Raw genomic sequence first — 243,402 nt, 5'->3', positions numbered from 1 at the left:
TTATTATTATTATTATTGTACGCGTCGAGTAAAATGTTGTTATACTATAAATATTATACCAATCGTTGCGTTGTCTCGTCGCATATATATATTATATACCTAGAGGTGTTAACTGTATAATAAAATAACGTCGGTTTTTCGCACATACTATTTGTCGGTTGTGAACTTGTGAACAATTCAGTACTTACATATTATATACACGCCTACGTAAATAAATATGATATATATTTATATAAAGAAAACAGTTTTGTTCATATGCTCGCGTATATACCTATATATACAATATACATACGTAATTCTATATGCATAGGTACTAATATTATATGTATATGTATGCAGCGTACGCGTGTTGCGCTAACCAATATAAATAAAATATGATGTTGTAAGTTAAGCGATTAAACGAAAATTAATTGACGTGTTCTGCGTGTAATTATTATTTTATTTTATTATATTATTTCCCATTCCATTTTTGAGTTTTGCATTCGTTACGTTTCGTCCGCCATAATTTATTATGTTATTTTATAATAGCTATATGGTATACATACATGTATAGAGGTATATCATTATTATGTACAGAGCTGGTGCCTCACAAAAACCATACACACTGCACACCTTTCACTTTATATTGGTGCCTACCTATATAATATTATAATGTATATAATATTATGCTATACTATAACAAACGCACGTCCATGACACGTTCGAAGGTCTTGGTGGCGTTTATTATTATTATGTTATTCGCCGTCGTCCTCCTGAAACGTCCATGTCCTAGTTTCGGGACGAGATTTTGTTTTCCAATAATTACCGTCTTTATTATCCTCGCACACAAACACACACGCTGGTAATATACCGTACTTCGGTTTTCGTGAGATTTTTTTTTCATATTTCATTTATATACTGTTCTCTATCTCTCTCTTATCGCGAAATACCGTCCAGACTTTGACGTTTTACCTTGATGTTCTGCACATTACGTGTTTATCATATTGCTGATGTGTACCTCCATGTTTACATAGGTAGGTACACCGTACAAGTGAAAATATTAAACCATGTGCTGTATGGTGCCCAACTATGCGTATAGGCCTGGATGGGGCCGGTGAGCTACCGAGAGAATCTGGGGGACCTTTCAAATTATGGACCGGTTATAAGTGTATGGTTATAATTTTATTTATATTTGATAATGAGAAATGTAAACAGAAACTAGTAGAAAATATAATTTAATCGAATTATAAAAACGGTGTGCAGTAGCTGCAGTAAGCAAATGTTAGACATCCTAAGATTCAGTGGACCGATACTCGCTTGAATGTCTATTTACCTAAGTGCACCTGATATCGTGTACATGCAGTCTAGTCATGAGCTGCAGCACACCACTGTCGCGTAGAGTTTAGAATATGAAATCCACGGCGCGGGAATTTCATTTAACTTAGACCCACGAAAAACGTCGACGACGATCAAGTCGTAAATAAATAATAATGCGTCTTTAGTTTGGTTGGTATAAATGTGCATAGGTTGATTGCATACTTTGCCGAGGGACTGGGGTGACGGGCACTTTTTTCGATGGCGTATATGACCATAAAGTCCAATACATTATAATAATGCAGTTCTTCTTTCGCATACCATTCATCGTTATTATATCATTATTACATGTGGATATTGAAATATTTCCGAACCTGTAGAACCGCAATGCATATATACAGTGAGTTCCGCTTAATGTGTGAATCAACCGTTTATTAGAATCACTTAGTACCGGATAATTGAATCACTTTTATGAACAATCTTAACGTTTTTATGGTATTTCAAACTGATAACCTTATAAAATCCATTTTATTTTTGAACTTATTAGTATGACAATGTATCGTTGTACACTTGTACGTCACTATATTATTCAATATAATCTTTGTGCGTCGTGTACAACTTGTGTCATTTATTATGTATGTTACATTAAAATGTAATTATAAATAAATATGTAATTGTATAAAAATATTGAATCGTGAAAAAAATGTTGTAAATGTCTTATAGAATCAACCGGTTAATAGAATCAAAGTGACCTGCACCAAAGTGATCACATCAAGCGAAACCCACTGTATTATATTTATATATATATACCTGCGCAGTTATTTACATCGTGCATTACTGTATTGGTAATTACTAACGACGTGACGGGTCTCTCTGTCCGATGAATAAGTTATTGGCACCCGTACTTACTTAGTTGGGTCAACAATTTGATATTATGACATATCTATAACAGGTGCCTATCGGCTACCATTGTCTTCTCTCGATTCGAAATCACGGAGTTTCCGAAAAGATTTTTAAGTTTTATTCGAAATCTACACGTGGTGTATATTATATATTTTATGCAGTAGGAGCATGTGCAAATCACTGCCTATGACCATATAAGTGACAATTATATATATATATACGTATACCTTTATATACAAATGCACGTATATTCAGGCACTGAAATTATTGCTATAGTTGAAGTAAACTCGCTGAGTTTCAACCTTTTTCACAAGGTAAACTTGATCGTGATCGGATTATAATAGTATGAAATCGTCCGACAATATAACAAGAGACTTAATACCCGTCTGTAAAGCGTTCGAAAAAAGTAAATAATTAACTGCTGCGCATAAACCGCGGAATAGATATAATATAATGACGACAATATTATATTATATTATACAATTATAACAATAATACAATCTAATACTATATGATTATTTGAGTTTAATATATACGCACTACTAATCGTATCTTAATCTATATATACGTGCGTCGCAGTGTATGTAGTTGGTAAAATGCAATGCTACCAAAAATCCCGATTTAAATACTTATACCAAAAATATCCATGATTACCATAATTAGTTATTAGTTATTACTATTTTTACTACTGCTTGTGATTGAAAAATATTAGGTTTTTCAAAATTTTTTTTGTATTGAAAAATTAAAACATACATAATATTATTGTTTATTATTGAAAAGGCAATTATAATTCCGTGATTTTTAATTTAAACTTAAAAATAAATGTAGATAACGATTTTCCAAAAAATATTGTTTTGTATTAACTTGTGCGCGCGGTCGCGTTGCAGTTGCGTTTCAATCTAGTTGCAGTTGCAAGTTGCTTTGGTGAGAACAATCCCTTACAGTTAGGAAAAATAAATATTTTCAAAAGAGTTAGTGTTTTCTAAAATAGTAAGTCTATTACATTAAATGGATTACTCCACATGCAACAGATGGAGGTGCCTTACAAGTAAGGAACTATAATAACCATACATATTATTATAAACTATGTATCCGGAAGTTCCGCAGATAATTGTGTATACTCAGGGCCGTATTTGGCAATGGGGACATTTGCCCCGGATGGCCAAATATTGATCTATCTAGGGGGCGGCCGTGCCCCCTCGGTGTAGTATCAATAAATATTTTTTTTGGAAAGAATGTGTACTATGACTCGACCCCTGTGAACTTAACAGTGCAACGATAACGGATAAGTGCTAGCGCCTAACAGAGAATATAACTAATATTATCTTAACATAACCACGGTTGTAGATAGACAACCATGACTTAACCATAAAGAAGTATAACTAAAAATGTGTTAAGAAAAATCAAAAAAGTGGATCTATTTGTTGGTTGGGGGGGGGGGCGTACAATTATGGTTGACCCAGCCTGGGTCACCCAGGGCGCAAAAATTGTAAATACGGCCCTGCGTATACTTATATATGAACATCAACAATTGTATGTTTAAAGACCTGCGATATTGTTGATTTGTCTACTCTCTCTTGGAGTGTCTTATGCCCTATGGGTTATCTGTGACCTATACACACGGCAGTTGTCAACTTGAGAGGGTGCAGCAAATTGTTTTTAAATTTAATATTTTTATATGTTACATGCACGTCGAATGAGCTGTACTTTGTGAATATACGCCACGGTGCTGCATGTGGTAGGAAAAAACGGAGTAATTTAAAGTTTTGATCTAAACTTACTAACGGAAAATGTATCGATACCCTTGTCTTGCTCATTTCTATCTAAAGTTGTTCCCGGCTTTCAGCTGTCGAAGCCTTTTCCCGTCCTGTGTTCCATATAGTAATAATTGTAATTATTTGCTAATCGCCCTTTTGTTAAAATGATTCAATGATGAAGTTTTATGTCAGTGGGTATATTATGTATTCAGGATATTTTGGTGGTAAGCGAAATTGGCCGACGAGGGCCCATTAGGGTTTTGCATATAATTAATGCAAGTATTGTATTTTTTTATAAATTTTAACTGTATGTTATTCAAAGTGATGTTACTAATATTTTCAAACTTAACAGGTATAACATATAGCAATAATATTGGCCTCGTCTCCGGAACTTAAAAATAAATAAAGAAATGAACAATATTAGTAATATATTTTATAAACTAAACAACCTATTAAATAGTAACTCAAACTATATATAGGTAGTCATATATATATGGTATAAAAATGATAGGTATGGTATTATATAGTCATTAGTCATTACTATCATTACCGTGAATCACAGTGTTTAAGCTACAGAGTGAAGATTAAGTGTTTGACTTTATAGCTAATATACAATATACATAATGAATATTTTTGAATGATGATTAAAGGTAAAAAAAATTATTTCGAAATCACTTTACTGCATATGACGTAAGATAATGAGAATTGAGATATATATATGTGTCTATGGTCAAAATCGGTTTCTATTTATGCTTTCGTTGAGAACATATTTTTATTTTTGAAGTAAAATTTGGTGCTGCAAAAACTTACCAGCTGAGAACAAAGCTTAATTTCAGCTTTATATGTTACATTACGATTTCCTGTACTATCAAAAGGGAATAAAAATATTAAATCCACACATGCAAACAAATACCTATCTATTATACCTATACCACTCTACCATCACCCGCATACAACAATATTCATAATAAATTATTGTGGTGGTAATAAAAAAAAATCGTCTGGCACGCGCACGTCAAAATATATTAGCAACTTTGAAATGCGATGCGTGGATCGGTTCCACCTCAAAATCGATTATATTCGCGCGCGTACGGTCGTAGGTTTTTTGCACGTGGAAGGTCGATAAATCACTGCGAGTATTGCGAAGTCGAACGGTAGCCACCAATTATTGGTGTGATGAGTATACTTGTATAGTTGTATAATATAATATTATATAAACAACGTCGTGGTCCTATAATATCATGTGTTGTGAAGTTGTAGCTGTACCTTTACTTAATAATTATCAGTGATTAGTTATTATATACCTACTTGTTTCATGCACGGCATACGCGCCTATTTTTTATATATTCGTCCGCAGAGGGCCGATTATACGCTTGCGCATCTGTTGGTACCACATTAGCATTATCTTTGGAGCGTAAATAATAATTAGGTACTATGGCTTATCTGTGGCTCGATTAAATGATTACAATATTATTTGTGGGCGTTCGACCTGAAATTTGCGGCTCGCTCAGGCCTCTATTTTACGTCTTAAGGAACGCCGTCATATCACTATCATACCAAAACGTGTACCGTCTTATACAAAAGAAAACAACATCGCAAATTTGCAGAAATCGACAGTTCTAATTTGGTATAACTTAAATGTGAGAACATCGTCGGTTCTTTTTAATTTTTTGATAAGTTATATGCTAGCGTGTAATGTCTACAATATTTACAACTTCCCATAACTCATCGTTTAAAAATTAAAGTATTATTCAAAACCAACGATGAGAGATCATCGACAATGTTCTTACCTACCTTGTTTGGGTCAATTGGTTCTGTTAAAGATCTTCCCCAAAATTAAACTGCCGAACACAAATTTGTCAGGTTGAGAATAAGACGGCGACGACACGTGCAGGGTTGTAGTGTAGTGGAGGGTATTTGCAACCATGTAGGTGGTATTCGCTATCTTAGTGGGTTGATTTTTAAACAAATATTGGCGTACATCCATTATAATTGTTTTTGCAACTACATCACTATGCTCCATCGAACGAAACGGAAATTAAAATATACAAATGTCTTGCTTATACAGGAAACGACGCATGTCTAGTTTGTGGTCTGTTTATGTATAATGTATATATTTGTAAAAGTGTATAGGTGAATGCATTCCATATGTTTATCCTAGAGTCTAGCCTGATAACTTTCATAGTTTTATTACTTGAAACAATGTTTTTTTAGCATCAACATTTTTCAAACAAATATTCGAGAATATCACTCTATATATGTATTGATTCTGGAAATCGTGCCAACAATTGAGAAACGCATAGTACTATTGCTAAGTTTTATTCAGAACTGGCCGTCCCAATAGAAAACAAACTCCAAATTACCAAATTATCCAACACGATTTTTACTTCTCCAGCAGCCCCGGAGCTGCGATTAGAGGACGCCATGGCACGAGTGGACAAACGACATGGATGATCACGAACCCGACGATTTTGATGAATCCGTCCAACGATGATGGCAGATGCTCATCCAACTAACTCCCATTGAATTTTTTTCTTTCCTCTACATGTTTTTCGTTTTCCCGATAACATAATCGAGTCCTCATAACTCGCCATAAGTCATACAATATTCAATAACTAATAAGTCATTATAACTCATAAGTAGTATAATACCTATGACAAATTACAAGATACAGAAACTGATTGGTCATTGAGACAATATATAATTTCTCTTCTCTCTTATCACCGCAGATCGGTATTCGGGATATACTGCAAGATGGTGGTGTGTTGCGAAATTTAATTTGAAAGCATTGATAAATCATTGCATCAGAATATTAGGATTCTGGTTAGAACTATAATATTCAGAACTGCATTTATGTTTACAACCACTCTTGCTGCAGACATTTATTCTAAAACGTTTCTAGGTCAGTAGTTTTTTTCTCAAAAAAAACCCTTTTCCAATAAGTATACTGCCGTCCAAACTAGATGTTCAATCTTTAGAACTGTTACATAAAACTTTTAGAGCACACGTCTACAAAAAAAAAAGGTTTACAGAAAAGGGTACTAAAAAAACAACATAAAAAATATCATTGTAAAGGGTATAAAACACCAATACTCGTGCTAAGTATCTAAAAATTTATGGAAATTATGAAAATTATTAAAATACAAGAATATCTGTTTAAAATAAATTATAATGATTTTACATTTCAATAAGAGTATAAGACCTTGGAATGGGAATACTTTAATGATAAGTGTACAAAAAAAATTATATAAATTCACTAAATCTATTATGAAGGATGTTTAAATTAGAGAGTACTCACTCGTAAAATAATAAGCTATATATTAAAAATCGAACACTTATCTGGCGCTTGCTCTTTTATTAATTTAGTTGCAATTTTAAGTTAATACAGTTATATTCAGGTATGTACATAACATATTTTATCATATTATTGTATTGTAATTTATGTTATTATGATTTTAGTTAGGTAGGTTTACCTACAACACCTTTGTTATGTTATATATAATAGGTACCTACTATATATGTTTAGAAAAAAGAAGAATTAAAAACTTCATGGAATTTGTAGAAATGGTGTATGGCCGGCTTTCTTATATTTTAACTGTAACCTGGTTACGTAGTCATGTGTGGGTAAATAACTATAAAAAAAAAAATAGAATTTGGTATGTATTAGTATTTGTATTAAATTAAATTATATAATATGATATAACAGACTAATATAAACTTCTGACCATTTTAATTTGCAAAGTGTTTGACATACTCGCGTTACTTTTATATTAAAATATTTTTTGTTTTATTATTTTTTTATTGGTCATATATAAAAACTCGGCAATAAATTCCATTAGCTATATTATATTATAATAGCATATTATCATTATTGTAGGTCAAAGGGAGAAGTTGACTGAAAGCAAATTATATACTAATTCAAAACACAATATTTTTCATAAGTAATTGAGAAGAATAATTCGTTTGTTCACAATAATGTCTCTTACAAATAATGTATAAATACCCATAAATAATTAATGAAATAAGAATTTCGAACCACTATGATAATATATTATACTTGCATTACAACATTTAATATTAATAATAATATAGGGGCTACTGACGTTAGAAATATAATTTGGCTGTGGGGAACACTATATAATAGAGATAGGCGGCCGCTATAATCACACATTTGCGTGTCCTTGGCTAGGCGAAAACTGGAGCACAGTATTTCGGCATAGCCGAAAGCAACGTAAAAAAAACTCGAATATGGATTTTAAAACCTCCAGTTTTTTTTTCTAAACCTGATATATTATGTGGTTTTTATTTGTTGCTGCGATTTAGTCACCGCTGTTATCACGACACCATATTGTACATTATTTATGGGCCTTTTTTTTTGTATTAAGTTTATTTCTCGTAAACTTGTGGTACTATATTATGTAATATACGCGTTAAGCAAAATATATATATATATATTTGTGAGTGTGTGTGTGAGAGAGAGGGAGAGAGAGAGAAATGGACCTGGAGGGAGGAACTCAAGTGTAGAATTCCTTTTTGTAAACTTCAGATGTCGGTCTAATAGCCCCCTCGAGTCCAAAAGTAGTCTTTTAATGGGGGTCAAACATTGGCAAAAGTTTTATTCTTTAAATGCGTAGGAAAAAAAATTATCTTACGCGGTCAAAACTAGTACATTTCGCACACGTATATACTCTGTAAATTATCTTCGATTCGTTCGACACAATAAACTAGTTAATTATTGCTTAAGTATACTTACTGTACATTGTATTGCATCGTATACACCATCACAAAACTAAAAAGGATTTTTGAAAATATTTTTTGCATTACGAATTCTTTGAAAAGTTCTATCAACGCGGTTGAATAATGGATGGATGAAGTTTTAATATACCAAAATAATTTAATAATACATCAAAGTTTTTCTAATTATTTTCGTTTAAATATTTGAACGGCAATTTAGCTTATATGCCTACCTAACTGTGAAAGTATAAATATAAGAGCTATATATAGATATACCTACTTATACTCCATAAAATGTTTATAGCGGAATTAACTGCTGCAATATTATAAAATGTGTATGGATACAAAGTTCAAGGATACAATTCAAGGCAATCAAGAATCCAAAGCACATTTGTGTAATATTGTTGGTCTCATATACTCATGCTAGTTATATGATACACACACATATATATAGGTACGCTCTATGTTACTATAGAACAAAATTGAGTTTAATATAGTCTTAGATTTTGGTAACAAATACTCGTACAATTATTATTAAGAGGTGTGTATACCATATGCCACACGGCCGAGCACTTACTATATTATTTGATTTGCATTTAACGTAAAATAAATACATTTTCAACTATTTGTTATTAAATATGTAACAAGTACAGATTTAATTTAGGTCAAGCAAATACGTCATGTAAGTTATTTGTAAATTCAGAGAATAATAAAAAAAATTAAATATTTGTATTGTATACATAGGATTCATCTGCAAAAAGATCAAAAGATTAGAAATTGAGTAATTAATGTACACAAATAAATAGTAGAAGAGTCTTATTGTTACATAGTTTGTGTAAATATTATATTTTGTGACATTATTGTTAACATTAATTTGGGCAAACACGAATAAGTGATTTTTCATACATTATTAAATACTCTATTAGTTTGTATACTGTTAGTTAAAAATTTTTTATTTTGAGATATATTTATCAAAGTACATACTATTTAAACAATTTTATCGTGCTGGAATTAGGAAATATTATTTTAAACTTTTTTAATGTAAAGTTATTACATTTTCTATACATTTGATTTCTGTTGAAAATGTTTAAATCGAAAACAAAATTCTCTGTTTTTATAATAGTTATTCCTATAATGGTTACGCACTTAAACATACTTTTTTGCTACAAAGTTATTTTTGAAACAAAAAGTAAATGTTTGGAATGTAAAATTTCTGATTAGATATAATATGAAACGCGCCTATAATGTGATCTACACATGGGAGAAAGTGAGTACTTAATGCTTTTACGTGAGAAAAATATAAAACAAAATTAGAAAACTATTGAGTAATCACTTAACTAATTACATAGTCAAGCTTTGAATATTATAATTTATTAACTATAACGGATACACAATGGACAGTAAGTAAAGTTTAGTTGTTCAAAAACCATGAAGTTTACGTTCACATTTTGAATTAAGTTTAACTATTAGACCTTTGGGTTTATACAACGAGAGACACAATGTGCATATCGGTTGTTAAATAAACATTTTAAGCTTTGACAATTAAACTAGAATTTATAAACCTGTGCAACAAACATGTTGCACGTTTTTCGTGCTACACATTTAAGTTTTTTAATGCTACTATACGGTTTATATGAAAAACTGTAATACAATAATTATTATATTATAACCATTAATATTTTGTACTAAGCCCACGTCACCAAAGAACGATCATTTTTTAGCCGTTACTCAGCTTGTATAGTTGTACTTATACTTACAACCTAACCTATAGGTACGTCTGAATAAAGGAATGTGGCGCAGGAAATTCTATAGCTCTTGGTTTGAGATGAAAACTCATCTTCTCTAATGGTAGCTTAAAAAATTTGAATTTCTATAGAAAATAATTGTAATGTACTGGTATGCACAATGCACATGTCTATCTTTTAGCTTTAGAACTCGATAGGTACCAGAAAATCAGTACAAACATTGTGCACATTTATCCTAATACAATTTGAAATACATTTTGTTTTCGTTGATTTATTTTAATGAAGTCTGGTCTATTATACATAAAAACAGTTTAAACAAGATTATCGATTATATTATAATATATGTATAGATCTTACATGTATAATTCATATAATGTTTTATCAAGATCCTAAGTCAATTTTGCAAGTTTATATTTAAACCATAATTTGTCTATATATAGGTACATATTGTGTTTCCAAAAGTGCATATCTATATTCACTATGCCTGTGGATTTGTTTCCGCATTGTGATTTCTATTATATACACTTTCAGAGTCCTATTCTTCTACGGTTAAACGGTTTCATGTATGGAGATAGATATTGTCGAAGATACTGTACATCGCTTTTAAGGGATGATATTGATAACAACAACTGAATGATGATTTCTAAAGACTTGCATTCGATTTTGTACTTATCATCTGTTGATGCGCGTTACACAATAATATAATAATAATATGATAAAAAGAGATCGCACCGTCGTCGCGTCGTCGCTGCCCGTATTCAAGTATGCATGTCGGCATAATATTAAAATATAGAAATCCCGTAAACAAAGAACAGCTATAGCCTATAGTTTAAGGTACGGTGCCTATATTTACGGGTTTCGAGTATAATATATAATAATAATATTGTCTTTATTTTTTGTATATATCATCGCGACCGCGTGCGTTTGCTCTCTCCACCACTCTTTGGTCGTCGCTGTAGCAGTGTCGCGCGCGCATTTACATCTGTTTCGGAAGAACTAGGAATAGCAATGTGTACCGCCGCCGACCATTATAAAACTTTCTCTTCAAACGAATACAATCGAGTAAAAAAAAAAAAATAATATTCCAACACACAATATACACATTTATAGCCATATAGGTATGTGCGAGCAGTAAAACGCATATTTCCTTTGTGTGCCCTGTAATCTTTCCCTCCGTTTACTTACTTGTGCCTGAGTATACGTATATTATATTGTGCACAATATGCGTAAAGTGTATACAGACAGCAGCTATAGTAGTGATGTGCCCATCTTTCGAATTTCATACTTACTGCTCCGCGATTGATCGTATTCCAATATAACACTTTCATGTATTGTGATGTGAAAAGAAGAAGTTAGGTAAATGATAAAAAAGGTGACGCCGACATAATATTTTATACGCCCGCGGCTCTCGGTGTATACATAGATATTAGATATATAATATTATGGTATGCCGATCAAAGTGCAACAGAACTGTATATTCTGTCAAATAAGAAATGTAAATATACGACATTTACAGTAGACGTATTGCTGCTCATCGCTGGTGTCTTTTTATTTTTTTCACGACAAAAGTCGTGGCTTCGTTGTTCTGCACTCGAATTAATATTGTCGGAGTTTTTACCGACGGTTATTTATTGTTCCTTTAATATATTTGTGTTAGAGTTCAATAGGGGTCTTATACGTGAATACAATAATAATATTATTATACTATTGCCAATTATTTTATACGCTTAGGCCATGGTAGGGCACTTTCCGGCGACGAACTATTATGTAAGTAGATATAGACATTCGGCAAAACACTTGCGAATATTAATATAAAGACTGACGGACAGGTAGACAATACAGACTGCCGTAATCCACGCTATTATTCAGGAGTGATTATTTAGGAATAATCTATTTAACACAGCGTTTATGTTTTGCAGCAGCAGTTATATCGTCGGACCAAACAATGCGGGATAATGGTTCCGAGTGACGATTAAACGCCACACCAGCTGGTCCGCGGGGCTATTGTAAAAAACACATTAAATGCTCTGCACCATCAAACTCAATGAAATAATACACTGCATGTAAACGCAAGCTTTCGAGTGACATTTATTCCGCATCAAATAATAAAAGGTTTTTCATTTGCGGGTAAAATATTATACTTGTATTGTAATACAACAATTGTTTATATTTTTGTTGTGGCTTTTCTGATAATCACGAAAATATATAATCATATTTAGGTATTTGTTTTGATTTTTTTCCACATCGTTCACACCAATATTTGTTTAATGAGTTTGTCATCTGTTTTATTGGGCTAACAGATCTGTGGCAACTTGCGTTTAATTAATTATTCCCATTACAATACGTTTGGGCATTGCAGTCTTACACAATTTTAAGTTTTAAATATCTGGCAATTAATATTCTGTCAGGTCCTTCCGCGCAGCTGTCGTAGGCGAATAGAGGAATACATAAAGTATTCGATGTAGACCACGCGTGGGATAGTAATATATAAGAGAAGAAGAATGATAATACGAACTAGGTGCTCTTATATAATGATGTAGTCCAGTTGTGTTAAAAATGAGGTGACAATGCAGGATAATATGTAGATCAGATTTCTGAAATTGTCAAATATATACTATAGTTGCGTCTTTCACGACCTAGAAGGCCAGACATATAATAGACCTAGGTAGTAATTGTTCTTGCAGGTGTTATTTTCTTTTGTTTCACCAATTGGTTTTATTTTGTCATTGGCAAAGGGGTTTACAATATTACAACAGATAAATATGGTAACTATCAATAACAGTGGTGTGAATAACAATTTAACTTTAATTGAGACAACGTGAGAACTACCAAGTGCTTAGTGTACGAATACATTTTTTGTAATCGGTTATGAGTCTTTTATAAATTCTTCTAAGACTTTCAATAGTATAAACTCTGCATCCCGACATTTTCTGAGACAGTTATATACAGTGTAATTATGATATAGGATTTTTAATGTTGGTATTTTTTTCATTCAATGATTTTCACAATATATAATACTGACTACCGATATACTTTTCCATGGTATCAATTCGTCTTCGTTTTCATCAAATTGTATTCCAGCTAAAGTTTTATTCTGTTACTAGGTAGTAGGTACCACTTACATTTTTGTCAAATTTAAAATGACTTTAAGAAAATAATATTTTGAATTACGATTTAAGATAGGTAAAGTAACGAAGAGGGACAAATGGACGCAGCCGTTTGGAAGTGGTCGTTTGGACGTAAAAAAAAATGTATAAATTAAATAAATAATATTATTTTAATAGATTATCATCAAATATCAAAATATAATTAAAAAAATTGAAAATAAATAATTCTGGTTTATGCTTATAAATTATAGTCTTATAGAACCATTGATATTATATGTTCATAATATAACTAATGGTATCGTATAATATCGAACCTTATCGATATTATTATTGAATTTTATCGTTTTGGTAATAGGTATTAGGTATTTTTGTTATTATTTTTTTTTGTTCATCAGTTCATCACACTTTATCGAAACACGGCGATACACGATAATACACACTTATCGTGTTAGCCGTGTACAAATTGCGTACAAGTATACATAATACATATACATGTAAAATGTCGATAGTTAAATCAAATCGCGATGGTGAAGTATTTTTGGATGACGGTTTCATGTACAGTAGAACTCCGATTATCCGACCGCCTATCATCCGGACGTCCAATTAACCGGACGAGAAAAAAAACGGCACGTGTCGTTATTCATACACGTGTTTCATAATCGTTTTTAGATTAGATAAAGAATAGGTATACCTATATTATTCCTAATAATATCCGTCATTCCGATGTAGGTACATTAAAAATTCTGAAGCTTTGGATGCATTGGATTTGGCGTTTAAATGGTTTGAGAAGCAAGAACAATCGAACACCAGTAATTGAGGCTTATTTTGTTTCAGTTAAATATATAATAAAATTATTTGTTTATGGTTACGAATTTTAAATCATATTACAAATATGTGAATAATAAATACATACATACAATATATTCATACAATTATGTAACTTTTGATATATCATACGTCCATCATCTGGATATTTGCTTATCCGGACCACCCTTGACATTAATTAATCCGGATAATCGGAGTTCTACTGTACTTATTTGACACTTTTAGTTCTGATAGTTTAAAACGGTTTTGGCGATCTTGGTGTAAAAGAGAACGGTGGCTCGTGTGCATACTATTATAATAGACTTAATTATAATAAGAACTAAAATATCATTTTTAATCGCTCAAAATATTTCTCTGCATTAATATAAAAAAAAACTTCTTAGATATTTTATATATTATATTTTGGACGTATTATAGTAATTATTACAAATAACTTTTTTTGATATTGTATTTTAATTGCTGATGTACCTATAATTGTAATAAAAAATTGTTTTAGATACATTTTTAACTTGAATATTTTATATAATAAATAATTCGTATATTCGTTTTTGTTTGTTATTTTTGTAGTAATTGTTGTTGTTTTTATTATAATAAATATAAATAACTTATTAATTTTATTTACCGATTTAAAATTTGGATTATATTTCCAATTGTCCCCACGTCCAAACGGCTAAGTCCATTTGTCCTAGATCGGTAAAATAAGTAGTCCATGTTTTAATACAGTATTAATTCGGAATTCCCGTTTAATGGCTTTTTGTTTTAATCATTTTTATTGTGCAGAGATATCTGGCGGTACTTATGTTCAATAAATCTTTATTCTTTATGCTATTTATGTTTAGTGGTTTATATGAGATTAAAAAATATTCTAATAATCATATTATCTTATTAGTTTTTTTTAAATTCATATAAATCGATTTACATATTTTATTGTAATTTCTTAAACGTATATGATCATGATATCTATCTATATCGATCTAAAGTCTCTACTATAATTATTGTTTTTTTTTTTTTTTTTATTAGATAAAATAGAATATTTACAATCTGTAATATTTATATACTTACAATAAGTAAATTTGATAATATAATAAAGAAACAACATAAATGGCGTGAGGAGGGAGGCCCACCAGTGTGGATACCCTCTATAATTATTGTTAACGTTTTTTTTTTACGTATTCAAATTTTATCTAAATATTATTAAGTTTTCTTTATGCAATAATATTTAATACTTATAATGAATATAATATATGCTTCCGACCCTACGATATTTATTGATCACGCTATGCACTGTCAGCAACGTTCGCCTTAATTATATATTAATTTAAGTTAATAATTTAATTAAGTATCATAGCTTCGACTAAATCTGAGTACATATAACAGAACAGTATTATGTATATTGAATATAAATATATCTTTGTCTAGATAGATAACTCTTATATACAACCACACAGGTCGTATTATAATTTATAAATGTTATAATAATATATTTTGATCGTTTTCTGAAATTCGATCAATAAATGATAAAAAAAAATGGTTTAAACACGAGCTGTATAACTTAGTTTCAAATAACGGTATGAAATATTAATAATATGTAATCGTTTTCGACATAATAGATAATGCCAAAAAACAACCTTTTTAAAAATTCGTATCACAAGCGTGTTTCAATGTTTGAGACATACCCATAATCCGGTATATATATAGGTATACATTAAGGTATCAACCCCGTAGTTCCAACACAACTTTATCGTAACTAAATAAAAATAATATGTTCATTTGCAATAATATTCTCACACACAATTACGATCCTGGTCATTAATGCGATGGTTATACCTACGAGCGATTCGTAGGTTTGTACATTTTGGTTTCGTAGTTCACTCAATATCTTCTTTCGCGCGCATTTAACGAATTGTGTCGTAATAAACCCGCGGGAAATATTGGTACACCGGATCGATGTACATAATATAATGTTCTTAATCACACTGCTTTATGATACATCAATGTTCGACTGATATACATATAGGCAAGTAATAATTTTCCGTTTGATTTATACTGTCATGAGGGGATAGGCGTTGGTAATATATTTTTGTACAAAATAATAGTGTTATTATTATTATTATAATACTGCAGCACCCGAAGATATATGAGCCGATGAAATTCAATATATTTGATACCACTTCGTCTGCGCGTATTATAATATAATGATTGTCCTCTAAATATCAGCGGCTCCTGACTTTATCGAAGCCGTTATTCCCTGTGTAGTAATGTCCGCAAGGTTTTTAATGAATCTTTTGTAATGTTACCGGGACGCCACATGGACATGGGTAATTGGTGTGTACCTCTTACAAAAGTACAACATATGGCAAGTTTTACGTTTACAGTAATACATTTTGCTTTCCTAAAATGAGAGTGAATTTACCTCGTATAAAATTTAAAGGCAAGAATATTATTTAGTGATATTATTAATGTCATTATTTTCAAGTAAGTTTTTTTTACATTTTAAAATTATCATAACTTACTTAAAAATAATATCAATGGAGTTGGTGGCTACCACAAGTTGAGAATCGCTGCTCTCCTGTATAGGATCTAAGACATAATAATCAGTGCCAAAGCCAAGACAAATGGATAAGTGGGTGTTGAGGGAGGGGTGGTTCTCAAATTATACTTGAGGTGTCTCAGCAGACGGCGTCCGGCAGCTATACTATATTAATGTTATTATGCAAAAATAAAATCGATTGGAAGGGGATACTTATAGCCTATAAGTACCCAACAGCCCCCCCCCCCCTCGCCACTAATTCACTGATCATAACTGATGGTCATTGGTCAGTTTATTTATGGTGTATAATATATAAAACATTGCTATTATTATTTTTCATTGCAATATTCTGTCAATGTCAAATATTTTTACTAGATGTTCAGTCTAGTCGTAGTCCGTAGATATGATAATATACATAATGTATAGTAATTGTATTTATTAAACACATTATATATTTAAATTTATAGAGTTTAATGAACGAATAGTGGACATGAAATACTGTCTAGTCTATGTATAGTATATAAAATGAAAAAAAAATACTGAAAGCGTGCAGGGAATTTATTAAGATATAATTTAAACAAGTATTGTTGGCTAATCGCTAATGTACCAATGTGACTAAACGAGTATATGTATAAACGACTCAATCGTTGTTAGAATAAAATAATATAATATTTAGTATTTCCTAATAGATACTGACTATATAGTGTCACTAAAATACGTGTACAGTCGATTGCCTAATATTGTCAAAGTTTCGATCGTTAAATTTTTAACACTCCTCCGCATTCGACTGTGAGCGCATTGCAACTAAAAACAGCGTTTATTTTACATCACAAAAATGAGCAATTGTTTCGACTGGAATTTATATACATTTTCCATTTAATCACTTTTATCAAACCTATAAAACCCTTGTCGATAACCGAGATAAATCACTCAAAACGCAATACTAAGTTCAGTATGTTTAAAGTGGTTTTTTTTCATAATACTATACTACGAGTATTGCTCATTATTTCGATGACTATTAACTTGAATCGAATTTATTGTTTTGAAAATATTGAAGACACAATAATGTGTATTTAATATTTGGGAATATAACAAAAAATATAAAAACGAAGTTTTCATAAATTAGACTGGTCTTGTTTAAATAATGAATGTCATGTAAATGAATCACTATAATATTTGAATCCGATTCCAAGTGAAGAAGTTGAGAACTATTTGAATCTTTTGCAAAATGAGTGTTCTCGTTATGAATATCGAATGACAAATTGACAAATTATATTATAAAAAATTCGTCTAAATGATCATCTTTACCTCTTTCTCTATTATTTAATAAGGCTATTGACTGTGGGTTTTTTCCTGATTGTTTTAAAAATTCATTATTATTGCTCTATTCAAATCAGGCGATATTGCGATAAGACAGTTTGTGCTAATGCCTATAGGCCAATTTCACTTTCATTATCTGTTAGTAAAATTTTTGAAAAATGGTTAAAGGAACGTTTGTATGACTTTTTAATAAAAAACAATTTTTTTGGAAAAATCAGTACGGTTTTCAGTCAGGTAAATCAACAGTCGATACTCTATAGTTCAGGCAGATAATTACACTAGAGGCGATTTAGATAATAAATATAAAGTTATGGTCATCTTTATCGATCTAAATGAAGCGTTTGATATGCTGGTGTTGGGGGAAAAGCATTTTATCTATTCCCATAATTTTTAGTTGGAAGATATCAAGCTGTAAGAGTGGAAAACAATTTGTGTAATTTTTTACCTTTTAACTATGGCGTCCCACAGGGTACGATACTTGGACCGCTATTTTTTATAATCTATACAGATAGATTATTTGGTTTAAATTTAAACGATAAAATTATTAGTTTGCTGTAGATACTTAAAATTAAGTTAGTGATATATCGAATATTTTACTTAATAAATTAGCTATACCCACCTTGGAGAAAATTGACAGCTAGCTCGAAAATAATTTAATGGAACTAACTATTGAAAAATCAAAGTATATGTATTTTGAAATTTATAATAATAAATGCTTAATACACATGCAGTCCTTTAGTTATTCACTACTTAAATTGTAATAGGTCTTTAGTTTCCTGTAAATTTGATAAGCTTGAATATGTTGATTCACATAAATACCTTGAGGTCATTTTCGATAGAAATTTGAGGTGGACTCTTCATATAAATCATGTAGTTAGTATGGTAGTTGTTTTATAAATTTAAAATGTTAAAAGATATCCTAAACACAAGACCTTATGTGCAGTTTATTCACCGCTTGTACAATCAAATTATTAGGTATGGTATTGTTATTTGGGGAAATGTATCTAAGTTTGCCTTGAATCTACTTATTATAACTTTAACCTTACTATTGCGATTTATTCAAAAAAAATCATATGATTTTCATGTAAATGATAACTACAGTACTTTTAATGTAAGAAACTTGAATGGATTATATGTATGGAATATCCTTAATCATATTTATAAGTTATAATGTAGATTCAAAATATTTCTCCCCATCACGTAACTACCAAACACGTTTAAAAACGTCTGTAAATCTGAATATACTAGTAACCAATAAAGAATTTGGCAGGAAAGTCGTTTTATTATTAATGTAAGTATTCATCTTTGTATTATGCTTTATATTAATTTAACATTGTACAGAAATAAGTATTATTATAAAAAATTATTTAAAAAATCTAAATCTAAATCATATGAAGTTATGATTGCACAAAAAATTTAAAATTGTAATTTATTTTCTAATGTTTAATCTATTATCATTGTATTGTAATTTATTATGTTAAATTGTGTTGTGTTGAACTTTGCTACACCCACCACAATCTATGCTTTTGGGGCCACGTCGTCAGCTGTACCTACTACTGTCTACTACTCGTTTTTCTTGTGTCTTCATATAAACATATATTTTGACAATCAACAATATATTATTATAATTATTTAATATTGACCTTGAATAAATAAATTGACCTGCTATATTTTTTGTGTCCTACAAATTACAATAGGTATAAATGTCTTATTCTGAATTGTGGCCCGAGATTTTTTGTAGTAGGTACATATTAATAATTGTGTCCTAGGTTTTTTAAACGTACATACAAATTGTGGGTCAGGGTTTTATTGGTGCATACTAATTAAAATATAAAATAATATATTATTTGACATTTTTTTTTACAAATTCCAACTTGCAAATGTAGTTTTATTATAATTGTACATTGCAATACTATTGTAATTTATTGAATGTTTCTACTTTTTTTTTGTTCTGATATTTCTTAAGTGAGTACTTTTTATTTTATTATAGATAGGTACCTAGATATCTTATAATTGAATAATTTTCAAAACATCGTTTAATGTAAAAAAATTTTTGTGTACCTATTGTACAACATGAAATTGCATTTTAAACGAAAGTCCACACTGATTCTCAAAGTCACATCGGTTAGTGGTTCGCACTGTAGTTATGATTATACGGTTAAACGGGCAACAATAATAGTATTATAGGTATGAATATTTGATTTTTGAACTGCAACCCCACTTTTTGATTTTTAATTCGAAAAGCAAAAGTACACTTGTCTGAAAATGTGCAAATATCAAATGTGTACTTGACACTTGTATACCTACAATTTCAGAATACAGTTTTCTTCATTTTTATAGCTAAACATTTAAAGTACCTAAGTTTAGAAGTGCAGTATAGTGGACAACACATTTACAGGTAGTTTTACTCATCTTATTATAACCAAACTTCAAAAATATACATAATATTTTTAAGTTATAAAATCATGAAACTTTTCGTTCATTATTTGATTCATATAAATATTTACTACCTATTTATAAATCAATTTTAATAAAATATTCTGTTCATATTGATAGAAACTAAAACTATAGATTATCGTTAAGAAATCAAGGTAATTTAGGTACATTTTAGAATATTTCTCAACGTGCTTTGGTTTTCAAAAAGGTAATATCATAATATAGTTAAAGACTACGATATAATATATACAAAATACATAGATACATACAAAACTATATCATATGATGATAATTATAATTTTAATTGGTAGTTATTATACAATTAGTTAATTATAGTAGGCACATAAATAATAAAATGAACATCAAAAATTGAAAATCAAAAAAAAATTTAAAAAAACGAGCTTAACAGTTAAGTTTAAACGTTTACATTCATTAATATAAAAATAAGTATTTACTTATACTATTTTCGTTCGTAATATTAACGTGTATGCCACAATTATAAATTTATAACATTACACCGCAATACAGAAGTCACGATGATTCGAATCTCAAGGGGAATAGAAATAAATTCGTCTCGTGTATCATTCAAGTTATATTATAAAATATCTCATGCTCACGAATTAATAACACTTCAAGGGCCAAGAAAAATCTTTGTGTTATCTAGGTTTTCGAGTTATCGAGACTAGACTGTATCGTAGTTTTACACTACAGACACCCGTTGCCCCAGCACCCACACCATGGCACTTTTTCCGTATTTTCGCGACCCGTGATGCTCAGCTTTCGGCGGCAAATCGTGCTCGTGTCGCTGTCCGCGTCCTCGCCACCGTCCACCCTGGACACGGACCCGCCACGGTGCTTGATTATGGTTTCCCGTCGGAAACCCATCAGAGACGTCCTCCGCCGGCCCCTGAGCGGCGATTCGGAGGGGCCCGAAGCAGCCGTCGGTGGACCTGCACCCTCCCTATCATTTGCGGGCGCCGGTTTCGATCTCTTCGGCGACCCTGCCGACTTGGAGTTGGTCGTCCCGACCACCACCGCCGCCGCAGTCTTGGGTTCTGCTGCCACGGGTTGACCGGCAATGGCTACAGTTTTTGGATCCGAAGTCGGGAATCTATGAAAAAAATTATTAGTTAAAATATTATTTACACGTAGCGTACCAATGAAATGGTGAAACCACCAAACATGTTCACCCCCTTCAACAAGGAATTTATACAATTTCTGGTTTGAGGATCTTAAGTTTACTTTTGTATAATATTTTCATTTTCATTTTCATTTTCATTTTCATGAAAATTTTTCATCAATATTTTTATTTGGCCTTTTTTTATATCGTCCAATGAATGTTCAAACTTATTTTTTTTAAGTGAAAATCAAAGTCTTTTTTACTATAAATTACCTATATGAAGTCAAATACATGAAAAATTATATTGGTATATATGTATACTCGAAATATAATATATTATAACAGATTGCGTTATAGTAAGATCGTTATTTCGATCACATTTCAAATAATTAATTATACTGTTTGTAATTTAAACAACTTAAATTCTTCAATCTGGAGTTTAGGGTTTTTTTTAATATATGGTCACAAGCGAAAAAAATTTCTTAGTTACATTTTTTAGTATAAATTATTAAATAACAAAATAGGTATCTAACTAATAATACTAATATACAAAATAATGACTACTATTCTTAAGAAAATATTTAATAATTACTCCTTACTTTTTCCTGCAAACATACTTATACTTGTATGAATGTATGATATTATGTCTGTTTTTAATTCTACTTATTTGGATTTATTTTCTTGTAATATTAATGACTCTAAGTTTAATTGCAATGTATTATTTCCACAAATACTATTATTTAATATGCATATTATAAATATAGCTTAGTTTAATTGTGTATAATATTTTTGTGTTATGTACTTAATCAACCTGTGGGTCCAATTGTTAATATTATGTTATTAATAAAATTAATTTTTTATTACATAAAATAAATAAATAAATACTGTGGTGATAGGATGTGATGGAAAATTAAAAATATTATCAAAGTGGACGAAATTCGAGAACTTCATACATTATATATTGTGTATAATTATATACGAAATAAGGTTATTATTTCAAAGGTAAACACTATTTTTTTCAAAAAGTATTAAAGGTTTTGGGAACATTTTTATACAGTATTAGTACTTTTAATTGAGTGTACCAAAACAACATTTTTGAGCAGCTGAGTATATAAAAATTGAATTGCTGTTTAAACGGAACCTTAAGACAAATTGATGATACATGTGTACCTATCGCTCATTATAAAATTAAATATTTTTCTTCTACATTTTCAGCGAAACGACGTAAATGTCGAAATTTATCGTATCTTCTAGTAATTATATTATAAGTATAGATATACCAAAACAAACATATGTGGAAGCACTGACTCAAACATAATTGAGGCTTCTTAAGGTTAGAGTTACAGATAAATCGTATTTGGTATGTATGCAATAGTTTGGATGGTGTATAGAATTACCATCAGTATTTCAGTGCAGTAGTGTTTATTGAATTTCACAAGTGCGAGAGAAAACAGGAAGGCATCCGAATGGACTTATTGTCTGTAGATTTTAAATTTAATTAATAAGACCGAGTAGAAATTGTAATTTAATAACATTGTAGTTATCGTTTCTACGGCGTTAGATGTTGCAGTAATGATTAATATACTAATATATATATGAAATTTAATTAAACCTCAAATAATTATTATCGATTTATGAGAAGAAATAGTTTTTTGGTTAGACTTTCTAAAAATATAACTTCCATTGTATTATAGTATAATATTTATTTTTATAAAATATTACTTATTTAGTTATTGGTATAATAATATATTTAAAAAACCATTGTCGTACCTATAAAATTAATTTATTCTTCGATGATTCGAAGAGGAACAAGTTATCAAGAATAAATATTTAATAGGTATTTACATATAATATAATGTATATTGTACATGTATTCTATTAAATGAGTTATAATTTTTATTTATAGCTTCTTAAACTTTGCAAGTATAAATAAGAGATATTAAGTAGCAAGGGGTAGGTACCTCGTTAAAGATATGGTCCATTAATAATCTTAATTGGCTCTTATCTATCTATATGATTATACTTTAAAGGTCTTAAGAGAATAATTCATAATATATCTATTATGGCTTATTGGATATGTATACACGAATCAACATTTTTGAAAAATATTTTGTTACAGACTATGAATTTTAAAAATACAGGTTGCCATTTTAAACCAAAAATCTATAATGGTTCTACTTACAGACTGGGTGAAAACATAAAAGCGGGAGTGATACTGCACACTGTAAAATTGTAGACATCCAAACTCCTCATTTATAGTCATCCTTTATTAATCCTTCCCCACTCATTTCATAATATTATAATTAATTGTGTGCGAATGAAAACTGTTTTTTAATAGTTCAATAATAAAAAAGACTTGGGATTGGGTCTATTTAAAATGTTATAGTAGTATAATCTGTATACTATTATGTAACATTTTAAATTGTTCAATAAAAATAAATTATAGTTTTCAAAATAGTTACGTTAGCTGTTAAAAAATAATCACCATATTGAGGTGCACAATAATATATTTTAATATTATGATATTTTATGACGGATATAATAATATTATGCAAGTACTTGAATCCATTTTGAACGGATACCGCGGTCATCGCGGTTGCAGTGCAGGACCCGACGCCGCCGCCGCCGCCGCCGCCGCCACTTCCGCAGCAGGCCTCATCGCCACCGCCTCCACTGTCCGCTCTTCCACCGTTTTCGCCGTGGTCGCCGGACGACGTCGGTGCGTCGGCCATTTTCAAGTTCAACTTGATCTGAGATCTGAACGACTTTCGCCGGGCGATGCTGTTCATCGTGCCCGTCTCGTGCTCGGTCAGCTGCCTGACGATGACTTTGTCCGACCCGAACCACAGGTACCTGGGCGCACCGAGTGTCGGCCGGACGCGCACGTAACGCTCGCCGCCGGCCGTCCCACACCGGGCAGTCTTCCTCTCCACTCCGCCTGCAGTGTGAATAATACAATAATATAGGTACGTACCGCACTTAAGCCAAAGAGCTATTTATGTAACGCCGAAAAAAGCGTTACGATAATAATATTATTACATGTTTATACATGGGTGTACACTGTACAGTGGACTGCTTATATTTACAGGATGATTCACCGAACATCCGCTCCCCCGCCCACTTTTTCCTCTTTAATAATGCGATAAATTGAAATTCAGAATTTTCGGAATTTTCAAGTATACTTAAAGACCATGTTTTCGTATTTTCGAGATTTGTGTAGAAAAGTGGGTTTATTTAACATTAACAAATGTAGTTTGTTGAAACGGCTAAAGATTTTTCCCTGGTGTACTCTATAACGCTTAATATGAGTGTCCCGCGATGAGACAAATTTCTGTTTTTCAGACGAGAACCCCCCCGACCCTCTTTTTTTATTTTTTTGTAAACTGGATCATATTTTTTTAAATAATTTGTAGGGTTCCTATACCAATCTAATTAAAAATTCGAAAGAGTAGTTTTTCAGCTATTAAATTTTGGTACACTAAAAAGTATAAAAGTTGGTAAAAAAATAGTTTAAAAAAAAATATAAAGTAGATGTAATATACGATACTGGATCTAGTGTTTTTTTATACTTGCACAATTTTTACAAATTATAAATGTTGATAAATTAATATTAAATACTGACATTTAAAAATTACCATAGTATCCACCATATAATTAAGGGTCTGTTATAAATAACTGGAAAAATAATTTTGATTTTGATACGTCAATATTTCCAGAAAAATTATCTGATAAAGAATTTACAGTATATATAAGAGAGGTCGTAATTTGAAAAACAGAACTTTATAATTTGTAGATTTTGAATAACTGCATAATTGAAGAAAATAGAAAGGCTCACCTCCCTTTTTTTGGGTCACTTAAAAAATTTGATGGTCTACATACGGCTTTAAGACAGCCCACTTAGTTAAGGATGATTGGTCTTGACTGTCCGTCACTCACGTTATCCCTTCAAAACGGCTTTCAAATAATGAAGGAAACATAAAATTCATGATGGATATAATTTTTAGATATATTAGTATATTATTTTGTCGTAATATTGTAAGTTATAACACGAGAAAATAACAGTTTATATTTTGTAGATACACAGAACTTAGCTCAATGAGTTATTTCCACCTCCGTCCTCTATACTCGGCCGACTATATATATATATATATATATATATATACACACACATGTCCCTGTTATTTCAATCATCGATAACTTAAATAATAATGTATACGAAACGAAACTGTCGGATGATATTTGACACAAAATAGTTTTCGTGCGTTAACAAACTTATAAATAGACGTAGGTTTATCATAGATACGAATTATAACAGAATGCCGGAAAGGGATAGATGTAGGCTAAACGCACACATATATACAACGAAATGTCGAAATCAGACGAAGGAATTATAAATAATTGCGTTAAACATATACCATATTTAATTATGTTATGTCCATTTTATGCGGAAGTTCGTCGAAATAACTTTTTTATCTCCTACTTGTTTGTTATTGTAACACGTAAATAATAAAACACATTGTAAATCACACGAGTACTATATATAATCATTGTAAATCATACGAGTACTATATATAATACTGGTTAAAACTTATAAGCACAACTCGAAAAATCACTTGAATAATATAATTATTGTAGCTAAAATTCAGTCCAATTCCATGGTGTTGTTTTATTATATTTTCTAAATGACATTCATAAACAACGTAATTTTCGTTAAATGTACAATTAATATATGAAAATTGAAAATGTATTGGTCATATTATAGAGAGTATTGGGCGTCCTAACTTTTTATCTGTTGATGGGAGTTTAGCAATTGACATTTAAGAAATCAACTATATGCTGCTATAAGAAGCCACCTAACCCATGCATTGATTTGGGGTTGGTGGAGAAGTTAAAGTCTATAATATTGCGATATGTATATTATATCAATATTGTCATCCATACATTCGCAGAAACTTAACCTCTATAAATTGTATTAGTTGTTACTTATTACATATTGGCGAAATGAAATGAAATTTCAACAGATGCAACACTTTATTAGTCCAGTAATCATAAAAATCAATCAAATCATATGCCTCACGCGTCTTTTTATATTTAATTACATATTATACAAACATCAATATCTGTATAAAGTATGTTGTTTTATTACAATTTAGACTATTTTCTTTTCTCTATTATGATAATGACGTGGCTATAATATTTATAACTGTGGTAAACAAAATTATTAAATTAAGTTATATTTTATTATTCATACAGTTAAAAAACTGTACAAAACAATGAAATAGTATCATAATTAAATAAGATCAAAGTTGAGCTCCTGTAGGTCCCAAAGCACTACACCTGTTGCATACCACCAGGGGATTTGAAAAAGTGCACCCCTTGTAATTACTACACTGAACTGCTGAAGGTATACCGGCCGGCAAATATAATCCATATAGAGTATAGACAATACATATAGATATATGGCCTTTAATACTATATATATATGTATATCTTTTTTCGTCAATCGTACATCGCAGTTCTGCTTATCAAAATATATGTTATGGCTTTATTATTATTATTCTCTTATTCGCTCAATCACTCTTTACCGATGATCGTGCCGTATTTCTTGAGACATTTCAGTACGTCCTTGTCGGCCACGGTGTCCGGTACACCCGTCAGCGACAGGATTACGGCACCCGCACCCGTGTCCATCAACAGCACAGGCACGTCACGGATCCTGAAAGCCGAGTGCAGCGCCCGTTCTAAGCACTCGGCGTTGGCGAACGTCATGTAACATCTGTCGTCCGTCAAGCAAACCGTTCGCAACTTGTCCCTGAGCTCGGCGTCCTGTATGGCGTCGATCACTTCGTCCACCTGTGCATATTGTACCATACAATATTATATACATTATACATAAAATAAGATGATTTAATATATATCTGGAAAGAAGCAATTACCACCCCATCCCTCGTGCATAACATTATATCTATACATATTTGAAATTAACTTCAAATTTCGCTAACCCCGGGGAACACTTTTCTCTGGTCCACGAATAACTTATTTTTTTGTGTTGGTTCGTGCTATTTTATCTCTTAAGTTGGTAAGTAAGCAACAAATATGGTACGATAATAATCAGTAATGCACTATAAATGAGGGGTGTAAACTGGAAATCTAAAACGTACAATTGCCAAAATACTGAATTTTCAGAAGAAGCAATTTGTGTATATTAACACTGAGAATAGAAACAAACCATTTAAAAATATTCAAATCGTTTTGAAGAAAACGATTAATATGAGTTCAATGTTCTAGGATTATATTTTTAATTTAATTTAAAACATAATTAAAATTTCTAAAATTAAATTATAGTACGTTTTGGATTAACTATTTTACTTTGCTATACCTACAACACGGGTAAATGGGTAATAGTACGTATTAGCATAACATAAAAGAAATACGTTTTGAAATAATTTACTGAAATTTGTTTTAGTTAATGATTGATGCATATTCTTTTAGCATGGGTATTGGGTACGTTTTGGCTTAAAACTGGAAAAAGTACTTTTTTATTATCTAAATATCATTTTTATACATGGAAAAAGTTCGTTTGGATTAAACCGTCATTTTTAACAGTAGATTTGGATAGGAAATTGTGCGTTTTAATTATTCTGACGACGTCAATCGATTTATCGATGTTTCTTTCATGAGAATCGATGTACAACTCGATTTTGTCAATTTTCGCAATTGTACGTTTTGGATATCCACCCTTCAAATATAGTTTTCACTCTATACTATAATTAAAAGACTACTCAAAACAAAACAGAAGTTGTCATAACTACATAATATTATTTTTTATTCGTTGATAGTTTGGAGAGAGAGTTTAATTATATAAAAATAAAGTGCCTATTTTTTTTTTTTTTTTTTGGCCATCAGGTGATATACGCAAGACTTGATTTACGATAATCTACTGCAATATAGTGCATAGATATAAGTTATAACCAAGGTTCAGGTTGGTTATTAAGTCAACGATATCAGGTATTTTGATGTTTGGTCTAATGAGACTTGGTTTGAACCGACCTTAAAAGTTGCAGTATGAAAAATAGTGAAAAATATTCACATGGAAAAACAGCGTTTTCATCGCTCTGTAAATGGCGTAAAAATGTAAAACGCTTTTCCAAAACAGACATTGCTTAAAAAATTGTATTTAAGAACAGGAAAAAACCTACAATTTAATTAAATTTTTATTATACTATAATTATTAACAGCTGTATTGAAAGCTGCTAATATAAATTACCTAATTAAATATTTATAATAATTACAAAAAAATTAACAAATAGTTTCGGTCAGAAATTAAATTTCAAACACGAGTAAAACAGTTAAACTAATACTATTTTACCAAGGCATGTATGGAATGCAGTCGCGTGCAGTCTTCTTAAATTTATATAAGCATAGACGCGTGCAATTATCATTTATATGGACGGCGATCGGTGCAGGCATTTGTTTACATTTCCGCGTTTGCGTCTGTAGCTTCTATAAATATTGACTGTAAGTTTGATCGTGTGTTTGTTTTTATGTTTGTTTTAATATTTTATGTCGCACACTGCAGGTAAAACCGTGGAATAAAACGAGTGCTGTTTTAAATAAATATACAACTAATATAGGTACTACGTGGGCTGTAGAGGTCTATACATTATTATAATAATAATGTGTTCACAACACTCGAGAATCGACCTTAAACAATAATCGCCAACATTTTTTTATCGGGTTCGTTGGGGGTTTTTTTTTAGTTTTTAATTTCCCACTTTTAGTATTGTTAGAGCTGAATATGACTCCTTGGAGGGCCGTGTTCTGTTTGCGTGCAAGGGGTAGTTTTTTGATCTAAATAAACATACTTTAACCTCACCACCTTTGTCACACGTTAACATTTATGTATAAGTACACTATACATACAATACTAGCTGACCCAGACACCCAGTGCACCTCATTTCCAGTAAAAAATGCTAACTCTTACACTATTCAAACTTTATTCAATTTGTGATTTAATATTTGGTGTAATGATGTTTAAAAATAAAAAATAAAACAAAAGGAAAAAAATCAGCGAGTAGTAACTTATTTGCTTACGGGTAACTTATTATCAGCAGAAATAAACAAATATGTGGTTATAATTTTAATCCAAAAAAATATAGTGACTAAACATCAAATACAGGTTAACATTGTATCCAATCATAATATGTAAAAATTATATTTGATATAAGATATAACTAATGGCAACCATTTAAAAAAAAAAATACTAATTTTTAATAATTTCTATTATTACTATTATAATCTGTATCAAATGGCAACCATATATTAACAAGTTTAGGGTCAAGTTTTTTAGCTTATATGTTGATTAGTCTTCTAACGTGTCCTGATTGCCTGACTATCAGGACATGTTAGATTATAAATTATACATTTGTTCTGTTATTTATAAAAAAAATTTTTTATTTTTTTTACATTAATATTATACGCAACATTTGAGAGTTTTAAATATTTATTCTTCATAATAAGTCAAATAAGTAATATATTAGTATTTCCTACATATTATTATTATGTCTGTCAAAAAAAAAAATTGTTAAATTGTATTTTTAAGATTTTTAGTTTACTGTAAGAACTACTTTTGAAAAACCTTGAAATAAATTTCCAAGTCTTAGCTATAAATGAACAATAATTTAAACACCAGTAAATTGTATAAATATGATATGTAGGTATGCTTTTTGGATTTTATATAATATATATATATATACTTAATTATTATTAATCATTTCAATATGGCTACATTTATGTACATCTATATATTATATTATGTTTCATAACAGTTCCAATAGACGGCGTTATTAAAAAGTGTAATTATTGTTAAAAATCTTCTTTTTTTTTTGAGAATAATTGATATTAGACTACCTATATTTAATCAATCTACCCGACGCAGGTGTTTCAAATATTCAATTTTAATCGTTTGGTGTACAGTTATTTTCTTTTGTTATAAGCTATAACATTAACCGTGGTTTGGATTTTAATGTTAAATTGTAAGGTTGTTTACAAAAAGAAAAATCAATTTTGAATTAAAAAATTAATTTTATTAAATATAATATAATAAATATATATTATATTATATTTACGTAATACGAAGAACGTGGATAAAAACTATGAAGTATAAAATCAACGTGCAAATTGAGGATTCATGATATAACTTAGTATCATTAACCTGTAAATTATTTTTATTTAAAATTGATATAGATAAAATACATAATAAGTAATGAGTAATAACTCGTATCTTGTAGATGATATTTTTAGATATTATAGATATTTATGTATGCATGGTAGTAATTAATAATTTGTTTTTTCAACAATAACACTATGTAAGTATGTGAGACAATAATAGGTTCATACAAATATACAATATACATTATTTTTCTAAGTATAAAATATAAATGTATTATAGTCATACCTATAAAAAGGTATGTTATGGTGTGTTTTTTGTATAGATTCTTCTGACACAGGAGAAAAACAATTAATATCAATCATAATATTTAAATAAAATAACATATTTTTATTGTTTTTGTACGTATTGTTTGGACAATATTTATGATTTGATTTGAATTAGGTATTATATTTTCATATAGATACCTACCGATATTGATTTTAATATTATGTCGACTTGTAAACTTATTGGTAAAACCAAACGTTATTTTCGCCGCATTTGGTTTGGCAATGAATATAAACATTTAAAGTACCTAATAATTATAAGCTTGGTAAGATTGCTGTAGATAAGAATATAATATTTATGGAAACACTAAATAGTTAATTATAATCTGTTAATTAACTATGCTTATAACGAAATACGAGTTATCCACAGCTAAATTTTTAATTGACATAAAACAAATATTTTTACAAACTACAGTTGTTAACGAAGTTATTTATTATTAAATAAAAATAAATAATTTTTTTAAGGTATAATGTTTACTTTTCTGTGTTAACTACAACAGATATTTAATACAATTATTACTTTTATAGTTTTACTCGTATCATGACTGTATTAAGTATTTATTAATTTATTTTAATTGTAATAATAATTATGATTTATGAATTATATAAAATATTGTTATAATTGGTAGGTATTATGAAATTAATAATCCTTCAAATGTATAAGCTTATAATACAATTTTATCAACAATAAATGCCTGATAATATTATTTCAATTATTTTGTCATAACTTACATTATAATAAAATTTAAAAAAACTTAAGTTATCATTTTTAAACCCAACTCTCATAATATAGTATTTCTTTAACTTTAACTTTTAGCTTTTGAGCAAGTGAGGACAGCCGATGATAAGTTTTAGTGTTTTAAAATGATACTGTGTTTTTTTCTTTCAGTAAACACTTTTCTAGAAAGAATCAAAACTTTGAAAAGTTTCTTGCAACACCATTACAGATTGAGAATTGAACCCAGATTGTGCTTCATACAATATGTGCTATTATATGATGGTAACTTTTCAAATTTGTTCTTGAGAAAATCGATGCTGACATGATGAAAGGAAGAAACCGTGTCTAAAAAAATATTGACCATAATATTTATCCAGTAAATCGAGATTTGGTTGCAGAGTTCGTTTTTTTGCTTGGAAGTACCTCATGAATTATCAACGTTTTCAAATTTAAAAACAATCGTATATAGGTACTCGAGATGAGTTATATATAAATTATAGTGGTGGAAAAACCTCATACTCTCATAATATTATCTTACCTTTTTTTTAGGTTAGACACCAGATTGTCAAAAGTGCAGTAGTTTTAGTATCTAAAATGAAACTGAAATTATTGATTTCTTGAAGAACATAATAAAATATTAGGAAAATAGAATAAAATATAATATATTCACTGATGTGGCTTAAGGAATTTCGTTTATATCAAATAAAGTAAAGGCAAACGTCTAAAAATGATTCTGGACGAGTGTCACATAACATGGTATTGTTTACACTTGACGGCTTACATTTTCTCGAAATTGTTCCGTAGTAAAATATATATGAAATAAAAAATAAAACGGTTTATATCAAATTGCCGTTTTTAAGTAAATAAATAATTATTTAAATTACCTAGCGTATTGATTTTATAAGTTCGTCATAAAAGTGAATTAAATCGTTATTCCACTTTTTTATATTTTCATTGGAAAAATGCCATAAGACTAGAGAAGCACAACAGTAGGTATGCCGTAATTTTCTTTCAATTTGAAATTAAGAAAATATGTTCATAGTAACATAAATTACTTTGTATAGAATTCATAGACGTTTATCTGTAGTGATTAAATTCGCTTCAGTTTTATAACTGCACGATTATTATGTAATATATTATTATAAATCTATTTCTACTATATGTTCGACAATGTTGATTTATTTAATACGGAAATGAATATTTCATAACGTTTTTATACACTTTTATACATTTTTTAAAATGTTTGCAAATTATAGGTGAATATTACGTCATTTATACGATTAATATTATGATTTATAGTGTAAAGCAGGTATAATGTATACTGCATATGCTACAAAGTCATAAGCATACCTCATATAAACGATAATAATATACAATGTATATTTTATTATATTATCACTTTTCTGATTTTTTTGCTTTGTATATATATATAAATATAAGACTATTAGAGTCTATACAAAACTAAACAATTTATATTGATCAAATGTTTGATGCATTGATTAATAATTAATATTAATTTTTAATGGTGTCGATAAACCTGATAGCTGGTACCACATAAATACATAATTTAACCTAATATTTTAATGTTAATTTGTGTCCTATTATAACTAACTATTATAATATGTATTAGTGCATTATAATTTACAACTACTATAATAAATTACAAATTATGAAAATGTGCATATATTTCAAAACATATAGTGATAGAATTGATATAAAAATATAGTACTTAATAAGTTGGTTATTTCATTATTTGTTACCACTAGACGAACATCATTCTCGAACATTTTTTTTCCATCATAATAACAATTTCAAGTATAAGTAATAAAAATAACATACTGTTTATAATTAATTGTAGCACATTTGATAACTATTATTTCATAATTAAACTTGAGCAAACACAAACATATGTTAGAGATATGTTTATGATCCTTGAATCGTAATTTCTTTAAAATAATCACTCTCTCACACTTTTAATTTGTTTTAACAATAGGTTTTTGTTGTACAATTTGAATTCCATTTACTATTGAGTAGGTAGGTATTGCGATGAATAACTCAACATAACTCATTTTTATCGATATTTTAAAATTTGTAAGGTTGCAAGAATGCTGGTGTTTGATGTAATTTGTTTTAAGTAAGTAGTATTTGTCCTTTTACTCTAAATATTTCAAGCGTTGGACTTGATTAAAAATCGGACATCGAGATAAAAAGAAATTTTGATAGTCAATTTTGAAACTTTAGATTAAAGATCTCCGGTGGATTTTCTATTGATTTTTTTAAATTTTATACGAAGCGGTGGCATGGCGGGATGATGGCAAACAACATTACCTACCCTGTAACGATGGTCGACGATCTAAATATTCTAAATGTTACGAAAAATACGAAAATATAAACCGTTCAGGTTAAAATCTACATAAATATATGGTAATGTATGTACAAGTTGATTTCATATTTAAATTAGTATTATAATAATATAACAATATGTTTCAGAGAAACAAGAACTGCATATATATGCAGAAGTATCATATTATGTTCTATGGTTTTGTTTTATTTCGTTGTCTCTTTCTAATCGTGGTTACAACTTATAACATAAATATTATATAGCTCTACAATGTACCTAATTTTACGTAATTTTCAGATAACAGTTATTTTAGTCGTCGTGTATTAGACACTTGTAATATAATAAGTTATTGTCCGCGGGTCAACTCGCGATATTTTATACGAATCACATCACAATCGTGATAAAAATGTGAGGGACCGGTGAACCGATAAACTGTCGTCGCTTGCATTTTTTTATATTTCATTTATTTAACCCTAGTGTAAAATTATTGAATACACAGTATATTTTATTCAGAGTGGACTATGGCGAGATTTCCTCCTTTAAGTGTATACGAAGGGGCATCTGAAGAAAATCTACAATGTATCTGAACTTTCCTCCCCACCTGGACCCACCTGAATGGGTTGATTCACTCTAATTTTTAAATTAACGAAGCTAAACGTTAATTACAGATCGTAAACTTGCTATCTTATTCAATTGTAAGACGGAGACGACAAAATGCTAGTGTATAAGGTACTCTTAACCAATTAATTCTCGACAGTCAGTACGCGGAGATAATTGCTTTAGGACAATGACTTCTAAAGTTACCATTGACTCGTGATAAAAGTGTGATGCATGTGCTGAAAACCAGCATAAATTACAGTCAAAAATATACCTTGGAAAAACGCCATCGATGTCATATAATTTTTTTCGATTACACCATGCATCGTTGTGGTAACTCAATATATATATCTTATTTATACATCGGTCTGCACACATACATATATATAATAATAATATACTATAAGAGTGTTTTTTTTAATGCAACGGCGTAAGTGTATAGCCATAAAATCGTTTTTGTTTTTAGTTTTCCCCAGACGGTTTTTACAGGGCTGTACAGCGTATTTTGTACGAAAAGCGCGTCGAGGTCTACAAAACGAACTGTAATGCGTAGATTGAGTCGTAAACGCTCGCGGCCGGAAACACGAGCCTCTGTAACAAGTTTTTAGACTGCCATCGATAAACCACCGTAAGTTGAATGAAAACACACAGACCGATACAAAGAAAAAAACCGAATGAATTTGGACCGCAAAGCCTAAACACGTATACAATAAACTGTATGTAATATAGTTAATAATTATATTGTATAAACTCAATTATAAATATTTATATATACATGCGCGCGGGTGGCGATGAACTTCCGCGTGTTTATGGTGTGGCACGTGGACTGGAGAGTGACGAGGGATATGATCTCTGCAAAGACATGATATTTTTGTTTGATAACTGCTATTACTATTGAATATAAATAGTATTTATTTCAATAATAATCAACGATTATCTTACAGTGATGAAGTCTCCATATAACTTGTTACGGTTTCACCTTAGAGTAATATATTACTATATTCTTATAGTTATACTAATACACTGTCTAATCTGATTATGTATAATGATTGACGCGTGTTCTTTTTTATTTCGTCAGACGGAAGCACGCTACTCGTTTCATGTATTTGTTGCTTAAAAATCACATTTATTTTAACAAAATCATATTAATAGATATTACTAAAATGTACATCGTGTTGATGATATATTATCCATGCTTATAGCGTTGGATATTTCGACATTAAGAATCGTGTTGCAATTTATATATTATTTTTTTTCTTACATTCAAAATACGTTTTATTTTATACGTGTTATATTTTGTGCATTCGTCAGACCCATATTGGAATTATGGCTCTGTCCTTTGGGACCGTGTAGCACAGCTACGATTTTTTTCGACTTGAAAGTTTCATATAATATTTTGTGGTTCGCCAGTCTATGGCGTTAAGGGGGCCATATATATATATATATATATATATAGTATATATATATTAAAACGGTACAAATAAATTTGGTTTAAGTCTATGTACAGAAAAAAATACCCCCATAAATTGCTTAATTATTTTTATATTTTTGAGTAGGTAAGGTTTGCATAATATATGAGATGAGTTTTTGGAAAGGGTGACTGCAGTTAACAAATATCACACTGCGCAATAAATCAATTCAGCAGTATTCCCGTGGACTGTTAATTGTTTGTTGGCACTCAATGATCGTTAACCAAAAACTTAAGCTAGTTTAGTGTATAAATTTCAAATAAGGTTCAAATAATTCAATATAGAACTGAACAAATTAAGAAGGTACGATTTTCTGAAAACGGAACGAAAGTGTCCCGTTTGATGTTTGTCGGGACAAGGGGCATTATGATCAAAAACAGAAAGTATCACGTATGGTCCTCCTAACCTATGTAAGTAGGTACATAAAATTGATAGCCTCCCCCCTTCATCATGATTATTATATTTTCCTGCAGTATTGGCGCATGTACGCTTAGTTTCTTTATAGCTGATAATTTATAGGCATGAAACTTATATAACTTTTATTAAAAATATATCATGTACTGAATGGCAAAATCGATTATCCTAATTCTTATAGGTTATCATCTCAAATTAATTTTAAGGCATCTTCTTGCATCACGTCGTCCATTCCACATGGAAATGTTTGATTTCTATATTATAATGAAAAAACTCAACCACTCCGGAGTTGCATATATTACATGCTAATTTTAATCCATCCTTTTATTTTTCTTAAAATATTAAACTGTTTTCGATATAATTAACACAGTAAAACCTCGAAACTCCGTATGCTGAAGTTCCTATACATCGATTTTTTTTTAGTTCCTATCATTCACATATTTTTAATTACATCGGTAACTCGTAGTTTCGATACGTCAAATTTTTTTGTTTGATCCCTGGGACTTCAAGATACCGAGGTTCAACAGAAATAAATATATCAAAATACTATTTAATTTAAATTAAAATGTATTTCTATTGTTGTTATAAGTTTATCAAAGCTGTAGTGGATTTTTTTTTTCAAATAAATAAATAAATACAATTGCAAAAATAAAGGCACGAAGTTCAGCCGAGACTGCGTAAGCACCATCCCCAAAGAGTATCCCTTCCCCTGTCGATCCAATTACTCCATTGCTTCGTTGATGCCAAGTGAACCATTTAACCTAAGCCATTTATTATTACAAAAACTGTTACTATTACATGAATATCTAGTTTTGGACTAGAAGTTTTTGACTTTATGATGTATACCTATTACTTAGCTAAATATTCAAAGTTTGGATTATCGGAGTGGAATGGTATATACAAGGGTACACGGCTAAATGTTGGTCCACTACTGCAGTTTATGACTAAAAAACTACTTGCCCGAAATTTAATTTTTATTTTTTACACCTTAAAATATTCCAAATAATATTCTGCTTCGGTTAATTAAATCAAAAATATATGCTGTCATTGAAAAGAGAAATAACTTTAAAAAATGATAACCATAAAATAGTATAAAAAATATAATTATTTTCAAACAAATCGTTTTGTAACAACTTTAATGCGGTAAAAAGAATATTTTCAAAAGCTCTAGTGTTTTCTCTTTAAATAATGAGTATTTTACGTTCAATGGATCACCCTATGTACATATAGGTACTTACCGTCAGATCGTGCAGTTGGCGGTTACTTCCGGTGTCAAAACACGCGGTATGCGGTTGCAGCACCGCCGCGTCCAGTTGCGACGAGGGTTGTTCTCCGCGCTGTATGGCCGGGTCCTCCTGCTGTAGCTGCGGTTGTCGGGTGCGATCACTGTCGTCGTGGCGGTTGGGGTCGTCGCTGTCGCACCCGACCCCGCCACCGGTCACAGGTGAGTCGGCCGTCACTGCAACGTCGCGTCCCTTCGGGCCGTCCGCGGTCGCCGATGTCGTGCAGGCGGTGTTGGTGGCGGCGTCCCGTTCCAGGTCAGCCGCCGCCTCACCGCTGACGGTGACATGACGGCGATCGTTGTTGATAGTATTAATCTCGTGCAGGTTGTCGACACCCTGAAGCATGCAATCAACGAACGCATTTATTATTATTTCTATCGTGGTCTGTACGGCGGCTCTATTATACACGAGTGCAGAGAGTGTAAATGGCACTCAAGGATTTTCTGAGGGGAGGATACCGAAATAATATTTAAATCATAACAGAGTGCTTTTAATTAAACGGGGTGATTCGCCAAGCACTCTCATTCCTATTTCCTTCGATAATGCAGTTATTCAAAATCTGGTTTTAACTTTCAAGTATACTTAAAGTACCTATACCATATTTTCAAATTCTTGATAATAATTGCAAACACACCGATGTGACTGTGTATAGTATCAATTTGAAATTTTTTGTTTGGTTTTTTTTTAATTAAACATGTATGGTTTTTATTTAAAGAATCGAAAGATTCGAATGAGTGGGTTTTTAGTTTTAATCTTTTTAGCGGTGATAGTCAAACCTCTGGTATAGTGTGGTTGGAAAAACAAAATGTAATCGCATTTGTATTTTGGATTTGAATTAATTTACTTATACCTATATAAGTGCAAGGGAAATACATTACATAATATAAAGTATCTTTTCAGGACACCAAGTTATAACCCGTAGAGAGCGTCGAAACGTAATTTTCACGGCTCCGGACTATATGCAACATGTCACGCATGGTTATATGTTCGGCAGTATCATCGAAAAGCGTACAGAAGAAATTATTACTAAGCTAATATCATTATAATTTATTATTATTTCTGTATTATTTAGTTCATCACACGTTACCTTTAGTCAAATGTAATTAATATAATATAGTGTCGCACCAATGGTTGTGTAACAAAAACAGCAATACAATACTATTACAGTGGAATAAAAAAAGGTTTTATAGAGTAACTTTACTATAATACTCACTTTTTACTCATTTTACAGGTGTAATTGTATCATACTCGAAAAGCATTGAAATAAAACTAAACAAAGATTGAACTATATGCATACATATACGATTGGAGAGTTTAGAGTCAAAAACATATATTTTTGAATAATTTGGACGAGCGATACACAGAACTGATTAATTCACTGTTAATATTATTATGTACCACTCGTCGGATGTCGATTGCATAAAAAACAAAACTGTGTTTATGAGAATACAATATTTTACATTTTACAAACTATTCTAACTACTGGCATAGGTAACTATAGGTAAATACCACTTGTCCGTTGCTATTCTACAGACTTTTTTGATGTACTCTAAAATGATTTGAATTATTATTCATGATGTAGTGATGACATTTGAATTCACAAATAAAATAACGTACCTATAATTTATACGTCGTACTTATATATTGTACGTATTTACATACACAGAATCAGATTCCATCAACAATCGGGTGTAGGTAGGTAGGTACAACATTCAAGTACTTCACTGACGGCTTCAAGTGAATGACTTTGGAGATTTTCGAAAACACTTGTACTTCGGAAAAAAAACGCACCGTTTATGTACGCGCACTGTGACATAATATAAATAATAATTTGTTTTCGTACGACACAATGTGGCTTCACGAAAATTCAATCATTCCGACCAGAATCTTTATTTGTTTAGTTCGTTCTTCATATTTGTTTTTGTGTGTATATACATAAGGGTAAAGGTAAGTGCGTATAGTTAATTTTACGAAACTTTAGTAAGCACTGTAATAGCTGTGTGCACTATCGACTTTATAATAGAACTTTAAAGTCCGCGAAGAAAGGAAATATATTGGTCTTTTGTTTGTTCGGAAAACGCGTTTCGGGTAAAAAAAGTTAAGCAAAACTACACTGTACACCTTTGTATACAATTTCTAAGCACGTATAACATATTATTGTTAACCGAACACTGCCGCAAAAAAACAAAAATCTTAAAAAATGAAAATTCCTAAAATATGTTTTTTTTTAACAAAGTGATGACGACTTTTTAAACCTAATTTATGAGCTTAGGAATCGTTTTTAAATGCAATGGATTGTTCTAAATTTAAAATTTAAAAATATCGCGTGCGCATACATTATACAGTTAGCACAGCCTATTTAGGTCTCCTGTATGCAGTAAATAATAATTAAATCATTATTCTAGATTCACAAAATAAATACGTATACGATCCGTTTTGGATTGATGAATATCCCCTGTACAAATGTTTAAACCCTCATCTACGGAAAACTTATTCATAAACAATAGAAACCCTTACAACTCTGTACAACTGTATAATCTTTAAAAGGTCCCCCCGACCACGCTGCACTACTCAAAGGTACCTGAAAATATTTCATACAGGAACTAACCAAATTTTTTATTTAGCGACTGTATCTATATGAATATATGATATTATCGTGTTAAATGTTATTCTTTCGAAAGCCGTCTTTTATATTAATATTATATCTATGTACTTATTTGTAAAATTATAAAATCAAAAATGTTCTTAAATACGCTGCAGTACCTACTTTAATTAGGAAAACAGCAGATAAACAAAATTGAAAACAAATTCACAGATCTGTTGTAACTTATAAACGGCTTTCCATTAATGCAGCCTATATGTTTATTGGCTTGTAATATTTTCATATTTTACTGGCCTCTTAATAAGGTACCTACCATCGGTTTTTTTGTGTGAACATAATATTATATTATTGAAATAACTATTATTGTTGTTTTTACTATTATTATTATACTTATTATTATTCTTTACTCACTGTTCTATTCACGAATCTAGAAGTTATATTAAAATAAATCTTTAATAGAATCTGCAAATGACTCTGTTCCTTCAATCATTCGGGGAGCCTGCAGTGATACCAACAGAAGCAGCTGACATTCGGCAGGAAGTCCAGTTCACAAACTTGATATTTTTGGTCGGAATCTATGTAAGGTCGGTCGTATACACTGGACTTCACTCATTAATTTACAAGTCAACGGATTGTGTCACTGGTTTTAACCACAATCTCAACGCCGATCCCAACTATTTGCAGTCCACCGAGTGGTTGGGAGATTGGACTTCGGTTTGCAGCTCAGTGTCGAATATCTCTGTTGCAGACGATGAGTTGACTTATGTTCTGTAGAGGTGCCAAGCTGCAAACCGAAGTCGAATCGTTTAATTGCTGTATCGAATTTGTTTTATTTGATATTAATTTGATATAATGTATCAAAATACATTGGTTTGTAAAAAAAAATGTCGATACCGAGCTATTTTTATCTGAAAAGTGTGTTCGTTGATTATTTAGATTTTTGATGTACCGACATTTTTGATTGGCTGTTAACAGCTGCATACGGAATTTATGAGTATTTAAGCGTCTAATCGTTGCAGATGGCAAGAAATCCATTAAACTGTCATTTCCAGGAAAAACGAAACAATAAATATTTTATGTTGTCACACTGTTCGTGTTTTCGTTCAGACGTAAATTATAATTTATTGTGAATCGTAAGGAGCTTGCAATACTAGTTCGTTTTGTACCAGGAATTTTCATGTAATTCTCGAAATAACTATAAAATTGTTTCTTGTTGATTTCGATACACTCCAAAAACGCTCGAAAATATTTTTAAGTTAACAATTATATTATAATATAGCTATTTTAGTAGTACCTATCCGTGTTATTAACCCGGAGATGTGTAACTCATAGATATATATTTATTATTTATGTATGTGTGGTAACAATCATTTAAATAATTAAAGAATATTACGTATTATGTTGTGTAATGTAATTTTATGTAGTGTGTGATCATTTAAAGCTATACTCTCTTTATTTCAAAAAATATGAATTTCTTTTAAATAATTTCAAATCGTTAGTTATCAACATTTTTAGATAAAAAATATGTTTCTTACTATTTTTATTCGTTTTATTTTTAAAGTTTTTACTCTCTTGAATGACAACATACATTTCTAATTTCACATTCCTAAGCAGAATATTATTCGGAGTATTTTGAGTACCCCTGTTATGCCACTCCACTCCGATCTTCATTACTTTAATAGTTTAATTTTGTTTCTATAACTTATAAACCAACATTTGATTTTTATATACTGAAATAGGCACTCCAAAAAATATTTTGCTTTGGAATAAGGAACAAAAATACAAGTTATCATCAGAAAAGATAATTTTTAAAAATGCTAAAAAATATATTTTTTTTAGAAAAATGTTTTTGAATGACTCAAAATTATGTATAAAAAAATACTTTCAAGGGCCATAGTAATATTTGGAATAGTTAGTTTTATTTTTGTTATGTTATGTTAAATGGGTGATCATTATCGGTATACGTATCCTAAACTAATGTAGAGGGTCTATTATGAATTATTTATACAAATATCTGACATGTTCAAGTTAAAATATTTTAATTATTCCATGTAAAAAGGGTAAACAAAGCGATAAAATGTAATAACAGTGTATAGTCAAATATTGTAATATTGATCAAGTGAATTTGCAACTGGCCGATGGTTGTAACTGTTAGTGTATTATATTGTTTCTGCTATATATATAGGAAAGATGTTGCAAATATCCATCAACGATCAACATAATATCAAGACACAGATATATTTATATTATTATGAAATCAGAAATGTACATACGTTAATATAGAGTGACAACATGAATGAAAAGTTAAAATGAGTTTACTTCCGTATTTTCGTAACAATTGTAAAGATTATAGTTCCCCACATCCACACATCAGAACCGACATAATATGTCATATGTAATAATATTATATTATTATTATTATATGGGTATTATTGGTATTTTTTAATACTAAAAAACAGCGGTTCTCATACTTTTTTGTTCGTGGGGCCTTATGTTCCTAAAAAAAATGACAGAGCCCCAAAATTCAGAAATGTCTATTTGAGACAACAATAATTCGTAAAAAAATGATGTTAATTATAAAAAATATGTAGATTTAAAAATAGTTTACAGTGTTAAACGTTTAAAATAATACATATTGGTACGGTCCAAATAATATTGAATACAAGTATAAAAATGAAAATGTAAGTAAGAAATATAATAATAATTTAATAATTTGAATTTAATTAATACAGATAATATATGCTCAGGGAGCCATGGAGCCCCTAGACTACTCTCGCGGATCCACAGAACTCCGCGGAGCACAGTTTGAGAACAGCTGCTGTAAAACCAACGACAGAATGTGTGAATAATCGTGAATACTCGTGAACTCCATAACACAATATAGCTGCCTATATAAGTTAAGAAATGGAAAAAACTATAAATGTTTGTCTAGCAGTCTAGCTAGTGACTGAGTCNTGATTCAGATTTCCACAAAACTTGTGTTATATAAATAAATGTTGTCATGTATGGTTCTATTCCATATTTTAGAAATAGTATGAATATGAATACAGTAAGATAGTGTGTAACCCCCCCCCCCATATGTTATACTTAAATATCAAATTAAAAAGCCCCCTGAATAAAATTATCCTGGCTACTCACTTGGCAACTGCACCTGAATATTTATGCATGCGTAATTATATATATTTACAAGAGTTGTAGCCCGTGGAAACAACCCTGTTATCATAACAATATCATGTAATATTATCGTCGAAGCGAAAATATAATAATATGTCATTTCAATACGATGCTAGTAACACGGAATATTTTCCGTCTCATTCGACACGCAAAGTTGTAGGATAAACTTCTCGTACTGTATTGTGTTTTATATCATAACATAATTAAGATAAACGTAGAAGGTTTCAAACAAATGTACCTACCTATATCCTATTTATACAAACATGACTGAACACCATTCTGTATTACTTTAAGTGCAGCGCATTATTGCAGGTGATCGCTACTATTTAAATCATATTTTGCTAGTAAAATTCGTGCGCGTAGTCATATTATAATGCATATATATAAGTACAATGCAGGTATATAATATTATGTAGGTATATGATGTGAAATAAATGGTAGTGGCGTTTAATAAACCGTTTGTGGGTACGAATGTACACGATAAATCTTGATTTTTAATTAAACTGCTCGTCTCGCTAATCAAATATGTACTGCAGAAGACGTAAACGATATATTATATTATATTCACAATATAAAGAATGATTAATCTGTGTTATTCCGTATTCGCGGCTAGACAACACGACACGACGACGGTCTTAAATTAAACTTTGCGAGCCGCTGCGAATTCCCCGCGATCAATCTAAACGGCACCGCGCGAGTACCTTGTGAAGGAGAAAAACCTCATTTTTTCCACAGATACCAATAATTATTGTCGTCCACTGCGTGACCGAGATTCACAAACCCCGTAATTTTGATCGTGACTTTTCCCAAATGGTGAACCTTCATATTATATACATATACGTTTACGGGTTACGCCGGCCATGTAGGTATATATATAACGATCGGTTGGAAAAGAAAAAAAGACTCGTAAGTCATATAACCGATTGTAGCATTTACAGTAGGTCATTACTCATTGATTAGAGATCGGAGACGAGGGGGGGGGGGACCGGCTGATTCTCTGACAATATCCTAAGCACACAATAAGTAATAAACGATTTGAACGAAAAGCCTTAATGATGGTGTATGTTACTAATGATTATGGGTGTATATACCTCTGCGTATATGGTAGGTAATATGATGTATAGCTACGCAATCAGAGTTTATGTAAATATCGAAAATATAGACGGAACCTAATAATTAATTTATGAATCTACCCGGGAAGCAACTTGTGTGATCATTTTTGGGTATTGGGTGGCAACTCTTTTATAATTATGAACTCCCTGATTACCGAAGGTAACTATATAGTATAGCTATTTGAACCTTTTTATTTAATACCAGGATGGATGGCATTCTTTTACATTTTGGGGGAAGCAACAACCTGTACGCATTGGAAAACATATAGGTTGTACTAATTTGGTAATATAGGAATTAATATCATATCATAAATGTCAATATAGTTACAATTTTATTATACCTACAGTCCTACAAGCTGATTCTTTTAAAGGTTCTACTTTTGGCAGTTTTGAACATGATTATTTGCATGATATAAATTCGTTACAAAACAATATTTGTTGGGTCTTTTCTCTTTGAAATAATTAATTGAGTAAAAATTTGACGAAATTTGGTAATTGTATAATAAGGAACTAATGCTTTATTGCAGATAACTATAGTTTGAAGTTTTGAATAAAATATAAATGTAGACCAAAACTTGCACTAACAGCGTCGATTTAAGTATATTATTTAATATCCTTTGATAAGAAACATACATTTATTTATACTTAATGTGCTTTTTGGGGGAATAAAAAAACAAAAAAACAATTATTGACAATATATACTTGTGTTTTGTTTTAACTCTTAATAAATACATGAAATATATTTAACTTTCATTTTTACTGTAACATAAATTATCATTATACAATAATTTATTTTAAATAGGGTTTAGTTCAACTTCCTGAGTCCCGTCAATGGATAGTTATTTACTTATTTATCCACTCATCACATCACACATAAATACATGTATATAAATTACATACATCTGCACATTTTATATTAATTATTGTACATTATATGTTTGGACTATATTGTATATAATTTATGTTTCTGAATAAAAATATTTAAGTATTGGGTAAAGGTTTAAGCGATCCGTAAATAACCTAAAGACTGTATGTCGAAAACAATCATAATATATTTTAAATCCTGTTATAACTTTTAAAGGAGCATTTCCGTTTGTAGAACAAACGACGAGCAGGGACAAAATGTTCAAAGTCCAGGGAAATTAACACTTTTGATAATGATTTTTGATGACTACTAAACTATACTAAACTATTAAAATATAATATATGTATATTGTTTAATATTGTAATTTGTATCAAATGGCCAAATTGTAAAAACTTCTCTTACAAGAGCCTATACATAATATTACTTGTAATGACTTTCTTACATTTTGACATAAGATATAGTTGATAAATATTAAAAAATAAAAGGATTCAGATTCAAATCTCGTCAGTGGTCGGTATATTCTACATTATAATATCAATAAAATTCAAGATTCAAATATATTTATCGATTTGGGAATAAAAATGTCGCGTGTTCTGACATAAATATAAAACGATGGACTCGCTTGTTTGTTCTGCGCTTTGGCACGATTTCCGAAGAAGGGGAAAAAATATTATACATGATTCAGTATAATAAAGCAGCTGCTAGTCGTTCCCAATGTCTCTCCGTGTGCATTCATTACGGAGGTCTTGTGTAGAGCGACTCGGGATTTTCAATAGGGCACCTGATTGGTTGGACGAATACGTAGCGAAAAATATTATATCGGTCGAAATGTCACATAAATAATACAACATGCACATACGAAAACATAAATAATAATATTATCCGTCATAACCATAATAATAGTATGATACAAGATTATATGCAGAGTCAGTCGCAACTCGCAGAGAAAGGGTTATATGTAAAGCGTTCGTCTTGTATGTTGACGTATTGTACGTATCTATGGATATTCGGTAAATTTGCTCTGCAAAACGTATTATAATCATATTGTATAACTAGAACTTTGAGAAACACATAATATTGGGAACAGTAGTTTTACGAAATGTATTTATAGAAAGTATATTTCTAAAAATATAAAAATAAGTATGGGGCTGTGAACTTGTGTGACTCCTGCTGCAGCGTTATTGTCTTCAGTTAGCGTTTTTTAATACAGAGTTTGAATAATGCGTAACAATGAATTCAATCTCAATACTTTTATTTTGCATTTGTTTGCATAATTTGACATTTTGTTTGTTTTTTTTTTAATGGTATTTTAAACATTTACATTAATTAATATTTATTTTTTTAATACGTCTGATACTTTTTATATTTTTTTAAACTTTGTATTTTGATGCATATTTTAAAAGTGTTAAATGCATATTTTAAACTACATATTTTATATTGAAAATTATTTTTTAAGGTACATTTACTATACATGGCGATTCACCAAGCATGCTTTTTATCATTTTTCTTCAATAATAATGCAGTTATTTATTACCTGATTTTAAGAATTGTAAACATACTCAAAGACCATATTTTCAAATTCTGAACATCTGTTTCATTTAAGGAGTGTTTTATGGCGTTACAAACTTCTGTTTTCAAATGAGTACCCTCTTTTTAAACTATAAATATTATTCAGTGGGTAATTTTTCTTCAACATTTTTAAGGGCTATAATAATTTAAGAAACTAATAATTAAGAAACTATTCATCCAAATTTTGAATAGTTATGCCTATTGGAATACGTATACTTATGTATACGTTAATATTTTCAAAAAATTATTCACTCAATAATTTGCAGTAAAAGAGGGAGTTCTCATTTGAAAAACAGAAGTTTGTATCGCCGCAGAACACTAATTAAGTAGTACAAAAAAATCCAAGAATTTGAAAAAATTATCTTTGAGTAGATATATTTAAAAATTCTAAAAATCAGAATTTGAATAGATTCATCATCAAAGGAAAAAATGGGGGAGATCATGCTTGGTAAATCACTCTGAATAGTAGATACATTAAATTCACAACCCAATTATTATAACGATCCCGTGCACACGACGCTGAGCACCCTGCAGCAACAATAATACCAGAGAGTCCCAACTATATTATTAATTCCGACCGACATAACGACGTTACTATCATTATTATTGTTTTGTTATTACCATCATCGTGGTATAAGATTAAGTCGTTCCGTTTGATGGCGATTGTTGAGTCAAATTACAGCACAACGAGTTCGTTGTATTATAATACCTACTTAGATCGGTTAGACACTGAACATGTGATTCGGCAATTCCCCATAAATGATCGACAATTTTATTTATATTTTGTATAATGTAATGTGTCAGTCGTCAATCAAAGCCGATTGTCATACCCTCGATCGATAGTTTTGATGGCAAATTGGCGACATGCGATATAAAATATACATATATGCATCTACCTAATCTCCTCTCGATCGAATTTCAGGTGAAAACCGGAGGTTTTAATATCAATTTCACCGGATGTCGATTCCTCTGTGCATTTATATATATTATGTTGATTCTGTCGGCCATCGATTTCATATACGCATATGAGTTGAAAAAACAACAAAATATTATATTATAAATATAATAGCTCAAATACTGGGGGTTATTACTTATTATATTTTCATAAAATCAAATAATATTGTTACTTTTTAAAATAGTGATATTAATAAATGAATCTATCAACTTTTATTTTATTTTTTTTTATTTTTGTTGATTTGTTTATGTTCAATTCTATACACGTGAAAACATAAATATATAAAAATATATTAAGATGCGCTTTAGTGAATATCGTGTAAAAAAATATTGTTAATATTGTAAGTTTTGAATGAAACCATCCACCACTGAAGCTAGTTGAACGTTTTGATGATATATATCGAAGACGATATCCATTATTTTCGGATTAGATTTAGATTTAGATCTCCACTATCCCAATGTAACGATCACATAAATAATCACAGAATTCGACCAGCCTCTCATCGTCAGTTTTTAATAAGATTGTATATTAAATAATAATATATGAGCCAGTGGAATCGACACGTAAAATAGTTCAGCGAAATCGATTTAATAAGAGTAGGTATGTGTAAGTAGTAAGAGTATATAAATACAGTCGTCTCTATAACTCAAATCTTAAGGGGAATAAAAATAAATTTGACGTAAGTATTTTTCTAGTAAGACCTCAAACACAACTTAAACATTATTCAAGAAAAAAGAAAAAAATTCTATTAATTAATTGTATTCGAAAAATTAACGACGTTCCAGACTCGACTGTAAAAGGTGTAATATTCCGGAGTGAACACTGCTTCAGCTGTAATAAAATAATTATTGTATCGGGAATGTTATACCTACATATGCATATGATATTATAGGAGAATATGATAGGAGAATGCGAGAATTATTTTAAAAAACGAGAACCGCCGCGCCGGCGCCTGTGCGCAGCGATCTTTGGCGGCCAAAAAACAAATCCAAACCGAATGATAATAATAATGCACAGAACACGCGTTGACACGCCAAACAAATATACAAACGACGACAGGAAGAATTTCGGCAGTATCGTGTACGATATAATATATGACGGTCGGTCGTGACGGGCGGCGTTGAGAGATTTACACACTGACAATCTTACCGTACGGATCGTTTGCTCCAGCGACGGGGCCGTGTCGTGTAAATGCGCTGTAATCTCGTGTTCGACGTGTAAAGCGTGATGACGGTTTAATAATATCGTATGAAATTTAATCCGCGAAAAACGATTTATTTACATGGGTTTCCGCTCGTCCTTTGGCGCACAACAACTCTTCTCAGTCATCCCGATGGTCGGCGAACATATTATTAATTGCGTCTTATTATTGTTATTATTATTATTACGATATTAGATGTATAATTATAATATTATTACAATGTGTGTTATACGAAGCGGTAACTCTCAGACGACGCCGGTGCCGATATTATAATATTATTGTAAAATATGATATCGCACCGGCCGCTCGCGCTACTGCGACGGCGTGACGCGCGTCATCCGAGGCGGCTTTCTGAGCGATGACGTCGCCTTCTTGGCCGGCCGTGTTCTAATCTTAGACCGCCACCGCCGTCCGGGCACTGTGGATCCCGCCGACTTAGAGCAGCGTGTCATCTCACACGTTACACAACGCGGTAATCGGTCAAAATATCCACGGTTTAAAATATAATATCCAAACCAAAATGTCCAAGGACAATATCGTAGAATACACATCCCGACTGTAAAAATATCCGAGGACAAAAATATTCAAATTTAAAAAATCAATCTTTGTCTTTTTCAATCAACACATTTACACAAACATTTTCAAATACTGCTATATTCTATATTGAGTTCATAAAACAAATTATAATTTTAAATGCTTACGAAATACTGTATTAAACGTGATCGTACCTATAGCTGTTCCACTTTTCTAATAAAGCGATTTGTTATCTATTGCAATAATAAAATAATAATATTTAAATTGAATTAAGAAACATTAAAAATTCTACATATTTTTACCATAAAACATTGAAACACATATTTTGTATTAATCTAGAGTCTAGACTCTAGATTAATTATGATATCTAGATTCTAGAGAATAAATATATACATTTTTTACAAATATAGATTTCATCAAGTCTTTAACTCTACGGGGGTTGTTACCTTTATAGTCATTGTATCCACACATCACACATTTATATATATCATGAGCTTCTTGAGCTTTGATAATACCTATTCAATTATTGTTATTTATTATTAACTTAGAGTTATATAATATAACTATCTAAAATATCAACAACATCAAAAAGTCTGTTACACAATGTAGGTTTATAAGGTATTTTGGTTTGGGTATTTTAGCTTGGATATCTTGACATATAATCGTAGTACGTGTACAATGGTTTTATCATAATTTATAATAATGGCGATGGTGCGATCACCGATGTTATGTTAGATGCTAGATAGGTAGGTGCCTATCATACTGTATAATATACAGTGAAGTTGGCGCTTCCTACTTTGGCCGTTCAAAATGTGCCAATATTTTGTAAATTAATTTGCAAATAATTGAATATCACTAATATATTACAAAATAAAAAATATTTTAAATACTATATTATTTTTCAAATACAACATGTAAAATTTGCAAAAAAAATTTAACTAATTGGCAATTAATTTTCAGAATATTGGCATATTTTTAAAATCAATTAAACAAAGTCAGTTTGCCAACTTTGCGAACATCGATTATGTATTTAAATATTTCGTGTATCACTACTTAGGTGAACTATTAAACTGTTATTAGATTAGGTTAGGTTAATAGTTATAGGTATAGTTTACCTATACCTCATAATTACCAATTAATTTTATAAACCTTTTTTTTTGGAAATCGTATTTTCCAGTTTTTTTTATCGTCTCTACTATGTGTTTATACTTAATACTGATAGATATTCCGTATTTGTATGTGTAGTAGAAAAATGCAAATGTGTAGTATGACTAAGAATATAGAAAAGGTAGGTAAGTATTGCCATGATTGCTTTAAAATTTGTCAACAAATGTTCAAATGTTACCGTACCTGCTTACCTCTTCACAGCTTCTCCTCTATCAATGAAAAGAAAAAGTGTGTGGAGAGGCCTTTTTTTAAAAAGAAAATAGAAACTTCAGCAATGGCAGCCCAAACTTGGACTCTCATACATTATATTTTTATAATATATTATTACCTATAAGTGCCTAAACTCTATCCACCCGAGTACCTGACCAAACACAAACGAAAGTAAATTTAATCATTTTAATCATTTTGCCACAGAGTGCACTGATTTTGTAACGTATATGAAATAAAAATATATACTTTTGACCTAACGCGGGGATAAACTGAAACAAAAACAACCTTTTAAACAAAGGTTGATGAAGTGAAAAAAGATCACGGTTGGTTTGATTTAATAAATATAAAAATCTGGAATGTCAAAATGCCACCTTTTCATTATGTATGAATGTATGATAGATATTAAACAGATCAACGCTATTGACAAGTATACAAATATGTGATGATAATTGTAAAGGTTAATACTGTCATCTATATTCTATAGAATAGGTACTACCAACATATATTATTGTTATAGTAATATACTAGCATGGGCAAAAACAAGTTAAACAGTTAATGTTAAATTAAAAGTTTTTTTAACTTTTTATATTAATTTTTTTAATTATTACTTATGATATATATTGTATACACATTTACTTTTTATTATTTTAAGCCATATAACTGGCTATTAATGTAATATGAAATAAATAACTAAACAAAAGTTAGTAAGTTGATTGCAAGTTTCCGTATAACTTTTAACTCAAATGAGTTTAAAAAATTTGGATAATTACTATCTTTAACTTTTTTAAATGTTCTCTATCGACCTAACTTAATTCAATGAAAAATTATCATTAACTTGTCCTGGCTCCCTGATAAAAAGCACCCACCAAGCAGTTCAAGTTTTTAACAATATAATTGAATAACTGAAATGTTTTCTTTAAATGTTTTAATTTTTTATAATAATATTTGTAAAATAGTTTTCTTACCATTTTTAAGCATTAAAAATGTTGTAGTTATAAGGGCGCTATACACTCACTTACGTTGTATCAGTCTTATAAATACATGACATAATAATAAAAGTACCTTCTGATTAATCCATTTAACTCTATTACGTTTAATATTAAAGGGAATTGACTAATCATAATTTCAAAATGTTCATAACTTTAAAATTGAATTTTATTTCAAATTTTATTTGAATCACTATATGATATAATTACTTCTAAATTTGATAATGGTATTAATTCACTCTAATATTAAACATTAACAGAGTTAAATGGGTTATTCTGAATGCGTATACATTTTTTTATGTTGTGCGTTTGTATCAGACGGAGACAACGCTATCAGACGAAGACCGCGCATGCGCTAGTGTTGAGTAGTCTCGTATAGGTTAATATCGTTAATATTCTTCATCTTGGCAGACCACTCTTAGTCGACTGTAGTCATCTGTAGGTACCTCACTGATCGATCACAGTATCACATATCACGCCTCACTATCAAGACACACCTCGGACAATGATAGGGACATAATATTGCCAGACCACTTGCGCTCGGCAACACTGCTCTAAACAGTTTAGATATTATATGCCCCAAGATATTATAATATCCAAGTTCAAAACATTACGTGCTAAATAATGTATTATAAATATGATATTATAAGCTATAATACACACTCCAAGTCGCGGGGTTTTAGCGAGTTTTCTACCCGCGTTCGGTTGAACGTGCTCGGAAACCTAAACAGGTCGGTCACCGCCGTCTTCGTCTCCGGCGGGGGCGACTATAAATACACGAGAGCTAAAAAGAAAACGACGGTGCTCGTAAAACAGAATCAGCCGGAAAGGATAACAGCATAAACATTCCTCGCCGGTATACGACCCCCCACCCTTCCCTTCCCCGACGCTACGAATTCGACATGTATCCTACTCCTGTCGAAAACTCTGGGAAATATTTGGCTTTTCGACAAATAAGATATTGCATGTTTGGTTTTATGATTTCTACCTATATATGCTGTTAAAAAAGTCATTCGTTTACGTTTACACACACACACACACGCAAAAAAAGTTCTTTTAACCACACCGATCGTCGAGTCCTAAAGTCCTTATAATAAAAATAACACTATATTACAATCGATTTTCTTTATTTTATACGGTGTTTTGATCAATATTAAAATATTCCTTAATGTCCATAAAAAGTAATCTGCGAAAGACTTTAAAAAAAATATTACTGTAAATTATAATATTAAATAGTAAGACTATTTTTTTAGGAGGAAGCTTTTATCATTTATTTGTATTAATACAGTGAAACTTTTCTATTACGAATATTTAGGCTACATTATACTTAACCACAAAAATAATTCTTAGAATAGGGAATTTTTCTAAATAGAATTAAATAAATTTGGTCTGGCTCTCAGAAATAGTCCTTTAAACAGACAATTTTATTAAATTGAATTCATTACATGGAAGTTTCACTGTATCATCTTGATAATATACATGACAATTAATTTTAGATTTAGATGAAATAAGATTTAAAATTTGAAACTTGTTTTTTTTTTTGCAGTCAATAAACATTTCACTGATCTCATTGTATTGAAATAAATGCCTGGCAGCGAGCAAAACATTTTACGAGGGGCAGTGCCAGTAAATTGACTATTTGAAACTTACAAGGAAATTCAAAATATTTCTTACTCTGTAAAGTTAATTTCATCAATTGCAGTCATTTAAGAACACATAAATCTGCGGTCTACAGATACTTTAATAGTTTTCTTTTATATACTGTTTATATTTTATTTAATATATGTATGTTCATTCTTCTAATTTAAATATATGATGTTCGCGTACATAAATATAACTTAATTTATTCATTAACATTATGTGTTACTATTTATTAACAATAAAAAATTATAAAGTGTACAGTGATTTTATAATTTGTATTAACTTTAACTATAGTAGCCAATATCCCTGTAGGAAATGTTTCTTATTTTTTTTAATACAATTTATTATTTTATACAGTACCAATACACTTTTGTTATTATTTTATGTGAAAGATTGAAGTAAAAAATAATTTGATAAGTTTTGAATGAAATTGAATGAAATGTTGAATGCATTTTCAGGAGATGAAATATATATACATATATACATGCATAATGCTTCATAATACTTTCTCCTCAAAGTATTGTAATGAAATGATTTTATAAAAATAATAATGGTAGTCGTAACTTGTAAAATAACATTAATTTAAAAGTAAACGGTAATTGTTACTATGTTAGGTTAGCCGGAAAGTAGTGAAAATATAAAACAGTATGAAATTGGGCTATTACACATTTTTTTCATTATTTTAATGCAAATATTAATTATACATGTTTATTTTATAACGTTTTTTTACAGACAGTTTTTTTATTTTTGTTTACAAAGTGGATGGTTATAAATTGTTTTATATTATAAGACAATTTAACCGTCAGTTGTTAAAATGTTAAGTATTTCCTGGGTAGTTTTTTTAGCAAAAGTTTTTTTAAGTAGGAAAGTTAATTTAAATGTTTGATTTTTATTTAATTTTAGTGAATACTTTTTCAAGAATATAAGTTATAGGTAACGTAATTATTGAAAAATTCTATTATTTTGATAATTTATAATTTCATAACAAGCTATAGATATTATTTTATTCAACAAAGACAAACATGACACTAAACAGTTAGATACATGAACCAATTTCTTTTTTCTGTTTAACGATCAAGAAAAAAAATGTGTTTAAGTTGTGGTACTTAATATTACTATAGAAGTAAATACCAACAGCAATATTTTAAGGAAAAAGCTGGGGGTACTGAAGTCAATTTTTTTTTCGGTTGGTCCTTCATAAATAGCATAAATTATGAGGGTAATTATTTTAAACTTTGGATGCTAATCACTTCCAAGTAGCCAGTAAGGTTTTTAAACATCATGAAATTTTTTTTTTGGAAATATTTCATGAAAGTCATATCAAATTAATTTTAATTTAAAAACATAGTATGTAGTGCAGTAAATATCACTATTTAGTTCAATCTTAAGTTTAAAATGTTATGGAAATATTGCTTACATCGCACATTATATAAATTACATAATAATTATCTATATTTTATGTATATCCCCCAACGTCGTGTTTCGAAATTCAATTAATATAATAATTAATATAATCACTAATCAGGTATGAATTCAGTCCGACCATTTAGTGACGATTTTATGAAGTATATCAACAAGTAAAGGTTAAAAGTTTCAAGTTTGAAATATTTCAAAGTGAAAATTGCGTGTGAAATATTTCATACTCATAACCCTACTACCCAGTTCTTTTTCCAATTTGGGTGTATTAGGTAATTATTAATATTTAATATACTTAATGAAGTAATTTTGCAATAACATTGACTGTACATAAGTTACAATAATATTATCAGCTAAGTATGTATATATTAATTAATTAATATACAATTTAGTATTGATTGTACGTATTATATTATAAAATTAGATACATATATGATATACATTGTTGAATTCAGTTAACTTAAATACACTCAATATCCTATATGGTTAGGATATGTTTTATATATATTTACTCAATAATTTATATACTGAATTTGTAGTATTTATAATAATATGGTAATATCCAGTAGTAGGCACTCATTTATCTTGAGCCCTCTTCCCCCCTCAATTTTTGTCACTACATTTAATTTGTATTAAATTTACCATTTGTTTTATTTTAAAACTGCTAGATCAAAGGATAATGGGTGAATTTTGGTCAGTTTATGGATACATATTATTATTAAATCAAAGCTTTTATTTTTAACCATTGTTATTCTAACTTAAAACATGCATAGTATTGTGGTAATTATTGACAGTGTATCTTATTGAAGTTTACCAGTTCGCCTAGGCCAATTCGGGGACACAACAATAAGAAAACCAATCCATTTTCAATATTTCAATATGTCACATTACGACACGGATTGGGCACACGGTTGTTGTTTAATGAACTTAAGTGGCGAAGAAACTCACAATAATTTATAGCAATATGTCAATTTAGTGAATATAATATATTAGTATACTCCATGCCAAATGTTTATGATATTTAGTAGGAAATAAATTATGCTGAATAGTGTTATAATAAAGTCTACATAATATTTGTAATATATAATGATTTATGGGATAAACACCAACGCGATACATTTACGTGAGCAGAGTAAAAGTATTCATTTTACTCGATAAATTGTTTTTTACCCGCCCACCACAGAAACCAGCATTTTAGTCGGTTCCATTGCATGGTGTCACAAGTACCTAGGTATAGGTATACGTAATCGGTAGGTGCCTAAAGCAGGAGGACGATAATTATAATACTTTTCTTCCTTTTTTTTTACATATTATATTTCATTAATATACAGGATGTCCAATGCCATAATAGTTTTTGTAGTTCTCTGACAAATGAGCTGTATGTTATTAAAATGAACTTTTCTTTACCAGCATTTTGGACCAAACTCTAAAGAGTAAACCGGTATTTCTAAATAGTATACATGCTAAAATTATAATGGTTTAAATGTTGATATATTTACATTAATGTTACTATATTATAATTTGTTATCTTTAATATTATCAACATAAACGCAAAGCCGACGATTTTAATGTTTTTTTTTCTTCAAACAAAATGAAAAAAAAAATTATGTAATTTAACGGTTGTGGATGTAAAGTAATGATTTTCCAAAATCATAAGAACTATTGAAATAGAATAAAGTTATTGGTGGGGAAATGAGTAAGCCGTTTCATCCGGAAAATCTATAGTTAGTAAATTCGTATTATAGTGCACTATGGTTTTGTTATAACTGTTTAAGGCAAGTCCGTAAAAGCGTATAATAATATGACATCCTACCGGAGAGCTTGAGTTTTGTGGCTCGACGTTTTCACCGGCACCTTTTAGGACCTCGCCGGGTCCCAGGTTAAGTCGCTGATCGCCATCATCGCCGTCCTCTTCGACTACAGTCTCCAACACAGCCACTGTGGCTACTGTCATCGTATCAGTAGCTGCTTCCGTCGGTTCTCCTGAGGTCACTACTTCGCTGTCATCGTTATCGTCGTCGTTTTCGTCGTCGTCAAATTCTTCGTATTCCTGTAAAAAACATCCATGAACGATATTATGACTTAACCATTACCACTTTTTCCGGTTTATCCACTGCCCAAGTCTATCCATTTAAATAGTATAAAAAATCCCAAGATTGAAATTATAATCTTTAGGTTTATTTAAAAATATTAAAAAAATCAAAATTTGAATAACTGATTATTGAAGAAAAATGGAGTAAGCATGCATGGTGGATCATCACCCTTTAAGGGGTTTTAACTTGTTACGATCCCTACTCTTGGCTATTAAGAAGACAGATAGTCACTGACGGTCACTAACCTGGTAACAGAAATAGGGTATACTGCGTGTTTTTTGTAACTGCGTAGAAACCTTTGCAATTTGCAATAATATTCATTATTATAAATTGTTATTATAGTATCTCGTGGGAAAAAAAATAATTATACCTACTCAAACCGTTAGATAGCGCGCACATACCTGTATATCTTTACATTAACTATCTATTACAGAATCTAATTATATTATGTATTAGAATGCGAAGAAAATATAATTTAAAAACCGATTACTTAATGTAATAACATTATATTTACCTATATTGATTAGTAATACTTGAACGGTAGTAAAAAATGTATTTATTACCTATACAGATAATAAATTGATGCAAAGCAATACCTACGCCGGAAAGTGTATGCAATCGATAGAGTGCTATAATTTCTTTACTCAGATAGTGTTATGAATGAAAAGACCCTTGAAAAAAACTGTAACTCGTATTTTATGGAATGTCTGTATAATAGTTAATATTAGAACAATAAGTGTGTTGGCATTTGAAAGTTAATGGACAAGTCAAGTCGTTACATTAACATCCCCTTCGAAATTAGCCAAATTAAAAAAGAAATAACTCAGTTTTAGCTAAACAATTTTTTATCTACAAAATAAACCTTATGGTCTTTGAATGAAAAGTACTTCCTGTATAACGTCATATTTGTATTATATTTTTAAATTCTAAAAAGTGTAGATTCGTTTTTTTTTTATTTCAAACCAAAAGTTTAATAAAATGATTATTCGTTAGTCCATCGAATATATTTAGTTGGTATTGGCCCATATCTATATTTAAAACTATGAATAAATAGCTTTATTTATAAAGTTTGATAGTTTTTTTTAATTGCATGTAAGGTATATGTATATTGTATAATGTAAACAAATATATAGGATTTTTGCCAATGAATATAAATCATAACGATGTGAGTCAAATATTTTCTGGAACTTATTACTCATTTTTATAACAGTCAATAAAATACATATAACCATCGTACCTAGACACACGCACAGGTATCGACCTAGATACTCATCATTCGCCAACTTCAAATGGTTAGCATAAATTGTTAATTCTCAGTTAATATGTTTATGATTTATTGTTTACTACAATAATTTATTAGTTGATAAATAAAAATCGTGTAGTAAATACTACTCATACAATAAAAACAAATTCATTAAAAACTCCTAATTTTTATATTTATATTATATCCCTGTTTAATTTTACTCTCGTGATTTACGTTTATCATTTATTTGTACCCTTTTTTTTAGGCATAAATTAGACATTTATTATTGCATTTTATATGATTATTATACTTGTCTTGAATTCAAAAATCTCAACACAACAACTATAATGTTGTTTTTATAGTATATTTCAATAATGAATCGTAAATTCAATCTCACTACTCACTTTTTAAAAGACATTATTAAGACTCCGCAGTATATATTTTAATACTCGTATAAGAAGATAATGGTGGCATAAATCAACTTTGTGTAACCAACAGAAAGATAGCTTTGAGCTTGAAATAAGATCTATTAACTAAAACGAATATAATGATAAAAAGCTCTCACGAGAATTCCAAAGGTTGTCGTTTTGTAAGGAAATATAAAAGAATTTTATGTAATTTCATCATAATTAATGTTTACTTACTTTCTTATATTTATTATGAACATAAGGCATAAATACGCTGCAGTTGTCGTACCTTTACCTCTACTATATTGCAATAGGTACCTAGTGTATATAATTATAATAAATGTGATTAAAATAAAAATAATTAAAACGATGAATTATCATATCTATTGAAACTTAATACTATACAGCCAACAGCCGTGACATAAAAAAAAATATGAAGACTAAAAAAAGAATTTAAAGAAAAAAGTAGTTGCAATGAATAGATATTATACTCTTGGCCTTTAGGACTTAGGAAAAAGATATGATATTAAATTGTTATTATTTATTAAGTATGGTTATTATTTTTGTTAAGGTTGGGGGTCCATCGGAGGAAAATTAAAAAAAAAACTGAACTCTAAGTCCTAACCCATTGTTGTAAACGTTGTACTGATATAGTAACTGATAAAACTTAGAGGTATTATTATTATTACTAATATAATTGTTACTACAATCGTTATTATAACTGTATGATAAGACACACGTTTTTTGTATTAAGTTTTTGGGTGTGTGTGCAATTTATTATATTTTATTGCTTGAGTCTCATTAACACAGTTTATAAAAATTAGAAAAAGACAATATTTGTTTATTTTTTATTGTTCATCAAATCACCAAGACACCAACAGAACATAATATAATTATTTTGTTCTACTGCCTACACTTAATACATTATTTAGTTCGTAAACGTATAACTTCACCTCTTCGTTTTCCGATTGTTCTCTGCTTTTTACGTAATTTTCCAATCGTTCATATTCTTCTCTTAAATTCCATATCTCCCTCTTAAGTTGTTCGTTTTCCCGACGTAGCTTTTTTATGTAATTTTGCCCTGTAAAAAAAAATTAACAAGCAAAATTTTATGTTTTTTTCTAAAATTTTAAGTTTTAAATAATGATCAACACATCACACATGTAAGCATAACAGAAATAATTTATATTATTTATTGAATATTATATTGGTACATAAAAACTTTGTTTTGTAAATTATTTTGTACAATAAAAACCATTTTTATGTCACTTTCAATGTTGTTGACTATATTAATAAATAATAGTAATGAAACATTGAACAGTATTAAATAAGTTTATATTTATTCATGTAAACTTTATATTTCAGATTTACTTTTTCAATAAAAATAGGTTTTTTTTCTGTCGAATAATGTCCCACCAAATGTTAAAAGCAATATCGTCCACCATAACAGCTGGTATACTATGTTTTCAGCTCATTCAAATAACAACCCACGCAAGAAACTCTGTTTTTTTACAGTCGATTGATTTTATTTTTAAAGTACTTGTATATATTCTAAATTTTTTTATATAAAATGTGTTATTCCAACGATAAAATATACTGTACGAGCATAAATAATAATATTTCCTTATTCCACAATGTTTTCGGAAATCTAACTTCATCGAGATATACCAATAAATATTATTATATTATGAGGATTTATTTGCTATCTTATACATCGAAGTACCTATCGATTGTATTCTATTAGTTATTGTATGCATAATATAATCTTATGAGAGTGAGTCTTATTCTTCATTTACAAGATATTTTTATTTAAAATAATATGTTTAATAAAAATAATAATTAAAAAACTATAAAAATGTTCAACAATTTAATAATCAATTCGCAAAATATCAAGATAATACTAGATAATCGAATCACGGTAAGATAAAAATAATACACCTAATTTATATTGATAATAATTAGTAAATTTCAGATTGTAATTATAATCACTACCAGGAGCTGACTAATACATTTTGGTCCAGAGTGCAAAATTAATTTTTTTTTAACCTACTAAAATTAGGAAAAAGTTAAATACATGAAATTAAATTTGGACACAGGGTGCTACTTGTTTATAGCTCCCTAGGCTAGTCTGAATTGGCGTCCTATGACGATAAAAACTTCTGTTTTTAAAATGAGAACACCCCCTTTTTAATGTACTCTTATTATTTAGTGGCTTTTTTTTGAAAATTGTTATGCATCTACCTAGCTAGGTAATTTAAAATTCTAATGTGTAGATTTTCAGTTCTTAAAATGTTCGTATTAGAGATAATACTCTGGTCTCTGAGTGTCATAATTTATTATAATCATAGTCCTTAAAAATGATTAAATAACTAGATCTAATATCGGATATTGTATTTATTATACTTGGATCATTTTTATAAATTGTAAATATTAATAGATTAATATAAATTACTAAAATATGTTCAAATTACTATAGCCTCCATATCTTCCAAAATCATTACCTAGGTACTATCTATAATATTATTGTTACGACACACAATTAAATAAACTAAGAATTACTCTTTCGAATTTTGATTTTAATATTTCAAAATTTTCAGAAAAACTATCCTTTAGATAATTTACAGTTGAAAAGAGAGGTTGGTAGTTGAAAAACAGATGATACTCGTCTGTATATCTACAGGACACACCTTCAGAAGTACAATAAATCTCAAGAATTTAACTGCATTACTGTAATAGAAAAGGGGTGAGCTCTCTTGGTGAATAACCCTGTATAATAATGTATTTCCATGGAGTGTATAATATTTATACTTATTATTATGGTGTCGTTGGTTGCTTACTAGTGGTTACACTGACGACTATATCAATTTTTATTTTTCATAATAATTTAATATTTATTTATTTATTTTTATTATTATTCGTGTTTTCTTGGGCGATATAAATTTAATAACACATGGATTTACAGTGATTTGTGTTCATTTATTGTTTGGTTTGACCCATTGGCCCCGAATTATATTATGTATAGCGTATACGAAAGATTTATATATGGGGCGAAGAATATAGCAGAATGGCACTCGCCCTAAAATATTCAACTTTTTATTCGCATATTTTTATTGAAATAGCTGAAAAGTCTGTATATTTTGTGTGATTTTATATAATTTTTTTGAGGAACTAAGCTACTCAGATTACTTTACTTGCTACTTACCATGTAGGTCATAGAGTATGAAAATAAACATTTTTTTTTCAACACAAACACTCCGAGGCAGTCTGCAAGTTTTGGTACTACAGGTTAAACCTTATATTACATTATTACCGTCGTATACCTAACTTGTAAAGATTTTTGACAAAATCCGTACAATTATATAGAGGATATCAATGACAAGTGATGTTCCAAATATTTATAAAATATTGAATAAATTAGGTTTTAGCCATTATGTTAATCTGCTAATAAAGTATTTTTGTATCATATTATTATTATTGTATTATACCCAGCGGATATGTAAATTGTATGAGGGTGACATACCCTAATGTTTTGGTGGTAGGTGGGTGAGTGAAGAATTAATAACAATTTAATATTGTTAAATTATTATATTATGTAATAACCAAAGCGGCATCGACGGAGCATGACATTGCATAATAAACAATATAGGTAGTTAGTATGATTGGAATAATATAATAATTATAATTTATATCTACACCGGTCAGTATTATCGATTGGACTACAATTATTTTAACAGATTAAAAATATATTTCTTTAATCTGTATAAATATAACAAATGCGGATGTACCTGAGACAACGAAGTGTTTTAAAATTTAAATAAATACTATTAACAGTCAGCTTCATTGTTATATTCTATATTATTGTGTTGGTCTTGATTCTATAAACTATTATTTATACTGCTGTGGCTTGTGTGGGGCTGATGTGCGCATCGCGTATCCGTTTATTATGGCGCATGGAAAATATAATAATGTTTAGGCGTTCGGTGCTATATACAGCCGAAAACAATAATATTGAGTGAGTTGAGTTGTGAAAGTGTTGTTTTGCTTACAAATTCGACTGCAATGTTTACGAACATAAATTATCATAACAATATTACGTGTATATTATATATGTCCATATAAATACTAGGAAACAATACAATAATCGGATGATAAAATATTAAGCCATCGAAATAGTGATAAAACTACATTTGCAGGTAGTGAATAAGAAATAATATTTATGGAAAAATTGAAATATAAAAACTGCATTAGGTTATGTTTCTTGGTCATTATAAATCAGTGAGCCACTAACCTTATACAGTTATACCCGTAAGGTTGTGTCTCTTTAAACTATTATAAAATAATGCGCATAACGTAATATTGATGTGCAAAACATATTTTACAAAACAAGCCGAACATTCTTGCAGCAACTGTGTTAGTGCAGTTAATTCTCAGAAATTTTTTTCGTTGGGATAGTCTTCAATATTATTTAATGACCGAAAAAAATTAAATTATGAAGAATTAATTCTCTAGTGGAAAAGGGGATTGTCAAACTTCACTCACTTCGAATTGTACCAGATACGTATTGCAGTTTTTAGTTATTACTCTTATTTTTATTGACGTTATTGTTTTTATAATTATTATTATTCATAGTAAGTAAGCATAATATAAGTGTTAATATTTTTCAAAATATCTTTATATATGTATTGATGCATTTTTAATCAATTGGAGGGGACGAAAAAAGCATTATTGAACAAAATTTGGTTTTAGATATAAGTGCTGGTTACGATTTTCCCCTCTTTTGAAGAAAGATATATTACGCCTCTTCAGACTGAGGGTTTCTTAACCCCCGCCTTAACATCCCTCGAAATCTCGTTTTGACGAGGATTTAATATTCGTATTGGGATTTGATCGGTGGTACGGTTATGCGTATGACACATTTTTAAAACCATGTTTATATTGTACTTTTTTTTATCATCGAAAGTTTATTTTTTGATGCCGGTTGAAGATGACCTTTTTCTGCGGATAGTATAGGCTTTTTTTACATCGTCAGCTATTGGAAAAGCCACTGTACATAGTACATATCATATTAGTGTGAGTGAACATATCGATACGTTTTGTGTAATATTATATCAAGCACTAGCTGGTAAGTGGATTAATACCGTTTTAGTCTCCCGTTCTATGCGTAACAGTTTGCCGAATCTATAGATACTGAGTCGCATGAACAGTTCAGTATGGATTACAGTAGTATCGAAATAAGCGGTTTCTGATACATCAGGGTGTGACAAAAATTATCATGTGTGGCTCGCTGATAGGTTCAAAGGCAATTTCAGTCTTGGGAGATTTCCCTGTGGCCTTCAGGCATATAGGCATCTGCACCATTCATCTGGAAGGTTAGACGAACGGTGGCTGTAAAAATTAATTCATATCAAATATTCGGGATTCATTATATAAATTTGAACTTGACATTGAATAAACTATAATAATTAATAAATTATAGTCACTTCGATAGTTTAATACTCCCCTCTCTCTTAACTGTTGAGAGTCGTAACTTTTAAAAGTTCCGTAGCTCTTAGTTACTTCAGTGGATAACTTATCACTCCCAAATTTTATACAGACACTGGCGTAACTTGAATATATTGACAAGAAATGTGTAGTAGACGAAAAAATTAACTTCAGCCTGAAATCATTTTCCCAAGTCACCCCTGGGCCCCTCGACTGTGGACGATGCTTCACACATCGTCATCCGCAACCGCAGAAATACACCGCTACACACAATCGAATGTGAGCATTTGCTCCATGGACTCAACAATTGCCTCCATAAGTATCAAATGGTACAGAATTTCATGTATAACTGCATGGCAAAAATGCCCCCCTTAAAATCGCAATTGCTCCCTTCCCTGACAATTTGGTCTGGCTACGGGCCTGGTCGAGCGCTATTTATTTTAATTTTCGACGGCGGAAGAACATTTACCGTAGTGTCGACGATTACTCGTAAGAGGCGGCGGACGTGAAAATGTCATAGCTCGTCGCCCGAGACTGCACAGCTATATAGGAGCTCGCGATGATTATTTTGGCAAACGATCACACGATTTTTTGCGGTTCACACTTATATAATAATATAATATATTATAATAATAATATGTATATTTGCAGCACGCGCGACCAATCGACCGAACGCCTCCACCGGCCCCGCAAACGTCGCGTGACGCCGATTCGCGCGTTGTCCCACCGTGACATATGTTATTAGGTACACACTTTACACGCGTCCAGATAGCTATTGTACCGCACCATTAATAATAATATTAATTGTAATTATTTTGGTTTATGTGTGTGTTATTCGCGTCTACCGCGGTTCATATAATTATAAATTATAATATAATATCATATTATTATTATATTATTTTGTCGGCCGTGGCACATACATTATTCTTAAGTATTATATTATGCAGTTTACAGTGTTGTGACATTTTGACAACTTACTGTCGTCGACGAGCGATCCACGGTCTATATTAGGGATATAAATGTGGCAAACCGTGTACGAATTTTATCAGGCCCGTGACAGGAAATGTATTTTTTAAATACTAACTTTAATTTAATTTTCTGATTTTACCTTCATTTTTTTTTTTGAACAAACATGTACATACACAATTGTGCCCTAACCCTTCCCTCCAATGACTTCTTACATTCCTAGAGTGGCCCTCAGAAAATATTGATTGGTTAAGGTCCCTGGTATATACGATCTGTTTAATACCTACCAATAATACTATTGTGAAATACAGTGCCGTTATGTATGATATTAATATTAACAATTCATTTTCACATATTATAGTGATGTATTATCCGAGAACTTGGATTTTTTCATATCACTGGCACATTAATGAATTTTTTTTATGGTCGTAATTTATGAATTCTGCTTGATTTTATATGTACATATTTTAATTTGGTTCTGATTTCTGATACGTAAAAAACGGTTTTGTCTTCATGTTTATTGATCATCCTGTCATTTGAATATATTTTTTTTTATCTTTATTTATTCATACGATAGCTGTACGTGGTGCGTCGCAATCGATAATATTCCTAATTGCTATTTTTATCAATTCATTTTTTATTGTGTCAAATATATTATGTTACACCAGAGTCGGTTATGTATAGGTACTTTCAAAAAATTATCAATTACCTTCTCAAACATATATAATGTATGTGTTACTATCACATTGTAAAGCATAGCTTCACAGGATAAAAGTTCAACTTGAAGTAACGTACATGATGTACCATAGTTAAGTAAATATTGATTGATATGAGTTCAGAGCTCGTAAACAAATTTTTAAATGCTTTTTAATATTTATTATTTTTCAAATTTTTATAAAGTTGCCTGATTTGAAGCCGCTTAACAAGTAGAAGACAATAATCAATCGTATATTTCCTCGCTCCAACGTTAGTTTATAATATTGTAATATAATGTAGGTATCTACATATAAGTATATAACCATTGTTAAATGTATCACAATCACATAATGACGTAACTTAAATTTGTTGTACTTGGGTAATTTTGTTATATAATGTAACCAAGTTACATACAATTTATTAAATATTAAAGGTCAACTATGAACCAAGAAAGGTATGCGTTGACATTATTGACAATTCAATCAGAAATAACAAGTAGATAAAGCAGATTTTGAAAAAATAATTACTCAATAGTTTTAGACTGTATAATAATAAATTATAAGTAGAGTATCCATGAAGTAATTACATTCATAATTTAACAACCTCTACTTTTAAGATTGGCTAGTTAGAATTTATACTAAATACTCATGTTTTAATATTTTTAATACTGGCTAGTATGGATTTACTTTGAATAGAATCATTATTAAGAATTGGATTGGTAGAGATCAGTTATTTTAAAACACACCAATCTTTTGTCCATCATACTGATCTGACTAGTAATGCAATATGATACGTTTGAAAACTGATTTGAATTCGTTATTATGTCTGCTTAAGATTGATCAGTCCACTTATCCCACATTCACCCTCCAACTTCTATACATTTGGTTTGAATATTTTAAAATTTAGGAATTTTTCAAATTCGGTTACATGGAATAAAAATTAGAAATCTTAAAATGTGGACTGATCGATCTCAAGTAGGCATTATAGCGAATTCAGATCAGTTTTCTGAAATATTATCACATTAATATGTCGATATGTAGGATGGACAAAAAGGACATACAAATTAGAATAAATAGTTTACCGTCCACTTGCACAACGGCAAGGCGGTGACATATTCTTGAGTGTGAGGGAGCGTTCTTCTATTTCTTTTACGCGCAGTAGTACACACACTAATGATCGGTTACTAAGCGTCTAAGCATACATGAAAATTGCCTATTTTTAACTCCTTAAAAACGGTCTGCCTTCAATCCTCTTAAATCATTGAAATACACAGGTTTCATCAGGAAAACATGTTTTTAAAACCACTCAGGAGCTAAATTGCGTTCTTATCACAAAATGGTAGTTATGCCTCAAATTTTAAGAAATAACTTTGGGAGGAGGGAGCTAAATGTGTTGCCCCGAAGCTCAAAATGTTCAAACACGGCCCTTCGACCTCTACTACCACCGCTACTTCTTTATATAGTCGGATACAACGACGAGATCAACTTAGCATCACTTAAGGCGGGTTCGAAGCCCATTTACCTACACGTACCTTTTTCAACTTCGGCGTTGATGTTGATGGTGCGCAACCGGAGCTCTTCGTTCTCGTACAGCATTCCTCGGGAGGCGCTCCTGTCCAGCGTCCTGTTCGGCTTGAGGGTTGCGTCGCGGCGCCTGGACCGCAACATGGACGACGTGCCTGCAGGCGGAGCCATACCGCCGCCCAGCAAGCCGAATACCACATCGGCTAACCTCACACTACTGCACAACTCGGGCGGCCGTCAAGCTGCAGCTGCAGCAGCACTCCTGCGGGACGCGACACGCCGTGCCGTTTATATTGTTATTATTACGCCGGCCACGTGCGCGATGTGTTTTGGTGCGGTGCGGTGCGAACCGTTCGCTAGTGCGGTGAGTTTACTGCAATAATGTATACTGCCGCTCTGGCTGTTAGACTGTATTATATAATATTACTATCGTACAGAGTGATATTGATTGATACGGTAGTGATATGATTGCACTCCTATTAGTGCAGAATTGTTCCTTATTTCTACGCCGATCCGGGTTTGCAAAATTACCTGTTGTAAAAAAAAAAAATTGTTTTACGTAATTATTGTCATGATGGCATTTTTACTTCGTTGACGGAATATCAATTAATAATCTGGTTACTCGAATTATGAAATAAAAAATACTGGCTGTAACTATTGTCATTAAGCAAACAAAAAAAATTTCAAGAAATTAAATTATATTTTATTCAGGAAAAAATATAATGTAGCTTATGACTAGCACAGTTAATTTTGTTTTTAAATTTAACACCATAATATTGGCATAATTACGAATGTTAATTAGTCGCAACTAAAATCCATATACTATACATATTTATTGTATATACATATTATGTGATACTATGATAGTGTTCAAAATTTTTGATACCGTTTTGTAAAGTTACTTTGAACTAAATGATTGTTACGATTTATATTATGTTAAATTGTTAACATTTTGCACCAGGTTGGGTTCTACTGTTCAACATAATATTGCAATTTATTAGTACCTGATTGCATTCAATTTTTCGAATTATACAGACACAAGTGTAATGACTTCTAATGCCGATGAAATCGTATGCATTTATAATATTAATCGTTTGATATATAATAAAAACCCTATAGCTATTATAAATATTATATTATACAGAATATGTTGTATTAATTGCAAAATTCTCTAGGTATGAGGAAAGTATAAGTAGTATCGATATTAACAATTTAATATATTTGTATTATCTAAATCTTATATTAATTACAAAAGTCGTTGTATAAATATAATGCAATCCACTTTGAGCAGATTGTTATAGAAGTCATTAAATCAAAATATCTTTGTTTTTAGAAGTTTCAGTTGAACTTATTAATAATGCTTATATACCCTACCATTGTTAAAAGCCGATCGCCTAAAAATAAATAAATTAACCCAAATAATAATATATAGTAGACGTATACACGATTTTTGAATACGCGCAGATAGGTACAACCTCTTTGTTTCTGGTGTTTTGTTATATCTTATTTATTATATAGGCATACTGTCCTGGCTTCTATATAACCTCGCAGATTAGAAGTTGTACCTATCATCGTACGATTGATCGCAATTTTTTCGAATTATGCAGTGAAATGTGCAGCGACCTATAACGATTACATCTTTTGCGTATAATAACTCAACAATTGATTGAAACACAACAAAAATACCATAGACATTATAATATATTATATAATTGTATACGTTATTTTCGTACAGAAATTAATATTACAATAGTCACTCTACAAATATAATGTAATCGACTGTGGGTAGTTTGTTTTTGATAGTGTCTGGCTTAAAGTATCTTTGTTTGTTGAGCTACGAGTTAAACTTATGTTTTTATACTTCTGTAATTCTTAATATAATATAGTACAGAAACGGGTTTTTGAATACGCGCTGCAGGCACCTTTTTATTTTTGCAATTTTGTTGTCGTCGAACAACTCTGAGCTATATGATGTCTGAGATGAAAATATTACAAAAAAATATAGCATCGATCTTATACAAAGCTGCATTTCAACGACCTATGTATACAATGATAAAATGAATGTTACAATATTATATAATAAACTTAGGTACCTATCTCGCTGACGAATATAGGTAACAACAAAATATATTTTGGTAAAAAAATATTGTCAAACCGTGTACAAACTAACCACGTACATGCAAATACCTATAATACACGTCTTCAAGTATTTACTTTTAAGTTCTATTATTCGAATTATTGTGTAGGACTTAGGTAATATGCATATTCGAACGACGACGACAGAGGTGGTTCTAGACTTCTTGTGCTCAACTTTTGAGTGGATATGAAAGTTGTATAAGTTATAAGTAAGCGATTGTCACGATCTAAAATCCTAAATCCTTATATTATTTATGTTGAATATTATGATTTAATTTTACAATATTTTATAATATAATATTATTAGACTTCACTTTGATGATAAAAGAATTTTAAAAAAATCATTATGTTTTAGTAGATAACTGTTTAAGTGTTGGAAATTATTTTAACAAAGTGAGCAAAAAGAACTGATAAAAAACAAACAAAATATTTTCATTCTGTCGATCGATAATATCACATCATTTACTTTATTTATCAAAACGAGTGACCCGACGTTGAACTTTTTAACAGATGCAAAACACCAAAAAACTTGGTACGGACAGCTACCCACCTTACCCGCGTATACGCTAGAACCGACACTGGACGACGACGTCAGCGAGAAACGGCTTATTGCCATGGCCTCGCCAGCAAAACTCGTGCACTCGGCGCGCGACGCTCGTTTACCGCCCGAATGACATAAAATAATATTAGTCAGGGTTATCCAAAATGATTCAAATGAATTCAAATGTTTCTAAATTTTCAGTTGACAAAATATGAAAAAAATTTATCCAGCCAAGCAGACAAAAAAAAATAAATTCTGATTATATTATAATGTACGTTCTAGAGTTGTAATTTATCATTTTTAGTAACGTCAGCAATTTTGATGGTCGGTGAACAAAATGTCCAGATTCCGTGAACCCACATTCATCAAAAATATCAATTGGTTATCCTTGGTTTAGAGTAATATAATATGATAGGTACATTAAATAAAATAAATAATAATGTTGTTTAAACTTCCAAATTTATTTGATGGTGCCCATAAAATGTGTAGCTTCCCTTGGTTACACTACGTAAAACATATATGATGATTACATCTAGTCCGAAACAAAGTTAATTCCACTTCCACGGTTGATAATCATTGTGGTATGTACACACATTACCTCTAACATATCTCCAAAAGAAGCAGTTACATGGCGTAAGATCAGATGATCTAGAAAGCCAGGTGCAAGACAACGGATGATTTACTTTGGATAACCTTGTGTAATGTTATATTGCACAAACATTAAACAGACACCTACGAACACGACTACGATAATAGTGGCTATAGATAAAAAATGTCCACCGAGAAATCGTCCATGTACGAAAATGGCTAAATACATAATATAAGATAATGAAATAATGTTGTGATAATAAATTAGATTCAAGCTTAAATTTAATAACGACCTTTCAAGGTAGGTTCGCATTAGCCTAGTAGGATTTTACTTTAATATGCATTGACATTCGAGAGGGAGATATAAAGGCTCCACCCCAATTGTCAAATACTTCATATAATTGATTAACATACACCGAGTCATCTGTATACTATTATTACCAGATTACCCAGATATACAATTATTTAAAAATTTGTTTTTCAAATTTAATTTGTACTTGTTTGTTGCTATAATGACTTCGATTTATCCATGTCATCATTTCAAATGAACCTAGGAATTGCACTTTTAAGACTATCGCGATTTAATATTTCAAGTTTCATTGAAATCAGTTCATTGAGTATAAGAGGAAATAGCTTTAATCAATTGAAGTACGAGTGGGAGAGGCTTTACTTCGCTCCTCCTCAATATTGTTTTAACAATAATAACACATTTTATAAGCGTGGGCAGACTTATTTCAAGTTAGATGCAGCAAACATTTCTACCTACCCATTTCTCTTATACATATATACAAACTGCTTACCATGGTAATTTAATTTTAAATATAGATAATAATAATTTTATTTTGATATGTTTAAATAAATATTAAACGGTGTAATAAAACTATTATAATGCTTACCTACTTATTATATTATTAATCTTGAATATATTTCATTGGTTTAATACTTTATGTAACCACAGATATTAGAAATGCTCAGGCTATGATTTACTAATTCATCGGTCCAATACAAAAATTTCAAATTAAATCATAACTATGATTATTAATTGTCTACATTTTGCTTCTAATCTGTATTAACTTCTCGTAAACACTTTCTATGTATTATGGTTTGTACACAAAAAGTAATTTTGTATTTCATTTGTAAACCACGGGTATCGGGTTGTTGAATCATAAAATAAAATTTTGTTCTTTGTTTATAATTTAATTAATTGTTAAAATGTTTGTGGCTACACATTTTTAATAAAAAATTGTTAATTTCACAATCTACATAATATAGAGGAGCCTGTCTCTTCTGGGCCGGTAATGGCTTCAAGCGCACACTCTGCTGCACATGCATGTGCAATTTGCATCCCACACATCTATAATATTTATATAGGTACACGATGCCATAATATTATAATCTACTGATAATATGATACTCATTGCGCATAATCGATTAAACAAAAAGTATAATATTTGTAGTTTTATTTTTTATAGGATTATAACAATGTTTTTTTTCAAGAGAGTCGAGAATAATAAATAATACGATTAAATTGTGTATATTTTGGTGTTTAAAAAACATGTACACACTCCTCCCCCCCCCCAACATTGCAAGTTTCGCAATAACTTACATATTATTGTACAAAAACTCGAATTCCTCGAGATTGACTTTTCATCCATTTGATCAACCCAACTGAGACTTAATATTATAATTTATAATCTACATAATACCACATTAAAGCCAAATTTTATGAAAATTCCAATTCTATATTTTGATTAAGCATCAATAACTATTATAATAGGTATTTATATTCGAGCGCTGTACAACAGAAGTCTATAATATTTAAATATATTTAAAAAAAAAATCTGTTTCAAAAATGATTCCTGGTGAACCGCTGGAAATCCAATGATAGTTCCGTTCCGTTGTAATATGTTCGTAATATATTTTACTTTGTGATTTTTAATCGCTTTCGGATACTTGTTTGTGTTAAATGTATTACTATACTCGCTATAATATTATATGATATAACAATCCCGTTCGAGTGGATTGTCCGAACCCCACGGGTAAGTATATATACGAAGCATCACCCTACACGTGCAATTTAATCGTATATATATATTGCATTTCTTTAATCTTATACTCTCGACCTTAATATTGAGCTGACCCTCGTCTTGTTTCTCTCGATATAATAACATATAGATGACGTCGAAAATCGAAACCGTCATTCGTTTTTGCGAACCACGATTGTATACTGTATAGACATAATAAATTACATACTTTTGTTCATATACAGAGTGATTCGCTTTACATGCTCACTCCCATTGTTTCCTTTAATAATTTATTTATTCTAATTCAGATTTTTGTAATTTTACCTAGCTATACTTTTTTTACTCTATAACGACTATCCTCTATTATACTATCATAGTATCCTGTAACAATGCGAACTTCTATTTTTTAAATAATAAGACCCTCTCTTTTATTGTAAATTATTTAGTGCATCATTTTTTTTTGAAAATTGAGATGTAATTAATTCAAAATTCAAACGAAAATAGCTTCTGAATATTCAAAATGTTAATAGAAAATAAATAAATAAATTTTATTTCATAAAAATATAAAATTGTTACAATTTTGGATTTAGCATTTAATATTCTTGGATCATTTTCATAAATTATTAATATTGATACATTTAAGTCACTAAAATGCTCAAATCATCCTAGTCCCACATCTTTCAAGTCCCTTCTTATCATGAACCTATTATTATTAGTACACAAAGTTAGTACTAACACAGAATTCCAAAAATCATATTTTGATTAACTGCATTATTGAAGTAAAAAGGGTTGAGCATGGTTTGTAAATCACTCTGTACATAAATCGTCTGCCGTTACTATTTCAAACATTTAGAATGTTATTACTAGAGAGTACTCTTCCCGAGGTTGGGAATCGAAAGAAAGCCGGGCACACTTATTGAATTTTGTTGTCTATTAGTATTCCTTCCGGTTAAATCTGACAGGAATTTTTTTTTTAACTGAGTATACAAATCGTACCGTTCCCCGGTAAGAGGCAATACGTGACCGTCAGTATCTATTTTCAATGTGTTGAACTAATAATACGCATTTAGAATGAACACGTTGTGTTATCGCCCACACATTGCAGTCTCTGAAAACACATAATTAGTTTAAAGTATATATGGTATTGATGTATTAGGTTTGATTGCTTTGACATATTATTTTGGCCTTTGTTTATGGACTTAAAATCGTCTAATGAGTGTAAACAAGTGGATCTGTTAGGCGTATATAAAAATTAAAAAAACAACAACACGTAAACGAGTTAATTAAACGATAATACTAAAACAAGCTGTTGTTATTCGGTGCAATGCGCTATATCGTTAATTTAACAAAATTATCTCGGGTTAAGGACTAATTGACTATAAGTATTTAGAGACGACCTCTTATAAATATTCATGTTTATTGCGATTTAAATGCGTTTACAGCAGTATACAGCATGTGGTTATGCATTTTATATAACAAATATATGAACACAGCAGCACCGCAGTATTATTTAAAATTATACGTCTTAAATAGGGTGCATCACTGTTACTCATCTCTCTGTACATTAATTCGTGTGTTTATAAAAGTATACTCAATTATTATAATAATACAAAAATAAATATAAATCTTGATATTCGTACGTAAGTTGAAATAATATAATGCTATGTTTGCCAATTCAGTACCGGCGTATTGCGGGACCCTGGACAAGGAATTAGCCGTTAGGTACCCCAGGGAGGGTAAAAATCTAGCTTTTTTTAAATCAGGATTTAAAAAAAAAATATTGTTTTTCTTCGAATTTCAAACATTAAAAATAATAATATTATGGTATTTTTATCCTTTTTTTTATTATAATGTGTTAACACAAAATTATTTACAAATAATAAAATAATAGCTAATTAGGTACTAATTAGTAAAAACTTATGAATTTTAGATACCTAATCAAATAAATATTTTAAGAATATAGCTCTTGCCCCTTCTATAATACTGCCATGCGAACATACGACAATACGCGGAAACCTTTCCAAATATAGAACCGAGAAAACAATAACTATAGAGATAATAAATATTTATTGTAAGGATCCTATCAGACGGGTATCGTCAAAATATTACTCTTTCGTCGTATCGATAACGATTTACTTTGTAGTTAAAATTAAGCTACATTTGTTTGACTAGATTTAATATTGTTTTCTAAATAACTGGTAATAGGAATAATATTAATATAATACATATTGTGTGATGTGTAGTATAGAATAATACATGTATAGTTTTATAATTTGTAATGTAATTATGTAAAATGTTAATGTGTCTTGCGGTATTAAGATGATAATTAAAACAAGCGTGGAGCCCTGGACATATATCCCATTTGTTCTCCCCTAGCGCTGACACTAAGTGCTATCAAAATTACATAATTAAATAGACAGTTAATATCATAGTTTAATTATGTAAACCGATCGATATTATACAAAGTGAATAAGTTTACAAAATATGGCTATATTGGTACTAACGTCGTATACTATACAACGACCAGTTATTTAAAATAATATAATTTTGAATACACTTACTTACGCATAAATAAGTATTTTTTGGTGATCAGACTAGGGTAATATACGTATGAAAAGTATTTAGAATAATTAATACTGGAATACTTATAAAAAATTGTATTCTTAGTATTTATTTGAGTACTTCATACAAATATTATCTATTCCGAATATGTGCTTGAATATTTCATACAAATAGTATTCTAAATAAAGTATATTTAAAATAATATAAAAGTATTCCAAATACTTTTAAAATATTTTTGATTTTAGATATTAAAAATATAATAGAATGATTGTCATTGGGAAATTTGGAAAATTTGAAAATTCAGCCAATGTTAAAATATATTGTAATATAAACTAATAAATAATAATTTATGATACACAACATAACAATAAATATTTAAATAAAAAATTAATTTTAATGCTATAAAAGTATATCTATTCTGAATATATTGTACTCAGAATTCCACCCAAGTCTGATAGACGATAGTGGGATTTAAGCAAAATAAGTAGTTAGTACAGGCCAGGCAATAAATATATTTCAAACATCAAGTAACTATATTATTCATTAAGTAATCGTTTGAATTGGATTTTTCTAAAAACACGTACAGGCGTTTCATAATCTATTTATCTATATTATATTTTATAAACTAGCTATCCCGTCTAACGCTGTCAGTACCAAAGATTTGTTTTTTCTATATAAAATAATGTAAAAATAAAAAAATAAATTATAATTAATATCGTTTTTCAATATTATTTTAGTTGCATCTTGTACGATTCTGTTCCCGGTGACAAATTAAGCGACATCATTGTATTTACTCTGTCTTAAGCTCCATTAAGCATAATAATTAATAACCATAGATTGGTAGGTCTATATTTTTAATAGTCATCAGTTTGTTAGTTTTGAAAAAATGAACAAAACGAATAAATTAGGTAATTATTTAATATTTAATCACTCTCGATAGAAGTCTTTTATGTGTACAAATAACAAAATTAAGTTTTAATTTAAGAAAAAAGAATAATTATAATAATAACAATATTATGTGATGTACTGATGTAGGTAGTAGGTACCGTAGTTTCACACACAGCACACGCTGTTTTCAAGATAATTTTACCAGAACATTTTAACTATTTTATAAACATAAATCTATGTTATAATAATATATTTAGTCGAGAATAAATTAATAACAAACTTCTGAAATCTGTAAATATCGTAAGTTCTAAGTTTCAATCCTCGCTTAATTCATAGGTAACTTTATTTTATTTCATCATATTTATTTATTTTTCATTCATTTTTAATATGTTACTAGTATCCATTTTTCGGTCACTTTCCAAGCTTTAAACGTAATTATGAATTTATTTTATTAAGTTAATTTTGCATCATTTCGAATTTTTTATGCTTATTTCCTTGTTTTTGAGTAGGTACACAAGTGCGTATGAATATTTCATGATTATTTAGTGCATTAAACTCACAGCCCTGGTAATAACTATTGGAGCATATCATAAAATGAATGCATTGTACTATATTATTTAATATTTATTAACACGGCGTATAAATTGTACAATATTGTGTAAATACCATATTATAGCATATATTACTATATCATATAACCATGATTGTTATACGAAAATTCCGTCCATGACATATAATTATATAATTATATTATTTATAAAGAATTCTTTGAAAATCAACCCTAACCCTACAAAAAAAAAAATAATTATAATAATTAGACACAACACGTTAGGTTTTTGTATTCATGTAACCGACAAATTTCCCTAATTATTTTTAATACCATAATAATATAATGTAAATAAAATATAATTCACTTACACGTGCAAAATACCAAATACACATAATATTATGACATATTCCACCTGGCACTTGGTGCTCATAAAATATATAATATACGCGTTGTGTATATTATATGAAAAGTGAGTTATGACGTCATAAAAAGTGGTCATTGAATGAGACTCAGGTCTATACGGAACAGCTCTAATTATCTCGTTCTACCCTAATGACGCGTTTTCATGTCTGTCTATAATTATTTCTGCAGTCACAAGCGGAAGGTATTATAGCGATACACTGCACCCTTATGAAAAAAAATATCCAGTGAAAACCAAACGTACGAACATGCAGCCCGTTAATGATTGTCGTCGGTGCCTGGTGAACACGATTGCTGTTATGGTAATACTAATAATAAGTAATAAGTCGTACGCGAATACATGTATTATTTTGCTCGTCATTCGTACTTGGATTGTTGAATTTCACAAAAGCGTAAGCTGTAGTTAAGTAACCTAAATATATCACAAATAATCGGAAAGATAAGACTATGGTCAAGCTTATGATTTTCCTATAACTTATATACTATATTTTCGCTAATGATAAACAATATGTCTTGTAAACGTGTGTGATGATAAGCGAATTTCCGTTGAAGTTAATGTCGAGATGAACAAATAAAAAAGTACCTCATGGTGTATTCATATGTGTGTGTCGGGCAGTCAGCATGGACCGTTTTGAGCATTTGTAAGTTTGTAACACACATCATTGAACCTTGATTATTTTAAAAATATTATTTACTTCCCCTACCCATGTGTCTCTATTTTTAAAAAAATTAGAATTTTTGATTTCGGATATAAATATTTTTGAAAATCACTCTATATATAAATATTATGGTCATTATATATATATATATATCTTACATTTTAGTAAAATGGATTGATTATAAAATAGAAATAGAAAGTATGCGGTTGGTGCTGATAATTTTCTCACTGTTATGCTATAATAAAGAACTAAAAAAGGTATCATTATTTTGTTTGAAAACTTGCTGAACTTTTACTATCTTTTTGGTACAAAAGATAAACACTTTTGGGATTTAAACTTCTTATACTGGTATAGCTATAATTATGACTTATCAAAATCGAATTTTTTATATTTTGTGACTTGTGAAAATGTATTTCAATATAGTTACTATGCGTTTTAGAAGTTTTATCTTTTACAAAACAAATGATTTTAGTGAAGAAACATTAAGTTGTGTTGACCAATAATAATCAATGTACACAATTCCAAGTTTAATGATAAAACATGTTTTCAGCTGTCAACAATGTTGTTATAATTTATAAACGACTAATTTTGCCTCACTAAGTCTTAGATTAAACTAAAAGTATTTAAATATTATTCAATTTTAAGCAATGTATTATTTTTGTTATTTTAAGTCATTACACATTTTTGAATAAGTAATTTTTAATTTAAACACGTTTTCTGAACTCAAACGCCAGATTAAATATTATAATAATAATTCAAGAACAAAGCTGCAGTCTTTCCGTCGTTGGCAAAGATTTTGTTTTTGAAATGAAAATGTTCTGAATTGAAAAATGTCAGACGCTGGTAGACAAAAAAAGTTTGCTAATAAAATCAGGCGCGGAAACATGACATCATATTGTACATTTGTACACATTTTATATCGAAATAGGGGATCGCAGGATTGTTGAAATAAGATTTTATTTTTATTTCCATTTTGTACCACTCAATGTCGTATTTATATTAGATATTGTCGGCTTTTGAGATTTCTGAATAATCTGAAATTGGTTATGGTGCATTTCTGGAGCATATATTATATGGTATATAATGTATATCTAATATTATCATATGTTATTGCATTACAAGTCAACGTGGAAACATATTCTGCCTACTATTATATAATTTAGGTAAGCTTATACGCGTTGAGAGAAAACAAACATAATATAATAATGATATGACAGTATTATATCAAAATCGAGTGGCCCATTATTTCTACGAGAAGAAGCTGCTGGCGGCAACAATGGCGGATTTGCAGTATAGAGAAAAAGCACGAGACCATAATATTATTATTATTATTATTAACGTCGTAACTATAATATAATAATATGATAATGTATTATGTACATAGTAGAACAACTACTATGGTTTTGGTAAATAAGAATAGTGTATACTATACTAGAGTCTAAGTCGAGGTCTTCGTATTCAAGGTAGATATATAGGGTATACACTCAAAAGATATATCGGGAAAGATAGACCAAAGGCCGCGGGACGACGAGGTACATATATTAAGAAGTATGTACCATGAAAATTGGCTCTATACACATGAATGGAGCATATTATTATATAATATGAAAGCAGCCGTAATAGGATTTGCAAAAAATAATCCGAACGCAATACGTACGTACGGAGTAATTCACCAAGTATGCTCACCCCCATATTTTCTTTTAATAATTTATTCATTCAAATATTCTGATTTTTTGAATTTTTAAATATAGGCACCTACTCAATAACAATTTTTTATGATTCTTGAATTTGTTGTACTTTACTTTATAGGAGTGTTTGTCATAATATACATACTTCTTCTTTTTAAAAGAGAACATTCCTTTTTCTTAAATTATTTAGTGGATGATTTTTTTGAAAATTTTGATTTATTCAATTCGAAATTTGAACGAGTAGTCTCCCAGTAGTTAAAATGTTTGTATTCCGGAAAACAATCCTTAAAAATTTTTTTACAAAAATATAAAATATAATATATAATATTATATTGGATCTACTATTCATTATACTTGGGGCATTTTATTAATGTTAATAGATTAATATTAATCACCAAAATGTTATACCACTATAGTCTCCAAATTTTACAAATACATTATCATGGACCTATTATCACAAAGATATATAACTCAAAAACTACTCCTACAAATTATGGTTATGATACGTCGACGTTTTTAGGAAAATTATTCACTAAATAATTTACAGTAGAAAAGAGGTAGTTCTCATTTAAAAAATACAAGTTTGTATCTCCACAGCATAATCTCAATAATTAGAACAAAAAATCTCAATAATTTTAAAATAAATGATCTTTAAGTATATTTAAAAATTTCAGAATCAGATTTCGAATAACCGAATTATTGAAGAAAACAAATGGGGTGATTACTGAGCATGCATGGTTAATCACTTTGTATAGGTCTCACGATGTTCGAAAGCAAAATTATCGAACACGTTATTCCATATAATATTATATATTGTACGTGTGTGCACTGAGTAGCAGTATAATAGGATAACAATTCTGCACAAGCATAATCATTTATCCTGCATGAGCAATGGATTATAAATATTAGAAAAAATCGAAATTTATGAACCAACTGTCTGGTTAGTTATTGAGTAATAATTCAGCTTGAATGAATTTTATCTTCGGTTTTTATTTAATATTCACTATGCGCACGTTTAACAAATAACACGTGGATACGCATATTACGTTACATTATGATATTATTTTATTATGTAGGTATACACCTACATTTTACTTAAAAAATGAAAACAAATAGTCTCGTGAGTGTAGGTTGTAGGTACTTGGTGAAAATACATCATACAAGTTCGTGACATTTAAATTTAATTTTTAAAATATCGTGTTTGCAAATTAAATTTTTGATTAATAACATAGTTATATATTTTTAAGCCAACGCAATACTCTTATTGTCACGTAGACTTATTCCACATTACATTACGTTGTATAGATTGTGTATGTTATCTTTTAAATAAAAAAACATATTTTATAATAAACATATTAACAATAAATACTCATTGTGAAAATCAAAAAAAAAACAGTTGCCCTGCACCAAATTCGACTTCAGTAAACGTAAATACAAATGTTTAACATACATTTAAAAATATTTTTTAACAAAAAATGTTTACGTACTACAGACAAACTAATGTAGTAATGTCAAAGTTTTTTCAAATTGGTGTCTCTGTAAAACCTTGTCCTATTTTTTGCAGAACATAATATTATGTGTTTCGATATTTTCATGTACAAGGATTTTAGTTAATTAATTATAATATAATATTATTAAAATAAAATAAACCTTTCAGAAAATATGTAATTTTATTACTAATTCATTTCAAAAAAACATGGTCAACCCTCAAGTAATTTACATGATGGAAAATATGATGAACAATGGAAAATACAATATTGTAACATTTTAATAACAAAAAACTAAAAATTTGATAATAATAGAACAATTTGTTAAAGGCGTTGTCATGTCTATCTGTCATATTTTTTTGGCTTGGTAAGTATGTTCAGCTACATAGATTTCATATTTTTGTATACACATACAAATTAATGATCTTAATATTATTAATAGAACAATTGTTATTTATTTAAAAGTGTTTGCTTATTAAAATTAATCATAAAAATAACTTAATATTGTTCATAATATACAATACGAGTAGACATTAAATTGCATTATTTTCTCAATTAGTGGATGAAAAAAATGCTGTTCACCATTTTATACTGCATATTACCTGTACTTATTTACTGAAATATAAATACTGAACTCACTTCAAAATTACATTGAAATATTATCCTTAAATAAATAAAGTGAAATTAGTTTTCATACATAATATTTTTGTAGTTATTCGGATTACTCGACATTACGAACTAATATTTTAAAAATATATAAATTAAAAAACTTTTTCAGTATACTTTGGAAGTTTGGACGGTACACCACATACATATAATTTTTTGTGTAATTACCTACTATTATATGAATGTTGTAAAAATCAAACTATTCATATACCAAATTTCAAATGTGAAATTAATATCAAGACGCTAAGGTTATTTTCATTCGTATTTGATACTATAATAAAATAATATATAAAACTACTTTATAAATCATCGGTGTTGGTATCAATATATTTAAATATATATATCTTACTAGCTGTCCCGTCACGGCGTCGCCCGTGTATTATGTAGCTATATGAAAAAACCTTTTTTACCCCCTTAGAGGTCGAATTTTGAAACATCCTTTCTTAGTGCACCCCTACATTGCTCAAGGGACCTCTGTACAAAATTTCAAGTCTCTATACCCCAGCGGTTTGGTCTGGGCGTTGATGAGTGAATAGAGGCGGTCTCCTATATGTATATAGATTACCAACCACTTAAATAATAACCAACACTCCGTATCATTCTGTAATTCTGTATACATAGTGTTATCATTTCATGCAATGCAAATATATCAACCGATCTGCTGAGCAGACTCAAATATAAAAACATATATTTTTTTTAGTTAAATATATAGAAATAAACTACCAAGGCATGTTAATAAGAGCAAGCAGATAGTATAATCTATTTTAATAAATTGTGTATTACAATTATTGTTTATTAAAGATTTTATTAGTTGTTACTTTTGAATGCAATAATCATCATTACATGATTTTTATTAATAATCGTCAAAATATGATTAATAGTTAAGACGAAATGTTAACATGGTGTTCATAATACTCCCTGTACAAAACATTGTGCAACGCAATCAATACAAATTTAAATGAAAAGGTCAGTTGTACTTGTTTAAACAGGTAATTCTTATTATAACAATTTATTATAATGAACAAAATAATATTTTTTCTCTCTTTAATCTTAACTCGACGTTTCCACCGATATCTTCGTCAGTTATTTATAATATATTATAATATACATGTTTTAGCTAAATTTATGATATTATATATTTTCTGCCCACCTTTTTTTTCATTATCGTGCAGTCACATGTCGAGACGCTCGTATTGCCTACCAACATATTAATGTACAGGTATACCACATAAGATAGAGGCGGTATTACAGTAATCCCGGTTTATAACAGAAGGTAATCGAAACTCGTCGTCAGTCGTCAAGGTATTAAAGTCGAATTTCTTTTACACACGCTCACGATCTTATAAAAACGAAAATAAAATGTTATTAATCACATATCGAATCGGTCGTCTTCTTTACGGATCTCGTGTCATTGCGTCTATACTCGCGAGCATAATAAATAATAGCTAAATAAATAATAAAGCTCGACGAAACGAGTTTTATTGTACAGATATGATTATGATTATAATACGTAATACGTATTACACAATTATTATTAATATTATGCTAGAAATCTACAGACACGTCCGAAGTTATCCATTTCAAATGGTCGTTCGCACGTTACTAGCGTAGTGAAGATGCCCATTGATGAAGCCCGCGTCCCCCCCACCACCGATTTGGCAAACGCAATCCTCTCTCTATTTTTGCAGCCAATGCACATCTCTTCCCTAACTAGCGGCGACATCATTATTGTTATTAATATGCAAAGTGTTTATCGACTGTGAACAGTAGTTGACGAACACTTGGCAGCACCGCCCGATTTTCGCTTGTTTTTATCACTTTATTTTACGAACACATAATATAATATATATATATGTACATAATACGTGTATATACATCACAGTCATCGTGTATACGTATAATCTCTCACACGTACATTGCAAAGTGCAAATCAGCTGCGCTTTAATAGGGCCAAGGAGATTTTTTTCTGTGACGCGAATTATTATATACTATATAAGACGTTTAAACGTCTATTAATAATGGACGGGGGAAAAAAAAAATTTTTCGTTCATTTTTTACACTCTCTCGCTCGTAAACTAGCGCTCAAACTGCAAGTCTGAGCGTATTTTCTCAGGCTTTCCTTGCGGAGCGATTTATGCATAATTCATGCGATGTAAAGGGGAGGGCTGTCCGAAATTACAAGTATTCCCTTTTTGTTTTTCCTCGGAAATTAATGTTAACGAATTCAAAACAGAGCTGGAATGCAGCGGAGAAAAAATTATTGTTGTTTAACTTTATTGAAAAATTATATTTTCGTATTAAACGTATATATAGTTTTGCATAATAGCCTTGTTGTGTAAAGTGTGTTGTCTGATAGGGCGGAAACAAATTTATTTTTTACTTTTATAAGATAAATATGAGTTACATAAATAACGAGCACTGCAATTATTTCCAATACTATTTCATCAAAGTCAGTATGGATAGCTAAGTTAAATGTAATAAAAAAATACAACATAATATAATGCACAAAGATTAATTACCTATCGTGATTTTTTTTTGTTAATTTTTGATTACAATATTGTTTTATTATTATTTTTTGATAGTTTTAAAAATTTTTAATATTAAATTGGATTCTGTTTGTGAAAAGGGTGCAAGCCCACTTTTGGTTTGTACATGCAAGTTTTGTAGAAAATGTTCTGCCCCGTAGATTGGTGAGTGGTGACACATGAATACATGACTTAATACATGAACTGTTATGCACAAGTCGCAAATAAAAATCTTCACTGTTTTCAAAAAATGTTTTCAAACCATGACAAAAAACTTATTATCCGTGTATTACATTAAAAATGGACTACAACATCTGCCTTATATTTCGAATTAAAGCTACTGAATTTTCAATTAATTAACATACATATACTTTATGGATCATGGACCATGCGATGCGATAATAATTATTTGTAATAGATACTATAAAGCTATTTTGGTCCATCCTGGTGGATATAAATATCGGTTAATATCGTTTTTTTACAAATTCAAAAATACGATTTTGTGATAAAAGCTTCAGGTAAATCTCTCCTGCAGATTGTGTTACATATTGTTTCTTCTGAAAAAACAACAAATTTTGACGTAAATACCCTTTCTCACTGCAAACGCCGTACAATCCCATTACGAAATTCTATTTTTGAGGAGTGTTTTGTTGATCTACAGACAACAATCGTGATACTATTATAATACTCAAATCTTAGAATTTAAATGACCACAAAACATGTTTTACATCGATGGACGGATAAAAAGCGAAGAGGATATGTAAATCACAATTATTTATTTATACATTTTTAATTTTCCTTTCAAATGAAAATCTTATCTTTCTAGCTCAGCTATCTAGGATTAACCAAAGAAAAAAAAACACATGCTGGTTATCGAGTAAAAGACATGTCATTAATACTTTTTTTTGGAACCCTTTCAATTCTTGACACGACAAAATATGTAATGTGTTTCTGTCTCTCGAACTGTTTTAGAAATCACCAAGCTTGATGCTTCGTTAACGTTCATCAAACAGACGTCAAACTCATCTTGTAAGGTCTGTAACATTTTAACGGCCGTATTTGACGTTTTACTGTCATGTTTGTGTTTAGTTGTCCGTCAGAATTAATCGAAATCCCGATAGAAAACATAATATTTTATAACACTTAGAAAATAATAATAACATACGATACCACGCTATCGTATAGAATTGAATTTTGATAAATTATTTAGTTTGAGATACAATATAATGTGACAATTTGAGGTCAAAACCACCTAAGGTAATTTTGAAACATAATTTTCTATATTCTTCATTGCTTATATTATAAAATATAATAATATATGTACTTATAATAATAGGTCTCAAATCTCTGCGAAAAATTATTTTAAATTACAAATTCAAATGATCTTAAAAAAAATTGTGATTATTTTATCTTTAATATTTTTTAATAGCTATAATAACAACTTATGAGGGACCTTGTACAAGATTTTCAAGATTTTTTACTCAGTAAATATTTTTTCGTGGTTAAGTTAATATAGAAAAAAAATTGTACATACCTAATTGACAAATTCTATAAATAGCTCAATAAGAGTCAAAATATTTTTAATTTTACACCATGTATAGAAAATGCTAATTTTAATATAAGTTCCTATCTACAATTATTCGTTGAATCACCATGTAATAAAAATTCAATTTTGTCATAAACTAGATTTGAAAAAAAATTCTAGGTTTTTCATAATTTTTTTTGGTTTTTCCCGATTATTCAGAAACACACAGGAGTTTTTTATTTTCAACCTCACCACCACAAAAAAAAAGAAAAGAAAAATACCATCTAGAAAACTAATCATATTCACTGGTTTAAAATGTAATGGAAAAAAACACTCACACACCGTTGTAAAATCAATACATTAATCAATTCACTCAGAATCTATCATGCATATAAAATTAGCTCTTCTTCCCAATTTGTCCAATCGACTTCAAATTACCACCAAATAATAATTGTAAATTAATTGCAAATCGTCCATTTTTGAGTAAAATCAGATTATTTTGTGGTCTTTTTAAGTGGTTTGGACAAAGTGGGAGGGGGAGGGGGCTTGATGTTCATTATTATATCTGTATAATATACATATTAATGTCGGATATTTTTACATGTACGAATTAGAAAACTATCTTTATTGTTTTGGTTACTATTTTTTTCTTCTTACATTTAAAAACCCCAAAATTCTATTTTAAATACCAATATATTATTTCTATTGAATTATTTCGACTTAGCCTCACTGTTGTTGTACATTCATAAGTTATAGGTACTTACGACCTACTGCAGCCTTTAAGTATTGCTATGACGCCAATTTTCTCTGCTATTTTCACCGATGTTAAGGTTTTAATATCTTGTGGATCTCAGGCTAAAATCCAAGAGCTATTAATGTGTCAAATAAAGATAATAATTATACAAAGAAGGATATCTTATGTGTTCAGAATTAGAATCGCGGTAGACTGCTAAGACTATTTTAAAAACTACATGAAGTTAATTTAATGTCACTTCGTTTTAATCCATTTTACTTATTAATTCATAGTGACCGCTTTACGAAACAAATATCATCATAGGTAATTAAATAATAAAGCTAAATATTTCTTTTGAAGTTATCTTTGTAGGTACGTTAAACTTATATTTTATCAACTTTCTTTTATTACACATTCTAAATTATCACGTAAATAAAAACCATTAATTGATCATAATTCATAAGTAATTACTTAAATGAAAGCTAAAACGATCAAAACACTTTCTGAATTACTAATTAAGTTCAACGTATAGAATCTCTTGATAAAGAAAACAGTACATTTGCAATTATTTAAACCTATGGACTCGATTAATTAAATAACTCGTAATAATATATACACAGAATATATACCATCAAATTAATAGCTGGTGCATTCAAACAATATAAATATAGGCCAACTAGTGTAAAATCTGTGCGCTATGCGTGCTAGTAGAAGAATAATTTTTCGTTTATCTCTATAGTTGCTACGTCACTTAAACTTTAAGTTCGCAATATTATACGAAAAACTACGTAAAACGACTACACTCTTCGTTAATTAAAACATTTAATGTTTGGAATTAAAAGCTTCAAATACAAACCAAGCGCAGATAATGGACTTTCTAACTTATAATGGCAATTTGAAAATACACACGTTTTAGTATCTTGCCATCTCAGTGGTGTAAAAGTTTTATTAATTTGCATATTATATTTTCCAAAAAGTAAACATATGTCATTTTAAGTGCTCATAATTACAATTTGTAAAATATCTCATTCTAGTGTACAATATAAAATGTGTCAGAATACATTAATTTATTAAAAATGAAAATTGTAAAAATGATTTAAACAAATGAAATTCATTATGTCATGAGATCTATAACAGACATTTAAAGTACATATTTATTTTTGTTTAAGTTTGAATGACTTTAAATTTAAATTACTCAAAAATATTCAGTATAGTTTAATCCGTTTTATGACATTGGTAGGTATTTACTATTTAATACCTAATATTGGCATATTGAAAGTATAGAACATCGACAGTTAGTTAATAATAGACTATTATTATTAATAGTTATGATTTCAACAGTCTTAATAATACTACCCATATTATCATTGAGTTGGCTATAAGTAAATTTCGATTCTACAAATACAGACATATTGAAAATTCGATTACTTTTTTGAGTTCACATTTTATACTCATTTGCAGACATTTAGTATCATAGTTTAGAATACGTCATGCACTTACTTAAATTCACTATAATCACTAAAATAATTTTGTATATAAAATGTATTACGAAGTACTCTTGTACGTATTTAATTTTTGTCATCGAAACAATGTGCTCATTGATATACCCAAATCTAGTTATGAGCACTAATTAGTATCATAATTATGCTACACTAGCTGTAAAATAATCTTTAAGAGAAACTTTTTTTTCACTTTAATAAAGTAAAATAAACTTAATAAAGGATATCATTTTAGAGACTTAATTTCGATTACAATACCTATACTTTAGACTGTGTTGTATGATTATTTAGCTTATTTTGATCAGGGCAGTTAATACATAAATACATACACTATACAGTTTACATACTCCATAATATTAATACAATATTAAATATGATAAGTATGCATGCTACGGTAACATTGTTTACCATAAACAGTAATTATTAATTATATACAGAATTTAGTAGCGGTCGATCTGGGTACCTGCTGCACATAAATCATAGAAAATGGTAATACAACGCATACAGTAATCGGATTACTCAAACATTTCATTATATTTCACACAAGCTGCGTACTAAGCAGTGATTTATAATGAATTCTACCGCAATTATAAAATTAAATAGATTTCAACATATTTATACTTTTTTTAAAATAAATTTCAATAAGGTTTTAATAATAATATGGTTGTACTATACAGCAATGTAGGTACTGCACATGGAAGCACGAAGGTAAAATAATGTCGAGTAGAAACTATATTGTACACTAAAAGTTATTGAATTATTTTGTTTTTAAAAATAATACCAACAAGAACAGCTTTTATTTAATATTTACCAAAGTTAATAAAAGTTACTATATACATTATGATAACATAAAAAAATCATTATGGTATTGTGATAATTTATATCATTTTATTGTTGCGTGTACTTGCGGTTTATAGCTGCATAAATTCTACAGTCATACAAATAATAAACATTTTATTATTTTCAAGTTTTTAGTATCAATTTTAAATTTAGTACATGCATATTTTTACTTGACTTATGGTGACATAAAACACTTTTTTTTGTATATGTATAAAATGTATTATTTAATATAAAAAGGAAATTCTGTAAAATATGTTTTTTTATTAACATAAATTATATTCAATAATAGAATTTGTTTATTTGTAAATTTTAATGTGTGTTAATAAATAATTCACGAAAATAGACGGTTGTTTGATTCTTCAGCTACCCGCCTACCCTGTCCATTATTTAAAAGTTATACCTAGAGCACGGATTTCCTTTCAAAATGAATTCAAAATGTTTCTTAAATGCTTGCATATTGCTTTGTTTACTAAAAATGTGTTTAAGCAGTTTAACATATAGGTTTGTCATTTTGAACTTCTTTTCATATCAAGCCGTATTTGTTTCATAAGTGCATTTTTGGTCATTTTCTATTTTTGGACCATCACAAAAGAAATATAAAAGTGGTGTTTAAAACCTACTGAATATTACTGAAAACGTGTAATAATATGGTCTGTATACATTAATGTCTTATGTGTAATAATCAAGTATTCTTATATATTATATACTATGCATATTGAGCTTAAGTTTTATCTTCTCTCATTATTTGTGTTATTTTTTTGGTGTTATAGGCCATTTTTTAATGTCATTATTAAATTTTTCAAGGTCGTAAATAAATTTTTATTTAGCATTTTCAGGTATTATTTAGAGCATTGCAAATCCGCGCCCATAGAATTATATCAAACAGGGGAGCAGTAATTAAATTCAAGTTGGCTGGTGTCAACAAAGTTCAAAATTCCAATTAAATTTTAAATCACGTGCAACAAGCGACAGTATAAGCGAGCTATATACAGACAATGTAAACGTAAACGTTTTTGGTATAAATATATATACTATATACCTCTATGTAGTAATAAGTTTTATTAAACTTTATTCTTTCTTCTTTTAAGCGCCTCTACAGGAAAGTTTTCTTAAAACCAATTTGTCCTACAAATTCTACGAGTATAACAATAAATGTCAGCTGAATGAAAGATAAATATATTATATATTTAACTTATTAAGGCCGGTTAAAACATCTTTATGGCTACCAAAGATTTTTACATGAGGGTGGAATGTGTTTTGTTTTATCATTATTTTTTTCAATTGTTAAAGTGGGACCGTACTCCAGTGTAAATATGTCAGTTTGTAACTAAACAAATTTGCATTATTTTCAAACCATATTGTTGTAAAAAGTTGACGCAACTGTTTAATAACTATAGGTGCTTATAATACTTATGAGATTTAATTTAACGAGCATTACTTTTGTTTCATACATATATTTATATATCAGAACAAATTATCTTCAATGTTTATTGAGTGAAAATTGTTTAAAACTTTTGATAAATACTTGATATTATTTAGAGTTTAAAATAAGTTTATTGAATAGTGTGTTTTACTGTTACACCTATGTATGTTTTAAGTCAACACTCAACAAATTATAATTAAAAAATAACATTTATGTTCAAAAATTATTATTGCATTATGTACGGGAAATGTAACTGTAACGACTGTATTAACATTAGACACAATATTCAATATCTGTTATCTGTTATATATGACTAAGAAGCTACAACTTACAAGTTATACACATGCAAGTTTGAATAATATGACTCTAGTTTAAAATATAAAAAAACGGCAAAATACAATCTTGAAGCTTAAGACATTTTTCAACATTAGAATATTAAATCACAACTCTTGCAATGTAATTTATTTTAGCTGGTATTCAATGACTAATAAGAAATAAGAAATAAATTCATGCCTATCCGATGTTCATCAATATTGTAGTAGGTATAACACGGATAAAGGCTTTCCAGCGATAGAAGTTTTTCATTTCAGTAAACAAGCGCATAAATAAATTATTTGAAATAGGTATAGGTACTTAATCGACTCGTTTGAACTTTAAATTGACTATACTGCTGAACCAGTAAAAACGGAAAATCAATTTGGTTTTTAAATTCGATATTAGGTGTAGTTAAGTGAAAAAATATATTTTCGTTTATTTTAGTGTGAAATACGTTCGTATTTTATGCGTAGCAAGTAATATTAATAATTTTGTTTAAAAACAATAGGTTTCATTATTAGGTATTATTATTAGTATATGTATTATATTTGTAATTATTATAAATACTATTGTTGTGTACTTGTGTGAACACTATAGTCTAGAAGTCTGTATATGTCCTATATTATTGGGTACCTAGGTATATATTAATAAATATTCTGTCATATTTTTAGTCATTGAATGATAAATAAAGTTAAAATTCCTTTTTACTTTTTTAGATGCTTGTGCATACTGTACAAGCAGTTTTGTATTCGAATATCCGATAGACTTAATCCGACTAAATCTAAATCCGATAACCAAGTTTAAATGTTAATTATGATGATAATAATAATATGTTGATTTGTTATGTATATGTAGCTATACAACCACACCAGAAAACTTTCGATATCATCTAATAATGGTATGTATAGGTAGGTACTGCAGACATAAGTATTTACTAAAATAACAACTTCTTCGACAACAGTGGAAAGTAGGAAGTGATCTTCTTGAAAAATACAAATAATATTTCAATTTCCGATGTTATGCCCGTCTAGTTTTTCTAAACGTCATAAAACTGAAATCTCATCTTACATTCATCATTCGTGGGGACTTGCATTTTTTTGTATCATTTTTGGGTCTTTTTTTTACCACCTCTATTTGTCCTACAGCAGTAACTCAAATATCGAATAATCGTCATATATCGTTGTAACATGATACATTAACAAAAAAATATATACTACGCCTTTGCTGCGCATTGTGTATTGTTCGTCGGTCGATTTTTCGGGAGGTTAAAACTGTTTGTGAGAACGGAATAACGCTTTTCGTGAACGCTCGTGTGTCGCACTTTCGTATAATATATATTTTATTACGTTACCGCCCTTCCCCATCAAACTACATCAGAGTTTACGGCCTTTGGCTGCGATTTTTACGGCGGCCCGCACGCCGTTTCTTCCCGGCTCGGTCGTCGATAAAAATGTCCATATATGAACGTTATAATATATATATATATATATGTATGTATGTATGTATGTATGTTTGTATGTATGTATGTATAGTAATGTACACACTTATACTCGGGCTGATACTTCGCCGTATATGATATTTATACTATATATATATATATATATAATAGTTTAATATACTACATATATACGTCTACGGCTATATATACGTACTACTATTACTACTACTCATACCATGTATACTATTACTGCTCAGCCGACCTGTCGTGGGTCCCGGATCGCATCCGATCACTTGCAGGCAATTGGATTTTATGTCGGGCCCGATATCGTTTTCAGATTGTGGTCGTATTGCGTGGCCGCGCTAATGGTTGTTATGCCGCACAGGGCGGACAAATCTCGAAATACTCAAACAACGAAGCATCGTACTCAGAAAAACGTCCACGAACAACGAGAGTTTTCATATCCGGCTATATGCTTGGACTTTTAATATTTGTTCCTACATATCGGTGGTACCTTAAAGGCTTTACCATTAATACTTTGAAATAAAAAAATGTACGATTTGTTTTTTATTTTGGTTGTAAAAAAACATACAGCATCACGACAAGGGTTTCACTAGCATTGTATAAAAATGTTTTTTCCTGCTGCAGGCTAACAAATGTAATAATAGGTAATAATATGAATGCAAAATATAATTATTAATACTATTACAGTACCATCTAATATAGTGTGTCCTTTTCTAAAATTAAAACGTTATCTAAACATGTACACGGTGCCGTGTTAATTATCATTAGCGACCAGGGGATAATTATATCTGGTTCCCCTATTCAACATGACATTTGATATAATTTCTTTAGGGATGCTATTATGCTAAGATTTTATAGATACCTACATTAAAACTTAACTCCTTTAAGGTCACGCTGTAGAGGTATGGGTGGCTTTAAAATGCAGCCGGACACAATTTGCCGCCGCCTGCCGCGGCACAACCAAAACAATAGAATTTTACTACTAACCCTGTGTGGTGTGTCCTTAATTATGAAAATACGAATTTCGTAAGTACATTGTTCATATCATCATTTTACATATTAATATAATATAATTATTAATAAATAATGAATAATTTTCAAAACTAATCACATAACATTTATTTAAGATCGTTTAGCTGTAGAAATAATTTATAATTGTTCTAACAGCAATTGTATATTACATTGATATTACATGAAAAAATTTATTTAATCAAAATTATTTTTATTTAGTTAATAACAAAAAATATAAGCTTATGTTTTAATTAGGTGACCCTAAAAATGTTGGAAGCTTCGGTGCCCTAGCGCACTTGCCCTCTTAGCACAACTATGCATGATAGATAAGCACAGGCATATTTATTTAAATCGAAATGTCTGGACAAATATCACACTGTGCGTCGCGGGATAGTCGAATTGCACTTATTACCTACAAATGAATGGTCGAATTGCACTTGGATTGAAAAAAGGTAATGGTCGAACTGCACTCAGGTAAAAAGCAGGTAGTGGTCGAACTGCACTCGTTCAAAAAAAAAAAAAATTAAAATGGAAAACCCGTTAAATATATTGTGAATAAAAAAAAAACGCTACGGTGTACTTATTTAATAGCATTATATATTAGTTCTTTTTTTTTTTTTTTTATTGATCTTAAGCTTCGGCAACTGAGGCCATTAGCTGTAGTAGGATTTGTATTGTATATTTTGGGACGGTAGGGGGGAACACGTGTGTGTTTGTTTTTGGCAGAATTTCGAATGGGGCACCCGTAGGTTTCTGCCATGCCCCGGGGGTGGGGGATGGCAGCACTTGTTCTCCGGTCACCGCGACTTGCCCGGAGAAAAATGCCGCCCGGTAGCCGAGGATCGAACCGCGACCGGCTGCATCGCAGCGGACGCGTCAAACCACTCGGTCACCTCATCCCCCATATATTAGTTCGTGCCATTTAGATAACGCATATAAGATTAATACTTTTATTGTATACGGTATGGCGTGTACTATGTGTCTATGTAGACCTATGCAAAATACAATTATTACACACTTTTACGTCGATGTGTAAATATGAACAGTTTAAAAATTATTAAAAGTGGACGAGGCCGTGACTTAATCGTGTATCAAAATTATACATTTTAGAAAGAAAAATATGTTAATGATGGTGTTAAATGGCGTGGTGCCTATCGTGGTTGTCTTTCAAAACTATATCTAGATGAATTTTCTAAAGTAATTATTCGGTCTGAATTGATACATATTCATGAAGAACCACTTAATTTACCTCGGAGAATGATTTCAAATTCATCAAAGAAAAAAGCCCTTCAAATGCATGATAATTTTATTAAAATATTTTTTTGAGCCCAAGTGCAGTTCGACCACTACCTGTTTTTTACCCGAGTGCAATTCGACCATTATCTTTTTTAAACCCAAGTGCAATTCGACTAAAATAAGTGCAATTCGACCATACCCGTGCGTCGAGGCTCTCGAGTAAGTGGTATGAGGGTTCACAAAAGTACCCGTGTCAAAGAGTCAGAAACCAAAATGTATGTAGGTATATACAATTAATATAAATAGTATTTATAATCATTGTATAGCAGTTATGAGAACAATAACGAACCCACGTGACTATTTCAATTAGTTTTATTTCTAGTATCTACGAAAGTTACTATTATTATCGCCCTTTTGTATCCACTTATTGCGTCAATATTTTCTAAACAATTTGAGAGCCCTGAAAATATTTTGAACACACAAAGAAGGTGTGTGATGAAAAAGTTTGAATACTTCTCTGGTCTAGACTGCAATTAAACATTATGATTTAATAACAAGAACCGAGCAAAGAAATGTTTATAATTTTAAAATAAGTTCCTATTAGGCCTAAGATTTACTAAAACCAAAAAATACCTATAAGCTTGCTGCACACTGGATTAGATCGGAATAGAATTTCTCGAAACGGTTAAACACTTAGTCCACCCTCTAGTGTCGGAATTCCACGACAGTATACCATAGGTGCATTCTGTTAAAATTACTATAGTCAACGTTTCTATTTTACTATTTGCCTTATAAATTAAAATGTAAGTGATATAAAATATGATAAGTAGTGATGCGAAGAAGTCATATGAAATTTTGAACTCTAGTTATCCTGACAGAAAAAGAAGGAGAAGAGGATGAATTCAAGGTAATACAATTAGTTAGTAGTATGAAGTATATGGCAAGGAAAAAATAAAAAGAATTTCGAACACTATTTCTGCATTTAATATAGTAAAAATGTTTATAAATTATAATATTATATTTACAAATTAATAACCATACTTTTGTATCTCGCATATATTTTTAGACTAAGGACATTTTAAACTTTGAATTGAATATACAATTTTTAAAAACCAAAAAATAAAATAAGTGTGAAGGGAATTAATCGAATCTACCACATCTCGAGTATAGAATTATCAAAAGTTTATGCGTGGGTGTAGGTTCGTATGTATTAAATTTGCAAGCCACAAACTTTTGCATTCTGAAGAATTCGGAATCCGTCAAAAATCTGTTAGCGCTTTGTTGTCTAACAATTAGATTCGGTTCCGATCCGATTCATTTCTTAGTTTAACGTTATGCTATATCGATTTTTTCTGTTCCGATCTGATCGAAAAATTCCGGTCCAGTGTGCTGCGACCTCAATGTACAATGTCATAGTTCGACGATTTTTAAAAGGTTTCGGTTCTAATATCAGTTATTGTCTGTTCCAGCCTTGCAGCAAATTCTAAGATACTTGCAAAGTCTGCTCGCGGATTGGGCGTTTTACGATGATGTCGTCGAGTATACTTAGAACATATTTATCCTCCTCGTTCCCCACAGTTCATACAGCAAGTATAGTACACATTATAGAATAATATGGTATGATTAATTATAATATAATACCAAAATATCTAGTATATAATCGATATAAATGTTCGTCGTCGTCAGAGTATCAGACAGATTCTGACAGACGGATAGAGAGTTAAGTCTAATAGTGTTATAAACGAGCGAGCTGCGTTCAACCGAATTGGAAGGATTTGGCGATTAAACGTTGATGTTTTCGTTGTTATACGTTTAATAATAATAATATTATGTTTGAGCCGCAAATCGAAACCACGCTTTATATTATTACATAAGAATAGCCCGGAAAATGATGTTCGAAACGATGATGCTCATATTTAATTCAATTCCCTCGCAAGTGAGGCCCAACGGCTGTTACAACACTGCAGCAAACTATATAATGCTTTGTTAATATCATTTTGTTAACCCGTCCGAATATTTTGTACACATTAACATAATCAAGAGATTGGAAGACAGTTTCGATAAAATATGTCACTACAGGAGCCAAGAAGAGCCTTGCGACGTGTCATTTTTAAGCTTGATAAAATAATATAGTTAAGCAAATGAACAATTTCTAATAGTCACGATGCCAAGAGTTATTCTAATAAAAAAAATTAAAATAGTCTCTTTTAAAACTGAAATTAAAAAAAAATAATGTTTTATTTTAAATGCCGAGCATTACGATTAAAAAATATATTACACTTATGGAATATTCTAAATATATTGTAACTAACGAATAGATTCAAAATTTGATTTAAAAACGCACTTAAATCATACCTGATCAATAATTCAAACAACTAATTTTTGATCAAATACTTATGTAGGCAATACAAACTGTTTTTAAAAAACTTTTTTAAAACTAAATTTAAGTTTTAATTCTCAACACTTCAAACTTAAAATCTTATTACAACATCAATTTGAAAAAAACTGTATGTGATCTCATGTTTTTGGGCTTTTGTTTCATAAGTTATTTCAAAGGTCAATGAACAATAAAAAGAACTGTAGAGGATGCCTAAGTAATTGAATGGAAAACAATGATTAATTTTGAAACATTAATTAGTCTACTTATAGATAATTGATATCAAATCATAATGAAATTATTTTTTTATTATATATCTATATGCGTTATAAAAATTAATTAAAAATAATATTAAAAATACCGATCCGATGACATTAATAAGAAATTATTAAAAAAAGTTATATCACGTAACTAATTGGGAAGTATAATATACTCGTATAGTTAACTTGTCTAATAGTTAAAAATACAATCTTAACATTAAGAATGTACATTGTAGTAATATAAATACCTATAATATAATGGAAGTATGGCCACAAAATTAAATTTATTTATTCGTCTATAGAAAGACTGCAGGTACCAGGATCCCGGGATCTTAATTTGTGATTCAACGTAGTGTTTATTTTTTTACTTAAAAGGAATTAAATAATAGTATACACAATTTTTTAATCGAATTTATTGGTCAAGGGCATTCGTCGTGCAGTACTCTAGACATGCAGTTGTACTCTAGGCGTATCGAATTAAATACTTTATTTGTATATAAATGTATATATTTTTGCATATTAATATTATTATTATATAGTTTATATTTGCAAATTTGCAATGTTGTGTTTAGTAGAAGCACCAATGTGGTGCCCTTGTGCAAAAATATATTCTTTCACTGATCCAAATAAACTACAGAGGAAGATATAAAGCGATCGACAATACCAGGGTCTTATGTTGTGTATGCGTATTTCTACTGTTGCGAGTTTATTTATTATTATTTTTTAATTCAAATGAAACTATGAGTGAAACTCAAAATAATAATACTATAATTATGTAAAATAAAAACGTTTAATTCCGATATATTGTTATCAGTGTACAATGTATACTATAATATATTATACAATTAATGTACGACATAATTGATATTACATTATAAGACAGCATACGAGATTAATTATTTTTATACACATTACACATACATAGTTTATATATATTTTTTATTTAATCTCAGTAATTGTATATTATATTATATGTTTTGTGGCGTTTGAACATTGCATTGTATATATGTGACCAAGGACCTATGATATGAACTCGTACTAGAGCAATGAATGCGAAAACATATAGAAATGGCCAATATTATATGGGTATACGTATTTTATAATACTTTATATATTATTGATGCATTTAAAAATGACTTGCATTTTAACTGTCCAAAAAACTATTAATATTTAATTGATAAATACAATACTAGTACATATATCATACCATATATACATACCTACCTCATTTTTTCAACCAATCTGCACAGTTCAAATTCAAATTATTATTGAACACTGAGAACCATAAATACAATAAATTATTTATATTCTTCTAATCAATTGAATATCAATACTTAGGTATATTAATATTTGTGTATTATACATTTAATCAACTGTAAGTACTCGAAAATCAATATTGAAAAGTCGCATTTTTTGCTATTAGACTTACCGATAAGTGAATAGTACCTGGACAACTACATATTATTATTGAATATTGTAGTTACCTACTATTTAAAAAATGTTTTAGTCTATTTTTCTGAGTCTTATAGCGTCTTCAACATGTGAATGAGTATGTGTATTACAGCTTAACATAAATTGTACCACGTACCTTAATAATTAATCGTTTACGTTGTAATAATATAATTTGCGTACAAACTGTGAATAATGTATCAACAATTAATATTAATCACAATTCACAGCTGCGCCTCTAATTTTTATCTATCAAAATTATTCACCTAACTTTTGGAATAACTACAATAGTTGAATGGTGTACACAGTAATAGTATAATTCATAAGAACACAGCTGTTCGGTGTTCATATTAAAAAAATTGAGTTCGAAGACCAAAAATATGTGACTTTCTATCAGAATGATTTGGTGTTTGTGCAGAGTCGTGGTCTGTTCGATACTAAAACACCTTCAATATTTGATTGAAAAAGAAACTAGGTATTTAATTTTTAAGTGCATTTAATTTAACCCACACTTTGGGTTTTTTTTATTACCCAGTACAACTCTTGAGACGAACACAGATTGTTTATATGTTCAATTATATAGATGTACTTATCTTGATGTTCAAAGTTCTAATGGAGCGCACGCAATCAATATTAAATGTTGTTCAAACGTTAGTCTTCTGCAGAATCTAATAAGAGTAGAATGCACGATTAATGCGGATTACTCTATTAAGTTGGACGTATATATAATTGTACCTGTTTAAAATATCAATTTATAATTCCAACAGAAAGACCTTACGATTCTTCGTTGTTATAAGTATAAATAGTATGTAAATTACATTTTTTCACAATTTTTGAAATTTTCATTTTAAAATCGATCAATAAAACCACATTTCACAAGAAATTTCGAATAAGACGTTTCGTCTGCGTATGTCAATATTAACTATCTCAGTGTTTGCACAAATAAAATACAAATATATAATACCCGTTATCGGTATGAATATAATATCCTTCGACGATGGTTACAAAATATCGTTTGATGTGAAAATGTTGTAAATGCGAAAATTAATCACGAAGTACATAGTGTTATAATACTATGTCGGTGAAACGCGAACACATATTATAGAACCCTGATCTGTACGATGATAATTTTGTTGTATTGCGCAAGTAGTAGAAGTCAGACCAAACGAGTATATGTCGTCGGCCGTAGTAGCGGCAACAGTTTAAGTCGACTGTAATTGCATTTACAAGGATTTGATTACAGGCAACACTACGTACACAAACGACATGTTGGTAATCTATTTTTGACAGAAAGAGAAATAAATAATATCTCGTAATAATAATATTATGTTTTAATAATGTTACTCATTAAACGTTAAACTTGTGAGAGTAAAAAGTATTTTTTTTTTAATTCTCCACAAAAACTGTCTTTCAGTTTTTAATAACACCATAATAATTTATGGCTGAAAGTTTTATACTTCAATTAAACTATATTATGAGACCTGCGTGGATTCGCTTAGCGTTTTGCGATCTTTTTTAAATTAAATTATTTCCGAAATGTATTAATTTAGAAATGTGCAACTATGTCTTGAACCGAACTGAATAGCGTAACGTATAAATAATTAAACTATATAATAAAATGTAAGTTCATTTCTTTTAGTCACATCATTATTAAGCATTTAAACGTCTTGATAATGCATGTGTCGTCTTTTGATTATAATACGATATTGAATATATGAATACTGAATGTGATACATTCGTTGATCACAGTAAGTGGAAAACGTTGAAAATGAGTAAGAGTTATGGTTGTTTGACGTTCCTTTGAAACGTTTCATGTTCTCGTAGCAGAAACGATTACAATTTAAAGCAAACTACTTCTGCAAACTTGTTATTGAATAATTAGTTTGCAGCGCAAGTGAACTTCCCTATTCGAGTAATTTCCCCACTTGCATTTGTCAAGATAAAAAGGACTAATATTGTATGCTCATGTGTTTCTATGATAAGCTTTTAAAACAAAATATATGGTTTTGAATTATTTATCCGTACTAATTTGGTTCAACTCGTTTAACGCTGTCGACTACAAATGGATGCACATGAAAATAATAATGTCAACACTTGGCATGATGAAAAACCAATCTCTAAAACAAGTACATGGTACCTAATTTTATTCATCATATATAATATGATAAATGTGTATGTAAATACCAACATACGAAATTATTATAATTTTAACTTTTTATAATTAATATATATTTTGATTGTTCTAGAATTTTTTGTATTCGTTATTCATATATTCATACTGCAAAGTAATACATGCAAATTATTTATTTTTTCATCCTCTATGATTAAGTTAACTCATCAAAACAGACATAAATTATAAAATAATATAGAATTGATGATTTATATATTTATCTGTGTTAGTTAATGAAATTATTTAATATAATATTCCGAGTGAAGCGATTTTACAATAACGTGATTTATTTTAGTGCCTGAAGACAATTTTTATTGCAGAAAAAAATGAAAAGGTTTTTAATTTGGAGTAAGATTTCTGGTAACAGAGTGGATCTAGTTTGTCCTTCATAGCACTTTTCAAAATTATTGAGAAAAACTAAAAAAACTAAAAAAAAAAGCCGGTAGTATATTTTACGCAACTACAGTTTTTGACAAAATCAATTTGCTGTTATTTTCACAAGTATTTAAATTGTATGTAAGCATTTCAAGCCATTTAAAAAAATTCAAAATAATTTAAATCTTTTTTAAATATATTTATGGATATTCGAAATGTTCTAGTTTTAGATTCTGAGCGAAGCGATAAATTTAAGTATTAATTTTACAATGATGTGTGGTGTTTTTATTTTAATTTTTATAATTTTGTATAGTGTATACATGATATGTATTCGAAATAATGCTTAGATTTGCAACTTTAGTACATTTTATGGTGAGAAAATGATCTAGTTGGTGCTTTTAGAAAATCCTGCTGAAAATATAATATACGGTTTTTGATTAGTGGCTATTTTAAAATATTTAAAATACATATTATGCACAAATTTTTTCATCATTATATTTTGACAAAAATGAAAAAAAAACAATTGTTTCAATACATACTGTTTTTAGTTTAATTTTTTTTCGGCGTTGAGTCTAGGAATTTTATTATCTTCTGAACACAATATAATGTTCAGCATATTTAGATTTTAGAATAGTTTTAAATTTTACTTAATCATTTGTATCGCAAAAATATCAATGCCGTTCCACGAAATGACAGTACTGATTTATTAGATAATAACAATAATAATATAACGATCATTATTATATAATATTATAGGTAATAGCCAATAGGTATGTGAACATATTGTGATGTTTTTGGAGACAAATTTGTTCAGCCTTTCGTATGAGGTTTGAACAGTTGGTACATTTACTAGTATAGTGATATAAATAATAAAATAAATTATAATATATCCTTAGAAATATAGAGTTTAACACAACTGCTCCTCTCAGAATCGTTTTCGTTTAATATTATATTATGAAGCAAATGGTTTATGCATTTGAATTGAAATTTAAGTAACTTAAGACATTCATTAACCTAAATTATTACAGTAGGTACTAAACGCAATAATAAGGTACACACCAAATTCCAACTATATATGAACAGCAGAGCTACCTCACAATTTTATTTTATTATTATTTCAGCGACAACAAGGTTACTTGCTAATATTTGTAGGTATAACATTAAATCAACATTGCATCAAATGGTAAAATTCAATTTTTTAAATCAAGATTTATTTTTTTTTTGTACTTCAGAAAATGGCCGAATTGCTTTGTATTGATAGTACGGGATATTATTAAATTGTTATACAAGTGGCATAACATTCACCTGACCCTTTCGACTCACTTCACAATTGCACGTGCATCGTCAAGGGACAAATGATAGGCAATAAGGTGGGTAACAATATTATGTGAGTTTGGTGTTATACAAATAATACAATTTATTACTTTACAAAAGTTCGAAAATATCTAAATGATGCTAGTTTAATATTATACAAGGTTGGGGAGAAATATTAGAATATAATTTTTTCTTCAAATTACGTATTATCACTAAAAAAAAAAATGTTTTTCTCCCATCGTACAATCTCATCGAGCTTGTATTTACAATTATTTGGCCCTTCCCCTTTTGACGCTAATTAAACGTTTTATTTAATAATATTTAAATGGTGTTAATGCTTTTTCTTTTGTGATGTATCACGGCGTATAATAATTAATAGCTAGGTTTCTTTCAAAATGGCTTTACAGTTTACATTGTTATTATAGTATTTCAAGTGTATGTTGTGTTATCTTATTAAAGAAAAAAATATAAAATAAATATGTTTTGTAATTAATGTAAAATTAATTTAATCTAATTGATAATAATACATAATACTGTTATGGGTAACTATTATTAGTATTACTCGTGCTATACGTTTATGTAATAATTATATTGTTTATTATTATTGTAAAGCAGTTATATCAATGTATAAGTACTAAGAACAAACATATTATAAAATCTCCTCAAAAGTATGTGGCTGCTGTGCTAAAGGGGGCATATTTTAAAAATGTTGAGAGTATATAATACTGAAATTATAAGTATTACAATATTGTATTTAATGCAGATGTGCATGTGACTTTCAAGACAGTTTTACAATTTATTTCATCAAACGTGTATATTATATTACATTTAGAACGCACGTTTTCATTAAATCCACGGCAGCACCGTTTTACAGATGACCGCATTATGGTATGCACGTAGGTACCTCATTTGAGTTAATATATTTTTCATATACGCACCATATGAAAACTGGCATACCACACGTTGATAATTGTGGAACTACGGTTGACGGATCCTGTACTCCTATTGTTATGTTAATAAATACTGTGAGCTTGAAATATGAAAATCACATATTATAATATCATTAGCGTTAGTTTTTCGAAATTGAAACCAAAGTCCAAACAAATCTAACAACATTATATTGTTGATAAACATTATAATATAATGGCTAAATATTTGATGATTTATCATCGCGAGATATCACGCGATAGAATATAAAAATAAAATTTGGTATTTTTGTTTAAATAAAAAATTAATTGTTAAATACTTTTTACTTTTATTACATATTTTATAATTGGAATTCTATTATATGACTTATCTGCAACTATTATACAGTTTCAAATGAACTCGTAAAATGTAGCTTAAAAAAGTTTATACACGCAATACGCTTATATAATTACGAGGGTCTTATCTAACAAAAACGACGAGGAAGGGTTACTCTTAATTATTAAAATTAGTTTCCGTCTAATCAAACCTAATGTGGCACATATTGTGTACCGGTCACATACTATTACTAGCACACACAACTAACCCTAGCTGTATAAAGTGTAAGCCCCACTTATTCTAATTATTGCTATTTAAACCTAATGTGCACATAATATAATACTTTAAAGGGAGATTATAAAGAAATTGCTATAATCATTTAAATGTGCATACATATTTTAATTTTCATATTAAAAGTTAATGAAACGAAACAAAATAAATACAATCATAACATTTGGATAGTGCCTACTTAAAGTTGAAATTATCTAACAATATAAAGAGGACCCTGAACACGCCGCTATTATAATATTGTCGAAGTCTGACAAACAACGTAAAGGCAAATCTACGTTCAGCAGAACCATATTTGTGTTTTGAGCTTTTATCAGTGTACATTTTTAGTTTTCAGTGTAAACTTATTATAAAATTAAAAGATAAGAATAAGATAAGAATATTATCAAAAGGATCGTGTAAGCTTTTATCGAAACTTACATTTTAAAGCATATTATTATGATTATTATATTATATTATTATTAAATATTTAACGTATTTGGTAATGTTTTACACAATTATAACTCCTTTTAAAATTAAATCATCAATAAAAGCCCACAAGATGCCCTAGATAATATTACCTCTAAGTTCCATAAGGTTAATACTTAATTATTCATTTGAATATTAAAGCTAGCAAAATACAAAATAGATTCGGCCTACTGTAAATTTGCCATGTTGTATAACTCATCATGCGGGTTATCGGTATCCTCGAGAAGAAAATATGTTTTATTATTATTAATATCTTCTACTTCTAAGAACACTGTAGGTACTTCTTACTATGAAATATGATCGTTTCGGACGAGTACTGCAGAAAAACGTTTAATAACAGTGAGATTCACTATATATATTTTGAGTTGAGCAGTAAGACACGTGTCCGAGAGTGTCGTTTTATTTTAAAGCAAGACGTGATTAATCATTGCTTCCGAAAAACGATTTTAAGCAGACATTTCTGAAAATTGTCAATGTTTTGTTAAAAACGATATATCTCATATTATACATACCCCTATAGGTATATTATGTATTCTTATACGTGTTTCGTGTTTGCGATAATTTGAGAAATGGTGCAAATTCTATTTGCGTTCACTTCAAAAATATAATTTTGAGCCGACTTTGCACAAAACTTTTAAAGCGGTTTTATCATCTAGAAAAGAAAAATAATACAAACATTATCACTGAAAGTCCAACACAGCTTTCTCACTTCGCTCCGCAAGTATAAAAGTGTACAATAGAACGAGAATTGCCCATTCCGCGTTCAATGTATTTTAACAAACTATAAATTATCCCCCTCATTTTGTTATATTGTTTATTCTTTGAAAATTCACTGTCAACAGCCGCAGAGTTTACTTTTATTTTCACACAAACACTGCGGGGTAACACGAGTTTCTACTTAGTTGATTAATTTAATCAGTTTCCTGTGTATTCAGATTATGAATACCTGAATTATCTGGTACATCATAATAATATAGTATGTAAATCAGTTTACTCTAATGATATGAAAATATACTAGTAGAATAATATACTATATTCACCTACTATAATTGGGGTGTAGGGTGAAATAATTTTTTGAAAATGTCTTAGTTTAAAAATATATTTATATTAGGTATATTTTATTCTTACCTAAATGTTTGATTTAACTATAGGGATGTTATTTTATTTTATTTTAAGTTTTTAAACGAATACAAATTAAATAGCTGTGTACAATATCCTATTATTTGTATTTTTCCAATTGTAAAACGTATATAAATATGTAGCATTTAACAATTCAAATACAAATGTACACTCTACCGATGTAAATTATTTTTTGATATTATATAAAAAAAACGTACATATGACGGTAAATTATAAATTAAAAATATCGTTTTGTGTTCTTATATTTATATAATTATATGGTATATAATATAATACTGTATCATGTTTTAGAAAATTGAAAAATTATAGTTAATAATACATAAACCTTATAATTTTAAAAAGTTGTACTTTTTTATTTATTACATGTTTATAAGAAAGGTTCTTGTGCTCATTTAATTTGTTATTTTCAACATTTCGCATAATTTTAATCCAGATATGTTTCAATGTTTTATACTTTATTTTCGTATTCAAAGTTTTCATTTCCATGATAGCATGATCCATCACCTTCTCGTGTAGTCGTGTCAACACAGCACGTTCGAATTTTCATAAAACATAATACTTTAATATTGTAGATAAATTCCCAGACATGTTATTACATTTTTATTTTGAACAAAAAAGTAGTATATAATAATAATTTAATATTATCTTGAATAATAATAAGTGTTTTATGACATTTTAACATCAGATCAATTATTAAAAGCTTTTAGCTCTCTATACAGTTACCGAGTTGCCTACACCATTGTCAGCGTTTATTGATTCATGCTGCCGCTGTTCCAAACGTATTAATGCGTCTTTTAACCGCTGTCAATTTCGATTTATACGAACGAGTAAATATTTTAATATAAAAAAAAAAATCATAGATAGGATATTATGGAAAACCGATCGTTTGAAGGGAATTAGAACTAATAGTGTAAAATTATGGGCGTGTGATGTGTGCAATGTTGAAGTACTTTAAGTATGTGTGTGAAAATGTGTGTATTTTGTTTATAGTATTTTCTTGTTATTACATTATACTGACAACAAGTGAATACAAAACATTAAATGATTGGATTTAAATCATGCAGCTAAGCATAAACGTCATTTTCTCTAAAGACGTGTAACCCCCTAAAATCTATTTCGCTGTTGAAATATTTACATTAATAAAAAACCACCATTTTTTTCTATATACGCTCCCTACAACGAATGATTCCATTATGTTTTATCGTCAAACATTGTGCAATGTACGGCCGAGGTCTTACGACATTTTTTTTCCATATAAAAATTTGCTTGTCTCTATTTTACATATTTACATTCAATCAGAAAACAAAATGCATAATAATATGCTGTTATCGCACATTTATTGTTATTACCACGCATCTAAGTCTAAACCATGGTGTTGTATAGGTACTCGTGTGTAGTCAGAAAATACAATATAAAACCGTTAACTTGGTTTGCACTTTATAGATTTTATCCTCGAAAATAATATTTATCTCTTTTATATACTTTATTGAATATACGAAACTCGTTTAAAAATAATTATATATATATATAAGCTGTAGTGCCATCAAAAGTTTGAACAGTCGTCGATTACTCTATATAGCCGTCCGTGTTGAATTATATTGAAAAAATGAAAAGTAAAGCGTCGAAATGAAAAATTAGCTTTTAAATTACATGACATTGGAAATGTAGACATTAAAATATCCTTTTGTGTTGATAAAATACATTTTAAATTCTATTATTTCAAGACTGCAGTAATTCGACCAAATCACTAAAAATGCATTTTTAAATTTGTTTTGGGCCAACTGCACGGTTCTGGAACCCAGTATTATTTTCATTTATAACAGATTTATATTTATATATAATATTATATATTATTCAATGCGCTAGTTAATTAATGTTAAGTACTTAATTGAAGTTTAATTTGAATTTTTTAAAGCTATACTTATGAATATAATATAAGTTTATATAACTACTCACTGTGCAGAATAATTCAAAATGATTTTTTCAGTTTTTTTATGGAAATTAAATTTTTCCCCAGTTATTTAGTAATTTGTATGTTATATCGGGATAAGTGAGTGTTCGCAGGAATTTGCATTTTTATTAAAAATTCCTTTACAAATATGACAGCCGTGGTTTCACATTTTCTGGAAATTAGGCTATATAAAATCGAAAACTAATTATAGGTACCTATACCCTATATTAGCAATAATATATTTTGAAGCACTGAGGAGTGAGGACATCAATAAACAATTAAAAAATACTTAGAATCACAATATTTTAAATAATAATTATATAATTTTTATAATAATTGCTAAATAATATGATGTTGACATTACTTGAAATGTATTCAAAATATTTCATAAATTATAGGTCTAATGAATAGTCAATACTTTTCATGGCAAATAATTCAATTAACGGCTGTAGTAGCAGTACTCTAAAGTATGCCTGTTGTACTACAGTGAAATAATTCAATTTACATCCAGTTCTACTACAATGCATTTTAATTGTTAACAACCAAATATTTTAATAGTTTACAACTAAGTCCGGTCTTACTGTCTTAGTAATATATATTTAAATTATATTATAAATAAAAATTACAATTTATTGTGATGTTGGAAAATTCAAAGTTGAGTGAACTTCCACTGATTGTAGTAAACATAAAATAGAATGGAGGATTTATGGAGAATACGGTTTTCTTTTAATAAAACGCCTACCAAGGTACATGGCTTTTATTATACAGCTTACTTTTATTAATGTATTTCCCAATTTACATTTTGCGCTACGTCATGTTTAGATAAGTAAGAGTAGGAGGGGGACATTTTTACTTAAAAGGATCCAATTAGCATATAAATTTTTCTCTGGTTAGAACAAAATCGTTTCAATCAAATTTCCTTTTATTATTATAATATATCTAATAATATAATATATTGTTTTTTTTAATTTTCAAATCAAGAACGCTGCATATGCAAAATTATTCTGACTATAGTATCGTTATCAGACAAAATCACATGCTTATACAATTATAGCTGATTTAAGTAATTTCGTAAATATAAACATTTGATAAAAAATTTGAATTAATGTAGCAAAATTATTAAGAGGATGTCAGCGCAATGTTTGTTTTCTCTCTCTGATCTACCCCCAACATAGCAAATTTACGTTTAGCAGAACCAGCCCTGGCTGTGATATTACTTTTAATATTAGAGTGAATTCATCTATTATCAAACTTTAAATTCGAACATTACCTGTGACAATTTTATGGAATTAAATTTTTACGTATGTTAAGAAAGTGGAGTTTATTATAATTTTAAAATGCTTATAAATTGTGTGAAAATTAAAATATCATAAAAAGCCAAAGTAAGGACACAGAGGTAATGTAATTAAAAGTAACAACACAGAGTTGGTTCTGCTAAACATAAATTGTTTATATTGAGCTTTGTCTAAGAAAGAAAACAAATGGTACTCTGACATCTTCTTAAATCTTAATGTATTCTAACTTTAAATGTATCTTCATACGTACTACTATGTTACTGCAGGATCGTCCTGTATTAATATGAATAAATAAATTATGTAACTATTTTCTTCCATCGGTAAGTATATTACATGTGCAAAATATATTTACCAGTTCCCAACTCTGAAGACCTGAATATAGTCTAGTATTTAATCCAACGAGTATACAGGCACATTATTATTGCATATCGTTAAAGTATGTATACATATTACATATTACATATATATCATATTTTCGTGCCTATATACAGGTGCATAGATATAATATGTTTCAAATAAAGTGTAAGTTCGTTTCATAATGTTATGATACGGCTGCCAACCTATCTTGGACCTTGGTTTAACCTAGCTGATAGTATAACACCACGCAAGAAAAGTGTATTAAATCGAAACGTTCTAATTGATCTTAATAATCTACCGTTGTACAACTTATCTTTGTTTTTATTTATTAATATTTGTTATTTGTATCACTTGTTTTCTGTAATTTTGTAGAAAATAAAATTAGCCGTGTCCAATAGTGGAAATAGTGCAGTTGTATTCGAAATATTTGCTACCAAAAATATACGTACCTACTAAAGTATTTGATTGAACGTCAGCATACGTATTATATGGTATAATATAATGTAATTATATATTATCTCCGTTTAAACTCACACAAACAATTATAACTTAAACAATAAGGTTGTAACAGACGTATACTTAAAGAATCAATATTGAATATACTAATACTCAAGTGTATGCAAACGCCTAGGACATATTATTATATTATTATACTGTATATAAAAGAGAGTAATTGAATCGATTTAAATGTATCGTTTTCCGTATATTCACTACAATATTTATAATATCTTGAAATGTTAACATTCGCCAATGGATGTACCTACTCATGAATGACATTTTAATATTTACAGATCACAGATGAATACACCAATTTCCAATTTTCATTGCAACATATATTATTACACGTCAATTTAAGTGTAAATGAAAATGTATTGATTTTATCCACTGTTACATTATCGAAAAGCACAATATTTTTTCCTTTATACACCTAAATACCTAATGCTTACACAACAGTAATATGATACCAGAATATTATAATATTGTGTTACAAACTAGATTTACAGCTGTATCTAATATTGAAAACAAGATTTGAAGTTTTAATTCACGAAATATAAGGAGAAAAATTATTGTGAAAGTAAAGTTTGATAATTATTGTTGATTAAAAAGAGCTGGAAATATTAATTTTCCAAGATATTTTTTTTTTTTAGTTTAATTAAGAAAATAAAATTGAGCGTATAAAAGATTAAACTATTAAAAACGAATAAAATTATAAGAGTACATTAGTAATAACTTTTTAATAGGGTTTTGAATAAAACATTAAAATATTTAAATTTACCTAAAAATAAAGCTTATGTATTTTTAAACGTTTTAAGTCTGAAGAGTTCTATATTATGAATTATTGTCATTTTGACAAATTTAACGAGTTGGAAGAGTTTCAATAACCAACACTTGATATAATATCCAATATAAATGTATTATTTATCCGATTCAATTTTATAGCAGTAATTTTAAAGTTAATCCAGTTTATGCATATAACCATATTTTTGTCCTCAAAATTGTTGAAAACTTTAAATTAGTTATTTTCCATCAATGCCTCGAGCTATTCAAAATCTATAATAATATGTTGTGGGGTAATTAACTAAGCTTAAAATATTACGTTTAGTGGACACTAAATTAAGTGGTGTGTGGAGGGATGCCTAATGGGATTTCTGTTATCCCTGTTCCCCATTATTGTCTGTATTATATACACATCCAAATTAATTGTATTACAACTAACGTTTTACTGTTTCGTCGGAGGTTTTGACTATAGCGTGCATTCAAATAGTAAACTGGCAAGTGGCAACTGCTGGAACCTGCTGCTGCAGTCACACCCATAAAATTATCTCGGTTTCGATTGTCTTATAGGAAACGCTAAAACATCGTGTGCTCGTTTGTATCCTGTTATTTGTCGAAAACGATCTTTTCGATATGACATTGTACAATCGTATAATATACTTGAGATATAACCTGCAGTGGCGTAGTCAAAAGCCAGGGGGATGTTTCGGTTGTGGTTGAAACACCCCTTGGTCAAATATATGCAAAATACTTATGCTTCTTACTTTATATGCTTCAGATTTCTACAAAAAATATAATATGCTGTCATAATGCGATATAGTTTTACGCAAGTCCTATTTCATCTTTGATATATTATTTATATATGAAGATTGAATGCTATAATATATTATTATGACGGGGAGTATGCGTAAACCCCCTCCCCCCTCAAGTTATATTTAAATAAAAAATTAAAACAGCCCTTTAAAGAAACTCTTGTTACGCGCTTGGGTATAAATATACGGATAAAAAAATAGAAAAAAAAAATATCCGGTAACCACAAACACTTCAAAACAAACGTATAATGCACGCGACACATCATATTATAAACCATGAAAAACAAAACATCAAGACGTGCACATCACCCTCTTCTAACTGCCGTGTGTTTTTAGATATGTACAGCATGCAGCAGTGTCATTCGTGTTGTCTCTTGCGCTCTATCATATGTACATAATATTATACATATATAGGTATATCACTCTGCGGGCGAATAGGAGAATATTAAGTCTAAGGTTGTTTATTAGTTTATTTAAATATACACCACACACGCATATTATATTATATAAGCGGATAAGGAACACACGTGTAATTTGTTATTTATAATATTATTTATTTATTTTTCGAGTCCAGACGACGGACGGTCAAACTCACAAATCACATTCCGGATCGTAAATCTATCGTCCGGGACAAGCGATAAAAATGACAACGGAATAATAATAACGATAATAATCATGTGACGTTGTTACTACATTATAAACCTGCGCGGGAGGGTAAGAAAAAAATCAAAACATCAGATCTCGACCTTTCGACCATCGTATAGACACAAAATATAATCCTATACAATGCCCACAACGAACAAGCGTCATTTACTTATAACATTGCTACGGAGAAAAACGGTAGGACGTCCAAAGAAAGGGGGAAAAGACATGAGCACACCGAAATCAAAACCCCAAAAACCATCGGACTCACAATAACACATTAGTCACGAGCACAATATTATAATAATTTATATTATTATAATAATATTGTGAGTAAATATTATGTTTTATAGTAATTTATTATTACGAATGGTGCGTATACCGCCATAATATTATGTACCACCTATGCACCTATATAATATAATTGTATACCATATAGTTGTACATTAAATAAAATGCTAAGGACGAGCGTATTTCCGTGCGGTGTCACGTGTCGTGTTTATTATAGGTGTACAATATATATGTATTGAAAAACGAGTAGTCGCCACGCGCCGGGGGGGAGGTTTAACGTACAGAGGCGTCGTTGGATGGGGGGGGGGGGGTCGCGACGGGGCGAACCTTCGTCCGTCGCGACGCGCGGCCGCCGACTCAGTCGTAATCGCGCGCGGCATGGTCGCGGTCGTACGTTGTTTGTTCCGCGTCGGTTCGCGCGACGTCGTCTCGACCGGTCGTTGAGTCTCCGAAACCGATTAAAAGTGGATATTCAGCAATATCGGGAATATCTCGCGATTATTTGCTCGCTATACGTAACACTACAGTAATACTCTACGCCAAGCTATTAATAATAATAACGACATTTGTTGTTGTTGTCACCTATTAGACGAGACCCTCGAGTGCGTTCCAATCGGTTTTCGCGCGACGATGTTTCGCAGCAGGTGGACAGCGGCAATGCTGTTGGTGGCTGCAGTCTTCCTGTCGTCCGACAGTAAATTGTGGACTCCGGTTACGGGGTCCAACACGTTCATAGACGAAAATACAAATTTAGCCGAAGACTGTGAGTAGTTGTGATTCTTTTTTTACAATAATATTATATTTATTGTCATGATAAAAAGCTAACCCCGTTAAATAAGGGATCCAACAAACTCTTATTATTTATTGCTTATAGAGTTTATAAAATATTATACATATAAGTAGTAAATGCGTTCGAGTATTTCGAACGGCACGGTTATCGGGAGTAGATGGTGATAGGAACGTAATTAAGATAAACACTGTACCTACAGGCTACAATAATACAATATAAATTTACGTATACTATGTGTGTAAATAGTTTGATGCTCCGCGGAAATGACGAATGAAACGATCTTCGAATTATTTGTATCGCAATAATATTGGTATAGGTATTGCAATTTGTAGTAGGTACCTATAATAGTTCAGTAGAAATGGTGTTCGTTAAATTTTCGTGTTGTAATAATTCTTACACATAAAACAGCTGTTAAAACGATATCAAAGTTCAAAAAATTTATTTGGATATGGCAATAGCGGCTACGCTAATTCTCCTCCGGTGGGCTAAGTTTTTCACAGAATTACAAAATGCAACAAATATATTTAATTAGTTTTTGGAATTTCTTATGAAATCTTACTAATAGTTTCCTCCGAGAATTTAGATCTGATATGAATAAAATGATAGTATCACAAAGATTCAAGAAATCAAGAACTAAGATTGGTATTTATATAATTTAGATTTTGCAAAATATAGGTACCTACTTTTTATTATTATGAATATTTTTTGACATTTATTACGTAAGCTGAATTAAAATCACAAAACCAAATAAATTAACTATAGGTATAGGTACATATATGTGTACCTATTATATTTTTGAATTCCTAAAGAATTATTTTATTTAGACTGCCAGAAGAACTACAAGCTTATTTTTTTTTTTTTTGTGATATCAATATTTTAAATAACAGTAGTTTCAACTGTACTCTATATAATCTATATAATATGCTATTAACATAATTTATTCCAGTTTTCAATATAATATACGTATATATTATAAATGTACTGTATATGTATATTCCGAACTCGTAAGATTTCCCTTGTCATGATGTCTTTTATGTATTTAATCACACTCTAAAAATGTAATATTATACATTTCATTTTATTTAGCAAACCGTTTTATAAAAATAAGTGTTAAGGTGCAATTTACTTAAAATTGGTAATAAAATGGAAAATTAAATTGTTGAATACATTTTAATACATTGTAAAGTAATTTAGTCATGTATTTGTATGTATAATGAATAATAAGATAGAGCCAATAAAAGTATAATATATAATGATATAACAATATACATATAGTTATTATATTGTAAATGAATTTAGTTTTACTCGTTTTATATCAATAGAAAAAAAATCTTTTAGAAATATAAATAATATTCATGATTATATAGTTAAATGTGCACCTATAAATATATTTTATATACAAATATTTTAATTAAAGAATTTAAACATTAGTGATCTGGTTTTAACATAATGATAGTCGTTTAATGGTCATATCATATTAATTATTGTTTTCTCTTTTAAAATGTTTTCAATGCAATCCTCAAATGAAGTGCAATTTAAATATTTTTATGCAATAATGCAATGAATTCAATGCATTTTCTCAATGAAATACATCATTGTACTAATCTATGAAGTATAAAAATGATATTTTTACAATTTATTTCGGTTTAACACATTTAAAAATGAATATAAATAACTATAGTGTATAAGTACACGAGACACAAGTTACAAGTATAAAAACAATATTCAAAGACTTTTGTAAAAATTGAGTTGCAATAGAAACTTGAAACACAATGAGAAATGACAAAGTAAAAAGACGAAATCTGATACTGACGTCCGACATAATGCAAATAAACAAAAAAAAGATAATTAATGTTTGTTGATGAAAGTGACTGATGAAATGTGACTAGGATTATCTATATAGTCATGCCTCATGAATGTATATAATAATTCATTAGATTCCTTTGTAACCTAATCAACCAATGTATTTCATGCATTTTGGTAGTCTTTTATTAAAATCTAAAAAAATGTTCGGATGTTCTATGTCTAAATTCTATACGATTTTATATATTTTAGTTTATGTATAGTAGACTATTATGTTTTAATTTTGATGTAAAAATAATGAACTTATTTGTTTTTGATTTTAATTTTAGTGAACACCACACGATAAACCCTCTTTTAAAAGCTTTCCCTTAATTAGTCCTTTTAACAGTAATAATTATAACATTTTTTTTAAATAACATTTTATATTCATGAATTAATAAAATATAATTTAGATTTTGCAACTCGTTTTTAGTGTTTTTACCTACAAATTGTCCATATAAATATTTACTTATTTGATAGAAGTTATAAAAATAATAGATTTTGTTTTTTTTTTCATTAATTAGTAAAATTTATAAAAAATGTGTTACTAAAATAATATGATGAGTGTCCTGTAGATTTATTAAATAAAAATATTATTTGATGTGATCGTTATATGGTTATTTATTATCATGTATGTATTTCATTACGCGTTTAACACCATTTAAGTATAATTATTAATTAAGTATTATCTTATTGTTTACGTTCTCCACAATATAAACTAATTAAAATTCGATATTATTTAAATTATCTATAAATCAAAGTATTATTAATGGAAGAGGATGTAAATTAAGCGGATAAGTATAAATATAATCAATGTCATGTTATTTTTATTTCGACCATTACAAAACCTAAATAAATGCATTCATATATGGCTGTTTAGCTATCTAGGGATTTTGTTTTTTCAATTAAATAATTATTATTAGCAGCCAACACATAATCTGCGCTGTTCGTCCATTAAGGTCCGTTGAATTTAATTTAATTTCGTGATTCCAAAGAACAGCTGAATAACGGGATTTGACTGGATGGGGACACTATGCGCTCTGCGCGTTATTGGTTTACGGATATAAAGACGTCCCGGCGGAAGCGACGAGAGGACGGAAAACGACGGTGGAAATTATTGCTTTTGACGTCGGTCTAGGGTACTGGATGAATTTTTCCAGTACACAACAACGTCGGTCTTGTCATTCGCAGACGGCCCTTATATTATAACATTTATTATTTTTATTTCATAAACGTTATGATAAATCCCACTACAAAAGTATTTCACGGTTCATAAAAAAAATACGTAAAAAAATGCGATACCCTGAGTACTATAAATATTGACTAGCGGTGCACATTATAATAATGACGTGGTTGTTTCTAATTTTTTACGGCTTCTCCAAACAGTGTTCATAAAAATTATAAAAGAAATTATAATACATACCACGTCATAACATTATCCTCATTTTAGCTCTCTATTTTTACCAAAACGTTAAAACAGTTAACAATGGTTACATTCCGTTTTTTTTTTGTTTTCAAAATAAAAAAGGACCCTATATTTAGTCCCTTCTCGTATACCCAATAAAATATGTCAAGTCATTGGCATCATTAACAGGGATCTTTATGGGGATTTGATAGTTTACGACATATCGTTAGTTGTATATTGTGTAATGTGTATATACATTATTATACGGCTAACTGGTGCTCCGCGGGGGAGCCAAGTTAAGACAATATTATGAATTCCAAAACCTTTAGTTCGTAGGGTACCCGTTAGCCGTTGCCGAAACTGTTACAAAATAATAGTTTTCTGTACACATGTAAGACTAAGTAAACAATTTGTTCTGTAAAATATAAGACCGTCAAAGAGCTGATTTTGTTTATAAATGTACATTAGCAATAAATCAAACTTTATTTTTTATTTGACGTACACCACTGTAGGTAGGTATAGTATAATTTGTAAAATACTTTGTTCTTATTTAAACAGTATACAACAAATTACAGTTTAATATAAAAATTATAAAGTATTATACACCTTAATACACATAATATAGGTATTTATTTATCCTAAAAAATACTACGATACTTGAAATATTGCTTAATTAAGAGTAGGATATTGTTATTAACAATATTAAATTGATTCGAAATATTAATTAGTTTTTTTATTTTAAAGGTATCTAGCTAACACTATTAATTCCTTTCAAATTAAAGTATTTATAGTAATGAATATATCTGGTGAATATCAGATGAATATCTGGTGGCTTTAAAATTCCAAATTAGTTCATAAACTAATTAAAAATACATAAGTTGATATTTTTACTTTACCAGCAACCTTTTTTTAAGTAAACATATTTAATATTTATGTTAACGCTTCAAACTTTTTCAATATCTATAGATTAAATATCATAAATTGATTATTTGAATATATAACATATTACATAAGAATATAATATGTAGCTAAAAAAGTAGGTATAAATAAATTTCGACCCTGACGGTTCGGTTGTTTCATTTTCGTTATATTTGATGCTATTTTAAAATTACTTTTTTACGTCAATTAAGAATCAGTCAATTGACTAAAAATCAGACTGCTGATTTCAAAAACTAATATATTTATGAAAACTTTTTTTACTTTAATAAAGTAAAATATCTGATAGTATATTAAAAGAAAACTTTTATATTTTGTGTAAAACTTGTTTAACTAAAACTACATTTCTTACTTTAAATTTGGCATCTAATATCTATTGTTTGTATTATAAAAAATAAGAAAGTTTTTCTTTTCATAGCCACGATTTTTTTATAATTTATAACGATTTCCTAATATAACATTGTTGTTTTGGTTGAATTTAGTTTGTGTTACCTACGCCATACACTATGTATAATAAAGAAGAATGATTATAAACTATAGTTGTCTATATTTTAAACGTATTAGTTTATTCGATGATATATTAAAGTTAACTGTTAGTAGTTTGATTGATTTAATATATATTATAGGTATCGTTAAATTTCAAGATTTTTTTCATTGAATACTTATACAATAATATGTCTTAAGAAGTTGTCTTACAACATTTTAAGAAGTGACAACTGAATCACAATCATTCCATGTCAGAAAAACCAGAAATAACCTTGAGTTGATATATTTTGTAAATTTGTAACAGTTTGTTTGATCGCGTAGAATCCCGTTAAATGTCACTTTGAATTTTAAATACTTTACAATCATATAGTCACTTACTGAAAAATAAGATTAATGATCCAAATAATTTTGACAACATAAAAAAAAAATGTTACCACCTTTTGACGAATAATTTCTTCTACTACCTATTATAAGTAGGTACGGATTTATTTTTAGTTCATTATTTTCAATAGTCATCGACTGTAGAGAAGAACAATATTTGTTAATTGACTATTTTTTTTGTAAACACTAGGTATAAATGCTGACCCTAGTAATATTAATACTATTTCAATAATACTCTACATAAGACATATTCAAACAAAGAAGTTCATTGTTGTGTTAATATTTGATAATACATATTAACAACAAAAATATGGTTTATCATTATTAAACTTACCATGTCACATACTCATATGTGATTGAATATATAACTCATAAGAGTATAATAGTTATCGATGTGTTAAATCGCTATTATTTTAGTTGTAGGTACCCAATACCCATATGTTATACACTTTTGTTATTTACGATGACAGCACTTCGACAACCTGACCACGGAAAAAAATTATTGCTTGATCGTCAACTCCGGGATTACCAACCCTTTGGTATGTACGCGCGATACTAAATGGTCAACGACGAGTCCTTCAAACTATATAGTTTACTGTGTATACAGTTTTTACTATACTACAATTTATACCCCCCAATTCAAGGTTTTTCAGTCGGTCGAGCTGCAGGATGATTGATGGAGTTTTAATTCGGCGTAAACGCACTTGTTGCCCCGTTACGGCGAGCAGCCCTCTCCGTATGTACGTTAACGTTATATTATAGCATTATATACAGTATACACCCCTTTTTGTGAGGCACATAAACCGAACACACGCGTGTTATCCGGACTGTGCAGGGGTTTCCAAAACCGTGTGCACGTATATAGGGTGATTGTGTGCGCTGTGTGTATTTAAATAATGAATTTCTCGTCACTTATATAACATTAAAAAAAAAAATTAATAATAAAAAGAAAACCGTCGCGACAATTAGTGCGCATGAAACAAAAATTAAAGGGGAGAAATTCGAATATATTATAATATTATATGTTTCATTGTTTTTACAACGTCGGCGCGCGGTCTTGTGAAATAAAAATCGTTCCAACGGAGGTGTTTTATGGGGAAGGGTCGATTGTTCTAATTTTCAAACTTTTCAGAATTTCGATGCACACTTAACATTTAATAGAGCCACAATCCATTATGTCCCAACCTCTTTGTAGATCACATCACATTTAATAGAAATCTACTGCGCGTTGTTTGTTCAACTCTGTATACGAATATATATATATACATTATACATATCGTATATAACTCGTGTATTATATGGTGTACAAAATACATATACCGTCTCTCCTGTTGGTAAATACTATACAATATGAACGTCTCATGAGCACCACCGCGTGTTTCTCCACTTGTACCTATCCATATCGTTACTTCGTGTAGGTGTATGTAGGTTTATTATATATAGATACATTGCCTCAGTTGTATACCCGAGGTAATTGTTGAATCAAATTTATATATTAGGGTTTACGTGCTGGATTCTCTTGCGATATTAGCACACGTTTATGTCTAGTTTATAAGAGTACAGTTGTAATGTAAGTGCATACATAGGTATATTATTATTATTATTATTTTGGGATTGTTGAATTATATTTAATATATACTGTCACGCACTCACGCTAATACGTCAATCTCGTGCTGTATACGAATATATTACATACATTGGTACGAATTCAAACGTCGTAAATAAATTCATTTTAGAACTTTATATAATATATATATATTATTATCCTATTCAATAGTTGTTATTATTATATAATACGTCCCGTCGTTCCTATATAACGACAGAGCATTTTTCTTCTTTTTTTTTGGGTGCAGTCTGTGCTGATAAATACATTTTGGTTTTGAATTCAATAAAAAAATGAATAACAGTTGACGTAAACATTTTTGTACAGTTCTGTAAAATAACATGCGTATATACTGCTGCAGTATGTTCAATATAATATAGTGATGATTTGACGAAAAAACAGCTTGTAAATAGGATTACAAACGATCACTCGAGTCTCACAAGCTGTATATTAGATTAATTTCGTTTCAAAAAATGTACAAAACAATAGTCTATTGAACCGTCTTTGTTGACTATACGTATCGTTTAAATTTAAATTCATATGTGGTGTATTGTACATTTCGAGAGAGGAATATTAACCTTCCATATTAATTGTGCTTATTCGCATTAACACTTATCTCAGTACATGAAGGCGAGTAGATCTCTAATTGAATACACAACCCTCGTGGGCGTTTAACTTACGACACCTTCGCAGCACACGGGTCTTAACTGCACACACGCAGTGACGGTCTAGCAAAGGTCGCGTACACAGATACATCTTCGTGTACATATACAGTAAATAACGCGTGTACGAGTAAAAGGATTACTTCATGCGCCCAATATGGCCGTCTATAAACTGTAACGAAATTCGTCCCGTAATCCTTTTATAAGTCCCTTCGCGGCGGTGACGAGGCATGGGGTGGAGAACTTTCGCCCCGCGGGCCGCATCGGTGCAGTGCGTGGAGTGTATCGCGTGTCAGACGAATCTCGTTACCGGCCGTAATTGCCGTTCGCCTTGGGTTTGGGTTTTAGGTAACTTCTTCGCGCTGCAACGTATAATAAAATCGATTCCGACAGGACGCTGGCGGGGGGAGGATAGGGTGCGACGACGGTCTCGGGCCGCCGATCCTCGCTTTCGCGGGGGCCGAAGAATCGCGGTGGGGAGGGCTATCGATCATATTCCCGCACCCCCACTCCCCAGAAAAGCTTTCCGAGTAGGGGACCGCCAGACGTTGATGGATCGTGTTGACGGACAAACGGCGGAGGCGGCAGTAGTGTGCGTTAGACTTTTCTTGTCCAAAACGCAATGCGAGGGACGGCTGTGGAGCGAAGAGCAATATCCCTGTCGTGTTTGACCGGGAATCGATCAATCTTGCGGTCGGGTAGAAGGAGAATTAATCAAGAACTTGCGTCCCGCGGGTTCTTGCTACGGAGGTACAATTAGCGATCAGCGGTCGGACAATGGACCTTAAAAATAGAACAGTTGACAACGGCTATCGAAAGGACAAAAACGAAAAACGAAATAGAGATAAATTCAAACGTGGTTGTCTCCGAAAAAAATAAAAAAATCCTAGGTATTTACGATGAGTACATATGCTTCATATTAGTAAGTTTTGGTCGAATTTAACGTCACCTGGAGCAATTAAGCAAAAGTTGATTCACTTTTTATAGAATTGTATTTTCCTCTATAGAATTATACCAACTCACAAAAAGTTCTTGTATCGTATATAATATTTATTTTTTATATACATGAGTTTACTATTGAGTATGGGCTTACAATAACCGCGCATATGTCGATAACCGTTGACAAGAGTTAGATATACGTGCTTTTCTTACAACTATATATTTTTCTTACGTAATAATTAGGTATCAAAATAAAAACTATTGAAGTCCTTAAAATCATATTACTACTTAGGTATAGTATAATAATTATAGTAATATGATAATACCCAATTATGCATGGAAGAATTTTATCATATGCGTTTAAAACATTTAAAGCTTTAAGCGTAATTATAGTCATTTCTTATTAAAAAGTCTTCAAAATACACACAAACTCGTGTAGGTATAAATATAAACATAATATTAAATTATTATCTATACATGTAACATGTTTGCAAATAATAATCACTAAGATTATTACAGGTCGTATATACCTTCAATAATATAAAAACTAACAAGTAATATAGTCTGCCCACAAACCTTAGTCCAATCGTGTATGTATTGCCTATTGAAATATGTATTGAATAATGAATATTAACAAATAACGCAACCGGTTCTACTCGGGTTTTTATGTAGAACATTTCGAATTAATTTACTCACAATATAAAACTGTCTGAAGTTTAAATTCTAGGAACTTGTTTTGAATTTCATTCTAAAATTATTTAACGTTTTTCTCTTTCCTATAGTTTATTTTATTTAAACATATATTTTATATAAACAACAGCCAACAAGGACCTTAAAATTCATGGGTGTATAATATAATGTATTTATGTGTTATTGTCATTTAATTAATTTGAATATTTAATATAATATGTTGTTATACCTACATATTTTTGTAGTTTCTCATAATATTTTGGTATGAAAAATAAACATATGGAGTAAAGAACGTAGAAACAGCCCTGCTCTTTCTTTTCATTGATTTTAAACCAAAATATTGTTAAGGTCATTTTGTTTATACGTCGTTTACGACGTTTGGGTTTTCGACCCTGCTGCAATACGAGAGACGTCGGCAATCATAGATTGCTCAACACGGCCATTACGGCTGTCAGAAAAAAGGCAAAACACGTTTCGGATTTGTTTTTTTCGTGACACGTCCGGGCGAGAACGTTGTTGGACCGATTTATCGGTCCGATGGCCCCGATGATGGACGGGCAGGTGGGGTGCTGAGGACGTGTTACAATATATATATTCGCATCCCCTCGAAAGGCGCAAACACCCGAACGTGACATATTTCCTTGTGTTGTTTTCGTGTGGCCCGCACGGAAGGGGACAAAAAAAATGGGGGAATGGAATAATTTCAGAAATAGAATCGACCCTCGCGCGTTTCAGCTGTCAAACACTCGTCACTCGGTAATACCCTCCCACCATCACACCGCCCCCGTGCTGCTACAGAGTTCTCGTGCATGACGTGTTCTATCGTGCTACCACCGCCGCCACCGTAGGGACCGCGTACGATTCCCTCAACAACGAATTTTAATTCGAATTCCGCCAAAAAAAAACTTATAACGAAATTGACTCGTTCGACGAAAAATTTAATCAAGGACCGTTCAACCGGCGGTTGTCTAAACAATATGATTTTCGCGCGTTGTGTATGCACGACGGCTGATGAGGGGTGCAGGAGATAATCGCTCTGTAATTATAATTTGCACACTTCTTGTATCGCGGACCCTCAACCAGAAGTAGTGTACAGCGAGCCCTCGAAACGGCTGATGAAGGCTCTGAACGCGCAGATCTCGAATGATTTTCCAGTAGCGCACTTCAAAAAGCAATTACGAACCCGACAAAAGAGGTTAGGGAGAAAATAACATTTCACACGATCAAATATCTTTGTTTACAGTAGTTGTCCGACGGCTTTTTATATATATGTATTATATACCTATTAGACGCTAAAAAACCGATTTTGACATCGTAGACCATATTTGTGTGCTGCAGTCTCCCTTCGGCTTTGTATATATATATATATATATATATATATATATATATAAAGGTACGTTTATACACACTCCAAAGTCACTCGAGAACCCAGTAACAAGTTGTTGTCGGAGAGAGCTTATATACAATCTTGGAATCCAGTTTAACAATAATCCTGCAGTACACCTAAGCGTATTTTTGAGAAAATATGTGAAACATATTATATTTTTATATCAATCGTTTTTTATACAAACGTTTATGTTTATGTACCTATTATTTAGAAATCTATCGTGTATAATACTAACAATAAAAATTTATAAAAATTGAAAAGTTTTATTGGAAATTTTAATGTTTACTGCAGCTGTATAGTTGTTAGTTGGCCATAATACATAGGTATGAAGTACACCTAATAATATATATGTCTATACTTTATATTGTGTGTTTATACATTATATAAACTCGAAGCATAGGTAGGTAGGTATGTCCATACGAACTCACATTCATATATATATAAATGAACAATGCGGAGTACCTACAGAGAAGATATTATGAAGCTACATTGGCTGACGGGGTGTATGTATGGGGATGAAAACGGTATTTTGTGCAAATAAGCCGGATTTTAACTCGTATGCTATCCGTCACGTGGTGTAGCGGACGGACGTATAATATATAATAACGGAGACGGCGGCGAAAGGCTCAGCCGTACTAGAGGGCTAAAAGTGACAGTCATCCTTTCGCACTGCACGCGTCCCTCCGATCAATAAAACCCTTTTTATACTCATATACTTATTTATTATTATTATACATATAATATATAGCTTTACCAGACCCTGTTCGGTTGCATGCAGCTATACACATACACACACGCGAATTGGCGTAAAAACGAATACTTTCCGTAAAAGTGAGCGGTGGAAGTGCGAGCGACACACTGAGACGGGGGAGCGGTCTGTCGGCGGTAACGTTGAATGACGGTTGGCGTGTGTGTGTTTGGTGGTAGATAAAGTTCGGTTAAAGTTTTTATATTTTCCGTGCCCTTGCGAGCGTTGCTTTTAAGTCTTCGGCGACGCCGCCAATGATATACCTCACACGTATCTCTCTCCATCCTTCTATATGTATATAATAAGTTATCGGTGCACGGTGTTTTATTTATAACGTCCCTCGAGGAGCGGGGCATTGCGGCTGCACCGATATTACGTATTTTCCACGGCTTTCCTGTACACAGCCGCCTTCGGCGTTTCTCGTCCGGTCGCGAGCTGCAGATTCCTTTGATGTTTTTTTCCGGTCTGGATAACGTCGCCTCCGCCGCCGCCGCCGCGATCTTATATTATATACTCGCGACATCGCACATAATCGGTCGTCTCGCACCCCAACTCCATTTCGATACTCACAGACGTCGCGTATTATATTATGGGAAAAATCTGTACGCCCTTTGACAATATAATATATTATTACGGTACACGACTGCAATGTTTTCAATCATTTTGTGCATTTATTTTTGGCAGCGCGTTACCGTTGCGCCGTTTATATTCGTTACGTCGTTTGCATATAGGGCTTCGCGACTTGTAATTTTGGTGAACAAAATACGTAAACCGAAAGAAACCTCTCGTTATTAAGTACAAACGACATTTATTGTAATATTGTACGTACATATTATTATTATAGATGTATCTTACTCGATATTGCCCACGAATGGCGTTTACCCCGAAAGTACCCACAGTATAATAATAATAATAATAATAATTATTATTATTATTTTATTCCTTTTGAAATTCCGGTAGTGGTGATATATATATATATAAGTAACATAATACAAAATGAATGGAGAATTTGCCAATTATTTTATTCTCAAATGAGAGTGGGAGGACTAGGGGTAAGAAGCGAATATTTTATTTTTAATATCGCGTACCAGTTAATTTAAGTGGCTTTTTGTGTACCAATGTATACACCGCTTTAATTGACTGCGTATTGGCAATAGCTATTGTATTAATAATATCTCATTAAAATAATATGCAACACCTCAACGTCACGTTTTAACGAGAGAATATAAAAAATAGTTTCATTTTTCGATCAATTTATTAATATAAATAATAAATTAAACACCGAATAATGAACAAAATACCGTTGTATTAAAATCGTCGAAAACATATCGAACTGCAGCAGTGCCTATGTAAAACATTGCTATATTATTTTTACTGTTGTTAATTATTATTTATTATATTCGACGTCGAAGGACACTGCAAATATCATCTCCACCGCGGCAGAGAGCATATTATATTATACAATTTACAAATTTCATTAAATATACTAATATACGCCACCTAATATAATATTATTCTCCCGCTGATTATTATAATCGAAATGCACTGTCGGTCGTAGCTGCAAATAAACCGATACATTCGTTTTCAGTCTGCTGCACGCATGTTTACATCGTGCAATCCCGATGATGGTGCATTATTATTGTGATTATTGAGCGAGTTCGTTGCTAACTCTTATTCACCTCGATAAATCTGTTTATCGGATTATTATTTTTTTTTTGTTCCGCCGCCCCTTATATTTTATAAGAAGATAGACATTTACCCCATGGATGGGATTATTATTCCGAAAATTGAAGAAAATTCCGCACATCAGTTGATAATATCAGCTAGTTTTTATACCGTTTTGTAACCACTTATTATAACGTTATATTATTATCGTATGTTGAGGAAAATATATTCGGTTGATTAATATATTATAATATAGGTAGTATTGTATCCATACGGATATATATGTATTGTGACCTATGCTTATATTATATGGTAATTTTATTATTTATGAAGTTCTATGAATATTATATTATGCAAGACTTTCTCGCTAGGAAAACGTAGTTTTTTGATTTTAACGTTATTTGAGCCTGTATAATATGGAAGGTGATGAGTTCCTTAAAAATAAGTTCTCTCGTATATTTTTAACTTTTATATGATTGGTTATCATTTATCCACCATTTTACATTCATTAATAATTTAAGTAACGTAATATTCAAGGCTAACCATCAACCTGTTAAAAAGTGAAGTAGTTAAGTTTAAAAGTTAATTTAATTTATACTTTTTGACTCAACTCGTTACTTCTAAGTTTCAGTTAATTTAATTAAACTGACTGAAATTAATTGTTTTTAATAAATAAATTACATTTTTATTAAAGTTAATTTATTTTATTACATTTCAATTAATTTTGTTTTCATGTCAAAAAATATCTCGGTTTTCGTTTTGTGTAAATTGCTTTTTATTGGTGACGAAAAACTTCAATGAAGTAATACATAGAGATACTATACAATTACTATATAGTTTTGAGTAGGTGAAAAATAAAGTAGGTTAGTGTTTAAACAAAACTTAATAACAATTTTAATAAAAATATTGTTTATTGACTTTTAACTTTACTAAGTTAACCAAAAATCAAATTAACAGTTTCTTATTAATGCATTTTAACTTAACTTATCTGAGTTAAATGAGTAACTGCTTAACATCCAGCTTTGCTAATATAATTTTCTACAAAATCTTAATAATATATTTATATTATTGTTTTTTTTTTTTTTTAAATTTCGTCTTACATAGACGACTGTCGACTATACAGTGTGTAATAGCACTGTATTAAGTATAAGAAACCACATCATAAAATATATAATTTGATATAATATTACATATTATATTATTGCCTTTATTAAACAGTATTTATTGACTTGAGTCTGATAATAAAAATATTGGTAGTAGTTCTGCAGCATATCCTCATCTTATTTATATTACTCCTGTGGCAGTATGCGACGACACGGGGGACGCTGCTCGGATATAAATCGCCTCATCGCTATAATACCTAAGTAGAAATACGATTGCGTAAACCAGCAGCAGTTTATGATATCACCATACTCGCGTATTTCCACTTCGACGTATACAACAAAATATATGCACGCATTTGTCGTCGTTCGGATAGTTATCATCGTCGTATCGGGGTGTAAATAATATAATATATATTTAGGCACGTCACACAGCTCTCGGGATAATAATATAAACAAGCGTGTATTTTTTTAATTATGAGTTTATAGGTTTTATTATTATTATTATTATTATTATTATTATTTACACTCGCGGCGTACTGCTCGGCTGCTGCAGTCGACGTGCAGTGTGTATAATGGAATCGATTTGGTTTCCGTATACTAGTGTTATTTTTTTCTTTCCGTATACTAAAACAAACGTCTGGCTCATGTCATTTTTTTCTGTTTTATATTTTTTACGAGCAACATAAAAATGTGTTTTACATACACCACGAGGTTGCGGGACCTACATAAATAGCTCGAGTGGCGGTCCCCCGATAGGCACTGTTTGAGACGTATTTTTGCCCGTTTATCCGAGGGCGATTTTACGCAAAAGTCACGAGAAATATGTGTGTGTGGCTGTGTGTTCAATCGTAAAACAAACGACTATATGCAGTGTGATGGTTGGCGTAAACCCAAGCAAAACGTGTGCCTCGAACGATGTATATTTATACATATATGTATTGTGTATGTTGACAAAAGTGAATTATGCGCAAACGCCCGTTCACGTGTGAAAGCACCTGGAGCTAAATATTTATCGGTCTATACTATTTAAAACAAATAGATATGTATGTATATCGCGTTCTTCGGGTGTTTGAAACGAAATCGCTTTTGAGATATGTGTATAACACACACACACACACACACACACACACACACACACACACAGACACACACACATATATATATAAGTATAGCCGAGTAGGTGTAATCGTAACATATATAGCTACCTAAATAACATATATATCAGCTCGATTGTTTATACACGATGTCCTGAACAAACTATGTACTATATATAATATATATCCTATACGCGTTGTGTTTGTGTTAAACACCGATGGTTACAGATTTAATAGAAACGTATTTATATATATTATATATACACTCGTGCAGCGTATTTCGTAACATGCAATAGGTATATATATATATATATATATACAGATATTTACAAACAAACTATCTACTTAAAACCGAAGACGCAGTGTCGAAAATGAGTTCGGTATAATATATCCAACCCGCGATAGTACCTGTATATACCTATATGGAGTATATACATGCATATTATACTGTATCGTTATGCACACAACGTTTCCACGATATAACATTATCGGTAGTTTAAAATAGAAGTAGGTACCGTATATATCCTTACTGTATACATAGCAAAGCGGATGCATGGTGTACAAGTATAAGTTTACCTAGTCTTCTTGTGTAGTGTTGTATGCCTAGTTATATATGTAAACTGCAGTACACATGGTATATGTATGTATAGTACTGTAGTAGGTATCTATTATTTTTTATTCCTGCATAGACACATAGTACATACCTATAGTATATATGCAAACAGTAGGTAATGTGATGTTCAGATGGAATATATAATAACACGGTGTATATTATATTGTAGGTACATAATAACTAAATGATACGTAGCTTTGACTTTATGCTTCACGGCATAAAAAACCGAATTCTGTTCCGAACATCAATAAAATAATTCATAATTATTTATCCCTCCTGTAGGTATATTATACTCTGCATGTTGCATTGGTGGTGATTGATGAACACTTTGTGAGATGTCGCGCACATAATTAATTCAATTAGTATTTGAATGAAAATGCGCTTTGTCGTTTCGAAGTATATATAGAGCTTTTATCGTTGAGTACTTTTCGTTTATTACGTTCGTATAATATTAAATAACAGCAAATAATAATAATAATAATAATACAATATCGCGTCCACCGCCCGAGTGAATATTGTGTACATAGTAATTAGTATATTATATTAATGTGGTATATATAGGTACACAGTGAACTATTTTAACTATCGTTGTCTCAAAAAGTACCCATTAATATTTTTAAAAAAATGTTTACATAATTTTATGTTTTAACAAAACATAATTTCTGAAAAGCTAGTTATTTTTTCTATTATTTATCGCTGAGAATATTTTTTTTGCGTTGCCTTACCTTATTTGAATGACAAAATACACTTTCAATTTCATGTAACTAAGCAAATTATTTTTCCAGAATATTTTTGTTTACAAATACTTTTTGAATGAATACTTAGTTAATTAGTTATAAATTAAGTTTTTAAAAATGTGATAAGCATAGCTCCGAGTGGAACCAACACCCGGCAAATTGTTGATCTACTTTAAACTAGTATATCGACATTCTTAGAAAAATATTCTGTTTCACTGTAGAAAATTGAAAATGTATGCAGTCAAGCCAAAAATTAAAAAACCATAAAAAATATTGTTTATTGTATTAGCTTCAAATTACGTAAAAAAATATACTCTTAAATGTTAGTATTTTTCGGGATAATGCGTGGAGTATGTACTGTCAAAAAATCACTCGGTTTATGTTTATACTATAAATTTCAATACATGCAGTTGTTACTATAATATTATTTACCTACGTTGTGATATAATATATTATAATTTGTATATATTTAACTCACGACGTATATAATATATTATATATTATTAGCTCCACATATTGTGTATCACCACCGCCGTATACATCTCTCCCAGTCGAATTGTACATTTTTAATTGGACGCACGAGAACATATACACCATTAGTTACACTATGCGTGTATGGTGAGCAGTATTATGATTTATGAATATTGATTGAATTAAAACCTGACTCAATAATCATATTAAAATCTACTTGAAAGCATTTTTTTATACAATATAATGATGTATAATTAGGTATGATGTATAGTTAGCATGTGATAAACAATACAGTATAAATTATTATCCGACAATAATGCGTCATATACTGTTTGCCCATGGTCGTCAAATAAAATCGACGACGGTATAATATTATGCAGTATTGATGTTATAATAAATAATAAATACTGTTTCGTTTGATCGCAAGCATACATAATATAGGTAATGAAAATCATATTCAAAACACCGCCGTTTTCGATTTTCCGGCCTATACACGCATTCGGTATAATATAATTTATACGTACCCAGCCCACACCCCCAAAACCAGCCTTGTATGATGTGCATACAGTAACGAGTGGTTATACCTATATAAATGTATAGACGTGCGTGTGCTCGCGTAGATAGTTTTGACCGTATAACTATGTGGTCGTCGGCGGTGGTGGTATAGTGGTATAGTGGTGGAATGCATAAATAATAACAATATGCGATGTACATCACGACAATATTGTACATATGACGGGGACGGACGAGTCGTATATATACGCATTTTCCGGTCTGTTAAATGAAAATCCGGCGTGTCCGTCGCCACCGCGTTTGTGCGTGTATATATTATAATATATAATAATATGGAGGTAGGTATTATGCGTGGTGTGTAATAATTATAACAGACAACATTTACGTGATATATTAATATTATTATTATTATTATTATTATTATACATAAAGTGTCGACCGGTCGGAGCACACACGCAAACACACACTGTGTCCACTGCTGCAGCTGCATGGTAGTTGATGCAGCAGAGTGCTGAGTGCTGTTGATGGGGTCGGCGGGCAGACCGATAAAATTCGTGACGTGCAGTCGACGGTCGGTTTTCGGTGAATCGGCGTAACTAACGAGTAGGACGTGTGCCTTTATTTTACTGCTGAAGCGAAATGATTTCGAGAGGAATTTACGAAAAAAAATTGATGTGTATATACGGCTATACTATACCGATGTACTCGATGCGCGGACCGTGTATATTAAGTAGGCATTACATAATAAGCGGGGTTACTGTTGCTGTATAGGATCGAAACAGAAACAACAAAAAAGGACGGATAAAAAACGTCCCTTGTTTAATTTAATATAATGTGTACCTGGGTACTTTTTATAGCTACCCTATGCCAGCGGTACATAAGCGGTATGCGGTTTACTGCATTTTTAATCGTGTCCCGGGGTGCACTCCTGTTGTAAGATCGGTGTCTGATTGCCAGCTGCAAGAGTGTAATAATATATAATATTCATTTAAGGGCAAGCGACACGATATTTTGTTCCTTGTACTCTAAATATAATAATATACAGTGCATAATACTATAATTCTCGTACATGGTAGGATTATGACGTTGTGGTGACCCGAAACCTACAGCCAGTCAAAAATCTTTTATTTTACCTGCATTATAATACCGTTCAGAGAAATAATAATAATGATGGAATTTGGAGGATCCCTTTTGAAATATTGAAAATGCAGTACCGCGTAAAAACGCATAAGAATGATTGAACTCTGCCAACTCGAGCCCCGAAATTTAATCCATTTTATATACTATATAATATATACTCTAATATTCTAATTTATAATATACTATTGCTGCGTATTATATACGACTTCGGTTAAAATTAATCTACCCGTCTATCTTTTTTTTTCATTTTGCTCCATTTGAAACTTGAAATGTAAAATACAAATCCTTATGAACACAATTTATTGCAATGATTCATTTTTGATTTTCAACATTTTCATTTTGGACATTGATATTTTTGACGATAATACAAAACACTGAATACAGATTCCACGAATACCTAAAATTCGACTTAAATCCAATATCATTCTGATTGGTATTTGTCTTTATGTGTTTACATAAAAAATATGTCCATGTATGTATAAGTTGCAAACCGTAAAAGTAATATTGTAATTGTAGTATCATGTTCAGAAGTATTTGTTAAAAAAAATATATTTGTAGAGTGTAGACTTTTTATATGCCACATATTTACTAATAATGAATATACTAGTAATATCGTGTAACCCATGGCAACCTTATGTAAATAAACAAAAAAATATTTTATTTTCATGAGCCAAAACTAAATTCATATGTGAGCCACCGAAGAGGGGTAAAAAAATAAGCTAAAAACACCCCCAAGCCCCAGGGAATCTATTGACATAACTTTTATTGAATACGGTCCAGTAGTTTATGAGATTATCACGTTCAAACAGCATACCAACTCTTCAGCTTTATAATATTATACTTATTAGTATAGGTTATGCTCACGTACGCATACTTATACGATGTGTATAATATTATTAGGTAATATTACTATTATAATTATTATATTATATTCGTATAATATAATATATCGACGCGCAACAGTTTTTGTATTTTACGGACGGCGTATAATATATGATTCGTTCTAAGCCATTAATCCGTCGATGATTATAACATGATTACAGAAGACCGTGAGTTTCCTTTGCTGTACGTAGCAGTGTGGGTAGCGTTCACAAGCTAGGGTACCTATAAATATAGTGGCTTTCCGGATCGCTAAGAAAATATTACGTTCATAATTAAAACATTTTTTTTTTCTACAAACACACATACATATAATGTATATACCACCGGATAGAGTTCTATTTGCATGTTCACACGACTTGAGGTCTTTTGATTAAATAATAACAACAAGAAAAAAAACAAGGGCGTCTTCTCTTACGTTGTATGTAGGTACTAACATACTTTTTTGTCGCTTGTATTCGAACAGGTGTTAATGTATTTATATTAAATGTGATTGAATTGTATTTAAACGACAACGACAAGATAATATGGGAAGGTAATAATACGCTTCCGTATCGGCGACAACACGCTATACCGCGCAATGAATTTAATAATCGTGCGAGCATTTATCACGAATAATGTCCTTTGTACCACTGTGTTCAATATCGACCGAAATGGTAACGGTTTAGTGAACATTTTAAACGCCGCGATAAAAATATTATGTTATTTCAATCGTTGTTATAATGTAATATATTATAATATGTTATACTGCTCTTTAATGAATTCTATTTTCTGATGTTGGACGATTCCGATAAGGTATAAAAATTGAAAACGATTGTTTTTAAAAATAAAAAAAAACCGGTGTTTCAGCAGCCACGTACGCAATACCGTTACAGGTTGTAGCTATTTTGTTTTTTTTTGTTTACATGGACAGCGTACATAAACAATTTCTGCTCCCGTTTTCTGTATATGCCTACCAATTTATACACGAGAATCGGTATTTTATTACCTCCATTACTACACGATACGTATATTATAATATATACGTGTCTTACATCGTTTCCGATCGAGAGGAGCCAAAAAAAAAGAAACGCATATTGGTACAGGGTGTTCCACCAACCACTCTGATTCAGTAAAATCTATTTACTACAAATTTGATTTTTGGAATTTTTAAAAATACTTGAAGATCATATTTAAAATTTTTTTGTTCTTAGAGAGTGTTCTGTTGAGATATAAACTTATGTTTTTCTAACGAAAACCGCTATTTTCCACTACACATTATTTAGCGGATAATTGTATAATAAACATTTTGACGTATCTGAATCAAAGCTCGGACGAGTAGTTGTTGACTCCTTGAATATTGTGTATATCGTCAATGATCGGTATGTATGGATTTGGAAAATATGAGGGTTATGGTGATTTGAAAATGTTAGTGATTGTTGATAAATATTTATCTATCAACATGAATAATTTGTAAAAATTGACTCGGTATAATAAATACTACCAATTTATTACACCTATTTTATACTTTTTTAAAAACCATTATTAGGAATTTTAAAAAATGGTTCGAATTAATTAATTATCAGAGGAAAAAAATTGTGAGCACTTTTGGTGTATCACCCTGTATATCATACGCGTAAATAAAATATATCGGGAAATGAAACTTTTTTGTTTTTTTTCAACCACGTTGCCGCCGGTGGTGTTGACGTAGAATGATCATACGCTAACGCCGCGGTGGAAGACTGCAGTGTATAATATTATAATATATGAGGGACGGTTAAAAATCCGGATTGTCATTGCACACTGATTATTATATATATAATCGTTTAGTGAAGAAAGATCGAAAAAATAATAATAATATATGATATTATTACTTATCGGAGTCCGCCTGCCGCCTCCGCCGCCTCCGGTCTTTCTTAATTGATTTTCGCTAATCGTGTTTACCGAAGACGACGTTCGCTGCGCATCACGATTCACGGATCGTCGATAATATATATAATATAATAAATAATAATAATATGATATAATATGATTTTCATCTTTCGGGCAGCGTATAATATGTGTATAGTCGTATAAAAAATATTACCGTTAATTATATGATAAATATATATGTAATATTGTATTTAATATTATTATTTTTACAAGAGGCGCGGCGAACACGTTATTATATTATATGAAAAAAAAAAGGAGAAATATATATACGTCCAAATGTTTGTGTACATAATAAATCTATAATAACCATCTCGTCGTTTATTATCATTATTATTATTATTATTATTTGTTATACGCTCTTAAACGTATTATATACGAGTAATAGCAGGGGAGGAGCGCCACTGAGGTCGTCGCACATTATAATAGTATAATAGTTGTTGCTGCTGTCGTGGCCGTCGATCTCGCGTTGGATTATTTCCTTTGGGCTAGACCTAACGCGTTATCTATGAGCGTATATTCTACAAATATATTATATAATATTATAAAGTGGTTATGACCAAGATTTAAAAAAAATGTATTCTGCTCTCGTCCGCGGTGGGAGAAAAGATGCATATTAAATTTCAACCGGAGAGTAAAGGAAAAAAATTAATTCTTCGATAACGTTTGTCCGAGTAAATAAAAATAAAACACCTGCTGCGGCGATTTTTTTTCGCTTTATTTACGACCGTCACGCTTAAGAATATTGGGTTACAACCACACGATTGTACGCGTTGCACTACTATCACCCTCGGTAGACTTTTTTTCCTGTTTTTTATTATGGTGTCGCTGGCGATTTTTTAAATAAAATAATATAGAAACCTAGAATCTTTTTTCTCGTTAGGTTATAGGTAGGTTCCGTATTAAATTACAAACAACGAATGTCCAGATAAACTCATCTGATATACATATATTTCATATTATAGGTCTCGTACAATATATGCCAATACCTGCATAGCTGCAGTATATCTATATTGAAATTTTAATACCACAACATCCAATTCTGGTGTAGTGTTACTACTTGTACATATTATGCAATTAAGTATATAGACGAGAAAAGACGAGAATGAAATAGTTATATGTTATTTTTTAGAAAAAATATGGTCATTTTAGTTAATATATAAATTATATGTATGTGGTTGTAATGAGCTTAACGGCCAAGCGTATTCGAAAATGATACACGTGTGCACTGACTCAATACTCGAGATAAATTATTATAAATAATATAAGTAATTCGATTGTGTTTTTATGAGCAGTATAACAAATTTTAAATCAATATAATATAAGTACCTATATTTACAAATGATATTATTGCGACTAGTTCACTCTCCGCACATGTGTGTATATGACATGTAATTGAAGTAGACTTGACTCCAAATAATATATCTTTTCTTCTTCTTCAGAAATCACATATTTTCCATTATAATGTACAACACACTTTATACGAATATGCAATAGAATATTATACACACGAACACACGTAACGGTATCCTCGGAGGTAAAGCAGCGTGCGGGTACCACACTATGACGCTCGGTCAATAATTTATATCGTCGTATTATAATATAATATACTGTTGTTATACATGTAAATAGGTACCTGTATTATGAGTATACGGTGACGAGACTCGCCCGAATTGGATCATAACTAGAGGTACTACTATAATATATTACAATAATACAATATAGTGAAAATATTATATATTACAATAAGCCGAGGAGGAGATGCAACGGTGATGACCAATATATTATACGGTCGTCTGCATGGGCGCACGCGACGTGAATAGAACCTGCAGCGTGTGTTGTAGTCTTTTTTTACCTATGCCTTTATAAACCAACTTTATTATATTATATACAACAATAATATGTAATGTGTGTATACTATGTATGTGTGTCTACATAGCTGTCGTGTAGATTAAAAAACGCGACCCAGACGTAATAATAATCGAAAACTCAAGGTCCTAAATACCCGTGTACAACACACTCACACTAGCGCTGACGACGGGCGTTTAAGCGACAAAGAAACCGGTGTAAAATTGAATATTCATGACGCCGAGATCGCAGCAGCAACGGCAGCAACACAGTCATGTTCGTGTGCCAAACTACCGCCTTCTATAGCCGTCACGGAGAGAGAGAGATACAGACAACAGAGAGAGAGAGAGAGAGAGAGAGAGAGAGAGAGAGAGAGAGAGAGAGAGAGGAACGGATGCATGGTGTGAAAAGAAAAGCACATAATATATTTGCGTACATACCTATATATAATATATAACAGACCTGTACATGAGGCGCGTGTTATAATTTTAATCGGAACGAGCAATGCGAGAGAGAAGAAAAAAGAAATTGCGATTTATATATATATATATATTATTCTCTCTGCAGTATCTATATGTATAATAATACGACACACCGCTGCACTGTCTTAATAAACACGCAACGGGATAAATCAAACACGTCTAATTAAAATGAGAAAAAATACGAGAAAAACGTACGACGACGACGATAATAATCAGTGGGGAATGTGTCGTGATGATATTTTCTATTCGGCAGTGCTGCCGAGTCGCACATGGGTGGCGTACGCGCCGAACAGACGACGTCGTCCTATAAATTATCGTGCGCCGACCGTGTGTGTGTGTGTAATGTGTAAATATAAATATTCTGCTTTGAAGAGCGCCAAGAAGCACACCACCATAAGCGGCGGTGGAACGAGAAGACCGCTCGGAGAGAAAGAAAAAGTAATAGGAAAAAAATAAATAAAGACGAACCCGCCGGAGCGGAGAAGAGGGTCTCCTCAACTTCGGCGGAGGTCGTGTGTGCGTCTGAACCGTGTTTGGCGTATTTGTATTTTGTATAGGTAGAGAGAGCATACACATCACCGCAAACGTGTCATGATTGTGGCGTGTACACAATAATATTGTGCCCGTGTGTGTTTATTGTTATTATCAACACTCTGTACAATATAATATATTGTTTATACCCATAATATATTGTGGAGGTTTTACCTGTGAAAATTAATGACGACGTTATGGCCGCCTCCGACGACACTATGTCCTTAATTGACACGTTATCGGGGACCCGCGTTATCGGCAATCGTTTGTAATTTATTTGTACGGTTTCCAACGGCTGATTACAGAATCTCCGAAGCGTCTCGTCCGGCCACGGGTCGGGTTTTTTAAACGAAAACATGCGACGGACTTATCAGCATAACTAGGGGGGTTAGGTACTAGGTAGTAGACATTTTTACTCATTAATCCCTCCTGGTTAGGATCCAAAAACTTGCATAACAAAATACAACTGTCATGTGTTCAACTTTGAAAATAATTTATAACTATACATATACATACAGGTGCTTGTAATAAATTAATATTGTTAATGTACCATGCACAATGAGTCTGTGTAAGATGAAAATCAAAAGATCAACTGTGACCCAAAACAGATTCAGCGATCTGGCTATAAAAAATATACAAATATATCTTATACGTAAGATTATCGATACCAATATTTTACTTTTAATGTCGAGTGAGGATGTTACTTCAACCTATGGTTTATTTTCAGCTTTGATTTTACAGGACACTTGAGCTGTGACTGCTTAACTTCAGTGACGCTCATGATGAGGGGGGCTCTGTCCCCCCGTGGCTTATTTAGAACTTTGGTTCTCCTAAGACTCTATAGCCCTTGTAGCCATTAAACTCTGGTTACTCCCATGGGCTTACTGTATTATTATGACTTATTCTTATCACACATCGACAATTTTCAATTCATTGAATGGTTTTCCTGAATTGACTCTCCTTGAAATACTATTTTATTACATAATATAGTTAGGTATACCTACAGAGTAATCGGCGGCCCTTGTTTCATCTAGTGTTGTATCTACTGTTCTCTTCACTCCCTCTCTCTTTCCCTCTCTATCCATTTATTTATCTATCTCCCGGTTATGATCTATTCCAAAAATACACTTTTTCTGTATCTATAATAATATAATACATCCCTACGTATACATTTAAGAGCGTTAATAGATACTATATTACGTTGGTGTAATAATATTATTATATATTATTCAATATCCACATTATTGTAAGTTGTGCATTTTAAATATTAAAATATTAAAATGTCACGTTTTTGACGTGAGAACCAACTACGGGTCTGCGCTTAAGTCTTGTTTTTTAAAAAACAATCGACGATTTATCATTTTTTTCGAGAATCAAGAAGGCGCGTGACTAAATTTAAATTTTTGTCGTAGGTAGGTACTTCTCGCGGAAATCTCATGCATTCGTCACCTAAGGGTTTAGAGAAACACATATTATTATTATAATAAATGTATAATACATGCAGGTGTCGGGTGATCGAAGAATAATATTTCCAGCTTGTTTGTTTATGATGCATATAATAGTTTTATATTATTATTCAGTCTGCATGAAATTATTTATAATTTATTAAAACGATTTTCTTTCGTTTATTGATTACGTGGTTTTCAAGCACCGGCTCTTCGCCACGTCTGTTTGCATTCATTTTTCAAGTGAGATTATAATTATTGTTTTAAGGTTACAAGAATCCACAGCGGTCGGACTTCATTATTATTAATATTATTTGAACCAATTCATTCAAGTTTCAAGTCGTTCTTGTTTTGACGTGTCTGTCAGTTTTAATATAAAATATGTTTTTGTTAAAAAAAAAACTCATGTCATGGTAATTTTGAAGGGCCATTCTTTGTAACACTACAAGTTATTTCTTTTGGTCTTTGATATAGTTAGAAAATTAAAATGTAAAGAATAACGTGGTTTTGTCCCTCAACGAATCACTGGAATATATTTTTTAATGATTTAAACCATGAAGTTAGTATTGTATACAACGTTTCGTTATTTAAGTTACAACAACGGTCAGAGAATATTTGCTAACTAATTATAGGTACCTATAACAATATTATTTTGTAATAATACAATGTTATGTGTGTATATAATACTTTAATAGTATATGTTACCTATATACCTACTGTAGGAAAAATACCTTAGACCAAAAATATAAAAAATATTTTTCGAATATATTATTAACATAAAAAATACCATCCAATACACTCTAGCATAATATTGTACTTAGATATGAATTTATCTTAGAATTATTGACGAATGCTCATTGCTCTACATTCTAGAGCCTATAGAAAATGTATTCTATATAGTATAATATTTATTGAATATGGGTTTCCAATGCATTTTTTCCTATCATACGCTTATCTTGAATATATAGAGTAGTTTTAAAGTTTTGACATTTGAGGTCCGCCCTAGTCTAAAAAAACATTTTCCACTTCCGTCAAATCCTTTTCGAAAACGATGCATTTAAAGCTCACAATAAATGCGGGGAACAACTTTGTATGACTATTGACTGAACTGAATGTAATAATAATAATAATAATAGTAATAGTAATAATAATATAGAATGTTAAAAATTGAAATCCACATTTCAGATAACATTTTGAGTAAAATTATAAATATTTTCTGTAGCAGGGTTTGACTTCATTAGATTCATTATTTCCGTCTACGTTGTTATTGCCCAAAAAATTGTTTACGTTATTTGTTTTTCCGATCATTGAGTTTATTTTGTTTCTCAATTATATTATAAATCATACCAAATGATTTTTTTATACATTTTGAATGGTTATATTTCCCTGAATTTTGTATCTCAATAACATTTGAATAGATACAGCGTATTAGATTAATGCATAAATATTACAATAACATTCACAACTCAATATTTTACACCTCTTGATTATACATATACTTACGTAATAACACATTTTATAATATTGTTTAATTTACTAACTTACCGAAAAATTATTTTTCCGCTAGGTATACCTATATCGTGATAGGTTTTAGGAATCATCATTATTTTCTCGACTTCGTGTACATAAATGCGTTTGAAAGAAAGGCAAACAATTAAGTTTATTTTTCGACATGCAATTTATCACACTTCCGGCGTACACAGGTCCTGTGTCGATTTTGTACTATACTGCAGTGACATTTTCAATTAATATCACCCCTACCCGTTTCTGCTTCCAAAATGTCAACTTACCCCCCGAGCCAACTAATTAAAGGGACTTTTGTTTATACACGCGAGACACCCCCGGGTGTTAATTATAGATCGCATTGTCTTATCCGAAATCCCCATAGTGTCAGGCATTTGCTACAACTGCTATAATTTTAATGATATTATATGGGAAATGTGTCAACTGGAAATACATATTATAGTGGAGACGTTTTGAAAATATAGTCGACCGAAAACGTCTACTTTAATCCCTTGAACACAATGTAAATGTTCTAACAATATCAGAATATAATCTTGTTTTGGAGTTGAATGGTTTATGACGGATCAATAAGTATTAATATAATAAAGTTGAAAAATTGAAAACTTAAACGTTCAAGTGTCCCTTACAACGAAGTTTCTTTTAATTTTATTCACGTAGTGACTTGACATTATATTCACTGTTCATTTATTGCTTTATCCATTATAATGTTTCTGAGCTGTGAGTAACGCTTTTAATTTAAATAGGAATCCCGAAAATACAGACGAGCGCGTACAACGAAATGAAGAAGCTGAAAAACCGTTGGCATTTTCACAATCTTTATAAAATGTTCATAAGTCAGACATTTTTGTTTTCACAAACTATACGTGGCATTCTTATTTTTTTCAATTATATTTAAATTAAAGAAAGGGGGGAAGTATAGGTATCCGCTCTGCTGTACACTTGTAGGTGTCGAGTGCACATCGCCATTGAATAAGTCACTGTAATGTTGGTATATGGCGTGTTAAATTTGAATTCAACAATAAATCGTTGCATACGAAAAGCGTTTTTGAGCGAAGACTGTCAGTCATCTTAAACCTATAACTAAGTAATTTATTTTACTTATTTTAACTTTGATTTTTTTTTCAAAGAAAACCTTATTTTTGAAATTATTGCCATCGTAGTGTATGTAATATAATGACATACGTTAAAAGTTTCATGTACCCATGAATAAAATTTTTAAATTTCATTAAAAAAAAAAATCTAAAAAAAAACCTTATTTTTTTGTTTAAAAATCTAATGTCGTTCTAATTTCAACTTCAAATGTCCATAAAAAAATTGTGATTGTATTTTTTTGGGGAATTTTAAGTTACTGTATGAACTACTGATGAGTAACCTACTTATGCAGAACCTAATTGTACTAAATTCTCAAATTTTGTACCGATTGACATTTTTTGTTAACATTAAAAAAAAAAACATTTCGAAACTTTCTATATAGCTTTAAAAATTTAAAAGTCAATATATTTTTTTTGAAAATAACTTGCTTCCCTAAATGTGTATTTATTTAGACACCAAAAAACAGCTAATTATTGTAAAATCGTTATAATCATCGGAACCGCTCAGAATCTATACCTAATAGTTAAACTACTTTTGTAAATTGTATTCTATTCTATACTGATATCCCTGAAATTAGTCCTTATTGTTATCAAATATCAATACCGACCGATCTTCTCTACAACTTCCAACCGTCCGCGGCAATCGATACCCACTCATCACCTATAACGAAAGGAGGAGGTCGTGGTGACATTTAATTCGTCACCGGACAAGTCATGAGTTGGTTGTTTCTCGTCATTGGATACACCAAATACTCAAATTGCATGACTAAAACTATAATTTTATTATTCTAGATATGACACACGCCTCACACCCGATGAATAAATAAAATAAATTTTACTCTTCACGGCTTATTACATATATTATGGCCATATTTAACCTGAGTCAAATATATGTCTAATCATTAAAAACAGAGAGACTTGGTATTTAATCTATTTATTAATAAACATTGTGTCATCTCCATCCACCGTCACTACCACGAGAGCAGGATAGACCACGTCCGGTCGTGTTGCGAGATTTGCAGAAATATTAAGAATTAAAAAACTATATTATATTTGTGTAACATTTATAATTATTTATATCAAACAGTTAATCAGCTGATGCGATAATATTATGATGAAACGGATTTAAATAATCAATACTTGTTGTACCTAATTATTAATAGTTGTTAAAAAATATTATGTTTCTAATTTTTCGAAAATCGTGGTCTATTATATTTAATAAAGTCTGATAGGAAATTAGACAATATACATATAATATTATAGCGTTAATATAATATAATATAATTTTATTATATTGTGCACTTGCTGCAAGTGTCTTGTTTTAAACTGTGATAAATATATAATAAATAGGGCAAGCCATAATCCAAGGTGCAGATAATGTAGAATTCACCATTAATGAGCTAACTTATTACAAAACATACATACATATTACTATATTACGCCGAAACACCTCGTTAAAGTTATAAGTATAATTATTGTTATTATTTTTATTTTATGATTCCTTGTGATTATTTACCTACCACAAAATCCACTCGATTCCATTCGAAGATATAATAAATACGCTGCAACAGCGATACAGGCGTTTCTATTGATGTTCAGTTTGAAATTTAATACGCGTTTAATAATATTATAATAATTCGTACCCTCGGAAATTTCCCACCCCCTTGCGCCTTTGAAAAATATTTCTCAACGAGTTCTTTGTGTGCGTCCGACTGCACTCGGCGGCGGTGACATCTTCATCTCAACCACTCTGTTGTTTCAACCCTAAAGCTGTATAATTCACCATCATATACATGTATTGCACACAATTAATGAGTGGTATAATGTATACATATAATATCATAATATATACATCTACAGATCAGCGTTTTCGTCCATCACATATACTATTATACAACGTAGTTTTAATATAATAATGTCCGATGTGCGTTAAAGGTCCTATAGTAATGGTAGATACCTTCTATATATTAAGTGCAATGTATAATAATAATATATACTGTGTAACTCGAGAAGAACGGGCGGCAGGCGCGAGGACAAAAAGAAATACGTATAGGTACGCTCAAATATATATATATATATATACATCCCTAAATATTCCAAAAGGTTAGTCCTTCGTTTCGTGTACAGGGTGATGCATCAAGCTCACTTACATTTAATAATTTATTCGTTCAATTTCTGATTTTTGGAATTTCTTATAGATGCTTGACACCAATTTTTTTGTATTATTCTTAAGCAGCTAGTTTACTGTGGCGATACAAACTTGTGTTTTTCAAATGAGAACCCTCTTTTTTACTGTATAATATTTAGTGGAAAATATATGTTAGAAAATTTTGATGACCCTGCTTAGCTTCTCAGTTATTAAAGTGTTTATACTATAGATAAATATATAAGTTATATACCATAGTAGTCCTTAAAATAGTTTGATATAAAAAAGATATAATATTGGATATAATGTTTATTATACTTGGACCATTTTTACAAATTGTAAATGTTGATAGATTAATATTAATTACTTGCTATATAATTTAAGCCCATAGCCCTCATATCTTCTAAACTCATTATCGTGGACGATTGATCTAATATCCTTGGTTCACAAAGTTAAATAATTCAAAAATTAATCGTTCGATGATTTTCGATTTTGATACATCAACATTTTCAGAAAAATAAGACAAATCTTAATCGTTTAAAAATAAAAAAAAATATATAGTATTTAATTATTTAATTGTATTTAAAAATCAGATTTCGAATAACAGCATAATTGAAGACAAAAAAGCTTGACCCTGCTTGGTGAATCACCCAGTATAATATATATTATGTATATTCTGAGACCACCGAGTGGCTGAGAGAGCTTTCGAGCCTCGGCCGCGGAAATAATGTATAACGTACGGAGCCGTGTAAACGATATACTGCCGCGATATGGACTCGCCTGTCGTCTCACTGACAGTTTCACTTCGGAACAATTCTCGTCGGTCCCCGGGGATCGCAATGTATATATTATACCCGGTCCGATTTCCTCTATAGCACGTCATATCAACAATATATTATTATTGTTTGCAGCATTATACTATTATGTATGTATAATTCGCGCACCGCCCGAGTTCTATCGTTTCGTTTTCGGCCCTTCTGACGAGTGTATGATGCGATATTATGATAAACATATAATATTATTATTAAATACGTACCTATTTGGTCTCGACCGACGACCCCGGATCGCGCTCGTCAACAATTTACTATGACCGATTTGTTTGATAAAATACACGTGCGTGCCTACCGGGAGTGTTAGCAGCCGGTACCTACCGGTACTATGTATAGTGGTCGAAAAATTAGAATAAGTTTCATATTTTTATACATAGTTATAATAATAATAATAATAATAATTATTATTATTATTATATCTAAACGCATTTGTGATAATATTATATCGTGGCATTGTTTTATAAGCTGCGATGGCCATTAGTGCAACGTCGGCAATACGCACACGTCCGACGTGTTTATAGGACGTTATTACTTACTATTATATAATAATAATAATAATAATAATAATTATTATTATTATATCTAAACGCATTTGTGATAATATTATATCGTGGCATTGTTTTATAAGCTGCGATGGCCATTAGTGCAACGTCGGCAATACGCACACGTCCGACGTGTTTATAGGACGTTATTACTTACTATTATATAATAATAATAATACATCCGACAAGTCTATTAGCCGACATACGTTTGATAATACGATAATAGATAGTAATGACGTGGTAGTAGTCATCCGTGTGGTAACGTGTGGTAATGGGCGCGCGTCGAGATACGGGCCAGTGGTCTCACCCTGTCGACCGACACCCAATCGCGCGCGCGTGACGAGTGACCGGACCAGTTCTCTCGGCCGGCTGTCAATTATTATTAAAAATCCCTCCTCGGTCGACGTGCCTACTACGAGTCGTGTCCTACACGAGTGTGCCTTATAAAATAATACGTACCTATGTGTTTAACGCCGCCGCAGCTGCCATTTACATAATATTATACTATATTCCACGACAAGTACAATATTATCGTCGCGAGCGCGCGTGTACGAGAGACGTCTTGACTCCGGGTTTTATTTTATAATATCCACCGGCAAAGTCCCGCCGTCGCCGCCGTCCGACATGACACGCAATTAAGTTGCCGTGACGGGAATATAATAATTATAATAATATAATAATAACGCATTGCGTTCGTCTTCCAAGTCCAATATTCGTGTACATTATAATTCCCATCGGGGACCGAGTTCCGTCCCGATATAGATATGCGCCCACCCACGCATAACACGCGTGGCCTACCGAAACCGTCGTGCGCGGCGGTATATATGCGTTTTACGTGTGCGTGGCGGCGTTTCAGAGACAATTTAAAATTGAGGTCAAAAACTCCCGTATAATGACTCTTGCATGTGTGTGTGTGAACAATAATATGAAGCAAGTAGTACATACTGCTGCTGCACCTCATCGAATGTCGTATACCTATTATTACACTAGGAGAACTTACTGCGATTACTGCAGCTCGTACTGGTATAGAGGTAACCAAATAGTAGAAATCGGTTACCACCAGTTCATGGTTAGAACCACTGTCGCGATTCGAGGAGATTCAATACTTTGTGAGCCTGGGAATAATAGATTTTAAATTATTTATCCACGTTAGGTATTATGAATAATGTGACGAGGAGCTAATTATTTTCAAAACAATAATCAATATAAACTATAGTGATCTTTTTAACCGTAAGTCTATTTATTCAAACAATTTTAATAAATAAATAAATATGTTAATTCTAAATTTACCATCTATATTTACACAACATAATACCTATATTTATTATAATTTATATGATGATGCATTTGTGTACCTCATACTATTATAACATGTTATCTACATTATATTAGGTATTGCGTTGAATGTATATTATATTTTTAACACGTATTTAAATGTATCTTCTCTTAATTTTCTATCAAACCGTTCGTGCGTGCATGTATGCGTGTATTGTTTACGAGTACCTACCTAATTATATATTGCTAAAAAATTCATTTCAGATCGTTATCTGAAAACACGACCACTTGCAACGTTGCAATTATACCCATTATGGTATATACTATATATTGTTATTATACGTATACATAAAATATTATGTAGGTACCTACGCCTCTTGAATTCAAAGCGTTTATATACACTTACTAGCGTATACGTACATATAATAAGTGCTTATATACAACTCTTCCCATGTACGGTATACGCGCAATATGTTATACATATAATAACACACATAGGTACATTTATGTATAGCCATATGTAGGTATTATATATATTATATTTAATTCATGGAGATTTTTGCTGCTCACACCCGTTTTGAATCTCATCTCCTGCTGCTGCTGCATCGGGTTCGCACATTTATTGTCATCGTCATCGCACGGTCTTTTCACTCGTCGCGGTCGTCATCGACATCACCATCAACATCTATGATATACGTATTATTCACGTTCAGCTCGTTTCACGCATATATACATATACACGTACATACGTATTATATATATGACACGTGTATGTATATATATACAGTATGTGTACGACCCATTGTTTCCCGATACAATGGTGATGTGTTTGCCATCGGGAAGTCAATGGAAGAAGAATCTCTCGCGCGTTCTACGAACAAGAATATTTATAAAATATCAAACGAAATTATCATCGAAATCCATAACATGATATCCGACTAGAGCGTATCATATATATTCTATATCGTACCTAATATATATAGTATGTTATATGTATGGACACTTTGGGTTGTGGGTATAAGAGTAAATGTATAATATGTATATACTGTATATATATATATACATTATACACACTATACAGAAATGGAAATCCATAATTCATATATTATATACTCAGCTGCGCAGTACATCACAAACCACGGCTGCTGCCGGGCTGGTATATAAAGTATAGATTATAAGTATAACATATTGTGTATAGATATATATATATATACTAGTTTTTCTTGTACTCATACTATGTAATATATATATGTATATTATTATATTATTTACGTACTAGTATTATATTATAACCATTAAATATATATATAATACGGGACAATGGGGAAATAAATTCGCCGTTTCGTGTGTACTATGTAAAATGTGAGGAGTATAATAACAAACTGTGCGACCGAATAAATTCGAAATATAGGTATACGAGTTTGGTGAGGAATACCGAATAGGTAGGTATACCGTGAGTTGTTGTAGATACCTACACATTGGGCGGCAACGCGAATGAATACTTGGCCATACTTGGACAAAACATTGTTGCCGTCCGGTTTTCATTCGCAAAACCATACACTGTACATGACACGTTGTATAATTCCTAGCTGCAGCCAATAGGTCAATATTTACAATCGGACATCGTTATGTAACCGTTACGAATATATTATAATAATAATGATAAAATATGCAATGACGTAACCAAGAGGGATCAGCAGAGGGTGCGTCGCTAAAAGGGTGCCCGAAGTGCACAAAGTTTTTCTTTCAATTATACAAAGGTGCCATGTTTTTAATAATTCAAAACACACTTGAATCTAATTTTAATTTTATGAACCTGTTGTCCACAATTGATTGTGTATATTTTAGTCTACAAGAGTCATTCAGTGTATATAATAATATATTATGTCAATGATCATGCATATACGCGACCAGTAACCGATAGACTTACGATTATCTACTAAAAATTCAAAACGTTTACGAAAAACTTAAAAGTCCTTATTTCTATACCCATTTCGCCTGGGGAGGGATACACATTCAAAATCCTTTCTGTGACAGTTTCACTCAAAATACTAGGTGCAATGTACTATATAATATATGTAAGAAATGACTACATAGTGCCTACTCATCGTCTCATAGTTGGTCTACATACATGTAAGTAATAATGTTTAAAAAATGTGCCTACAAAATAATTCGAGGTGATGAAACCCCCTTAGATTTCTTGGATACTTGCCTAGAGAGTGGGGGTTTCATCATCTTACAGCTGAAAAGAGTTTTTTTGAAAATTTCACTCCCAGGCTCAAATGTTGATGCCACTGAATAAATGACCATCGAATGACTCACACGTTATATTATTTATCGTTGTGTATGCGAGCGTTAAAGTAAAATAATAATATCATAAAGATTAAATAAGGTATAGGTACAGGGATGTTTTTATCCATATATATGTATACGCGAAACGTCGAGAATAACAGCAGCAATACATAAAAACAAATATACACAAATTTTAAAACTCCGCGAACACACTCGCACTCGAAAAATACAAAGTTCACATTAAAGATAAATAAATAACCTGCGTATAATCTCGACGCAGCGCATATATTTTACAAGTAAACAAAATAATGTACATGTGGTGGTGTCTTGGGAGGGGGAGGGGTGACCGTATAATATAGATGGAAAGGCTCATGAAAATTGCAGGTACGAATTCAGAAAAACGTGATGTTATATATGTATAAACATTTTTTACTGTGTAATTTTGATTAAATATGAATAAAAGACAACTGAAAATGCACTGAAATAAAATGTAAAACTATTTTTGTACAAAAAAATGTATTTCTACGTTACTGTCGGACTGTCTTTATACATTATGTCGAGTGTATTATATATTAAATGTCGCGGAGTATACTTATATACAATATGTTTATAGGTTATATAGGTTCTATCATGGACATTAAATGAATATGTATTTATATTTATGGTATATACACTTTATGCTTGACTATAATATATTAAAGCAATTAGAATGGATTAATTAAATATTTGCCGAAAAAAATTGTCTTTGACTTTAGGTGTGTGTGCTCGTGTGATGGCGCTATATAATATAAGTTAGCTACGCACAATTCTAGTGATAAGTCGTGACTATATTATACATGGACCATTCAATAATATAGGAAGGTATAAGTGAAAAGTTGACCCAAACTTTAAAATCGTATGTAACATAATAATTTATAATAGTTCGAAAATATCTAGTCTCTATTTAAGCTGCCTAAAGGTCAATCGAAATATTTTACGTTTTAGCGTTTTCACGACAAAGTCATTCCACGAGACGAACTTTACACGTGCGTGACTTTAACACGGCGGATAAAATATTTATGACCCATGTTCGCATAATCTAATAACCATGCTTTCAATATTTTTACTTTTTGAGGAGCACACATATTATATGTGAATTTTATGTAGGTCACTTCTTAGTTCTTGTAGTGCAATAGTGCATATTATGTGTATAAAATATAAATATTATTCGCACCGCTTTTGACTTTTCCATTATATCATTTGAGCACCGTGCGCATTAATTGGACGTGTGTTTATAAGTGCAAGTTTTCGCATTTTATACACAACATGACACACACACATCATTGAAAAATAAATAATGCTATATTTTCAATTATATTTTTGATGATTTTCGGTTACCACGGCAACCCACCACAAACAACAAACTCCGCGATATTATTATTATTTCCCTCGTCATCGAGGGTGCAGCGATGTACATATATATATATATATATATATATATATAGTGTATAAAATAGTATATATAATATTAGTATATATATGTATATAGTAATAATAAAGAAGTTTTGGGCTACGGTATTTCCTTGCTGTGGCAGTGAAAAGGGTCGTCCTTGTCTTGCATCAAACATACATAATACTCTATATATTTTATATATATATATATGTACTCTGTACGTAGGGGAGTAGCTCTTGGCTTTTAATCAATCATCGTCAAATGGTGCGTCGTCCGTAACTACCACCACCGCCGCCGATTTAGCAACATCTGACTTCCGCCTTTAAAGGTTCTTTCACACTGTGTATAATATGTGTTTACCTACTTCTATATAGGTGCGTGAGCAACGAAACCAAATTATTCGGTGCGAATAATTAACCCTCTCACGATTCTCGTCGTGTAATATATAATATCATATGATGTATAATATACTGTGCATATTATATTACTCACACCCGTCTATGGTAAAAAAATATAAAATTATAATATAATATTTTATAGAAGCGCACCACTCGCAGTTATAAAAATCGGCCGTGACTCGTGATGTGTCCTATCAATCACAGCGGTTATTGATATCGATAAAATAACGACAACAATAATAATATCATAGCACAGAATAGATTAAATAAAATCATAGTATAATGATAATAGAACAATGGCCGGCGGCAGCGAGTCCATTTGTTACAATAATATAATATTATGTGTAATGTGTATGTATATATATTAACCACGTCGATTTTAATCTGCCGGTGAACGCGCGACGGGATACATACAAAGCCGCTCTATTACAATTCATGGTATATATTATATATTTTACTATGTATATATACCGGGTATGGTTCATATTTATATTATATTATACGCACCTGTGTGGTTGTCAGGCTGTGTGATATTAAAATATAATAATAATTCCTCGGCGGTCAACAGTGTGTGGCAGTGTACAACACGCGTGCGAGATGACGAAGAATTAAATTTAACACTAAACAAAATATTATTATTTATTATCATTATATTGTTATTATCACTATAATACATCGTTATACCACTGTATTATAATGTATATTATATAGGTATTTCTTTTCTAAAAATTATTTTTAAGCTTCGGCAACTGAGGCCATTAGCTGTAGGTTGTGGTACTGTAGGGTTTTGGGACTGCAGGGTTGTGGAACACGTGTGCGATAGGTATTAAGTATATATTGTGTAATAGTAATATACGTGGTAGCTAGTTTTTATTATTTTGTTCGTTGTTGTTATATAAATTCGTTTGTCGAATTCAATTTGGATTCTAAACGTACCGAAGCGAGCTTTCATATAGTCCGTCAAACTGCCACGGCGGAAGTCTGTCACCTCTTTACCGCGAGCGGCGCGAAGGGAACAGGATGGGTTGTTAATGGAAACCAACAGACCGGAAACATCCAAGGAAATGGAAACGAGAAACTCAATAAACAGCCTGTAAATCGGGCGAGGAAATAAAAAAACCGACGTGAGGAGATGGCAATTTTTTATTTATTTATTTATCGCCCGAGGACCCCCAAAGGTCTCCTGCAAAACGTATTACCTTCGAAAACATATTAATTTTTTTAAACTAATCGTTAACGTCCGACCAGTATTTTGTCCACGCTACGATTTTGATTTCCCTTGGGGATTTTTTGACCAGGGGTCATTTGAGGTTTCCCCCTTCCAAAAAATAGCAATAATATAATAAAATGTACAATTATTATTATCATAAAAAAAAGATGATGGCTTTGATATGGAAAGAGCTTAATTGGTTCTGACTGTTATATTTAGTATTCCTGTTTAGGTATGTCGAGGTTGTTGATGAATAAAAAAAGATTAATGGAAAAAATATTTTAATGTACCTTACGGTATGACCTACGCGCTTAAAATTTTTTATACTTTGGGGTGGTCGGGATCCGGAACTACGCAGAACCGTTACCCCTCTGTATTAATTTTATCCATGGTCGGAACCAATACCATTAATTTTATTTTATACTTAAATCCTCAATAGAAATGTATATACAATTTATATAAAAAGCCTTTTAAAAAAAATTAAGGAAATGATCCATTTGTATAACTCAAGCAGAGACTATTGAAAAGGGAAATTATAATCTATAAATAGCTAGATATATATTTTATCAGAATTAATAATAATATTTCTGCAGTTAATATTGTTTTGCTTTAATTGCCATTTTCAAAAGGTTTATACTTAGAAACCGTTAAGTACGATTTGTAAATCTCAACTTATTTATACATTACATCCATAATATATTTTGCATTTATATAGTTGATATAGGTATGTATATATATACATATATCGAATATTAAATTATTTATAATATCAATCAGCACTATTATTCGCATCGTTATTAAAACATAAACTCAGATTTTATTAAATTTACAAGTTTCTACATCTTTTCAATGACGTAAAATTGCAAAAAAATGTTCAAGTTTTTATTATTTATAATGATATAATAGTCATTTCGATAAATAATAGTTCTTCAAACGAGTTTTTGGAAAATGTTTCCATAAAAAACAATTTTAAGATAATATATTAAAAATTAACTCTTTTATATTTGTTACCTAAGGTATTTGAATTTTATTATGCCGTTTGTCTCTTGTTTATGTTATGTTATAACGACGCCGTAAATTCTATACAACACGTTATTATTTGGTATGCAAATAAATAAAATTGAAATAAAGCTTGGGATAATCGCTGAGTTTTACATGATTTGTTAAAATAAATGCAAGAATAACTTTATGTTCATATACTTGAAGATTAAATTTTAACAGTAAACACTCATGAATACAATTTTCGAAAAATGTTATAAACATTTAAAAATAAGGCTTTGATGTCGTACCCGATCTATTCCTGTAATCACCTCGAAATCGATAAACATGTTCCAATATATTTTAATGTCCCAATCAATATTTTTATAAGGCAAAATAAACTGTACAAGATTACTGGGGATGTACGTCGATTAAAATCATTTTATTTTATTTAATTAGGTACCATTTTGATTATGATGTTGAACCTGAACGTGTATAAATATATGCGTAGGTACCTACCGCAATATAATTTTAACGTTTTATAAAACTATGTTAAGTAGGTACTTATTCTAAATTACTTTTTAATGAACTAGGTAATTATCGAAATGTTATTTATGACAAAATAAGATAATATGTGTTTGCTTGACATTTTGTTAATTCAATAATTCAATTTTATTTATTCAAAATAACTTTATGAATGTTTGATTAATTTATATATTATATTATATTTACCTATATATATACTATGTAATTTTGCATTTTCGAATATTTTTCTTTTTCTTAAAATATTTAGTTTAAATAAGTTTGTTATTATAAGTATACAAATGCTTAAAGTGTATTAAATATTTTGTATTTTTAATTTTAAGTATATAACATACCTATGACATCTACTTATTAATTAAAATATATAATTCAAAGTTGATTGCGTAATTGTTGAGTGTTTAAAAAATATTTTAGTAGTTTATAGCCTTAATAATTAATAATTATTTGTAGGTAGCTATAATAAACATGGAACAACAATTGTTTTCAATCGTCATCATAATAATACTCTCGTTTTGCATAATACTGTGTTATATAGTAATCAGTGATAAGTCTTATACCTATAAAAGAAAATTCTTTCGTACTCAGTTGTGTCTTATATTAACGCGTTTTGAAAGTATTTTGATAACTGATACTACGCCTAGTTGATATATTTTAATGTTAATAATACATTGAAAGATGAGTGGGGGAACAATCCTTGGATCGCTCATTCGCTCCATGACCAACCTTGGTTTTTTATTTTCTTTTTATCCCAAACGACAAAATCTCATAATCTTTATGGTTGTTTTATTTTATCGCATTAAACAAAATACCCAATAAAAAAAGATGATTGTTTGTTTAAAATTGTATATTATACTGATAGCTGTAACTTTAAGAATGTATAATTTTCTCATTATATCTGTGAGTTATTTGAAATAACCTACTATTACATAAAAACAACGGAGAAAATAGTATACATATATATATAGGTTTAAAATTAGTGAGTAGAACGATCGTTTATTATAATATATATAATAATAGGAGTACTTACACGGGATGGGGCTCTGTGGGCCGCCGTAAACATGTACACATAAACATATTAATATTTTGTATTCTATATACAGATTTATTGATCCACTTCACCAAACATGATCACAAGAAATTGTACCTTTAATAATGAATTTATTTAAATTCTTTTTTTTGGAATTTTTAAGCATGCTTAAGATCTACATTTTCTAATACTTAGATTTTGTATGCAATTATTAAGGAGTATCCTGTGGTGATTGAAACTTTTTTAATGAGAATCATCCTTTTTATTGTAAATTGTTAAGGAGATGATGTTTTTTTGTTCATTTATTTTTAAGCCAAAATTTGAAAGAGTAATTTCAGACTTGTTATTAAACTTTAAGTACTACAATAGTCCACCATAAGAAGTTTAAAAGATATGTTTGTATAGTTATGATGATTTGAAAATTTTAGTAGTAAGTATAAATTTATTACAGTTTTATAATTTGTAAAAATTGTCAGAGTATAATTAGTACTAGACTAAATATTACAACTATTTTATATTTTATGTCAAACCATTAGGTATAATTAAGTACGATTATCCCTATAGTAGTTACATAAAGTTTAATAACACAGAAACTACTTATTCAAATACCGATTTAATTACATCCAGATTTTCAAAAATAAAACCATCTGATTAATAATTTACAATAAAAAAGGATGGTTTTTATATGAAATATCAAGTTTGTATCGCCACAGGATACTCCTTATATGGAATAAACATTTAAAACATTTAAAAACATGGTGTTTAAGTGTACCTTAAAATGTATAATTATATACTTACCTAAAACTTCCAAAAATCAGAATTTCAATAAATACTTACGCAGTTACGCATATTGTTAAAGAACAAAAAGAGGGCGGGTGGTGAATTATCCTGTACCTATATGTACGACGAACGAGATTAACCGAAAATATTTCGTATAATACGATTACCTAGTGTTTGCACGTGTAACAAGCCGGATGATGTATCCAGAAAACTTTGATCGTCAATTAAGTAGGTACATATTGATTGACGATTTTACTGAACTCCAGTTGAGCGTATATTATATACCATTCGTGTGTATATATTATACAGTACTCCTTGGTTGTATATTTTGTACAATTTATACGTAAATATAAATAGACAACAGTGTCTCCGGTAAATATTTAAGAGTCAAGACTCGCATTATTCTTGATCACCTATATAATTTATAGATAATAATTTATAGGTAGTGTCATCAATGGGGGTGGCTTCTTCCGTCATATTTTTCATGCTTATTACTCTTATCAAATTTACTTATTGTTCTATGAATAGATTGTAAGTATCTTTTAAAAATAAAAAAAAATAAAAAGATAATAATTTAAATAGTGCAGCAGGTGACTATTATAGATATACAATTGGACGAGCTTATTTTAATGTTGACCTATATTTTCTATATTATGATGCACTGCAATTTGAAATTCTGGTTCTGATTTCGATACAAGAGTATAAACCTAAACTTCCCAAATCTATAACGTCTGCGACCAACGATAATTTATTGTTTCCGTAACTACAGCACACACATATTATAGTTGTGTATTCGCAGATGGATATCGTATAAAATTAATATTATTTCGCGAATAACGTCGCAGCAGAGGCGGAATTGATAAATATAGACGGAATTGATTGAGAAATTAATCACGTATGTAGTAGGTACCTCTTTTACCCATACGCACTGCGGCGATGATCCGGTCCGGCGCAAAAACCTGCCCCGAGTACTATATATAGGTACCAGTATACATGGCTGTACATACATATTATATACATTATTGTATATATTATGTAGTGTGCGTTGGTCTCGTTCGTCTGTTTTTTTAGATCCGCTTTCGTACTTGAGATGTGTGTATATACGTACATGATACACACATACTCGCCGTATATTATAAATTCAAATCGATTCCGCGTAATCCGCCGCTACTGCTTGTCGTCGTACATAATATTATAGATACTTTTAGATATAATATGATTTTATACTCCGCCACCGTTCGTGCATAAGGACCACGACCCGTTTAAGGGCGAGTTCGTCGCGCCGCGATGACCCATTATAACGCTCTTGCGATTATAATTGCAGCCGTCGGCATATTAAATATATAGCCTATCGGTAAACATATTACACGCGTATTGCACATTAGCACACACTCGCATACCCGTGGTATGATACCCGCACAGCTGCTGCAGACGGCCGAATACATAAACGTCTTACCGAAACCGCGGTCTTGGGTCACATCAATCGTATTGGTTCCTAAATAAAATATAAATATCAAAATACATTGTATAATATTATTATTACGCTTATTATTGTTATTGTGTAGTTCAGGACGCAGGTACGGTGACGAGCATGCGCTGTTTTCTTTTAAAATATATTTTTTTGTTCCGTTCGTTTCCAGCACGGAGTAGTTCTAGAGACGATCTTTTAAAATATCATGACCTCTCCCCACGGGTGTAGTCTCTATATTTACTGACTTATTTGTTTTTAAATGCCAAATTTTTAAATGTTGAACACATTTACCGAGTGCCGACTGCCGACTACAAGCCTAATATTGCTGCCCAGTAGTCGAGGTGTCACATCCATGCGGCTCGCCGCTGCAGGGTAGCTCATATTGCAGTTGTCGCTCGTTCATAATAAGATAGGATAAATATTATCGTGTAGGGCAGCTGAAAACCTCAAAGTGTCTGTTGACATAACCTTTTACTCTTCAATCGCGGTTTTGACGTTATTACTGTTATGATTTATATATTTTGTGATAAAATGTCGAGTTTTTCGCAGCGGTAGGTGAGAGGCGGCGATGGGACTGAGACGCTAGTATACGGAGACGGAAATTCAATTTGCTCGGCCGGTTCGAGGAGCACAATGAGACGCGAAATTGCAGCGCGCAATCATCGTGACCATTGACGAGCAGAGGCGACGAGAATATTTTGAAAATCTAATTACGCGAAAGGTCGCGCTTGCCGCTTCCGCTGAGATATATGATAATAATATTATTATCATGGCAGTACGCGAGCTTACTCGAGCGTGTATTATCGTTTGGCTTTATTACATTCAGATTATTATTTTTTCGTCATTGTCGTCGACATGGCCGCGGTGGTGACACGGTAAGCACGTATACCGTAACGTTGTATCTACCCATACAGGGGGGACGGTCGCGAGATTTTCGCGGGTTTATTTATTTCCGAACTTACCCATACCACCACCCCCGCCCGCCAACGTGTTTTCGATTTAAACGTCGTTAATATTAATGGGCACCGTAATATAGTACGTCGAGAAACGGCTGTCGAGGAGAGTCTCGGGCGATCGAGTGCGTGCGTGCGTGCGTGCGTCAGCGTCTGGCCGGGTACATGTTGTTTTTGTTACAATATTACATTATGTGTGTTGTCGTGTACACGCACACACACACACGTGTATAATAATATTACGTGGACCCCGATGTGAATATTATATACATATATATGTGTATTATTACGACGACGTCCGCGGCGCTGCTGCAGTGTGCATGTAAATATATTCGGCCGGTATCCCGCATGGGCACACATCGTTAAAAATGAAAAATCGCCCGTGACCCGAACTGCTGTCTGGCCGTCGGTATCGTGTGTTTTGTGTACGTTTCTAAATTGGTAAAAAAATATACACCGTGTGTGTGCGTGTGTGCGTGTGTGTTACCGTCGTATGTAAAGGTAAAAGCGAGATTCGAGTGTATAAATTATTATAATATAATAAAACATATAGTTTATAGACGATGGTGACTTCGACCGTGTGTGAGTGTGCGTGAGCAACTATGTTTTATTATATTATTTTTTTCCCCTCTTCTTAAACCCTTCGATAAATTTTGAGAAAAGGATAATATTATTGTTAATACAAAGAAAACCCAATGTTACGTTACCATTTTACCTTTTTTTTCTCTTCTCGCTGTCCCTTATCTTCAGTCTCTAGTGTCGCGCGCACGACGACGCCCTCGCACACGTCTAATTCAATTATCGTGATTTTTTTCCCCTTTCCTCGGACAGTTTTTAACAATAGACCACAAAGTGTATTTATGTTATTGAATTTGTCTCTCTCATTTTTTTTCTTCCCGACTCTTTCTTCTCCTTCCTCCTCTTCCCGCCCTTTAACCGTCGCCTCACTCCTCCGTCCCGGTGATGGCCACCGGAGCACTTACCCCATTTTCACGAGAATATAAGTACTCGACGGCGGAGGCGGTGCACAGCTGAACAAATAGTCATCACACGCACCACACTTCATGCGCTGCACTCGTCGGCATCGTATGCACACATCGTCATATTATAAATAATATTATTTAGTCGTTCGAAAAGAGTTTTTTGGGGTGGCGTGGAAATCGACGTTGAACACGTATTGAGGATTTCGGGACCGCGTGACGAGTACGACAAAAAGCATATTATTTAATCGACGATGGGAACTCGAGGCATGTGTCACGAGAGGTCGGCGCTACCCTCTTGGCGTATATTTTAATGTATATATTATAATTTATAATGAGTGATTATAAGGATCGGGAATTATGCTTTCCCGGTTTGCCTAAACGCGTGGGACTTTAAATTATTAAAACATAATTTATATCATAAACGTTTTGTTTTTTTTTTTTATTTTAATGTACTGAACAATTATCTACGAGATCAAATTAAAATGAACTGATTATCATGTGTATAAACGTGTGCCCCTGTAGGTATATTTTATTTAAATTTCACACTGGTCGATTGACAAAAGCTACTAAATAATTTAATAATGTGTAGTTCAAGCCTCGATCCAGGTATGACAAAAATTCTCGAAAACACACAACTGCTTTATGTATATATTATTTTAAATCAAATATGTATCTGACTCTTTATTCGCTTTACATTTTACAATGGATTTTACTTGAAATAACCTACGATTAATTTTGAGTCATCTAATAAAATATGTCAACTGTTACAGTTCATGTGTATACATATATATTATTATTTTTAAATTATTTTTCGAAAGGAGTGTGCGTTATTATAACGGTCAACGGGGTCGTCAGTTGTCACTAAAATGTTTCCGTGTACTGCGTGAATAATTTAAACAGCCGGTGACTAGAAGACAATGCGCGCACGGAAGGGTGAAAAAAGAATTCGTCATGTCCGTGTACCTACCTACCGCTCGCCGTCCGTCAAAATAAATAATTGCTAACCGTTCCCGAGGTGGTCTAGAAATATTTTTGAGGCGTGTGGCGTTGTAAGTACTTCAGAAATATATCGAACAGTCCCGCGTATACATTGAACGGCTCTATAGAAAAATAACACGCCCGCTGCACGTGAATATATTTACTGCAACTATTGTTCTGGGCTATAACTGTAGTGTTATGTACACATGGGTACTTACCAGTTACCAGTCACCAAACTATGACGTGAAGGTACGAGCTGGAAATATCTGTGGCCGACAACGGTTCTAGGCGTACCCGCTTTTAGTCGTTTATTACTTATTATAATATATTATGTACCTATAATACGAGTATAACGCACAGTCATATATTATGGAAATTATAATTTCGATTGTGTTCGTTTTATTTATTCATGTTCGTATGTAGGCAATTGCGTTTAATACCTGTTATGTACCTATGAAGTGGTTAATGTTATTTAGGTAATCGTAAACTAATTATTTATCACGAAAAAAATCCATTTTTCGAATATGAAATAGTAAATAGTACGCTTATAGTACGAATAAATAAAATTGATTAATCACGAACACGACCCTTGAATTAATTAGATAGATTCATTTAAATATATAAACATTATGTGCACATATTATATGTATAATTTATAGTTTGTATTATGTGAGTTTGTGTGTGTTTTCTATATTATAACAAGTGGGACCGTGTTTCAACACGTCGAATTTGCAAAGCGTGGCGATACATATTTTAGGGTAAATAATTAATAATATATTAAATGTTATTCGTCTCGACATCCGGTGTGTTGGTTTCCGCTCGTCTACGACAGATATAGGTACAAATTTCATCTCGGCTGCCCGAAAAATATCTAGTACCTGACTTGTATTATACAAAATAAAATTATGCAGTGTCACAGATAATGATTACTCTTTTTATTCGAGCTAAGAGTTGCCTGCTATATGCAGTGTAATATTATATTGTCGATCCCCAAAACTCTAAGGGCGGAGATAAAAGAAAATCAATATTTTTTATACCTATATACACATATATCACAGCTCTGTATATTATTTCATATTATATACACTGCAGCAGAGAGTGCCTCAAATTCGGTCTTGTTTTTCTTTGAGAGCTGACAAACTTTATATCGGAGGGTGACGACACTATGGTGAAAGTTGCGTGTGCGTCATCGAAACCATTCTATAAAGCTATCGGCGTGTTACAATACAATACCGCTGGTGCGTATTTCCAAACAAAAATCAAACCGAATAATAATATTTAAACTATACAAAAGTTAAATACCAATTTCAAGTTGTTTTCGAATATCGTGCAGTTATAGACCTTATACATATTATACATAAATATGGCAGGTTCATTATGAGAGTGTTTAAGTAGTCTCGGCTCTCCAAAACTCTCGTAAGTATATGCGTACATATATTAAGTCATATTATATTATATATTTATATTATAATCTGGTGTACCTATATATATGTATACGATTTTGAATTTAAAAGAATTATATGCTCTTGTGTTATTTAAAAAAATATAACGAGAACTATATAGGGGAAAAAACATTATGTAGCTTTTAAATTTCACTAAAAACCTAATTTGGGAGGACTAAAAGCTAAATACCCCTGCAGAAGGATTACAACGGCATTAAATTTGGTTACTCGGGGGGGTGAATGAAATATTAAAGGATCACGTCATGTAACTCAATTTAAAGCACAGGTGGCCCAAGCGGGATGTAGGTTTTGACAAATACGTTGCCGCGCGCGGTACCTAATTATCTATTTAATGGTAAGTGAGTATTAAGAACGGTGACGGTATAGCCGGCAGGACTACACAAGCGTCTTAAATTGGTTAAATTATATAATAATACAATTAATTTTACATCGCACTAGAAACATAATATTTAAAGTATATATCGTATAAAATTATGATGTATTATATACTTGTTATTCGTAGGTATACAGTCGTACGCAAACTGCATAGTCGTACTGTTTATTGTACATTATGAAAATTAAATCATGGCACAGTTTATAATAATATATAGGTTGTCATATAGATAAACATTAAAATGTCACACTAATCATATTTTCAACGACCACATTTTCACCCTTTGTTCACTTTTTTTTCGCAACCTATAATAATTTTGTGCACCCGGTTTGCACGTAGATTTCATCTCGTAAATATATACTTTATTACAACACGACCTTATAATATTATTTATCGATATATAACAAGGTCTTTAACCGTCTTAATTGTTGCTGTGCGGACGTTGGGGTGTAATTATTAAGTGGACGTGCACGTGTTGCAACAGTGGAATTATAGTGGAAGGGTGTGGCGGCGGACTACATCTATATATTATTATTTATTATTCTCGTTAAATAGTGTCGACGGATATTATAGGTATTTTACATATTTTTCACTCTCATATCATAAATATTGTGCTACAATAATCCACTTTTTTCTTTCTATTATACAAATTAATATTTACATACGAATACTGAATAATGTGTATCTCCCCCTGACGTTTAACTATACTTACATGGTATATACCTAAAGCATTATAACGTATATTCTTCTATATATGATTTACGGCTGTGGAGATAACAATTATGTCCACCTATCACAATTTGTTGATATTAAGAGCTCCGCGATGGTGCCCATCATTATTATTATTTTTTTTTAATACACAGCGCGAAGCCCATGTCCATAAATCTTGCAAGTGTTGGTTTATCTCTCCGCTCTATGTTTATTTTCAATTTAAACGATCTCGTCGGTCGCACTCTTCATATATGTGCTATAACGTGTAAACCCGTCTACTGCTACCTCATCCAGTCATCCAATAGATTACGTATTAACAGTACTACGTAAATACATAATATATACCTATATACATGAAGGTATACGGTATTTATATAATAATTTTTTTTCATTCTCAAAAGATAGCCCCCTTTCCTTCCCCAGTCACCCCTATGTAGTTTATATATTTGGTATGTATCATACTACACTTGTCGTGGTCTGTAGAGCCTCTGCGGACTAAAAATAATTACACTGTACCTATACACATATGTACAAGTATTCTCAAATGGATGAGTCGACGTTAGGTACGTTTTATTTTTTTCCTTCAATTTCACGGTTGTTACAAAACATGAAGCGTTGTAAAACTCGCTTGTTAGCTACAATAATATGATGTATACACATATAGGTACTACCTACATACGACATCGCAATGGTTGGCAATTAATATAATATATAATATTATGTATGTTTATAAAAAATATGTATAAAATATACCTTATACATTATACATAATATTATATATTATTGATGATGCTTCAAAATAACGATAATATATACTGTACAAGTATTATTATTATTATTATCACGGTTATCGATAAAAATCGATTTGTCGTTATGGCCGTTATTTTGTATATGAGTATCCTCTCCTTGCAGTGCAGTACATGTAAGTTATTATAATATGAAGTTTATTTTTGAGAGAGAAATAAATACTTACGAGGAGAAAAGTGCAGCAAACTTTAGAGTCGACCCGCCGAAGTAAAACATCTGGTGCAGGTTTGTTGTTATTTTTAGTTGCCAACAATTTTTTTCAGAACAAAAAAAATTACATAACAATTCAATACTATTATTTCAATACAATACTTGACTTTGATATAACTTATTAATGATTTTGAAATTAAAAGTTGTTTTTTAATTAGAATCAATATAAATCATCACCAGAGGCAAATCTCCGTGTTCGTAACATTATAACACTAATGATTTCGAGATTAGCAATCAGTATATTATAATATTCCTTAGTCGATTTCATCAATAATAATAATAAAGTAAAATTACATACTATGTTGGTTTGTCGAAAATATTGCGAATAAAATCGCTAACCAAAAACAGATACGTACACGCAATACGCCAATACAAAAGCCGCGCACGTCACTGTGCGCGTTCCGGTTTAAAAAAGACATTATCATTTACATAATAATAATAACATTGTGTTAAAAATCGGTTAAGCCCCCGATTTTTGGCAGTTCACGGTCTGCGTGTATACAGGCAATATACGATAAATATAAATTACTCTTATCTAATCGCACGATATTGCACCGTGGAGGTATCTTGTTTATGTATAGTCGACGGGCGAGTGACATATTATTATACGCTGCACGTCGTGTGCACACCACTATAGGTTGTATACTACAGTATTGTTGCGCTTTCGTTGTACTTCGAGTACAACCCTCTGGCATGGGTTCTGCATATGTACCCCCCCTTATATATATAGCCGGTAGCGTGGAAGGTATCGCGGGGAGCATCGTCGTGTGCCGGAGGAGAGATATCTCGTTTCTGGGGATATTAACACATTATATGCGCATAATAATATCTCGGGTTGCATACATTATTATCCGTATATTATATATGTATGTATGAGGTTGAGTATATATATTAGTATGGTGAGTTTGTGTGTGTGTGTGTGTGTGTGTGTGTGTGTGTGTGTGTGTGTGTGTGTGATAAGCATCTGTCCGAGACAAATATTTTACAGAGATTTCGTGTTCAGTGTATTATACCAACTGTACGTGGGTATACGTGCTATAGAGCTCGTTTATTGGGATTATCCTCCGACAAAATATTTATTATGGTGCGGACCTGGAGAGACGGCGAGTAAACCTTAGAACCTATATATCTAAACACATTTACACACATATAATATATATATATATATATATGTACATACACAGCGAGTGAGTGAGAGAGAGATAATCACACGTGTATAGAGAGGAGGGGTGGTTTTTCTCTGAAAAGGGATGAAAACGTAATATGTGGTGATGCCAACCGTTTGATAGTGTCAATCATGTACATATATACACGCTAACACACACGTACACACCCTGCGGAGTTTGAGAGAGTGAGTTACACACCGCGTGTGGCGATGATGACACATCATCGTTGTCCACGTCGATCGCAGGCTCGGAGTGCTATCGGCGGAGAGCGGGCTCTGCACCCGCAGACCCTTTTACAGTTGAGGACATGCAGAATGCGTGTGTTGAAAAAAAACAAATATTGTCACATTTTCATTTTTTTTTTTTAATTTTATTTAAAATCAGTGAAGATAACAGATGCAATGAACTGCAAATCGAAATGAGGGATAAAAAAGTGTTTAAAGATACATTAATGTGACTACAGTTTTTATTTTTACTTAAATTATTATGCATACCCAAAAAACGAAAAGAATTTCAAAATAGATTTAAATCGAATATTACAATAAATTAAAATTTTAATTACGAATTAATAATAATGGCACCGCTACGGCGCTACACTTATTCTCAGAACCGACCGACGACACCAACGCCCGTAATATTATACATATTTTTATGAAGGATATAATAGTTTGTATTAAGCTTATTATATAGGGAAGTAGGTAACAGTGGTATTAGTGCATCAATAAAATACAAATATTATAAATGGAAATAATACACCAGCTACACCTAAACCTACCTATTTGTTTTTATTTAATTGTATACAAAGAAATACTTGTCCTCGCCGCACAGAATTCTTTCCCTTGGTATAATAATTTATTAATTGTTATTTCTTACAACCACGATATTCAACCGTGCTTACAACGTTACACAAATTTTAGAAGTACCGATATAATTCTATGCTTAAAATAATATAATAAAATAAAATGTAATAATATATCTATTATAATTAATAAATAATCGTCGTTTATTAAATTTTGTTTTAAATATTTATTTAAGTAAATTAAAATAAATTAGTGTTTTGATTACATCATCTAATCATTCTAATTTTATTCCTATAGAAACACATATATCGTTTACTACTTCCGAGTTACTTGTATAAAATGCTTGTGATAAAGTAAATTGGTGATCCTCTGCTTGCACTTCTATAACGACTACTACTACTATAGCGTACTACCGCACGTCTGTCTGCGTCACACTTTTATGATCATATATATTGTATACAATTTAAGTACATGAGTCAGTGTATACAGACGGCGAGTGTGAGATAAAATCGATTGGCAATATTATACATGATATGTACTTATTTATTTATATTACAAAAAAATCGACTTATTTCCCGATCATATGACTTGATTTTTAAACCGTACGCACGTTCGATTTTAATCCCACGAGAAAACGTTGTTTTATATCTCGTATATTTTTTAAACTTGTCCGCGTTGCTAAATCTAACATTGCGCTTCGTGACATTTTTTTCGTTTTGACTATAGTTGCAATTTTTTGCATTTATACAAACACTTACTATAATTTTTATAATATTCAGCAAAATTACAAAATACAATTGAAAATTATTTTTGTAAAAAAATTGCTCATTTACTATTACTATATTATGTATTATTGTATATTGTTTTATATAATATGCACATTGTTAACCATGGTTATTATTATGTTTGTCGGCAATTTTATAAATATTTTAAGATTAAGTTCCACATGATTCCACATCATCACTGACTACCATTCATTTATACATTTAAAAATGTATTTGGTTATAATAATTAATAGTCGAATTAAAATTCTATTTATACATAATACTCATTAGACTGCATTTATTTTAATTTTATATTACTGTAATAGGTATGTTTATTTTTATTCTAACAAACATTAAGTTTTCAAAAAAGAACAAGGCTGGACATTCATAAATATAATATCTGTTATTTACGAATTAATTTCACAATCCACAATTTTCTCTTTAAGAGTCTTTAATTAAAACTTTTTTTTTTAAAAAAGATCAAGTATATAATATATTATATTTTAAAAATACTTTATTTTCGAAAAATATTTTTTTAGTAAATGTTTACTCAACTAAAAGGCTTATTATCATTAATCGTGTATTTTAAGCTGTGCAGGTCACTCGAGAACAATTGAAATTTTCATTCACCGAGACCGCTGAGTAAAACTGCCAAATGCAGAATTTTAAATCAGAATAAAGGACTAAACACGTATAAAGGTCACATAATTTACGGTCCAGTGACTTTACCTTAAAGCTATATATATGAAAGAAAGTGCTTTAGAATTAATAACTTGAAAGTAAACCGTTGAAAACATTTCGTTGGACATTTTTTTTTTCGTTGCAACCCTTGTAAAATTTGTTTAAATAATAAATATGAATAAAAAAAACGGAAAGTGATATCGTAAAATATAGGTACATAAAACAACATATTTTAATTAAGTTAATTTTTTAATAAAATAAACTGTATGCTTACAAATGTATACTTTAAATATTAAATTGTATACTTTCATAATACAATTATTTATAAACATTATATTAGTAGTTAATAATATAACTAAGGTGACATAATTGAGAAGAAGGCCACCTGGTGCCTGATATTAGGCAGTTTATGGATACTGGAAGGTTGGAATAAAATATATTAAAATGCTGCATAGCCATCACATAGGTAATATATATGTAGTTTCTTTTGAGGTGTCCGGGTGGATTAACCGAGATTTATTTAGTAACCGGGCGATACCAGGATTTTTGTGGTTTTGTGGAACCCTTTGAAGGTTTTTCTTTTGACTTGATGAAACGAGTTCGTTAAATGTTGGAATGCAAAAGGTCTTTGTCGCTATTGATTCGTTGCGGTGACTTGCTCGAGAGTTGATATAGGCCGCACTCACGTATTAAATGCCGTACACAGAGATTGATATGTATTCGGTGTACATTTCGATTAAGATTTTTTTTATCAAAGGCTAGTTACAAAAAAACCATAGTTTATCTGGATTTTAACTTAACAAAGCAGGACTCCTGAAATTTCTGTGCACGATGGGAGTAAGTCACCCCAAATTAAAATCCCGAACTATAACATAAAAGCCGTAGTAGTTGAGAGAAGTACGACCTTAAGCAAGTGTTTCTATCCAAAACGAATAGGTACAAATAAATGTTAATGCATTTATTGTCCTGATCCTTTTTTACCTATCGAGAATTGTACATATTTTTATAACAATGTTAATAGAAAATACATCGACATTCGACAATGAGCATATAACATACGACTTACGTCCATACAATTTAATAATATTGTATACTGTTCGGTTTGTTCGGTAAAGTGAACAATATATTATTATTAATTATAATGGCATAATAGTGTAAGCGTGGACATCATGATATTACATATGATCAGTAATAGTCCGGCGTGTCAATCTGTTACATGTTATTAGGTTCGTGTCACTATATACGTCCCTCGTTATTCATTATTTCATTATTATTATTATTATTATATGTTCCACGTTCTATTTCGAAACAACAAAAGTAAATCGTTACAATCTCACCACCATCTAAATTTTTTTCTACATGCGTACTTACTATACGGTTTGGGTGTGATCTACTACAAGGGCCCGCTGAACGCGCATTGTCCTCTTTTTATTCATGGGAACACATTCGATTAAAAACAGACTCACACACACGTACACTCGTAAATACACTGTACACAGAAATACACAATAACACTAATACTTACTTTATAATATTATATAGTCTGACGTAGAAGTATATTATTTGTACGCAGGTACCTATGTATTGCAGCCCGTATTGTTGTTAACTCTTCGTGTCCATCACCGTATTTTATATTATTATTATTTCACCATAATATAACAGCGCTGCGTGTCGTCGTTTCGGGAGAATACTCTTGGTATATACTCGCACTTCGAATTTTGTCCCGTTGACAGATGTCCAATAAAATACTGCAGATGGAGTGGATAGGTATAGCTCGTAGTGGTGGCCGTGGCACCTGGTTGCTTAAGGGCACGTCAATAATAATATAGACGGGTACCATCCATTATTGTTGTTGTTGTTGTACGCACACTAGGACGTATAGTTTGGCTTTTGTGGTGTTGGGTTTTTTTTTTTTTTGTTATCGTTTTGCTATAACTCAAAATATAACGTTTTTAAACGGTGTACAGTTTATATACATATGACCCACAAATAATATAGGACACGTACCTATATTACATACCTACCCCCTTGAAAAATGCATCTTACTGACATATATTATTATTTGTAGTAACTATACACTATACTATATGTATCTGACATTTGTATATTCTGTATAGTTGGTAATGAATTATTCTCAAAAAGCATACCTACACAGTATATTATATTATACTTAAACCGTTAACTCTAACACCATTTTTTAATTTTAGGTTTAAAATTGGAATGGTTCGTTTTCATTTGTAATATTTTTTCACTTAAAATAACAGTTTTTTTATATCCATTAAATATACCTTTATATAATTAATAATATGTATGATGTAGTACAAATATTATAATATGTTGGTCGTGTGTTCAAATTTGTTGTTCATAACTTGTTTGCCATATTTATACATAACAATAATAATCTAAAATTGTACCTACTGTTAACATATTTTAATTAATTGAAATAATTTTTCAAAAAAAAAAGTTTACCAAACTGTTACAACAGTCATCGACGAGAGTTATTGAAAAAAAAAAAATATTTTAGCTTTATTGCACAATGGTTCTAAGTTTTGTGTTCCCAAAGGACATTTTTTTGGAATTGGTGTAAATACACTGCAGCATAATGTACTTAAACTTTTAAATCGATTCGAGCACGCAAAATTCCAGTGTGATATTTCTTGACTTCTCGTCAAGAAATATAAATGTAAAGTTTTTTTTATATATATGATAACATCATGCAATTATATTTTCACATTGCGAAAAGCAAATTATTCCAATTAAAAATGTTTCTGAACTTTTCACTTTCTACAGAGCTTTCAGATGCTTTGAACTTGACAAAACGCACGACCCATACAGAGTGTTAATTATGAATTGCAGTTTGGTAAAACAGTAAAAATTCCGTATAACATATAATATATCATATTACATGTTTATTATAAAAATATTTACTATGCACATTCGATTTTATTATATATTGTTATGTGTTTACTAGCTGTGCAGCATTGTTACAGTGTAGTAATTCTTCAATGACTGGTGACAGACCCACTACGTATAATATAATCATTTTCGTATACTTTGATACTTTGAGCAGTATATGACATAATATGTACATCGTATATGACAGCCTCCTTCACATTCCCAAGTTGGTCTGTGAGGATCAACCGATGAGCATATTATTATTTTTTTATCCTAAAATAAATCTGACTGTAATAAAGTCGCGACTGTATCATCACATTACATATTGTATCGAATTTATATTATACTACGGCTTGACGTTTTTATTGCATTTGCAATAAAATATATCATTGTAATACACACGGATTCAATAAAATATATTTAACAATGTACAATAATATGTATTATATCGCAATTTCGTTTTTTACATCCAACTAAATACGACGGTGACATTTTATTTTTTACAGTTTTCCCGGACGAAGGAGAACCGGCGCCAAACATCGAAGAATACAGTAGCATTACCAATTACGACGACTATGACACGGACACAAATTCTTCCACTGCTTACGAGTAATGAATTGATAATTACTTTGTAAAGAAATAACGTTTATTTTAATAATAATTGATTTTCATTTCATATAGAACTGACAACTCCGATGTACTTTTGCCGAAAGGGAACAAATCGAGTAAGTTTAGTTTATTTATTCGTTATTTGTTTTAGTATTAAATGAATTGAGAGATCTCGCTTCTCGCATAGTCTTAAAGTGAATTTCTTTTAAATATTTTTACAAGTACATTCTTGAAATGTATAGATAATTTATATTAAAAACGTATTTTATCACGCGGCCTGTGAATGCATTTAAGCAGAGATAAACGTAAATATATTATATGAATTGTAATTGTATAATAATATGTATAGGTACAAAAATTTACATTTCACACGACAAACTCGTCATAAACAACTTTTGAACTCTATATTGTAGAGTTCAATAGAATTAATAATGTATTAACTTTTAAAATTGTATAATATATTTTAATATATGCGTTTAACAAAGAATTATTCAATTTTACGGATCTATTCTGTATTACGAACAATATGAAGAACTACGTGTGTAAATCACCAAAATTGTTAAAGCCAGTATAATAAATAGCACCCAACGCATATATAAATATATACAGGAAGGTATAACAATAATAAAAAAATAACCTTTTTTTTTGTCATTTCAACCTTGATCATTGATGACTGATGAGTATAATTATTTTTATCATCTCTGTATTTGTATACGTCTCTTAATATATACATCTCTACATAATATTATGTAAATGTATCTTTATTGTTACTAAGAAATATATTCAAATAATATATTATACTTCGTTAAAAAATTTACTGAAACATAAACACATACTATAATACGGGTATTTGGTGGTGATACGATCTATAAAATGTACTCTTCTATACCTATAGTATATAACGATAACCTTCACCAGGTTAAGATAGTTTATAAAGATGTTGCTGATCAATTTTTAACGATTTAATTAGTGTAGCTGAACAAGTATTTAATTTTGTAGTTTAATGTTATACTATAACGTCTATAACTAATATTTATAGATCATGCGATTTAATTAACTCAAAAATTATACTTCAATTATTTTTGTAAGACCCCGCTCGATGGAATATACAAAACTTTATAATATTTATTGAATATACTTAATTGAAAATCCAAAAAATACAATTTGACTTTTACATTTATACTTTAAATCATTGCATTTTTTTTATAGTCACAATAATAAATAATAATAATATTTTTTATTTTTCTATTATAATTTATAATTAAATGTATTTCATGTTTTTTTCACAGTAAATACAGTATTTACTATGAATAATACTGAAATGACCAGTGTGTTATCTGAAAATAATGCAACAATAAATAATAAAATATAAAAAAGTCAAGTCGTCGATTCAAGCCAATTTTTTTAAGGAGTTTTATATAGGCAATTTTAAATACAAATTACGAAAAATTAATTTTTCTTATAAAAGTGAATGTATAACATGTTGCAATTTTTTGTGTTAGCAAAATGGCGGCTTTGCTTTTTAGCGCAGATAAAATTGTTTTATATTTCGTGTGAAAATTTGATACTTTGAATATAATATTATAGTAGAATTTTTATACATGTATTATGTAGATAAGTTATTAAATTATTATTATTTCATATTTGTAGTTATTTCCCACACAAAACCTTATTTTTTCTGTATATTTTCGTAATTATCCAACAATAATACTGCTATTAATAGTGTATATTCCAATTCCTACAATCATATGGTTATAATAAACATATTATTTAAATATGATGTTATAATTGCCTATTAAATCGTTTATCATGTATTACATACACCAGCAGCACCAATTAAAAGTGCTGTTATTTTATAAGTAAGACTACATTAATCATCATTCTTTTTCAATTTTTTTTTTTAATCTTAAGGTTTTAAAATCTTGTTTAGTATACTTTTAATATAATATTATGTAATATCCCAATGGTTTATGTCGCAGAGGGTATCTTTATCAATAAAAAAATGTATATATTAAGAAATACCATTATATTTTTTTAAACGCGTTAAAGTAATTTTTCAATTTTTGTCCGTCGTTCCAAACAGGCGTCTTGCATTTCGTCCGCCAACTGAACAACATCACGAGGGACTCGGGCAAATCGGTTAAGCTCAACTGTGAGGTGACCGGTGAGCCGCCTCCGCTAAGGATCCAATGGTACATGAACGAGGTGCCGGTCGGAGGTCCAGACGGCGCTGGGGGAAGTTTCGGTGGTGACGGCGGAAACAGCGAGAAAAAGTCCAAGCCCCGACTGACGGTCAAGCGGTTTCAGTCCAGGCACAAGAATGGTCTCGGGTCTAGGTTGCGAATCAACAAGCTAGAGGTGCACGACAAAGGATTTTTCACGTGCAAGGCTACAAATGGCATTGAGGAAATACAGTCCACCGCAATACTCATCGTCAAAGTCAACCGTTTCAGTGAGTCTGAAAATTATGTATATTTTGTAATTTAAGTATATGTTTACTGATCTATGTACTATAGTAAAGGGTAGCGAAAATATGGGGGAGAGGGAGAGTCAAAAGGCGAAACTCTGGCACTCCACAATATATATGCACTGCAGCTAATGTAAAATAAATTGAACAATACAATTGAATAACCGTGGCGAACCGATGATGTCTTCCAGTATCCTCCTCGCATATAACTGTATATATACACTATAGTGGGTGATGCTATTCTACAGTCTTATTCCTTAAAAGTTCTGTCGATGCAGTATAAATTATAATTGACATAAAATCATTAACATTCAGTTTGAGTCGGTGAAACTGCCTAGAATCACTGTAGTTTGTTTGTAAATACGTTGTATTGATATTTAATAATATTATATTAATTCGTTATGTTATTGCCACTGTTTGCAATTGCCGAATGTCCGCGGAAACAGGGTACACTTCATCACTCGTTATCCACTAAATAATTGTGAATTCTGTTTGAGAGACATTAAACTAAACTAATGGATCATACATTTCTATAATTTACAATTTTTTTAACTCATATATTTTGCGCGGGCTCAACACAGCTTAATGTTTTTTTTAACGGTAACCCTTATTTTGAATATCATTTTTGGAACGATCCTTTTTTCCAAGTAATTTTAATCTATCAACTTGTACTCTAAACTCGAAATTGGCAAAATTAGCTTAATGTCCGGCAAACAGAATTGAAAATCATTTACAGGGTAATGAGCAGGGCTCGTAAGTTCATGCACTAAAAAAAGCACAAATAAGCATGCATTCATGCACTAAAAATTGGCAAAATATGCATTAAAATATGCACTAAAAAGTTCGAAAATATGCATTTAAATGCCCTTACATTTTTAAATTATGCACTCAAAATATGCATTATGTAAAATATTTATGAGCAAATTTTAAAATAATAAGAATATATCCATTAATTTTAAAAGTATTTTATTCCTTTTAATTTTTATATATTTAACAACCAAAATTAATAAAATGAATACTTGTGAAGTTCATATAATCATATGGATTTGTCATCTTTATTGATTTTAATTAGGTAGTCATTTTTTGTCTAATTTTTGTACACCATTATCCTGCACCTACAATGAAAATATTTGGAATGAAATATTAGTTATTTGACATTTTCACGACTCTTACAGTTAAACAACTCATCGACGACTGGCGTGTGCAAGAACACTACATACCTGACACCTGTACATGCTTGCACAGGTATCGTTTCGACGACGGAATTGTTTCCGCGGTACTAAGTAAAACGCATAAAATCTAAATAGGGAAATACTAGAAAAGTCAGTAGTCACACGAAAATCAAAATAAATCAAAACACTATCATTCAGTAAACGGGAAAGTAAATAAGATACAAGAAACATTTCAAATATTTTTCTTAACAATTTTTTTATGAAATAATATGCGCTATAAACTCTAAAAAAACGATTATATGCCAAATATGCCTTTACACCTAAAACATGCAAAAACATGCATTATTAAACTTCATATTATTATTACTATTGTTATGAAACGGATTTGTATCTCAGTTAGCATATTTTTCTGTGTAGCAAAAAAAACATGCAAATGCATGAACTTACGAGCCCTGGTAATGAGTAATAAAGTGTTCTCTGTTTCCGCGGGTACAGTGTGCGTTCTTGGGCAAATGATATAGTTATGTGTTTTTAACAGTTTGTTTTTACAATACCTATATAATATATACAATATACATGAACTCGAATGCAACGTACCATTTTCTAAGCTTGAGTAATTCAAAAGTTATGCTATGTATACGTTTCGCAAGAATATATATAATTTTATGCCATACCGATTAATGAACGAATTTACGTTGTTATTATGCTGATTAATCACATGAGTAAACTTGCGAAAGAGTAGTAAGTATAGCAGTTTTCGAAACTGTGGAATAATCTACTTCTATGAAGTTTTTACTCATTTAAGTTGTATTTACTGGAACATGTACTAAATATATTATTTACCTTTGAGTACAACTATATCGGAACTACAGTAATACTTGTTTGTTGTAGAAAAAAAAATAAAAACGAATATCTAAAGAATACATTATATTGTATAAAAATGCATTTCTCACAGCAGTTTATCCAAGCTCACCTAGTATCATTATAATTTTATAACCATACAATTTACATGATATTATACAGATATTCCCAATCGTTTTAGACTCACGGAATCCTATAGAGTATAGGATACCTATTATACTAAACAGTAAACATTGTAGTGAAATAATTTTATTTTTATTTTTATTATACTCTGTAGGTAATACCTACGTAAATATATTTAAAAAAATAAAAATCAAACTATATTATATTTATATAAATCCAAGTTGGAAGCACCCTCATTGGGAAGTGGGAACCTCTGATGTAATACGATGTAGTTCAGTTCAAAACATTTTTACACTCATATTGTTTAAATATTTCTAGGCTGCTTTTGTAAAAATATGGAAAAAATCACCCCTTTTATATAATAAATTATATGAAGGACTGAAACGAAACATTTGGTAGCATATAAAAGTCGGCTGAGATAAATAACTATACCCACTAACCTTAATCCTAAGTAAATCCCGTTGACTCATTTATGGTTATAACAAATAATATGCATTACAACATAACGTGTGTCGGTTGATTTTAGATCCAAACGTGATGGTAATAAAACTGTTGTCTTAACTGCTACCTTCCCATTACACAATTTTGAAGTTAGGTAGGTAGGTATCTACCTAATCTATACAACAAAACGATATGTTATTGCGAAAAGTCGTAATCACTCCAAAAGCTGAATAATAATAAATACATCGATGGGTACGCAGAACATTGAATACACAATTAATTGTATTAAGTAGAAATAGAATAAATTTATTTGGCAGATGCCGCGATCTAATAAAATTATCAAGTACTTTGTGTAAGGATATCCTTGAAATATGTATTTATAAATTGTACCTTACATTATGTTTACCATATTTTACCTATCTATCCATAACCTGCCGAGGAAATATTGCAATATTATAACAAAAAGGGAATAGCAATATCTCAATATAAATAAGTATAATATACCTATAGGTCCTAGCTAGATATTAATAGGGTTTTATAATTTACTGAAACTGCTAACCACTGGCGCCTCAAAACAAGGTATACCTGATACCAGAAAAATAAACTCAAGCTGAATGTTTTAATTATTATACATGTTTTGTTTATCGCTCCGATATAATATTTTACAACTTGCATTTTCGGGGTGTATTCAGCATTCAGTATTTATTTTGTTTGTTCAGTAACCCAAATCTACCGAGTGCGACTATTATCGTCGCTAATTGCAGATACGGCCATTAATTGGAACTGCACCTTATATATGCACGCTTCGTGATGCGTTCTAACATTATTCAGGGTTAAGGATGAAACTAGACCGCATCGCAATTATACTCATGTACATAAACAACTCAGTACTCACCTCCATTGGCAGTAACAAATGACCGAAATATTTATGTGTACGTGTGCCTCCAACACGTGTATGTGCCTATAGAATGTATAATTATGTCAGCGGACTATATGTGGAGGAGAATGCCGTACACGACTGCAGCCTGCTGCAGTGAAACCTATATACACACATTTTAGTCATTTTAATGTAATATTAATCATCCTATTTTCCTAAGTCAATATTATATTACACATGTATATATCTTTTGGGTGGAGTTGCAGGGCGTCACTAGCCGATTGCGGCATACTGGTAGGTAGGTAGCCAGGTAGGTAGGTAGGTACGATTTAGTCTCAGGCAGTGTTCATTATTAATTATTTTCGTTTTACATAAGCCCTGCATATTATACATAATATAGGTACTTAATATATTATTATAGTTGTTGAGACATTTTTAAACTTAATTAATAACATTCATTAATATTTAGTCGGCACGTGCGTATTTTACATATTATTATAACTAATACATACCTAATATTATACTAGAGTTTAATCAATTTTATTTTAATCGACATTTTATTTTATAGGCCACGATGAATCCAGTATAGACATACCTCATTTCGGATTTTCAAACCAGTATCCGGTAGTTCTTGAAGGGTAAGTCATGATTTTACGATATCTCATTTTATAGCGTATTATAGCTGACTGGGTTTGTGCCACTATTTTATGAAAGTTTCTCAGCCTCTAAAAAAATTGGTGGTATAATCAAATTATTAAATATTATATAGATTCAAATAGAAATTAGTTTTTTTTATATTAAACACTTACAAAAAATTATAAATAGGTAATAACAATTTAATAATAAATATTCGAAGAAATTTATATACTTATATACAGTTATAAGGCAGAGGCAAAACTCTGCAATGTGTTTTTCAAAATATCAAGTATAGGTGTTTCTCGGACATTTTTGTTGCTCATTTGGACATTCACTGCAAATGTTCCACATTTTGTGTGTGGGCCCCAGAGTCAGGGTCCTCGAAAATGTATTTATATAGGATTAACTTGTTTAGTTGAAATCCTTTCAAACGATTAACACTCTCTTCTCAGCTGAAAAAAATTTATTTTTGATTATTAGATTGGTTTTTGATGAATATTATACACGCCATATTGATTATGTCTATGGATGGCGGGACGTTAAAATGTTCACGTGTCCGGGCGTGGCAATAATCGTATTTAGTTTGAATATTATTTTATTCATTTCAAAACCTATGTATATAATTCTGGTTGATACGAACTCGATTTGTTGCCGGTGAGCGTGAACGCGAGTAGACTTAATTCTTATCTTAAAAACCGTGGTTAAATCGTTTTAGATTATTTTTGAGTACTGACAGTACCGTCGTAAAACGTTGAGCAAGACTTGTTCACTAAATCGTCCAATCATTTGCAATACATTTTTTTATAGTTCGAACGAATCGATTTTCAACTGGGTCTTAATACAATAAATTAGAATATTTAATAACATTAATTATGAATTATAAAGAGTATTACATTTCATAATCAATAATGGTAATACGTACTGCATCAACCATTTGAAAATTGAATTTGCCGCCGTTCGGTCTGATAAAATCATACCAAAGACGTTGTAGAAACTTACGTGACGATTATGGAATGGGTACGATCAACCACCATAATAATATACCAGCGCATGCGCGCCAAATTGTATACAAAAATTATTGTAGTATCAGCTTACATTAGTGAAATAAGATTATATTCTAAATAATATTTATTATGTCAATATTCAATATTCATTAATCATTATTTAACCATAATTGTGATTTATTAATGCAATTAATATTGATGAAATGTTCATTGCAAGATGATTAAATTGTTTCTGTAGAAATATTTTCTTCTTATTTGTCAATTGTCTAATGTCTACTCAATGGATGTATTCATAGATTAATAATAGTCATTACTTTTGTATTTTATGATGTCTATCCACAATATTATGTTTAACTTGATTTTCCTACTTATAACAACTAATTTAGTATGTTGTGCTGAACACCGCATCAAAAAGTATTTAAAGATTATTGATTGAACATGTTTTACAGTCACTTATGGTTTGATTAAAATTATTGTTTTTAGGGAAACCAAAATCAATTCACACCTTGGAATCAATGAACAGCCAAGCCCACTCGAAACTATTCCAGAGCTCAGTCAAGTTTTAACTCACCCAATATGTCAAGTAAGTTTTAACAAACCTTATTTATTATAGGTGTTGAACATGTCTTTTGATTGTTGATATTAGATTATTTATAAGAATCCTTTAAAATTTTAACTTGAATGCAATTAAGTTCTAAACTATATATATTTTTGTAGAAACTATTAAAATTGTAATTTTGTTTTTGAAAGTATACAATGATAAAGTATAAAAATAATTTTAATAAATCATTTTCTATGGCGACTAAAACATAATCATTTTATATTAAGTTGGACATCATATTTAGTTATAGTTTAATATTAATTGTTTATGTAAAAAAGTGTGCATACCACAAGAATGGATGTGAGAAGTAAAACTTCTTATGCAGTTATATCAAGAAATAATAGGACAATTTCAGTTTTTTTTAAAACAAAAGTATTACCTATTTTTTTTTATCTAAAAAAACAAAATTTCAATTTTATTTGTTGGAACACGTTATTGTATATTTAGAATATTAATAAATTAAAATTAAAAAATTATATTTCTTCAGTTTCCATTAGTTGATTCTCAGTTGACCCAATCGGCTTATGATAACTAAAATAGGATATTAAGTGTTTTTTTGATGGAGTTAATTATTGAAATGCCATGTAAAGACAGTGTCAATTGTTGTGCCCCATTTTGTAGTTGGTATTGCAGGATATGCAAACTTATATAAAGTTCCCCTTTCCTCGACTAGTGCTGAATCAGGCGATATTCAAGTTTATTTCCACTTTAAAGTGCTGTACTTTCATGGTTATATACTAAGAATGTTTTATCTAAATCATCATTTGAACTAGTAGGTAGTTTGTAACTTAGTGTACTGAGTATAATAGATCCATAATAATGGGTTACAAAAAATGGGGACTAGGTATAATAATTTGAAAATTGTAGTAATTTATTAATCCATCAATATTTATAATTTATGAAAATGGTCCAAGTATAATGAATAAATACTAAATCTAATATTTTATCTATTTTATATTTTTGTAAAATTGTTTTTAAGGACTATTATTCTTAAGAGGACGCCACACCCGCATGTGTTGTCTCTATCTTACAAATATACAACAAAGCAAAAACTATTTTATGCGGGATAGAACCACTCAGTCTGTAGTTCTTGTAGCTACATCAAAAGTGTACACAGTATAGAAGATAATATTTTCTGTGTTAGGTATAGCGTTTTTTAATTGTCTGGTATCATTAATAGGAAAAAGTTATTATAATTTATAAATCTGATATTTTCATGTTTTCCAAGTTAAAAAACTTTTGATATATTGTTGTTAGCCAAAACATCAAACATTTATCACACAGTAGAAATTCTCTATTTATGGTGAAAATTTGGTTTCTTTGTTGTTACTGTTGTCTTCTTGGTTCTTTCCCTTGCGAAACAGTTTTTGCTATGTTTTAAACTTGCAAGACGGATACAATACATGTGAGTGTGGTGTCCTCTCAATGTAAATATTTGAATAACTGGAAAACTACTCGTTCAAATTGTAATTAGGTTGATCAACATTTTAAAAATAGAAGTTTGTATTGCCACTAGACAAAGTACAAATAATCTCAATAGATAGAAAATATGGTTCTAAGTAGGTATATTTAAAAATTCCGAAAATTTTAATAAATACATTATAAATGAAAAATGGGTTTGAGCATTTTGGGTGAAACCCTATGGTATATATTATGTATATTTTTTAATAGCATGATTCTTGCTGTGTGAATTGAAAATTATCATATCTTTGAACTATTTTAAATATTATGTAAAAAATGTATTGTTTATTTAAAGACCTAGATTAACAATAAAGAATTGAGCTATTAAATTCTTTAAAGTAAGTATCGACAGTATCTTTTACCAATACTTAAAACGGTACAGAATTTATGGTTATAATTGAAACAAATATGATCGTGGTAAAATGTATACTCAATGACAAATCAAATAAATTTATTTAACTTAAGATTTGATAATTTTCATGAATATTATACTAGTGCTACATTAGAAAAAATGTATTGAAAAAGGCATTTTTTTATGTGGACAAATATTTTACATCCTGCTATGTATTAATACAACTGTTTTTCATATTTATTTATCTTTGGATTGTAAAGAAAAACAAGTGTTTAGGTACTTAAGTGCCTATGAGTTATACCGTTTAATGAAATAAATGTTTAAAATTTAATATTTTTAACAAAAATTTTAAATAATATATTAAAGTAAAAACTTTGTGGGAATGCACTAAAAGTTACTGAAAAATTAAATATAAACATTATGTTAATTGTTATTAATTTAAATGAATCAATTATGTTCTTTGTATAAACACCTGGATAAGGTTAAACATTTGTTTTCTCTTTTTTCTAGTTACTAATTTTTGCAAGTTGTTAATAACAATTATTAAGTCTACATTATAAATAAATGTATTTTTACTGTCTTGGTATAGTACTCTTTTGGAATTGTTTCTAATAAATTTGTAGTTTCTTTAAAAAGTTTAAAATAAGTCCAATGTATACCATATTATTATCCTTGTTTTTTACTACTATTGTAATATGCAACTCAGTTAATGATAATGACTCTGAAAATAACAACCCGTTTTGGATTAATCCATGTGGCTACAACACAAATAATGCTGAAGACTATGATGATTCTGATGCTGGTATCATGGACCGTATTTTGACTATAGCTAAACAATGTCAAAATAATATTAATCCGTTTAAATCTCAGTACATCCAACAAACATTCAATACTGATTATGATGCTCATTATAGTAGATGGACAAATGAAAATAATAGTTGGATGACTTCCCGACTTCTAGATAAAGCTGAAGATGATATGACACAATCATGGTTGAATTCCCGTTCATTTCCCAGTGAATTAAAATACAGTTATGAAGTATTGCAACGAGTGTCTGTTGGCTTTGAAATTCTGCTAGATGATGCAAGTAAAAGTGGTTCTTTGGAAAATCAATTTAACAATAATTTTACTACATGTAAGAATGATTTACAACAACTTTTATGTGAGATCAGTGATGACATTGATGTTACACATCAAGAAAGACCAAAAGATATTACTAGAGATGAAGTTCCTAATGAAGTCCGAGAAGAAACGAGCTCTGCTAAGAGGAATCTTACAAACTCTATAATTTTTCGAGATTATATGATTACCATTAAGTATGTAAAAAATACCTATGATTATTTAAGAAGCAAATGTAATAATAATTGGTATCAAACCAAACCATGGTATAAAAAAGCTCACCCTCGTCGTCGTACTTATTAATTTATTTTTTTACTCATCTGTCAAAACAATTAATTCCATTAATCACTGTACTTAGTTTTTTTTTATTGCATAATAAATAAAAATATATTTGGTTTTTTTAAATCTATAATATGATCTTTTGGAATAACCCAATGGCTCTCAAAAGAAGAGACAAAGTTGTATTAAATCGCCTCAGAATAGGTCATACACACTACACACATGGTCATCTAATGAAAAAAGAGCTACCAAGAACATGTCTTACATGGAGATATCCAACCTCAATCTAACATATCATTATCAAATGTTGAAACACACAAGAGGCCCAACAAAAATACAATATACCTGAACACATTCACGAAGTTGTAGGCCCTGACGAAGAACCAATCAAAAATATATTTTTTACTTATGAAAGATATTGGATTGTCTAATTTAATTTAAACTATTTAAGTAGCATATCATGTAAAACGTCTTTGATTGTCGCGTTATTGATGCTTTCTTTTTTAGTAAAAAATTTTTTTTTTTTTAAAAAAAAAAAAATTTTTTAAAAATATTTTTTTTAAAATCCTACAACTTTTGTAAAAAATTTTTTTTTTTAAATATGATCTTTTAAGACTTTCTAATCCAATGTATTAGTTTTATATATTATAGATATTAAAACCAATATATAATTTTCAGAAAGATTGTAAAATTGTTTATTTTAGGATCTTGAAATAAATATTATTTAAATTGTATGAGCTGTTTATGAAGTTGAAACAATTTTTATACTATACTTTGTAGAATTTATATAATCCTAGTAAATTAAAAAATGTTTTCCAATATATATTATATTTTCAATGTCTACACTCATATAATATTCATAAGTATTTACTAGAAATATTTTCCTTAAATAGTTAGACTATATTTGATTTGTACATATCTAATTTAATTTCAGTTTGGAACAATTTTGAATTACAATTTGTTGTATTTTATTCATATTTAAATGATAAACTGATTTCACCTTTTTATAATTTTAAATTTTAAATAATATAAGATAAGAGAATATAGAGAAGATAATATAGGATACCAATAAGAGTCAAGACATGTTTTCTATTGTTAAAATCGAATTACAATATTTGACAAAACTATTGCTCAAATATTGTTAAATAGTCGTTCTAGTGTTACTTAATTATTATAAATATAAATAAAACCTGTACCTTAATATCAATTTTTGTCAGAGTTCATAAACTGTTCTAACACATTTACTCAAGTAGAAGTTATAATTTTAATTTTAATATTGTTATTGTAAGCTTAAAATTGTAAAAAATAACTGAATATACTAATAAATATTTATTTTTTAATTCTAAATTTATTACCTAGTTTATAATAAAATATATTTTTATTTTAGATGTACCAAGGATCACATTGTTCAAAATACCTTCAAGGTAAAAATGTTTATATTCCAGCCAATTCTTCACAGGCACTTATTGAAGGAAACCTAAGCTCAGCTTTTAAAGTAATTTCACGATCTACTGATATGACTCCTGGTTGTGCAAAATATGCTCTTCCTTCCATTTGTCATACTGCATATCCGTTATGTAGAAAGGATCGGACCATACCTAAGCCATTGCTTGTGTGCCAAGAGGTTTGTTTATCTAATTCAATACCGAACAGCTTTTATATTATTTATACAATTATTGATGCAGGACTGTGAACTATTGGAAAACGACATTTGTAGTCAAGAGCATGCAATCGCCAAAAAACATCATTTGCTTGGGCGTTTTGTTAATTTACCTAACTGTTCTTCTTTACCAAAAACTGATTGTTTTGAACTTGGTATTGAAAAACCAGAAGTTAACGAAGGTAAAAAACAAATAGACTGTAAACTATTATTAATTAGCACATTTTATGAATTTATTTTTGTTTTTCAGATGAAAAGTGTTATTGGGGACTAGGAGTATCATATCGTGGCACAATATCATCATATCAAAATCTATCGTGTGTCCGTTGGAGTCAGCAATTAATTGTAAAAACATCTGATTATAAGGAACTACAGGGAGGTCATCGTTTCTGCCGAAATCCAGGATCTGAAGAAAGTGAACCTTGGTGTGTTGTTGAAATGCCAGACACAGGGCAAATGAAAAAAGTGATATGTGATGTACCACATTGCAGTGAGTTATTTTATAGAGGAAAAATAGCAAATGGTTTTATTTAAAATTGTCATGTTATGATTAGTGAGAACTCTTCAATTACCAATTTTCATCGTAAGCACAGTCAGTATTTCTTTATTTGTTGTACTGGTGATAATGGTAATTTGCTGTATTCGAAGAAAAAGTAAGCGACGGAATTCAGCAATACGCCGTAGACTGCCACCTTACACAAATCAAAAAGTAGTTGAATACAATAAAAACATGCATATCAACATATAACATATTTTTAATTTTTATTTACAGCAAGACATTGTAAAAGGTAAGACAAATGGTCTAGAATTATCATCGCTAATACCAGGCTCGAGTGCTTCAAGTCAAAAATCTGATAAGTACTGTAAAGTTAGACAATATGCTTTGGGTGAAATTACATTTTTACAAGAAATTGGTGAAGGTGCTTTTGGTATGTATTTTCATTTCAAATATATTAAATTATTTACATATATATTTATTCTTAATTAAATATGAATTTAATTTCATAAAATATTTAAATAGGAAAAGTTTTCAAAGGTCAAGTGGCTAACGATATGGGTACCATAATTATGGTAGCCATTAAGACATTAAAAGAAGGTGCAAGCGCTAAGACTGCAGCAGACTTTAAACGTGAAACTGATTTAATGGGAGAACTACGACATCCAAATGTGGTTTGCTTGGTAGGCATGTGTTCACGTCCAGCATGTTTATTGTTTGAATATATGGTTGGTGGTGACTTACATGAATTCCTTATGGCCCGTTCTCCACATTCACCTAACTCCCCAATAGCACCACCACTTAACCAAGCAGACTTCATGTATATTGCTACCCAGATAGCTTCAGGTTAGTATTATTTACTATAATTATCGTTATTACTTGTAGCTATACTCTGTCTAGCTAGAGAACACTCTGAGGCCTAGCAAAAATCAGTTTTTCTGAGCATTCCCACATGACACTTTGCCAAAGTGGTGGAAATCAATCTCAATGGCAGTGTCACATGTGTATAAACAGAATCCTTGTGTTTTCTCACTGGGCAGAGTATAATATATTTTAGTGAATGCATTTAATTATTATATCATCATTGTATATAGGAATGGAATACTTATGTGGCCATCATTATGTGCACAGAGATTTAGCTGCTAGAAATTGTTTAGTCGCTGAAAATCTTACAGTGAAAATATCAGATTTTGGTCTTTCAAGGGACATTTATTCGTCTGATTATTACAGGTTTGATATTGTATATATTTATAAGGTTTATTCATTATACATTGTGATATTTTATATTATGCGCTTTTTATTTTCAAATATTCATTCATTTTATTCCATATTTAATGAATAAATCTCCTAAAGTTACATTATTTTTTAAACAAAATAAAATATTTTACACTTATTAGCAGTTAATACAAATGACAAAATGAATGTTTCTTCTTTGTAATTAATTATATTTTAATTAGTAAAATAGTACTAAAAATATATTATGTTCTGTGTAATAAACAATAATTGATCTGTCTTGTTCAGGATATTATTTTAAATTAAATTCCTATGAAATGTATTTTTTGAAATTAAGAAATTTCAATTTTACCTAACTATTAAGTCTTAAAATTGATTAAATACTTAAAAAAATTATTAAGATATTGTTTAATTTTAAGCAATTATTATATTTCTAATTTTGCATTTACAGAGTACAATCAAAATCGTTATTACCTGTTCGATGGATGCCACCTGAATCAATTCTGTATGGTAAATTTACAACCGAATCTGATGTTTGGAGTTTTGGTGTAGTATTATGGGAAGTTTACAGCTATGGTTTACAAGTAAATATTTTCATCTTTGTTAAAAATAATTACCATTGTAAACCATTATGTTATTTTATTCTTTAGCCATATTATGGATATAGCAATCAGGAAGTAATTGAAATGATTCGTTCACGTCAACTACTTCCGTGTCCTCAAGAATGTCCATCAAGAATGTACTCGCTTATGATGGAGTGTTGGCACGATGCACCTGTACGACGACCTAATTTCACAGAAATCCACTCTCGACTCAGGCAATGGGCAGCCATGTCTGTATCGGCAGCACCCACCATGACATACTCAATGGTGCGCCCTGGAAGTCAATCTGATCGCACAGGTTCGTCAAATGTGTCATCCACTTGTAGGCCAGTCAACATATGAGTCACTAAAGTCTATTCTCATGTAGAAATCTCCTTACATAAATATCAAATATTACAACATATAGTTGACTATCTGATTGCATTTCTCTGATCAATTACAACATAATATATAAATGTAAATTTTCATAAAATCATAATTCGACAATTGATGTGTTGTACAAATATTAAAATAATATTTGCTTTATGCTTAATCTAGTTGTTAAATTACAGAATTTTGTATTCATAAAAGTTAATTTCATCTAAAGGCAACAAATTTAGTTAGTGTTAATAATTATTTATTCAACATATATTGCTATTTATAAATAACGTGTTTTCTTTTTTCTTATAAAAATTTCATTTAATTTTTAATTAATTTAAATGTGATTAATATTAGAGAAGAAATTTGCTTTATGAATTACACTTAACCATAAACACTTTTTTTGTAAACATTCAAGTAATTATTATAATTTATAAGTTAATGAAAAATTTAATTCTTTTACAAAAATATGGTGTAAAAAATTAATTGGCATGTACTAGGTGATTATTAACAATTAAACACTTAAACATTAACATTGTCATTTATCATTCTATGAGCAATATTCATGACACTGTTTATGGATGCGCAAACAACAATCGTACTTCAATAATTCAAACTTCAAACACCAAACACCAATTTCATTATGACAAATAGATTGCTTCAAATTATTTATAAGACATTGAATTAAAAATTGCATTTAAATATCGAAATTCCACTGTATTAACTATGGCAATCGCTTACGTTACAGGTGTTGCTCGTGTTCAATATTAAAACAATTATTTGATCATATTCTTCTGTAACATCACAAGAATTCATAATTAACCGTCTTCCACAAGCCAAGTTTTATTCGTGCCATACATTTATTGTTTGTTCAAACTAATTTTTCTTGTGTATACTCCATCTGCCGTGTTCAACAAATTCATTCATGTCTGGGAATAGGAAACGTTTTGCTTTTAAATCACGGGTGAAAACACCAGTGAACCATTGAATTCTTATTAACTGTAATATGGTTGTGTTAATTTTGTTAGAGTTGTGACGTTGTTGAAATAGTAATTTTTCTTGTACCTATTTATAACTTTCTACTTATATTATTATTACTTGTCAGATGTACATAAGTGTTTTTATTGTACATACACAAATAATGTATTATATAATTTATTAATTATTACCTTTGTATTATTTTGTATATTTTGACTAATAATAATAAGTATATAATATTGTTTACTTGGTAATATTATAATTCTTTAAGAATTAATTACATTTTTCTATTATAAAATTATGTATAACTATCTTTACTTAAAATCAAATGTCGTAAGAGTAATGTGTAAATTTTTTTTTATACTCATATTGTAACGGTACACTCTAGTCTACTTAATGTTTTAGCGTGTAAACATAACTTAAAATATAAAGACTGTTGAAAATGTTTTCAAAGAAACCGCTATTATACTTGTGTTTTTATTTATATTTTACAGAATAATTATAATATATGTATCCAAATAAAAGTGTTTCAATTATTGAGAACATAATGTTAGTATATTACCTAAATTAAATCCCTTGTCTATCAAAAAAAAATGATCCTAGAATATTGCAGCAATTACGACCCACTATTTTACTTTATCATTTTATAGATTCAAAAAACTCAAACTTTTATAAGTCTGTAGAATTTATTTAAACATTTATTTTGTATTGTGTAATATACACTTTTATTTTCACTTAAAACTCATACATCTGTAGTTTCCTTATTCTTTTTTGAAAATGTATTTTTGACAATTTTTTTTCATGATAAAATATTGAAATATTTTTTAAAATAATATGTAAAATACATTAGAACAAAGTCAATAATTTACAAATTATAAATTATTTGCAATTTGTTCTATGAAATCTTGTTCATTGTACAAATGTTATACTACTTTTCATATGTCAATAAACACATCTCATACAAAAAAATAGAATGACTCATACAGTATGAACAGATTTTGTAGAATAATAACTTAAAATTAGTCTAAATATGTTGAAAATTACATTATACATAGAAAATAAATGTACATGTAATGGCAACAAGTTTCAACAATTAATATTTTTGGAAAAACAACATACAATTTCTTCAAAAAAATTGTACAAATGTAGCTTTGATAGTTTAAAATTCTAATAAGATGATTTATGATGAACAACCAAGTATCTAATTTTCAAGCTTTGACTGCGCGTACATTTTTTTTATGGGTATTATAAGAAAAAAAGGTGTCATTCATATTTATACAGCTAAGGATGCGCAAGGTATTTTAATTAAATGTATTTTTTTATGTAAAAACATTGTTATTTGTATTTTAAATACATTTGAAAAAACAAAATAAATAACAACTCATTAAAGTTCTCAAGTTTGAATTTTGATCCAATTATGAAATAATAACAAGCTATACTTTTCCACATAATAATATTAAGATAAATATATAGTATACTATACTGTATGCTGTAGGACGTAGACGGTATACCGATAACATTGACTTATTGACTATATGTCATAAAGTAATACGATTCTTATTCTTTACTCTTTTCTTTGCTATGTGATGTAGTCGTGATTTTTTACGCAGCATTCTTATCTAAATATTATCTGCCATGTGCCAGACCGAACAGGCCTATATAAATGACTTAAAATTAGTTACAATATTATTAAAATTTCATTGTTAAAGTAGATATTGATAGCAGAATTTCAAAAGTTTCTACATTTATAAGAAAATCACAAAAATCATTTAAGTAAAGAGAGTTAAATAGTTTTTGTATTTTTGAAAATAAAATGTTGGTAAAATCTGAACTTAAAATGCACATAGAAAATGTATGCTGTCCTTAATTTTTTATTTTCATTAAGGACAACTTATGAGAAATGTTGTTTTTAATTTTCAAGTATTAGGTATTAAGTACTAAAAAATTATTGTATAAATATTTGTATGGTTTTAACTCAAAAAATATTGACAATTTTTCAATATTTATAAACTTCTGTAAGAACAACTTACAGTGTAATAAATGTTTGTGATTTTGTTTCTTAAAAATGAAAAATTATTTCATACATATTCTAAAAAATTTTCTCAAAACTTACAAATGACTCTTAAAAGCACGAAACAATACAATTTTTTTTAAAAACTTTCATATCTATAAAATGATAATTGATTATATTGATATATGAAATTAAGAGGGCGCTACACTGACATTGATTGTCTCAATCTTACAAGTGTGTAACATAGCAAATAGTACGCTCAGCTGATCACGTTTAGTTCCGGTGTTTAAAAATTACAGTGAATTGAGCTCTTATAAAATTAAAAAGGTAAGATTATTATCTAAGACATATTATAGGATTTTTATTATATTTTAATTTTAAAGCAAATATTTTAAAATTGTAAATTGTTTGTACTTCTGAAAATACTAATAACTCACTGAAAATTAAATTATAATAAAAAAAACCCATGAGATGCCTTACATTATAATCTTAACTTTACATTTCGTAACAGGCCAATTCACTCTAGTTTTTAAGCTAACAGAGCTAAATGTACTCCCCTGAGCGTAAAATATGGCGTGTTACACACTTGTAAGACCGAGACAACAAATCGTAGTGTAGAATCCACTTAATAATTTACAGTTATTTATTTTTAGATTAGAAAAAAAAATTGACTGAGATAACTTGGTTATGTTCAAAATTTCCAATTTCTCATGATTTTTTTTTAAGTTTTTTAATTATTTTGAAAAGTACCGGCAATTCCATTTATTGAGCCGCCGAAGTACTAACTTGATTAATTAATCTGCATTTACCACTTTTCTCAGAATAGCTCCTGTTATAAGGTTAGTATAAATATTTTACCAAGCTCATAGGCCATAAATGATTGTGACAATTGTTGGTTATAGATAGGGCTATAGCCAATAAGGACAATACGTGTAGAGTTAGCAACACCACTTCATCATACAACTACCAAAATATTTGTAATTTACTCTGGAATTCGTAACTTCACCGTTCGGAAGTTAAAACTGGTTTCTCAATGAAAGGCCAACTCAACCCCTCTTTCGCTAACTAAATCAGATTGAATTTAACTTTATAATTTTTCTATTAATTTGTAGCCAACTTTTTGAAATTTTTAACCTTGCTGTACTAGAGTTATAACCATTTCCAAATGGGGGAGGGGGGCTGGGCCCCACACCACAGCCAACTTAATTAACTAGAAAACATTTGTAACTAATTAAGCTTAATTTGTCACCAACAGCACGCACTTCCAATACGGCTATTTACATATTAATGTATATTATTTTACATTATTTTAACAATGATGTTTTTATCAATAAGTAGTCAATTTATATTTAGTAATAATTATTATGTATATTTACTAGTATCTGTAGGATGAAAACAAAATTTAAAAATTAGTTTTATAAACAACATACAATTGTGTTTAAAATACTATTAACAAGGATTTACAAAAAAGTATTCTATGCTAAGAAAAGTATATCGGTTAACCCTTTTAATAAATAAACAACTCACTTAACTATATGATTGTGATTACATTTAAATGAAATAACAATTAGATTAAAAAATCTAAAACTTAAAAATAAGTTGAGCTACAACATTAAGAATCAGACTATATGTTACAATAAATATGAAATAACAATCAATAATATTTGAGGAAAAATAAATAATTTTACAACAAATTTTTTGATATGAAATCTAAAAACTAAATATTATACACATTCAAAAATATAGTTTATTGTTATTTGTTGTTTATTTATGTTAATATTAATAAATTGAAAATATAATTTATTAAATAATTTATTGTACAGACAATTGTTTTTTATAACATGCTGAATAATATATGAACTAATTTTCTGTGTAGTACTTATTAAACTTATAAATTAGTCCTGCTTCAAATTCACGTGTCTTATATATTATTTATTATTTTTGATATTTGTTATGAATACTAGGAAACAATAAAATCGTTCAAAGAAGAGCAATCTTCAAGACCTAATCCATTAATCAAAAATAAATTTTTTCCAAAAATTACAATCATATCAGAACAATAAATATTTTTCAATTTCTTAATGCTTCAACTGTTTTTCGTTCTAAATAAGTATATTGGTAAATTTTAAGAAATCTCATACCTTAAAAAAAATATCTCATTTTTCTGTAAATATAAAGAAAAATGTACAGACCATAAATTGTACAAAAAATATATGGTTTAAAATATGTAGTAAGAATGCAAGATAATTCTTAATTAGTAAATATCAGTTAAATAATTTAAAGGCACCAGTTATAAATAAGTCTCAAATAATATTAGATAGCATTTTAGATAGGATTATTATAATAGCATTTTACAGTCATTTAAAACTAAATTGTAATTAAATTGTTACTAAGACTTTGTATTTAAATACAAAAAAAAGATGACAACTAACACTCCTTAACAGACTTAAGCTTACTAAACATTAGAGCAAGTTACTGTTCCACTTGTTTAAAAAACGGTTGGGCTATAGTTTCCATGATTTCGTGCTCACCAATTGTTTGCAAATCAGACACTACAGTTACACAGTTCAACTGAAAATACAAAATTATGAAATAATGTTATTTTTGAACAAGTGATTACTCACAATCATAAATATTTGTATAGAGCTAACCTGTTTTTTTTTCATTCTTTTGTGACCTGGACAACCTTTACTTGACCTCCATGGCAGCTCTTTACCACCACAATTATTTTCCAAATAATCGAGAACTATTTGAATGTTGTAAATATCAGAAATTAATTTATCAACATTTTCGTTTGGACTTTTCTTGTTATTTTTCTCATTTTCTTGTAACTAAAATGTGAAACAACAATTTAATATTTTGTTTGATACGTAAAATTCACAATATTAAATACCTTAAAAGCTTCTTTTTGGGCATTTTTAAGATTTAAAACTGTACGGTTGTATAATCTACCATATGATAATCCAGTTTTATTTAAATCTAAAAATAAATGATTGTTAGTCAAATAAATCATAATAAATAATATGTTATGGTATGCACTATGCAGTCAAATAAGTTTATCTTTGCCTAAAATAAAAGCTTACAATTATTTTTCTGATTAGATAGTTGCTCAAGGCGATTGTTTAAAAAATGCAATTCTGAAAAACGTTTGTTGTTCTTTTCATTTTCACAACCAAATTCATCTTCTCTATTTCTCCTATGAATGTTAATTTGATTTTGAACACTAAAAAAAAAAAGAATTTAAGTCACAAAACATTTTTTTCAAAAAGATTATATTCGAGTACAAACTTTTTAATTTTTGATAGTATCTTCATGAGTTCTAATGTGTTTTTCAACAGCAAACTTTCTTCATTTGATAAAAATCCTGACTTCAAAACCCTTTCTACATGATTTTTAATAGATTTAGTTTTTGTTTGTTTCATTGTAGTTCTGGAATGAATCTGCATGGTCCTTTCTACACTTCTCATGTCATCAATTTGGGAACTATATAACTACAAAAAAAAAAAAAATAACCTTATTAAAAAAAATTGTATTACTTGAATTTTCAAATTACCTCATTAGTAACACAAACTGAACTGTCATACAAGTTATCATCAGACAATTTATCAACTGATTTAGTATTCAAATTGTTCTATAAAATAAAAATATAAATAATTATTAAAACATTTTATTAATAAATACATTTATTTCAGTAGATAGAAATTGTATTAAATTGTACCTTATCATATGATAAATCATTGATAAATGAGTTGTAATGAACGTCCTCTTCCGAAAAAAATTCAGTCAGATTACAGCTACTTGATTTCATCAAAGCTGAACATTTAACTTTTGCATCAACATCATCCACAACAGCGTTTAGGCGTAATCCATCATCACTGAACGACCTGCTACCAGCACCAACACAAAATGCCATTCAGCTCCCTGTACATGTCAACTTGAATTTTTAAATAAACCTAATTTCCCAAGCTACTCTTTACCTTGTTGCCCCATTTGATTGAAATACTATATTTAAAATAATGTTTATATTAAAAATCCAATTTAAACATAACTTACCGAAATAGATTCTTCTTGTTACATAGATTATATTTATTAAACTCATTTTCATCTTGATTAGAATAAGATTTTATCTTTCCTGTTTTTTTATTAAAACCAATACTATATTCCGGTTCATCATAATTAACTTCTGCTTTCCTATACAAAAATTAAATTACAATTATTAATCTTTTTATATGAAATAATACAATTACTTAATAATCTCAATAGATAAATATGATTTGCTTAATTAATTAATTAAATATTTCAAAATTGTCAATCTGAGAAATATATACTTTAAAATAACTGATCAATAAAAATTAATTAATATGCAATGCATAATTATTATAATATAGATATACTTTATAAATTGCGGCTAGTAGGGGTTTTAAGGAGATGATGCACAAATGTATTCCCTCTACCCTACCATTCTGATATTTTTCAAACAAATCAAAAAGACAATTTAAAAATTAATAATTTCTCATACTTATATCACAATGTATTGTATTTATATAGTAGACACACAAGATCCACCAAAGTATATATAATATACTCTATACGGTAACACATGTTCGACCTTTCTCTATTAATTGTCTGTTTTAAAAATAATGATAATGATCTTTATTTTTCATGGACAACAATGGCAACACTAAGATATGATGAATGATAACATCTTGCAATAAAAATAAAACTAGGCCAAATTGTTTTTGGCCAGCAGCATCACTGTATATGTTGTCTATTTGTCAAACCATATCATGGGTTATACAATACAGTCAGACTTGGCTATCTCAAAGTTGAAGAGACTGGCCAAAACGTTATTGACAGGGTTTGGGACTTAGAGCACTAGCTTATTTTTATGGATTGACTTAAAATTTAGCAAATCGCTATGGAAGTGTATGTCATATTACATCACGTTCAATTATGCAATTTGAAAGTGCTTTTTTTTGCTTTTTTCAGCGATTTAAAAAATATATGCTAATTTCCAGTTTTTATGATTATTTTTGATCAGTTTTTCTAGTTTTCTTCAGCAAAGTTGTTTATAATAGAATTATAATTAAAAATAATTCTTATCTAACTTGCCGTGTATTTAATTAATTAATTTTTTTCCAATTATTTGTAAATATTGTTTACATTTTATTTTTAGAAAACCTTAAAATCTCGAAAGTGACTTTAATTTTTTTTTTTTGTAATATAAAGATTTTTTAGTTTTTATTTTCAAATAAATATTTTTGCTTAAATTTAAGTTTTTTAAATGCTTATTTGAATGCTTATTATGATGTTTTTAAACACTGTTATTTACACTTTATTTGAATGATTTTAAGTGCTATAAGTCCCGAGCCCTGGTTATTAAGTAATGATCAAGTAATACAAAAATTGGACATTCTAGAGTGGAAAAAAGTTCTAGGTATTGATGACTTAGAGTTTAAAAAGTTGGAAATAGTTGGACTGTATATCAATGATCTTAACCAGTGGTGCACAACCGTTTTAGATGCATCAAATAAATCATTTTCGATTAGGAGACCCCCTACCAAATATCACGGTTGCCATCAATATGAGACTAATTATTTATTTGGTGTTACATTTTTTGAGATCACAATTAAAATGTTTTAAGCCTGGGTAGAGCAACACTGACCTTAACGAATATATTATTATAAGCTAGAGTCACTTTGAACATTGTATTCAATAACAAATTATTTTTGATTGTATTAATCAAACTGTACGATGCGGTAATATTATACATTGATTAAATTTAAGTAATGTAAAAGCTCAATAAACCGTCAGTCTTGGAACTAGAACCCTAACAAATGATCAAAATGACTGCTTAGTAAGAAAGTGAAAATATTTTGAAACAAACATAAACATGAATTATTATTTTTTTAATTATAACATAATATTAATATACATAATTATTAGTTATTATCACTCATTGGTTCATTATTTATAATTATTTTTTTTAAGTCGATTATAAGTTATAACTATCTGTCAATTTTAAAAATGATATCTATCAATTATGTACAATGACATAATTTCTGAAAAGTCTCAAATATGATGTAATGCACAAGGTTTATATTCAAATGTGGCTTCTGATGATTAAATGAGAAAAATGGGTAATCAGTAGAAGGATAATTGGGATTCTACTGCACTTTTACTGTAAAATAACTTTTTGCAATATTTTGAGTGGTGTTTATGCCTGTGTTCCATTCATCACTACAAGCTGTCACACTGCATATCACTTAATTCAAGTAAATTAGGCTTATTATTTTATTAGAATTTAAAACATGCTTTTTTTAATCTATTTATAACAATTATACACATACAAAAATAAAACTTACATCAAAACAACCTTTAAATTGTCCAAAAATTGTGACGAATTATTTTGGCTAACAATATCTACGTGTTTTGTCAAAAGCAGTGTGAAAAGAATTCCTAGTTTCTCCTTATATGACTTGTGTTGCTTCTCATAAGAATCCACAATGTTCATCACTCCTTGTAAAGTTAGTCTGCTAATATTGTCCATGGACTTAATAATTTCACTATATTTTTTATTGACATTGAGATCTATTGTCATATAAAAATGATATAACTTTATAATTATATGTATTTTATAAATAAAAACAATACAGGGATACAAAACAATAGTTTCATCCAACATTAAAACAATAGTAATCACTTGTTTAATATGGTTCATACATGAAACCTAATTTATTTAGTATGCTACCCACATTTGAAAGTACAAGGCCGTTTGCTAGCTGGAAATATAGAACCAACAAATAGTTTATTCATGGTCAGATTCAGATTGAAAATAATAGTGTAAATTTAAATTATGGCCAGTGTGTCCAACGACCATGGATATTTGGTTAGTGTTTATGATGATAATCTAGTGCTCATTTTTTATCATTGAAAAACATGTTTAAGGTTACTCATACCAGTTATTTGGATGTAGGATAGTTTTGTCCCCAGCTATTTTTGGGGGGAAGTAGGACATTTCCCTCAACCATATTTAAAAAAATGTATTTATGTATAAAATTTGTTTTGAAAATCACAGATTTTTTATTATAATACTACTTTTTATTGTATCAATGAGAGGACAATATATATTATACATATAAGATTGTGTTATTATATAATATATTTGTATTAATATTAAAACAACTTCATATATTTCTTTAAATATTTAAACATTTATTTTGCTACATAAAAAAAATATTTTAAAAATATGGAGGAAAACTGCTTTAAAAAATGTACTGGGGAAAAATTATTTTAATCTACTGGAAATAGCAATAATATGTCGCAGAATATGTTTAGGCATGATGTCAAACTATGAAATAAATGTAAATTAACATAAATACCTAAGTAAAACATGTAAGATAACATTTAAATTTTCGTTATACTACTAAATGTTATATAAGTAGCATATAAAACAAGTACTTTATAATAAAAACAACAAATAATTAAATTACCACAAATCATTGAAAATTGTGTTGAAGATATCAATGGTTCTGGTAAGTAGTAAAGCCACATAATCAACACTGATGCAACATCTACTGCATCAATATCTAGGATTGTTTTACAACTTTTCCTTGAACCACTCACTAATTCATAAGCATTTATAATATTGGCTTTACGTCCATTAGTTGAATATGCGTCATCAAATAGACATTCTTCATATAATCCTAAAAATAACAAATTTTTTAAAATTAAATAATCAAAAATTATAATTTAAATTTAATTATGTTTAACAATTATCAATTCTAACTATAGAATATAACTATAAATACCTTTGTCAATTATATAATCATTTATATTTTCTACAATAAGTGGTAACCCATCACGATTCAATGGCAATTTTTCCAACGGCATACCAATCAAAATCAATTTTTCTGAATTATATTCTTCTAATAACATCTCAAATTTTGTTTCAACCTGTAATTAATTAAATTGAGTATTCAATGGGATTAAGTGTAACAATCTATTAAAGATTAAGGCTAGAATACAATGTATATAAAGTTTATAGTATGTACATTCCAAACTCAGACCATTTTCTCTATTTTTACTTAGTTAAATTATAATTTGTAAAACTTCACAGATTTGTTTGTATTTTTTTTTCTTAATATTATATGTATAATATACTATTTCCTTTATTCACTGTTAATTTGAGTGAAGTAGTAACTAGAAATACTATATACTGTAATTGGGCAAAATGCAAAAATATAATTAAAATAAATAATTTAATAACTAAAATTGAATTTAAATAAGATTTTTCTTATTAAACATAAATATTAAATATACTTAATGAAATGTTTTACCAAAATATAGTTACTGAATTAATACAATCAATTAATTATAATGTCCTTAAAAAGGTTAAAAACAATTTTTTATGTTTTTAAATCACATATTTTACAAAAAAAAATCAACCATTAATCATACACAAATGTACTAGTCTGTAAATGGAAGATTTCCCAAGGTTGCAAATTGTTGCTTAATTATAAAAAAAAATTGCGTGATTCAATAATATTAAATACGAACAAAGAAAATATTTTACCTGCTTACTAAGCATATGTGTGTCGGTACAACACAAAGTTAGTTTCATTTTCATACAATTCAAACTCTGGGTAAATCCCTGAAAATAAGAATATTTGTTACCACAATTAGTGAACAACTATTCAAATTACTACAATAACAAACTACTTACTGCAAACCACTGCAGTAATTTCAACAGCTTGACACAGTTTATAAATTCAAATTTATATCAATATAAAAATTAGATAATCATATCCCAATCACGGCACATTTTAATGCTTTTATGGCTGCTTAAGGAAATGTGTTGATACAAGACGTAATTTTAACATATAAAGGTGTAAAAATTGACCTTCATAGTGACTCGAGTGTTTCAAAAACAAAACAAACAATCTGCAAAAAAAAAAAATGATTTATAACAACTGTTAAACATAGAAAAATCCTATATAATCTATGAATATATAATTTTATTAAACTAAACACATATTACTCTTTTTTTATACAAATAGATATGACAGGTATTATTTATTCATATGTTAAATCACACCAGGTATAATCATTATAGAATTACAGTTACATAACAAGTTTAAAAAAATCATACAATTATAAAAATTACTATGGATATATTAACATGAATAAGTAGGTAATTCAATAATTTCTACCAATTTGTTTTTCTACTCATCACTACCTAGTAGTATATTATGCTTTATTTCTTATTTTTATTAAGAGGCCCAGAGTTTGTTTTAAAGATTTTTCAAAATTCTATACAATTTGAAAATTATATTTTAGTTACCGCCGTAATTGTTATACTTTTCCACCAATTTACAATACCCATTTACAAAACTGGGAAAGTTAGTAATTTTGTTAATTTGTTCAACTAGTTAAAGTTAAGTTACTTTAATACAAAAACTAATTATGTTAGAATATGAGTTAGTTTCTGAAATATTCCAAACGTGTCTAACTAAGTTGGAAGTTAGTTTGGTGAAAATAGAGACTAAATTTAGAGTATGAGTGAAAAGTTTGATTATTTTTAGTTAAAAAATAAATTTAAAAACTCTTTTGTTTATGTTAAGTATTTCATAATTTAATTACTCGATGTCTCAGTATCTAACTTCAATTATTGGTGACGATAAAAAAATTATACTGTACAAGTCATAATTTGATCAAATGTTTCAACTCTCAAGTAGTTAGGTAATAATTAGGGCTGGGTATTTAATGTCCTAAATAATTTCAAAAATTCAAAAATGACTCAAAATAAACTCATTCAAAAATCAAAAGTACATAAAACAATTTGTGACAATATGAGCATCATACAGTAAACTTTGTAAAACAGTGCAACGTGCATCAAAATCCCAGCCCTAGAAAATAACTAATAATGCTTATTTCTTGAAATCATTCATTAGAACACAGAATGTAGAACAAAATAAGAAAAATAAGAAATATACAAACAGTTTGATACTATATTTGTCTAGCTGGATAGAGTACATGTATATCTATTGGCCATTATAATTATTAAAAGTATCTTATAAACTAGTAAGTCCCCAGCTTAGGAGAGAAGGGGGTTGATATGGTGTATTATTAAAAAAAAATGACTTCGCATGAAAAATTATAAGGCTTTGTTGAATTGTCTGATTTGGATAACTATTTTTTATCTGAAAGAAGAAGATTTCCAACTGGCAACATTGACTCCATTCAATCTTTTATTCTATTTCAAATAATGTAACCTAAGTATAAAGTAATTTATGAAAAAAGCAAAGATTGTATTATTTTTAAAGAGATTCCATAAAGGTTGAGATTAAAATATTCAAAAAATAGAGTTCAATGTGGCCTATAAAATGGCTTTAGCCTACCTAAATGAGTTAAAAAAAAATTTGAAAATTTGAAGAAGAAAAAGATAATTTAAATTATATAATTGGTTATTTAATTTAGAATGCCTGAAGTTGATACTATTTAAACAAGTAAATAACTACATAACTAATGTTCAGTAATATTGATTAATTTATAATTAGTTTCTATGACAAATATTATCTAAAATATGTTCAGTAGGTAAGTTATCAACTAGGCATTGTCAACACACATATTATTATAGATAAATAACTTATACCTATTCAGCATTACTATGGGTACATACCTCGGTACATATATAGGTAGTATGTTTAATGTTAAATAATCTCAGTTGCTGTAATTATAGTATGTACCTACGTATTGCTAATCACAATTGTATACTGCTATGTGTAAATGTAAGTATAAATTGAACCTTGCTTACGTCAGAAAAGTATACCTAAATAAGAAATGTATACCTACATTTATCTTATAATGCAATGGTTTAAGGTTCTATAAATAAATTGAATCTAACTAGGTACCCATAATGAGATTAAATTGTAATAATAGGTAAATTCTGTTGATATCATTGTTTTACATAATTTGCATTTGTTGACAGATTAAGTCAGGTATGGGTACCTAACACAGATAACAAACAGTAGGTCAGGTTACGTATGGGTAATATTGAGTTACACAAAACTACACAATCAAGGTAATGTTAAGATCAAGATCATTAATACAATATCAATACATTAATTCACATTATGGTATTAATTATTCACAAGAATTTATCTACAATACGAGAGATATAAAGTACAACACAAGTCACTATTACAGACTAACCAATCAATTGGGATAAGTATATAAAGCCATTTTCCCCCAACCTGTATGAAATGCAGGCGAGTTTGACGAGTACAGCAGACTAAATTAACACCTTAGAGTAAGAGTAGAGTGCAGAAATAACTGTAATAGTAATTGAAAGAAACGAGAACACAACCAATCGACTATTCGAAAATTCTACCCAATCATTGAGTAATAATCCTGGTAATAATTAATACGATGGGTCAATTGAAATCAATAGAAGTTCACAAGGGTAAACCTAGAATAATAAAAGCACGAATACCTAGGTACTCGGTTGTAACTGCGTCAAGGTGACAACTTACCACTCGCTGTGTCGGAACCTGGAACACGACTGGAATACTGGATTGATGAATGGATATGTCGTTGGAGAGTTCGAGGACAGACACTTGCTGCTCATAGCCTTGTCGCCGAGGTTGTGAAAATGTGACCGGCAAACGCACTCCCAGACAGAGCTGACTCTCAAGCGCTCGGCACAGAAGACAGAACACTAAACAGTAAACAGCGAACGCCTCACGGCTCACACCTGTGAGTATTGCGACAGCGCCACACGGATTATCAACCGACCAAGGTCAGCCTGCTGGTGGCCGTGGTGGGAGGGTGATAAGTCATTGTGTTATCAGTGCGACGGAGCCTGCGCCACCGATGATCGACTGGTAGTGGTTGGTGGGTAATGGGTAGTGGCACCGATCACGCGACGGTGTGTCGGTGTCCGACTCTGAACGTATTGGTGGTGGGTGGTGGGTGGTGGGTATTGTATTATAATAAAATTGTCGTATTGGGAATAATAATATTGTGATAGCGGTGTTGTCGTGTGGAAGTGGTGAGAACCCAGCCGTACCAACACGATCGTCAATAGTAGACGTCGGGCTGTCTGGCGTCTGCGCGCAAGTGCAATATGCCAATATCGCGTGTGCATGAGAGTATGAGAATGAGACGTTATGTGTAGGTATATGACCAAATCAATAGTTTCAAAATTAGTATGCGGTTGTTAATTTACTAAAGAATATTATAATTTCCAACTGTGGGGCAATGCCAAAAAATCCAATCTCAATAAAATACAAACTGTTCAAAATTAAATCTTACGCACCATCACCAATGCTCCCCCTTATATCTCTATTTATACTCTTCACTCTGACTTAAACATGAAAACCATACGGCATAATATATACGAAGAAGCTGAAATGTATTACAAACGTTTTTCCAACAAACTGCTCGCGCAAATACTCTGATATCCGACCTAGCCACTCGCACAATTCCTGGAAACCCTCCACGACGATTAAAAAGGAACCGGTGCAGAGATCTTTTTAAAGAATAACGAAAAAAAAAAATGTTAATAATAATTTGAAAAAATATATTGTTGCACATATATTTAAGCAAAAAGAAGGGCGATCATTGGATGGTTTCTTCCCTCACCCTATTCATGTTTTTTTAAATACAGTCAAATTCGCTTATAACGATCTTCTAGGGACCTAGGGAATCTGATCGTTATAACCGAACATCGTTACATCCGGATCATAAAAAAAAAAAATAGTTTTTTTGAAAAATTGATTTATTAAACACATTTTTTACTGTTATTTAAGATTACATATGTATTTTAACATTCAAGGTATTTATATAAATTTAACCATCTTTTAACCAGTCGGAAAATATGTCACCGGTCATCCATGCTTTTTTATTGCTTTTGTAGTCGACTGGCAAGTTTTTGACATTTTTAAAACATCTCGGAGTCTTAGATTTTCCAATTACTAACAATTTTTGTTTGTAAGAACCAGTCATATTAGAGGCTACAAGAATTGTGAGTCGCTCTTTAGATAATTTACCACCACTGCATGTTTCCCCTTTAAAACGTAATGTTTGAGATGGTGTTAGACGATAAAACAATCCAGTTTCATCAGCGTTATAAATGTCACAATCTGCATAATTTTTACGCAAATTAGGCCAAACGTGTTCCAGCCAATTTTCCGAAACACCAACAGGAACGCTTGACGATTCTCCACTTATTTTTCCAAAAACGATATTGTGTCTTTGACGAAAACGGGTAATCCAAGAAGAAGAACATTGAAAATCGATTTTATTAAAACGCTTCCCGAATTCGGTCGCTTTTTCTTGAAGTATCGGACCACTTATTGGAATATTTTTAGATCGTTGTATTTTGAACCATTCCAAGAGAGCCAGTTCGACGTCTTGATGTTGGCTACATTTTAACCTTTTGTTAGATGTCACGTCTTTTTGAAAAACGCTTTTTATTTGGTCTTCTGATTTCCATATGGTAGATAGTGTTGATTGACTAATTCCTAGCTCTTGGCAAAGATCTTTATTAGAAACACCACATTCTAAACGTTCAATTATTTTCACTTTTTCAGCAATAGTGAAACAGCGTCTTCTTTTATTTGACATTTTTAACTACGGAATTCAGAACGTGTCTAAACGGATAGCAATCAAAACGGCGACTAAACGAGTAAGAAACGTATGCTGTATACAGTACGGTCGCACAAGACACATTATCTGTTACAGATAAGATTAAGTCATATCGATTTGGTCGAAATCAAATTTACTACTACAATACTGTATTAATAATCGCTATAGGTGATTATAAAAACAAATTTTCGTTTTAAAATAACATCGCTATATCCGGATTATCGTTATAACCGATATCGTTATATACGAATAAAAGTAGTACACATAACATATAAAACCAACCAAATACATTGCTTTTGATCGTTTTACCCGGAATATCGTTATATACGGCATCGTTATAAGCGAATTTGACTGTATTATGTAGGTAGCACATATTCTTATTATGCCTTTGGCCTTTGGGTATAGATTGTATATTCTCTAATAAAAAAAATGACCGACTCCTATAATGAAAATAATGAAATAGGTACTAACATTAAAATAAGAACAATGTAACTCATAGTTAAACTATTTAAATAACTTACCAATTGCTTGCGCCACTTCTTTTGATTTTCGTTCAAGTATCTCATCATCCAAAGTCATTAAAATAGATTTGTAATTTTGTATAAGTGCATTGCAGCTTTTAAATCTACAAATCCATCTTTTATCACTTAGTTTTTATAGTTGAGTGTTTTTTAACCCAAGTTTATTTTTCATATTTGTAAATTTTTGTCTTTAGCTGGCTTAGAAAAGTGGACATATAAAGCGTCTAGACCATTAAAGAATATAATACGGCAATACGACTTACGAGTAACCTTGAGACCAACATCATGTTGGTGCGTGAGAACGTATTCATGTTTTTCAGGCATATAGCTAATAATATTTACTATCTACCACATTTATCATAGGAATATAAAATTATAATTCATTAACTTTAAATAAAAATTAAATAATTTATACCCATGTTATGTTCCTACAAATATAGAGTAAAAAAAATTAATAAATAAATATATAAAAAATTATTTATTTATGTTTATTGTAATATTATTACCATGTATTAAGGCTATAAAGGTAAAAAACAATTATTCTATATTAAATTTATATTAAATAGTAGCCCGATATATTCTATAAAATACTTCTGTAAGTAGTATATTTCAATTGTGTATTACCTACATAATATAATTTTAAATTATACTATAAACTACACCTACGTATAAACACCATTGATTGGTATGGTTTTTGGAATCAAATTATAAACAAGTTATCGGCTATTTGCAAAATGTTAGCAGCACATTTCATTACGCAGCTCAAAAGGGGGTGTAGCGTGAAGTTGCCCCCCATCTTATATTTTTCATACCTTGTAGGTAATTTATTTGCAATATCTGAAAACCAATTTGCAAAATGATAACATAACTTTCAAATAAATTGGTCATGGTGGGGCGGCCAACTTCACGCACATGATAGGCCATACTACAGCATAGGTCTTCCGCGGTTGAGACGACAACAATTATCCACCGCCCGCATTTGTTCTTACCTACCCTACGTTATTTTTCTAACGCCTAAAAGTACGGTACACCTACTGTTTAACCGATGAAATCCGTATTATTTGGCCATTATTAGTATTGCAAATAGTTAACAAAATAGATGTAAATATCATGCGATTGAATCCAAATGCATAGCATTTTTCGTTGTTGTAAAAAAACTAAAATATTTGTACTGCATAGATACACTATGGATTACGCATAATAATATTATGTGGTCCAGCATCAAATAAATAGTTAATTTATTTAACATATATTTATGTGTAACCATACAATTATGATATAGTTACATGAATATATTAGCAATATACAATTTAACGTTACTCGTTCAATTTAGAGTGTATTGACTATGAAATACAATAATATGATATCATAACATTGAGCATTAATGGTCAGGTTAAAATATTGTATTTTATTTATTATTATGTATTTTTGGGTAAATTTATTTAAATCTAACGGCAGTTTTGTGTTTAACTTGTTATATGTATATTATAATGGACAGTTTATGTGAAAACAAATAGCAGGATACATCATTGGCATCTGTTTGATCTATAATTCATATGGCCGTCGATGAACTTTTCTGTAACTATTTCACATTACATAGTTGCGGAATTATTTATACTTCATGAAACCCAGAAAAATTATGCTGATTTAAAATGTAGTATGATATCTTAGTTATTTATTAACAATATTATGAAATTAAAATGTACCAATATATTATTGATGTTGTAGAAAAAAAAGAGAATTATTAATTTATTTTCTTTTATTTATGTGAAGTGTGTTAATATGTATTTTAAAATGTTGATTTATCGAGTATTGTAGGTTTAGATGCAGCGGGGGGGGGGGGCTCCCCCCCACAAACAACTCTGTGATGTATTTACTGATTTAGCACCCTGCGTTTTAGAGGTCTAGTTGTACCACTGTATTTAGGATAGGCTAATTGACTGGCATTGATGTCCATTCATTGGGACATCTTCTCGATGTGGATGTAATTAATTATAAAATGGCGCTAAGTCCTAGGCGATTATATATTGTTTTGTAATCTCACAATAAAATGTTATTTAATTACAATAAATTGTTAACAGTCTTTAAGTTCTCATGTGTTTTTTATAACACTTAAATATAAATTTTAAATTGTTGTAATTTTGAATAACTACAACTATGTACCTATGTCAGCAATTTATTAGTTTACTATCGAACTACTTTCACAGTTAGAATATCATGGTTTTATTATTATTATTAAGTTTATGATACAAATATATATATTAGATGAAATAATTAAGACTCAAAAATTTTACATGAACTTATAAATTTAATATGGTATATTTATTTAATATTTAAACAAAATATAGAATAAATAATATAATATTTTACCAATTTAACGATGGTGATGGTATTCACAATATAGTTAACACCAATTGACCATTTCATTATTGAACTATTATGTTAATCGATTTTTTTTGATTTTTGGTATTGTCTTTGTCTACCTATAATTAACTATATTATTTAATTGGTCTCAGACCGTATTCCATATAGATACTGTACTGTAAACAGTGTAAACCTAAACTGAATAAAGTAAATTGACAGGTAGGCGGAAAAAAGTCTAGGAAAAAAAATCTAACGGAAATAAAAGTCTACGAGAGTGCTATACAATAGTACTATTTTATATGTTAACATACTTCGTTGATTATAATTGTTTGATAAAGCATAATACAATTATACTTAAAAGTACATAATATAGATAACAGATAATGATCATAAATAATAATAACTAAAGGACTACCTATTAGCTGATGTTACTGATATGAATTTAAAAAAAAATAGTAGGCCCATTGGTGTGTGTCCATTCTGCTTGTATATTAAACTTGAGTAAAGAACCAATATCATAAGTACTACCGTCTACCGCCTGTCTTGTATTGACTTATTATATTATTATTTTCAAAGTTGTGTAATTGTTGTTTAAATGTAGTACACACTTAAGACTGATAGGTATTTTGACTGTGGATTCTGTGTTATATCATTAACTATCTGATGACTCAGTATAAAAACATTTAAAAATATTTATTATAACTTAAGACACAATATATTATGTATGCATACGTTCATATTTGTATTAAAATTTTTTTCTGTTAATTTTTTTCCATGGAGTGTTTATTTGTTTGGGATTTTTTCAGTTATATTTTTTTCTAGGTTTTTTTCGATGAACTTTTTTTCTTGGGCTTTTTTCTGTGATTCAAATCTACAGAGTTCACAAATTGGTGAGCAAATATAGTATCTACTTATTCTATTTGGCTCTTGGTTAATTTGATTAAGTTAAAAGAATATGCATACACAATCAATTTTTGCATCCATAACTCACTATCATTAAAATCTCAATTAATGGAATCTATTAATACTACATTTAGGTACACATTTAATCAAAATAATTATTTTGAAAATTTGTTTTCTTTTCGTATATAACTTATTATTATATTCAAATTACAGTAAAACAACTTACCTACTAGTTTCATTTTACCCAAGCAATTTTAGTGAAATTACTAACTTACAAGTTGTAACTTCTATAACAAAAGTAATTTTAATACTAGTACAGCGTTGTACCTTGTGGATTATACTTATTAATTATTATACTCACCATCAAAGCAAACTAACTAATAGATTTCACCGTTTAACTTTAAAGTTTAAATACCTATACATTTTTCAATTATCACGTTTGAGGTTTCAGGTATATATTTTAGTTATATGTAATGATTTGTGATTCTGCAGTAGGTAAAAAAGTTTCCTATAAAAAAACACGGATAGATAATGATAGCTGAATACAGAAACTATACTTAGCGGGAGGCGGGACGCAAGAGAACGGAGTCTGCTCTCATTTCGTCATAGATTTAAGCTTTCCCTCTCATTTTATTCTTGCATTCTTTGTTATGTCTACTTTTAATGTTGTAATAGGTTTTGAGATTTGAGTTTTGTTTCTATTTATTTCTAGAATGATTATAGAGTTATTTTCTCCAGGAAACGATTCCCAAGTCAACGACAGTCGATGCGGTATTAATAATTTTATAGCTGCATCCATAGTTATTGACTTGTAAGATATATTTAATAAATAAAATAAAAAGTAATTAATACCATTTACTTGGAAAATAAGTTATCGTTGATGACTATCGACGATGGCGCGAAATATACTTACCTACAAAACAGCATAACGAATAATAATAAAATTTTGTTTTCATCATTTTAATATTCGACGTAATCGCGGAAACCAATTTTCATACCAATTTCTCGTGGATTCACTGGCAACGCACTTCACAATGTCACATACTACGAGGCACTTAACAATAGAACAAATGTCCAAATATCAAAATGTAGGTGTATTAATTATTTAATTTACTGTATGTGTTGTGGGTGCGGAAAACAAATTCATTCTAGTGCAACTTCAACATTTATCTTCTATGGAACGGTGTTTTCTGAGATAAGATCAGCGTCAGACCTCAATTTTTTTTGCAAAATTTGAGCACTGGATTTGTATCTTATATAGAGTTAAACAAACATTATAAATCATGGCTTTCAAGATATATTGTAGGTATATTATAATATTAATAGATATTGCATTAAATTGACTAGCCTATAAAACTTTAATTATAGGTACACATTTTATCAAAAAACAATAACACAAGTTACAACTGTATTATCCAATAAGCAATACTTTGTTGCTCGTGAAATAAACGAATTTCACTTAAATTCAAACTCTATAATGGCAGTTTTAATAATTATAGACAGTTATGACTTATAGTAGTTAACAGATGTGGCTTATGATTAGGTATTATATTTTAAAAATTATTGAACAAAACAATTTTTCTGCATTATATAAATGTCTATATTTTTATTCGTGTCTCTATACAACTAATAACTATGTATTATCTAATGTACTTATAGTACCTTATGTACTACCTATTTCATTTTAGATACATAATATGATACGATTAATACCAAATAGCACAATATAAGTAGTTTTTATCTTTTTAGTAATATGTAATATAAATTATTATTTTAACCCCATTTTAATAGTTTTTTTTTATGAATACAATAACAATTACACTTAACAACTATTATAGTCAATGTATTAAAATACATATTTTAATAATTAAGACTTAATCGGTGGTCGCATATACACTATAACACCATATATTATTTGGGGCTGATTTAATTGCATTTTCATGTACACCTATCTAAATGTTTAAATTTATAAATTTGATGGTTATCGCATAAATATGACTTTAATATTAAAATGCATGAATGTTTTACTAATTTTTTGACATTATCGAATGCACTATTTCAACATATTTCTTCCATTGACTTAAATTTTACTTATGATCGATGAACTGTGTTAATTTGATAGTAATATTGAATGTTTAATTAACTTATCCTACAATCCGAAAATTCATTGTTAATTTTTTTTTGATCGATATAGTTACAAATTTGGATTTTAAATACAAGGTAAATAAATAATTACTATACTCACATAAAATATCTGTATGGGGGATAAGTTTTTAGAATTTTACATAGGCACGTTTAAAAAGTTTACAAGCCAATTTTAATTTTTTACAAACATATTATAATATTATAATATAACATTTTTTTTCTTTTTAAAATATGCAATTATGTTATTTTCATAGTGAGATAATGATGCAATCAGTGTTTATATTTTTTAAATTAAATTGGATCCAGGTTCTCATTCAACATTATTAGTTAAAAGCAAGAACACAGTAGAGATGATGAAGAGTGAGAGCGATTATGTTAAAAATTAGAATTACTGACTGAGCATGTTCTACTGCCGTTAAATAAACTTATAAAGATTGATTAAGTTCCACTGAAAAATATTTTAATGAAACAAGTAATAGCGTGCTTTGGGCGTCAAGATGAGTTTACGACAATTGGTCGTATGAAATTAGTGTCGTGGTATGTATTGGTCGATAAAGGGAAAGTTTTGTTATTCCACTGCATGAAATCGTGAAAATGATTTTTATAAGATACTGTAGCTAACCGACTTCGCCCAGGAAGAAATGAACAAACATAAAATATAGCAGTTTATCGGAGTACCTCGGCTTTGCTGTGTTCACTTCAGTTCACTGGAAAATTGGCATCGGTATACCGATGCTACTTTTTGAACTAATTTGACCGAGATGGGCAAGATAGTACTTGGTATATTTTTGAACGTACTCCAAATTATTATTTTCTAACTTTTCTGGTATTTCTATAAGACACTAATCTCTGAAACTTTCTTCGAAATTGGTGGAATGCTTTTTGAATCTATTAGCTACACACTACATAAATATAGGGACCTTATTTATTGTATATTTGAATAACAGCTGATAACTATGATTAAATATTGTGTAATTATTTTATTTAAGCAAATATAACCCCATAGCATGGTGGGTCGGCTAGTCTAATCCCTTAACGCCCTTAGAAGTTTCTGCGTACGCCATTAAATGCATAATTTAGGTATTCGAAGCAGGCCCTTCTGACCCCTCTTAAATCCGTCACTGGTTGTCTCCGTCTTACTGATGCATATATTACATATCTACAAAAAGGTGCGTTCAGCTGTTCTAACGTTGTGTGGTTAGCTTAAATATTAGAGAGCATTGACTGATTATCAAATTTAAAGAAAGGTGTAATAAGAGCTTTTACCTGTGTTCTCTTGTCTCGGATTATTAGTTATTAAATTATTTCATTGTAATTCACTTAAAAATCAAGATATCTTAAAAAACCAACGATCGAGAATACAGCTGATAATGTGCTTACATTTCACTTTGATAAAAGGTTAATTTGCTGTAACGTGCTAACAATGCAAAATTGGATTTGCTAAACGTGCATTTTGGTATAAGACATAGGTATTATATAATAGTATTTAAATAGTAAGACGAAGGCACATGTGGGATGAACTTACTATATACTATATAGTATAATATTTTAATATAATTAAAAATAATTATAATATATACATATAAAGGAAAGTGTGTTTCTGATCCATAATCAACGCAGAGCTGAGCCTATTAGAGTTATCGACTTGATATTTTGAGGATAGATTAATATTATAATTTCACAGAGCACTAAGAAAGGATTTTTCAAAATTGTAATTTTATGGGGTTAAAATCGGCAAAAATAATTTTTTTACGTGTAAATTGTACATCTATGCGCAACATACATATTGTACGGCACGACGGCCAGCGGGTTTCCAATTTCCATACCTACATGCAACCTGACCTTTTTGTCCGTCTAATAATGTGTTTGATCCGCGTGTGTGTATGAATTGTTCCGAGAAGTGAAATTTTATAATATATTTACATCTCTCTATATATAGTATAAAACTGAATCCCTATTTAAATCGGTAAAGGCATCACGTTTATCGTCTAAAACAAATTCATCTATGGTATAAAATAGTTGATTTATCATTTCTTAGTGCACATTTCACAGTCGATTCAATCGAAAAATTAATGAAAATTGCACAGTGAGTTTTTTGATAAGTGTTTGTCCATCATGGTTAGTTCAAAGAAATCACGCTTAATATTTTAAACAAACTTAAGTCGCAGAACTCGAAATGCTACAAGTCAAATATATACAAGAGCAAGTCAAACACATAGGTAATGTAACGGACAAAAAGGTCAGGTTGCAGGTAGCTGGAAACCTGAGGGTTGCAGTGCCGTAAAATATGTGTATTAGTATATAATTTGCAAAGTTTATTTTAATTAATAACTTATTTTCCGGGCAACTTTCCTAATTTTTAGTAGAAATTAGAATTTTTTTTATTTTTTTTAAAAAGGTTAATCGGGCAGGTCAGGTTTTAGCATGCGTCAAGTCGAATTCTCACATCACATTGCCTACCAAGGTGACTGATTTGCACTTGTGTCCTCAGTTAAAATAAAAAATAAAAAATACTATACGTAAAGAGTGTGCACCTACAGCGGGGTTCGATAGTATATGTACCTACTGCTCACATTATCACAAATAAATCTCGTGTACAGAGTTGGAATTTTTAACGGGAGACGAAGTGCAAGGGATCAGCTAATATAGTTACATAATTTATTTTAATACAATTATGAATATGACGAGGGGAAGACGCGATTCGTCGCTTTTATATCCGTGGGCACGCGATGCGTACGGCCGCGGCGTTCGCGTTTAGGACGACGTTAAGTCGTCTCCCGTTTCGTCATCACTCGTACAACAACTACGGCTGTTGGTCGAGTCCGAAGACAGGTTGTGCCGGTTGAGCGGGTGATAGTGATGATGGTGCTGGTGCTTCTGCTGCGGCCGCTGTCCATGGTGATGGTGCACAGACGACGAGGGGCGCCGCCGGCGTCTGGGCGGCGGTGGCCGCTGATTTTGGCGGCCCACAACGTCCGCACTGCCACCACTGCCGCCACTGCTCAGCGTAGGCGTGGCTGGTGGCTGATGTCCCAGGCCGCTGATGACGGACGTGATCGACGGGCCGGCCGCGACGCTCACCTGATGGCAGCCGGACTGCATGTCGTCCTCGTCGCCGCCCGCGCCGCCACTCTGCACAGACATGGACCTCGTCCGGCGTCGACCGCACCGCAACTGATCCCTGTCGCCGGCCCCTGTGATGGAGTCCAACCGCACGCTGTTCGGGTCAGCCTGTCCAAACACGTGATCAACAAGCATAAATATCGTAACTTAATTGCATATATTATATTACATTATTATGACTGGACTATACTGGAGCAGTGAACTCGTAGATGAATGCATTCGTTTTAGATTATTATCGTAAAATATAGAATTCTGATCACAAAGTAAGAATTAGATACCAATCAATTTTAAACATTTAATTTTGCATTTTTTTACCACAGTACATAAAAATATCGAATTTGTAGGTATTTATTGGACTTTGAAGGTTAATTTTTAATTTTTATAAATTTTTTTGAAAATTCTCGTTAATTAAAACTTTTAACCCGCATTAATTTTATACATTTTTGTGAACCAATAAAAATAATTGTAGGTAGTTTATTCTTTCTATAGCGACATCATACATTTTTACACATTTTAAACTTCGATTTTTTATTGCTCTCAGGATATTTTATAGTCAATAATATACTGTATTTTTTGAGATTGAAATGCATTTTTATGATTTATAGGATCTTATAGATTTTTACTGCATCAAATTCACAATCCTGATTATTATGTTTTTATAAACTCTCCGAAGTTTATTATATCACCGTAGTACCTACTGTAGCAGTGTAGATGCGCTTTTCCAACAATGAATTCAAACAAAAGGTATTTCATAATAATTTTTTTGTCAAAGAATTGTTCTGTTTTTTACTTTTTTTTAAACCATAACCTCTATTCAATATTATACTGGATAGTGATGTTACGATCCCCATAGCTGGTTTTTGAGGCTTGTGAATCAAATGTATAAAACAATTTTAAAAGCAAAATTAATTGCCTGATATTATGTAATTAATAAATATTATATATTAGAATGATGAAGGATAATATTAAACAATAATTTTTAATAATTTTTTCATAAAATTCGGTAAACATTTTGATTTCATTGATTCAATTTCAATTCAGTACAGTAGGAACTTTATTTGGTTCAACTATTATCAAATTTAAGTTTCTGATTTTTGAACCAAGCTGAACAGAACTTTGACATGAACACCTTCAGTGCTTGATGCAAAAATCGAACTGTTCGAATTAAAATGTTATAATATAATAAAGTGAAGGTAGCTAGGTTGTATAATAATAACCCATCATCATTTTAATTTAATATTCGAAAAAAGGACTATATATTATACTTTTTTTTTCAAATTTCGTGTGTATATCAACATTGCCTATTGAACTAATATTTGTTTATCGTTTTAATTGTATGCAAAAATAAACACTTAAAAATTTAAATGAGGGAATTAGTATAAACCGCAATTAGTATTAACCACAGTTCCTATTTCGCTGCTTCATGTCACTACTTCACTCACTCCTCTTGTATTCTAAACTTTTAAATGAGTTTTAAGGTAAAAAAATATCCATTGCTTCAATTTTTGATGATCGCTTGTCGACATTTTCATAGCAATACAAAAGTCCTTCGAACTACTATCTATTACTTTATAAACTTCAAACAACTTAATCGCTGTTTTTTTTTTAATTGTAATAATATAAATATTGATTTTGAAAATACCTGATAAGCAAGCGCTGACAACAAATCCCGGTCAGGAACCACTCCCAACGGCATTATTTCTTCTAAAATTACACTCGCTGCGATCTTGTGATACTGAATGATGGGCGCAAAGTGTTCCCGGAACAGAGAACGCCAATCTGCATCCTCGGAATCGGCATTGTTGTTGTCGGCAGCATCAGCGGCACATTTCTTCGCCCACATTAGCGCAGCCTGCAGCACCCCAGATAATGTATTTCGTGCACATAATGATTAAACGCATATACCTTACAACCGGAGGTGTAGAAAATCGCTATAGACTTATCACTCATTATATAAATTACATTTTAAATCATTTTGAATAAAATATGTGTTCTCGAGTTTTCTGTATTTTTTTTTACAAAATTCACACTAGTGGTACAAATTCTGATTTCTCTACTGATAACCATGATCGTCGTATAAATTAGTAAGTATAATATCATCACTGAAGTTATATCGATTACGTTTATTTTTTTTACAATATCAGTATTTGCTTAATGGGTATTTTTTTTTTAGTATACCGGTTATTGCTCAAATACTGCTTGAACGGCATACCGTATAATACCGATGTACCCTCGTACCTACCGTATAATACTGAAATAATACCTTAAGTGTATAATATAAGGGCTGAAGCAGTTTTTCGGTAAGTAAACCGGTTTTATACCACAATACATACAATATCCGATTTCAATACCGTCAATGTTATCAAGGTTTTCAGCTACATACCGGTATCACGGTATACCATTACATATCACAAGACCTCAATACTATTATTTGATTTAAATAAGTTTAAAACCTATATTGGCTATTTATTGAATGCATAATGATGTGATAAAAATATCATATTGATGAATTTAGGACTTTTCACATATTCAATGTCAATCAAAAGGTACATAATTTTGACAATGACTTAAAGACCGCGGCAGCCCGAAAGTGTATATTTTTGTTATTGCCAAATGCCAATGCATGGTTTATTATTTTAACCTACAGAGCATAGACTATACAGGTTTTATCGTACATATTGTTATAAGTATTACATTTACCTGAAATTTTGTTAATTCGTCAGCTCGTAACTCGTCCCGCGAAAGTATAAGTCGGACCACGTGCTGTGGCAATAATGTGAACGATCCAAGTGTGAGCACCCGTCCGCCGTTCTCGTCTACGAACTCGAGCACCTTTGGGATTTTAAGGAAATTACATAATTTTGTTAAATGTATTTTATTAAAATTTTTTTATATAAATAAAGGTATGCACTTGCACTGTGGTTAATGTGTAATTATTATTATTATTTATTTACAGCCTTTGCAGTACAAAATAAAAACGATAAAAACATTTCTGCAAATCAACACCAAAACAACGTACAAAAATCCATCAACACAATATTAGCTTATTACAAATTATAATATCTGTTGTCGTAAAAATGATACTCATAACAATCTACACATTGACACATACATACATAAATATTTATATATATTATATATATATAAATTACCAAACACACAGTTATATACCAATTAATTATATGTATTATTCATTATTTACTGATAAGCATTGACATTCCTTTTTTTTCACATCTTATTCGTTATAAAACAAAATTTAAACTTTCAAGGTTAAAAAATATGAAAATGTTTTATTACATTCTTCTACATGAATAATTAAATGCTGGCCAAACAAATGCTATAACTTCTAGAATGTACTGGGTCACTTGGATAATGCGAGTTAAGAAGGGCTCAGATTTTTTTTTAATTTGTAAGTATGTGATTTTAATTAACTGAGACAATGTATAAAGTTTATAAGATGACCAATATGATTTTCACAGTTCTTTAACCAAACGTAAAGGTAAAAAGTAACGAAAAATAGAGAAAAAATGACACACTAAGTTTTTTATAATAGCTCAAATTGAAACAAATTGATTTTTTATACTCGAAATTCTACAATTATTCACTATAATATATTCATCAGGAAATTATATTTAAGAAAGTCCATAATTTTAGGTTTAATATTAAATTGTTAAGTTAGGTACTCAGGTAATGTTCATAGAACGAATTTCGGCTAGGGGAGAATGGGTGTTAACATAATATAATTTTTTGAAATCAATAATTTATGAAATGAATATTAACGACCTTAATAAAAAGGTACATTGACACATCATAACTTTCGCAGAGGCGAGGAAAAAGAGACGAGTATCCATTATCAGGGTTTTCACTTTTGTAGCCTGTCTGCAGCCTTTTATAAATATTTCATTAAAAAAATTTCAATATTTTTTCCTGTGTTCAGTAATATACCTACATGTGTAATGATTTAAGTAGGCATTACAAAGATTCTTTGAATCTTTTATTGTGAACTAAATATTTAAATATTTGATCATGCATTTAATTTTCTTTACGTAATATGAGTACTAATTTGTTAATTTAATATAAAATCTGAGCCCTATCAATGACGTTTTTATTTTTAAAATTTCAAATCACTAATCAAATATTATGTAGATATAGTTCTACTGGAATTTGAAATGATGATGAAAATGACTTCTACTCTTAAAGACAGATTTAATTTTACATCAGTTCGCAATTATAAACTTTTATATTAAGAAAATATAAATTGAATATTATATAGTCTTGGCAGTTGGCATGCTTTTTTAAAATTTTATTTTACCCGGGCGTTTCCAAGGTCACAAGATTTACCCTTAAATTCTATTATACATTTTTACCGCTTCAAAGTATAAAGTAAAGTAATAAAGTTTTCTTTTGTTCTCGACTACGGCCTATAAATTGAGAATATATTATTATACACCTACCGTTTATTACTAAATAATTTTTGTAGAAATAACAAGACGTTTTTAAAGTAATAAATAATAATTTTATGTACACACTTCATCAGTATATTATAATATTTATATTTTATTTCCGGAATAAAAACATTTTATTTTTATTGTTTAGGAAACACTTTATGCAAAAAAAAATTAAGACGAAGGAATGAGTATATTATTTTTTTTTAGTTTTGAGTAATGTAGGAATTGTATACCTATACAATATACATATTGTAGCAAATATATTTTTTTTAAACATACTGCAATTACGTATTCAACAGCCTTTTTTTTTAAACATGCATAAGTTATAAGTTTATGTGTACAATGCGAGTAAATGTAAATAAAATGATACGTTTTATCTTGTAAATCACTGTGTATTGTATATTTCAATATTTGTATAAACACCAATAGACTATATTATAATTATTTATAAACTTGCATATCATTGAATTTACGTGAAAAAAAGATTCAATTGTATTCTGAAATCGATTGAAACGTTGCTAACCACCCCTGGTTTACGTCACTGATGTAAGTAAACAAACGAAAAATAAATAAACGAACAACTAAAGCAACGTCGTCGTCGTCGTCGTCGTCGATAAAAGACTAGTCAGATTTTTATACACGCACGACCACACAAGTACACAACACTTTAATAGGTACATTCAATTATTATACATCCACAAACAACTGTGTACTGGGATGTGTGAATAACAGACAAAGGTGGGCGAGTCGCTGAAAATAATTACGAACTCAAGCCAAGTTAAGTTAAGTGAACACAATATTATGATTATTAAGTCAGAAATTAATGGTTAGCAAATAATACATTCAACTCACTAAGTTAAACTATTAACAAGAAAAAATAGTAACTCAACTCAGATTTAAAAAAGTTTATCTACTTTTTAATAAACCGTGTATAGTGTTACTGATAACACTATACCCAGTTTTAATTAAAAATTAACAATCTTACAATATTATGTTTCCTGATAAAATAATATTGCATAGAATTATAGAAATATAGACACAAAATAGATACTTTTTATGTGATCCACGTGTGAATTAAAAAAAGTAAAATCACTTTTTACCTTAACATACATTTTTTAAACTTAATGCCCATGTTTTATATCGGAACGCTTTATATTATTCCGTTTAATAATATTGTAACTCTCCAAAGAAGAATTTTGTAATTAAATATTACCTTAATAATATAATGCATGTTACCATCAATGATGTAATTTAGGTAATAACATAAATGCTTTACATTGGTAGACGATATCGTCAATGCCTAGGGCATCAAGTATCAAGGTATGGTTAAGATAATACTAAAGGGAATGTTGTAAGAACACAATATTTTATTAATACATTTACAACTATTACGTACTACCTTAATGTCTACTTCACTGTGGTATTAATCACTGTTAGTAATTTTGTTTAACAAAATATTTCAATTTGGTTAAGAATTTAAAATTGAGTTGCATAGAAAAAATGCTCTACCACATTATAGGTGGGTAGGTCAGGAATGGCAAATTTGTTAGTATCTGAGTGTCAAGAAAAAATATGAAAAAATCCGAGCAATCAGATATTTATTTTTACATTTCAATTTGACATTATTTGCTATTCGTATAAATATGAATAGTGAACAAAACTAACAAAACTAACAATACTAACAAAACTGAAAGAAATATGTTTTTAGATGTATTAATTTATTTGTAAATTAGTTTTTAATTACAATTTTGTTGCTGCATGTTCTGGCTAATTAATCAATCCTGGGATTACAACTAGTCGATTTCAAATGAATACATGCTGCACTAATATCTGTTATCCAAGACGATTTCTGAATATTGATTTAATTAAATTCGTGGACGAAAATAGATGCTTACTTATAAACCATCTATGTAGTTCCAAATATTTTCAACAGCTAAATAAATTATTGTTGATTTTTTATAACACAGTATCAAATTAATTGAAAGACTTTTACCACTCATAAAGAATCAGGGTTTAGGTTTTAATATTAATATTAATTTCACTTTATTTTAATTCTAAAGAATAAAAAATAGCCATTTAGTTAAAATAGCGATGGAATCATGGATGACAATCTCGAAGTCTCTTTACGAAATTATCTATCGACGCCTGTCATAAAGGTCGTATACTCTTATCGAAAATATCAAAAGCAGTACTTATCGAGTCATAACGTAACCTAACGAGACAGAGGAATAGATCTCTTATTAGGAATGGGTCTCAATAGAAGCTCACTTTGAACGGTCCATTGATTAAAATGCAAAAAGCAGACACTTTGTCCGATCTGGTAGAAAATTCCATTGCAAAACATGGACACTTTGTACTATTATAAATTTGTAACAATACCTACATTGTAAACCTATAAAGTATAATATAATATATAAACAAGTCATGACAAATAATATTTAAGATATACAACTTAATATGTCATAAATCACAATGTTCAAACAAAAATGCCCATAACAATATAAACAAATTTAACAAATCATGATAAACATAACATAATATGGTATATTCAATATGATGTTATATAAAATGTATATATATACAATATACATTATACACACTCAAATCCCTTATTGACGACTGACCGGTTCTGATTCCAATTTAGTTGAAATCGTACAAAACTTTATGGCCTTGTTTATATAATATGTCATGACTTTAGACCTGTTTATAAATTATATTATATAGTGCATAGTTTATACTAACACAAAGCGTTGAATTTTGAAATGTTCATTTACCTGGCCGTACAAAGTTTTGCATTTTTAATATTCGACCCTACAAATAGTGCCCAGAACCGAGAAATACAGGATGCTCAAGAATTTATAATATTATAAAAGTTATTGTTCGCGTTAAAATATTTTCAATAAATGATAATTTTTTCCGTATTAAGTGAAGTAACAATTATGAATTATATTCAAATATTGACGTACGTTTCCCCAGCCCCCCACATATCAATTTTCCCAAATTTTTTTTTCCCAACATTTAGTACGTCATTTGTTTGTATTTGTTTGACCAAACTCAGAATTTGTTTGATGTCGGTTCCTCTAGGAAAATCGGTTTTCCGTGCGGGGGGCTGCAGAAACGTTTCCCCAGCCCCCCACCCCGTTAATTATTGACTTTGTGCAAATTTTCTTTTTCCAACATTTAGTACGTAATTTGTTTGTATTTATTTGACCAAACAAATTCTGAGTTTGGTCAAACAAATACAAACAAATGACGTACTAAATGTTGGGGAAAAAAAATTTGGGAAAATTGATATGTGGGGGGCTGGGGAAACGTATGTCAAATATTGACGTGTCACTAAAATTGTGTAAGTGTGTCACTCGTTGATTCGATACTGTAGGTACCTACCATATTAATATCACGCAATAGTACACGTGCAAGTCTAGAAATATTTTAACAAATAAGTAAGTTGTCCGTTATTGCAAATCGATTTTACAACGCAGATGGCAGGCCTCTAGGTCGTTTCTACATTAACAAGCGAATTCAATGAATATTGTTTTCAATTATGATTTAAAGCTGAAAATTGCCAGAATTAGAGTCATCATTACCTAGGAAATAATATTGCGAAATGCATCATTGCTTGAAAATAATGGAGTATTAAATAGTAATATTCCTATTCAATATCGTATATTCCAGTCTATAATTTGATTGCAAAAATCTCGATTGACTATTTTATAGTTATTTAAGTCAATTCCTTAATTTACTTCTTTGACGGTAACATAATATATTATATTGCAGCGTTTAATATGATGTGGGTAGTAAATAACGATTATGACGGTATGTGCGACGATCTACGACGAGCACCATACGTACCATACGTTTACGTACATCACATGAGTTAAGCGATCTGATGCATTGGTAGTGTATAAAAATCTCGGAGACAACTAATATGATGGGACAAAAACAAAATGAAAAAAATATTAATTATAAAAAACTAAAAAAAATTGCACCTCACGCGTCGCGGCAATGCCCTCGTTTAAACACACACAGGTCATAGATACACGCACAGCACACACAAAAATACAACTAAATGGAATAGTACAAAAAAACAAACATAATTTATAACGTCAAAAAATAAAACCAACGCTCGATTAAACCAACAATATATAATATTGCATAATGTACATAGGTAACAAAAGATGATGATGATGATGATGATGATGCTGATGATGATGATGGTGATAATAATTACGTTTCACAACATCAAACGAACATTTTACACGCGCACACAGGATAATATTTAGGTACGTATATACATGTATAACAGGTAGGTTGGGCGGATGGAGGTAATGTGTACCATCGTCATATAAATGTAATAATATGTATAATTTATGTCATAAATTATTAATGTAGCGAGACACATCCAGAGGGTAAATCACCACCGGCAATAAGCGTGCATATTTGCAATGGCTGGTATTTTCATCATTTGGAGAAATCGTTTATTGTATCGATATTGTAAAAGCTGTATGGTCGCCAGACTTCTTACAAAGGCATAAACACTTACAAACTTTTTTTTTCTTTTAGCCGTCTATGCTCTTTGTCCAGAAAACTCTATTTGGAATACCAAAATGACTTGTTTAAAAAAAAAACGCACCGTATATACTATATACATCGCAGGGGTGGCCAGATTTGTTTTGATTAAGCTCTACTGAGAATTTATTTTTCTTTGAGGATCGACTAAAAAGTTTTTATCACTAATATATTTTATAGAAAACAAATTAATAAAAAAAATTATACGAAAGTGCCTCACTCCTTTTTCTTTAATCATCTAGTTAGTCTAACTTTGATTTTTGGAATTTTTAAATGTACCAAAAGACAATAATATTTTTAAATTCTTGAGATTTATTGTACTACTTAAAAAGTGTCAGACTCTGGAGATACAAACTCCTTGTTGAAATGCGAAAATCCCTTTTCTTCTGTAAATTATTTAGTGGATTATTTTTTTGAAAAAATTTACATATTATCAAAATTTAAATTCGAATAAGTAGTTGTTGTGTTATTTAACTTTACATACCAAGAATGATAGGCCCATAATGGAATTACAAATTAAGAAATTTGTAAATGTTAGTAATTAATATTAACCCATCTATATTTATTTTTGTAAAATGATCAAAGTATAGCAAATACTAAATGTTTTAAACATTAGAATTTTGAATAAATATGTTATTTAACCAAAAAATAGGTGTGAGCATGCTTGGCGATTCACATTGTACATATCCTCTTTTAGAAATAAATAAAATGGAAACTTATTGATTGGTTTTAGTACAATAGTTTTTATTAAATATTTTTAGAAACAGATGGTAAAAATAACTCCTCCGCACCAAAATAATAATAATATTCTGCCAGACGTGCATACTCTTAAAAAAGTAAAATTATTATGTGTACCTATGTGAGAGTCGACAAAAATTGAATATAGAAACTTTGAGTTATTTCCACGTTTTGAATGTTAAATTCGGATAATCAATAATAATATCGCAGGTTCAGTGGGATTTGTAAGAAATGTTCTGACTGTTTTCGGAAATAATATCAACAACAGTAATAATAATATATTATTGTCAAATTATTATAATAACCATATGGTGTATATATTTTACACGAAATCGCCAACAGTGATTTACCCCCTCACCCCTCATCCGTCCCCTTCGTACTTTTTGCACCAGCGATTTGGTGCACTTGTAGTGGATGTAACGTTCAGCGGACGCCAACAGCGCACAAGCTGTGTCCACGGTGATGCCGCCGCCCGTGTCGGCGAAACCCGTACAGGCGGCTCGCAGCTCGTCCAGTCCGTAACAGTCAGCCGCATTCAACACGCCTGATAAAACAACACTATTGCAGTGGAAACGACTATATATATTATTGAACAATTAGGGCGTTTGTCAACCCACACTTAGACGCTAACGCGTGCACCTAAATTATGGTATATGATAAAAAAAGGTGGTACAAATAATCGTCTTCGAAAAAATTTACAGTAAAAAAATGTATGTAATTGTATCATGAAATCATTTCGAAACCCTTTTAAAAAGATATTCGTAATTATATCATTACGTTATATGTGTAGTTGATATAGAATTGAAACTGTCGTGACAGTCGATGATGACTGTATATGTACGGTGTGTCGGTACCTACCAATACCGACCGTCCCCAAAATCTTTTTGATATTCCTACGTCAATTTCATATAGTTAATCACATTAAGAACAACATATTCTTTATTAATGCTATAGTTTTAAGTATATCATTGAATTTAAGGTCCACACAAAGCAAAATGCTGCAGTGTGTTAGTGCGTAAGCAAGTTATGACATTGATTTTATAAAATCAATGATGACGCGTACACGCGAATATAACGAACTCTTGTATATTCCCGCTTGATATACATCAACGTTTCAACTTGATTATAATTATAATTAACTTAATACGGGCTTATTAAAATTAATTGTAAATATAGGGACTTAAAAGTTTCGGAAAAATATTCATTGTTATTATTTATTATTGAATAAAGAAGAGCAAAGTCAATTATATTTTTATGGGGTTGGTACACATAAACAACCTAGTAGTATCATACTAATATATTTTTAAAAGATATTAAAACTTTCAACGTCATTTATTAGTTGTATCATAGGAGCATTGAAAAATGGTGCAATTTAATTGGGAAGGACTCCGACCATTTCGAAGGAAAGGATATCCTTTTCGCCTTATAAAGTTACAACATTCAGGAATATATCTAATAAATTGTCGAAAAGTTTTAGCACAACTATGTTTTTCCTATTTAATTAAGCTTTATATTTTATGATACAACGTATAAACAAATAAAAATTATATTTTTATAATCAATTATGTCTATTATTATTATTTATTTTATCAGCCTACCTAGTAACGTTCGTGGTTGTAATGTCACACAACCAGTGTGAACATATTCTACCAACTGCCGGAACACGTCTGCATCGAATTCTTCAATTATTATCACTGTCGGCGACGTTACACTCGCAGCATTACTTATCGATATCGCCGCAGTTCCGACGGCACTTCCTCGTTTATACTTCGACCAAGACGTCGATGCGTTGGATCCGGCAGTCACCATTTTGCTATTGTTCTTAATACTGTTCCTATTCGGTGGTGATTTTTGCTGTTGCTATATGTTGGTATAGGTTTGTTCGTCAACAGCAACAAATAGACATAAGACATACAAATATAAATTATGGAATAAATAATACAATTTACCACACTCATCTCTATTATAATAATTCAGCTATCGTACAATCGACTTGTCATTATAATAATATAGTATAGTGTCCCCATGACCCCATATTTAGTGACGGTAACTTGATAAGAATTACAATATAATATTTACTCAACAAAATCACATCATAGTTTAAATTTATTAGATTTTATACTACCCACCTACACTTCACATAAGAACAAAAAATTCAGTTATTTTGTGATATTATATTGTACTTGGAAAATCAAGAACTGCTTATATATATATGTAACAGTGATAGAGTGATCCCTAAATCGTATATATGTGTATTGTGTGTAGTGTAGGATAAAATAATATGGTGTTCATACATCAAGCCATTATTAAATATTTACGCAACCGTGTTTACTGATGTAGTCTTAGTTCTTCCATTAGAAGACCTCAATTCGTTTTATGACGAAGTTAAATACTACACAAAATGTCTTAAAAAAGAGTGTACATAAAAAAAAATAATGATCGTTTAGAAGTAACGTTTGTTAAACAATATGTACTAAAAATTTTATTATTCTGTTATTATTATTATTATTATTATTGTGGGTACCTAAAATAATAAATTGATACATAAAGATAAAAAAGATAAAAAAGATCATTACGCCAACCATTAGCATAATTAATAATTTCTTTGAAATTTTAATCTCTCATCATTTACATATTTCATGTTGATTTTCGTGTTCTTCAACAAGTAATTAGTTTTTTAAGCGTACATTTGTTATGGGTGTGTTTATAAAAATAAATATTCATGTTAATTATTGTTAAACATTCTCTAGTTCCCCAAAGATGAAACTAGAAATCGATTAATACTCTACACCAATAAAATGTTTGGTGGTTAACATTTGTTTGCCTAAATAATTAACTGAACTTAACTAGAACATATTTTCATAAAAAATAGCTGAATATACTCACCCGTGATTGATACTGCTGTTGATGATTGTGTTGAATCAATGGTTCTGAACTACGTTTTAATAACATTCTTAAACGATTTTGTTGTTGAGGGTTTTGACTCCCGCTCGCAGCACCAGATAATTGCTTTATTAAGCCTCCACTGCGTTTTGATGAACTACCTCCGATTGAGTGTTGTTGATGTTGTAGTTGTTTGCCATTCGTGTCGTATAACATTTTATAAAACACTCTATACACATAAAAAAACCATGAAAAAAGTTAAAATACATAACATAAAAAATACAACAAGTGTCCCACAGTATATTATCTATAGAGTTTTTCACTGGTCATACATTTTTTTTTATTCGTTACTTAATTAAGTGCACATTGCACTCTTTTTGTGTGCATATATAGTAATAAAAATATCAGATAACCTCGTGTGTGGTGTAATATGATTAATATATCTACATCGTATTTATGTATGGAATACATAAACGTTACTTTAAAGCAAGAATTAATATTTATTTTCTATGTAGTAATTTGTCATTTCCCTCAAAAACGTAGGAAATTAGTACAGTCATTAACGATAAATCGTTAAAACGCTGGTATACACTTGCATAGAAGTTTGAAATAACATTTTACTTTTTATCGGGCTATTATTAATTTATTTTTAAAAGTACGCCAACATTCTTTTACAATTTCTTAATTACCTACCAACATCTTTAAATAACTAAAGCACCTGAAATAATACCTGACACTTGCTTATTTATGTTCATAAAAGAATTATTTTATTTTTAATATATCTGTATATTGAGCTACATTATTAGTTTAAAAATACATAGTTTAAATTCTAGGTCATAAATAATGAATTAGTTTGGGTATAAATTCTATTTTTTTTTTTTGTTAAATATGTTATCCAAAAGTTTTATACTCTAGCATTTTTATAGATTGGAAATTCACTACAGGTGATACTATAAAAATACCATTTTTTAAATATTTCAAAAGTTCTCCAGGATATTGCAAAAGCTATCCATTCAAGATGGTCCGGAAATGAATTCTGCAGGTGTACAATCTTAAAGGCAATCCATAGAAACGAATCCTAAGGTCTTGGATCAGAAAGCATTGCGTCATAAAAAAATTGCCACATCATATTTGATTTAATGTGTAAACACTGAAAAGTTAAGAATCAAAAAATAGTACGTAACATTATGTTATTTAGTGAAGTGAAAATATCGGTATTGAACAAAATATGCAACTGACACTAGAAAAAGTGTTAATAATTAAAATACATATTACTTATCTTGTTATCTACAACTTACAAGCATGAGGCATACAACTAACTGAAAAAGATGGTTTCAGTATCAAACATTTTTAATTTAAACTTCACCCCCGAATTCATATTTTTTTTTTAATTTGTAATCAATTTATCTAGTACGTATAATAATTAACATTGTGTAAAATATAAAATTTATTTTCAAATAGAACAATTAAAAAAAAAAACTGATTCTGCTGATTGTAATTATTGTATTGGTTAAATACTCAGCAATAAGATTTTGGCTGATTACCTATTATTTTACGTCATCGCGAACTTTCCAAGTTAATTATGTCAGTTATTGGTTTTAGTTAAAATATGTGAATTGATATACCTATACTATAATTGCCGATTTATAACTTTTAATTTCCAAATACTATCAATATACCTCAAAATAATGTGTCAGCTGGAATATCAAATGCCCTGAAACAAATCAACCCATTTAAGGGTGAACGAATACTTCATTTTGTAGTTATAATAATTTTGATTGTTAATACACTATAATACGTTAAACTACACAAAGTTGAACTTCAAAATATATATGTAACTAGGAAGGTAGTAAAAATATATGGTACATGAGAGCATTAGATAATTTCAGCCATTCAAAAAATAAGAAGATTTGAAAATTTCCTAGAAAGTGGATTAACCTTCCGAATTTGGTACTATTTGATTATTTCCCTTAAGATAATTTCAAATTAAAGTATGCGTATATTTAAGTATTTAATGGACGTTATGTGAAATCAGTGATTCTTCTGCATAGTAATGTACCTCTATTGCCTATACATTGCGCCGGGTTATATTTCAAAAGTTTTTTTTTGTAAGTCACCTTATCTAAATTTAATTTTTTTGTTTAAAAACGAACCAACAACACCACGAACAACGAAAGAAAGATAAATTTTAAATGTTTAATGTATAACAGTTGTCAAAGAATTTATAGATCAATAATCCATTACACATTTATAGTACAATATGTCAATATGTACAATTTAATATACCTAGGTCAGTATAGACAGTATAGTTGTATCGACTTTTTAAGTTATTTAACTATTTTAGGTTACTAAAAATACATAAAAGAATAAGTGTTAAGTTTGAATGAATACAAATTTATGTATTCATAAAAATAAATAAATAGTTACAAACAAAATATAGTATTATTATTATTTATAAGTTTATAAATATAACTTATATAAAAATCATCTTAACAAAATAATATTTTGTAATAATTAATACATTTTGTATTCATTAAGTAGTCTACTACAATCATAATATCGTTAATTACATTGTAGCGGTGGTGCCATTCTATCGTGTAATAACACTTTATGCATATGAGCTATAACATTTACAATAGATTAAATGTAATCCTAATATGATCTTAATATTATATAATTCCACCAAATTCCAAGGCTTCTATATTACAATACGGCTTTAATAAGTAATAACATATATTGGTAACAAATATCATATAATAATAATTATTTTTAATCATTCCTAATCGGTCTGTTTTTAATCTATATATCCGCATTAATAAACTTAAGATAGTATAATTTATACAATCGTGTACAGTTCTAAAATACAAGGAGTTTCATAATTCATGAATTATTCAGCGCATTTATTATAGTCCATTTTATGAAATGGGCATATTTTGTCCAATTCATGAATTACGCATTATGTGTTCATTTTATGAAATGGAAAATGTTATACTCAGAATGTAATGTAGTGATTGAACGATCCTATGAGAGAAAATTCGGCTTACGTTGATTAAATAGAAAAATATTTAAATAATACAATTTAAAATAACATAGAAATGTTTTAAGGGTGAGAAATACCAACCTTTAAACCTTTTCAACAAAATGTTTTTAATTCAATCAGTTCAATAAGCCAATATTTTACAAATTAAAAATATGAATACAGAATTTCTATGATATGGTGTACCTGAGTGACTGCAGTAAATAATGTTTTTTCGATACTATATACTGAGTAAAATTGTACGTCAATGTATTTTAACAAATTATTCATCTTATTATTTTTTTATAATTTTACTGTTAACTTGTGTAGCATAAAATCAAATATGTACTAATTATTATATTTAATATAATTATGATTTATAGTTATTCACCAAGTAACACATAGGTGAAGTACTACGTCATATATTCACTTATGCATAATATACGATTACTTAATAATACACTATAAAATACTTACCGGCTTCTAGCCGCGAGTATGGCCTTAACTGCACACACGGGTTCCCGTGTTTCACCGACTAAAAATGTAACGTCACACACTTCTGGGATAGCTGCAAGAAACTTCAAATCATCTGCTAATCCACCTTTATATTCGAAGAGTGTTTCGTCCATCGCTTTAGATGTTGTAGTAACCGGATATTGTGGCTCCATTCTTATAAACCTGTTATATCACTCCAGTTTGATATTATATAGGTTATTTAGATACCTACTGCACTAGTGACTATATTCATAACTATCTAAATGAATAATCATTAGATTTCATAATCAATTTACTTCCAATATACTTAATCATTACATTGCATAAGTTTTATATTTATTTAATGATATTTGGTCACTGAGTTTTCTCATATTTTAATAACGTTAACACGGGAAAACACGATGACCCATCATAATAAATATTTACATAATATATTTCTGTTAGGTATTACTTTTTAAAATACTTAAAAGTGTTTCATATTATTATATAGATCAGGAATTTAAGCCAGATGGTGCATAGAGAGATCATTCTAAAAACTTTGAACACTTGCAGCACGATCAATTTCAATAAAATTTGTTTTTCATTAAAAATTTAATTAAGTGTAGTCGATTATTAATATTACGAATACCTAGTTACATCATATAACATGAATGTAAGTAATAATGTGCTTTTAGTATTTATTTATAAATATATGAATAATACATTTTAATAGCAATCGAACTACATCCTATTAAAAAGTATTATGATATAATAAACCACTACAAAATATTATCTTATTATATTTAGTTATTTAGCAGATACCTGCCATTATTTCAACAAAGTGTTTCAGTGGATTGAAATTTGAAATCTTTCTCTTAATATTGTTTTATTTCTTTATTATAATAAGGTGACTATAAACTTAATATACTATCAATATATTATATTATTAAGTGATATTTGTTCTATTTACCTATATATAATATTATGTATGAGATATATTTTTAACAAAATTAATATTATAATAATATTATATTTACAACACTTTACAAAATAATAGTCAAACAATAGGTTAGTTCTCACACAAAATATAATTACATGAAATACATAAATCATTTTACTGGCCAGATTGTGTTTTATATTATAAATAGTTCAAACCTTTAATGAATGAATTGTAAATTTTTATTAATTTACCTACACAAGTATTTATTGATGGAACAATTCATTCACCGAAAAATAAGCACGAATAAGTATAGGTTATGTGATTGAAAAAGGGGAGATATGTATGAAAAAAATGTATTGGTAAACCCTTTGAATAGATTATTAACCGTTGTAATAAACATTTAAGGGGATTAAACTCGAATAAACAACAGTAGTGTGTTTTGATTATTCATTTTAAGACGAAGAGTATAATATATAGATTATAGGTAGATGACGAGAAACTTTATAATAAATTATATTAGTGATTCAAATTTTGTTCGATGAAGCAAAATCACGTAACATGTTTGCAAGTACACATATTAATTTAGAAAACCAATTACAACTTCGTTGAATACAATTTATAAAATAGTACCATGTTAAAATAATTATAATAACAACGAAGCGTTTATAGGTACTCATAAAGTAATGCATAATACCTATAATATTATTTATATATTATTATTATTATATATTGTAATTGTATATGATATAAACGACGGTTAGAATATTAATTTGAAACTCACTATATGTTTTGTTATCGCGACGAAAGAGTCAAACGTTGTGCCTACCGCGGCTGATGTGTGCGTACTGCTCGTGCGTGCAAATGTTTACCGTTAAAGTTTTCCCTCGACACATGACGTATAATTATGTGTGGCCGAGTGTGGCGGTGGCTGCGGCGCGGCGGCGCGGCGAGCGTTTACGACGTGGCGCGCGTCAGACCGATTAAAGGACGTCGTGCTCGCGCCTTTGCAAACGGTGGTATGCTATTAATAACAGTACGAATAATAATAATAATAATAAATAATAATAATAGTAATAGTAATCGTAGTAAAAGAGCACACGCGCGCAAGACTGTAACCCCGTGGTATTCGAAGAGAGTAGAGTCGACGCGACGACGGTGACGTTGGTAGTAATTCTGACGTCGGGTGGGACTGTGGGATGAACAGTGGCGTACAGGGATCTCGCGAAAGAGAAAGCGACGGCGTGTGGTCGCGTGAGTGGCGGTGGTGGCGGTGCGTGGTGGGTGATGGTGGTGGTAGCGATGGGTGGCGTGGTGATGTGGGTGGAAGAGGGTGAGCGAGAACGGGTGTTGGTGAACGGCGCAAACGTCGGAAACGGTGGAATGAAGAAGGTGCGAAGGGCGGAGACGACGGTAACGAGAGGGCGCGAACGGCGGAGGAGGAAGGCGAGCGCTTGTTATAACCGTCTATACGGAGTGATCCATTTAATATAAGCCACTCTTTTTTTCAAAAAATACTGATTTTTACATAATTACTTTTACATATTTTTAAGTCGTTACAAGACAACATTTTTGGAAAGATAATTATTAATAATAATATATATTATATTATTTATAATTATAATTATTCTTACTAATTTTAACCATCATAATTTTTCAAGGTTTTACTCATTTCACATTTTGTGGGATAACCCTGTACAACTCCACTCCAATCATCTACATTTTAAATACTTATAAATTGTAACTTATAAGCTACTAGTCTAAAATTCGAGATATACACATCCGAGTACTTCGAAACATAATCTGCTCTGGGACAAGGAATTAAAGACTAAAGCGTTGTCATTAAGAAAAGTGAACGATTTAAAAAATGATTAAAACAAAAATACAAAAAAAAATATTTTCATTAACGTGTTTTAGATTTTGAAATAATAAGTGCCTTAAGTTAAATGGATCACCCGGTATATGTATATATGTGTGTGTGTGTGTGTGTGTGTAGAGAGAGTTGTAAGTGAAGGAAAACGAGCTCGCGGCACGACAAGCTGCAAGTTGCAAGCTGCAAGCTCGTGGTCTGACTGTAGGCTGGCAACCCGCGCAAGTTCCCCATGACCAATCGATAGATATATATATACGTGTGTGTCAGTGTAAGTGAACAAAATTGTATTTAATACATTATCTATAGGTATACATTACGCACAAAAGCCGTATTATTAATAATAAATGCGCCCGGCTGTTTCGAGAGTCTCGACAAAAGCTGCTTTTTTAACCTGCGGTCCTCGTCGTCACGTTTATATGGATAATATATAATATGCCATCAGTCATCACATTATGTTTACGTTATTATATTGTTTTATTATATGTTTATAAAACAATTAATTTTAATAATTTAAATGAACTGTTAAAAATAGAAAACTGGTCAGAGATATATAGCGCAAATGTTAATAAATGTTTTGACCATTTCATTGATAAAATTTGACATGCGATTAACTCAGCTACAACAATTTAAAAGGCCAATGTGAAAAATAAGCATGTAAAATAATGGATGACAATTGGTCTGCTATGTTCTGTGCGTAAAAAACAGGTTTTATCTTTAAAAGTTAAAAAACAACCCAATAATTGTAAATTGCGTTCATACTAAGTAAAATACAAAAATATTTTCACAACAATTCTAAGAATTATTAAAAATAATTTTTATAAAAAAAAATTTAATGATATTTCCTGTAGTCCAAAATTAATTTGGAAATTAATAACAGAGCTCACAGTGTCTAAAAATAAAAATGGTGATAAAATTAAATCATTAATACATAATAATGAACATTTAATTCCTCTAGAAGATTCAGTCAGAGCTTGTTTTTACTAATATTGGTATTGACCTTTCAAGTCAAATCAAATATTCTAATTTGAATTTTGCAAGTAAAATAAAAAATTCTAATTTAAATTCTGTTGAAACTAATACAGGTGTATCATTCGATATGTATCTTAGTGAGGAGATTAACAAGCCCGAAATTCTAAAAATTCTAAATAATTTAAAAGATGATACTGCTGCTGGTTTTGACGGACTATCGGTGAAAACTTTAAAGTCTATAACTATAAATATTATTGAACCAATAATATGTATTTACGACCTAAGTATTTCTATACGATCTTACCTGACAAACCTAAACTAGCAGTTATTAAACCATTATTTAAAAAACGGATATGCTACTAATATAAATAATTATAGACCGATTTCTATGATAAGCCATTTTTGCAAAAATACTAGTGAAGATAATAAAGTCCAGATTGGTAGATTTCTTAGAAAACAATAAATTGTTGTTTAAAAATTAGTTTGGTTTTAGACCAGGATTGAGCACAGAAAATGCATTGTAAAGTGCCAATAATTTCATTTATGTTGCGCTTGACAGCAGTAAAACAACAATGGCAATATAATATTTAGATCTGTCGAAAGCTTTGGATACGATAAATCATATTAAACTTTGCAACATTTGATCAAGTTTCAGTATAAAGAATTCCATTTTAAAATGGCTTAAAAGTTATTTAGGAAAACAGAAAATAATTAGCTAAAATTATGACACTTAAGGTGAAGAAATGAATATTCACTGTGGAGTTAGGCACTTTACTGTTCATACTATACATTAACTCTATATGTGTTTTAAAAATAGATGGACAGATTATAACTTATGCTGATGATACATGTCTACTATTTTGGGGTGATTTGTGGGACGAAGTTCGCTTAAAATCAACAAAAGAATTTAAAAAGGAATTTAGTATCTAAATCATAGGAAACTCTCAATAAATTATAAAAAAAACAAATTATAGAAAATTTTGAATCAATAAAGATGAGATCCATTATGATGATTTAAAAATCTGTTTCTATAAAAATGAAGATAGTTGTAATGACACTTACTTCAAACAATATTCAAAGTCTCTGGTGTCAGGTATTTGTGTTTAACTTTTGACAAATATATGAAATGGCAATTACTTTATAATATTGTAATGCGTAATGCGTATGCATACATTAACATTTAGTTTTTCTAAACTACGGGACCTTCTAGTTTCTACCTGTGCAAACTATGGGTATAATTTATTTATCGTTATTCCAAGCAATATTTCAATATGGTTTGTCGGTCTGGGGAGGGGGGCTAAATGAATATGCTGTTAGACCATTAAAAATACTACAGAGAAAAATCATTAGGATTTGTTTATGCAAAAATATTTTAGCGGGCTCTACGGGGTAAAATTTTAAACTGTTCAATGTGTTACCATTTGAGAAAGTGTATAAGAAAGTAACTATTTTATTTGTAATACAAAATTATGAAACATTTTTGGATGTGGAAAATATTAAAAAAAAGAGAAGTATGAGTATTTGAAGTGGATATAAATTACTGCAAAAAATCAATCAGTCAAAAATACATAAATTATTTATTTTCAAAATATTATAATCCAATGCCACTAGATTTAAAAAAACTAATTTACTCTTCAACTGGGAGTCTTAGAATTGCGAGTATAAAAAAACCAATTAATGTATGGTTATTCTCTTGATTAAATAATATGTAAAAATGAATAATAGATCTTTAAAGATAATATAAATGTAACATTCTCAAATTTATTTTGTACAGTTTCGTGTTTTTCTATGTAATAATCTTTGAATTTAGTTTTAATATTTTTATTTTTTTTATTTTTTGTATTTTACACAATAATATATACAATCTGTACATTTATGCACAATTAGCATATTTGATAAGGGTTACAGTTTTAATATTTAATAATATTTATTTGTATCTATGATTATATAATGTAACTCTCTACCACCATCACAAGCATTGTGCTTAAATGAGGTAGATACTTTATTGTACAATTTAAATACATAGTTATTTGTTTAATTTATGTTTTCTTTTCTATAAATATTTTGAAAAAAAAAAAATAAATTATAATTATATGACACGAGTATCTATATTACTGAATTATTTATAAATTAAAAATATTATGTTACAATATCCGAACTATGCGCGTCCGTGATTCGACATTGTCACTTTATACGATTGCGCACGCTCGCATCCCCGAGTATCATACGATTAAGCACACCAGTAGCACACCTATAATGTCTATATAGTAGGACGACTTTTGAAAACCAATATTTGTTTACGCGAGACGTGAGAAAACATAATCATTGCACTAACCAAGCGTGTCGTACGTGTGCTTATACAATATTATAATATATTTCAGGTATACGGTGAGAGTAAGGCTTAACCAGTCAACCACAATAAGCACTAGACTACATACATAATACATTTATATATATTGTTACATACCTTATTTTACCACGAGCACATTAAAAGACCGGGAAATGTATAGAATGCCTAATGTAATCCGACAATGGGCTAAAAATTAAAACTATTATCAAAATTCACAAGTTTTTGATTCAAAATCACCTGCAGCAAGCGACAAATAAAAAATTAGAATATGTATTGTAGTATATACAGGGCTTTATTTAAAGATAAGTACTATAAGCTAATGAAAAATGATTTCACATGTATAAAGTTTAACATAAAAATTGAATTAAACATTTTTTTTTTAAAGATAATTTTATACTTTTATCATTATGTATATTGCAACGCGGCACGTGCTTGAAGTTTCCCCTCCCCTTTAACCTTGGAACTTCAAACCACTTTAGAAAAATTGTTATTTATTTGCTAGATTTGCTATGGAGTTTTTATTTAGAATTTGCATGGTTTTGGTTTCCAAAGAAAACAATTTTTTACTTGGAGGGGAGGGGCGACCTGACCTTAGCCCCCCACCCCCACTTTAACACAGGAACATAGCATTTGCATGGCCCAGTTTTATTCACCTACGCATTCGAACTTGGTATCAAACATTTATATTCAACTAGGATTTTAAATTAAGAATATTTACTATTCATTTAAAATTTTTTTTATTAATTACATTTTTTTATTAATTTAGGCATTTAATCCAATTGACCAATTAAGAATATTTTTTATACAATTTAGATTTTTATATACATTAGATTTTTTATTAGTATTATATTTTTTAATATTTTAGGCTTTTTATTTAATTAAGAATATTCTTTATTAATTTACGCTTTTTATAAGTATTATATTTTTTTACTAACCAAGAATTTCTATCACATTTAATGAAGACTATTTCTAATTCATTTTGATTTTTATTAATATTACATTTTTAGTATGGGGGGCAACTTCACGCACGTCAACTCGGCTTACGTGCATCTCGCACAAATATCATCACTGCCGCGCACACAACATTTAAGATAACAGTGTCTTGCGGAAGACGTATAGTTTTCAAAGACTGATAATATATAAAACATTATTATCATTTTCGTTATTTTTTTTAAGTTCATATACTCACTCGGCACTTGAGTGATCGATGCACTATATTATTATATAATTATGGAAAGAAGAGTGCAGCCGAAAAATAAAATTATTATATACGGAGTGATCTATTTAACGCAAGACACTCATTATTTTAGAAGTTTTTTTAAAAATAATTCTTTTGCATAATATTAAGTCATTAGGTACCAAACAAATATTTTTACTACATTTTGTCGTTTTCATTTTTCTAGTTTTTATTGCTCTTTTGAATGACTACAAATATTTTAAATTTCATTTACCGAAGCTGAATATTTGGATCTATAGAAATCAAATTTTGGACCAATACCTAGGTTAATAGTTATAACTTAATAACGATTTATAATATTCGATTAGGTAAAAATCTTGTTAGCACGTTACAAAGTTACTATTTTAAGTAAAAATCTAAAAATTAAATTAAAAAACAGTATTATAAAGTAAAATGCCCTATGAATCCTTAAACTATCAAATAACTTTAAAATATCTTTAAAATTGAACATTGCCAAAAATGCAAAATACGAAAAAATACAAAATAATTTATATTTTATAAAAAGAACATTGCTTAGATAGTTTTTTATTTAATCCAAGCTGTAGTTAATAAGTATATTTTACAGTTCATATAATCAAAGTTGTTAATCGAAGTGTTTTAGGGTACACCCTACCACTCCACACTAGACTCATCGATGGTTTTACATGCTTATAACTCAACCACTCGTTCAAAAGTAGGTAACTAATCTAAAAAAAATTCTGATTGGGAATAAGCAATTAAAAGTGCTTGTCAATCAAAAAAAAATATAACTATAAAAATTATATATTTTTTTTAAATGTTGATTTGGTTAACGACTCAAAATTATGAAAAAATATTTTTTCAAAGACGTGAATAGATTTTGAAATAACAAGTACCTATTACGTCAATGGATCACCCGGAGTTTATGTGTATATATCTTTGTGGTTGAAAGTTTCGAAACACTGATCGGTCCCAAAGGGCTTTAGACGCTTTAGTACTTTTTTTATCATCAATAGATCGAAGTCCCGTTTCCAAATAACTCGATTCGAATAAGGAGAAATAATGTTATAATAATAATAATAATAATAATAATAATAAATAATATAACAATGTTGACAATAAATTGTTTTGGATGGAAAATTAGATTCTATTGCAGTATTTTATGGTATATTATTTATTTCTGCAAACTCAGTAGGGTAGGTACTTTGAACATTTTTTTTAGAGATTATTCACGGAAATATATTTTATCATTTTCTGATTCTTCCTTATCTCATATACCTCCAAAGGATAGAGAGAATTTTGTTATTTATACCTACAAGGCGATCTATTTAAGTGTTAAAACACTAACTATTTTTAAAAGTTTTAATTTTATAAAAAAAAATTTTTTCTTTAAATTATATAGCGGATAATTTTTTTGAGAATTTTGATGTATCGAAATCAAAATTCTAACGAGTAGTTTCCTAGTTATTGGGCAATTTATACTAAGGGTAATAGTCCACAATGGGGATATGCTTATACAGTTCTACACATGGAAATTATGGAATAAGAAAAATAACTAAATAAATCAAGAAGGATTTTGCTTGCTATTTACCTAAATGTTTGACTAAATAAATATAAAATGACGTATTACTTTATTGTATGTGTATTCAAAAGATAACAACGTATACTATATAAACATATCCTTCTTTTCTATTTTAAACTCAAGTATCCTTATCATAAAATGTGTAATAAGTAATAACTAGAAAACTACTAGTTCGAATTTTGATTTTAATACATCAAAATTCTAAAAAAAATTATCCACTTAATAATTTACAGCAAAAAAGAAGGGTTCTCATTTGAAAAACAAAAATTTGTATCGCCATAGGACACTCCTAAGTGGTATAAAAAATCTCAAGAATATGAAAATATGGTCTTTGAATATATTTAAAGATTCTAAAAATCATATTTTGAAAAACTTTATTATTAAAAAAAAAGGGGGTGGGCATACTTGTTGTATCACCCTGTATACTTGTTAGCAAACATATTTAAAATTAAGAGTATAACATATAGTAGGTAATTAAATAAAAAAAGACGACTTGTTTTAAAACCCACGCAACCACACTCTTGTGTACAAAGTAATATCCATAATTCGATTTTTATCAAACGCGTAATAATTAAAATTAAAAATATAATAAATTAATTTTTTTATAAATAAACTAATTTCCACCTTTTTCAAAATTAGTTTAAAAATGAGAAGGGTATCTTATGATATAGGAGGTAGTCGCTTATTATTTCATTATTTTAAATTATAACTAACACATAAAAACAAGAGTAAGTAGTAAGTACCGAATAAGTAATAAGTAATAACTATACGTGACGTCTCAATTATTTTTATTTCGTCCATAGTAAACTTAAGCTAAATAAAATTAAACTATAAGAAAAAATTGATTTCATGCATATGGTATAGTTTGCATTAACATACAATCCCTCAATATATTATATTTAACACTATCTGTTTGACATATTACAATTTTACTTAAAATATTACATATTATTTATCCCTGTAACATAATATATTATTATATGTTACCAACAGAATCTGATCACAAGGTGAATCTAGGATTTACAGTATAACAAGTAAGAGAAAATTATACACGTTCAGAAGAAAATAACTTTTATCATTACTAAAAATGATAGCGAAGAAAAATATGTCCCTTCAACCGCTAAGTTTCGATGGAGTCGTTTCGGTGTACTTTCTATAATATTAATTCTTAACGTTCAGACTTAAGTGTATTACTAATTCAGTAATGCAACGTAGAATAAATAACGAATAATTAGAATCAAAAATATTTAACATGAAAAACTAAAATTAATATATCCTCAAGTATGAATCTCAAAATTAATTATTTTGTGAGTAATCTTACTGGTATAAAGTTGTTTGTACCTGAATTATGCTTACTGAATACTTTTGTATAAAGGTTTTAGTTTCGACTAATTTTTACTTTAGTAAAACCGTGTTTTGAATTTTTAGCAGCCTGATATATTACAAATTGCATGGATTTTCTTTCTAAAATAAGATAAGGTTACAATATGCCTGTACAGTGTACATATTTATAATAATTTTTTTTAAAGGTATTAAAAAGTTCGATGGACTTTGAGGCAGTAGCTTAAATTCTTGGATTTTAGAATTATAAGTAGGTATGTATGTTATCGTAAATGTTTGTACATTAAACAGTCTTAATATTTTACAGCAAAATTAATTTAATTCAGTAAATTCCTTTTAATTCCATTTTACGATTAACTTCTGAAAATAATAAAAACCCTTCATGGTGCAAGACTCAAGAATTTAAAATTATATTTTAAAGAGAATAATTGTAAACAACTCGTACAAAATAATATGAATATTTTTAATTATAAATATAAACAGAATATGTAATAATTGATCTAAATTTAGTTTAAAAGATGTAAATAGATAGAAACACAAAGACTTGTTAAATTATGCTTTATGTAATATGTTTTTTTACTGTATATGATAATATATTATTATAATATAACTTAACATTTTACAATTATTTTACCCAAAAACAATGGCAAACCATAAAATGACATGTTGAGTAAAAAAGAACACTCATTCTATAATATTATTAATAAATAAGTTCAGTGAAATACATAAATTGGTTTTTGCCATAACGGTTGTTTTTAAAACTTAAAATTACATTTATCAAGTATATAAATATAAATAAATTAAAAATAAATTGTATAGAATTCAATCTTAAGTAATGAAAATTAATTCATAAATAAACTAATGAAAATGTTTTCTAGTGTCCTATATTATTGTAATATTCAATCAACTTAGACTTTATAAAGACTATGATAATTAATTTTAATTTAAAAATTAAAAATATTTATTGCAAATAAAATAAAATAAATAAAAATGCATGAACAAATATTGACGATAGTTTTAAATAATTATTAAGGACCTAATTATTTTATTAAATGTATAGTTTGAAATGAAAAAAAAATGAGTATTGGCTCAGGTATTCGCCCTCAGGAAAATGCATTTTAAAGAGCTAAAAATAAATTGTATTAAAATATATAAAAAACAATCAAAGAGTTAAATTGATAAAAAAAAATGGGAAGGGAGACACCAGCGCCGGCAGGTAAATGCATTTTAAGAAGCAAAAAAAAAATAGAAACATTTATACAGTAGGAACACACTTTAAAGACTGCAGTTTAAAATCTTTAAGGTCAAAAACCGAAAAAACTATTAACAATAATTAGTTGATTAAACAATGATTATTTAGAGGGCACCAGCTCTTAGAAAGAATAAGATATGAGTATAAAAAATTAACTAGAGGTAATATTTGAAAAAAAATGGGGAGGGGAACACAATTACCCGCAAGCACCCAAAGGCAAACTAAAATATATTCACAATTACATTATTGGGTAACGAATGATTAATCAGATTTTCTCAAGAAGTAGTTGGCTTAAGTTTAAAAAATATATATTAACATGCCAACTAAAGTTGTATCAATAAAAATAAATGAAAAAGATATGAACGTCGCTTCAATGTATTAAAAAAATTTATACAAATTAATGAAATTTATTATGGATGCAAAAAATTAAATTCGAACAGGCCCACGGGCTCTCAAATGCAAAAGCAATTTTTGAAGGAAATAAAAAATGTTTAATTAAAAATTCTACTATGTTTTAAGCTGGGACTGCAGTCAATTTTGAATCACATCACAAACCATGAATTTTAAATACGAATAAAAACTAAATTTTATCTCTGTTTTGGTCTTTGTAAATATATGGTTTCCAGGTTGAATCATTGACCAGCCATCAGTTTAGAGAGTACTGTAGAGTACCAATGCACCTACTTGGAAAATGCGTTTTAAGACCAAAAAAAAAAAAAAATAGTTTAGTTAATGATAAAAAAAAAAATGAGCTAGAAACTAGAGAAATCTTTCATGTTGTTTTGATTTCTTGTTCTTGTTGTGGTTGTTGAGTTGTTATTGTTGTTGTGGTTGCTATGGTTGTTGTGATTGGTGTGGTTTGTTATTGTTGTTGTAGTTTTTAAAGTTTTTGGGTTATTTTTTTATTATGTTGTTATTGTTATTGTTATTATGATTTTCATGGCCCAATTTTGTTGTGAATGCAAAAACTTAAATTCGATGAGGTTATGTAAATGCATACAAATTCTATTATGTTTTAATCTGGAACTACAGTCAATTTTGAATCATAAACCATTAATTTTAAATACGAAGAAAAACTAAATTATACATCTGTTTTGGTCTTAGTAAATATGTGGTAAAAAATTTAATTTAGTACAATATGAAAAGAAGTGGGAAGGGTAACTATTAAGACAATAGAATCTTAAAAAACACAAAACCGTATTTTATTGAAACAAATGATTTTATACATTTTATTTTTGCAATAATTTATACATATTAAAAACCTTATAAAAACCCAATATTCTGTCAATCTTAGTTATTTTTTATACTAATATTTTGTTACATTTTAAAATCCATTTTTATTATTTTTTGTGGTAAAGTTAATTAGGGTTGACAGCATTTAAGTTTTTCATAATTATACTGGTACAACGCTAAACAGCTGACTTTAAAACCGAGTTTACAAATTATGATAATTAGTTAGGTTCTAATTTTCCTTGGTAATATCTAAATATTTTCATTCATTGATTGTTATGTTTATACAACATCGAATACCTTTTTGGTTAGTATTAAAAGATCATTGTGAAGCTCACGACCAGAGATGATAGTCTATATGTTACGGGCAAAGTGGAAAATTCGGACAATGTATACAATGCCCGGGCATTGTATACAGTGACCGGGCATTGTATACAGTGACCGGGCATTGTATACAATGTCCGAGGTATATTGGGCAATGTAAATTTTGAAGTATTTATACAAATAATCTGCATAATATATTTTGTTAGATGATCCTGGTAAACTAATATGAACTTATAATCGCCATCTGATTGTGCTTGCATATCGATCAAGTCAATTTGACAGCGAGAATTCATTTCAGAAGATATGATTGGTTTTAAAACCAACCTTTTTTAGCTGTACTTCCCTTATTTTTACACGATTCGCAATTATTTAAGTATAACATTATTATATCTCTAGTTATATAATTTTTGTACTTTTTATTAATCTCGTGTTCCATTCTATTTCTATCTCCATGTCCAATTGACAAATGAACTTCATGTATAATATCATATTACTGAACATTATGCACATAATATTTTATTTTATTACCTTTAAATACATTTAAAATTTAATTAATTTAAAAAAAATTGTAATACTCTTATATAAATAACCTTATAAACGAGTATAATTAAATTAGTATATAATATTATTGATTAGGTATAATAATATTATGCAGATAATTTGTATAGATACTTCACAATTTACATTGACCAATATACCTCGGACATTGTATACAATGCCCAGTCACTGTATACAATGCCCGGACATTGTATACATTGTCCGAATTTTCCACTTTGCCCGTAACATATATACTACCACTTGTCTATGATTATACTATCATCACCATAGCTTCAACCAACCATAAAGCCCATTGATTTACTAACCTTCTTATGACTTATTTAACTCTCTGTTAGTCGACCAATGGTGTAGGGTCATGGTCCGCCGGGAAGCCTGGCTACGCCACTGCAAATATCAATCTGAATGATGGTAGAACAATAAATTGTATTGGTGTAACGCGTCACTAATGGAAAGTTAACTAGAACACTTTGAATAAAAAACTCCTGAATTGGTTTATTATTTGAGAGTTTATTCATCAAAGTGAACTTTTGAGTTTGAAGCAACTGGAAGCACATAATTGGACGACGATAGAGACTTGTCACCGCTAATATGTGCTTCAAGCTACCGCCTACCAGACATTGGTCCATTCATAGTACCTATATGATGTAAGTTAACTACTATAAATGTAATCTAAACTTGAAAGTATGATTGGATATAAAATGTACACTAACATTTTTAAATTAATTTTTTAAAATTCATATGTTTTGTAATAATTCTAGGAAGATCACGAGGTTTGGAGCAACTTTATAAAGTATTTAAATAATTTTACAATACGGATTTCTTGAAGTATGATTTGGTAGGTAAATTCGACGTTATAATAGACAAAAATGCATTTATACCTAAAAACGCTTAAAAATCCAAAAAAATCCAAAATAAAATTAGTATATTTCAAATCAAGAGAGCATGAAACCAATAAAACCAATAATTGGCTATAAGATAGAACTTTAAAAAATCAAGGGAAAAAATGCATAAGTCATCGATATCCTATTTCTTGTAATAAGTAATGATTTATCTGTAGGGGATACCAAGGTACAGTGATTATTGATTAGCAACAGTATCGTAATAACCGATCTTCCATCCCAAAAAAAAAAACAAATAGCTCAATCGAATCATTTAAGTGAACTTGATTAAATAATAATTAATAAAAAGTCAAATTACTTAAATGTTTATTATAAATTAAACAAAACTATGAACTATGCACCATATTGTAGTATGTACTATGGCACTATGCTTCACTTGTACAATGTACTTATAGCCTATAGGTATTTATATATTTTAAGCTTCATAATTTCTGTTAAAATATTAGGAAAATGTAATTACTAATGTATCAGTGCCATACTTGTGTTAAATGTTAGCTTTAAAATTATAATTTTCACTCATATAAACTTAGAATATTTAGGTATAACCAATAAACTATTTGTCCGAAATTTGATTTATATAATCGAAGTACACAAAAAAATATTTTGCTTCAGAATATAATAATATAAATAATACAATTATTATAAATTGACTACTCCATATAAAATAACTTTAACAACAATGAGTTTCTTGATTGTGTGACCCTAGTTAAACTTTATACAAAATAATTACTAAAACTCTTTCAGTTTTAATATTTTTATATATTTGTCTTATAAGGATTTCTCCTAAAAAAAACATATTGTCATAACCTTATATCAGAAAAAACCATGACAGGTTAACTGCTGACAGTTAACGCTAATATAATTATTAATTATTTGTAAGAAATTTTAATTCTGCTCCAAATATCGCCCTGCTACGATATTTGGTATTAATAATAATTTAACAATTTGCTGATGGATTTTGTTTATTAAGTATGTACTTGGAAATAATATTACCTTAATAGTAATATAATAATGGCCTTTAATGGAAAATGTAAATAATTACAAAATATGTTGGATAAACACATTACATAGATATATAATACAAATAAAAAGATTTTAAAAAGTAACAACTGATTGTTTAACTTGGATGAACTATAACATTCTATACATGACAATATACAATAAAAAAAAGTATTTTATATGTTTGCCTTAGGTAATTGATTTATAAAAGGCCATAGACAATATTAAAAAGACAATTCTAGTACTAAACGATTGAAATCATTTAAAAAAAATTATATTCAGTTATCAAGTAAATTTAGGTAATATTTCAAGTGATATACGGATTTTAATTATTATCTAAAAAAAAACCAAGTACTTAAAATTGTTGTAAAATGGACTCTTTTCTACACGTGTAAAAAATTATGTTAAGGTTTCTGCTTGTAGTTGTCCTCTGACATGGTCGAAACTCTATTGATAAGCTAATAAGTATAACCCATGTATCAATAAGAAATAGTTGTTTTTTGGGTTCCATGACAAAATATCCCGGTCAAAATATCCCCGACAAAATATCCCCAAATCAAAATATCTCCGACAAAATATCCCCACAAAAATATTCCATGACATAATTGTAACGGGACAACGTTTCTGTTCTTAGTTAAATAATCATATTAATTATATTCACCGATGCGACCCTAGCAGCGTCCGGAG

The 243,402-nt window shown here is 29.8% G+C and overlaps 6 protein-coding genes and 1 long non-coding RNA gene across 11 annotated transcripts; 3 read left to right on the top strand and 4 right to left on the bottom strand.

The window, feature by feature from the left end:
- Nucleotides 1–20,955: 20,955 nt before the first annotated feature.
- Nucleotides 20,956–83,738, bottom strand: LOC111031969. The gene is made up of 8 exons (XM_022312121.1): nucleotides 83,288–83,738; nucleotides 67,937–68,459; nucleotides 60,216–60,343; nucleotides 57,333–57,569; nucleotides 38,043–38,423; nucleotides 27,356–27,623; nucleotides 24,330–24,708; nucleotides 20,956–21,761 (listed from the first exon to the last, which is right to left on the bottom strand). Exons 2-8 carry the CDS (start codon nucleotides 68,097–68,099, stop codon nucleotides 21,356–21,358), a joined length of 1,962 nt encoding a protein of 653 aa, XP_022167813.1. The 5' UTR covers nucleotides 68,100–68,459; nucleotides 83,288–83,738; the 3' UTR covers nucleotides 20,956–21,355.
- On the top strand, nucleotides 24,657–39,282 carry LOC111031970. The gene is made up of 2 exons (XR_002604267.1): nucleotides 24,657–24,736; nucleotides 38,988–39,282. It is a non-coding gene; the product is annotated as an uncharacterized LOC111031970 (long non-coding RNA).
- A 29,043-nt stretch (nucleotides 83,739–112,781) lies between the features above and the next one.
- LOC111031975 (tyrosine-protein kinase transmembrane receptor Ror-like) lies at nucleotides 112,782–186,449 on the top strand. 2 transcript variants are annotated; one of them, XM_022312127.1, is made up of 16 exons: nucleotides 112,782–113,175; nucleotides 169,540–169,642; nucleotides 169,715–169,758; nucleotides 171,726–172,094; nucleotides 176,152–176,221; nucleotides 177,707–177,806; nucleotides 182,423–182,659; nucleotides 182,721–182,877; nucleotides 182,946–183,185; nucleotides 183,250–183,404; nucleotides 183,468–183,624; nucleotides 183,717–184,037; nucleotides 184,286–184,421; nucleotides 184,876–185,008; nucleotides 185,075–185,324; nucleotides 186,132–186,449. In XM_022312127.1, the coding sequence occupies exons 1-16, from the start codon at nucleotides 113,043–113,045 to the stop codon at nucleotides 186,152–186,154; spliced, it is 2,628 nt and encodes an 875-aa protein (XP_022167819.1). In that variant the 5' UTR covers nucleotides 112,782–113,042; the 3' UTR covers nucleotides 186,155–186,449. The 2 variants fall into 2 exon arrangements, with proteins under 2 accessions (XP_022167819.1, XP_022167818.1); XM_022312126.1 differs by having other exon boundaries at nucleotides 185,075–186,449.
- On the top strand, nucleotides 180,203–181,486 carry LOC111031976. Its single transcript, XM_022312129.1, has one exon. It carries the CDS (start codon nucleotides 180,289–180,291, stop codon nucleotides 181,057–181,059), a length of 771 nt encoding a protein of 256 aa, XP_022167821.1. The 5' UTR covers nucleotides 180,203–180,288; the 3' UTR covers nucleotides 181,060–181,486.
- A 3,719-nt stretch (nucleotides 186,450–190,168) lies between the features above and the next one.
- On the bottom strand, nucleotides 190,169–200,249 carry LOC111031968. 2 transcript variants are annotated; one of them, XM_022312120.1, is made up of 14 exons: nucleotides 199,907–200,249; nucleotides 197,098–197,315; nucleotides 196,948–197,025; nucleotides 196,184–196,328; nucleotides 195,866–196,078; nucleotides 194,738–194,963; nucleotides 192,426–192,563; nucleotides 192,091–192,256; nucleotides 191,926–192,003; nucleotides 191,661–191,863; nucleotides 191,456–191,595; nucleotides 191,266–191,351; nucleotides 191,024–191,203; nucleotides 190,169–190,943 (listed from the first exon to the last, which is right to left on the bottom strand). In XM_022312120.1, exons 3-14 carry the CDS (start codon nucleotides 196,999–197,001, stop codon nucleotides 190,845–190,847), a joined length of 1,728 nt encoding a protein of 575 aa, XP_022167812.1. In that variant the 5' UTR covers nucleotides 197,002–197,025; nucleotides 197,098–197,315; nucleotides 199,907–200,249; the 3' UTR covers nucleotides 190,169–190,844. The 2 variants fall into 2 exon arrangements, with proteins under 2 accessions (XP_022167812.1, XP_022167811.1); XM_022312119.1 differs by having other exon boundaries at nucleotides 192,091–192,259; nucleotides 199,907–200,248.
- Nucleotides 200,250–201,224: 975 nt separating this feature from the next.
- Nucleotides 201,225–202,001, bottom strand: LOC111031972 (tigger transposable element-derived protein 4-like). Its single transcript, XM_022312123.1, has one exon. It carries the CDS (start codon nucleotides 201,999–202,001, stop codon nucleotides 201,225–201,227), a length of 777 nt encoding a protein of 258 aa, XP_022167815.1.
- A 5,097-nt stretch (nucleotides 202,002–207,098) lies between these two features.
- LOC111031963 (serine-enriched protein-like) lies at nucleotides 207,099–233,732 on the bottom strand. Of its 3 annotated transcripts, none has more exons than XM_022312114.1 (8): nucleotides 233,453–233,732; nucleotides 227,210–227,410; nucleotides 223,720–223,945; nucleotides 222,432–222,693; nucleotides 221,214–221,377; nucleotides 213,779–213,910; nucleotides 212,721–212,930; nucleotides 207,099–211,186 (listed from the first exon to the last, which is right to left on the bottom strand). In XM_022312114.1, the coding sequence occupies exons 2-8, from the start codon at nucleotides 227,398–227,400 to the stop codon at nucleotides 210,710–210,712; spliced, it is 1,662 nt and encodes a 553-aa protein (XP_022167806.1). In that variant the 5' UTR covers nucleotides 227,401–227,410; nucleotides 233,453–233,732; the 3' UTR covers nucleotides 207,099–210,709. The 3 variants fall into 3 exon arrangements, with proteins under 3 accessions (XP_022167806.1, XP_022167805.1, XP_022167804.1); XM_022312113.1 differs by lacking the exon at nucleotides 233,453–233,732 and adding an exon at nucleotides 228,928–229,633 and having other exon boundaries at nucleotides 227,210–227,486; XM_022312112.1 differs by lacking the exon at nucleotides 233,453–233,732 and adding an exon at nucleotides 228,928–229,633.
- Between the last annotated feature and the right edge of the window lie 9,670 nt (nucleotides 233,733–243,402).

Source organism: Myzus persicae, unplaced genomic scaffold (genome assembly GCF_001856785.1).
Source record: "Myzus persicae strain clone G006 unplaced genomic scaffold, MPER_G0061.0, whole genome shotgun sequence".
In the NCBI taxonomy this organism is placed as follows: Eukaryota; Metazoa; Arthropoda; class Insecta; order Hemiptera; family Aphididae; genus Myzus; species Myzus persicae.
The sequence above is the reverse complement of the archived record's forward strand: the minus strand, read 5'-3'. Positions and strand labels throughout refer to the sequence as shown.

Excerpts from the sequence above, each read along its gene's own strand:
- LOC111031963 (XM_022312114.1), bottom strand. The coding sequence starts at position 227,400 with ATGGAGCCACAATATCCGGTTACTACAACATCTAAAGCGATGGACGAA. Across the intron at positions 222,694-223,719 it reads AACAGCAGTATCAATCACGG|CAACAGCAAAAATCACCACC; the intron begins GTGAGTATATTC and ends ACCAACATATAG. Across the intron at positions 211,187-212,720 it reads TGTCAGCGCTTGCTTATCAG|GCTGACCCGAACAGCGTGCG; the intron begins GTATTTTCAAAA and ends GTGTTTGGACAG.
- LOC111031975 (XM_022312126.1), top strand. The coding sequence starts at position 113,043 with ATGTTTCGCAGCAGGTGGACAGCGGCAATGCTGTTGGTGGCTGCAGTC. Across the intron at positions 177,807-182,422 it reads TAACTCACCCAATATGTCAA|ATGTACCAAGGATCACATTG; the intron begins GTAAGTTTTAAC and ends TTTTTATTTTAG. Across the intron at positions 184,422-184,875 it reads TATTCGTCTGATTATTACAG|AGTACAATCAAAATCGTTAT; the intron begins GTTTGATATTGT and ends TTGCATTTACAG.
- LOC111031969 (XM_022312121.1), bottom strand. The coding sequence starts at position 68,099 with ATGGCTCCGCCTGCAGGCACGTCGTCCATGTTGCGGTCCAGGCGCCGC. Across the intron at positions 57,570-60,215 it reads AACAATCGGAAAACGAAGAG|GAATACGAAGAATTTGACGA; the intron begins GTGAAGTTATAC and ends TGTTTTTTACAG. Across the intron at positions 21,762-24,329 it reads TCCGTTCAAAATGGATTCAA|ATTCCCGACTTCGGATCCAA; the intron begins GTACTTGCATAA and ends TTTTTTTCATAG.
- LOC111031972 (XM_022312123.1), bottom strand. The coding sequence starts at position 202,001 with ATGTCAAATAAAAGAAGACGCTGTTTCACTATTGCTGAAAAAGTGAAA.
- LOC111031976 (XM_022312129.1), top strand. The coding sequence starts at position 180,289 with ATGTATACCATATTATTATCCTTGTTTTTTACTACTATTGTAATATGC.
- LOC111031968 (XM_022312119.1), bottom strand. The coding sequence starts at position 197,001 with ATGAAAATGAAACTAACTTTGTGTTGTACCGACACACATATGCTTAGT. Across the intron at positions 192,260-192,425 it reads AACAAGAAGAATCTATTTCG|CAGGTCGTTCAGTGATGATG; the intron begins GTAAGTTATGTT and ends TGGTGCTGGTAG. Across the intron at positions 191,596-191,660 it reads ATACTATCAAAAATTAAAAA|TGTTCAAAATCAAATTAACA; the intron begins GTTTGTACTCGA and ends TTTTTTTTTTAG.